This window comes from Pocillopora damicornis, chromosome 10 (genome assembly GCF_964200805.1).
Source record: "Pocillopora damicornis chromosome 10, jaPocDami1.2, whole genome shotgun sequence".
Taxonomy (NCBI): Eukaryota; Metazoa; Cnidaria; class Anthozoa; order Scleractinia; family Pocilloporidae; genus Pocillopora; species Pocillopora damicornis.
The window spans coordinates 3,898,919-4,176,549 of NC_142679.1; the positions used below are offsets into that span (position 1 = coordinate 3,898,919).

General features: G+C 38.5%; 30 protein-coding genes, 4 long non-coding RNA genes and 1 pseudogene across 53 annotated transcripts in view; 15 read left to right on the plus strand and 20 right to left on the minus strand.

Moving 5' to 3' along the window:
* Positions 1–10,246: 10,246 nt before the first annotated feature.
* Positions 10,247–12,023, minus strand: LOC149038521 (uncharacterized). Of its 2 annotated transcripts, none has more exons than XM_089185166.1 (2): positions 11,917–12,023; positions 10,247–11,237 (listed from the first exon to the last, which is right to left on the minus strand). In XM_089185166.1, exon 2 carries the CDS (start codon positions 11,103–11,105, stop codon positions 10,716–10,718), a length of 390 nt encoding a protein of 129 aa, XP_089041292.1. In that variant the 5' UTR covers positions 11,106–11,237; positions 11,917–12,023; the 3' UTR covers positions 10,247–10,715. The 2 variants fall into 2 exon arrangements, with proteins under 2 accessions (XP_089041292.1, XP_089041291.1); XM_089185165.1 differs by lacking the exon at positions 11,917–12,023 and adding an exon at positions 11,346–11,567.
* A 2,663-nt stretch (positions 12,024–14,686) lies between these two features.
* Positions 14,687–16,116, minus strand: LOC113681758 (uncharacterized). Its single transcript, XM_027198879.2, has one exon. The coding sequence runs from the start codon at positions 15,892–15,894 to the stop codon at positions 14,791–14,793; it is 1,104 nt and encodes a 367-aa protein (XP_027054680.2). The 5' UTR covers positions 15,895–16,116; the 3' UTR covers positions 14,687–14,790.
* A 1,136-nt stretch (positions 16,117–17,252) lies between these two features.
* LOC149038522 (uncharacterized) lies at positions 17,253–20,492 on the minus strand (annotated as a pseudogene). The gene is made up of 4 exons (XR_016180242.1): positions 20,450–20,492; positions 19,444–19,560; positions 18,266–18,739; positions 17,253–17,944 (listed from the first exon to the last, which is right to left on the minus strand). The product of XR_016180242.1 is annotated as an uncharacterized LOC149038522 (transcript).
* Positions 20,493–21,384: 892 nt separating this feature from the next.
* Positions 21,385–44,447, plus strand: LOC113681747 (uncharacterized). 2 transcript variants are annotated; one of them, XM_089185820.1, is made up of 30 exons: positions 21,385–22,717; positions 24,017–24,314; positions 24,974–25,124; positions 26,105–27,468; positions 28,105–28,443; positions 28,537–28,652; positions 29,315–29,420; positions 29,780–30,015; positions 30,244–30,457; positions 30,994–31,136; positions 31,697–31,849; positions 32,623–32,679; positions 33,135–34,195; positions 34,748–34,932; positions 35,018–35,087; positions 35,454–35,826; positions 36,076–36,378; positions 36,736–36,899; positions 37,280–37,741; positions 38,251–38,418; positions 38,510–38,666; positions 38,800–38,919; positions 39,307–39,426; positions 40,219–40,334; positions 40,652–40,784; positions 40,994–41,079; positions 41,527–41,638; positions 41,776–41,894; positions 42,757–42,872; positions 43,606–44,447. In XM_089185820.1, the coding sequence occupies exons 1-30, from the start codon at positions 21,407–21,409 to the stop codon at positions 43,764–43,766; spliced, it is 8,514 nt and encodes a 2,837-aa protein (XP_089041946.1). In that variant the 5' UTR covers positions 21,385–21,406; the 3' UTR covers positions 43,767–44,447. The 2 variants fall into 2 exon arrangements, with proteins under 2 accessions (XP_089041946.1, XP_027054666.2); XM_027198865.2 differs by having other exon boundaries at positions 31,697–31,837.
* Positions 44,448–44,990: 543 nt separating this feature from the next.
* LOC113681754 (uncharacterized) lies at positions 44,991–70,089 on the plus strand. Of its 3 annotated transcripts, none has more exons than XM_027198875.2 (7): positions 44,991–45,277; positions 66,165–66,197; positions 66,967–67,050; positions 67,703–67,803; positions 67,887–68,139; positions 68,834–68,994; positions 69,437–69,946. In XM_027198875.2, exons 3-7 carry the CDS (start codon positions 66,975–66,977, stop codon positions 69,539–69,541), a joined length of 696 nt encoding a protein of 231 aa, XP_027054676.2. In that variant the 5' UTR covers positions 44,991–45,277; positions 66,165–66,197; positions 66,967–66,974; the 3' UTR covers positions 69,542–69,946. The 3 variants fall into 3 exon arrangements, with proteins under 3 accessions (XP_027054676.2, XP_089041296.1, XP_027054677.2); XM_089185170.1 differs by having other exon boundaries at positions 45,053–45,277; positions 66,606–67,050; XM_027198876.2 differs by lacking the exon at positions 44,991–45,277 and adding an exon at positions 64,989–65,203 and having other exon boundaries at positions 69,437–70,089.
* LOC113681752 (voltage-dependent L-type calcium channel subunit beta-3) lies at positions 46,158–60,760 on the minus strand. 6 transcript variants are annotated; one of them, XM_089185168.1, is made up of 8 exons: positions 58,313–58,401; positions 57,405–57,514; positions 51,072–51,173; positions 50,362–50,420; positions 49,777–49,889; positions 49,363–49,604; positions 48,581–48,757; positions 46,158–47,951 (listed from the first exon to the last, which is right to left on the minus strand). In XM_089185168.1, the coding sequence occupies exons 3-8, from the start codon at positions 51,165–51,167 to the stop codon at positions 47,292–47,294; spliced, it is 1,347 nt and encodes a 448-aa protein (XP_089041294.1). In that variant the 5' UTR covers positions 51,168–51,173; positions 57,405–57,514; positions 58,313–58,401; the 3' UTR covers positions 46,158–47,291. The 6 variants fall into 6 exon arrangements, with proteins under 6 accessions (XP_089041294.1, XP_089041295.1, XP_027054671.2 ...); XM_089185169.1 differs by lacking the exons at positions 57,405–57,514; positions 58,313–58,401 and adding exons at positions 52,243–52,339; positions 52,732–52,951; XM_027198870.2 differs by lacking the exons at positions 57,405–57,514; positions 58,313–58,401 and adding an exon at positions 60,532–60,760.
* Positions 69,705–74,279, minus strand: LOC113681753 (uncharacterized). Its single transcript, XM_089185172.1, has 7 exons — positions 74,171–74,279; positions 73,104–73,127; positions 72,482–72,565; positions 71,828–71,928; positions 71,177–71,423; positions 70,676–70,836; positions 69,705–70,036 (listed from the first exon to the last, which is right to left on the minus strand). The coding sequence occupies exons 1-7, from the start codon at positions 74,244–74,246 to the stop codon at positions 69,923–69,925; spliced, it is 807 nt and encodes a 268-aa protein (XP_089041298.1). The 5' UTR covers positions 74,247–74,279; the 3' UTR covers positions 69,705–69,922.
* A 4,416-nt stretch (positions 74,280–78,695) lies between these two features.
* LOC113681739 (putative 2'-deoxynucleoside 5'-phosphate N-hydrolase 1) lies at positions 78,696–81,582 on the minus strand. Its single transcript, XM_027198855.2, has 4 exons — positions 81,321–81,582; positions 80,242–80,295; positions 79,787–79,897; positions 78,696–79,212 (listed from the first exon to the last, which is right to left on the minus strand). Exons 1-4 carry the CDS (start codon positions 81,478–81,480, stop codon positions 79,106–79,108), a joined length of 432 nt encoding a protein of 143 aa, XP_027054656.2. The 5' UTR covers positions 81,481–81,582; the 3' UTR covers positions 78,696–79,105.
* A 109-nt stretch (positions 81,583–81,691) lies between these two features.
* On the plus strand, positions 81,692–89,265 carry LOC113681757 (prostaglandin reductase-3). The gene is made up of 12 exons (XM_027198878.2): positions 81,692–81,913; positions 82,625–82,712; positions 83,334–83,432; positions 84,111–84,209; positions 84,843–84,882; positions 85,156–85,184; positions 85,703–85,777; positions 86,362–86,433; positions 86,834–86,895; positions 87,370–87,469; positions 88,255–88,440; positions 88,835–89,265. The coding sequence occupies exons 1-12, from the start codon at positions 81,777–81,779 to the stop codon at positions 88,904–88,906; spliced, it is 1,059 nt and encodes a 352-aa protein (XP_027054679.2). The 5' UTR covers positions 81,692–81,776; the 3' UTR covers positions 88,907–89,265.
* Positions 89,266–90,252: 987 nt separating this feature from the next.
* LOC149038523 (uncharacterized) lies at positions 90,253–93,145 on the plus strand. The gene is made up of 3 exons (XR_016180503.1): positions 90,253–90,394; positions 90,847–90,931; positions 92,398–93,145. It is a non-coding gene; the product is annotated as an uncharacterized LOC149038523 (long non-coding RNA).
* Positions 93,146–93,649: 504 nt separating this feature from the next.
* LOC149038524 (uncharacterized) lies at positions 93,650–99,769 on the minus strand. The gene is made up of 3 exons (XR_016180504.1): positions 99,647–99,769; positions 98,700–98,778; positions 93,650–93,761 (listed from the first exon to the last, which is right to left on the minus strand). It is a non-coding gene; the product is annotated as an uncharacterized LOC149038524 (long non-coding RNA).
* A 9,242-nt stretch (positions 99,770–109,011) lies between these two features.
* Positions 109,012–110,721, plus strand: LOC149038525 (uncharacterized). The gene is made up of 2 exons (XR_016180072.1): positions 109,012–109,356; positions 110,585–110,721. It is a non-coding gene; the product is annotated as an uncharacterized LOC149038525 (long non-coding RNA).
* A 523-nt stretch (positions 110,722–111,244) lies between these two features.
* LOC149038526 (uncharacterized) lies at positions 111,245–113,222 on the minus strand. The gene is made up of 4 exons (XM_089183621.1): positions 113,000–113,222; positions 112,520–112,616; positions 111,921–112,003; positions 111,245–111,391 (listed from the first exon to the last, which is right to left on the minus strand). Exons 2-4 carry the CDS (start codon positions 112,614–112,616, stop codon positions 111,245–111,247), a joined length of 327 nt encoding a protein of 108 aa, XP_089039747.1. The 5' UTR covers positions 113,000–113,222.
* A 527-nt stretch (positions 113,223–113,749) lies between these two features.
* On the plus strand, positions 113,750–117,008 carry LOC113677638 (cyclic GMP-AMP synthase-like receptor 1). The gene is made up of 4 exons (XM_089183620.1): positions 113,750–114,291; positions 114,787–114,925; positions 115,505–115,659; positions 115,903–117,008. The coding sequence occupies exons 1-4, from the start codon at positions 114,075–114,077 to the stop codon at positions 116,424–116,426; spliced, it is 1,035 nt and encodes a 344-aa protein (XP_089039746.1). The 5' UTR covers positions 113,750–114,074; the 3' UTR covers positions 116,427–117,008.
* A 745-nt stretch (positions 117,009–117,753) lies between these two features.
* LOC113677630 (uncharacterized) lies at positions 117,754–135,037 on the plus strand. Its single transcript, XM_027194467.2, has 13 exons — positions 117,754–118,303; positions 120,015–120,184; positions 120,682–120,898; positions 121,051–121,614; positions 122,278–122,452; positions 123,233–123,316; positions 123,812–124,142; positions 124,762–125,035; positions 125,532–125,856; positions 126,534–126,617; positions 127,724–127,927; positions 128,387–128,620; positions 129,100–135,037. Exons 1-13 carry the CDS (start codon positions 118,141–118,143, stop codon positions 129,878–129,880), a joined length of 3,606 nt encoding a protein of 1,201 aa, XP_027050268.2. The 5' UTR covers positions 117,754–118,140; the 3' UTR covers positions 129,881–135,037.
* LOC113677631 (uncharacterized) lies at positions 131,811–132,814 on the plus strand. Its single transcript, XM_027194470.2, has one exon. It carries the CDS (start codon positions 131,811–131,813, stop codon positions 132,666–132,668), a length of 858 nt encoding a protein of 285 aa, XP_027050271.2. The 3' UTR covers positions 132,669–132,814.
* Positions 133,174–135,037, plus strand: LOC113677622 (uncharacterized). Its single transcript, XM_027194460.2, has one exon. It carries the CDS (start codon positions 133,174–133,176, stop codon positions 134,251–134,253), a length of 1,080 nt encoding a protein of 359 aa, XP_027050261.2. The 3' UTR covers positions 134,254–135,037.
* A 133-nt stretch (positions 135,038–135,170) lies between these two features.
* Positions 135,171–138,022, plus strand: LOC113677632 (uncharacterized). The gene has a single exon (XM_027194471.2). It carries the CDS (start codon positions 136,018–136,020, stop codon positions 136,921–136,923), a length of 906 nt encoding a protein of 301 aa, XP_027050272.2. The 5' UTR covers positions 135,171–136,017; the 3' UTR covers positions 136,924–138,022.
* Positions 137,570–144,955, minus strand: LOC113677634 (lysosomal aspartic protease). The gene is made up of 8 exons (XM_027194472.2): positions 144,764–144,955; positions 142,782–143,053; positions 142,137–142,255; positions 141,595–141,794; positions 140,975–141,097; positions 140,294–140,438; positions 139,539–139,637; positions 137,570–138,635 (listed from the first exon to the last, which is right to left on the minus strand). The coding sequence occupies exons 1-8, from the start codon at positions 144,823–144,825 to the stop codon at positions 138,480–138,482; spliced, it is 1,176 nt and encodes a 391-aa protein (XP_027050273.2). The 5' UTR covers positions 144,826–144,955; the 3' UTR covers positions 137,570–138,479.
* A 187-nt stretch (positions 144,956–145,142) lies between these two features.
* LOC113677637 (BLOC-2 complex member HPS5) lies at positions 145,143–164,664 on the plus strand. Of its 2 annotated transcripts, none has more exons than XM_089184949.1 (31): positions 145,143–145,545; positions 146,536–146,646; positions 147,292–147,353; positions 147,883–147,937; positions 148,853–148,975; positions 149,415–149,563; positions 150,295–150,327; positions 150,494–150,584; positions 151,267–151,349; positions 152,003–152,080; positions 153,045–153,136; positions 153,468–153,607; positions 153,800–153,913; positions 154,208–154,863; positions 155,110–155,159; positions 155,321–155,347; positions 155,562–155,641; positions 156,367–156,638; positions 157,302–158,272; positions 158,393–158,516; positions 159,014–159,199; positions 159,613–159,732; positions 159,857–159,976; positions 160,685–160,797; positions 161,110–161,398; positions 161,902–161,977; positions 162,103–162,150; positions 162,305–162,362; positions 162,741–162,774; positions 163,005–163,084; positions 163,314–164,664. In XM_089184949.1, exons 1-31 carry the CDS (start codon positions 145,426–145,428, stop codon positions 163,391–163,393), a joined length of 4,635 nt encoding a protein of 1,544 aa, XP_089041075.1. In that variant the 5' UTR covers positions 145,143–145,425; the 3' UTR covers positions 163,394–164,664. The 2 variants fall into 2 exon arrangements, with proteins under 2 accessions (XP_089041075.1, XP_027050276.2); XM_027194475.2 differs by having other exon boundaries at positions 145,379–145,545; positions 148,853–148,984.
* A 3,804-nt stretch (positions 164,665–168,468) lies between these two features.
* Positions 168,469–172,861, minus strand: LOC113677636 (uncharacterized). The gene is made up of 3 exons (XR_016180463.1): positions 172,725–172,861; positions 171,699–171,771; positions 168,469–168,605 (listed from the first exon to the last, which is right to left on the minus strand). It is a non-coding gene; the product is annotated as an uncharacterized LOC113677636 (long non-coding RNA).
* Positions 172,862–173,344: 483 nt separating this feature from the next.
* On the minus strand, positions 173,345–183,469 carry LOC113677627 (uncharacterized). Of its 4 annotated transcripts, none has more exons than XM_089184956.1 (11): positions 183,186–183,469; positions 182,637–182,750; positions 181,384–181,701; positions 180,404–180,745; positions 179,608–179,946; positions 179,170–179,478; positions 178,291–178,617; positions 177,410–177,727; positions 176,672–177,040; positions 175,041–175,358; positions 173,345–174,582 (listed from the first exon to the last, which is right to left on the minus strand). In XM_089184956.1, exons 2-11 carry the CDS (start codon positions 182,704–182,706, stop codon positions 174,578–174,580), a joined length of 2,715 nt encoding a protein of 904 aa, XP_089041082.1. In that variant the 5' UTR covers positions 182,707–182,750; positions 183,186–183,469; the 3' UTR covers positions 173,345–174,577. The 4 variants fall into 4 exon arrangements, with proteins under 4 accessions (XP_089041082.1, XP_089041083.1, XP_089041079.1 ...); XM_089184957.1 differs by having other exon boundaries at positions 183,181–183,254; XM_089184953.1 differs by lacking the exon at positions 173,345–174,582 and having other exon boundaries at positions 174,823–175,358.
* Positions 183,470–186,838: 3,369 nt separating this feature from the next.
* LOC113677629 (uncharacterized) lies at positions 186,839–197,107 on the plus strand. 2 transcript variants are annotated; one of them, XM_089184951.1, is made up of 13 exons: positions 186,839–187,138; positions 189,181–189,571; positions 189,863–190,372; positions 190,473–190,679; positions 190,939–191,051; positions 191,314–191,456; positions 192,062–192,402; positions 192,848–193,089; positions 193,815–193,967; positions 194,414–194,590; positions 195,175–195,301; positions 195,523–195,837; positions 195,912–197,107. In XM_089184951.1, the coding sequence occupies exons 1-13, from the start codon at positions 187,082–187,084 to the stop codon at positions 195,977–195,979; spliced, it is 2,844 nt and encodes a 947-aa protein (XP_089041077.1). In that variant the 5' UTR covers positions 186,839–187,081; the 3' UTR covers positions 195,980–197,107. The 2 variants fall into 2 exon arrangements, with proteins under 2 accessions (XP_089041077.1, XP_089041078.1); XM_089184952.1 differs by having other exon boundaries at positions 186,840–187,138; positions 189,181–189,565.
* LOC113677628 (uncharacterized) lies at positions 196,896–201,270 on the minus strand. Its single transcript, XM_089184958.1, has 3 exons — positions 201,136–201,270; positions 198,720–199,603; positions 196,896–197,694 (listed from the first exon to the last, which is right to left on the minus strand). Exons 2-3 carry the CDS (start codon positions 199,533–199,535, stop codon positions 197,440–197,442), a joined length of 1,071 nt encoding a protein of 356 aa, XP_089041084.1. The 5' UTR covers positions 199,536–199,603; positions 201,136–201,270; the 3' UTR covers positions 196,896–197,439.
* A 1,083-nt stretch (positions 201,271–202,353) lies between these two features.
* On the minus strand, positions 202,354–205,393 carry LOC113677621 (uncharacterized). The gene is made up of 3 exons (XM_027194459.2): positions 205,263–205,393; positions 203,799–204,672; positions 202,354–203,286 (listed from the first exon to the last, which is right to left on the minus strand). The coding sequence occupies exons 2-3, from the start codon at positions 204,627–204,629 to the stop codon at positions 203,020–203,022; spliced, it is 1,098 nt and encodes a 365-aa protein (XP_027050260.2). The 5' UTR covers positions 204,630–204,672; positions 205,263–205,393; the 3' UTR covers positions 202,354–203,019.
* A 2,694-nt stretch (positions 205,394–208,087) lies between these two features.
* On the minus strand, positions 208,088–212,489 carry LOC113675803 (uncharacterized). Its single transcript, XM_089184962.1, has 6 exons — positions 212,013–212,489; positions 210,871–211,021; positions 210,545–210,628; positions 210,196–210,279; positions 209,129–209,243; positions 208,088–208,814 (listed from the first exon to the last, which is right to left on the minus strand). Exons 1-5 carry the CDS (start codon positions 212,345–212,347, stop codon positions 209,172–209,174), a joined length of 726 nt encoding a protein of 241 aa, XP_089041088.1. The 5' UTR covers positions 212,348–212,489; the 3' UTR covers positions 208,088–208,814; positions 209,129–209,171.
* Positions 212,490–219,806: 7,317 nt separating this feature from the next.
* LOC149038527 (uncharacterized) lies at positions 219,807–221,543 on the plus strand. The gene is made up of 2 exons (XM_089184963.1): positions 219,807–219,985; positions 220,858–221,543. Exons 1-2 carry the CDS (start codon positions 219,852–219,854, stop codon positions 221,144–221,146), a joined length of 423 nt encoding a protein of 140 aa, XP_089041089.1. The 5' UTR covers positions 219,807–219,851; the 3' UTR covers positions 221,147–221,543.
* On the minus strand, positions 221,336–225,052 carry LOC149038528 (lipoxygenase homology domain-containing protein 1-like). Its single transcript, XM_089184964.1, has 5 exons — positions 224,957–225,052; positions 223,823–224,077; positions 223,140–223,299; positions 222,924–223,026; positions 221,336–222,191 (listed from the first exon to the last, which is right to left on the minus strand). Exons 3-5 carry the CDS (start codon positions 223,214–223,216, stop codon positions 222,093–222,095), a joined length of 279 nt encoding a protein of 92 aa, XP_089041090.1. The 5' UTR covers positions 223,217–223,299; positions 223,823–224,077; positions 224,957–225,052; the 3' UTR covers positions 221,336–222,092.
* Positions 225,053–227,818: 2,766 nt separating this feature from the next.
* LOC113677626 (uncharacterized) lies at positions 227,819–237,943 on the minus strand. Its single transcript, XM_089184959.1, has 11 exons — positions 237,651–237,943; positions 235,491–235,647; positions 234,044–234,136; positions 233,730–233,813; positions 232,982–233,066; positions 231,921–232,015; positions 231,168–231,239; positions 230,134–230,202; positions 229,534–229,629; positions 228,888–228,974; positions 227,819–228,785 (listed from the first exon to the last, which is right to left on the minus strand). The coding sequence occupies exons 1-11, from the start codon at positions 237,812–237,814 to the stop codon at positions 228,729–228,731; spliced, it is 1,059 nt and encodes a 352-aa protein (XP_089041085.1). The 5' UTR covers positions 237,815–237,943; the 3' UTR covers positions 227,819–228,728.
* A 2-nt stretch (positions 237,944–237,945) lies between these two features.
* On the plus strand, positions 237,946–244,369 carry LOC113669264 (ubiquitin thioesterase OTU1). The gene is made up of 8 exons (XM_089184960.1): positions 237,946–237,983; positions 238,412–238,538; positions 239,967–240,147; positions 240,882–240,923; positions 241,419–241,573; positions 241,944–242,030; positions 242,809–242,981; positions 243,853–244,369. The coding sequence occupies exons 1-8, from the start codon at positions 237,972–237,974 to the stop codon at positions 243,979–243,981; spliced, it is 906 nt and encodes a 301-aa protein (XP_089041086.1). The 5' UTR covers positions 237,946–237,971; the 3' UTR covers positions 243,982–244,369.
* LOC113669265 (uncharacterized) lies at positions 244,332–249,477 on the minus strand. Its single transcript, XM_027185264.2, has 5 exons — positions 248,372–249,477; positions 246,832–247,086; positions 246,164–246,323; positions 245,949–246,051; positions 244,332–245,209 (listed from the first exon to the last, which is right to left on the minus strand). The coding sequence occupies exons 1-5, from the start codon at positions 248,451–248,453 to the stop codon at positions 245,111–245,113; spliced, it is 699 nt and encodes a 232-aa protein (XP_027041065.2). The 5' UTR covers positions 248,454–249,477; the 3' UTR covers positions 244,332–245,110.
* A 386-nt stretch (positions 249,478–249,863) lies between these two features.
* On the minus strand, positions 249,864–255,545 carry LOC113669210 (hatching enzyme 1.2). The gene is made up of 8 exons (XM_027185212.2): positions 255,341–255,545; positions 253,232–253,396; positions 252,519–252,636; positions 252,019–252,200; positions 251,683–251,913; positions 251,083–251,242; positions 250,797–250,899; positions 249,864–250,040 (listed from the first exon to the last, which is right to left on the minus strand). The coding sequence occupies exons 1-8, from the start codon at positions 255,408–255,410 to the stop codon at positions 249,939–249,941; spliced, it is 1,131 nt and encodes a 376-aa protein (XP_027041013.2). The 5' UTR covers positions 255,411–255,545; the 3' UTR covers positions 249,864–249,938.
* A 3,029-nt stretch (positions 255,546–258,574) lies between these two features.
* On the minus strand, positions 258,575–260,233 carry LOC113669207 (uncharacterized). 2 transcript variants are annotated; one of them, XM_089183647.1, is made up of 2 exons: positions 259,802–260,233; positions 258,575–258,930 (listed from the first exon to the last, which is right to left on the minus strand). In XM_089183647.1, the coding sequence occupies exons 1-2, from the start codon at positions 260,050–260,052 to the stop codon at positions 258,738–258,740; spliced, it is 444 nt and encodes a 147-aa protein (XP_089039773.1). In that variant the 5' UTR covers positions 260,053–260,233; the 3' UTR covers positions 258,575–258,737. The 2 variants fall into 2 exon arrangements, with proteins under 2 accessions (XP_089039773.1, XP_089039772.1); XM_089183646.1 differs by having other exon boundaries at positions 258,575–258,933; positions 259,802–260,142.
* Positions 260,234–266,669: 6,436 nt separating this feature from the next.
* Positions 266,670–268,496, plus strand: LOC113669240 (uncharacterized). Its single transcript, XM_027185239.2, has 2 exons — positions 266,670–267,031; positions 268,182–268,496. Exons 1-2 carry the CDS (start codon positions 266,805–266,807, stop codon positions 268,255–268,257), a joined length of 303 nt encoding a protein of 100 aa, XP_027041040.2. The 5' UTR covers positions 266,670–266,804; the 3' UTR covers positions 268,258–268,496.
* A 207-nt stretch (positions 268,497–268,703) lies between these two features.
* LOC113669241 (leucine-rich repeat- and IQ domain-containing protein 1) overlaps positions 268,704–277,631 on the minus strand; it is a 20,433-nt gene continuing 11,505 nt past the window's right edge. Inside the window, exons 18-34 of one of the 4 annotated variants that reach the window (XM_089184966.1) lie at positions 277,483–277,576; positions 277,325–277,394; positions 277,113–277,207; positions 276,813–276,867; positions 276,397–276,614; positions 275,906–275,993; positions 275,113–275,232; positions 274,469–274,656; positions 273,691–273,727; positions 273,065–273,273; positions 272,635–272,723; positions 271,949–272,062; positions 271,059–271,137; positions 270,311–270,418; positions 269,684–269,756; positions 269,472–269,550; positions 268,704–269,118 (exon numbers count right to left, since the gene is read on the minus strand). In XM_089184966.1, coding sequence (XP_089041092.1) covers positions 269,024–269,118; positions 269,472–269,550; positions 269,684–269,756; positions 270,311–270,418; positions 271,059–271,137; positions 271,949–272,062; positions 272,635–272,723; positions 273,065–273,273; positions 273,691–273,727; positions 274,469–274,656; positions 275,113–275,232; positions 275,906–275,993; positions 276,397–276,614; positions 276,813–276,867; positions 277,113–277,207; positions 277,325–277,394; positions 277,483–277,576 — 1,811 coding nt within the window. In that variant the 3' untranslated portion in view covers positions 268,704–269,023. Of the gene's footprint in view, positions 269,173–269,471; positions 269,573–269,683; positions 269,757–270,310; positions 270,419–271,058; positions 271,138–271,948; positions 272,063–272,634; positions 272,724–273,064; positions 273,274–273,690; positions 273,728–274,468; positions 274,657–275,112; positions 275,233–275,905; positions 275,994–276,396; positions 276,615–276,812; positions 276,868–277,112; positions 277,208–277,324; positions 277,395–277,482; positions 277,577–277,631 lie in introns of all 4 variants that reach the window. The other 3 variants (XM_089184965.1, XM_089184969.1, XM_089184967.1) reach the window with 3 other exon arrangements.

The following is a 277,631-nucleotide window of genomic DNA, read 5'->3' on the forward strand; positions in this document are numbered from 1 at the left end:
GTTCTGATAGCGTTTATTTATCGTGCTGTCGAATTTTCGTGATTTCGCCCTTTTGCTTCCCCCATAGATTATCAAAACCAATGGCGTGAGTTGCAATTAATCAAATCGGCAAACGCAAGCTAAAACTCGAGGCTTTTAGCGAAGTAATTAATGTCTGACTAGTGGCAACGGTTACATCTTGGTTGGCACGCAATATGTTATACCCTTTTGTTAAACAAATCTTACGTTTCCTCTTTTGTGTTTCAGCTCTAATTGCCTGTGGCCTGAAATGCTTTTAGTGACTGACATTTCTTTCGCTTTGCCAAGCAATCAAAAACCACAACGAAAGCGGGAGAACCTATTTCTTGAAGCAAAGTTGTTGTAGTAAAGTTTTCTTGTTGTCGTTGACGGTCAATCTCAAGAGAGTTTTGCTTTTTTGTAATTCATCATTTTTTTGTTAGAGCTAGCTTCTCTTTCAGTTTTATTACATTTGTGTCAATCAACAAGACTCACTTGTCCTCTGTCATATTTTTTTCATGTCAAGGCTTTTTAGCGCAAAATTGAAATCGCATGATGTATAACTCTGGAAACTTGAGTGCGCCTTTTATTTTCAAACTGATAACGCCATCATAATGTGAAAATCTTTGATTGCCTTAAAACGGCGGGAAAGTTAATTTGCTTTGTTATGCTATCTCGATGTGTCTTTTCTTAATTTGTATATAGTTCAGATTGATTTACTGGTGTCTCATTTGTCATTTTAGACAATTTGAATTTTTCTCTTTAATCGTTTCTGAAAAGAGATTTGTTTTTGAAGTCATGCTGGTGACTCCGTGCGCACTTTCGGAGCCAAAAAGGCGTAGGCGCGCATATGTAAAGTGCTTCAGTTTTTACTAGACGGTAATTTTAGGCGTCTTTTTTGCGCAATTTTGCGTAATGTTGAACTTTTTCCGCGTCTCGCTATCGGTAATCCTTCACGTAACGATAAAACAGAGGACATGACGTATTGAACAATGAAGAAACTAAGCCAAGTACAAAAAAATTAATCTCAACGTTTTACAAAGTCACGTTTGTTGACTTGCGGAAGGGCACCCTACCAACATAACTATTTTTCAACCACTCCGAACAACACGCAAATGATATCAAAAAAAAAAAAAATCATGACAGTTTGATAATGGTGAAGTGTGCATTTCCTTCTTGTTTTGTGGTCGGTACACCAGTAATTTACTTAATAGCCTGAGGAAAGTGACTCGCGCCTTTTCAGCATAGTTGCGGGCAAATTGAAATTTCACAGCAAGAAAGAATTTAAAAAAAACTGACAGGATTTGAAAATAAATTTCATAGTACATGAATTCAGAACTGTGCCAATATTGCACAAGCAATCGAAAATAACAAAACGAAAAAGCAATTAAAAAATTCTATTCACGTATCTCTTTTTCTTGGGAATTCTTAAGCATCAAAGATAGCAGCACGGAAGCATTCAATACTGCTTCAATTTAATTAATCGTCACGTACCATGTTTCCGATAAAACCACCATGATTGATCTAAAATTAACTCACTGCCACTTACTGAATAGCTAAACACTACTGAGAATTACTCTTTTTAGATCAGTTCAAATTCAATAGATGCGACTTGATGACAGGAAGTTTAGCTTTGGAAGTCTGAAGTCTGAGAGTGACCTTTTGAGTGCGCCCCTTACACCTGGCGATTTACATCATGCAACAATTAATTACTTCAAAACAAATCATTTTCAAATTCATTATTTGCAATATGTTTAAATTTTCGGGCACCTTACTATTCGATTGCTTTCGCTTCTTAGTACACTCTTTTGTGTTCTTCTATCGTAGCCTAAACTAAACTCTTGTGGCTAAGCTGTCGATAATTTGGCGAGTCGACTACAAATGGTTCGTTGACACTTCTACTTACTTTATCAATACACTCTCCATGAAGAAAAATGAACCGTGACCAAGACATCAAATTCTTTAAACCGACAAATTTAGAAGAAAATGCACGGAAGCCAGAAGGGAGAACTAAAAATCAAATTTTGAGAGTTGGAGGATTAAGAGACGAATGAAAAGCCTTTGGAATAAGATAACTCAGTTTTGTACTAAGAGATACACCGGCGGTTGGCAAAAACGGGTATCTAATAACAATTGTTCTATAAGTTAAGCATACGTTTCATTGTACCTTTAAACTAAACAGGTTTATCAAACGTTTCCAAAGAGACCCGTTCCTCGCACCACTCGTAACCAAGATGACGATATACAACTTTAAGGACATAAATTTGAATTTTACGGTTCATGCCAAAACATTAAACAGCGCTAGCTCTGCAAAATCTCGTAATTATGACCACTTCAAGCAGGTAAATCACAAGAGATTCTTGATAAAGTTGGACTGAAGAAAAAAAAAAACAATCGTTCGCTTTAATTTAATTTTCGTATTCAGTTATACCATATCTTTGTAACAGATCCGAATGTTCTCTCCGATCTGGCGTGAATGAGAGTAAAGATTTCAAAGACGGAAAATTGTTTGTCGATGGACTGATACACGATACGCACGCATGAAAATGAAAATCGTTAGTCTAAACACAGGTGTCGTTAATTGGCGTTGGAGAGATAAGCGCCAAACGACTAGCGAAGAAACAATTGTTAGGAGTTTGATTCTGTGCCAGATATTGTTCGCGTGGGATGTGTTGGAAAGAGCCCGCTGGTAGTAGGTGGTCTGACGTAAAGCGAAACGATCACAATAGCCCAGTTTATTAACTATACAGAAGTCTTGACATTCAAGGAGACTCTGAGACGGGAAGGACATTGAAGGGAAGTCTAAAGGAGGTGTTAGGTTGATTGTGGAAAGAAAATAAAAGGCAAATAAACTTCCTGTCTGTTCCGAAAATAGCTTGACAGTTTCGTGATATACGTCACCGACACCATGGCGGCTTTTTCGGTAGCCCGGAGTAAGGCAAATTTGACTGCATCAACTAAATTACTTTTCGCGCATGAAGGATGGACGTGTAAGAGAAGAAAAGATGATCAAAGAAGCTTGACGCTTAAAGGCGGCGTTAAAGCGCGTTTAAGCGCGCAAGCATCACATGTCCAAACCGCAATTGAAACGTAAAACAATTTATGCACTGAAGCTGGATTCTCGAATTTTGTCAACCTGGTTTGTTTAGACTTCCTCTATCTCTGAGACCTTTTTGTCTCATGTGGCGATATTCCAAATGATTGCAACCTAATAACCTGCTTTCACAGGAACTGCCTTGCAGGCTATTTACATCGTTTCTTTTAGATTTCCAAATCTGAGAGCCAGATCGAATGATTTTAGACTGAAAAATTACTTACAAGATAGAGTCATATCAGCTGATTTAATATGGGAACTGTATCTTGATGAAAATAAAAGATTACCTTATCGTAGAATAATAAACTGTGCCGCGTCATGTAGGAGTAAATATTTTCTGGGGTGAGGTTCAAAATTATTGCCAACAGAGAGAAATTGCTTTGTGGTTCTCTGATTACGACGTCTGCGGTGTCCGACCTTCCTCTGGCGAGTCTTTGCGGCTCGCAGTGTTACAAATGTACCTTAGCAGGAACAAAACAGGCAGATACATGTCTTTAACATAGAGATCCTCATTTTAGTATTTGCTTTCAGATGAAATGATGGGAAAGAAGGGGGATCAGAAAGGGTGAAAACAGAGAACTAGTGAGATACAGAGCGGTCGTCTCTTGTAGGTGTGGCCCAAAGGGACTGATTATAATCTATCGCAGGGGGGGGGGGAAAGAAGAACCGGGATTTTGGTTATGTCCCTATAGAATTAACTGGTCCTCCCCATTAAGTTCTGTGATATTTTTACTATCCCCCCACTCATTGGCTGTCAATTTTCTATAGCTCCCCCTTTATACTCTATGTCCGGCGACTGATCCCCCACCTGTTCCCCCTGAAAACCATGGGATCCCCCAAAAACCTTCACCCCTTCCCTGCAGGCGACAAATAATGGTTCCTAAGGGAAATAGGAAAGAGAGACAACTGGGCAGTGGTGAAATAGAAAGCGTCTCCTATCACAGGAGTGGCCCGGCTTCAAATGCCAAGCCCGTTTGAGTGTCGCATGTGCCGATTGAGTTTGTTGTCAGTTCTTACGCTTGCTTCGAGGTTTTTTTTCCTATGGATTTTCCGGTATAATACCTTTGACGGAAGAAAATCGTTCAAATTTTCCTATTCGCCCAAACCTTTTGAGGGTGCGTCTCCAAATGGCTCTTAAATTTGTTTCGTAATATGTCGATCACGTTTGCAGGAGATTCCGTTCTTTTGTAATGGAAGAGGGAAGCTCCTTAAAGTTTTCTGTACTTATAAACTCGATCTGTTGACTTGAATAGTGGAACTTTTGGTGAATACAGGACCGGCATCGGCAAAGAAATATTATGAGAAAAAACTTTTAGAAAGTCTTGACACAAAGTATTTATACACACAGAAATGTTCATGATTTTAATCCAGATTGACAAGACATTGTCACCTCTGATACGACGGCTTGTACCACGATATCGGTGCGCCAACAGAAACCAGATTCTTGTGCGGATTCGGAGATGATTGCAAAACCCTTTTTACGGTGCCCACGAACTGCTCTAACGCCCAGCAGGGTCAGACATCGATTTTTAATTTTCACAGCAAGCTCTTCATACGTGAGAATACTCTGTTACGGAAAAGAAGCGGGAAAAATGATCATCAACCAGACACTGATAAACATTGAATTTAGCCTGATGATTGGTCAGTTTGAATGATGTAGTGTCAAATGTGAAACTTATGATAATTTGTGGAGGTAGCGCTGCTACCAGTGGTCTTAGGCATCCTACCTGAGATTGGAGCTCTTCAGGAATTGTTACTCAATCGAATTTATTTCGCTCTCTCCAGAGAAAAGCCCCCTCTGCGCTTTGTTATTAGCAAAAATGGTTTGACTTTTAAGAATTTATGACTCATTTACGCTTTCCTCGATCTATTTGTTTCTGAGTAGTGTCTCAAGTCAGACCAAATGTGTTACGCGACCGGCCATTAGTATTGCCTCCTTAGGGAGGCAAGAGGCAGAGGATTTTGGAGGGTATCATTTGATTATCGGGGGAACAGAGGGGGAAATCAGTCGTTTCCAATATAGTTTAAAGGGGGGACTGCAGACACAACCAAAATCTTCCAACCCCACCCCCTCCCCCTCAGGTGATAAGTAACATCGGAACTGACGTAAAAAAGCTCTATGTCGATTTTTTTCTCTTGTAAGGGGACTTATTCATAAACTTCACGGACGAAAAGAAATCCAAAATAGAGAGGAACACTGGAATAGCTTCGCGTTAAGTTAATCATTAACGGGGTCTGAGTTCCTTTTAGATGTATGAACTGACGGAAAATGGCTACTATGTTGCAAGCATAACACGGACGGGGCACTTTTAATTGAGTGTCGGGTGTACATCCGTGATTGCTCTGGTTTTACTTTACTACCCTCTTTTATCGGTTCAGAAAACCCTCTCCACCCTCTCGACCAATCAAATACAAAACTAAAACTAATCACGACTTGGTAACTCGTGTTTTCCCTCGCTGCAGACATTTTTACTTGGAGTTAATGTTACTTCACTCCTAGCGATAATTTCCTCTGTTTTTACTGTCCGTTGTAATGAAGTTGGTTTTGGTTGAATGAAAGTCAGTCGAAGAGCGCTCTAAGACTATCAAATTACACTGGCATCAACAAACGTTCGGATCTTTTTATCTTGTTAATTTTCCAAAAACATTGGTCAGGATTGTACTGGTAACTGAATGGACTCTCCTTATACAACAGTCTAACACGCAGAGCTCTCAAAGCGCACAATTCGAATGGTTCCAGTGACATTCAGCTTTAAGGAAAACAATTAGTTCAATTTTTTGGAAATCAATATTTTGCATAAACCTGCCTCGATATTTTGAAGTAATGGTGTATTTTTAGTTGAAGGCAACGTTGATTATTGACAAATACTTTAGGCTTTTCCGAGCTTGTTAAAAAGAGAAAAGAATTGAAAAACACAAGTTAACACATTTTAATTGTCTCCAATAGTAACTTGGACTTAGGTAATCCCTTCCTACAGACAAATAGCAAAGACATAACAGTGTTTTATTAAGGTGGGCAAAGATGTGGAAAAAACTTAGGTTTGTATAGACTTGCCTTGGTTCTCAAGACTGTTTTACAAATTCTTTATGAAAAAGAACCCCTACCGACTGCGTTTAGAACAAAATTTTCAAAAGAAAAAATCTTTTCATACGAACAATGATGGAAAGAAATTAAATTTTTATGCAGTTCCACAGGGTTTTTTTTATCCCGTTAGGACAAAGGTCTGTTGAGGCAAAACAAGACTTGACAAAACACTCCATTATAATCGCATCTCACTTCGGAGAATTAGCTCAGTCTTTTGTACGATGTAGACACTTATATACATATCAAGTCCTTAAGGTGTGGTTGCTTAGTAAAATACAAAGGAAGTGGGTTTGTAGCGCGTTGAAATCAGCGTCTATTGTTTTGTGCTCTTTCTTAAGTTTTAAGCCATTTTTCCGAGGAAAAAAAGACCTAATCAGAGCTAACTACATCTAGATATCTTTTTCTTCGACGTACCCAGTTGCTTTCAAGATTTTTTATCTATAAAATTGAATTTAGAGCACTTTCTAGATAATTTCCTCGGCATTATTGGCTGTAGTTGATGGGTTTGTGACGCTATTTCTATCAATTGACAACTTAAATGCTCCACTTTCATTATTTCTACAACAACGATTTTTTTTCATAATGGAATTGTTTTGGTATTATCGGCTGAGGCATTAAAAGGGAAACTTTCATTGTTAAAATGTCAATTTTGAATTATTGCCTGTGGTAAACGCGTTTTTGACATGCAATAAAAACTAAAGCATTCTTTTAAAACCAACAAGACCAACGGAAATCCGAGGAAATTCGAACCCCTTGCCAAACAAATGAGAAATAAAATTTTGCATTCGGAGCTTTTCGCGGGTAAGTATAGATGATAGTCTACTGTGTTGGTACTCCTAGAAATGAGTTTGCGATGTTCAGTTTAATTCGTTTTGCTTAACAAGTCAGAGGCCGACAAATTCTCAAAAAACTCACGGTTTAAAAAGCCTCCGACCGAGTATTTCGTTTACAAAGGCCTTTCAAGTCAGCATTCAATCCATAGACACAGCTGACAATTGTTCTTAAAATTAGTTGAATTGCCTCTTTGAAATTTACACTGTCTTGTAAATACGAAAGCATGAAAAAAATCTTGCAAAAGTCAATTAACTTCTTCACGATACTAAATGTTGAAAATTTGCAATTGTATCTCTTAGCATATTATATCATATGATTTTTTAATTCGTTAACGGTTTTCCGAAAATGGAACCACAGAAAGAGACCAAAAACAATCCAATGATTTTCACGGTTTTTTCTATTAAAGAGTTAAGTGCGTCTATTAAGAATTCCACGTGGCCCATTTACTCATCAAATAAAGGAAAAATTTAAACACTACAGGTACAATTGTTTTAGCAAGAATAGATTATACTTCATTGTTATAGGAATCATTGAAAAAAATTCCTCTGCTAGTTGGACAACCCGTAGCCACATCAAAACCACTGGTCTCTTTTATTCGATATCAAACCTGAGAAATTCTAGATTGTTGGTCAATTGTTCTCTGCAAAAGTCGTTCGTTTGTATTTGGATTACCTAGCACAATTGTTCAAAGTTGCGGTTAACGCTATCCACTGGATAAATCTCTATCCAGTGGATAGTGCAGTGCGTTTTGTTAACACACTTAACCGCTGGATAGCGATTTATCCGTTGGGTAGCGTTATGCGTCCTTTGAACAACTGAGCCCAGAAGATCAACTGCAAGCTTATTGCTGTTATTATTGACGAGGCGCTCTACAAAAAAAACCACTTTTTTGTTCCCCGAGAGTGCACTGAAAAGGGATCTCTTGTGAATACAGTTACTTTGTAAGGGTTCTTCTCATCGCTCTACATTCATTTGGTCTGGAAAGAAGTAGCCAAGAGAGTTGGGATAATATTACATTTTTTTTAAGAGTTGGTTTCTGGGAGTGAACGTTAAGGCTTAGTCAAATCAATTCTCCAGGGTAAGAAGGAAGATAGTAATGACGATGGGGATAATAACGATAATAGTGAAGACGAGGGAAAGCTTGAGAAATATTAGCACTTAGCTAGAGAGGTTGGGAAGAGGTGGGGGCCTGACTCAAGGTAGTTCCAGTGGTATTGGAGGCTGATAAGCGGAGCGGGGCGGTCCACGGTGAGCAGAGGTGAGGGCACTGGCCACGCACTACTGTGGCCCGATTCTGTGACCCAAATCCCGGACCTGGTGTCACATGTGGGTTGAGTTTATTGTTGGTTCTCGTCCTTGCTCCGAGGATTTTCCTCCTGATCCTCCGGTCTTCCTCTTTCCACAGAAACTAACATTTCAAATTCCAATTCGACCTGGAAATAGTGGATAGAAAGAGCTACCTCGTGGACTGTCCACTGCTAAATTTATATTCACATTTTCCATTTTATTTCTATGATTCAACTTCTTCCTATTTCAGCATGGCAAAGGGATTTAAATTGAGTGTAGTAACCACCAATATCATGACGACCAATCATAAGAAAGGGAAATAATAACCAATAAGAACTTAAGGTAGAAGGACGTAACTGGCAAAAAGCGCGGGAAAAGCGGATAACCAGGTCGCAACTGGCCTCACTTCTGATTTGTTGAGAACGTGGGGTGATTATTTCTTTCATGTGACAACAGCAAAACTCTCTTACACTGTTCCATCTTGAAGTGAAGGCTTCTCTCTCATAATACGTAAGGTCTGCAAATTGAAAAATATAATTAGCATACTTGGCCAAGTGATAGAGCGCCCTACCTCTAATTGCGCACGAGGACAAATGTTTGATGGATTTTGAATTGAGATATTCAATTTGTTCACGATGTAGCAATACTTAGTGAAGATACGTTTTAAAATATACTGATATGCTGGCGGTGCATTTTTAGTTCTTCTATCGACTTCCGCTTCCTTTTATGGTCAAACCCTCTGCTCTTAGCTACACTTTCTTGTACAATCTAAATCAAAAATAAATTCTCAGAAACAAAATTTCTGGAAAGATATTGTTCTTTGGTTTTCAGTTCTCTGTTTCTGACTTAGTAGTGCCGGTATGTTCATTTATGGTCATTACATTCACTTCCGGTTCGTTTTGTGGTCGAACTACCCACTCTTAGCTACACTTCCGTGCTCAGTCAACATTTGAGTTCTGAGAAAACAAACTTTCTGGAAAAATATTGAACTTTGGCTTCCAGTTCTCTGTTTCTGACTGAATTAGCATCCATGTGAACAGATGAAATCCCACATTTCAGTTACAAATTTTGGAGAAAAATGACTTCATTTTGATTTTCTGTCTTAGTCAGTCAGTTGCTTCTGTTAGCTTCGAATCACTAAGTGACGCTGACGTTCGTATTCCATTTCATAACATAAGTCACCACCTGTCCTTAAGATTTGGTACATACAGACTTGATCAAAACCATAACAACAATATAGTAACCACATAACATGTTGAGCAATGCGTAAGCAAACATAGTTTACGAGCACAATCAGTCTCTATGTGATTTGTGATACCCTAGGAAGGTGATACGAATTTGGACATCTTATCGACGGAGTCTAGTTGTTCTCGCCAATGACTGGGTATCAAAACATAGTGAAAGTTATTTTTCCACACGGAAAAAAGAGAAAACTGAGCATAAATCGGAATGGTTGATCTTCAACGAAATCAGCGTTCGCTCCCTTACTCTATGTTCTGTTTTTTCTATCTCGATCTTGTGATTTTCCTTTCAATAACACTCCGTGCATACTCAAGTATTTTCCTTAGCAACGTGCCAAACAGACCGTAAACAGGTAAACAACCCTTTCGCACTCGTGGTTACATGACAAAACAATGAATAAATTTTCTGCCTAATTTATTTTTGAAACGATATTTCGATGGAAAGAAAGCTTTAGTATTGGCGCATCTGATAACAAATCGGTAGGAACAGAAATGTTTTTGGCAGCGACGTGAACTCACTACTTAAGTGTAACCAAAACAAAAAAATAAATTCGGTTGGGTAGCTGTTAGTCGTCAGTTGCCGTCTACAAATCGGATTAAATCTTTCTAGTGGAAAATGCTAGACTTTTCAGGAGTTATTTCGCATTTAAGTCAATCTACTACAAGATTACGAGCGTCAGTTATAATTAGCAAACACTTGAGAAAATCTCAGAACAGCTCACAATTTATTGACTCATTATTTTCTATTTTAACATTCATGTTTGCCGATTTTATCGCGGTTTTTAGAAATAAATATTTGAATAAATAATATATATTTTTGTTCTGTACTATCACTATATACATTTTTCCATAATATTCACTCAAGAGTAGTCTCTTAATTTCACGTAGTGTTTATTCTCTTCTCCAATACGTGGTTATGAAGGTTCGTGGTTATTCCCTAATTTTCTGTTTGTCTTTCAAAGAGTAAAATTTAAATTCTTCTGCAATGATTAATTATTAGGAAATGCCTTCCTTAGAAAAGTTAGATTTCTTGTAACAGGCAAAACTTGCCAAGCCGTCGAGGAAGTTCGCAATTCCCTTCCTGCCAAGTTAAAATTTGTGTACACAGTTCTGCTCAATCGTTCTCGATCTTTAGCAGTCAACCGTAGCCATTTGAAATTGTCAGGCATGGATTTTCCTATCCATTGACTGAAGTTGAGACAACATCAGTCTTTTTCGACATTCGCTTACTCCGCGGCACTTTCCTTGGACGTCGAACTGGACGAGGTGACGATTCTTCGACAGCGTTACTTGGTTTGCTCACGCCAACAGTCATCAACATCAGATCCGAATCGAGGAGGTCTAGCTGTGTGTGAAATTTTCTTCGTTTTATGGCGAACACATCGCATTGATCCGGTTCGGCCTTCATCCTTTTAAAGTGATTACTGTGACAGCTCACATTGAGGATATCACCGCTTTCACTCTCATCTTCTGACGAAGAAGAAGAATCGACGCTTGCAAGGAATAAATAATCAACATCCTCTTCGCTGCGCTCTTTCATCGCTGACTCGTCGTCCATGGGAAACATTTCGAATCGACGGCGTTAAATTGATCAATCTCTCCTCTGTCTGAGCTTTTGGGCTCGAAGGTTATTCAACAGATTCTTACGAACGACGTATTGTCATAACATGATCTGCTTTATTTCTGCGTGTCGTGAGTACTATAATGGAACAACAGCATTAGGGTTTTACGCATACGGGAAACACATGTAAATATGTTGGCACGTTGCCATAGCAATTGATTAATTCAATTTTAACTATAAGGTTACCTCAAGATATTTGGAAATTTTGTGCGAAGAAACAGCTCCGTCTAGCCTTTAAGCTTTAATGCAGCCTTCTTTGAAAATGTTCTACGCTAGGACTGAATATATTTTTGATAGCGTGATCAAGTCATTTTCGTGCGAAACAACGACTTTCTCGTTGTTTCGCAAAACGTGTTTGTCATAATTTGAATGACTGGATTCTAAAAATATGGATGTTCTGATATCGATGAGATATTTGCCACAGCTGAATTGTATTTGTATCAAACTGATAAACGTATGTAAAACATGTCATGCACGGCATTTTAAGCGGAATCAAAAGATAGACGCTTAAAATTCGTGAAAAACTAAAAACTTCGACGCGCATGAGACAGCTAGGCACGCACACAGTGCGAATTTTCGAGAAATACCTTTCCTACTCAGCGAGAACTTTTAGAAGGTTATTCAAAAAATACTTAGAGCATAGAATTGTATGACAAAACTTCATCGTAGTGTAACAGAAAGCTTGAAAGCGACAACTTTGTTCTTTATTTTTAATTTTTTTAAGCCTAATCATGCTGTAAAAAATAAAAAAAGTTACCCTCTCCGACATATGCATTTCTTTGATGGCAGAGTTATACATCGTTTTGAGAAGTTTGCAGCTTGCATTGCTCTTAAACCTCCTATTTTTGGCAAGGCTAAGTTTTTTGCGTGGTATATCATCAGAGTTTTCAGTCGAAAATAGAGTGATCCGGTCGTCATAAGTCAGATTGAGAAAGCCTTATCAGTCATATTTTGGTTTACTTTTGTGTCATAGCTGTCAGGAAGTGAACGAAATAATGCATTGAAAGCAAAAGAAAATTCATTTATCCACTGATTTATATCACTCTATTGAGACCCATAAAAAATAGACCCCTCAAACAAGCAATGTGTCATAAATCATCCAGGAAGTGACGGAGGCGGTAACTAATTTTCGTTACCCAACTTTGGTCGTTTTTATGCCTTCACTTCTATTTATATCCAAGAAATATTAAAAATACGATTTTTTTTTGCTTCTCCGAAGTGATTCCAGTCAACGATGGAAATTTATTTTGAATTGATTTAGAGTGAATGAACTTAATTTAAAAAAGAAAGGACTAGATTTCTGTCGGGCAGTTTTTTTTAGTTTAAATAAAAAATTGTTGATTTATTTTTTTTTCGTTTATTAAAAGTTCTAGAAAGAATTTTCATGCCATCATCGAAAGCTTTAGAACCAGAGTATAAACAGTCATGTATACTGTGTTCGTTCCGTTTAGGGTATTCCTGAAGAAGAGAAATCTGTTGATTCTGACTGTTGCTGAAAGACAGATCTTTCAGCAACTTGCAGCTGAACGGAAGTCATCATAAAAGTCAATTGCGTTAATCTTAAGTCTTCCCACATTAAATATCATAGTAACGCCGTTGAGAATTTAAATCAAATCTGTTATTCTGTCAATTGTTGACCCGCTTTCTATTTTCGGTCTGTTTCCGGCTTGTTTCAAGCGTGTTAATATTTGCCCGAAACGTTTGGGCCGAAATTAGTGTCAAGGTTATAATTGTGAAATTATTTTGGCAATGAACTTGACCTCTGAGTTCAAAATTTCTTCCTGTTGTTTTCTTTTTGTGTGCAATGAGTTTCTTTCAAAAAAACTGCTATTTCGGGTTTAGCAAAACTATCGCTGAATTTGATCACCTGTGCTTAAAAACTATAGCTCCAGCGACAGATGATAGTAACCTACAATGGTTAGAAACACAAGCAAGCGAGAATAAAAGTAGCAAGCTTAATATTTGGTAATTTTGTGGACACAATAGAAACAGAGTGGAGGCGCGGTGGCCTCATGGTTAGTGCGCTCGACTCCCGATCGAGTGGTTCGGGTTCGAGCCCTGGCCGGGGTCATTGTATTACGTTCTTAGACAAGACACTCTAACATTGCTTCTCTTCACCCAGATGTACAATTGGGTACCATCAAGTATACTGGGGTAACCCTGCGATGGATTAGCCTCCCATCCATGGGGGAGTGGCAATACTCCTAGCCGCTTCCTGCTAAGGAAACCGGAGTGAAGCGCCGGCCCCACGGGCCACTTGGGCCTGTATAAAGGCTTTACTTTTTTTTTTTACTTTAGTAACAGAAAAGCAGTGGTATACTCCTCCTTCTCTGCGTGGTTTGTTCAGCTATTTCCTTCTAACCTCCCTACAAATAGTGACTTGGAATTAGATCGAACTTCTTGTTAGGGTTTTTGCCACTCCACTTGTTCAACTCCTGACCCTATGCGTAAGAAGTTTTGGATAGTTTCTACTCTTTCACTCTCACAGGTGATTAACATGTTACTTCTCCCTATAATATCCATACATTATCCACCGAACAGGTTTTGAGATCACTCAAACTTATCAGGTATAGAACTTATTACATTGATTTAACACCAAATTCTCGTTACGGATTCTGAAAGAAATGTGTAGCGGCTTATAGGGAGAATTACCAATCAGATCTTGGGAGTTAATGTTGAAATGTGCTCCCATTCTTCTCGATCTTTAACTAAAGAACATAAATACAATGCTAAAAGTTACTCTGAATCGGTAATATCTCGGTCCAAGAGAAAAAAAAGAAGAAAAAAGCAAATCATTCAGGCTACAGGAGGTCTCAGAAATGATCATAGCCATCGCTATCGATCGAGCTGTCTGCGCCAAAATTGGTGGACTTTCCGACCGCGCGCGCGAAGTGGAAACTACCAAAAGCAAAATGCCGCAAGGGGAACTTAAAGCCTTCCCCTGTCCCACGTTCGCGCCAGATTTCGACATTGTCTCGTGGGAGGAAAGTATATCATAATACAGCTGTCTTGACTTTACTGAACAAAACAATCAGAACTCTGTAAGTGTCTCTTAATCTGGGTGGCTATCTCACTAAAACAGTCGTAAAATCCCGCCCGTGGGTAAATTTATACGATTGAAGTGCCCGGATGCTAAGAGAAGAGGCACATACATATAGATATGTAAGATACAATTTATCTTCTTTCCGTAGAATTTCCAGAGTCCTTTGACAGACAAAAAATGTAAAGCACATATCCATTGAAGCTGTTCTACGTTTAAATGTACAAAAGCTTGACAAGAAGTCAGATTGTTTGGTTTGTATCCAAGTTAGCTTCGAAGCTTAAGTTTCCATTTAGGTGGAATGCTTGTTCAAGGAGAGTGTCACCTAGAGACGCGTACGACAGAATTAACACAGCCCACTTTTTCTGTCGCGTAGTTTTAAAAAAGTTAAGAACGGTAGAGGCATTTTGAATGCAGTCTAAACCAATTAAACAAAATTCTCTTAGCCTCGCCAAAACTCAACGAGAAAAGTAACAGATACAAACCGTTTCGTTGTAGCTATTTTATTTTAATGAAATACAAACTATTGGTATATGCGACAGTTCGTTATCTTTTGAAATTTATGTTTGTCGATTTTTATTTAAGCTTGGACTACGAATTTATTTTTACAAGCTTTTTCAGTAGTTCTTCATTCCTACGTTTCTCCATGTCTTTTTGCTTACTAAGTAGTTCATCTTGCCTCTGTAGTTCTTTTATGTATTGTGCTGCGGTTCTGAGTACGAGTATTTTCGAAGCTTTCTGTCTGTTCTCTAGCTCGGGTATAAATCTCCTCAATTTTTCATATTTGGAATTCATTTCGCTTCGACGTTTTCGTTCGAGTCCATTCCTAAAACCAATCCCTAAGAAACAGTCTACATTGCCTTTATTGCTTCTCACTTTTTTCTTTCCGTCTTTAGTCTGATTCAAATCAGGCGTCTTTTGGAAGTCATCTTTAACTATCTCAGTACCTCCAAAGTTCTCGGCATCGTTAAAATCAAGGAATACCTCTCGCGTGTTTAAATAAAACCCATTTTCCTCCTCCCCATAAACATTTATGTCTTCAACGTCAATCTCCTTCTCGTCAGAAATTTCCTTCTCATTACAGTTGCGCTTTGTTTCCTTAGCTTCATCCTGATCTTGTTCAACGGAAGGAAACTGGAACACTGTACTGGTAATCGATCGCTCAAGACGCTCTAAAGTCGTTGCTGGAGTGAAATTCTCCGGTAAGTACACGGAGAGATCTTCGGAAGACTTTCGGCCGAACGGGCTTAACACCATCATGGCTAACGGACTTCTGGGCGCCGAACAAAAACCTGGACTCTTCAAAAGCGGCGAAAATGGAAATGTGGGAGTGCTTAAGGGTTCTAAAGATGTACACGTAGTCGTTATTGGTGATTTATGCAATCCTGGACTCCATGGGAAATGAGCGCTAAGTTTATTTTCGTCTTGATAAAAAGGCAGCAGTCTTGAGCCGGAGCAGTCTCGGGTTTCGTGCGTCAATTGACAGGGATTCGAAGAATAATCGTCAAAAACATTGTTGTTTTCGGGAACCACTTGTAAATTCTCTTCCTCTTGTCTCTTAGATAACGATCGTAAGACCTTCTCTTGCAATTGTGTCAGTGTATTTGGGCTGCAGCCCATATACATATCATTGGAGGGCCAGAAAAACTGCATCCCGCTCATTTGATTGGGAAATATCGCACACTCGTTGGCCATCAGTGTAAAAACGCTTGAAAACCCAATTTCCTGTGAAAAAAAAATTTCGTAGCCAAAAGTTCAAGATGAATTTTTCTGGTTCTGAACTCACTTATCCGCTACAACGCCCAACCTCTTTACATTAGTCTAGATTTCGATCTATATTTATGAAGATTGGATGAGGAATATGTTTACGTTGTGACTCGCATGAAACAATCGTGTTACCTGCTCTCTCCCACAAGCCCTTACGTCACGGCCCTTTTTAATCAGTTGTTTACCAATAAATTCAATTCAAATTTTTTTTTACACTACGCAGAAATTAATTAAAATTTTCAGTAGGGAAACAAATTTTCAAATCAATTTCGCTCCATTCAGATTTTCTTTGATGGTTCTGCGTCGATACTTCTGTAAGTACAATTTTCTCGGCGACATTTTGATTCTAGGAGAATTTCTTATTATTCTGGTCTATGACTTAATTGTGTGCCAGGGAGCACCTGTTTAAACCAGAATATTCTCAAATTCTGTTACCATAGACACCCTCTAACATTGGGAAGCATCTCCTCCGTTGAACGAAGTTCGATCGAAGAATTCTCTAGCCATGTGAATTTTCAAATGATGTATTCATCATCTTCTAAATTTTATCAAAACAACCTCCTTTTTTTGCTAAATGGCTTCAGAAAGTATTAAATTGTCCTTCGAAGCGAAGAGTCTCGAAGATTTAATAATTGATTACTTTCACAGAACGCAAAACCGAAAATAATCATTATGATGCATGGAATAACCAGGAATAATTCATAAGTCTTAAAGAGCGCAGTGCACAGGAACAATAATTTCATACGATGCTAGCTTAATAACTACAGATTAGGCGCCTTGTATTTCGAGAAAACAATTGTTTTTAATTGCAAACTGAATGAAGGTTCAACATTTCAACGACGTGTTTTAAGGAGAGCTGCCGCCAAATTATCTTGGAAAATAGGACATCAAATATCCTGCTTTATTATTCATAGCGCTCTTTAAAGTTATGTTTTTTTTGTCTGATAATTACGCCCTAATCTAAGAGCACCTCTTAAGTAAAATACGCTCAAAACAAACTCCACAAGTAAAGGAAGTAAAATGATATTTAAAGACCCCTTGTTTGTCCTAGGATCTTCCATCGGAGTGGAAGGTTTACAATCAGCGTTGTGGAGGAGGAGGCCGAGAAGCAAAATGATAATGGTGATGTGTTTCAAGGCACACTCACGGCGTAGTACTGCCTGTGATCGCATGTGGCACCGTTATTAAACCCAACTGCAGCTAAGAGATCAATGAACAGAAAGAGAAAAGGGAAAGCGACTTTTGTACACTCTTTAGTTATAAGCACAAGAAAACTGAGACCATAATTTGAATGCTCGTAATTTAATAGATTTTCAATCGATACAATAGCTTCCTACTTTGAAAAGGATTATGGCAGCAGTTAAAGTAGTTCATTGTTATTCCAGTGCTAAAGGCCCATTTGACTGAGGTTTTACTATTATAATTATTCTCACTTCTCTATTCTTCATTCAAATGCGTTTATAGTTTCAAAGAACCACTGATTCATAATCTGACCTCCATCTCCGTGAAAATTCGGCAGAATTACAAGACTTAATGTTTCAGTTCTCTTTCAGTAGAAATGGTCATTTGAAGACATGGTTCGTGAGGGCCAGCTGGGACGAAAGAGTTGTTCATGCTTATTGCTACTTCATGCAGAGTTCTAAGATCTCCAAGTCAGAATATAAGCCAATCCAATCTACGAATTCTTCATGAACTTATTTCCCTCGTTTTATTTCGCCACTGATATCAATATAGCACATGTTTCCTTCATCTTGATCTACATTGCTATGGCACCCGGCCTTATCTATTATGGGGCGGTTTTCAGCATTTACATTCTGGCATGGACTCTTGAATGGTTTGTTATGGTAATATACCACTGTGCGTACGTGTAATGGCCTGACGTAACGGCTACCGAGTCTCCTTCTTTTTAAGATAAGGACAATAATCACCACAATAAGACTTGTGGAGGAGATGGAAATGACGCTCCATTCAAACACATCTGCAAAGGAAAAAAATGTCAAGTTTCCTCACTGTACTCTCGAGCTATTATCGTGAAAAATAAATAGATAAATAAACAAACAAAAAACTCGCGTGCTTCTCAACCAATCATATACAAACTAAAACTGATCACACCTTGGTCGCGTTTTCTACAGTGGATTCTAAGCATTTGACTGCTCTTCCATTTCAAGACTTTTAATGGATGATCTGAACATTATCGGGCCATTATTAGGTCATGATTGGGAAATTATGGGCTCACAATGTACCCCGTGTGAAGGTTTTAAATGAAGTTTCTATTTTCGCATGATCTAATGCGACCCACCTTTTATATCCTTGTTGTCTTCATTCCCAGCATGCACACTTAGTTCCCAACCTCCCCCGCATGCTACCTCATCACATTGGCATTTGCGAGACCCTTAAACGTCACGCCAACAAGCCTTCGACCTCACGCATTCTTCAGCAGAGCAATGCGTGACAAGATCTGAATCGAGTGTCTCAAAATCCACCTGGAGTGTTTTATTGTCCGATGCCCCTGTCGAAGCTTCGGGTTGAGATGACCAAGGCAAAGTTTTTGTGTGGTGAGATGGACGTTTCTTTTTTCTCTTCGATTGATTGTCGAAGTTAACTCTCTTCCGTTTGTATCCATTTTCCTTGACTTTCTTAGGTGGTATAAACTTTGTTCTTTTATGAAAGCTTCCGGGAGGAGTGGGTGGGGCTGTGGTGAGAGTAGTGGGATGGGTGAGTGGCAACGTGCTGTCGACAGCGATTTTTGTGGTTCTGTTACTTTGCTTCGTTTCTTTCACATACGAGATGAAGAACAAGGAAATTATGATGATCAGTCAGTTCATAGGAAAAGGCTTACAACTGTTGTTTCAGAAGGGACGAACAAATTGGAAAACGAACAATTTGGATTAAAAGGAGAAGTAGCTGAGAGCGGAGCCATTCACTAGGAGTTCATTTAAAAAAAAAACAGTAAGGTTTCCAATGAACGAGCTCTTAGAGAGAGTGATTGGAAGGAAAATATATTCGAACTAACAGCTAGGAAACGAATCACATTGCCGCTAAGACAACGGATAATGGAATAATTTGCAGAAGTGTGAAAAATGTAACTTCTCTCAAAATATCAATACACCATCCAGACCGTAGGTGACGAGAAAAAAGGAACTTGCAAGTAAGAGACCGCAAATGTCACACAACACCTAATTTTCTCAAGGAATTTTATAGTTGTTCAGAAGGAAAATTCCACTTCCTCACTTAGATCTTTTAAGTTTTCGATTATTATCTTTTTAACTCCCATGAGTGACCAAGAAATAATTTCTCCTCACAATCTCAAAACAATATCACGTAGGCAAGTGATGAGAATTAAGAAAAATGTCAGTTAGGGGATCAATAGTTGATCCAATACCAGATTCTCCAAACTAATATCATAAGAATTGTATGGCTAACCTTAAGGAGAATTACTAAAGAGATTTGTGAGTTAAATGGATTAGAGTTGCTTACCACAATGAAGTTCATCCGAGTGGTCATTGCAGTTTACTTTCCCATCACATTGCAAGGTTTTGTTAATGCATTTAATGACGTCACATTTGAATTCATCCTTGGAACACAAACCGGAACCTGGAAAAATAATTGTTGTAAGCTTGCAAGAAATAAATGCGTGGATAAATTGTTGATTCATCGATCTAGGACATTCTTCCACTGCTGCTATTTTCCAGACCAATTACAGATAAATCGTGTAGACAATAAATACCGGTATGCACTTTCATCTACCATGAAATCGTTAAATAATTAAGAATTTTAAAAATGTATGTATATGATCGACTCTAGCTATGAATTTAAGTGAACACGCCCAGTCTTCTTCAGCAGAATCTAAAAGATAATTATACGGTTGAAAGTCACTATTTTTCTTCGCAGAATTTATCTCACGAGTTCGAAGTTGAGAGCTATGTACACCTGTAAGTTGTTGAGATTTTACATTTTTATCAGGCACGGAACAAGACAATACCGCGCCTAAGATCTGCGCGAAATTACTTAAATCATCTTGTCATGGAAACCATTTGAAACTTAACCAACGCCCGAGTTGTACCAGCATCTTGAGACTAAAATTTACTTGCAAATGCGACACTAGGAGACGAATGTGAATGTTTTTATATATCTTATGTCTTACCTCAACTTGCACTTACCGTTGTAACATAGGGATAGAAAAATCAATCAGCCCGCCAGACCAACTTGAAAATATAATTCTCAGCTGAATGTTTAAGAGGTGGTGGCTTTATCGTTGATGCGCGACTTCCAATTTACATTCAAATTTTTTTATGGCAAATGCATGATTATAGTGGAGAGCAGAGGTTTGAGGACCAGATGAAAATTAATATTTTGGGAATACATAAAATATTGTTTTCAGGACCTGAAAGTAAGAAAAAAATGGGCGTAGACATGGAAAATATGTCAGCACGTTCTTCAAGTTACAGGTCTTAAACTAAATACAATCGCGTTAAAAACAAACCTATATCTCGTTTAATTACTTGTTTTCCTTCATATCCAGTCATTTCTTTCATTACTGTATTTATTTTATCACTTTGTTCATTCACTAATCATCTTTAAAGAGGAATCAAAACACGAGATTCTCTCCAAGACTGTGCTGTCAAACATATGCCGCTTTCTCGAAACTGAGAGTTGTTTGAAGTAAGTGACAGGATAATTGCTTTGAGCTGAAACATCAGACTTTATATTCCTGTCCCGGCGACGGACTAGGCGCACGAGGAACATTTATGTGTTCATTCTAGTGAACCGATAGGGTGGTGTCGCAAGAAGGCGTAAAAATCTATTTAACAAACTGAGTTCTCATGTTGCCGTGGGTCTGTTCAGTAACAGATCACAGATGACGTCACAATGCAGTACGATTGAGTGACCGATGATCACAAGGAATAGAAAGGATTACTTGACAACTCATCACCCGTTGAGGAAGTACATACATAAACTTTTATCCTTTTTAAAACAAAGAATAATTGTCATCCATCTCAAAAAAAATAAGTTAAAGTGGCTCTGCAATGATGAACTGGAACAGCACAACCATTCAAATACAATGAATCAATATAGACGAAGCAGCTCTCTTTGATTTCAGTCAGTTTCTTCCAACACGGAAACTGACAGTGGAATGATATATGATATGATCTGTGAACTTCCGCAGTACGAAAAACTGAGCAACGACCAACGAACACGACAAACATGCTACAACTACATACAAAATGATTCCGGATTACAAATTTGGAATTCAATCCTCGAAGGCAAAAGGATTTTTTTTAATGCAAATGAGTTTACCATCAGCTGAGAAAACCGCGTCACGTAACGCGCTGTTCATCACATGAATGATCACGCGTGCGTTACACGCGCAACGGTTTGCGCATTTTTTGCAGTCGCGTGGAACTTGGAACTAGTTTCGTATTCTCATACGCCGAAAAGTATGGCGGATGGTCAGAGCGAAAATCATGCGTGGACAAATTTGTCTCCTCGCATCATTTTCGTCCGTTTAAGTAAGGATAAATCCAAAGATACCGTTGAAGATGAAATATTCAAGTACATTAAGAAAGTGTTGGATGAATCAACTGACGGTGACAGCGAGTTGGAAAAAGCCAAAAATTGTGTCACTCTGCCAGACTTTGGCACGAGTAAGATTGTCCAAGTTGCAGTGGGTCCGGCGTTCATAGGATTTCTCTTTCATGATGGTCGTGTTTGCAGGGTTAAATGTGTTTCAAAAAGTGTCGAAGGCACACAGACATCGATTAATTCACAAGGCAATTCAGAGGAACCAATATTTCAAGTGAAAAGCGACGAAGTGTACGCGAAACAACTTCAAAATCAGTTAAATGAAGAGATCAGGATCAACAGGACTTCACCAAGCAGGTCGCTAGTGCACGGAGGAGCGACATCTTCACCTCAATTTTCATTTCGAGCTTCCGATAGATATGGCTTAGGAAATGCTTTTCTTAGTAATCGGACAAGGCAAAGAGTAGCGAGACCATGGACGGCAAGAACAAGTTCTAGTAATTATGTCACAACTCAGGTTAAACAAGAAACTCAGACAAAAAGTGAAGAACCACAACAATCAAGCAATACGAGATCGTCGCCTGTAGGAGACGGTGAATCAAGCAGTCACGAAACAAACGCAGATGAATCAAAGCAATCTTCCAATTCTGATAAAAACATAAATCCTGATGAAAGTTGTACTGATGGGGGCAATTCAGTAACTTCAGTTACATGTAATACTAAATTAGAAGACAAAGAAACAGCTGGAACTTCCAATCCAAATGTGCAGGACAAATGTAATCAAGAGGTAGAAAATTCTTCAGGAAATCTGTCTGCAAATCATTCCTCGTTAGAGACTTCATCTAGAAGTTCTAGTTCTCGTCGGTTGGTTTCTTCACCCACTCTCCTCCACAGGACAGTCTATACAGCAAATCTTCCTGGAGTGGTGAGACCCTGGCCTCCATATGGTATACCAGTAGTTGGTTCTGTGCAACAATTTCCACCGTACATCAGCCGTGGAAATCAGATGTCTGGTAGGTCTTCTGTACCACTCCAAGCTCATGTTGTGCGTGCTCATCTTGAGGAGCAATTGGCAGGTGCGTATATGTTTTCCAGAGGGCCCACAAGTACTAATTTTCAACGAACAGAGGAGAGAGCTGCTGGTGACAATAGTAAAACCATTAACAGCAATGACCCAGATTTTTGTTATCCTGAAATTGGCAACCTGGAGTGGCTGGAAGTGGAAAACGTGAGTGAAGCGGCATGCGCCTGTACTTCATTAAGGGGTTTTTTGGTGTTTTACAATTGTCCCTGTTATGACAAAATGCTTGAAAAATTGTTGGTTTGATCTTTCTAAATTCTGAGTTTATCTGTGCTGGGTATTTTTCAGGCATTAGAGATGGGAAAATTCTCTGGCCACAGCACAGAATTTTTAAGCTCAAGTTTTCAATAGCTGTTGCTGTTGTTTATTAAGATGTTGAAAACCCAGATTGCTTTCATATTACATGTATTTAACCCTGGAACTAGAAGAGTGACTGGTTTCTAATATCTCCTTACAGTATCACCCAAATAATAAGAGCATGATAATAAAGGAAAGGATCATCATTATTTAAGAAGCTCTCGATTGTCAAACAATTCTACTAATGCCAGTACCATTGGAATTGAAAGTGGGAAAATGAGGAGATTATGACTAGTAATGATAGTACTCTCCTCCTGCTTTATGACTCAGTGAAAATCCTGTTTTACTTTGTAGATATGATTATCCCCCAAATTGTGAAGTGAGTCTGACTTTTTTCAGTGGCTTCCTAAAGAAGGAAAAAAGATTAAGAAATTAAAAGCATCATAAATGAAGCTGTTAAATTTAAAGTCGTTATAAAACTGTTCAATGAGTGTTCTCGTTGCATTGTTTTCTCTCAAGAAAGATTAGGATGGTGATTGATCTAACTGCTTTATTTTCTTTTTATTGTGGACTTCTAGTTTTTTACATCATCAGTTGTAAATCTTGGCGGAAATATATCGAATCTGTTTTAGGAGGGTTCTAAAGAAGGTTACATGTATCTGATACTTCACTGACAAACTTTGACTTGTGCCTCGTAACAAATTATTTTTGTGCTTCTTGATTAAGCATACTGAACACTGTCACATAATGGGGCACAAACAATATCCAACAGCAGAGAATTACACATTTTGGTTTAATGAGATAGATGATGAGATATAATTAGTGCTTCCTCTTATTATTGTATAAGCTTAGAGCAAAGTGTGTTTGTAAGAGCTGGAAGAAAAACTTATTAAGTAGAAAAACCATCTTAGCAAACAAAATGAACTCAGGAGTAGCATACTATGGACAGGGACTCAATATTGAAATGGTTGGATGGGATGTCAAAAACTTTGTGTTTTATGATTATAATCCATCTAGTAATACTTAATTTTAGTTGATTCTATTACCTATAACAGCTTTTCTTTGCATTTTCATCTTGCTCAAAAAGTTGATTGAATTGGTTTGTGCTTTCAAACAATTCTAGCAAGTATTTTTTTTTTCTTTCATCAGGGGAAAGAAGTTGCTTTCTCACACATAGCAGCAATGCATTCAGAATTTGTTCTGGTTGAGAAAGGAACAGGAATCCTTTATCACTGGCCCTATGAAAGTGATGTGGCTTGTGATGTTGCCATGGAGATTTCATCTTCACTTGAACCCAGTTATTTTCCTTTGGCGAAACCACACCCATTAGGAGAGGCTCTAGGGCTGGACAGTGAAAAAGTTTGTCTTCTGGCAGCATCAAATGTGCGTTGTTCACTAGTGACTTCAAGTGGAAAGATTTGTACATTTTACGACAAGCTTCTTAGAGGTGTGTGTTCAGTAAATGTGATTCACAATGTACAGTAATGGAGGACAAAATGTGTAGAATTGGCTTGAATTTGTGGATGGCAATGAAGTCATTCTCAGTTAAAGACAAATTTAAATCTGTTCCCATTTTTTGCATTTTGACCCATTGTGAATTCTCACTCAAGAAGTACTCTTAGTAATGAAAAACTGTGAAACTATGAGGTACATGTGTGTACAAGCATAATTTTGGCTCTGATAATTCAAAGACCTAGAATTTTAGAATATACCAACATGTACGACTACTGAAGGATTGATCCATAGTGAATTCTCACTCAAGAAATACCATTTCCCTTTTTGCCTCTTGTGATTTCATCAACAAAACTGCAATGCAAATTCCCATAGTGTGTCATTATACAGCTTTTATTTAGAGCATCAGATGGAGAAATCCTTTGTCTGGATGTTGGCAAAAACAGTCTTTCTCAGGAACCTCTCATAGAAAAGTTCTAGCAGAGTTGACATATCCCAAGGCCTGAATAACATGTATTGTAGGATGCCCCTTCCCTGTCTGTAGCCTCACTTTTTCTTGATAAAGAAAACATGAACTAAATGTCTCTAGATTTAAATTAACAGTAAATGCACAATATACCTCTAATCCAAACTTTTGATTTTTGTCCCTCTTAGAATCGAATTGTGGAGATCCTCCTGCCCTAGTGCAGGAGCTTTCTCATTCTGCAAGGACATTTGCTGAACTTCTGGGAGAAAAAATTGTCTCTATCAGCTGTAGTGAATTCTTTTCAGGCTTGATGACACAGTCTGGTAAAATATTCTGGTGGTGAGTTTGATGCCATACTGCTTTAGGCATGTCATTTGATATAAACAATGTAACTTGTGGGAACAGTATTGAGTACAGATTGCACATGTTCAGTTGTATGGTGAGCCTTGTATTCATTAACCTATTTCAAGCACTTAGTTTGTAAAATGGGGTGAAACAGCAATTGATGCCATAGTACACTTGGAGGAGTGAAAAAATGAGAGAAGCATGGGTCTGGTTGACCCAACCAGATATATATATATATATATATATATATATGCATTATGCATGCTCACTAGTTTTTCTAGTTTGAGCACTCTGGCATGGCTTAGATGATCCCACATATGTGAGATCACTTGAGGTGGCTATATAGTCTTTCCTCCATCCTAGCATTAGCACTGCACTGATGAGGCCCAGAAGGCCGAAACAGTACTGTCTGCAGTTAGTTATATACATATATATATATATATATATATATATATATATATATATATATATATATATATATATATATATATATATATATATATATATATACATACATTCATATATATATATATATATAACTAACTGCAGACAGTACTGTTTCGGCCTTCTGGGCCTCATCAGTGCAGTGCTGATGCTAGGATGGAGGTAAGGCTATATAGCCGCCATATATATATATGTATATGTATATGTATATGTAATTTTATATATATATGTATATGTATATGTAATTTTTTTTTTGTTTTATTGAACAAACTTGTCCAAACAAGATGACTGGGTGTCAGTAAAATTCTGTGTCATTTTTTACACTTCATCTTGACCTCTGTTTTACTTATCGCTTGTTCTAAGGGTTATTCTCAGACAATATTTTACCTTAGTATCGATCAAACTAGTGTATATTTACTTTTACTTTATGACTGTTAATAACGTTGAAGCAAACTTGTGAAGAAGCCTTGTTCAGTGTTCAATTGTTTATTCAAGTCACTCTTGTTTACTTTACTTGCTTTCTCTCTTAGGGGATTGTTACCAGCAGAAGAACGCCAAAACTTCAGGCAGAAGTTAAGCAAGGCAACAACTCAATCAAGCAATATTAGTGTCAATGAGAAAGTTCAGCTTCGTCAGCATTTTCCTGGGTTCCCTGGTGCTTTAGTTTACAAATGCTGTGAGGTCAGGGGACCCATAGTGGGGCGTCTGCTTGGTCATGAGTCGCCAGAAGGAACAAGCACCGTTGTGACAAAGATTAAGGTTGAACCACTCTTCAAGAAAAGTGTGTCTAGCGACAAAGCGGACAGTGGGGCGGTGCAAACAGACACAGATATACCAGCCGCGAATTCTTCTCGAGCGAAGGCTGTTGAAGAAGAGTTAATTTCCGGCCAAAAGGATTTTGCTAGATCCTCCAGTCCTCACACGAGTGTAAGAAGGAAGGCGCAGTTCTCACACGTGTCAAGTAATGCCTTTGAAATCTGGGAGGTCAAAGATGTTATTTTTCTTGAAAGCGAAAACAAACTGTTGGGAACTGTTGCGGCAATCGATGGCCCTCATGTTATTGTGAAGGTTGCAAACGTGATGTCACCATCAGAATCGTCACTACGCGTCTTCAAAGTATCCGAACTGGAGCCTGTACCAAGTGAGAGTGCCGAGGGAAGCGCATTAACTCAACCATTACCAAAAAGTTCGTTATATAGAGGTTGTATTCAACATACGCCAAAGTGTGTTGTCAGCAGCTCGCCCCGATCGGGAGGCAAAGATGTTCTCTCTGGTTTTAAACCAGTGGCCATGACAGCCACATCGACAGGGATCTCTCTCGTTGTGCAGCGTCTCTCAGATAAGAAAACGTTCTTTATGGGACCAGCCATGGAACAAGTTGTGGACAGTAGTAAGGTGTACACGTGTAGTGGAGATGTTAATGTACCCTCGAGTATTGATGATGGTTCTTGCACAGTGGAAGCTGAGGCCATCCAAAGCCAGGAAGGAGCCCTTGCGCCAGTATCTTTGGTGCCTTCGGACACTTCTTCAAAGCCGACCATTGGGCTGAAGAGAAGGAGAAGTAGTGACGAAAACGATGATGATGATGAAAGCGACACTTCACATTCGCTTCAGATGAAGCCAAACATCGAATCATCCACATTAAACAGACTTCTTCCTTGTAACTTCCATAGTACCAACCAGAAATTTCCTTTGCTTCACTCTTCAAGTGATTATGACATTGTTCTGCTGACTGATGTCAACGGCTGTCTATATCCAAGGCCGTTTGGGACCAAGTTGTCAAATCCGAATGTTGGTGAAATTCCTCCTGTTCAGAGTTTTGGTCTTGGGACGCGATTAGGTCACAGTTCAGAAGGCAATTCTTCGCCTGAAAGAGTGTTGATAGCGTTTATAGGTTGGTTTCATTTAGTTTTTCGGGGACGATTTCTTTTAAAACACTGTCTCTTGTGACAACTTTAATTGTAAATGAAAATATCAAACTTTAAATTATGTTTGGTAGTGTCATATCCACGAATTGAATCATTGTTTCCGGTTGAAGCGGAAGCTCCGTAGTTTTTGGGTAACTTTTCCTTTTCAAGAAACAAGGTTTCTGATTGCTTTTACAGCATAAAATTTGCAAAACATGTGTTGAAGACAGTTTACCAAAAAAAAATCGCAAATTTTATTAATTTACTTTCGAATTCCTTGACGCAGTCTTTTGGTCTTTTGATAAATCGTTTGTTGACGAAGGTTGTGTGGACGAGTGGGATACTAACGTTTTTCGTTTTCCACGTTTTTGTGGATTTCTTCGCGCGCCATTTAAAAAAAAAGGTTGTTCGGTCACGATGTTTGAGGATATTTCGTGTTTTTGTGGATTTCATCTTGCTCCATCAAAAAACAAACAGAACCAAACCAAACACTAGGGCAATATCTACAGTAGAAAACGTGAATGAGAAAACTTCGTCAAGAACCCATACTTCCTTATATTAGGACACACCTACTGTATGTCCTAAAATTTGTTCTTAAACGCCATTTTCCATTTTTCTCACAGCATTCCAAGAGCAACACCTTATACCAGCTGTGCAATCTGGCGTGGTGGATCGAATCCAAGAAGCACTGGACTTCCTCAAACAGCTGAACAGCAGTAAAGACATCGGAAAAGGAAATAAAAGCGTTGTAAAGGGGTCCAAAAAGGTTGTCATCACTGACGCTCACGGTGAAGTTCACGGAGAGCCAGTGGGACAAACTGTTGTAGTCAGCAAGAGAGTTTTACAGCTGCTTCATCAGCATTCCACTTCCAATCAAAATGTGTTGCACATTTGTTGTAGCAATCCAACATTTGTTGAAGACCGAGATGGAATCCAGAGTGTTATAAAGAACAACAGTAAGGGTACGTGCATAGCTAAACTTGACCTTTTAAAAGAAATAACGAACTTGTGTTTGTTACGTTTTATTAAAGTTGTAACTTTTGTTTGTTTTTCAGAGGTAACTGTGCCTATTAATGTAGGTTCCAAGAGCAGTAGTGAACTGTCAGTAGATGTGAGAGGATTGCACATGTTGCTGAATGATTCTCTATTTGCCAAAGAATTTGTGCCCATGGTAAGGCCATTTCTCTTTTCCAACAACTTTCAACTGAACGGCAAAAGTAATCCAACATTGCATTGGTTCTGCTTAACTTCGTTCTCTGATTTGTCTATGAAAGTCCTGCCACCCTCTCAACCAATCAGATTAAAAAATGAAACCAATCGCGACCTGTCACTGCGTTTTCCCGCGCTTTTGGGCAAGTTGCCTATTTTTCTTTTCTTCAAGTTCTCATTGGCTCCTAATGATATTTTTCTTTGCTCTGACTGAGCATTGCGGTTATTTTGAATTTGTCTTCACGGCACTCGATCGAACTGCGACCTGTTCATTTTCATAATTTTCGATAATTTCAAGTTTTTTTCCTAAAATCATTTTGTACATTCAAGTATTTTGTTGAATGATAAATGGGGAGTACGCATGGAAATTGTATATTTTGACTACAAGTAAATCTGGGGCCGTCAATTTCTGGTTAGTTTTGATCATGAATTAACCACACCTTTCAAAATGGTTATTTATTCCCTGTCAACAGTGGATAGCAGATTGAATGTTTCCTGTTCGTACTATAACAATCACCGTCGGTGGAAACGCGTGAGCGAATCCTTGAGCTTGCGCGCATTAACGCTGTAGTCAATCATCCTGCCATACTGCATGTTAGAGAAACTTTGGTTTTTGTATTTCAGTTGAAAGAACGAGATGCCTGTGGGAATACTCCTTTCATGACAGCTATCCAGTGCCACAACTTTAAGGCTGCTATGTACATTCTGGATTTTGTGGAGAAAGACAAAGGTAGGTAGAAGTGACTCTGACAAGGGTGATGTTGTGTTCTTGGGCGAGAGATACTTTTCATATTGCCTATCTCTACCCGAAGTATAAATGGCTGATGTATATCATAGAGGTAAAGGTTTCGACACGAGCCGGTAAATGCCGCCTATAAGGCCTCTTATCGTCGTCTGTTTAGTCTGTGAGCAGGTTCGTGTTTAGATTTCGCCTTACAGCCCCTTTTCCGGGCACAGCCGCCTGTTACATCATCTGCAGCCGCCTATGGAAAAAGTCATTGAAATCTCTGAGAGGGCTTTTTTAAAATAGAGGTTTTACAGTATTAAAGATGATGTTATTGTACTTGTGACATTTTTCGCATTCCGTAGACAACTGCTCCTTGAAGGAAATGATATTCCCAGCAGCATTCAACGGCATGACGCCTCTTCATGCTCTCGCCGTCGCCTGCACTGAGAATCTTCCCCCCAGTGGACTGGGAAACAGCTTGACTGTGACTAACCTGCCTTCCAGTTACACGCCAAGGATTCTGTTGAAGTTGTTTCAAAGCAGATATCCGTCAGCTTACAGAGCCACCATACCACCTATAGACATGGAGGGAAGGAAGGTAAAATTAATTGCCGCTCCTGATGAGAATTTTAATACATTTTCAAGAAGAAAGGTGACGAGAAGGTACTAGTATCATCCGCTGGTCGGGAGAAAAATAAAAATAAAGTTTCCTCCCTCCTCTCCCCGCCCCCCGAAAAAGGAGAAGAAAAGACAGACCCCCGATGAGTTCCCGAAGAGTTTCTGATCAGTTCTTGTCAGGACTTTAAGTCTTGTGTATTCTTTGTAGTTGTATCGCACGAAGACCCCAAAGCAGAAGGTAATTGAAAAACTGCAAGCCAAAAAAGCGAAGAAGACGCATAAGAAGAAGCCCTCTGAGGTGAAGAGAGGTAACTTACTAACACCACCCACGTCTGGTGGGAATGGACATCCGTGGTCAAGGCGATATGTCGATGGAGGAGCGCGGATTCCCGTGGTCAGCAGTCGACGGGAGTCTTTAACAGGTGAGGGATTATTTATGCGGTGATCGGCCAGATGCTCACCGAAAAAGACATTGAATAGGTGCTTCTGGGATATTACTCGTGGGTTTTTTATTCACGACGGATTGGAAAAAGAGAACGAAGCAGCAACATCAAGAACTGCTGTGTGTGAAGAGAGATATTTTCAGATAACCTGCATAACCGACGTCTTAGGTCAGCGGAGTGATGTGGCTAGAGTCGCGTGCAGGTCAATACGAAGTATGTTTCTGTCGATGACAACTCCTACAGCCTCAATTCGTCCTCCAAGGGAACCCTTAATTATCGTGCTAATTACATTTCACATTATTCCGGGGAGATTAGTTGGGTTGAGTTGAAATTAACTTAGGAGGTGATGCTTTTTTTAAGGTTTCATTCTCTTTCATACCTGTCGTTTCCCCTCGACCACTGAACAATATTTCTGCAGCAATTATTTGAACACAAATTCCTAGCCCTCGCTGATGCCTAGAACTATGTTTCGGTTGCGCCTTTTTTTAACACCTGGTTAATTTTTGTTTTATTAGGAGTGGTGACATTTTCTGATCCTAAAGAACTGAGACAAGCTCTGGTGGAGATGGATCATCACATGGTGTCCAGTGAGATGACCGCACCCGAAGGTGGACTTGCCAGCTTGGTGCAACATGTTCTGCATGTCAAACTCACTGAGGTTTGTTGTTGACAATATGTAAGAAAATCACTCCGTCCAGCTTAGCTCTACCTTACATTCAAAATCTCTTCTTGACCAGGTGGCCTCGAGGTCGAGTTCTGCACTGTCAGTTAAGGAATCAACGAGGATCTTTAAATCAAAAAGTACAGACCGCGAACTCATTTAGAAAGAGGTCTTCATTAGATGTCTTCAGCGCATCTGACTGGTGCAGGAAACAATTTTCAGTGACGTGTAATGACTTGAATGACTGACGCGCATCGAAAGCAACACGAGTCAATTTGAAATCATCGCTTAGTCTTCAGCACCGGTCATAACCGACAGTTTAAAGATAACAAAAAATTTGTGTGTCCGAAGCAGAAACAGAGTTTTCGGCAACAAAAGCAGATTTGAATTCCAATGGAACTCGCAGCAGAGTACAATTTGCTGAATCAACGAATCACAGCACGTTTTGTATCTGAGATGGGAAATAAAAAGGGTTATTTCCTGCATATCGTAACCTAAACTATCACAAAGATATTTCACTAAAGCAACTAATATTTGAGTTTCGGATTAATTTCCAGGTAGAGAACGAGGAGTCAGAGAAGAACGAGATGGAGGTGGGCGTCAGAGGGGGAGTGTACAATGTGTCCAATGTTGACGGAGTACCCAAGATAAGTCCAAAGTCACAGGCAACTACCAGTGGTGACATGCTCAGCAAGACGGTAATAACGATGGTATTGATAAGAATGATGAAAATAACAATAATAATAATCATCATCATCCTGATGATAGTTGTAATAATCTTAGTTCTGATGATGATTGGTTGAGTATAATGACAATAATCATGGCAAGAATGTTATAATAATATTTATGATGATGATGATTATAAATATCAATTACCTCTTTATCGAAGCCTCAAGTCTTCATGTAACCTGTTGCCTGTGTTTATTACTCTTCAAGTTATTCAGCTTTGCGAAGACTAGTTAAAATGTGAATTTCAACGGCTGGTTGTTACATCAACTTTCAGCTGTTTAGTAAAACCGTGCTCTAGATCATCTTTTTGTGTAAATGTTGATTTTAGAGCGTGAACAGTGTCAAGATGACTTAAGGCTAACACTGCTTTGCTTAAACATCCCAGTCAAGAAAAAGAATCACTTGGCCCATTCATGGTCTAAAATCGAAGCCCATGTTAGACTGAATTTCAACAACCCGCCCATAATAACTCCTAATTGTTGTGCCTCATCTTGTTCTGTATGTAGTGAATGAAATGTTTAACTACATATAACTGGAATTAAACAATTAACACATTGAAACATTTTTTACACCATTGTGTGCACCGTCTTTGCGTAACATGTTCAACGAATGTGATCCGAGATGGTTTCAAGCATACCAACTTCAGATTAAAACCTACTTTATGTAAGAGTAATTTAAAACCCCTTTGCTATACTTAGGAGATGGCGTTACCGAGGTTGTTACTGGTCCTGAATTCTTCCATTTTTGTCTTTAGGAAGAAGAAGATAAATTAATATGCCAGCTTGTTTGCCGTCTTTTGCCATATCCAGAGGTTAGTAGTGGTAGCATTTTGTCAATTTTCAAGATTTTTGCGGGTAGGGACTGGTTTGTTCCATCAGCATGAGGAGGATTGGGAAGAGATATATTTTTAGCAAGGGGGTGATTGGCAAACGATATCGAAATAAACCATGGCTGTACGGTGAATCTTCTTCATCTTGTGACGTTTACTTCTACTTCTTGTGAGATACATATCCTTGCCGGCAAGACAAGGTGTATTTTCATGGAACTCTTCCTTTTTCTAAGATCGGAATTTTTAATTCTCCGTACTTATCACATAACGTTCCACAACGCGTAAGTTCTGAGAACTGACGGTTCTCTGTAGGTTACTATTTGTATTGCGCTTACTTACCTGCTCCCCTTGGCTGCTTTTAGTCGAGAAGTGCGTTTTCACTGATTTGTATTCTTGGCTCATCATACTACATTATAACGTCACTTACAATGTTTCAGATTGCCACAGCCACAAACAGAGAGGGCGAGACAGCCCTGGCTTTCCTGGTGAACAATTCCCGCTGGGTCAAACTGAGTGCAAATCAAAAGCAGCGTCTCTCTAAATACGGCAGCATCTTGCTTGGGCAAGACGCAGCGTTCCCTGTGAAGCGAGAACAGAGACCCCAGCAAGAAGTCTCTCGCTCTCCACAGGAAGACGAAATAATGACGGAAATCAATATCACAGGCGTTTCAGATACCACTATGCTGGAAACTAACCTTCTGGCACAGCTCGATGATATCTCGAGCAGCTTCCGAAGCATCGTGGACACACTGCAGGCTTTGGAGAGGCGATGTCAGCTGCCTGAACAACCGCGGCAGCAACAGCAGACTTCTCAGACAGGTGACGAGAAGGATATGGAGAAGCTTCCTGGTAACGAGTCGACATCAGGTGGAAACGAAACACCAATGGATGTAGCAAGCGAAAATACAGCAGGGAGTATTGACTTGATAGGATTTCCTCCCAATACAGCAGTTGTTCCTGATGATCTCCCTGGTGACAGTCTACCAGTTTTGATACAACTCATACAAAGCTGGCCCTCCGTGGTGTCAACGATACTGGGTTACTGCCCTTTTGGCGCTTCATCAGGGAACTCAGATGTGCACATGACGAAGGAGGCTTGTGGTTCCGACGACTCACCTCCAAAAGGTCCATCTCGATGTAACCCGGTAGATTCTTGCATCCTGGATTTGTTTGTCTTTGAGTTGCTCTCTCACTCTGATGAAGCCGTTTTGATGACTCTTGTGGAGATGATTGTCGATGAGATGAATAAGCATTCCCAAAACATGACGCTAGATGCTGTTTATCGAATTGCCCAATTGCAAGGCGATCTAAGCCCTGCGGATGTCGCCATTATGGTGGGGATGAAGTTCTTGAGGTCTGTTATTCGTCAATTGGCTGTTCATCTCAGTCGCTCTGGCTTGTCTTACGTCGACCTCCGGACTCGCCTTGGGTCCAGTCCTTCAACGCCCAGTACCAGAAGCAGTCAGGGGGACAATTTAGAATTTAAGAGGAAAGTCAGGTAAGGAATGAAGAGCAATCTTCAACAGAATGTCGTCGAAAGTATTCTGGAATTGCTTTGGTTTTTCGATTCTTCACCTCAGTACAGTTCTTTCAATGCATTTAAAAATACGACTTGGATGATTCTTCTTTTATCACTAACTAAACAAGGACACTCCTTTTGCAACTTGTTACGTGCCTATCTACTACGAGAGGTTCTGTGTGTGTAAGTGATTGTAAGTGTTTGGACGTCGTCCTCTGTATAGTTAACCTTTAACTCCCAAGATCTCATTAGTCCTTCCCTTTGCTGTCCCTTACAGTTCTTATTATGTCAGCTTGGAGAAATTGGTATTGGATCAACTAATAATCCACTAATTGATATCGTTCTTTATTCTCGTAGCTTGCCTGCTAGGGAGTGTATTGATATTGTAAGGAAAAATTCTGTTTTGGTCACTTATGGAAGTTAAAGGGTTAAGTGACCAAAACGTTAGTTATTTTTGCAGTCCTGTTGCACTGTATTCTCACCATCGACTTGTCTTGTTATCGATAACGTCATATTCTGTTATGATTGTAGAATGATCCTTCGCTCGTTTTCATGGCTAGCTGTTCACGAGCTGACTCAGGCTGCTGAGGCCTCCGTCCTTCCAGTTCGCGAGGGTGTGGCTAAACCCCAAGCTCGTTCTACTGGTTCGTCTGTGAGTAACAATGTTCCTAACCCCAATGGAGGATTTCCAGGAGGGAGGTTCCGATTTAGACCAGGTAAAGCATTACTGAGAGAATGCGATAAGTCTGTAATGTAAAATCTAAAGAAGTTTTTAAGAAAGCTTTGATTTATAAATTGTAGGAATCCGAGTGGGTGGTCCTTATGATTCAAGCACCAGACCACAGGATCCACCACTTAGGACAGCTCAGAGGTATGTTTAATTCAATTCTGTAAATCCAACTCTGTCCGGAATTTTCTAGATATCTTTTCAGTAAAACGTATGAATAATGTATTCAAAATAAACTCTCTCGAAACTTCCAAGAAGGGGGTGGGTTGGGGGGTGTCACTATTTGTCTGTTCTTCTAGACCCAGTCGTTTATTGAAGAGTAGGATGAGGACGTTTTAAGTGGGGGGAGGGGGGGGAGGGGGGAGGGGGCTAATTAGAAACAGGGCTCACTAAGCCAAGTGCATTTTGAATGGGGCTCTTTTTCATTAGATGCTCCTGCAGTCTATACCCGCGTTGGTTTCCCTCAGAATTTTTCTGCGCGTGTGTGACTTAATATGTGTTCTACATTAGGATTTCGCAAACCAATGTGACAGAAAATTCCTCAGTGTGCCGCGGTATCAGACTAGCAAACATCTCTGAAGGACCTTCCGGGATCGCTAACAAGAAGCGCGCTCCAAGCCCCTTCAGGGCCCCTTCCTATGAGGTTTCCAGGCTGCATGGCAAAAAGAGTTCCCTAGTCGACAGTGACAGTGACTCTGCTGACGAAACTGATCACGTTGGAGCTTTAAGTGGCGACGGTGATAGCGACATGGAACTAGACGAGCGAGATCAGCGGTCTGTTTCCTTGACGACAGGAATAACCCATGACCACCCCTATGCTTGGGCCTTGGATGGTCGCGTTGCCAGTTTGAATGAGGGAAACAACTTGCCCGGACATATTCACGTGAGTCTCAAATGATGAAAGCTAAAAATGGTCCTTGTACCGTAAATGGCCTTAAAACCGTCAAAATGATCGAGAATCTACTGTTTCTGAAGATATTTTTGGAGTACAATTATGTCTGTTGTGGTCGTTTTTGTTTGTTAATTTTTTCCTCTGGTTGTTGTTCTCTTTGTTGGTTTTTCCCAAGTTTCCTCCTTTCCGAGGGAACTTTCGCAAGTAACATGCTCGAGGTATCCCACTGTTACTTTTCAGATTCCACAATGGGCGACCCCCGTCGTTTCACCTCCGAGCGTCCACACTGGAAATTGTTACTTGACTCGCATGTTCTCGCGGCTGGTAAAGGAGACTTTGGACCTCATGACAACTCTCACTAAAGACACCCACCCCACTCAGGAGGGTAGTGCCATGCTGCCCTCTCTCACTACGACCCAGGAGGAACGTCAGTCCGTTCAGGACCATGTTATGTCCGTTCTCGAGAAGTCATGGCTGTGGCTGGCTGGAGTGCTTGACGTGGTCGAGGGTCAGTTGCGGATGGGAAAAAATTTTGATACCAAGGTTGGTCTTTACGTTACAACTAACAATCTTACGTTACATTCTCTTGACCATTTATACCCTAACATCGATGTCCACTTTCTCTATACACTTCTCTACTCATTTCCTTTGGTACTGACAAGGAGGATTTGTTTAAAGATCAAAGCTTCCTAAGTTGGCGATCATTTTCTTTATTCTCGTGATCTTGATGAATGGTTCAACAATATTAATGTAAGAAGAAATTAGTGGGTGATCCTCGGATCAGCGCCTTGGAAGCTTATTTCAAATTTAGGGCAATAATATTAATGAGTCCTATTCCTGTCTTGGCGTATCACATTTGCTTTCTTCTGTAAGATATTTGCATATTGTTTTTTTCTCCAGCGATATCTAGCGTCACTACAGCGGCCTGAAGACACTGAGCTGGCCATGTTGGGAAGATCTTTGTCGACCATACCAGGGGCCTCTCCTGAGGAATATTTGATGTTCCTGTTGAGGGCTCATAATAATGAACACAAGGACTCACTCCCTGTTGTGGATATGCTTTGGTAAGTTTTATCGCTTTAAGTTTTACTGCTTTGTTAAATTTTACTGCTTTGGTAAGTTTTATTGCTTTGGCAAGATTTATTGCTTTGGTGAGTGTTATTGTAAGTTTTATATGGTAAGTTTTACTGGGGGGTTGGGATTAAAGAAAAATTCTTCTTGGCCTAGTTGTTCTAAGGGCGCATCAAGCTACGCAGTGGATAAATAGCTAACCAGCAGATAGGTGTTAAGAAAACGTACTGCGCTATCCATCTGCTAGAGATTCATCCGTGGAAAGTGTTATCCGCCCTTCCAACGGTCGGGGCTTGTTGTGTTATTTAGTAAACCTTTCTTGAGGGTCCCGTGGATGTCTACTTGATAAATATCATCTTACTTAATTTCTTAGTTATGAGCACGCTGTGTATGTTCTGGACGCATTCATTTACTCCATGACGCACTGGCCTCGACTGGCTTCAACCCTCAACCGAAGAATTTCCACAACAAGCACCGATGGAGACGACTCTTGCCCCAGTTTCTCTCAGCCTTCACAGCCCGAAGATGGATCTTCAAGCCCGGAAACTAAGCCCTCACCTACCACAGAATCAAAGCGGTGGCGGCGTCACAGCCATGAACGAGAAGCTATTATAAAGTTCTTTGGTATGGACGTTATACAGGGTGACAGAGAGAAGTTTCTGACCAGTCTTCAAGATACAATTCAACAGAAATTTCCCAAGGTACCCAAAGCATCTTGGGAAGTTTTCACTCATAATGTGACCATGGCCCGTCAGAAGTCTGAAGACCCAAATCTAGCGCAAAAGGAAAGTGACGAGGAAAGCGGACTACCGACAACGTTTAGTGCGATGGGATCGTAAGTACTGTTTGCATTAATTGTCCACGTTCCACGCGAGATAGAAACACTGGCTTCGAGTCAATCGCGTAAAATAGGTTTTTAAAAAGTTAACTGTCTTTTGGTGTTGAACTTGTTTAGTTTGGTTTTCTTTAGTGACTGAGGCTCTTACCAGAACAGGAGCGTTACTTTCCGTTCGTGTGGGACTTCGTTAACGAGTTTAACGCTTCAATGTTTTTCTTTCGGTTAGTTTAGTTTTAGGTACATGTAAGTCTCGACTTTCTTTACCAGACCTAGTTTTCCATGTTCTCGTCGAAACATATAGAACTCTTTGCCATTACGATTATATTTTAATTGATAAGAAAAGATCCTGGACTACATTGATTTTTCTACACTTAGCATAGTGATTTGCCCAGAAATCTCGTGCCTTTTTCGCAACCAACCAAATATAAAACTAAAACCACTTCCCTGAACTTCTAAGGGAAAAACAAGCCTTAAGTGATTCTGATTTGTTGTTTATATTTCGGCAGGCACACCTACCCCTCTCCCCTAGTGACAAATTGGTCACCTGATCATGTGATAGGCAGATGGAAGATCTCTGTGGATTTGTTTTCCCGCCTGTTTCTGGCAGATGGGCCTGGGGCTGAACGAGAAAGTTTCTTGGCGGCACGCGCTGGTGTGGCGGGAAGATTAGCAAGGTCCGTATGCGCTTATGGCTTTTCCTCTAAAACATGAACTCATCTTTTCGATCATTGAATAAACTAACTCCACTATGCTTTTGTTGCCCAGGTTCCGCCGAGCTGCTTCTTATCTCCGTGAATCTATCACAAGCGAATCGCAGCAGCTTGGATCGTATGGAGGACTAGGTGCGAGAGTCAGCACCACTCTGACTCTGGCAGTCAAAAGACAGAAGATACAGGAGAATACCCTTAGAATACTCGGCGAGGTAATTATTATCGCTATTTGCCCCTTGTTGTTTTCCCGTAATTAATCGTTAAAGATTATTTAGGGCAGCAAGTTTGTGATTCAAGGCACTCTTAGATGCAGTACTAAAATCTCCTTGTTTTTTCCTTCTGTAGATGTCCACATTTCACTATAGCAACCTTCGAGTCAAGTTCGAGGGAGAGGAGGGCTCTGGGCCGGGTGTGAACCGGGGATTCTTTGCTGCCATGGCGAATGCCCTAAAAACGGACGAAAAGGTAACTATGTCGGAAAAAACGTTGTTCTTATTCTTCGTTTGTCTTACAATGTAGTCTCTTCCGATGTGGATTTCGACGTTTCGACAGTCAATCGCATGAAATTGGCGGATCTTTCGTGATTAAGAGATCGCTTACGCGTTGAAATCTTGTTTTTCCAGAATGCCATTTTTGCTAAAACTCGTTCCATGATTTTGGAGTCATTTGTCTTTCTTCCCGCCAAATGTACGATCGTGCGCGCCCATTGGTTCCATGTATTTGTCGTACTCGTCGCTGTAGTTAAGTCTAAAGTCGCTATAGTTAAGCTGAGAACAGATTACGTTAAAACGATGGATTGCGAACGTTGAGGCACACAAGTCTCCTTTGCTTAACACATTTCTCATTTTCTAGCTTCCAGTTGAAACCACGACTTTACTTCATGAGCCAGGGAAACTGCCGGAGCAAAGTGGGTTCTATGCTCCTAAACCGTTTGCGTATTCTGACAACTCCCCAGAGGAAAACAATATCAAGGTAATTATCTGGAATGTTAAAATGAGATTTCTTTGAATTCTGATACATGTTTGGCTGCACGTTTTCAGCCCAATTCAAGACGTACATGTACGTGCTTCATGCAGCACTCGTTTTGGACGACAATCCTGTTCTAGGTTAATTTTATCACGGTAGTTCAGTATTCCTTGATTGAGCCATGTGTCTGCAAAAAATGCACTTCGCATAGCTGAAGTTTTGTTAAGTAGATGGCACAGCCGCTAGGCGCGCGCAAAGAAACACGAGACGTGATTAACCTCTTTTCAAGTCTCCTATCTCTTCGTTTTCTGGGAACAAGGTTGAAGAAGTGAGTTGAGGTACAAAGCTACGTCCTCGTTTGTTTTTGGTCAAGCCTGCCGAATCGAGCAATATTAATCGAGTTTCAACATTACTTGGAATTGCGTTGGTCTTGCTTTGTGCTTGGACTACTGAGAAAACTCGTACCATTTTACAGTTTAGCCTCTGTGATTTAATGCAGAACTAAAATCAATCGTAACTTGGTGACTGGCGTTTGCTCGTGCTTAAGGCTGTCTTTTTATCTCTTTATTTTCACGCTTTGAGTCCTCATTGGCCATTGTGATATTTTTACAAACTCCAACCTATACGAAAACCCATAAAATTTAAGGACTTTGTCAAATTTTAAACCTTTTTGCTAGGTTTGCTACGCAACTCTTTTATTCTTCATGTACTCCTGAGGAGCGTGGGAGACTAAGAGTAACCCGCTTCGACACAGAACGTCGGTAACTTGTGAATTTATCTCGCTTTTATTTGTTTCAGAATCGTCGCCTGAAGATGTTCACTGCCATTGGCCGATTCATTGGTTTGAGTCTTTGGTTCAGTAACACCGTACCACTGAACTTTAGCCGCCACGTGGTTAAATTTCTACTAGAAAGGTACCGTTGTTGGAAAGAACTTAAATAATGTAACTTTATCATTGAGGGGCGCTTCAAGCTTACCAAAAATTACAAAATTGACAGCCTGGTGAGTCTGTTAAACCTGATGAAAGTCTGCGTTGATATGTCGAAATGTGAAATCATCAGTTTTTATGCCTGCTTTGATGTTAGGACTACTTTAATATTGGGACTGCGTTCGTAAAAAAGGTTAGAAGTTCCCAACCGCTGACAGAGACTTCCAACACCAGTTGCAGCAACAATCGAACAGATTAAAATATTTTTTTCATATTGTTGTTGTTTTTTGCTTTGTTATTTAGAGATGTAACTTGGGAGGACCTGGCGTTTTTCAATGCTGACCTGTTTGAGGGACTCAGTCGTATGATTCTAGATACAACTCACCCACTGATGACCTCAGAACGCTTTCAGGCCACATACTGCTGCCATTTTGAGGTATGAGCTTAAATAGTACATTGGTGTTACGGTAGCTAGAAGTTTCGCCCCTTTGTAAGTTTGCCCCCATCCCGACGAACTCGCCCCCGTCATCGCATGGTGATGTTACCGACCGTTGTTCTAGAAGCATAGAGTGTATATCTATTTCTACAGACAGCTATGTCGTCGATAGATAAGAAAACAGCTCTGTTATTATTTTGCGCTTACAGACTTCAGTGGGCGGCACAACAGAAGAACTCGTACCTGGAGGTTCGCAGATTCCCGTGACGCCTGACAATATCTTCAAATACGTCAGGTAATGTGGTAAACTTACTGTCAGAACGGGACATACATGTTTCTCTGAATTGGTTGACGCATCGATGTCACTCTAATGTGGTGACATGCTTTAATAGAAAGTTTAGACGATGCTACTGTGACAATAGTAATTTTGATTCAAGTGTGGGCAGGGGGATGGGGGGGGGGGGGGTCCTAGTTAGAAAGAAGTTCGAAAGTCCTTTCACAACCAGTTCTACCAACAAGTATATATGTTACTCTCAGTGTTGTTGTTAGAATTTGATTTACGTGAGAGGATCAGGTTGTTTTTGGGCGTGCAATGATTTGAAAATATCAAAGGACCTTGAATCAAGATTTCCCAATGCAGGATTCTTGTGAAAGCGAAAAGCTCCTAATGTTCTATTTTTATGATTACGAATATTATCATTTTTATTATTGTTGATAATTTGACCGTCGTTTCTTTGTTTAGACTTTATGCTAGCAAGGTGATGATCGGCTGCGTAGAAAACGAATTACGAGCCATGAGGAGCGGACTGAATGACGTCATTCCTTCTGAACTCCTAACATCTCTTACACCAGAGGTAAACCACCAGTTATGTGACCAGCAGTCATTTAATACTGTCTTGTTTGCTGCGTGAGGTGAAACTTAGATTCTACCCTCTAATTTTTCCCGCCCAGATTCACACTCGTAGTTCTTTTTTTCTCCTTTCCTTTGTAGGATTTTCAGCTCTTACTGTCAGGAGGAACGACAGATGTCGACATCAACCGTCTTCGCTCTGTGATGACGTTCAGTAACAGCAATGGCTGTTCCACCGATATCCTCGACAGATTTAAACGGTAGGTAACATTAGACCAACAGCTGATTCCTTATTCTACTTAGTGGCCGTCCTACATAACCGCTAGCTTAGTCTTGAGAATTTTTTATTTCAAGACAAGATCTCTTAGTTTTTTTCATTTTTTTTCCAATTCTCACCACTTGTTTTCTTGACCATGTACAAATTGCAAAGAGTGGTGACGTGATCATCTTGAGTTGTAGGAGGAAACTTTTTTACCCGTAAGCGCTCCTACAAGATGCGAAAGCATCCCTTGGATGATTTCCCCTATGATGAGTTCCCCTTTTGATGAGTTCCCTTTGATAAGCCCCTTTTCATACCCTCTATGATGACCCCCTCAGTATATACCCATCTGATAAACCTTATACTAATATCTCTCCCTTAATAAGCCTTCTATGATAAGCCCGTCTTTGCTAAGCCCCTCTGATAAGCCCCCATCTGATATCCCTCACGATACGTTCCCTTTGATAAACCCCTCCCTCAGAAGAGTCCTCCATTTGACAGGATTGGCCCCACCCCTCTGAAGCGCCTTCATTTGACAAGATAAGTCATCCCCTCTAATACGCTCCCTTCTTCTGAAAAGCCCCCCCCCCTCCACTCTGAGTAGTCCCCTCTCTAATAAGCCCCATGTCCACCTGGAGCTTTCATAGAATCCACGATATTTATGAAAAGTGGTCTAATTATGGACTAGCTCCTTTGTTCTCCACATTGCTGAAGAGACTGTGGAAGACCTCTCGGATCTTATCTCATCTGATCGAATGTAGGGTCTTGACCAGAAACCAATTCCCCCAGCCTGCAGTGAACAAATTTCACCCATAAGGTAACGAGAATTTAAATATTGATGACGATCTTTGCACCCTATTAAGGTGGTTCTGGTCCATTGTCCAAAAAATGACTCCTCTTCAACGACAGCAACTGCTTTACTTCTGCACAGGGAGCGCGGTTCTCCCAGCTCTGTCCGACAGAAGAGACCCGGAACAAGGTATGGTGTTCTCTCTTTCAGTGATGGGAATTTTTCTTGTCTTATCTAAGTTTAGGTCGCTATATTTAGACAGAAAAATGCGTTCTATCCATTGAAGAAGACGGGGAGAAGAAGATCTTCTCGAAAAAGTGTTTTCCAGATGAATTCAGGTTGAAATTGACCGATGTAAATTTAATTTGTAATTCAAAATGAGGCAGCCTTGGACCGGCTTCCCAATTCTTTTTTCCAATCCGATCACAGGAAAATGATCCCAGACAGTCGTGTCATTCCTTTTTAATCAAGCTATCCAGTGTTATTTAGCAGTATCTTAAACCAGGAGCGCATTATGATGGGCCAGTCCTTCTTAACCCTTTACACCCTAACATCAGTATGCATATTCTCCATACTTTCACTATCCATTTTTTAAGGTTCTGAAAAGGAGAATTTGTTAAACAATCAAGAGCTTCTTCAGTTGTTGATCATTTCCCTTATTCCCATGACCTTAATGCTTCATTCAGGAGTGATATTGTAAGGAGAATTTAGATGCCAGTCATCCTTAGGGGTTAAAGGGTTAACCCGATTGTTCTCACTTATGATATTTCCCAAGTTGAGGCTACGATTAAAAAGAACGTTGTTAAGGATTTTTATTTCAAGACTGTTTAGATGTGGCCATAAAAAGTGGAGGCTCACTTGTTTAATACTATAGCGTGATATGGAAATGGTGTCCCTGAAGAGACAATTTTCGTATTTTCAGACCTTAACATCACTGTGGATGTCATCAGTGGAAACACCAAGGCGTTACCCATGGCAACTACTTGTGGTCAGCGGATGAGCATACCGTTGTACCCTTCGAAGAAAATCTTGAAGAGAAAACTCCTCCAAGCCATCCAGTGTCAGGGTTATGGCTTGGGTTAAATAATTGTCAAGATGGCTCAACTCTTAATGCTTCTTTTCATTGATTACTGATTACCGTTTATTTTATCACCGGTATACTGGAACTTTGTCTTGTAAAGTACGATTCGTCACTTTGTGACGAGCCTTGCTCGTGCACACCAAACACTACAGGGAAAGCACCCTCTTCATTAGACTGCTGCGTGACTTTTACGTACCTTTCAATTTAATCTCCGATTATCAAATGACTAAAGTTTTGGAACCGTTTTTAGTTGCGCTTCTGTTTCTGTCAGGAATTAGAGATTAGCTGAGTATTTAGTTAAAGTATCGTACGTATTGTTTCCGAGATTGATGATAGCTTTAAGGTGACATGTTTCGATTCGTTTTTTAGCGTTGTTTGACTTCACAACAACGTAAAAATAAATGGTCGATGAAATGGACACATTTTTATTTAAGATAAAATGGCAGCTTTTTTCAATTAGTGGCCGCAAGAACAGCGTTAGGTCGCCTCGCGTATTTTAGGTTGATACAACGTGTTTTTCTTGAAAAAAGGCCTCCAGTATAAGTTTTTAGGACGCTGCTGGTGAAACGCTCTTATTTCCTGTATGAAGAAAATTAGATGGTTAAATAACTGATTGTTACAAATGTGAAAACATAGTGAGTAGGTTTAGTAATAAATAAATAAAGCACGAATGCTTACTTGCAGTTGAGTGTATTTCCATGAGTATAAAACCTCAAAGGGCGCTCGTTTAATTTTCAATGTTGGTCTTCCATCTTCTTCAGAAATACGTTTACGATAACCCAAAGTGGAATTATTTGAGAAAATTGGCTTGAACGATGTGGCAATGTGGTTTGCTGAGAACAGAACCTCCCGAAAAGGCTGAGGTCCAATAGCCAAACCAATATTCCCCCTCCCAAAATTGATCCAATTTGGTGTTGAAGAAGTAACGAGCAAAAAATTGTTAACATGGGAATTTGAGGCTTAAAGTTAGTGATGAACAGAGTAAAGGATAGGTGCTACTGATATTGTTATCCATTCGTTAGCGCACTCTGATTGACGCAAATGTCCCAGTGAGTCCTAATGAAGAAATAAAATTGCGTTTTGAGTGCCCTACTTCAACCCAATATTCCCTCATGGTCGCCGCTGTCATGCCAAGCCACAACTAAATTCTAGCTACCAGTCTCCACACGATCGAGTGATCATTTTAAAGTCCTGTCAATTCCGCAGCCCAGCGGTATATTATTTGTGTTATGGGATGCGTTGTGTAATTGTGGCGGGAGAAATAAATATGGCTTCCGAGTTAGCTGATTTTTCGCGCATTACGGTCTTCCAAATCAAGTACTTCTCATCCATAAATAAAGGAATCCACACAGAGAGTTCAATTTAACTTGAAAGGCAGCCCGAGAGTTTTACAGAGGTTGATAGAGATGATGGAAATGTTCTCAATATGGCTGCGACAACAAGGGTTGGAATGGACAGTAATTAGCTACCAGCAGAATGAGAGATTTTCAGTGATATCGATGTCCAGGTGAAGGTAGGTGTGACTGTTCGGTTTATTATATGCATCAATTAGCAAACAACCACTGGTAATTAGGTTTTAGATTTGTTAACTAGGATTTCGATTGTAATTAGTCTGTGCATGTGACTGGGCTTTGTAACCCCTGAAGTGATCCCTCGATGAACACTGATCGTCAAATACCATCGTGAACCACCAGACAAATTATTCCACAGTATTTACCACGCCTGATCAATGTTCAACTGATCAAGTTTTTCTCTTTATGCCTAGATTATCAATTTCAAAGCTGTATCGTGCCCATGTACAAAACTCTGAAAACTTTGGTTTATCTTAACCCTTTGACTCCTAATAGTGACTAGCATCTAATTTCTCCTGACAATATCACCCCCGAATCACTTATTAAGGTCATGAGAATAAAGGAAATGATCACCAATTGGACAAACTCTTTGTGTCAACACCTTAGAAAATGTATAGAGATCATTATGGAGAATATGCATACTGATGTTAGGGAGTAGAGGGTTGATTTATTTTCACACTCCTATGCATGTGGAAGCATAGAGTAAGTTGAAAAATTTTGGATTATGATGCTCCTTACCCTGACCAAGAAAGCCTTTTCAATCTCTGGTTTGTTCCTTGTGTCTTGGATGACTGATCTGATTGTGGGGTTTTAAGGGGTTGCCCTTTTCCCATGTCATGTAAACCTTCCATTTGTAAGATCTGGTATCCTGAGATAATTTTTTGATAATTATTGAACTAATAATTTCCTGGTACATATATCGTCAAGTAGTTGTTTTATATTTTTTTTTCTATTTCTCATCTGGGGTGTCTGCTTGATATAAAGGTGGGCAACTGTTGTTTATATCCGACAGCAGTTAAATGTTTAAATAAAATGCAAGAATTTATTTTTGAAATACAAAATTTTATTTTATAAAGCTATTTAACAAAATTAATGGGACAACATTATTTGTTGTATGATCCATCCTACTCAATTGTTCAAAGCAAATGATTGAAAAAAATGTTGCAGTGTGAGACTGGCCATTGATTTTTATTCAGTAAACTAAAATTCTGATTTTTTTAAGTCAGACAGAATAGGGTTTTCATCTGTAGCAGTGCACTGGTCCTTACTCTTCAGTTCAAATTGTAAGTTCTATACATTCAAAAATCTCCTGAATATTTTTGGCTATTTAACACTACAGATTACTCTTTCACGGTTGTTGAAATAATAGGGCAACCAGTGTACTTCATGGTCTACTCTGAAAAATAAGCCAGCCATTCTGAATTCTTTGAGGTCTTGCAGCTCCCAGAGCCCATGCCTGTAGAGAGACCTTCAACCTGTAGTGCTGCCTACTCTTCTAATATTTTTTACAACCCTATTTTGTGATAAGAGAGTTTGGCTCAGCATAGTTTTATAGGGATTAATTCATTCTAGGTTAGTTACACATAAATAAGACCAGCTAGAGCTAACAAAATTTACTGTGTGTAGCAAGTCAAAAATGACTTGTCCGTGGTTTTCATCCTAGTTATTGGGATTTAAGTTTGAGATAACTAGTCTAAAATGTGATCAAAACAGTGAACTTCTTTCTTTTCTTGGGATAATCAAGTCATACATTGTATACATTTGTGAAGTTCTCCCAGAGTAGCTAAGACAACTCTTTAGCAAGCATATTTTGGCAGCTAAACAAGTTCTCTGCTTTGATGGAAATGCCATCAACATTGATTTTATAAACTGTCCTGCTATAACTTTGTCAAGTGTGATTTCATGCCGTCAATTAAGTGCTATAAAGCATGCAAGTGTCATCTCATTTTGCATCACGTGAGAAACACGAGACTGCTGTGCATGATAAGAAAAGATCATGCTGAAGCAAATACAAAACTTGCAACTTTGATCAAGAAAGTCTTGAAAGTATTGTCCTTGAATTGGTTTCAGGTATGGTAAATTCTCTACAAATAGCTCAGTAGGCTATCAAATTTTAATTCAGTGGTTAAATTGAGAGTGTTCGCTGTTGATCTGACACTGTTCTACAATAATATATTACTGATAGTAGCCATCTCCTCCGTAATAGTTGCTTGAGTCACCATACCACTCTTGCTGTTGTTGTTGTTGTTGTTGTTGTTGTTGATAAGGACTATCCATTTCATGTCTGTATTGCTGTTGGTACCCCATACTGACATCCCTGTTGTAATAGGAGTCAGGGTACTGGTTCTCATACCCGTGAGAGTACCCCTGATTAGGGTCCTGCCCATATTGTTCATACCCGTAATGGCCGTCATGACTATACTGCTGTTGGTACCCCTGGTGATAGGGTTCAGTAGTGTAACCTTGTTGGTGCCCGTACATTTCCGACCCATAATGTTGCTCCTGCTCGTAATGCTCCCCCTGGCCATAGTACTGTTGCTGAAGTTGTTGATGTTGATCGTAGGGTGGTTCTTGGCCGTAACTTGATTGATACTCGGGCTCAGAGGTTTTATGAGACTGCGAACTCTGGAAAGCTTCATGGAGTTTCTTACCAAAATCTGGCGCATTGCCACTCACCGCTATTTTCCTTTGGTTTGTTTGAGAGCCACTGGTGCCTTGTCTCTCCCTCTGTCCACCTTGTTGCTGTGCGCCTTTCAATGGAGAGCCTTGTTTTCCACCAGCGACACTCTGTAGAGGTAACTGTCCTTGCTGGCTTTTGGCTAAACCCTGTGCGCCCTGAAACATAGATTGTAAGTTAACGACGCAAGATTAAATTCAGTCGCGACGTGGTTTCTTGCGTTTCCCTGCGCTTTGGGAAATTTGCTGGATTTTAGTTTGAGTTCTCATTGGTTCTTAAGAAAGTTTTCCTTTCTTCTGATTGGTCGTCGTGATAACTTTGGTTTTGGTGTTACGACACTCAGTCGAAAAGCGCCCTTATCATGGAATTTAGGTCTAAAACCAGGACTCGAAATCAGCGCCCGCGTATCCACAAAATGCGAGTGTTGACTGTTTGCGAGTGAATAAGATATCCTCTAACAAACGTTTCCGAGTAAGGATCATTCTTGTTTGCTTAACATTTCGAGAAAGCTGTTTGAGCGCAGGAAAGAAAGTGTTAACGACATTTGATCCTAGAATAGCACCTTTGTGTTTTAATGGCAAGCGGTATCACGCCGAGTCAATGATTCATCCATCGGCGCTTTGGCATAATGTTGTTCCACGTGCTTAGACTTGGAAACGGCCTACCTTCTTTATTGAGCCCCCCAACCCAATTTCCAGCTCGTTGAGCTCCACGCACTGGAAATTAATAGGCCCCCAGGGACCCTTAAGAGCGGTTGTGATATGTGTCATGCGATTTAGATAGGTACCTTTAAAGCAGGAACTCGACCGGGTCCCTGGAGTAGAGGCATCTTCTCTGATAAAGACGCTGCTCCGTCCTCACAATCATTCGGGTGCAGGTCCCTCCAATACTGGTCTAAAAACTCCCCTAGGTGCTCGCAAGCGTCCTCAAAGATGGCCTCATCAAGAACCAAGTCAAACATTTCCTGCATGAAATATGAAAAGAATTAATGTAAATACACACTGGTAACGTCTAGAGCTACATTAATATTTTAAGAAATTGTAGGTGACTTGAAACCCCTTCGCACAGTTTTGTTAAGTTTACGAAAGATGTATCTTAAGAAAGCATATCATTCCTTGATAGTGAAAATTAGAGTGGTAGATTGAAGGTTTGAGTCATAGGCACCTATCATTAATCCTTTACACCCCAATGTCAGTATGGATATTCTCCATGCTGTTCTTCATACATTTTCTAAGTTGCAAACAAGGAGACTTTGTTTAACAACCAAGATCTTCTTTAGTTGGTGATCATTTGCTTTATTCCTGTGACCTTAGCATTTGATTCAGGGGTGATATTGTAAGGAGAAATTGGATGCTAGTCACTCTTAGGGTCAAAGCGTTAGGAACGTTTAAGCAAGTTATATCCTTTCTACAGCTAGCATACTCAAATATGAAGAAGCCTTTCAGCCACCTACATATTCCCTCAACCTGTTGTGGAGAATTACTTTGCACACCGTCATCGTAGTACAGTGAGAGAAAGAAAAAAAGAAAGAGCTGAGAACTGTTTTGAGGCAACTAAAATCTTTCTCACCTCGTTACACTGTGCCAACTTCTGAGCAGCAACGACTTGAGCACCGAGGTTTTTTCGTTTAGATCCGCGTAGCTTGACAAGTTTTTCCAGAATCTGTGGTTCCATTTTGATGTATACAGCGATTGGCGCCAGCGAGCAGTCCATTAGCTGGGACGGATGATTGATGGCATCGCAGTCGATCACAACCATGTTAAGACCCTTTGTTAATTCATATATACGCTCTACTTCTTTCTGCACTTCGGCTGTTGAAATTTTGAAAAGGAGATTGCTTTGAGCGATTATTTTAACAAATGTATGGTAGCAAGATGGGTTTAAGAACATAACCGCATTTCACGAGGGTATCAACTTCATTTTACTTTATTGAAGTATGGTACTTTTTAACTTTCCCTTCACGAGTTGTTCTGGTAAATTTACCTGTCATTCGTGGACCTCCTGTCTTTGTGATGTTAAATCTTTCTTTCTCTGAGGGATTATTCTTTGATCGCTTTGACAAACCAATGTCTGCATGAGTTCTATACACTGATATTCTGTAAAAACAAGTGATATGTTAGTAATTTTATTGGTTTTCAAATTTGTTCCGCAACAGCTCAGAAAAGTTTCATAGTATGAGAGGCTAATAGAATCAAAGCTTGTTGTTGTGTTTGTTTTTATTTGATTGTTGTTTCATTTTAAATGAACAAAACAGAACCAAACCTGGTGGTGATTCTATTTGTAAGACTGATGTTTTAAAATCTAAAATGCTACCACTGAGCATTTCCAGTGTCATTTTCCCGAAAGGCGTCTTAAGTTAAATGAAATGTTGACCGCAATTTGACAGTGAAATTCCTCGGAAAATATCCAAGAAAGTAGTTCAACGCCACAGTTGCCACTTAAGAAGGTGGCAGCCATTTAAAATTTCATCTCCTAAGATCTGATTGTTAACTCTCTCCTAACTCTAACCGTTACACATTTCCTGGTAACTTAGTTACGATAATTTGGTTTGGCAAATTATTGACTTACTTTCCACTAAATCTCTTCTTCAAAAAGTTATAGAGAGCTCTATGCATAAGATCAGTAACCTGCAAAAGTGACAGAAGTAAACATGTTAACTTGGTTTTTTTTATTTCCAAGAAAAATATTACGTAATAGTAAAGAACATCGCCTAAATCGGTGTTTAAGTATGTGTAAGCTCCCTGAATACAATTGAGTCATGGGCTTTTAGGCCAACTACCGGATTATTTTCAGGTAAAATCCAGTTTTCTAATTTTCTGACTTATGCCCTAGGTATTGTCTCAAAGTCCACCTTAAAGGTTGATAACCTTAAGTTGATTAACCTTAAGTTTAACTCGTGAGAAATAACATGTTTTTGCCGCCTACATAAAATGCGCACTAAAGCTACGACTGCTTTTGCATTTTCTTGACAAAGTGATGCTGGGTCTTGCGACCCAGAAAGATCACAAAAGTGCTTTCCAAAACACTGTACCACAAAAGTGCCACCTTCAAAGGTCATGGCAAGCTGATGGAAACCTCATTACAAGTGCTCTAAATTTGACAGGAAAAAGAAAGGCCATTTGAGGCGGCAGCAGAACCATAGTATCAGACAGAGCACCGTGATGCGTGTGTCCTTTTAAATCGCAGCCTAGTGTGTTAGGTCTTTTTGTGCTTTCGTCAATTTTCGTCGCGAAAGTTCGGACACCCCGTTTTAATTCGAAGGCAGTATACACACTTACCTCGTATCCTCGGAGCGAAGGCCCGATGACGATGATAGGCCGAGTAGCAGGAACGACTTCGTAAGGTGGGAAAGAGATCTCGCTCGATGAACTCATCGACCCCTAAACGACAAACGCCAAAAGGTTTAGGAATATTCCTAAAGTGACTTTCGTTTACGGGAGAGTGTTTGAAACAAGTTATGCATCAAACACATACCACTGTTTCTTAAGGAGCTTCAACAACGACATATATTAACATGTCTGCAACTTAATCTTCTACTGTTAATTTTCTTTTCTTTCCTTAAATCCTCTTTGGCCTGCCACTAATCTTTCAGTATGCTTTCATTTCGTGATACTTGCCTCATAAAAAGAATCCAAACCCTTATTGCCGAGTCTTATTGAAGACTTTTTTCTGAATGCCATCTTACATCACTCCTTCTGATCAGCTATTTGAAGTTTTATGCCACCCAGGGAAATTCATTTTCTTGTTTTTTCATTTTCATCAGATATTATGGTTAACCGTCGTTAATAAATCAAACCGCAAAAATAATCAATTAAAAATTTCCGTCAAAGGCTACCCCTCTCGTGGTGTATCTTCCGCTGGAAAACGATCTAGAAGCGACAAAAAATCAAGTGAAAAACTATGGAAGAATCGAATTTTTTACGTTTAATTTTTGTTTTTTTTTTCTTATTTAAATTACTGTCCATTAAAAGTTGACAAGGGAAGGATATCTTCATCACGCTCACAACATGTCTAAGTTGATGGATGTAAGTGGAGATAAAGTTTCCTAATTGAAGAAAAATCTAGCTAAACTTATGATTATTCGCGCAGTTATTTGTTTGAAAAAAAATTCATTTTTTTTATTTGAAAACGTACATTTGAAAAAGTGTTTTCCTTTCCTTATTTTGAAACTCATTCCAAACTGGTTCTCTCTCAAATCGGGTGTTTGGTACACGTCGGGAAAAAAGAAACCTTCAAACTTTAGAAATGTCTTAATTTGATTTCTTGAAAGGTCAAGATATATGTTTCATTATTCCTTCGAGCGACACAAGTGCCAATGTCAAGAAACTTGGTGCGTTCTTAACAATCAAAACATTCGATTTCCGTGCTTGCATTTTCAATGTTTAAGTTTTTTATGTTTGCGTCATTAGCAAAAGTCAGACTTTAACAACAACTAAACAGCGAAATTACCCTGAAAGATATTAAAACCAAGGTTGATTCACGTGCCGTCGACGGTGGACCAGTGAGCTTGTAAAAGAAGGAGAAGCTTTTGCGACCACGGCACTCACTTCAAAAAATTACCCGAGTTATGAATAAATTAGAAAGTATAATACAAGAGAAGGTCGAATCTCTAAAGAACAAAGATAGAAGCAAATCATAATAATAATAACACATCTGGTAAGGTTACAATTAGGACACAAATGTCATAAAAGTTTCATAACCGACAAATTGCCTCATGTCGGCGCACACTGTTTCATGAAGAAATCTTCATGTCGAACAATCAGTGTCAACAACTAAACGTATGATGTATACGAGGTCAAGCTGGGTACGAAGTTCTCTTCATGTGGAATTCGTTCAGTTTCTTTTTTTTAATGGAAATGTGTTATCACTTTTCATGTGTTGTAATTCAAAATACAAGTGAGCTGATCAAATAAAATAAGGCCAGGCTCGTTTACATACCCTCGCTTTCTTGACGCTGGACCGCGCTTTCGTTAAAGATGGTTCAGAGAAGCTTTCTCCTAGATGCTGAAGAGTTACGCTGCTGTCGCTTCCGTCGTTTTCAAGCAAAGTGAACACGCGGTTGGTCGAGAAACTAAACGCTCCCTTTTTCAACGGGAGACAGGAAGCGCGCGTCATGACGAACAGGACAAGCTTCGTGCCCAATGCCTAATTCATGCATGTTTTTGATTTTGTCGAGAAAACATCAACACTGAAAGAACCGTTTAGTTCGAGTAAGTACACTACGCATTTAATTGAATTAATGCCGTCAAGGAGTCAGAGGCAATTTGAAGCGACCTGTGGCCAATGGAAATTTCTGGCAGCGACTAATAATTTCTCCGAGAAAGGTGTGAAGGCATAATTACTAAAATGTAAAAAGTTCTATTCGCTTCATTGGATCAGGAGAAACTAATTCCAAACGAAGACGATGAAATGAAATTTGCCGCCCACTTAGAATGAAAAACATGAAATATCACAAATCTGAAGCTCCTAGCCGTATTTTGTCTTTGGCAAGACGATATTTTGGATTTTTAACTCTGGTTCAGTTTGTTGTATGAGGACCGTAGTCCTTCGTATCGCGCGCTTATTTTTATATTTTGATTTTGTAAATTATTTAACACTTTGGCTTAAAATTCCCTTGACCCTATTGGAAAATTTTGTTTAAATATGATTATCTGTGATTCAAAGCATATTCCAAAACAGCAAATTTCATCAACCTTTTGGCTGGGATTGAAGTGAAAATACGCAGTTGTTATTAGTTTTTATATCGGGCGTTTCATCATAGGAAGAAGGGGCCTTTCCTTAAGTTTTCGTAAACGACTTATAGTAATTGGTCCTCTTTTTGCGAACAGAAATCCTTGACACCACTCTAAAGCTTAAGATTCTTCAATTTTGCCTTCAATTTTACGTCGTATCTTGCGTCAATTTTCTTTTCCTTTGGGACTGATGTTCTTGAATTAGACGACAGGGACTCTACCTCTTAAGCTTCCAGACGGAAAAATGATAACAATAGACGTAAAAAACTTCTCTAACTTATTCACCGTCGCAAAATTTGACAGGTCCGTCTGAGATACGACTTCGATAAGATAAAGCTAAAATTTAAATGAATCACCTTATTTTTTTTCATTTTTGTTTAGAACTGCATCGAAAAAGCTAGAAAAAAGCTTCCTTTGAAATATTAATATACTTGTTTCCTTTGAATTGCCATTGGCTGAGAACAAATTATAATATTAGATGTAGTTTCCTCTTTCTTGAACTTGAACTTGAGTGACACAGATCGTTTAAAAGAAAATTGAAGATAATCAAAAAAAACATTACATTTGGTAAGAATTGTACCATATGTCGTCACATTTTGTCGTAGAAATAACTATAGCTATTCATTGTTCAGCTAGCCTTGTAAATATTTACATAACATTCCTACTTTTTCTCGCTCTCGAGGTAGTGATGCATTGTTAATGCATCGCGCACGCGTGGTTTTCCCTCACATAAAAATCAAAGACGGTGCCATTGGAAGAAAGTACACCTCTTTTTGTTTCCATGGCTTTCACAGCGAAATTCTAACAATATTTGTAAATGACGTGTTCTTCAAGCTACTGTTTCTAAATACGATAAACATAATTCCCCCAAGTAGTGGGGTCAGTGTAAAAATTTAATGAATCAAACATATTGGAGAGGTTTATAACTTCGACTTTAAATTAGTAGTTGAAGCAGAAAATTTTTCTTAGTGACTTCTAACGTACACGAAGGTTTTTTAGAAGATTAGAGGTTTGAAAACTTGCACTCAGTTTATGTGTTAGATTCAACTAATATACCCGTGTTGATAGAATATATTGCTAAAATTCGTTAATTAACTGTCTTATTTTGAGAGACATTTTGTTGTCAAGAAAGTTTATGTGATAAACAACAACCCGACACATTTATGGAAATTAATTTTTCTGTCTCACAAAAGCATTTTTGTGGAAAAAAATCTCATGAATAGAATTACGCAAAAAATGTGGATGTAAAATTTGACAATAAAAAGTTAAGATTTTCAAAACCAACTGACAAAAGATAACACGCTCTACAGTGAATTGATCGATCAAAAAATCGTAATCTATAACGGTTACAGCATACTTGCTTCGAATTACAACATAAATAGTTGGAATGCTATGTTGTGGTTCTAATTTTCAAGAAACAAGATCTGAATTGATAATGAAGCAGTTTTGCAAGTAGAATCACGAAGCTCGTTATTAGTAAAATCTCCCTGGAAACAAAGTTCAGCGAGGATATCTATTTTACTCAATTAATTTTATTGATAGCTACCTGTTATCGGTTATAAATGTCGAGGCTTTTAGTTCGCAGCTTGTCGTTTATTTTAGGGAGTTGTGTTGTTCTGTTAGAAGTCTGCAGGGGCAAAATCGCTCACAATTCGTTTGAATAGGACTGTTATTTTTCTTCTAACATACTCTTTGTTTTGCTTTCAACTATTTCCCGATTTAAAAATAGAGTTTTAGAATTTCTCAAAACACAATTTTGTCACTGTCATTATCTAAAGTGTTTCCCGGACACGTGTCATGCTGAAACTACGCTTATCGTAAACTTGCGCGCGAAACATTTTTAGAGTCGTTTATTATCGCTTTTAGTTGAATAATTAAGTGAAAGTATTTCAAATAACTACTATTAATCACTTCTTTGAGGAAAAAAGGAGAACAACGTTCAGAAATACCTTTGAAAAATTTCTCGGCCGAAACGCTGCCTGTGTGGTGAAGGTGGCGTTTCCAATGAATTTATGAATTCCAGCGACAACATCTAAGTCCATTTTAAACGTCGTTTGTAAAGGAGTAAGACGAAAGCTTAGTATCGATAACAGCATGGGCCGAGGTCACTCAAACCTTACTCATTAGCCAACATAAATAAAACTGAAATAGTCACCTTTCATTCGCTATTTTCCGTTGTGCGTCTGAGAAATACTTCGGATCTCTTTGTGTTTCATCGGACAGATACGTTTGTTTTGTTTTTTTTCATGGCATAATTCATGATTACACGTTGTCATAGGCAAAAACAAGGAAAGGAAACTTGCTATTCAGCATATAGACTAATTTTATCCTCTCATTGTCGGAGGTATTTGATTCCAATGACTAAAACAGGACTGAATCAACGAGTAATTTTCTTAGCTTCCTAAAAGCGAAATACAAATTGCATTTTCTACTCAAAATCTTGGGTTGGTATGCTTAATAATATATAGATTTTGCCAAGCCGAAAAGCGGAGCTACAGTTGGTTTATTTTGGTTTATTTGGTCATTTTGAGAGCTATAAAAATTGCTTCAAATATTTTCTTTCAAGCTTTTCGCCATTGAATTCTAAACATTTAATTTAAAAACATTTTGACAGTAGATTGAAGTAATACTAAGCCATTAAAAGCGATGCACCTATTCCAAAAGATAAGAACCATTTGTGTAATAAGTGTTACAATGCTAACTATCAATCATTTTTCACTCCATTAAAACGCATTATTTTACTCTCATTTTATGTGTGATAGCTCATTAAAATTACCCCTCAATAACTAAGTTCTCCATTTTTTTATGCCAATCAGTGGCTTTTCATGACTTTTGCCTCAACACACGTGATACCCCAGATAATAACGTGGCATTTTGTTGTCATTTTAAAGCATCTTGACAGTCCCCTGACAATGAATATATCAACTGAACTCCTAAACCAGCCGTCATACCTATACAAAATTATGGTAACACCTGTTTCATATTCATGCACTGTGAACAGTTCATTCTTCCAGTTTTTCGTCGATATGATACTACCGGGACCAAATGAGCATCGATTTTAATGTAACATTTCTGTCTGGTTTTGTTAGTATAAAAAAAAGTTTCTTCTTAGTCAATTTGAGTGATCATTGTTTTGCCTATTTTCTACAAGTTGTGGATAGCAGGAGAGTAAAAGAAAAGTCAAAATGTGTTAAAGGAATGGGAAGAAGTAGAAAGAAATAGGACAAATGAATAACTCTTAGTATGTGTAAGGTTAGTTCACTCGAACACCACTTCAAACCAAATGTGGTTGTGCAAGAATGAAAAGACAAAAAAAATGAAATAAGAACAAGGTTAAGTAGTTTAGTTCTTTTGTTAATGAGCCATAATTATAAAGTTTCGCAATTTTCCATTCACATTTCCTTCTATTGAATTATGAATAAGCTGTCAGGCAAGATTTCGTGGGAGATGATGACTTCTTGCGTGAGCAGAACAATTGTGATTATTTCTAGGAATAATCTTGCAATTACATGCTTGCATATATGAATCTGCATAACACACAGAACTGTACATGCGATTGTTTAATAAGTAATGCAAAACTTTTTAGCTGTACAATCCGTACATCATGATGAAAATTTAGGTAGGGAACTTCTATATGCATAGCTGTAATCTCAATATCTCTTTGAAATTGTTGTAATAACTGCATGGAAGAGACAGTCATAGAAATTCAGCTAGATGCGAAATATTTGTTTTGCGCTTAGGTAACTTTTTGAATTCTGGAAAACGATGATGTACCAGAGGTTTCATACAAAGCCGGTTATCAGCGGACTACCTCCGCCTATAAGACCTCTCACTGCCGTCTGTTGAGCCAGCGAACACGCTCTCGTGTTTGGATTTCACCTTAAGGCATAGTCGCCTGTTACTCCATCGCCAGCCACATGTAGAAAAAGTTGTTCACCCCCTTTTGCAAGACTTCTCCTAGAATTTATCAAAGAGTTTCCTGTCGAAAACTTGCCGAAAGCAACGAAAGGTTAAAAAGTAAATTAGTACGAGCACAAACATGCCACCAAAAGTTAACACGTTTTGACTCCCCTATAGCGTTCAAATCACATATTTAAGACAAAATAAAATATATACATCATTTGTTTCCTAGATTAATATTCTAAGATTCTAAATGATAAGATTTATCAGAGTTAAAAAAGCAACTTCTTTGTTTGTTACCAAATTACGCTTTAACAAAAACCTGAAATCAGTACAATGTTTATCTCCTAGCTGGAAGTAATTTTCCATAGAAGCATTCATAGAACTGAAATAACGGCTTTGATATATTTTCATTTGCGGTTTATCAACTTGAATTAAACGTACTATGCGTCTGCAATTGTCTAATTGAAATACAATATTCTGCCTTGGGCTCACTGAATTAAATTCAGCAAGGATGTGGTTACATCAGACTAATGCATCTAACTAAAAATAGCTAAAGAAAGGAAATTTGAACACCTCCCACGAAATTTGTACAGATAAGCGTCATTTTGAGAGGAATATAAGGCCCATATTCAAGCCTATTCTTAAAAAATGAATCCTTTTAGGCAAATGAATGGTAAAATTCGGTTCCTAGAAGCATGTTGCGTATGAACCGTAAGCGTGTGAGAGTGTTAATTCCGACGCGCCATTACAAAGTCAGAGATCCCTTTTTAAACCATTGGGTGCCAATGGCTTTGTTTTAGGGACGTGCGACAACAAAATTTCAATAAGTTATGGTTAAAGAAACAGCAAATGTCGGTTTTCAAAGAACTACCTTTCAATCTAACCTGGATTCGATGTTTGGTAAATGCTCGAAATTCCTCGTCACTCATAGCTAACTGTTAAGAGCGAGTTGCTTTCGGTCGATTCCTCGAGTGTGTGGGGTTTTTTTTTATGGAAATACATTTAAAAAACTCAGCAGCAGGTTTTAACATCCCTAATTTGATCCTCTGTTTGTGTGACGTAGGCAATATGGATTGCTTAGCTATCACATAAAAGGACTATGCCTAGAAACCTCTCGAATAAATTAAACCAAAATGACAAGTGTAACAAACCAATCCCCGACAAAAAACTAGTTTTGTGTCACAAAACATGCCTCTTTTTTGATTACATGTTTTGAACCAAGATCTAATCGAGAAAATATTCCTCTCGATGCGATGCTGAAATGTGTTTGGTATGGCGACCCCCTGGCGAAGACGCTAAAAATTAACGAATACATTCTGTCGGGCCGTCTCCTGTGTAAACATTCCAGAGGAATCTTAAAACATGTTGAAAATGTAAGCTTTATTGACTAAACTTTCAGTGTGCGCTTTTAACACCGAGTGTCAGCGAAGCCGTCGGAGAGGAAGCGTATCTCGTCAATTTATTGACTTAAAACACCTGCTAGACTGAATTTAATCCAAGGCTCGCTGCGCTACTCTGTCGACCCAACTCATTTACCTGTGCTTTAGATTTTAAATGCAAAATACTGCCAAATTGTTTTTCCCTTCAGTTCATAATTAGGAATGTTCACAGCTGGGAGGTGGCGGCGTCTAATAAAGAAATTTATTCTGGTTGGTCGAGTAGAAACTGGCTCCCTTTCATGGGTTTGTGTGAAACTCAAAACATCGAGTTTAATTTTATTCCACCCGTGTAGGAAAACACAACCGGAGCACGCATCGATTTTCTTTCATCAGCTGAAAAACGAATGTCGTAATTCGAAGAGATATTCGATACTCATTTAATCTGAGATTCAGATTTAGGATTATTTGCTGACCTTAGACATATTCTGGTAGTCAGTTTTCGATCTCTAAAGTATTATTTTTGTGAGCCACCTTTGAGTCAAACGTTAAATTTTTCTGAAGCTCTTTATTAAAGCTTTATCTTTCTAAAAGGTAGCTTTTTAACTGCGCAATTTACAAACTAGATTAAGCGACCGCAAAAAGCTTATCTTATGAAAAACGCTGTAAACTGTAATATCCCAAAATTTTACCCTCCATTTTGAATTTAATCGCGTCCGCCAATAGCGAAGTTCGGCGCGACCTTTGGTTCAAATACATTTTCAAAATTCTAAGATATCGTAAATATAATATAACGCGAAAGTAAATTATGTATTTCTTTGATCAGGAGAAGAATTGCACGCTTCTACATACAAAAACATTTTTTTTTTTTTTGGAACTCGCTATTTTCCTTTGATAAATTAAGAATTAGGCGACCACATTTTAGTCGAAAACAATCGCCACCATATCTGTCAAGCACGTTTATATTCATGACGAGTGTTGGGATTTTGAAATATTCAACGCCACTCCGTTTTTATCATTTCCCTCGCTTTTTTTATTCCTGGTTTACCTGATGAATTTGGTGTAGCATTTTGTGGCTATGCTAGATGTCAATTGACTATTTGTGCCTCATTTCGTGCACTGAATTTCACAAAATTTGATAAACCAGAATGTAGCTATTTCCTGTTTCCTCTTTAGACGCACGTTTTTCTGGAGGATATATGAGCGCTCCTAAAAAAATTTAACCAGACAACTAATCACTAATAAATCCCTTTCGGGCAGAATCTTCTGTCCTCGAATATTTCAGTATATTCATCTTATTAGTTCATTTAAGAACAAGTTGAAAATCATAAAATAATGCATTAATTTTTCTTAGTTCCCCAACACGCGCCAGACTATTCCGGTTTTTTGCCCGGTCGCATTCCCTATAATCTTCCCAGAATGAAAGATCAGCCATTGAGTTTTGGTCCGTTGCCAAATCGTTTCTGTGGACATCGAATGTATTCTTTTTCTGTGCAGCATTTTGTCACAGTGGGTGACATGTGAATGAACTGAATTTAGCAGCTTTTTTATTCGAAGTCAATATGTCGAGATCATTTTCAAACCCGACAACACTGTAATCCGTCCTTAAGTGTTATGGGCGAAAGAAACACCACGAGACATTTCTGCCTGGTTATCAATTTTTTGAAGACTTTCCTATTTAGAAACTAAACTATAAATAACTGAGCGAGATCTTGTCATGAACTTACCCTTGTTATCAAACTGCGTTTTTGGGTCGTTTGATCGAATCCATCGAATGCATTAGCAGCTACTGAAATCATATTTATCCCAAGATGAAGCTAAAATACTCCTAGAGTTAACTACGTTTCATTCCAAAATTGTATCCCGTTTATAAACGCGACAGTACGGCCATAATCTTCCGCTAGAAATTCATTGATCAACAACGAACAACTGTAGACATCTGCTATGACAAAAATTAAATATTCATGACGCAATTTCGAGTGGGAGATTTTTTGTCATTTATTATGACTCCTGCATGGTTGATGATTCAATTTTTAATTGTCAAATCGACGTATCTTTCGGTCCGTTCATTCATGTCTTCTCAGTTGTTTGCCTGGTAGAGAGAGCAATGATGTTTCCACTTAGCACTTGGATGAGTTTCGTGTTGGTTTCGGCATCAAACAAACAAACTGTTTCATTTTGTATCGCCCTTGTTGACTATTTATGGTGTAAATTTACTTGCCATAAAATCTTCATTGAGTATTTTATGTGCCAAATTGCTTTTGTTTCTGCATTTGCTGAGTTCCTCGTCAATATCGAATCACTGATATTGAAGTTAAACTAAAACCTACCAATTTCTCAAATATTCAATTTTTTTTTTCAGTTCAAGTTCTACGTATTTAGCGGTACCTTGATGTGTGAAGTTCATTGTTCAATGATTTTATTTGAGTTATGTAACTAACTTATGAATATAAATTCCTCCTAATTCCCTAAGAAGAGCGTACATGAATGTCAACTAAGATCAAGAACCGGAGACATATTCACGCCAGTTTTAAATGGATTGCAAGCTGGCTTTGTCCATATTGTCAAATTGTGAATTATTTAAAGCTTAAAACAAAACAACGATTCATTACTAAGAACGTGAGTTGAGTTTTTTTGTCTCGCTAAAATTCCTTATTAACTGAGTAACTCACGAAATATTTAGTATGGTTGCAGATTTCTTATTCATAATCGGATTTTCGTAGATTTTGTCTTTCGTGCATGCTAAAACGATCGCGGCGGTTGTTTACATCGAAGAGACGAGAAGCAATTAACAGGTTTGGGAAAGTATTTAGCTGTTACGCCGGTAAACTAAAATGTTTTCAATACACCATATCCAATTAGTGTTTTTGATTTGTAAATCAAGCTTTTGTAAACAACTCAGAACATTCCATTTATCATGTACCGGAAAGACATTCACCAAGAGCTACGTTAAGCATGTTGAATATAACAATGTATGTACAGTGCGGAACGTTTAAAAATTATGATATCATCGAGGAAATATCTAGAGTAAGAATCAAGGCCCTCAAAATTTTCTGGGACGCGATAAATTTAATAACTCTTAATTAATTCTGAAGAGGGATTATTTTTGAATGAGCATCAAAAATAGCGGGGTACCTTTTAGCTTAAGCAAATTACTTTAAAATATACGAGAGGAATGTGCCGCGCGCGCGTGTGTGTTCGTGTCTGTTGTCATTGCGGCTGATCAGGATATTCTCTAATTTGAAAGCCAGATATCCATCGTGTTCAATTATCTAGAAATATCACGATATTGAGAACAATTTACCAACACAGTGTGACTCATACGACAGGGAAATCACCATTTGTAGCTTATGCATGTTTCATTAACCTTTTTAGCCCAACTGGGATAAATAAGGAAACAAATGAAGTGGCAGGCCAGGGAAATCTTACATTTCTAATTAAGAGTTACCCTCACTGGCCTTGATCAAACGGTCAAATTGTCAAAGGTGAAAAAATTGAAGTCAGCCCGTAAACCGTCCTATGTCTCTCTACAAGGACTGAACCATTTAAATTCCAATGAGTGACAAAGGCAGAATTTCTCGTTATAATATCAAGCAGACAAATGATGAGGATGAAGAAGATTCCAATGACGGGATTATAAGGTAACCTTTTAACCCTCAGGGGTGACTAGCATCAAATTTCTCTTTTCAATAGCAACCCTGAATAAAAAATTCAGGCAACGAGAACGAAGGAAATGGTCACCAATAAGAGAAACTCTGGATTATGAAACAAATTCTCCTCATCAGCGCTTCAGGGAACGTATAGGGAACAGTAAGGAGAATATGCATACTGATGTGAGGGTGGAAAGGGTTCATCCAATACCAAATCCTCTGAACTAACATCATAGTAAGCAGACAGGAAGGAGAATTACTGATGAGATCTTAGCAGTGATTAACAAGTAACTTCTCCCTATTGTAATCATACATTATCCAGTTAACAGGTAGTGGGATTACTCAAACATATCAGGTACGAGATATTATTGTGATTGAACACTAAATTCTCAGAACCAATTCACAAGAAAATGTGTAACAGCTAGAGGTGAGAATTAACAATCAGATCTTGGGAGGTAAAGGGTTAAGTGACCGTTTCGAAAGACCGCAATAAACTTTCAAGTGCTTGACAAACTTTCAACAGAAGTGTAGGAAGGAGATGAAAGTATCCTCACTGAAGACAAAACAAGGTTGAAATCACATACATTTATATTCTATCGATGAGCGACTGAAGTGAGAGCAGCTTTTAAGCCTACGCTCGTGTGACGCGTATGACGTCATTTTCACTTTTTATGAAACAGTAGATTCCATTTTATTGTGCGATGTTTCAGTTACAAATTAGAGATGACGTCAGAACGTGGTATAAAAGCAAATGCAAGCACGTAAGCGTAGGCGAACTTGTCACTGGTGTTCTTATCGTCTTTTGAAGTCTCGTCTAATGTATAAGTAATTATACTAGTAATAGCCCTCACGGCCTTTTTTCTTATCTTGATTGTTGAATTTGACGGACTTATCGTAATATATGCAAACTTTATTTACTTGAGATTTAAACTTCCTTAAAATCTTCCTGAAAGGAAACGACACACTGTACAATGATGATACTAAACTGGTTAGCAGCACTGTTCGAACTGAAATGATAAAAAACGTATTTTATTCTACTATGCATTTCCTCTGACGAAGCAGACTTCGCAGAGGAGTTTTTACGGTTAAGGAAAATAAGCTTGCTTATATAAACATAGCTAATAAGATGTCTATTTTCGACATTAATGCATAGTGTGAAGCAAGCGGAAAGTATCCGTAAACGTTACCATACGCGGAAAAAATTTCTATCAATACTGAATGTGGCGCGCAATCAAGAACAAATCGAGATTTTTTCCGATAAGAGTCTCATCACAGGAAGTGTTTTGAAAGTTCGCATATTTGTTTCAGCCTTTTTCTCGGGGGGGTCTTGTCAACAGGTAATGAATATATCATGACGTTTTATTTTGTAATTTCAATTTAAATGCTTCATTACCAAATTTTCATGCTGTGATTCACAGCATTCTGCCCTCTAGAATCCTATTCTTGGATTTAAACAAAGTATTTTATATTTTGCTTTGTTTTAATCAATCTATCGTCGCCAGATTTGATCGATATATTTTGATATCTTCTCTAACAGGGTCACTGGAAAAGTCCATTGCGCGCTGTTTGTTATGGCTGGACCCCCTTTGATTAATAACCATACCATAAAGCTATTTATTACTTATTTCCTGTTTAAAGATTCTAGAACACAATATCTTAAGCTTGACTCTGTTTTTGACAAGATAATTTGGTTTTATCAACAGAGTTAGTAATGTAAATTGGCCACTGTTAAGAGTTTCTAGAGCTTTCGTTTCGAGCGTTAGCCCTTCGTCAGATTTTAGGACAAACTGTTCACCCTGCAGGAATTTTATGAGAACTTGAATTTTGACTGTTTTGCACCAACCTTATCGGACCTCGTCATTAATGGGGAATATTTCTCTGCAGTTAGACATCGTAAAATTAAATTTGATGATCAAAATATTCTTGAATTGAGTCATCGAAACGTCCGGAAAGCTTTGCGAAACAAAGCTTCCCAGAACGGGAAACCACATGAAATTGTTGGCTCTCTGCCTCTTTAAAAAAACCTTTATTTCTCATAATAAATAATCGATTTAAGCCAGAGGTCAAAACATAACAAGAACTGTATGCGACCATACCCACATGGGAAAAACTGTAGACGGTTTCAAGAATTGTCATACAACTGTTGCGATTCGACGTTTTTATTCTTTTAAGGATTAAAATTCAATTTTATCAGTTTTCTTTTATTATTACTTAAATATTAAGTAAGACGAGAACACAATTTTCAATCAGCAATCAAACTGAAATATGATCTAAGTTCACCTTTCTGAAAATCCAATTTAGCTCTTATAGATCTAGATTTAATACTTTTTTAGCTCATTCTGTGGTGATAAGGTGAAAAAAATTGTCGATCTGAAGAGTGAATTCTTCAGCATTAATATAGCATTGGTTTTTTTTTGCTCTTTTTCGGTGAGCGTGCAGAAATCCTACAGATCTGCTCCAAGGTCGCTGTTTGAATTTCCTGCCCCGTAGAGTATTGAAGTGTTTTTGTCATTCTTCATTCATTGCCTTCAATTGAGCATGACGATGGGACGCCTATTTACTCCGCTCACATAGACCAGTATTTAAAAGAGTTGTGAATTGTTCTCATAACATAGAAGCATTTAGTGCCTCGTTAAGTCAAACTGGTCGTTGGATTGTCTTCAGTGAAAAATGAGGAACTGCATTGCTTTTTTCGTCTGTGTGATGGTCGTGTCCGCTCGAACTTATTGGCATAGGTCGAGGAACGCAGGCAAGAGAATTACCCATGTATTCTACCGTTTTATCTGAACTAGTTTCATGTATTCTGTTATTAGTCGAAAGAAGGATATGATGATATGTAGTCTTAAAAAAATTTCCCGTTTAGGAGGTCTCGGTACGTCGAAAGATTTTATGGAAGTTAACCTGAAACACTAATCAAATTGTTGGGCTAAGTTACTGGAATTGTTCTTAAGATGGCGTGCTACTAAAAACTAAATGGGGCGATCCCTTAATTATACTGAACTTTTATTCACTGCACTCCTTCGCGCCGAAAATGAAGGAAATTGATAACACTTCAGAAAAAACTTAAGACATTAGATGATATTCTCTAAAATTTCGCTTTTCCTTTGATTAATGAACTTTATTGCATTGATCGCGACCCTCTCTTATTGCTAGAAGCACATTTCATGTTTTTGTAAGACTAGACAGCTTTTGCTTGTTTGTTTTTATTTAACGCTTAAAGGACGATGATAGAGTGCATGCCAACATAACATGAACCTTGCAAAATGAAACTTAGTGAGAAAGTACATATCATTTTGTCAATCTAGATCAATTAGCAAGCCAACCGAAACTTTGTTACTATTTTGCAGAAAATTAAAACGTTTAGCAGTTTCAAGTCCTAATTTCCCACAAGTATTTCCTTTCAATTCAATGTGGACAGGAAAACGCTTGTGGAAATGATCTTCAAAACGTTTATCAGTTTGAAATCCCACTTTCCCGAGAGCATTTCCTTTCAATTAAATGTGAACAGGAAACTCCAGAGAATGTACTCTGGCCATCACCAGGGTACCTGTCTCGTTGTTGATTACAGTGCGCCTATAATGTAGTGATAACTAGACCAGTTAATAGTACTTCAATACGCATTCTCCTGCTGTTCCAAAGAAAATGACTGATGTTCTTAGGAGTTTAGTTTTATTATTTTATATATTTTTTATCCTTTTTATTCTCTTTAGATCCAGTGACTCCAGAGTGGGACAAGCTTTCAGGTATGGTATGTAATTTTGCGATAGAAGTAAGGGGGCAAAATATTATTTCGGTTAATTGCATAAAAACGAAAGAAATAATGATGATGGGAGATTTAAACAAAAATTTCTGATGATATTTCTTCTCCTCCCGGACGTGATGCCATACCATTGTATTGTTACCACCCTCAGAATTTCGTCAGATTTCCTTGACAGCTCACCGGTACCCATGTATACTCCTGGCAGGAGAGGGGCCGGGTGTAGTGTCTTGCCATAGAATGACCCCACTAGGGCTTAACAATGGACATTTTGATACGTAGTTCAGCTTATTAACCACTTGGCAATTCCGCCTCCAATCTCCAAGAGAAAGCCAATTGACAACTTGACAGTATTCTACTGGGGATAAATCAGTTTTTCACTATTGTTACTCAGGCGATTATATAACCACTTTGTCGTACAATGTTCTACTGTGGAAACATCACAAATCGCGTAGCGGCTACTTCGTCAGTTAGCACTACTTCTGTGCCACAATTGCACTTTGACTTATCGACCAATCAAAGAGCACACGTCTCTATAATTACGTGGTTGGGTAAACTAAATGTGCATAACCTAAGATTAGGATAATTTACGATAACATCAAGAAAACAGGTGAACAATGCGTAACAACATAGCTTATGCCTAAACAATAGATTCGAATTAATTTCTAAAATATGCAAAAAAAATTCTAAGCTAAAATACTGCTCAGCAAGTTAATTGTACGGTTCTAACCACGAACTGACATACTGCTTTTAAGTTACTTGGATGAAATGGGATGAGATTCCGCTGACAGTGAGCGATGCTGTAGCAAAAGGCTGGAGTTTGCGTGACAAATGCCACGGTAAGTTGAAGAATTAAAGGTGATATAAAATCCAAACATTATCGACTTAAAGCGAAGTCGTTTTATTAGTCAATCATTGTTATCATTCATCTTGGACCAAACGAGTGATAGACCTCTCTGTTCTATTCTACTGTATTCAATTACAAACTATGATGCCATTTTATGGCTATTTCCTCAGCTTTGCCCCTCCTCACAGATGTGTACCTCATAGACTACGTCTCTCTTCCTGTGAGAGACGAGTTCAAACTAAAGTTTTGTTATATGATGTTCACTCCCTCGCCCCCACCCATCCCCTTATTTTGACCGTCGCTCACCCCCTTGGTACAAATTTATCTCTCTCCCAACCTTCCGCTGCCATTAAAATCAAAGATGGCGGCCATAGTTTTCGCTAATAAATACTGAGCACTCGCTCACCAGAATAACGCCAGCTCTGCGGGCTATTTTGATATAATTAGTAGTTACCCAAGTTTTGTCTCTGTTTTTTTTCCTCTTTTGTGTGGAAGAAAAATAAGTTTGTCGGTGATCTCTTGTGCTTCCCTCGCATCCGTTATTTGGTCACGTCATTTAACACTCTACCGAGACGAGTTTACTCTATGGTTGAAATAAAGACTTACTGCCAACTTACACCTTTCTCTATTTCTCTCTTTTTAAGCCAGAGCATATTTCCAAGGTCGTCGATACATTCGCAATGGGGACTTGACGTTGATGCTGCTATTTGATGCAAACGACAAAATTGCTGGAATTCAAACTGGAGTAAGTGTTCTGGGATCCTAAAGCTGCTTTTAGGTGTCTTTTATAAAAGAAATGAGCCTCTACTTGTTTCTCGTTTCCTTAAGATTCCAACTTCAACTGTCTGTAAGCGAATGGGGTCGCCATGGAAGCGAGAAAACGACTCCTACGTCATCACCGCTTATTTCAAAGATCCAAGTCTAATTTGTTCGCATAGGTATGGCTCTAAAGCCAAATACTTTGGTGACAGACTTTTGATCCAAAAAAGTTCAAAGGCAAACGGATTTGTCCAGGTCCCCTTGCTGGAGCGTGGTCTATTAGGTGGAATGTGGACTAAGGGAGAGTGCTTCTGGTCGATGGGTAAGTGAATAATGTGTTTTTTTTTTTTTACTTCATGTAGTATGCAATTTGACGTGTTAGGAAACGATATCAGATGGAGGCTTTGCGATGTTTGAAATTTGTATTCCATGATTACAGGGGAGGACATAGGGAACTGGCTGTAAGACCTAATGAAAAAATGGGGGGGGGGGAGAGAGGGGTAGGAAGAGAGATATGGCATGGCGTGAAATTGCGCCTAATACAGGCGCCAATGCGACTCAATTTTTCACTTTGGCGACCAAATCCTGAAAATTAGTCGCCAAATAGGCGACTAGAATGTTTCATCATAACCTTACCAAGAGATATAGTGGATTTAAAAGATTTGAAGAGATAAATCCGCGGCAAACTTCCTCGTTAAGTTTGTTTCCAAAACTCAGCACATGCATCTCGATCGATAACTATACGCCATCTTGGATTTAGGTGAGCTTGAACGTTGCACACCATCCATCCTAGTGTCAAATTTGTAGCACGTTAAAGATCTTTCCCCTAACTTAATTTTGGAGGGTCTATCTAGAACGTGCGTAAAAAAAGGTTTTGTTTGTCTTTGAAAATGACGACCAACTTTTTTTGAATTGGCTACCACTACCACTCTGAAAAAAAAATTAATTTCACGCCCTGTATGGTTGCCTCCAATTTTTGCTTAATTTATCTTCTTTCTTCGTTGTTGTGTTTCAAGGAAAAATGTACTGGTATGACCTGCTAAACGTGTTTGACTGCAATTCATTGTTTCCTGTATTTGTGATGTACACGAACGGAGTACTGAACGGGTTTGGTTGGATTTTACCCTTTAAACTTGACAATCCAAGATTTGTGCATCCAACAAATGTATCTTTCCCGGTAGGTACATGCTGCTGTTGTTGTTGAAAATTGCCGTGATTTTAAGCGGAAACTTTTGGGAATGTGTTAGTTTGGTATAAATGCGTTATTTTACAAAAAATAAAAGAGAAAACTTTTTTGCAAGCGGTAAAACCAAATTAAAACATATCATCCATTCTTGCTTGTAGGGGAATGTTAGAATTTTAATTCCAACATTCCATTAAAATGGTCTCAGATTTTCTGAAAGGGCAACTGGTAATGATTAATCATTCAACTCTTGTGTTGAGTTCTCATGTTCTCCCTACGTTTTCTATCATTGTTCGTATTCAGAGGAGGTTTGTGACTTTTGCTGCAAATTTAGTCTCCGAGTTTTTTTTCTTCCAAAACGGTGGCAGCTTGGAGCACTAACATGGTACACTGTTCGTGCGATTCGTGACACCCTTTTTTCTTTATCTCTCTGTAGTATTTGTTCAAGAGAGATACCATTCCAGCCTGTTTTTGGACCGCTGATCATCTGTCGATGATGCATGTTTACCTGGATTCCAATCCCTTCTTTAACATTTGCTAGAAGAATCTTTCATTACTATTATACAGTAGCGTGCACAGTAGATTGTTCAAAAAGATCTTTGCACTATTTTCCCAGTAAAGTTATTTCTATCACTCTCCCTCTGCCTTCTCTCAACCTTTTGCGCAACTTTAAAAATTATTGTGGAGCACATTTCAAAACGAGATTTTAATAATTATGTTTTATTTATCTGTTTATTCATTATACTTCACCCTGAAACTTCAAAATTCCCTTTAAAATTTTCCCCTTGTTAGAGAGAAAAGTCAACTTTGCAATGACCGTCTTTCCAAGTCACTTTCCCTCCCTTCCAGAGGCAGGGAAAGCCCTAAGGGTACGGAAAGAGGAGAGCTCCTAGTAAAGAGGTTGTGTCTGCAACGGCGTTATCTAAATAAAGCAGAGGTTGAGGTATGGTCTCTTGTCCAGATAGACGTGTTGCGTGGTCAATGATTTAAGGTTGGCTATGCATTTTGGCTTTGTTGCTGATAGGAAGAATCCCAGCTGGAAAGAGAAAAAAAGTCGAGAGTAATAATTAAATTGATCCCATCGACCACTATTTTCCATTGACTGATTTCGTGTCAGTGGATCCTAGAAGTAACGTAAAAGAACTGTTGCTAAGAGTTTTCTTGTCGCTAATAGCGAATAAGATTTAAGATGTTGTAGCTTTGTGCCCTCGAGTGTTTACTACTATGCACATCTTCATAAATTTGACCAAAAGTTTCAAATGCAAAGGATTTCAGAAAGCCAGAAAAATTCTTTTCGAAAGATTCCCGCTAGTCTCGATAACAAACAAAGATTCACTCGCTTAACACAAAACTTCGTTTCCATTCATTGATCGAAACACGCAATAATGCGAAGCGTGCAGATTCTAACATAGCATAGAGCATTTGAGAAATGCATGTTACAAGGCACGCCACAGGCATTTGAGGAAAGGTATGCCACAAGCGTGTGAGAGCACCCAGGTCACAACACTCTAGTAAAACGCATGCTATATGCATAGGAGTGTTCACGTCACAAGCATTTGAGAAAAACACATCCCAGAAGCACACAAGCAAGCACGCACACACGGTCACCAAATATGCGCACATGTCCAAGTACAAAAGATAAAGAGGCATATTGTGTTCTTGTGACTCTGCTTACCCCGAGTCTTTTAGGAGGGGGGTGTTCGTACCGTGGACTGTCAGCATTACCAATGGCGACCCAACCAAAACCGGTCAGACGATCCCTGTTGTACAACAGAAACATCGGGTAAAAGTCTCGGCAGTCCATATCCGGTGAAATGTTGTACCAGTAATGACGACCTGAAAAAACCCCAAAACTGGACGGTTTAATCAGATGTCAATTTGCAAAGCAGTTACTGGTTGAAATTAGTCAAAAGGTAATTTAATGTAAAACATAATTTTTCTCACATCATCGAAAACTAAAGATAAACCACTAAATTTCCAAGCCCGTAAAAAAATTGAACATATCGTGGAAAATTGATGCTATAGGCAACCCTCCCGAGTCTTGGATCTGTACGTTTATAGGCTGATGAACTTCTTCCTGACTAACCAAAACTTCTCTATGATTTTCAATGAGGCAGTAGCATGGAAACAAGTTACTTATAAAGAAAGTAATAAAATAGGTATGACTTCGACTTGCCCATGGAAGGGAAACAGCCCCCGCGCACCCACTTAGTTCCAGCCAAATCCTCTTGCTTGAAAGGAATCGACATGGTGTTAGAAATCTTGTTTCCAGTCTGTAGCAAAAGTTGGTCTCCTAAGTAAGGTGTTACGGGCCTGAGTCCACTACAGATGGTTTCAGGATCGGTGAAGTAAGCTGTTATGACGTAGTTATCCCCTTCACGAATCCAGGGAGACCGTAAGTCTCCAACAGCTGACTTGGGAATCTAAAATTGAACGATGGCTTGAGGCTTAGAGAGGCAGTTACCGGATATCGCCGGGCGATGGATGGAGGTTTTGGGTGGATTACATGGTTCTCAGGGGGAACGAAGTGGGAGATCAGTTGTCGTCAACGGTCGTCAACAGTCGTCAACGGTCGTCAATAGTCACCAACGGTCGTCGACAGTCGTCAACAGATCGACAGTCCCCGTGAACAGCGGAGACTGTCGAAGATTGACAGTCAGTTACCTGCCAGTGAGGAGGACGGGGTGGAGCATAAGAATATTACAGAGCATTTTGGGAGCCGAACTCCCTTTCCCCCCCCCCCCCCCGGCGATAAATAAGACTCGTCACTAAGGACATTTTTTTAACCCAAAGTAAAAGAGGGTAAAACCTAAGTTGTGTTCATTACCCCATTTTGAATTCCAGCTATCTTTCCCTTGGAATCAAAGAGAAGCATCACTGCGGTGTCTCCTTTAAGAACGTAACGATTGCCAGCAAAATAATTGGCTGCTGCAATAAAATGTAGAAAGAGGTAGCATGAGTGACTAGCGTAACTAAAAATGAAGGAGCAAATGCGCATGGCTTGCCGCACTCTTTCAAAAAGAAACAATGAAGCCAAAGCAGTCATTGTAGAGGCAGCGGAAGGGTGGAATAGCAGGTCTCTGTATATATTCGTTATTAAACGACTCAGTCTTCGATGAAAAGTAGAAGCAAATACACGTTAACCAGGCAATCTTGCATGGCTAAACGCAGTTGATCGAATTCGCCTTCTGTTCAAGGTTATTTGCATGTGCACGGTGAGGATGTACAAGATTAGGCACATCACCACAAAGATGGGACATCACGATATTGTGGGTAATCAACGCCTCGTAATAAGAGACCTCGTTATCTTGTTTGTTCAGGTCATGTGATAATACTCTAGAAAACTGTTTCATTCAAATTTCGTCTCATACACGTGCGTATGTACGCATAATTTGCAAACGACAAAGCTGTGAATTCCCTGAGACCTAGAATGGGAAAAAATATAGGCTAAAGAGGTATATTCCGGCAAATCTTATCTTACCGTCACATGACGCTGTCAATTTCCATCCAGTTTTGATCGCTGCGTCTTTATCCTGCGGCAATTTGTCGAACTTTCCCCACGTCACTGTAAGAGAAAGGAATTCTTTTAGGGGAGGACGTAGAGGGGATCAGTTGTCGCCAACAGAGTGTAAAGGGGGAACCTTAGCAAATTGACTATCAGTTAGCTGCCAATGATGTCGGGGGGGGGGGGGTCATACGAATATTACAAAGCCTTAGGGGGGATCAGGTAAGACACAACCAAAATCCTTTAAACCCCCCACTCCTAGGCCATTAATAATGGCCAGTCCCTTACGTTACAGTCGACATTGTGGCACCCAAACTCCGCGCGGTATGTTGGTATGAGACGTCATGACCGGGAGCTAGAACCTATATACACAATGAGTTGGTAAGATTATGAAAAAAAGGTAAACTGTTTCACAATAATGTCTCTCACATTGATATTTGTTCATTCAAATTTGTAGTTTACCACAAGAAAAGCTAACTTTAAATGCTGGTCCTGGCTGATCCATTCCTAAATACTGGTCCATTGCTAAAATGCACAACTTCAAATTATTTAAAACACTTCGCAGAATAAACAAATGGATGATTGACTTCTAAATTACCTGAAAGCTGAGACCATTCTGGTGCTGAGAAGAGAAAATAGTTTCAAAATTACTTATAAGAAAGAAATTGACTCGTCAGGGGGCGCTTATCGGAAACAGGGCGCTTAATCGAGGGGGGCACTTATTATTCTCCTGTACTGACTCCGCTATAGTTGATGCTTGAAAAGTTATAAAATTGAGTGGCAATAGAGGTTTTCTTTGTATCCCTACAAATTAGGAAAGTGAAGGCGGAGGTGGGGGACGGTTTTTTTTCGAGGGGGCCACTTGTTGCCTCTATGGCCTGGGGTTGGGCGCTTATTCAGGGGAGGCGCGAGGAGCCTTTTAGATTTATTAGAGCTTAGGCGCTTATCCGTGGAAGGACGATGTTCTTTAATTTGTACTACAACATAACCAAATGATATCTGAATGTTTCAAGTTTGCGATTTGATTCATTTGAATTTCTGCCTCTCTCTTGGTCAGTCACACACACACGAGGGCCTCGTTTATAACGTGAAGCAGTTTGTTTTAAATTATTTCGATTGTGACGACCAAAATCTTACAATGCGATAGGACAGAAAAGTGCCGAGTTATATTTAAGGTGCACCATCTATGCAGCTCTACTTAATTGGCATTTAATTTTCAATAAAACACAGCAATATTCAAAACGGCTTTGATTCGAGTGCCAGTATAAGTTGTTAAATAAATTGTACATCGTGATCGATCCAATATTTTTTAAGGGTGTACACGATCCAAATAAATTGTAACTGAAAGGGGCCCAAGTTGGCTGGTATATCTGCCACTTGATGTTTAACTTTCCGGATGAAATGAAAATCGGTTAGCATCTTTTCCATCTATATCGTACACTTAACTCTGAGTAGGAATACACCTGTTCGTGTTTCGCTTGACCATTGATATGTTTGACGGTTTTACGAGTAGTCGATAAGGCAATGTTATTGTCATCCACAGCCATGAGTTTTGATGTTCAATTTTAAGAGCAGACCTGGCAAGCTCGCCATCGGTTTTTGATGCTTGAAAAACAGTTATAACAAAAAGGAGGAAATTGAAGGAAACAATTTTTATATACTCACCTGGTTTCGATTCCCACGGCCATCTCCATGCTTGGGCACACGTCCCCAACACGAAGACAAAAATGAAGGATTTCATTCTGATTTCAACTGAGTGCAGGGTGTGTGTATTTGCTTCGTTAAGACCCGTTTTATCAAGTTGTGAGGATTTGTGTTCAGTTAAAAGCTCGTCAAAATCGGACAGATGTGTAAACAAATGTGTTCCATGCGCTTAGCTAAGGGGGACCTGGGTATGCATGTGACCACTCCTTTCATGAAGAAAAAAAGATAACTCATTGTTAGAAAATTAACTGGCATGTTCGCCAGAACCAGGAAGACGCTGTAATCTCTCAAACCGGGAAAACGACGCTAATGAAATTAAAAGAATGAATGGAGAAACATAATCATTGTAATCATGTGGGCGCTTTTTGCTTTCATTCCAAAGTTTGTTTAGCTGCGTAATTCTACTTTTCAAAACAGGAAATAATAAAAATCATTTTTAGAGCAGGCGATTCCCAGAAGCTTATCTTGTTACGCTAACTTAAAACGATCATTTTCTCGAATGTCCGATCCCCATTCGCGAGCTCTTAATACAATTTGCCTCTCTCTCCAGTTATTATTGAATTTATTCTAGGTTATGTCACGATCATGTGCAAATATATTGTAAAGGAGTCTTTGTGTTCTTGTGAAGTTACCGCAAAAAGTTCAAAAGTGTTTTTGCATGGCAGCATAAGTGGGTAGTAAGAGTACAATAGTGTCTTATTTATCGTTAGTGGAAACTTTCTATTATCGGTTGTAAACGTAAGAACAAAACAGGTGAAATATGAGTAAAAAAAAATGAATAAAACTTCTTCTCTTTTATGAACATTTGGATAGTCAAAAAAGCTTTGGATATTTTTTCGTTTACACTGTTTTGAATCGGAAACATGGCTCAGCTGTTAAAGAAATAACAAAAACCATTTTTTATAAATGAAAGTTTTGTAAGAGATATTGTTCTGTTGTTGTCAATTATGATAAATTTTAATTGTTCGACAATGAGACAAAATCAATTACATGCCTTTTATTAAAGCCTTGCTTTTTCTGGAAGCATAATTCTGTTTTCAGGTTTTGTTTATTTTCAACTGAATGCTTTAATGTCTAAGACATTATGGCTGATCGAGAATCTATCGTTCGGTCTAAACTGAATATTCTGTGTCTCGTGAAGCGGGATTTGTCCAAACAAAAACTTCACCTAATTTTTTTTCCAGTTCGACTAGATTTTGTAAGGAGAAAAAAGTATTTCGCTCACCCACAAATGAAAACCGTAAAAATATACAATTGAGACAAAATCAGAGCGTAACAGAGCAAAACTGTTTCTTTTCACTCACTTCGCAAACTTGCTATCATCGATGACGGATGGTACACGCAGCTGAACCTTTCTCACACACACGACAAAAAATTCCAGCGTTTTTAGCCCTCCATCACCCATCAGGGACCAGGAAAGAGGTTATTCCACTGAACAATCAATACAATATCAAGCAGACAAGTGATGAGATTAAATGACTATATCTATTAGTGGATTGTTAGTTGATCCAATACTAAATTTTCAGAACTAACATCAAAAGAATTGTACGGCAGATATTATGGAGAAAGGAGATTTTCCTATGAGATCTTGATAGTGAAAGGGTTAACCAAAACGACGCCAGAATATGTAACAATTACATTTTGTTTTCACAAATAAAATAGACAAGCGACAAGGCACGAGACAGAACAGAAGACGTTTTGTCGCAGCTAGATGGTAATTTCCTTAGCTTTTCCATGAGTTCAACTCGTACAACGCCTTTTCTTTCCCGGCCCTCAAGAAGATGCCTTGCCGAGTGAAAAATCCCCTTCTACTGCATTGTGATGCCCCCCTCCGCCACAGGAACCACATGTAAGTTTGGTTCGACCATAAGCTGCCCGTCTCAATTTTATGGTGACAAGCGGGCTTTGTTAACACGTGATTTTTATGTTCAGCTTCCTTGTGCACGTGTATCCATCTCAGTCAGAACTCGAGAAAAATATAAACCTGTCGCACTTTGATTTATAAATTATTTGTTTTGTAATGCTTTCTCACACTCTGTACTTTTTAGATAATTGATAAAATGACTGAGTGGTGGAAAATTGTCGTAATCGTAAGAATCAATTTGAATCAGTTCTAGCCTTCGATCGCACGTGAAAGTTGAAAGTTTTCAGATAAATTAAATTGAATGATATTCATATTCCAGAGTGGTATATGTTACTTTGCGCCAGCCAATTTGTAATCTTCCAGACACCTGAGTTTCGTTTTGAAATTACAGCTGCTTAATAATGTTCTCTTTCACATAGTTTTTCTTCCGATGACGTCTAAGATTAACGAAATGGCCCCCTTTTTTATGAAATACAGCTCTATATATAAGTGTTAAATCCTTTGAATAAATAATATTTCGCCATATGATAAACACATAGCAAACCGTTCATCTCTGTAAAAACCTCGCCCCGGCCGGTGGACATAAAAACTTTCGATCTTTAACGCGTTTTGAACGGAGAGTAACTGCATTCGCAACATCTCCGCGCCTTTAGGGGTCCACCATGTCTCTGAATGTCTTCGCATTTTTTAAGCTGTTTGTGGCCGTAATTATGTGCGTTGGAGGCGCTATTTTGAGTATCTGTTACTTCTGTTACCTTCAGGATCAGGATGACATCCAAGCGAGTCCAAAATTCAGCAAGAAAACAAGTGAGCAAGCGGACTCTGATTATGAAGAAGACATTACCAAAGAGATCGTTATCAATATTGGGGAAGAACCTCTAGCAGAGAAAAGACCTTTTGAAAACGGAGGCTACACTGTTGACGACAAACCTACAGATGGAGAGGGACAGTAAAGGGCTTGTGTAAAAGCTGACACACTCTGGTTCTTTGATCCGTATTCTAACTTATGTGCCGCGGATTTTACCATTTTACTAAATGATTATCAAATATCTTTTAGAGGACTGGAAAACTGTTTTAAATCCTTTCGTTCTGACATAATTTAGTAGTAGCACTATTTAAAAGATTTTTACTTATTTAATTAATTAACAAAAAAAAAGGATGATGGATGAAGACAGATTTCGTCATGAAGTTAGTTCAGAATGTAACCAAAAAAATTTTTTTTAAAATAATTTATACTACATTACCGATAATTAAAAACTTCTGGTTGAAGACTGGTTTTCAACTTAAATAACCAAAATTAGAAAATACTTTTAAATCTTGATGTGATCAATGTTCTAACAAAAATTTGTAAATCTAAATGAAGACTATTTTCACTACTGCCTAAGTAGTGCACATAACTGCGAGGATCACTTTCATTCACGTCTTTATCCGCAGTTCAAATATATGACTTTCATATATTCTTAACCAACTATTTTCTTTATTACATAGTTAACTGTAGGCGTTTAAGCCGGCGTAGAATGGCATAAAATTTTCGCCAGACATCATTATTTGCTGCCTATTTTGCAAGATGCCTTGTCGGGTGGAGCATCTTCTTCTACTGCATTGTGATGCCCCCCTCCTCCACGGGAACCAGGGTCACATTTAAGTTCGGTTCGACCATATGCTGCCCGTCTCGATTTAACCGTGACAAGCGGGCTCTGTTAACACATGATTTTTATGTTCAGCTTCTTTGCGCACGTGTATCCATCTCAGTCAGAACTCAGAAAAATATAAACCTGTCGCACTTTGTTTTTATAAGTTATTTGTTTTGTAATGTCTTTCTCGCACTCTGTATTTTTTAGATAATTGATAAAATGACTGAGTGGTGGAAAATTGTCGAAACCGTAAGAATCAATTTGAATTTTAGCCTTCGATCGCACGTGGAAGTTGAAAGTTTTCACATAAATTCAATTGGAGAGATTCATATCCCAGAGTGGTACATGTTACTTTGCGCCAGTCAATTTGTAATCTTCCAGACATCTGAGTTTCGTTTTGAGATTACGGCTGCTTATTAAAGTTCTCTTTCACATAGTTTTTCTTCCGATTACGGATTTACGAAATGGCCATGTCCCTTTTTTTATGAAATACAGCTATATATAGCTATATTTAAGTGTTTAATCCTTTGAATAAAACGGATTAATATATGGCGAAATATTAACAACATAAGCGACACAATCACAGCCTGATAAATATCATAAACTGATTATAGAGTAGAGTTTTCATTTCGCGTAGATTTAGGAAAAAGTGTAAGATGTTATGAGTTAGGGAATTACGTTAGGGAAACCGCGAACACAAAATGCTAACAGACAAAATTCGGCGTGTTTTTTGCCAGCGAAAAGGTTGGTCTTTTTTTTCCAAGCGAAAGCGCGCGTAGTCGACCGCGTCGTCTCCTTTGCAGCTGTTTTTTGGGAATGTCACGCCGGGGGAGCGTTGCGTGACATCCCGACCGCGAAGGGAAGCGGGCGCCAAGCGGAGTTACGCGCGAGGTATGGAACCCCTGGGACGATACCTGCTGTTCACGTTCTCCTCGCACAAAACTTCAGACGGAAAAAAAAAAACAAATTAAAATCATAGTCTAAATCATTTCCTCTTCTAAGAAAACATAATGTTTATTGTCAACATACATATTTCTAAAAGTGAAGTGGAATTAAGAAAAAACCTATACATTGCCGTAACTCGTGTTTCAACCAACGCAACACTGATCTGCACGTGAAGCATGACAAGAAACATTCAGATATATTTAGTTCTCCGCGTGACAAGGGCAGTTTTTACTCTAAGACCTCTTTCCACAATGTCTACCTTAAATTTTCAGTGTTTTATTTTAGATGTTTTTATTTAGAGAGAACTTGTACTTTTAGATTGAAGACAGACTACAAAATTCGCACAATTTTTATGCCCAATAAATTTCTTAAATTGTACTGAGGCACAAAAAGTAAATAAAAGACAAAAATAGACAATAAAACTACACTGTCCAAGCAACTCTGTGCTGAATATTAAATAGAAGAAAAAAACTCTTTAAGGATTTCAGGAACATCTTCCTCTTTATAATTCTTCACTTGCACGTTTTCTCCAATTGCTCCCCCAATCATGGCAGAAAGATCTACAAGCAAGAAAAAAAATACTAATTACATATTATGGTAAAAATACTACTATTTGATTGGTCAGCTGGATGTTTCTGTAACTTCAGATTATGAGTTTTCTGGGCAATACTATTTAAATTGAATAGTAAAATATCATTATTTTATTGGTCAGTTGCATGTTGCGCAAGCTTCAGAATTTGGATTTTTGGACAAAAGTTCCTTAGACAGCATAACTAGCCCAACAGTTTAAAAACAGATGCTACAAAGTCTGTCAAGCATGGGGGAGTACAGAGCAGTTGTTGCCTGGATATACAGCAAGAGAGGGGTCAGGGGAAAAGGGGAAAAGGGGAAAAGGGGAAAAGGGGAAAAGGGGAAATAGGGGTCAGCAGCTGGGGTGTGGTAGGAGTAGCCTAAGAGTAGGGTAAGAGAGATATGCAGGGTTGGAGGGAATGAGGCTGCTGAAGCATTTATCAGCACCAATTTTGAGGTGTGACAGCAATATTGCTGGGATCAACAACCTAAATCAATCAAGCACTATCTATGACATTTATAGTGTGGCTCAGAATAACACATTTGGTTGACATGTAAACCTACGTTTTCCACTGTCAGGTCTAAACAGACAAAGAATCTTCTTTTTCTTCTCAAATGCTCTCCCTATTTCATATCCAACTCCCAAGGAAGGCTGAGTGACTTCTGCAACTATTGCTGAAGAAAAAGAAACAAGTTTTATTTTCATAAAGACAAGTTGACCATCAATTTGACTTTGTAGAAGAGTATCAACATAATATATGTGTGTTTGTGAACCAGAGGGACAATAGATGGATTCAAAAAACTTTTTCAATTCCAGGGTTGACCAAGAAGTCATTTCCCACATGATATCAATACTCTATCAAATGAATATGACTTTCAAGCAGATTGGAAAATAACACCTAGGAAATATCATTTGATTTGACACCAAACCCTTCGAACTGGCATTCATAAGAAATACATGATAGATAGAATGGAGAATCATTACTTAGAACTAGTAAGTCAAACTGTATGCAATTTACCATCAGACTTTTCCAACCAGGCCATGTCACGGTCATGAATAAACTTGTCACTACCTAAAGATATCCAATAAAAAATGCACTTCATTTAGTATAAAGCTTAAAGTAAAATGAATGACAACTTAATTAGTGCACTGACTGGGTACTGACTGAGTATGAGAAACCTTTCCTTTTCTAATCATTCAGCTGAGTGCAGGTAAAAGAGGCAATCTGTGGCTACATGGAAACACTTTCTCACACTGCCGAGTTATAAACTTCAACAGAAAAGCCTAAAATGTATTCACTGAGGAAGGGTTAAGGCCAAAAGCTATGGCAGTTTATTTTTAACAGCTGTTTTTCATGTGTGGCCAAAGGAACTTCTTTGTTGTGATACATTTATTAAAATCAGGTGAGACAGGAAAATTAAAAATAAAAATATGCTGGGGAAAATTTAACTTCTGCCAAACATCAGTCAAGTCACAAATTCTTCTGTAAAAATGATGAACAAGTTGCCAAGTTTGCAATCATTTTGTTTTAGCTAAATGATCAAACAATTCGTTCCTTACAGTATTTGCAATTCAACCAGTCAGATATGGAGTTTAATGTCACATTTATTTCCCATGAAGATCTTTTCTAAAAAGATCCTCTTTTTCTTGTAACATGTCCCACGAAAGAAACGTTGCACACTCTCAACTGAACATGCATAGATTTGGGATCTGAGAAGTTGGCTCTGTTCCATGAGGAATCAAGTTCTTCTTCTGATCTCTAACCGTCAGCTATGCTGCATAATCTCTACGATAATCGCTGTTAATGCTTGTGCGCTTTAGAACACGGAAAAGAACCCGCAATGATATGCTACGGTCCCAACGTGTGGCTTGGCAGCTTAACTGTACACAGTTAGTAGTAGCGGCCAACCATGTGTCGCACCCAACTAGTATCTGCGAGTCATGCGCACGGGTTCGAATTCCCTCGAAGCTTGAATTTTTTTTAAGTCGTCTTTTCTGCAACTTCTAAAATTGCTGCTCACCGGCAAGGATCACGGCTTCACTCGATTTAGAATTGTCATATTAAGACTAAATTATTGACTGTTTCTCGAGACAAACCTTGTTCTTTGTCTAGCAAGTTGGGATCAGCAATATGTTCTGTCAAAACATCACCGTATTGTTTCAGTTGATCTATGATACGCTTGTATAGAGCTGCATCGTCTCTCCCTCCACGAATACTTCCACAGAAATAAATTAATCGTTTACCATGCCCGCTCATTTTCGTCTAGTATTCGAGCCCCTCAACTGTTTCAAGAACTACAAAATCTGCCAGGCGTTCTCTAATTGCTTGGACGGAAGTGGACGCTAGGACAGGTCCCCAGAGAGAAGTCACTGCAGACCCCTTTAACCTGTGAATAGCAGGAAAACTAATAACCCTTATTTTCTAATCGTAACGTACAATCTTCACAGAATTTTTTTTCTTTTCTGTTCTTTTTCCAATCTCCTATATCTAGAGGAGGATATTCCTCACCTCATCTCCAGTCCCTTTTCAAATCTTCACCTCCCTGATCCATCATGGCGGCCAGGCGTCTTCCCGAGACTTTTCGGAAACTTATAATTTCTAAACTTTCCACAAATTACAGAGAGGCTGCCGAACTGGTAACGGTACCTATGTTGAAGCCAGGGCCGGATGAGTTACTCGTCAAAAACAGGTAGAATATTTAAACGAGGTGTTCACACCGTGAAGAGGTATCTCTTTCATCCCTAGAGAGTCCCCTTCGGGAATATTTCCAATTATTTTTTCTCCGCGGTTCATTCAAAATAATTTCTAGCAGCCGATCTTTTTCTGTGGGTTTTGAATTTCTCTCGGCTTGCAGGTTTGCAATGAGAGTTTTTGACTCGTACGGGCGTGTGAAGTAGTTGATCAACCCGTAACTCAAGCATCTTTTGCACTCACGCCTCGGGCATCATGCACAGGGTGTAATTGAAAATATCAAACAATATCATACATGTTCTATGAAAAGCAAGGGTTGAACCCGATTGTTGTAACTATCAAGTACAGCAGATCACAGGTCCACTGAGATGTCCTTGGCATGGGATAGGTTCTGTTCCTTTGGTTCCCCTCTACCTACCCAAAAAAGAATTGCATACCACAATTTATATCTCATACAAGTTTTTTGATCACAATTGCATCTTTTTCGGAAAACAAGGCTGCTGACCCTCCCCTGCTCTTTTGCACTCACGTACCTCACTATCCCTGCTAATTTGTTGCCCTCCACTCCCACCAAATCCCTTTTAAATTTAAGGCAAACTGCTATTTACACTTTTATTCTAGATGTACATAAGGATAATACCCTACTGCACCGTGCTCACATGTCTTATTACTGTGTGTGATTTCTATTTTGTGGTTTATGATTTTACAGGTATGTTGGGATCAATGCCACAGAAATAAACCATTCTGCTGGTCGATATAACCCAGGGGTACCCCCACCATTTGATGGTGGACTAGAGGTAAGTGTACTCTAATTTAGTTTTAAGACAGACTCAGACCTCTAACTAATGACAGAAATAGCTAATAAATTTATTTGCCAGATATAGAAGGAACTATGAATTCTTTGTATCACCAGCAGCTATTAGCCAAATAGTAATTCAAAGTCTCGCCAATACCTCTTCAGCCAGGCCATGCATTTATTTACTAATCAGTTTGTTACTCTTATAAAGCTGATCATGTTGTCTGTGTGTAAGATAAGCAGAACTTGTCGGAAATTGCCAGCAAGAGGGAGGGGAAGGTAGTGGAGATTCTCTGTTTAGCAGTGAAACTAAAATGACCTCCCCCCCCCCAATAATTAACAACTCCAAATAGTGGTGGTTAGGAGAATTTTTCATGACTTTTTGACAAGTTCATTAAGTTAAAACTTGGAGTGAAAAATGTGAATGATCTCCCTGTTGGAGTAACAGGTAAAAATAATTTAGAAAACTTTTGCTTCCTATTATAAGCTAGACATATTATTAAACCATCTCTCTCTGATCATAGTGGCAAAGCCCCTTATATCATGATTTTCCTTGTTCCCTACCTCTTCCTTCACTATTGCCGATTTCTGGGTAGTCACTGATGTAATTTTCTTTCCCAAGGGTATTGGAGAAGTTGTGTTAACTGGTGAGAAATGTAAAAACTTTCGCCAAGGTCAGGCAGTTGGATATTTTCAGTTTGGAACCTTCTCAGAATATATGGTAAAATTTTTGTTTGATTTTTTTTTAGATATCAGTCGTAATGTATAAGTTCCTTTAAAACTGCTTGTTACTTATACAAGTAATGCACTCTCTGAATGCTTATATTATTTTTATGAATAGTTAAAAAACAGCTTTTGAGAACATGATGGAAAAATTTTGCAGAGCCTTTTATCCAATTTTGTGACATGACTAACCTCTCAAGAGTGAATTGAAACTAATTACTTTGACTCTATATTTTTTATAAAAGAAAAAAAGTCGGAGAACCCTGAAAGAATTATTGATATCTGATTTAAATTTCTCACTTGTAGTTGCTACCTTTTTGCACAATATGGCTATTTACTTTTAGTTTTGTGAGTAATCTTTCATAGAATGAATACTGACATCCACCAAATCTCTTTGCAAATGATTTCCTAGTTGGCCTTAAATGTCTAGACAGGAGTTGCATGTTCTTGAAAGAAACTGGTTTGGTGCAAAAACAAGCTGGTAAAATATCAAGTAGAACATCAATGGAAGAGCAATACATGTGAATCTGCAACCAAAATAATAAGTTGCAACACTCAAAAAGCTGACTCATTTGAACATGGTTCTTCAGTTGCTATCACTTTGCTACTAATCCAACAAGATGATATGATGAATGATTCTCACATGGTGATCTTGTTGATATTGGTATTCTTGCAGACCATTTCCTCAAAACAAGCATTTCCCCTGCCAAGAGTGGATCCTGTATATGTCTCATTACTCATCAGTGGCCTGACTGCTGGTATTGCTCTTGACAAGGTGCTCAGACAGTTATTCAATGTATATCATTTACCATAAACATATTTTGCCTTACTTTGCTTGCACCATAATAATATTTTAAAGTGATAACAGACCAACATTATTTCTTCCCTCAATTTTCCCTATTGGGGAAGACTTGGTGGCCTGCAGTGAGTTGGACTGCACATAAAGAGGCACAGGTATGAGACTTGGCCACATCATTGCGTTGTGTTTTTGGGTAAGATGCTTCACTCTCATGGTACCTGAGCCCTCCACCCAGGAGTATACATGGGTACAACCAAGCTGCCAGGAAACCCTGACAAAAGGATGAGGGTGACTAGCTTCCTATGAAAAGGGGGGATAAACTGTGGCTGGAGGGGGGTAGCCAGGATTTTTCAAAGCAGGGGTCACACTGCGTTAAATAGAGAGTACTCACCACATTATTAAGTCAACCTCCACACTGTGTTTTACTTAATATGACACAAAAAGTTTACAAAGGGGGGTCATGGGCACTTCAGAACCCCCCCCCCTTGCACTAGACTTGACTTGACACTATTTGTACTTTTGTGAAGGGACCAGAAGTAATCTGGAAATTACAAGATCAATTCTTGTATGATACTGAACAATTTTAAAAGTCTTGTTTTATTACAATAGGTTGGTGAAATTAAAAGCAATGAAATAGTTCTGGTGACAGGTAAATCTATTTTATTATCAAGTTTGTTTTGAACACAAGAGTTTCATAAATTTAACTACCTGTCAGTCCTAATCTTAAAAAAAGAAAATACCGGTATCACAATAAGAAATAATAAGAACTCTTGACATCTGAGCTCTTACTTGTTAATATTTCTTATCTCCTTAAACCAATTACAGAGTATAGTTAAAACAAAACTGACACAATCTTGGATATCTATTGACAATCAATTTAAAAAGTACTCTGTCTAATGTTAGTTCCACTGTTTTCTTACAGCGGCTGCAGGAGGAACTGGTCAGTTTGCGGTATGTTGTATTAAACAATTACCAGTGAGGAACTAAGGCTAAGAAGTTGAGAGTTTTTGGGCCTTGCACCCACTACAAATTTTTTGTTATGGAGTTTAGTTTATTATGTTACAACAATGATAAATTCAAGTTGACTGGTCAATATCAAGTGTGCCAGTAGTTATGAAGTTGCATTTTTTCTGCTCTCCATTCGCGCCTTAAAAACATCTCTATATGAGTTCCCCATTTTGGGATGTAAGTACTTCTTGTAATTAAACTGCAACCTTCAATTAAAAAGGGTTTATTACGATGTCTCTCCAATCATAACAAAACTGAGAAAAGAAAAGATCGATAAGATAAGGGTCGGGTAAAATAAGACAGGCCACATATATAATTCTTTCCTCTTGAATGAAAACTTGAAATCCAGGAACTTACAGAGTTACAAACATTCAGAGTTGGGTAGCAGTTGGAACGAGCTCTGCATGTGGGACATTTCATTTTTTGTTACACAAATACTTTTGATATGTTAATTTTCAAAGGTCCAACTTGCGAAGTTGGCGGGATGTCACGTGATTGGCACATGCTCGACAGAGGCCAAAGGAGATTTTTTAAAGGTTGGTTGGCTTAACCCTTTACACCCAACTTTAACATTGATATGCATGTTCTCCACACTGTTCTTCATACATTTCCTATAATATTGACAAGGAGAATTTGACTTACAATCAAGAGCTTCTTCAGTTTGTGATCATTTCCTTTATTCTCATGACCATTATGTGTGATTCAGGGGTGATAAGTGACGCAAGGTCACTGCCATTATGCACCTGATTTTTTAATGTTTGGATAGGGTAAAACTTTCTAAGTTTTTCTGGCAGCATGTTGCATGACTGAATACCTTAAGGGCTGAATCTGGGCAAAGTGAACTCACTTCTTCGTAGGGTGTTAAAAGAACAGTTAACTGTGGAGAAAGCAAGCGTCTTTAACCACGGCAAAATGAGTGCTCGTTTCACGTCAGCAATATCTCGCGCGCAAAAGATTGAGATCAACATTCTTCCTTCAAAAACAGCTAATGAAAGATGGCATTATATAATTTGTTCTAGTTTGCAAAGATAAAACCGAAACTCTATAATAAGGTTAGCTGTTGCTCATGATTCATTGTGATTACTGCGATGTTTTATTTAACCTTATTTTTTAATTGCAGTCTCTTGGATGCGATCGACCAGTAAACTACAAGACAGAGAAATTAGATGAAGTCTTAAAGAAGGAATTCCCGGTAAGAGCAGAGAAGTAAACAATTTGGGGGGGGGGGGGGGGGCAGGGGAGACTGAGTTGTCAGGCCGAGTACCACCGCTTGTTTTCTGAATGGTCTGAAACAAAAAATTTTCCCAACTTCCTCCATTCCTGTTTTGTTATTGTTGTTGTTGTTGTAGAATGTCCTGGGGGACTTTTCGCTCTTCATCAACCTACAGACACAAGACTCAGGACATGAGAAATTCATTTCCATGATCCGTAAGAGTGGCGGTGTCTATCATTTTCTCTCGGTAGATTCCTACTTAAAATTTATAAGTGGCAATTGAAGGAAGTGAATATCACAGAGACATGTTCAGAGTTTCTGTGAGTTTTGTTTTGTCCCTAAGTGACAATGCAGAATTTATTTTGGGTTTTTTTTCCAGAATGGTGTTGATGTAGTGTACGAATCCATCGGGGGAGAAATTTTTGACATTTGTGTCAACAGGTAAGAACTGACTTTGACTGAAATAAAACTTAAATTATGTTTAAACAATTTGAAGGTTTGATTAAAAGAGGGCTCTGTCAAGCAGAAATGGTACCAAAAAATGATCCAAAATTTCAGCCAGGGGGAATTTATCGAGAAGTGAGATTATTCCTTAAATTTTGGTTCCAGACCCTCGCCAAAATGCACAAACAGGACCGAGTAGTTCGACATGTGACGATCACTATTTTAGATTAGCCATTATAACAGTTAGCTTGTTGCATGTTTAGCACAGGCCCGCTGAGTTTTCCGAGAATACCACCTTGGTTTAGTGTTAACCGGGTTTCAAAGTCCCATGTTTTAACAACATGAGGAACGTTGCCATCGTTAATGCGTCGACAAGAGGTTTTTAAACAATATTACTGGTCAACACTGATTAACGTATCATTTTGTAATTTAAGGACATGATCTTAGTTAAGTTTCCTTCTCCTTTTCTAGGCTGGCTAAGAAGGGTCGCTTGGTAACAATTGGTTTCATTACTGGTTACCAGTCCAAGTTAGGATTCACCCCGGTCAAAAACGCAACTCTTGTTCCAAAGGTATTGTGCAATAATGCGATGTAGCACTCCTTTCAGAGACAGACATATGGAAAATTATAGCGGAGGATGGAATTAGAAGATCTCAGGCAGCCGGAATTTTGTTCTTTTTCCAAATCACTGTATTGGGTGTTAAAAGGTTCTGAAACGATCAATTCAAAAAACGCTGATACGAAATTTTCTTGATATTCTTGAGACAATCATAAGCATGACTGGCTTTCACTTATACCTGAATACGCCATCATTGAGGCTTGTTGCGTAAGTCTAACTAAACGTCCAGTTCAAAGAGCAAGTACCCCTAATTCAATTTTCAAAACTAGACCACAGGCAGCCCAAGCTCGATCTACCAATAAATCTGTATTAAATTATTCCGGCGCAACGGTAGAAATATGGGATTTATATAAGGATTGTTTGTAGAAACCAAAAATGTTAGGGATTCGATTTCGACAATAGTCGTGTGTGTCTGTTTGTCTCCGTGTGGTTTTTGAGTCGATTCCTGGCGATTTAAGCGTGCGCTTTTCCTATATGAATATATTTCATATAAAAACACACACAAGACAAACGAACTTAGGACTGGAGCGAGGTAAGCTTGCTATTTTTGATGTTGAATTCCCTGATATTTTTTTTCCTTTTTTAACACACCTCTCACGGAAGCCCTTAAAATTCTACCCTTGTGTGTTAATAACACAATGCAGATAAAACTCGCATATCGAGCTTGGGTAACCTGTGATCCGACATGTGCTGATTCTTCGCCTCTGTATATTTTATTTTGCTTCTCGTATCTTCAGCTGTTATCCAAATCGGCGAGTGTCCGTGGTTTCTTGTTATTTCACTATGCTGAGGAGTTTAAATCAACTCTGGCTAAACTTGTGGACTTGTACGACAGCGGGAAGTTAAAGTGTCACATTGACGTTGGACATTCATCGCCAACAGGAGTCTTCAAAGGTCTGGATTCAATACCGGATGCGGTCGAGGTAGGGATTAAAATGAATATCCTGGGAATCAGAGAATTGATTTTTATAGTTAGGGACCGGTAAATAAGTTATCGCATAGCTTCAAAGCTTGGGAGGTGGGTGGGGGTCCGCAGGGTTTTGATTGTTTAACAATAAAATTTACCCGATCCTCCAAAAGGGCTCTGTAATATTCTTATGCCCTTGGGGCAGTTAATTGGCTGTCTATTTGTATTTTTCCCCGGTTATACTCTGTTGGCGACGACTGATCCCCTGTCCATTCCCTTTTGTGTAGTCTTTTAGTAGTATGAATGAATTTCACAGGAATAATTCAGGGAAGTGGGTAAGCGCTACATGTAAGACTATTGCTTCTATCTCGCTTTGGTAACGCATTATTCCAATTTTCGTTTCTCGCCAGTATTTGCACAGTGGGAAAAGTTCAGGCAAAGTTGTGGTGGAGATACCAGATAACCCAAAAAGCCTTCTGTGAAGAAAATAAAATAGTTTAAGCAGGACAATTCTTGAGACCGCGGTAAACGGCTAAAATGAACTATGATTTTACCTACTTTTCGTATGATCCTTACATCAACAGTGTACTAGAAGAAATAAGCCAAAATCTTTTTTTCACCATTGAGGCAATTATTATCACGTTGGTGTAAAAATAGCTGAATGCAGACGGCAAAAAAGAAGTCATACTTAAACTCTCTGGGTTTAGGTTGTGTCATGTAGATGGCCACTTTACTTTGTAGTGCCGAGGAGCTTAGTTGTTCAAAATGAAAAACGTTAAAAGAGAGACATTGCAGTTCATAAGGTACTAGAATATCACAATTAAAATGATCATTTGTTTTATTTGGGTCTTTCTTTTTATTGAACAATGGCACACCAAGGGGCTTGCAAATAACTGCCTACACATAATTTTGAACTTATGCGTTTTTCAATCCATAGTCTTAGCTCGAAAAATGATCCTCTGTAGATATGCAAATCTGTTGATGTCGCGAAATGATGTATTGATATGAGTATTGATATGGAAAAAACAGTTACAATCTGTAACTAAAACTCTGAACTAGTTCTGAGTAAAAAACAAACTTATCTCGCTTTACTCGTTGCCCCTGTGTATGAGATGAGTTTTTAGCAAACAAAAACCGAAAAAAATGAAAAGTGAAGAAATTGGAAAAAAAACTGTTTGATGGACAGTCTTAGTTCAATTAAAAATTATCGCGGGAAACTTCCTTAAATATTTGAAATAATCTGGAAGCTGCGTCTCTGTCTTTGCTCTTGAGTACGGAAACCCTCATCTTAAATGCTTTAGCAATTTGGAGCTGGTACTGCTGAGAGGGTACAATGGTATTTCTGCTCCCAATCGCGCGACCTTCGCGCGACTATTCCCAAAATACCCTCTTACTCTCTCAACCAATAAGACTTTGAATATTATCGATTTCCGCTGTTTTCGCTTTCTTGTGGACTTCAGTTCTAAGTACGCTGTTTTTGTGGTCAACCCTCCACAAATCCTAACCACCCACGTGGCAACATCTATTGCTGGAAAACTTGACATGGCTGCCTACTTTTCCTTAAAAATCTTTTCTCTTTCATTTATTCCCTGTTCTGAGTGCCACTGGCTTTTACTCCTCCTTTCCTCGCCTGCATATAAATCAACTTTGAAAACAAGTAAAATAAAAATCATGCAACTGATTTTGAAAAAAAGCAACCACAAACACCTTGATTTCACGACAACCTCGTTTCCAAGGTCTTCATTTTGAGGCTGAATTTCTATGTGAAAATCTTTCAATGAACTAATTTGCATTTCACGCTACCTCGTGGTAAGAAATGTCTTACTTCGCAGGAAAGAAAGTACAACAGAAACCTTCCGATGAATCAAGTCTTCCGCTCAAACATGGCTAGAAGCATCGAGGAGACACAGCTACTTTAACTTGGAAACATGACCTGGACCAACAGTCTTTCCATTTCAATACAAAACACGGTAAGATAGTAGTGAATTTACCTTGTTCAGCACAACGTGCTTAATGAATAAGGGATAGTGTGGATTGTCAGTTGTATTTTTACGAACTTGTGCTCGCGACAAGCAATTTAATTCTCATATCTTCGTTTAACATCAATATCAGATATCTGAATACATATTGAAGGAAGAACTTTAATTGAAAAAGTCCAACCAATTCGAGTAGTGGCTTGATAAAAACGTCATCGCTCGGCGGCAAATTCAAACGAAACTTTGTAAATGAGGTTTCAAAACTGATTCTCGAGGAATTGACGTTAAAGATATCATGATAACGAGGTTTGGAGGAGGAAAACACGTTAATATCTCTTATAGGCGCTCTCCTCATTTAGCATTCAATAACATGATTAAATTCTTTAACAGTTCAAGACAATCTCATAAACCTCAGGAAATAATGGCGTTGTTTCTTTCCCTCGTAGATAAGGTGATATGGGTAAGGCATCATAAATCAAGCCTGGAAGTGAACAGAAACGAAGGAGAAAAAAAGCAAAGAGTTACGTCAAGGTAAGCTTTGGAATCCAGTTACATGAAATAGGTTTATTATCTGTACATGCGACTGCCATTTATAAAACAAAGGTGTAGTGCAAAGCCGCAATCTATTGTTTTTAAAGTATGGGGTTGAAAATCTTACCATGCCTTTTTAAGACACGCGCAAAACCTTGCTAAAAAAAAAAGATGTCGTAAGGAACACGTTTGCTTGTGTCAACAAGAAAAATGAATATAGACGATATGCAAATAAAACCTTGGACGACTTATGAGCACAGGGTTATGTTGCCAACAAAGAATGATCGGAATGTACACAAACTTATATCAATGCTTTGTAAAAAGTATTTGTATCGCTATAAAGCGTTTCTTTAACTGAAAACTATGGAATAGCTCTTCTTTTCTTTTCCTGACCAATGAAGAATATTTGAGTGAAAATGTTTTTCAAAATGAGCGAAAGTTTTGAAGAATATTTGAGAAAGATCAGGGTGCGAGGCATGCAAACCATTCGTCCTTAATTGTTCCAAAATTTCGAGTATTTGTAAGTCGCTTTGTTCAGATGTCGTATTTTCAGGCAATTTGGCTCCGCAAAAAAAACCCTTTTTCAAAATTAAATGAGCCTGCCCTGCTTAAAAGAACTTTGTAATTCTAGACATCAATCAAATGTATTGCCATCGACGAGAAAAAGTAAAAAAATGAGGTAACCCACAGACGGTGCGAATTTATTGTGTGATGCCGAGAATTGTTCTCACCTCGACTACAATTAAAATCAAGGGATATAACCCCATACTTCAATATGCATACATTTCTTTGATATAAGAGGCAATGGCGAAAACAATAGATCATCTGTAGGACGAATGCTTTGTTTTGGAGTAGTATAGGTTCATATGGAATTCTTTCTCGACTGCATTACATAAAGATAAAAACTGAATTTTCTGTGCAAGTGTAGATACATTGCCGTAATATTTGTTCAATTCTAAGAAGTTCTAGAAAACGTAATTTTGTTGCCGGATTTCTGTTGATGCGCCACTGAGCTCAAAAGATCAGATCTTAATCGACCTGAAAAAATTCCTTCGGAGGATATTTATGTATTGATCGAAATCATAGTGGAAGATTTAATAAATTACGATCACTGGTTACAAAAGGAGGAACCAACACGAAGTTGAGTTAAAAATTTGGACGAAAATTTTTTTACGAGTACTTCCACTTGTGGTAATTATCAAGCTTAGACAATAAAGTTCAGTATTTACAACGCTTTACCTCTGTGAATAATTATGTTCACTGCCACAAAAAGAGGAATCAACACGCAGTTGAATTAAAATTTTGGGAAATTTCTTCCTACGAGTACATTCACTTGTAGTGTTTATTAAGCCTTGACAATAAGCTCAATATTTACAACGCCTTACCACTTTCATCACTTTTATTCACTAAATTCAATTCAAGTTTAATTTCGTCGAATTTAAGAATGTTTTTTCATTATATTGCAGTCCTTTGATATTCTTGTGACACGCCTTGTTGAAGGGGACCACAAGCTTGGAGAGCAAAGACGGGTTCGAACTGAAAAATATGTGAAAGAGGAACGAAGAAAATGTAACTCAGTTGTTGGAGAAACAAAGTTGAAATCAATGTTAGAGGTAACAACTGTAACTTAAACTTACCAACTACGTTGCCCGCAAGACGAATTTAGCCACGAATTAATTGCTTTGAATACAATTTTTTTTGAAAACACAAAACAGAGCTATCAAAGTTAAGTAAGTTCTGATTGTCTGTTGATGAGTAAAATTTCTGTTTGTATTTGGCTAATGGAAATAATTTGGCAAGGCAAAAACAATCGAGAGTTCTCTTTCAAATGATCAAAATCTAAGAAAGTTAAATTGCAAGTGAGGACGCTTCTGGTGACTCCAAAAAAGTCACAAGTGAAAACCTCAAGGAATTTTAAATGTTTATTTGAAACAAATAATTAGAAATAATTTGGCAAAACAAAAAATTCTTACAGGCAAATGTTCCAACATAGAATTGTTTGAAATGCAATTAAGACTTTGTAGTTATTGTAATTGTACTTAAGTTACTTTTGCCTTTTGGTTTTGTAAATCTTTTAGTTTCTCTTTAACCCATTTCATACTTTCAACTTTGTCCAGTTCTATTTTCTCGAGTTATACTTAATATTGTTATGATATCGTGTAAACATTTTTATTTATTACTTAAGAATTGTATTCAATAAGTAAAAATAAAAACAAAAAAATTTTTATCCATTATATTGTCTTTCCCTTTTCTTTTTATTGTCATTTATTACGTATACAAATAATAATAAAAAAATAATTGCGCTTTTAAAAGGGCCTGGTAACAAGTCAAAATATAGGCTCTCTTTTACTATTTTTTGCGTATGGAGGGTTGTCGAGAGAAAAAAAACTGCGAATTTGAACAGCATCTTGTGTTAAAACAAAAAATATACTTGACTTCTGATAGGAGAAAATCTTAAGCATGGAGCAAGATTTTTCCCGCCAAAAGACTTAGTATATTTTTGGATCAACACTAGACACAATTCAAAGGCGCAGACTTTTTTTTGCCACAAACAATTTTCCCGCCGAAAGACTTTTGCAAACACTTTTAGTCTTTCATTCAGTCATTCTAAGAAGCGATTTTCCCGCCAAAAGACTTGGTTTTTTTCTTTTTTAATTGCGGTTGGCCCTTTCAAAAGCGCAAACTTGTAATGCAGAATTTACTCGCAAACACCAGTCGCCAAGGCACGATTAATTTATTTTAAGCTTTATTTCAGTCAGACTTCTTGAGTCCTCTAGCATCTTCTATTCTTGGATCTTCTTGCTTCATACGATCTTGCGATTTCTCAAATCTAAAGATATAAGAAAATTTATTTAGAAACAGTACTTTCGACTATATTCAGAACTAAGCTAATCACTGCGCCATCTACTAGAGAGCGTTTCTCCAGCTGTCTAAGCCATGACCATTATGCTACACCAATTCTCATGTTGCGACGACTCTGACTTAAAGCTAGGGAATCTTGAACACATTTGAAGGAGTAAATTAAAGATACATAAAAGGGAATAATTTCAAAAGTATTTTCCAAAGATCCTGATGTGCAAAACATATTTGCGCGTCGTCAAGTTCGGTTAATCTCATACCCAGACCTTTCACGACCAAGCGGTTCGATCTGGTTACGAGATTAAAGCTCGGATAGACTCGAAGAATGCAAAGATCCTTTGCAGTCGTTAGATAATCATCGAGCAATAGATTAAGCTTTGGATCGATGTAAGTATATATCTGAGCGCCTAAATCCCGCGCACCTACCCCTGCCGCAATCCGACATAGATCCTAACTTGTTATCAGTTGACTGATAGAATCTTTTAAGCGGTAAAACTATTACGACGATACCAGACGTTACAGTTTACTGTATATATGCATTTGAAGTGAGTCAGTAAACTGTTTCATTCTCACGATCTGAATATAATTCTTCACACTCTTTGCCACACATTTCTAATGATCTTAGCTCTTAAAATTTTACGTAAAATCAAACAATATGCGATCGTTGATATTTTTCTTCCTTTCATTACCTTTTCCCTTGCAAGTTATTGATGTTGTAAGGAGATATTCCTTAATGATCGCTCTCAAGACAGAAAGAGTTCAGTGTAACGTTCAAGGCAAACGACAAAAGCTACCTCTGATTCTGTTTATTTTTTCAATAATTCTGAGACTGAAGCTAGACTAAAATAGCAAAAACTCTCTTCTGCACAGCAGCTGCAAATATTTTCGTTTAACCTTAAAAGGATTGAACGCACACGGCAATTTATATTCAAAAAAATTTCACGACAACCATTTTCCATTCTTCTTTCATTTAAAAATATTTTGTCACTCTTTTCTTAATTCTTAGAATTTTCCTTCAGCCGAGAAGTGCACTGGTCGGTGAATTAGCTGACAGGTAATTCAAGATGATTGTATCTAAAAAGCTAGAATTTCCCTTGCCAACCCCGGTAAAAATACACTTCATGGCACGAACATCACCTGTCTATGCATTACTCCTGTCTTTCGAAAATTAAGGTAGAATAATTTCAAATACTCGCACTGACATTTAGCTAAATCGAAGGGTGCCAGTTCCTTATTTTTAGCGCTACTCTAGTGAATTCTTAGACGAAATTAGAAATTCTGATGAGTAATAAAACTTTCCTAGTTACACAATGTGTCCTCATCAATATATTGTTAAAAACTACATGAACGTTTCTGTTAGATCACCCATTGCAATATTAAGGGGGCCTCGTAAAACTTTACCGCTTTATCTTCTTCAAATTTGTTGTCCAAGTCTACAGATAACTGTGAATAAGGACCTTATGGTTACTAAGATACACGCGTCAAAAACCTTGCCACGACAACGTAAAGAGGTCAAACTGCCCCTGATTTCGTTCCACTTCTAAGAGCAATAACTTCAAATTCTCGTTTTAGTTGTGGAAAAAATCCTACAAATCATGACACACATCAAACTCTTTCCCCAGCGCGACGAACATCTCGGTTCCAGGTGTACGCGACCAATAGCCCCACGTAATGCACATGCTCTCCGTTGCGAATTTTCAAAATGGCGGACAGGCCAAAGAGGGAAATAAAAAAACCAAAGTGATTTTGCAATGAATACTCAACATACACCCCCGTTAGAAGGTGAATCCAAGGAAGAAAGATACAAAACTGTATGATATTGAGATCGACATGATATTAAATCGATACCGAGGGCTCGTTTCCAACTTGCTAAGTGCATTTAATTGCCTTCCGCCACGATTACTAGCTTTCTTGACAGCTTTCTGAAGACAGAATATTTTCTTTCTAATGACTTCTGATATGCGGCTATTGATTGTTACACCTCATAGATCTAATTACTCAAACACTTTGTTTACGATTGTTGAAAGGGCCAACTCATGGTTCTCCGTATTCGTCTTTAAATTGCTTTAAAATAGTATAGATTAGTAAGCTGAAACGAAAAATTAATCGGGGAAGTTTACGAAAACTCCAGCAAACAAGCTTAAAAAAGGCATTTATTTAGACTTCATACTTCGACGAACTTCACAACTCTTACTTGTTTATCTCGTAAGTAAACGATGGCAGATTAATTCCCGAAGCGCTCTCAGAGTTTCTCGTTCCCTCTCCTACTGTTTTCACACTTACAAAACAGGAAAAAATCAAAAGGAGGAAGATACAGCTGTTTTGAAACGCCATTTGACGAGGGTAAATCTGCTTTTTGTTCGACACTTCACATAACAAAACAAAGAAAATTTGTTCCTCTTTTTGATTCTGGCGGTACATTTTTAATTTGCGCCTGCGTAAAAGAGATATCGCCCGAGACCCCTCGCTCGGTCGTGTTTTGATCAATTTCACGCAACCGCTCGGAGAAAAGGTAAAAATGACGAGGGAAAAACTTGACCTTCAAGTTAGAAAATTAGCGAAATAGAAAGCCACAATATTATAGTTTAGTATTTCAGAAGTACATTGAGTGCTTTTTCCATAGAGAATCCTCACGATGGTAAAACATTCGAAAATTACACTCGATTTGAGTGGGGCGTTGAAGTGGGCGTGGTCACTATATTCATGTTAAGACTATTTGTACCCTATGAGTTTGATATGAATATATTTTTAAAGGATTCAGCGAAGCCTTTAAGTTCCTTTATTTATATACTTGTTGCGATGACAAAAAAACTCTTCGTTTGTTTGTTGTTGTTATTCCCGAGTAAACAATTAGTGCAAAAGCATGCCAGTGAGAGGTCTATACCTAGCATTTTCATGTCAACGGGCTAAAGAAGTGGGCAATAAGGCATGTTGGACCGCTCCTCGGGTTGCTATGAAAACTAGTTTTTGGTGCAATTTTCATATGACATCAATAAATGTTTTTTAGATTTAAAAAAAAATGTCCTTTAATAGCATTGCCCACCGTTATACATTAAAATATCATCAAAGGAGAAAGCTTTAAATTACAAATGACCACCTGTATGTCCACAAATGTTATTCAAGGTACAATTGAGCTAATTTATGATGGCTGGTTTTATTTCAGACATAACCTTTTCTAAAGAGTTCTTGTTAAAAACATTTTAAGTTGATTCCTCAGTTTTGCACCGCGCATCCTGTATTGCGCACAAAAATCACGTAATCAGGAGAATGAGCACGAATGCATTCGGAGAACACGGTATCGTTTTTCAATCGATGGACCAGGTAAAGAGATACGATAGTCTTTCGCTCTTGAACGAGCACAGCGACCTATATTTTTATTTGCATAATTTAAGTGTACAATTTATTCCCTTTAAATTGGAAAAATTAAAAAAACTTTTCGAAGGGAGAAAAACATAATCCTAAAAGCGTGCACGAAGCTCGTTACTCGAGGATGCAAATTATGACCTTGACAGGAACGACTCGAGGAATGTTTTGAGTCGATGTAGTTTAAATTTTCGCGATTTTCCCACAAATTATATATCAAATTGTTCTATACGCTCGAGACTTTCTACCTATCAAGTTTTTTCAAGTCTTGCTTTAAAAAGCCTTGCTTCCTGCAGCAGCAAAATGCACTGTGAAGCGATGAAATAATGCACTTGATTAGTGCCAGTACAGGTATAAATGGGGTAAGTTTGGCTCTTCATATCTCCTAAACAAGCAGATAGACTTATCTTTTTTGTTGAATTTTTGGAAACAGACATAAGGAACATTTAAGGAAAGTTTAACAAAAATTGTTCGATAACTTTTTTTTATCTGAGGAATAACCATAATCATCTTTTGCTTTTCCCAACGATCATTCTTTGGATTAGGAAAAAGTTTGTAAGTATAATATGAAAGAAGGTAGATTTTAAGCTCGGTAAAGAAATAAAGATCTTTTTTCGTCTTGCCACGAGCGTGGGACAAAGAAAAAATGCTGAGTCCCCATGAGGAATCGCACCTCAGACCTTCGGTTTCCGCGCTCCGATGCTCTACCACTGATCCACAAAGACTCGACGGTGAGCGAGGTCTATTACCATCTATTTCTCTATTTCTTTACCGAGCACAAAACTCACCATCTCTCTTATTCTATTTCCAAACATGAGGCTATCGACACTGCTGATCCAAGCTGTATGCAGGACGCGTATCATAAGAACTTCGTAATAGACCTCGCTAACTGTAGAGTCTCTGAAGTAGACATTTTTTTCGCGTACTTTTCCTGTTTGTTTTCCCGGAGTTTTAGCAAGTTGTTTTTGAGCTTTCGTTGGCGCAAATTTTTTTATCCTTTGGTTGAGAATTTTAAGAAGTTTCGGTGTTTTTATTTCAGCCAAATTTTGTGGTTCATTCAACAAGTTTAATACATATTTTCTACGGAGTTTAGACTTTACCCTCTTTTTTCGTAAATGGATTTTTCCAGGACCCTTTTCCTCCTTTTTTCATGTTTCATGATGAGAAATGACTCATCATCATTCGGAAAATATAGACTATATACGAGTAGTCCATCCTTTTCGGCGAAGTCCATCGCGTAAGTACAAAAATCAGTGAGTCGCGTGGGAGTTCACACCTTATGGGTATCGTGATACCCTGAACGGATGCTACCTTTTAAACGAAAGTGCAATTTTCTCTATTACTCGCGCACTTTTTAAGATTTTAACTTAATTTTTCGTAGATATAAGTTTAGGTATTAACGTAATTTTAATCGAAAAAACTGTTTTTCGGCCAGAGTTGACCCGCGTCCAGGTTTGGAGGTTAATTGCGAGAAAGATGAAGAAATATAAGTGTTAACCGTCTCTCGAAAAACCTGTACGAGAAAAAATATGATCATTAAACTGACCTGTACTGATTGTATCTGTTCCCATGGTCTTCATTTTGTTTCTGATCCATTGTCACCCTTCTTTATTTGCATGATTGCCCTAAAAGTGATATGAAAACAATTTCAGTGACGATAAACAACCACTAAAAATTATAAAATATCGAGTATGTTTAGCGTTTCACCACACAGCACTAGGCTATTGCATGAGGTGGCGGGATGGCTCTGAGAAAAAGTCGAAAGTTTAAAATTATGACAATTATTTTGTGGGAGGGGGAGGGGGGAGGGGCATAGTTCAAATTTACCTCCCGCAGCAATAATCGTTCCTTGAATATTTTTATTTTACTTCTAAGACATATGAGAGAAAGGGAAGAAGTTTATATTTTGTCGACAAGGGTAGCCACAGTACTGGCCAGTTTAGGTGACATTTTAACAGTGGGGTTAAGTGGTGCGAAAAATTGTTGTTGTTGTTTTTTTTTTCGGTTTTCAAGAAGAACGCTTTCTCAAAATTATTTAAAAAAAATAAATAAAATTTTGATCCCGCCCATAGTGTGTAAATTCTCCATACTGTTCTCTATACACGTTCTCTGGTTCTCACAAGGAGAACATTTCTAATTGTCAACATGCTCAAGAGCGTCTTCAGTTGGCGACATTAGAATATAGCGACCATTTCCTTCATTCACGTGACCTTAATGTTTGACTCAGTGATGATATTGTAAGTAGATCTTAGATGCTGAACGCTCTTAAGGGTTAAAGGGCTAAACTAGATTATGAAGACAAAGTCTCACAGGATTACGCTGCTGCGTACAAGTAATTCAATTATGAAACCTCTAAAGTTTCCAAGTGTCACTGTTTCGGTATCGTTCTAGCTTATTGTAACGGGTGGAGAGAAGAGCTGAAGCTCTCTCAACTTGACACAAATTGTATGTAACTTATAATGAACAGAAGAAGAAAGAAGCTGAGTGACTTACTTGAGTTCAAAGAAGACTAAACCTCTATCTTCTCGTGGTTTGAATATGCAAACTTCCGATGGCTGACTGTAAATTGCATGCGCGCGAGGACCGTACTTTGCACACCGAAGATCAGCATTTAAGACAGCAAATGTTTTTACTTCTACCGTCAGATGTTCTAACTGTCAAGGACATGTAACTTTTCCAACCAAAGACTGCAATTTAAAGCTTTAAACCAGGCAGGAGAGCGTAGTTCTTACTTCCACGTGCAAAGATCCTGACGTAGGTAAGATGAATACTTAATAAAGCACCATTTGCAATTCAATTAGAACTTTCTGCGTGCCTCACAATCGATATTGAAACTGACGATGAGAGGAGTGGGCCAGAATGTTTGTCTGTTTCTCTGATGTCTAAAATCCTTATGCGAAAGAAATTTGGCAAATGGCATTCAAAAATGAAAACGATTTCAAAAATCGTCGATTCGTTTGTAAATATGGACAGTCTGAGTCACGGTTTTTGTCCTTTTTCTCCCATAATTATAAAATAGCTTATGGGAGCATCTAAACGTTCGAAGACGACATTTGCCGAAAAAGGTGATTGCTACAGATATGTAGCTTACAAGGTCATGGTTAAAAAAAAAATTTCCAGTAAATTTTTTGATATCAAACCACTCCAGAGGTGCAGGTAGCATTATCTTTCTGGTCACTGCCCGCATTTCGAAAACTTCTGTGTCCTACCCTGGAAGTGATAACATGAATGGACTGATTAAGGTCACCCATCTTGAATTTGTAATAAATCTTTGCTTGTACTGTTTAATATTTTGACTGAAGATCTAAAATGAAACACTCTGTCATTTATTTTGAGAATTCAGTGTCTTTCTCTAGTTGTTACTCCTCAGATTCCAAAGAGATCATCCAAAAGGACCGGCAAACTTGTCAAACTCGAACCCAATGTCATTCGGGCTCTTGGTTAGCTGTTTACGACCGTACCGCTGACAGGGAGCCGAAATCTCGAGCCCTGGATCATTTTGGCTCCTTGTCAGCGGTTTTTTTTGTATTTAAGGTGAACGGCCAGGCTCCCGTGAGGGCGGTGCAATGCCTGCCGATCTATAAACCTTGTCCAATCCGGTATGGTTGCCAAGTAATGACCTCAAGGAGAATGGAATTTTTATCCTAGAAATTGTGGGATTTCGGTTTTGACTGCGCATGACTAGTTTCCGGTTGACCCCGGCGCATGCTCAAAATAGAGCACACGGTCCTCTACGCCAGCGGAAGAAAAGAAGAACGTAAATTACCTTGGTGTTGGAAAATACCGAAATATTGTAAATTGTACTATTTACTTGTTCCAAAATAACTTCGGGACGCAAAAATAAATACTGTTACTTAATGTGTTATATTTTGAAACATTTTAAGACTTTTACTTGACCCTGAATTTACTGAAAATACATGCATGTGAATCAAATATCCACATCCCAGCCAAAGATCAAGAGAAACAGTGAAGCAATAATATAATTTGAAACTTGAAAAGATCGGAAGCCTTGAGTTTACTTTAGCTTCTTTCTTTTACATGATTCAGTTTGCTAAATCAAGCTAGGGGGTTGGTTTTTATTTGAAAAAAAACCCAAACAAACAAATATGAATGGTTCACATTTTGCAATTTTTAGTGTGTGATGTTTCAAGGTTTAAATGAAATATTTGCTTCACTAAAAAGAGAGACGAGTAAAATGTTTTATTTTTTTTCAGTCTGTAACAAGTCTTGGCTCCAGATCTTATTTTATAAAAATTACTTATACTGCACTAAAATGATACCCACCTTATGTTGGAGTGTTCAGTACCAAGGATGATAGTCATGATTTTTTGACAAGGTTCAGTTCCCAGCATTGAGCATTCATCACATAACTATAAATATCACACACAAAAGAGGTACTTGACTTCCATCTTCTTGTACAACAGTACGGCTCACAGTGGCCATGGCCAGAAGTACGTGGGTCTGCTGACATTGATTTCATGCTGATTTTTTCAATGAGTTCCTGTCAACTGATTTCTACTAGAGACCGAGGTTAGGATCAAGTAATCGACCGTTCTTTTGAGTAAAATTTGGCTCCGTTATTTATTTCCGCTTTAGCAATTCGGGTATAAAGATAACGACGTAATATGTGACTATGGCAGCCTGCCAAATAATAGTGAAACCAACTAGCAAAAATGAGAAACAAAAATTCTGCTTGGTGAACTTTGCGAAATCTCCTTTACGTTCGTGAACGCAAAAGTAATTTGAAATGTTCGTTGACGCTGTAGCTTATGGGATGTAATTACCGTCAAAAATAAATGTTTAATTATGATATCCACAATTTCAGTTACGACATTAAGATATGCAATTGTGCTATTCCAATGTGACGTCTAAATATGCTTTTTGGTCCTTGTGTTAGGACATTATGCTATCACATTTGACTATTTTGCTTTTGCAACGTGCTGATTTGTCACTCTACCTTGGCGTTCGACTATTATACTTTGCTATTTTGCCATTGCATTCTAGCATTCTTCAATTTCGACATCGGGAAAAGCAGTTTTGCTGTTGTGATTTGTCACTTTCATAGCATGCGTTTTATTATGGTGTTTTGTCAAGGTAACATTCGATAACATGCAGTTCGACAAAGTTATAAGCCTAAGCCTAAGCGCTCGTCAGACATTTTCTGTCTGACGAGTGCTTAGGGGCGAAACTCAGAGTCACAGAGAATCGATGCGTCCTCTTTAATTCTTTAAATTATGTATACTTAGCTCTGCTACCACAGCATTTAGCACTTTATGCCAAGGTAGACTCTACCCCCACATTTATAATTATGTTAATATATATCCTCTATGTCGCCCTGTCTTGGTTGGAAACATGGCGGCTCTTCGTGAAAGAGCGGTGAATTTGTAACTATCAGAAGATGCGACCCGTCTTATTAGGGAACACACATCCCAGGGTCCCGAAAATGGTCCTCCAAGGTTCGGTATGCAGTGAATGGACGGGAAACCGACGGACGACTACTGGAAAATTTTCGAATTTTATTTCAGCCGTACACGGCTCGCGCAAGGGTAACCAGTTTCTCAAGCAGCAGCAGACATATTAAGCACATAAAGACGTCACATTGGAATAGCACAATTGCATACCTCAATGTCATAACCGAAATTGTGGATATTATAATTAAACATTTATTTTTGACGTAATTACATCCCATAGTAGCTGTACTGTCTATAAGGTGTAATCAATGTATGTAGTCCATGAATAATGTGAATGCGTGATACTTATCTTACCGGAAATGCACATGGAAAGTGTCGCAGCATGTTTCTAGATGAAATATCTTGTTTGCTGGGAAAATGTAACTGACCCAAGCTCTTTTATTTTCTTGAGTCTTAGGCATGTCTATGATCTGAACTGCACGCTAAAACCTTTTGCGGGAATGATATTTGAGTCTTGATTGTTTTGTTTTTTAAATCTGGACATCGGTGACAAAGTTTAGTTTCATTCAATGATTTCTTCAGTCTTTCTCTATAGTCCATTTGAGGGGGAAAAAAAAAATTGACCCGATTACTTTGCTTGGGTTTCAAATTCCTCAGGTAAAAAGATCACACTAGCCTTTGTCACAGGTTACTAGCTAGTTTAAAAAAAAAGACTGAACTATCATTCCTGGAAGAAGTTGACATTTGAACAGATAAACATCTGTGGACATTTCGCATTTTAGGATTCTTAGGGATTAGCATTTACGGGCCTGAAAGAGAGCAGTGGAAGCAATACGGTTGTGTGAATGAAGAGGGACTAGTGAATGCCACAGAAATGAAAAATCTATTTGCTTGTCTTATTAAGGAGACCGTGTCTTTAAATGAGAGGTATGGATTAATTTCTAAGGTCAGGATGTTGGAAATGACAGAGTCCTTTACTCACCTTGCTGTTTCAGTTAAGGTGCTGAAGAAACAACTTTCAAATACTTTTAAGTATCTGCTGCTGTTTTAAGTGAATAAAGCAGAGAGCTATGGCAGTGGTGTAGAGATACATGTTATGTAATTTTAACTCACACTAAATAATAGCGGATAAATGCATGCAAGGTATTCCCTTGGTGAGAGGGAGTTCTATCTTGAGAGAAAAGGAACTTAAAGTTTGTACTGCATTGGACTTGTTTGGCTATTATTGACCCTCACTAACCGTTGTGTTTTCAGCTTGAATTTTGTTGAAACGCCACACCAGTCACAAACACAGACAGAAGTCCTTTTCAGGACTAACCTTAAGCAAGCAATTACACTGTGTAATCAAATTACACTCCTGGTTTTGAGCAGTTATAGTTTTAACCCATTTTTTAAGGATTTAAAGTATTTGACATTTAGGGTTGAAGTTATGTAGTGAATTCAAGATAAACAATATTTTAAGACAACAGTACCTTCTGTTCTGATGCTTGGTTCCTGAATTTATAGAGATATTGTTGTTGAGGAACATGGTCCAGCAGTAACCCTGAAGATACACAATAGATTTTCTAATGAAGTTATCTCTGTGGACTTGACTTTAGCTCTCAAGATTGACTGGCCAGATTTTGCTAGGCTTCCAGGTATCAGATCTCTCAATTTATGTCATGCTAGTGTTGGCTACTCCGAGGGTGGTAGGTTCTGTTAGATAGAAAGGATTGCTACTTAGAAAAGAGCTCCTACAATTTTCCGATTATATTCCCCCCAGTCTTCCCCTGCCCATCTTGTGATATTAATTCACCTCGACTGTTCCTGTCATTCAGTTAGTGAAGGGAAGTAGTAAGCAACCGAACAGTAGCCAGTATCAGAACGAAAAAAGAGGAGGATTCTATGCTTTCAATAAGATCTGAAGTAGGTGGCTACCTAGGTAAAAACCCTGCCAGAGAATAATATGAGAAACAATTTCCCTCTCATTAACCCATTAGTTCCATTTAGAATAAAGTGACCTCAAACAGGCTTTTTTATCATTTCTTCTTTGGTGTTTTTCCTGCCGAGGAAGCCACTGTGCTATGACATTTGATGTGAATCGAAATATTGTAATGTATATGTAGTCCCTGTGAAATACCAGGGCGTGAAATTGCGCCTAATACAGGCGCCAATGCGACTAAATTTTTTCACTTTGGCGACCAAATCCTGAAAATTAGTCACCAATTTGGCGACTAGAATGTTTAATCATAACCTTTCCAAGAGATACAGTGAATTAAAAAGATTCGCAAAGATAAATCCGCGGCATAAACTTCGTCGTTAAGTTTGTTTCCAAAACGCAGCACATGCATCCGTATCGATAACTAGACGCCATCTTGGATTTAGTTGAGCTTAAACGTTGTATATCAACCATCCTTGTGTCCACTTTGTAGCTCGTTAAAGATCTTTTCCCTAACTTAATTTTTGAGGGTCAATCTAGAGCGCTAACAGCGCAAAAAAAGGTTTTGTTTGTCTTTGAAAATGGCGACCAACTTTTTTGGAATTGGCTACCACTTTGAAGAATATAGGAGCCAAGTGGCTATTAGAAAAAAAAATTAATTTCACGCCCTGAATACTGAGAATGTTTTTTATTTTTGAAATAAGGAACTATTATATTCCACATAATAAAAAACTTATGCGATTTTAGGTGGACCAGTTGGTAACAGATGTCATCTGGTTGCAAAGAGACCAGATAGAGGTTTTGGAGGCTTTGTTGGAGGCTTTCCTTCTCAGCATATGAAAGCATGTTGCATAACTGTGGAAGTCTTAGAGATGGTGAACAATATTGCATAAAACTAGTCTTACGACTGCTGAAGAAGTTGAAGCCTTAGCTGAAGCCTTTAAACTCATATCACCTCAAAACAATCTGTTATTGGTTGCAAGAGGAAAAAGAACCGGCCCCTCATCAGTGGAGCGATGATCAGAGGGGCTACGTGTATCATCAGTGGTGCTATGATCAGTGTAAGGAGAGACTTAAGGATGCACTTTCCTTACTTGAGAGTTATTTGAAATATCAGTGTTGTCCTCATTATTTTATCAGAAATGTTAACTTGTTTAGAAAATTTAGCCACCAAATATGTGCTGAGTAAGCCCTCATAGTAAGTAATTTAAAAATGAACCCAGAGACATACAGTTATTTAGCAAAAGATGTTGTCCCAGTGGAGGGCGAGGGATGGGGTGTCACAGCGGAGATGGACCCCCCTTCGCAGATTTGGATCCCCGGTCCATATCCGCCAGCGGATTTGGGGCCCCCCGGTCCAAATCCGCTAACGGATATGTACCCCCCTTCGCAAATTTGGACCCCCGGTCCATATCCGCCAGCGGATTTGGGGCCCCCCGGTCCAAATCCGCTAGCGGATATGTACCCCCCCTTCGCAAATTTGGACCCCCGGTCCATATCCGCCAGAGGATTTGGGGCCCCCCGGTCCAAATCCGCTAGCGGATATGTACCCCCCTTCGCAAATTTGGACCCCCGGTTCATATCCGCCAGCGGATTTGGGGCCCCCCGGTCCGAATCCGCCAGCGGATATGTACCCCCCTTCGCAAATTTGGACCCCCGGTCCATATCCGCCAGCGGATTTGGGGTCCCCCGGTCCAAATCCGCTAGCGGATATATACCCCCCTTGGCAGATTTGGATCCCCGCTATCGGATATGGACCCCCACCCCCCGAGTCCAAATCTGCTAGCGGATATGGACTCCCCTTCGCAGATTTGCGCCCCCTACCAGACTTTCCTTTTAGGCATCCTTTGTATCATATTTGGTAACTAATTCTATTTGCAAGCTTTTTGTCAATGTTCTTTTCAATCTCAACACAACATTCCTCAATAAAGGTAAAAAAAAAAAACCAGCCATCTCGTCCCAATTCTACCGCATTTATTATAACGAGTCATACAGTATATGCAAGAGTTAGATGTGAGCAAACTTCTGCATTTGAACTATTGAAATTGTTACAATAAGTCTGCGTCTTCTGATGCGATTCAACATTGATACGAAACGTCATAAAAATAGTGGAGACTATTGAGTCTTGTCACAGAAATAACTTGGTCTGATTTTCTAAAATAATAACATTAAACAGTTTCTGAACAAGAACGAAGAAACTACTCCTATTACAAGTCGTTCTTAAAGCCTATGATAAGTAAAATTGTTTTCATTCTGCACTATTGGAACTCTCTGCTTATTTTTTCTTCGCCGAGGCGCTAAACCTGCTGCGCGTTGGTCCTTTTTCAGGCAAACAGTGTTGACGGTGGCCGGTGGACGACCGAACGGTAATGTTACAGAGAAATACAAGCACTTGCACTTTGTACTTTTGAGGGGTTACGACTTAGAACTGCGTGTTGGTGAATCGGTGAAGCCTATGGCGCAGCATGTACGCAGATTCCCTTTCGGGTTGCAAGAGAAGGTGGATGCAAAGCTTGATGAACTTTTGAAACTCGACATTTTTGAGAAAGTGACGGAAGGGCCGTCGGGATGGATTTCGCCGTTGGTGGTTGTTTCCAAAGGTGACGGTGACGTAAGGGCCTGTGCATGTGTTGACATGCGCCGAGCGAATGAATCAATCGTCAGGGGGCAGCATCCAATTTCAACCGTAGAGGTGCTGTTTTACGCGACATGAACGGAAGTACCGTGTTTAGCATGATAGATCTCAAGTGGGGTTTTCAATAGTTTCTACTCATTGAGGAAAGTCGCCTCATCACTACGTTTGTCACGCACAGAGGGCTGTATCGGTACAAGCGGTTGATATTTGGAGCGACATCGGCACCAGAGAAATGTCAGCAAATTATCAGAGACGTATTAAGGGGTTGTGCTGGGGTTGCCAACATAGCGGACGATCTTAAAGTCTTTCCAACAATTCACGCCTTTGAGTGACCACATGTCAAGTTATGTTAGCACTCTGAAAATCTCCAATTGCTGACGGCCTATAGAAATACAGAAACGTCCAGTGAAGTCTCAACAGACTCTCATCAAAAACATATTTTTCGGGTAACTACCCAACAGTTGAGATTCTTTCGCCATTCCTCGTCGTATTCCTTACCTTTTTTAAATTCCATCACTAGATTCTTCTCCTTTTTAACTCATGAATTGCGCGCATGCGCAAGAGCGAGTTATAGATACGATGTGGGGAATAGCATTCGCACGCTCGCTCGCTCGCTCGATTGGTCGATTCCTGTAAACTTTTTTTAGATTTTAGGCTTTTGAGTGCATTTTATAGTTTTTGGCGAGCAACAAACAGACGAAATGGCGACCTTTGTTGCTAAGAATAGTGGTAGGGTGAAAAGAAGCCAATGATAATCTTAAAAGAGTTTTTTTATTCGTTTTAGTTTCAACAAGCGGCGCCAGCGACCGGCAGGCATGCAAGGATTCACACTGAAATAACAGAACAACCTTCGTTTTTCATAAAATTGTAATTTACAATCCTTGAACTTGAAAACAATCCGAAGATTCATTGAAAATATCACTTACTGCGAAGCGCACGGAGTTTACAGATGTTCAAAAGCTTTTTCTGTTAGAGCGTGAGATTGAGGACAAAATTGATCATTACGTTTCGTCGCGTGTTTTTCCTGTGTGAAGCAACAAAAGATGCCGGCGACTGACGAAATAACAAGTTAACACGAAAATCAAATAACACCTAAACAAACAATTTTAGCTACCGATTTCAGTGAATTTTTAAAGAACAATTTTCTTTTAAGTTTCAACACAATTTGAAGATTCAACATACATACAACGTACTAAAATGCGAAAGTTACACACCACAAAACTGATAAATAGGCCTGAAATGAAATTCTATCTTGTTATTGATTATACGTTGCCTAGCACGTGACTTAAATCTACCCAGGCGGAGATTCAAAATGACGGTGGCAGGCTTGGCTTAGTTATATCACTCAAAACTCGTTCCCGTTTGTCTCATTTGATGAAGAGGCAATCGTTAATGTTTTCATTAAGAAAGTATTGCCTTGATTTTCAAATATTTACAACGAAAGACAGTAAATTTCACTTTTCACCCACATTTACTTCCAACCTTTTCTTTTGAACCAGAAACAAAAATGATAGACGTTTAAAACACATGACATCATCCACCTTGTCAAATGTAATAGCATGATCATTTCAATTATAATGCCTTCTTATCCCAACGTTACTTTGTTTCTTTGCTACATTAGCGAACACTGAACTACTGCTCGTACTCCAGATATGACAATCAACCACCAAATCCCCTAAACCAGATAACATTAAACATAATCTAAAAAATCATGTGTCAATTCACGAGTTTGCTCACAGAGCACTTTGATTTTTTTCTGGTAGTCCTTGCATAAACCTTGTACCCTGTTTCATCCACATTAATTCTTCGTAGTTGTACATTCACTGCGAACAAAGCTTTCCGGTTAATTTTTATCGTCTTATCACGTTGATATAGGCCGCTGTCCACTAGAATTTTCCACAACATTATATCGGTATGGAAACGCGGGCACAAACTCAGCCACAGCGAATCGAGTACCGAAGGCGATCGCCAACAAAAAGCGCGCGCTTGGCGCGTGCTTGGCAAAGTAATCATGCTACGACGATCTCGGGAAAATACAATCGAAGAAAAACGCAGGATGCGAAATCAAAGGAGGAAACGTAAACGATTGTCAAGGACAGCTAGGGAAAGGGAGAACAGAGAAATGAGAACACAAAAGGAAAGAGATGCATATTCTCGCGCTAAGGGATTGGCGCGAATGTATTATGGCAAATGGAAAGCATTAGTCGAACAGAATAAAAAGACCCTGGACAAAACCAAGGTAGGTACTCGGTTAGCGTCAAAATAGAATAAAATAGGTATCAGAAAATGAGCAGTTTGTTACAAAAAACCATATCACCGAACTGAAGCTGAACGTAATCAAACTAGCATTGTCGTGCATTGTACAAAACGTCCTGGGGTTGACTTCAACATAAACTCATAGGGGGAGGGGAGAGTGTAGCCCTCAAAATTCGTCTCCTTTTCATGATGAAATGAAAAAAAAACTACAATCATTTTCGTAAAATAAGGCAAGGAATTCCTTTGAAATTGCCACATTCTGAAATGATTTAGCGGGAATTCATTCATTTCTGTTTGCCAAGCAGACAGGCAAAACTTTCGTCTGAAAAGGACAGTCATTGAGCTTTGAGCATTTTCCCTTCCATCTTGCTATGTAATGTTGATCTTGCCCTACCAAGGTTACCACAGATCAAAAAATGGCCAGGGATAGAAATTTCAAGGTCAGGGAAAAGTCAGGGAGATTAAAGTTTTTACACCACTGAGTTTCATACCATGCTGGAAGAAATATTTCAGATGATCTCAGCAATGCTTTAATGAAGAAGAGGAGAATGGACATTTTGTATCCATTTCATCAGGGAAATTTTATTTTTATCATGGATAGGTCAGTACCTTAATAGTCAGGGAATTTTGGAAAGTTCTGTTTGTATTATATGAAAGGGATAAAGTTTATCAATAAATCTATTAACATAGGAATTACAATTTCCTCGATTGTGATTAGTTTTAAAAACTCCTATTTTCCACTAATTCACTTGCCAAGTTGTTGTTGGACAGTTCAATAAGCCAAATACATTCAAAGTTGTAGTTTAAGTCAACCAATCACATTCAAAGTTGTGGTTTAAATCAATCAATCACAACCTTGGTTTCAATCACCATAGAAACAGTGTATAGATTCCGTTTCTTCAAAACGGTGAATTGGTTTCCCTTGAGCAATGACAATATTTAAGTGTTCTTTTTAATTTGGAAATTGTCATTTTTATGATTAATTGGTAAAAGGACTTTGTGTCATTCGTTTCAGCCTGTAATCACACTCGTGATAAACAAATTGTACTCCCACTATGCAGTCGTCTGATTTTGTTATCACTCATATGATTACAGACCAAAGACTACTCAGTCCTATTACCACTTATTACACAATCTAGCATGTGAATCTTATTAAGCTGACCAGCTTCACTTTTCCTCTGTTTATAAAATAAAATATTACTTTATTCCAGATTAGAGACATGAATACAAAATCAGGACCACCCAGTAGCAATTTGCCACTGTTAATTTAATTGATCCATCTGAGCTTCAACCAATCAGTGAAAAGGAATTAATACTTGGACAGGGTTCATATGGCCAGTGCATTTTAAAATCTTTCACAAGATTAAACGTTCTTGTGGTAGAAAAACAATGTCTGATGCAAAGCACTAAAGAGATGGTAAAGGAGGCACAAATCATGCAGACTCTCACACACAAAAACATTCCTGCAATAATAGGAATCCAGCTTGAAAGAGAGCCTATATCTCTAGTGATGGAGTTCAAAGGGGAAGAAAATACATCCACAACAGTCAGTAAACTATTGTATTGCAAAGAATCCAAAGGTATATTAGGGAAAGTTAACAGTTCACTGACAAGCAATGATTCAGTGGGCTAGTAAAACAACAAGGGGAGGTTGTGCTCTTTCCCGGTATTTACTTTTGTGAAGATATTCAAGAAGTGTATTGCTGGATGAGGATGACAACAAGAGCCACCTGGCTTTTTTTTTCCAATTGAGGACCTTCCTATACAAAATAGTTATGACCAGTTTCCCTACTTAACAACATACTGTCCTATAACATAACCTTTCTTGCTAGTGATGAAGGCCTCACCTTGTAGTTTAGGTTGCAAGAAACTTACAAAGTCACAATATGTTTCTCAGCAATGTTTCTTAGCTTTTTGGCTATGCCAAGTCCAGTGATGTACATGTAGAGCCTGAAGATTGCCCTTAAGTTGTTAGATGAATTGATTAGATGACAATTTTCTTCACTGACTTTATAGCTCTGATAAAGGAAAATATATGAAAAGGTTTTGTCTAAGACAGGCTTCTCCTAATTGTTCTCATAGCAATAACATCCAGAACAATCAAAACAAAAAGACTTGAATAAGTAAATAACTAAATGAATAAGTAACTAACTTACTTAAATATATACACATTTTTTAAAAAATAAAGTCAACCAGAGTTGAAATTCAGTTAAAAGATATTTGTTTCTTGGTAACAGTGGCAGCTATTGTGTTAAATTACAGATGCAAAAATTTAGCAAGTGTTTAACTCTAGCAATGTTTTCGTCAGAGGAAATACTTGCTAATAATTATCCACATGTGAAAACATGAAAATCATATTAGGCATGTAATTTAGCCTCAATACTTTTCTTTGCACCATTTGGCAGCCTTTTTTAGATCCCTAGCCTATAGAATTTCCATCACCTCCCATTGCTTGGGGGCAACTTATGGCTATGGATAATTCTGGATCAGCCAAAATGACACATTTTTGCTAGTTTGCTGATTCCTGTCAACAGAGACAAACATCACCTTGAGATGATCAATTTTGGTTGGAAACAAAAAGAAAACTGCATGTAGGCTGCTGGTGGAAACCCTCTGTATTAGTCTGCCCTCTTCCACAGTTAGCAGCGGGATTAGGGAAAGTCACACCACAGTAAATTAAAAACAAAAAAAATTTATCACAAAAACAGTTCCAGCAGTACAGAAAGGTCACAATGTTGGATGGATGGCCAGGTATACAATTGGAAAATAAATTGCAAAATGTGTGCCAGCATGTTTGTGTTAATCCCATATTATGAAGTATGAGTTGTTTTCAGTAACTCAGTGTCAAATTTTATGGTATAGTTTTCTGTAATAATAACTAATTATCATCATTATTGGCTTTCCATTGTTAAACATTAGCTACAAAGTCTCAATGCCAATTTCTTGACCAGTTGGAAGTAAAACCAAGTATAACTTGTTTGCATATCTAAAAGTAAATAAACAAAGTTAAAACTGGGTGGGTTGCCTTGAGAACCCATCTGTTCTGGTGTGTTGTTTTCTGAGTTCTTAGAAATAAGTGCACGCTATCTTAACTCTGGTGTAATTTTGAATATCAGAACCCTGAAGAATAGCCCTTACTAACAGACCTGGTGCATGACACAGTAGTTTGGGTGTGTTTCTATGTGACCAAATGATAGGCTTTGACCTGTTTTGAGACTTATCCTTGTCAATGGTACCATCCATCTAGTGTGTAAACATAGTACTTTTAAATGAATTCAGTAGACTTATTCATTTGATCATTATCATCTGCCATACAACTGTGTTCCCTATTACATTAGTGTTCACTGTGAGATCTAGAATGACATAAATGTAGGCAAAAATGGTATAATAAATTATTTGAGCCTAAGCCTTCTTGTAGTTGAAATATTGGGAAAGAAAGGAAGAATAAGAAAATAATCAAGAATAGAAGAATTAGGCATGTGCAAGATAACATTTTGTTTCCATTGTTACTTTAGCAAATCATATTCATCTCTCATCTCGTACCTATCCTGTGTATCCGTGTATGTAAGCTATGTTCGCGCTAAAAATCTAAAGGTGGGAGGATAACCATAACTCCACTGACTCACCTCTACAAGTTAACATTTCTCATAGTTCCTCGCATACTAAATAAGTCGTGCTGATTAGACATGCTCGAAATGTAAATAGTATTTTTGACAGACTAATTGAAGACAAATACGCATGCGTTAAAGGTGTCTGGCTCGATATTTCGATACGCCCACGAAATCAATTGACCGTGAAGATCTGGGAGAAAGCCGTTTACCAAACGGCTACTGGAAAGCGCTTTTAGTTATTCACCATACGGGATAGCTGCATACCTACAAATATGTCGTAGAAAGAACATGCCATCCTACCACTAACAAACAACTCGTGGTCGAAAGCCAGTTAAGACAACAGGACAACAGACAAAAGAATGGAGTCTTTTATTAAGATTAAAGAATCTTATCATATACTCAACAAAATATCGCGTTTCTGATTGGTCAATGATGAATGCATAAATAGGTTATAGAGTGCAATAGAGGTTATAGAGTGCAATACGGAGAAGTTGCCATGGAAACACCGGGGAAGCGCCAAATTTGAACACCAAATTATAAAAAAATCGAGAATATAATAAATAAAAAATCGTATGAACCTGCTCGTGCATTTCGTGATTTATGGTCACTCGTGATGTTTTGAAAGTTCTCAAATTGCACTCGCCTACGGCTCGTGCAATTTTGAGAACTTTCAAAACATCACTCGTGCCCATAAATCACGAAATGCACTCGCGTTCATACGATTTCCTATACATATTACGACATTGATAACATTAACCAGGACTCCATTCATGAGCGATGACACATTGATCTCGATAGTTTGAAAGGTTATGGAGTCGCATTACAACACAAACCAGGACCCCAATAACAAGCGATGATAAGTTGATCTCCTACAGTGTGACATGCTTTAACACATTCCCAACAGACCCGCGGAAATAACGGGAGATGATACTTGCAGTAAAAGCCATATCCGTCCTCTCATGCGGCGGGGCACGCAATCAAAACGAAACAAGGCTACATTTTAAGAAAACGAAAGATCATATAATGTTCTAAAGCGTTCTTTGTACAGCAACGTGACATGTATTCTTGCTCTGTGTAGGAACGTTTTAGTATGAATAGGCCGCCCGACGTTCTGCGGGCCTTCGACAGATGTCCACCGATCGTCAGAAACATTATTGATTACGTTGAGCCGTGTTTTGGATCCTTTTTTATCATCCCATGTGGGAGTTCTTTTGAAGGAACTCAAGTAGATGCGTCAGCAGACATTGATTTGATGCTGATTTTACCAATCAGATGTTTTCAACTGTCTCCTATTCCATTCTCGGCAGGTTAGGATCAATATATATATACATAAATATTATATACATACATATATATACATATATACATACATATATATATATATATACATATATATATATATATATATATATACATATATATACATACATATATATACATACACACATAACTGAGTTCAACACTCTTCTCTATAATCAATTTATATTTACATATGTTGTTTGCTCTAGCAAATCAACACATGTACTGATGTACAGGTACTAGTTTGTGGATAAATATTGATTGAAACATACGTGTTATTTGTGGAAGTCTAGTTCTTGTATTGTATCGTATGTTTGTTTGGCTATCATCAATGAGTATTTAACACTTCCGAGGGCAATATAAATATTACAACTCAGCTGTTAATTTTTCAGTGCAATTTTAATGGCGTATGTACACCTTGTGGTGCAATATCACGCAATAACCTTATCTGCATAACCCTCCGAATGGAATTACCTGTTTCTTACAAACATTTTGTATTATAGAGTTTACCATGATCAAGCTTTATGACAAAGATTGGCGGAGGCTCAGAGATTGTGCTAATGAACATGGATTATTGAATGCTACATCAGTGAAAATGCAATTTGTTCGTTGTGTTGAAATGGCTGTCTTTGTACTTCAGAGGTACGGATTAATTCCCAAAAGCCCTTTGGGAACAATAAAGTTCTAATGTGACTCAGGCATATCACCTTGCTGTTTGCTGAGGCAGCGAAGAAATAAATTTCAAACACTGTTAATTCTCTGATGCTGTTTCAAGTAAATGGTGGTGATGGTGGCATAGTGTAGAGAAATTTTCTATTGAAGTTTTATCATGCAGTATAGAATAGCAAGGGGATGCATTTAGGGGACCCCCTTAATGAAAGGGAGCTCTCGATAAAGTGAGAAGAAGAACTTAAACTTTGAACTGCAATGGGCTTGTTTGCCAATTTGACCCTCCCTGCCCCTCTAATGTGTTTTCAACTTTAATTTTGTTGAAATGTCACACCAATCATAAACACAGAAGAAGTCCTTTTCAGGACTAACCTTACGCAGACCATGACACCTTGTGCAATCAACTGATTCTCCTGGGTTTTGAGTAATTATTGTCTAATTAACCAGTTTTTAAGAATTCAAAACATTTGACATTTTGGGGAGAGGCTATGTAGTGAATTCAAGACAACATTTTGAGACAATATTAACTCCGGTGTTTATATTCAATTCCAGAAATTATGGTGATGTTGTTGTTGTCGAGGTACATGGTCCAGCAGTAACCCTAAAAATAACTACTCCAAATGGAAGACATATTTCTGTGAACTTGACTTTGGCTATCCGAGTTCAGTGGCCTGTTGTTGCTGAGGAATGGACCACGAGGCCTCGAGGTATCAGATTTCTCAATCTATGCCATGCTTGTGTTGGCTACTTCAAGGGTAACAGGTCCTTCCAAGTGGAAAGGATTACTACTTAGTAGAGAGCTCCTTTAATTTTCAAGTCATGGGCTTCCCCCAGTTTTCCTCCCCCCTTCCCCTTTTATTGACTCACTTGTAGCCGGTTCATTGTAGAGCAGACAAAAACTTTATGGCATGAATCACAATACAATTACTGTTGTTTTGAATCTGTTTCAGTTTGGCCAGATCAGAACCATTTACAACTAATAGTTTTTCAAGATGGATGTCATTTAGTTGCAAAGAGACCTACCGGTCCTGAACAATTTAAAGATTTCTGCTGGAAGTTCAGCTTTTCAGCTGCTGAGATGAGACTGTTTAACTTGGGAGGTGTTGCAGATGGAAATCAAAATTGTTTAAGGCAGGTTTTACGGAAACTGAAAACATTTGGGCCTTACCTGAAGCCCTTGTCTTCATACCATTTCAAAACAATCTGCTTTTACCTACGTGAGATTACACATTCCTCCTTGTGGAGATATGATTATTGTGAGGAAAGGCTTAAGAACCTACTTTCAATGCTTGAGAATTGTTTGACATTTCCGCCTTGTCCGCATTTTTTTATCAAAACTTCAAACTTGTTTGAAGAATTTAGCCCCTTCATACGTTGTGACTTAATTAACAAAGTAAGAGATCTCAGAATGTATCTAGAGACACCTGTAGTAGGAAATGTTATCCAAGCACCTGGAGGAGTATTCATCCGTTGAAGATTTATGATCAAGTCCTTTATTTAATGTAGAGGATATCAATGTTGAACAAGCGATGTATGTGTATTTTAATTTAATAATGTCTGGAATTTAAGCATGCAAATTGAGGGGACATTTATAATTTTCAGTACAGAAACAGAGGGGAATAGATACAACTTGTCCCGGAAATAAAACATACTACATTTTCCATCTTTTATTAGATTGCGATATAATGAAACATTCTTGGCCTGTATCAACCCTGAACATTACTTTTGTATGTACTATTTTTTATTGATAGATATATTTTTTACTTGTACACTTTTATACTGCAATGTGTATATTGGCTGTTATTCATCTACTTTTTATTTTGTGACTAAATTCCCTTTGCCATTGGCATCTGTTCGAATTCAGGGAATACATTTCCACTTTTTCTACCAATGGGTTTTTTACGTTTTTCATATCCAACAGTGCTACATCATTATCTTTTGATTTTTTACTGCTGTTGCAGCAAGGGCAATAGAAAACAAAATAAATCTAATCATGGATAACATTTGTCTGACATGTAGTGGTATAGAATTAAAATGAAATGAAAGGAAACAAAAAGATTCCATGTAATTGTGGAAATTGGGTGTTTAATTCAGTTAATTGTAAAATTAACAAATAATTTTGTCATTGCCATGCATCTGATCGGGAATTTGACCACAGAAGACATCAAAATGCAGTAAGAAAATTAGATATTGCATAAGAACCAATCAAACTGCCAATACAATTCAGCCTATAAGCACCCACCCCCCTTGCCATAATATCAAACAGGTGTCTCCTCCCCCCCTTCGTCCGTCACTTTCATAAATAGTAAGAGTACAAGGAAATCCTTTTTCTATTGCCACCTCCTTTTATAACTTTTTGAGCTTCAACTATAGTCATTCAGTACAGGAGAATGTTAGGTTTGCCTGATTCTTTCCTTACACAGTGAACGAAAAAGCATAGCAGCCCCACAATGAAAGAAAAAGCAAAGCAGCCCCATTTGGATGGGAGGCAGGTGAAGAGGGGAAAGGTTAAGAGAATTCGAGAAAATTTATGCAAACACCTATGGATTGGCTTTAATTAACTTTTCAGTTACATTACTCATTTTTTTAATCCCTCTTCTCGGAAACGTAAAATTATTCATATCATACGGAACATCAAATATAGCAGCCAAATAAGTTGGTTTACCAGAACTTTCTGAGGAAAACTCCGTGTTTTGGGGGCAGCTAAACTGACTCACTCTTGATCAGATAAAAACATATGGGCTAATTGGAATTGGTATCAACTTACAGAAGACCATGTTGTGACAAGGGGAGACAGAAGCAAACCGGGGTGTTCTATCGAGGAAATATGGAATATAAACAATTGTCCTAAAATTGTAGCTGTTCCTTGTGAGAATGTATTGTTCGTTATACAGAAAACAACAAATTTATCATCCAAATGCTTTGCTCTGTGGATAAATGCGAGAAGAAACCCGGAAATATAACCCAGTCTTCCGCGAGAATCTTAGAAGAGTCATCACGTGATCAAAAGGATGAAACAAGTCGGAATGGTGTGAACTTATGGCAGACTCTTCGGTAGCGGGTGTGGACTTAAGTGAATCGATTCCTCCCTAGCTTACCCTTTTTCATCTTTAAATGCTTTTGAATTCGTGAAAAAGAACTCGTTTGAGGCTTCTGATCTGGAAATTTGCGACAAACGACTCGAGAAAATGGCTCGAATGAAGGCGCGACCTCTTCAACATACAACGAAAAGGAAATTGCAAGAACGCGGCGCTCGCGAAGGATCGCGATCGACTTCAGGCAAGCGAATAAGGTTACAGAGCCCAGCAGGACAAACATCTTCTTCGTTAGAGAAAGCAAAGAAGAATAAAGGTAAGAACTTCGTGTTATTTGAGCCAGGTTTTAGGTCGAAAGTGTGTGTCAGTTTCATGGAACTGTGGAACGGAAGCTTTGCGATTGCAAATGCAAGTTTGAGTTTAGACTTCACAAGCGGATAAGAAGTGAAATTTAACATTTCAGATTTTATTTTTCTAAATTTTCTTGATTTTCCTTGTTTATGGCATGTAGAAGGCTGCTGAACGGGTGATTTCTGGGATGAATATTGTCGTTCAACTGTCCACCAGAGTCGAGAGTCCAAATGGAAAGTAATTTGCATATTATTCCAAATACGAACAATGTTTTTGAAATGGGTCAACTCTTTTTTCATAGATCAGGAATTTTGTATGGGTCATAGACTCCTTTTATATGTGAAGGTGAATGAAAGGAAGGGAGAATTAGGATATCTTTTCGGGACCAAACATAACGGGACTATAAAACTACAGCTGTGAAGAGGTATTCCAATGTGTTATTCTGTGGGTGGAAATTTTTCCGAGCTTGAATTCTTTCAAACAATGGTGAGTTTTGATATAATTGCTCCTGTATTTATTGCGATGATCTGGAAAAGACGGGGGAAATGAAACTGGTTTAAACTATTTTAAGGCATAGAAAATTTTGAAGCAAAACATGCCCACAGATTGCGGTGTAGGTACACCTGAGGTCTTGATGCATTCATGTTTGTTTTCAAAGGAACAATGAAACAAGGGAACAATTGAACGAGAACAAGATTATACACTCAGATAACTATTTAGATGAATGATCAAATGATAGAAATTTAACGCATCAATGAATTGTCCATAGTTAGCCTTTTGAAGTGATTGCAATACAAATTCTCCTAACTTAAACATTTTTTTCAACTCTGTTGAGTAGACTGGTTATTAAAATCAGAAAATAGCATTGAGAATTATATTTTCAGAAATAGAGTACAACTCTTTTGAGTGATATTGAAGAAATGTAAAATGGTTTCCGTGTTTACATAGCCTGATGTAAACACGTGGGAGGTTGGGAGAACACGAGATAAGTGTAGGAAACCACGACATGAAGCAGAGTGGTTTCCAGCTTATTGAGTGTTCTCCCAACCTCCCAAGTGTTTACATCAGGCTATGTAAACATGGAAACCATTTTACATTTCTTTTATAAAATAACTAATGAAAGAACCTCTTCTTGCAACGAAGGAAAGTGATGTGCTTGTTGTTTTTGTTCATTTGGCTTTTCGGCTGTTTCTTGAATACTGGGAAAATTAAACTCCAAAGAAAAATTAGGAAAATCTTCTTCTTCCATTACTGTACTCAAAACAAACTTAAAGAAACTGAGTTACTGCTAAATAAATAGCAGGGAGAACTCTGCGAGAAGATTCAGTATGAAAATCGTGTTTACATACATGTAAAATGGTTTTGTGGCCAATCAGAGCGCGCGTACTTTGAATTATTTTATAATATGCAGTGTGTAATTGAAACATTGTGATCCACATCCAAAATGAATGTATCATTAGAGAAACAATTGCACTTTATGTAAAGAATATGTAGTTTTTGTGAATCCAAACAGTGATACATGTATATTGTTTCACTTCATGATTTGGTAGTAATTTATTTCACACTATAGCTACATTGTAACAAATAGAGCTTTGATAAATGGAAGTTTAAAAAGGGTCGGATACACACAAGAAAAGTTCTTCCTCTTTGTAAAGTAGTTTGTTGGAATTTTACAGGTAGGCCTCGTAAGGTGCAAGAGGAGGATTCCCATCTCCCTCCTGAATTACGCAGAGCTGGAATATTAGCCCATATGCAGATACCTGAAGGAAGACGTTTTGGCCCATTCATTGGTAAAATTGTGGACAAGAGGAAATCTCCAGAGAAATTGTACTTTTTTGTGTCACAGGTATGATCAGAGGTAATAAATAACTGATGCAGTTTTGTCAAGTCACCCAAACTTTTCAGGAGGATGGCTTCTTACAAGAATTTTAAGATTGTAATCCCTGAAATCTGTCGACCATTGTGCACAAATGCATCCTATTCTCAACATGCTGTTAAAATAATTTGGTGTAAATAACTAGTCATTATTCAAGTATCACTTTATTACATTAAAAGTGTGAACTCTTAAACTCCTTGAAGTGATAAACATGTGACTTCTCCCAATTAAATCTTTGCATTATCAGCCAACAGGTAATGAGAATACTCAAATTTATTAGGTTAGAAGTTATTATCTTGATTTAACACCAAATTCTTGTAACTAATTTACAAAGGAAATATGTCGCAGCTAGATGGGAGATTTAACAATTAGATATTGGGAGTTAGAGGGTAAATAACTCTAGGTTTGAGACTTGTGTAGATCATTACATGTATGTGATACCATATGATGTTCTGTTACATTTTTAGATCAAAGATAAAAACAAAAGAAACTTGATGCACTTTTTCTATGCACACAAGAATGAGAAGGACAAATGCCGTTGGCTTAGTCGTCTCCAGAGTGCTACATCAACAGCAAAACAAAACATTGTAGCATATAACTCTCCAGGAGGAGTCTGCTTTGAAGCTGTTAAGGATATAGCTGTGGGAGAAGAGTTAATGGTTCTATTTGATAAATCATTTAAAGGTAATAAAAAAAAAATTAATACTCTGAACTCAAGAGGTATGGTACAAAGAAAAAGAATTGAATACTCCTGAAGATGTAATATAGAATGTGTTTGATTTGGGGAAGTAGCTTTACACTTGTTTTACTGTCTCGATGTGTTTTATCGCTGACAGGTTCAGTGTATCCAGCCTATGTAGAGAGTGCACCATTGTCCTTCATCACAGATGATACTGGTGAAAAGATTGCAGTGGTTCCTCTTGACAAGTCTGAAGTTTATATCAATCCTAGTACTGAAGGCAAAGAACCTAACAAAGATGGGAATAATGCAGGCCATGATAAAGAAATGGCTGACTCTCTCAAAGAAGGAAATCCAGAGGTTGTGGATGATGATGATGAAGACAACAGTGACGACGATGATGATGATGAAGATGGCAGTGATGATGTGGTAGTGATAGAAGAGTATGAGGTGTCTGATGAAGATGATGAGGAGGGTGATGAAGATGAAGATGAAGATGAAGGGGAAGAGGAAGAGGAAGATATTGATGATGGCAATGATGTAGATGATGATAATGATTTTATTCCTAAGGGTGAAAAGAAGTTGACAAAGGAAACTGGGGCCAGCACTAATAATGGCGAAATTTCAATGGAAAAGAAACGTGGAAGGAAGCCATCAGCTCAGCATAAACGAAAGCCACATATAAAAGAAATAAAAATTCTTGATGCTGAGAGTGGTCAGGGTATGTCATCATTTTGTTTAGTACATAACTCTTAACAAGAGTGTCGTCACATTTTTGAGTAACAGTTTGACATCAACCCTTTTATTCCTAGAAGTGACCAGCTTCTAATTTCTCCTTACCATATCTCCGCTGAATCACTTATTAAGATCACAAGAATAAGAGAAATGATCACTGACTAAAACAACTCTTGATTGCTAAACAACTTCTACTTGACAGCACCTAAGGAAATGTATAGAGAACAGTAGGGAGAATATGTATTCTGAGACTTTTTTGTTTTGATGAGTACTATTCTTGTGCTACATGAACATTCTTTTTGTGTTGATTCAATCTACTTGTACAGTTGTACTCTAATTTATATTCATGGTAAATCATGAGAGTCGTTGTCTTTGAAAAGCTGCCTGTTGGGAAAGTAAAAAAAATAAGTGATACATACATGTATTTCAACGAGGTATTTCTATTTTGAATTTTACAAGATTACCTTAGAGCTGTCAGTTGGATAATTGTACATTGTACATGTGCATCTCTTTGGTTAACACGCTTTAGCACTCTTGAGATAGAAACTGTGTATGTGATTTTGTCACCATAGACATTGTTTATCTGCCTTTTTATGCACAATTTGACATCCTTTCTTGTATGTGTTTTCATTAATTCTACCTTGAATAGATACAATCAAATACCGCTGTACCCACTGTTCGGAGGATTTTGGGGACAAAGTGAAAGCCACAGAACACAGCTCAGCTATGGAATGCCTTTCACAGCAATTCCAGTGCAAAACATGCACCATGGAGTTCAGAAATGCCTTTCTACTTCAGAAACACAAATGTAATGGGAAGCCAAAGTATGAAAATTGTTTTAATTTGAAAGATAAAAAACTTTGCAATTTAAGTCAACATGACCAAAGTGTATAATTATATCAATAGTAAGAGCAATTTTTAAATGGATGTCAAAAATGATCAGGAGTGCTTTTTTTTTTTTGCTTTACTCCACTTTGTGATTGGTCGAAAAAAGCTTGTGCCTTTCTCTTAACCAATCAGATGTAAAACTAAATCAATTACGGCTTGGTCGCCCGCGTTTTCCCGCGCTTTGTTTTCCCGCGTTTTGTCGGTTTTACTTTGAGTGGATTGAATGGATTTTTCTTTCTTCTGATTGGCCATTGTGATTACTTTGGTTTTGGTTTTACGGCACTCAATCATAAAGTTCTCAAGATGTACCTTCACTTCATGATTATCACCACTTCTACTCAGAAAAAAATTACGTTATCGTGTTCTGAGTATTGGAATCAATTGACACTCAGAATAACACTATTTATTTCCCAAAGGGATAAAAAATTGGGGCAGCTATGTCTGCTACTCTTTCTAGTCTTTTATTCTATGTATTTATTTCGCCTCTTAGCCTGGACTGATCAGTTCTGATTTGTTAATAAACGAATCACGGGTGAAGTTTCAGACACACTGTACCATATTACGGGTTCGTAAGCACTCTGAATTATGTTATACAGTGAAGAAGTAGGAAATAAAGAAGAACAAAAAAAAGCAAAACAAAAAGGCATAGAACGATCGACAAAGTTCACTTTTTTTTTTCTAGGAGTAATGATGGATAATAATTTTTTTTTGCTCAGGTGCAACGTCTGCAATGAAGAGTTTGAGAATTGGAGACAACTGAAGGAGCATGCGGATAATCCGCCAGAGGTTCATGTGCCAAAGTAAGTCAAAACTTAACATTTACTTTCTCTTTGGTTTTAGTAGGTTATCTTGCACAAAGGTTTTAAGAACAGACAAGTGTATCAACTGGAGGGTTTTATCTTGATCAAACATCAAATTCTCCTGTTTAATTTAAGAGGAAATCTATGACGCTAAATGGGGAGAATTACTTATCGGATCTTGATTATCGAATCTTGATTATCGAAGTGTTTGATATGTTTCAGTCCAGTTTCCAAGCCTATGCTTCCAGGGCTCTGTAATGTGATAAAGCTACGCGGGATGTTGGGGTCACAAGTCGGAGGCGAACAATTTACAGGCTTTCCTCGAATTCTTCCAACATCCCTCGTGGCTTTATCAGGTTATACAGCCCGGATAATGTGCTCTGTTACTTGTAAGGATATACCACGCAGGCGAATAGTGCTTTTCGCGCAGATCTTCATTCTCAAAGGAAACCATGCACGCCTGCTTTAAATCGAATTTTAAATCGTTGATTTCAGATGTGCGAGTTGTGATATGCAGTTTCAAACTGTTAAAGAGAAACAGTACCATGTCCGTTCCAAGCACGGGCCGGATGAGTCATCCGAGGAATGTCCCATTTGTCATAAAACCTACAACAAAATGTACCTGAAGGAACATCTCGCGACCCACGACGAAAACAGTGGGTTGAATTGCATCGAGTGCGGCAAAAAGTTCTCCTCCAAAAGCAACTTGAACAAACATCGCAAAAAGCATCTACCCGGTTATGTCCCAGCCAAGGATAAACAACGGGAAAAAAAATATGGCTGTTCGGAATGTGGCAAAAAGTTCGACTCCATGCACGGCTTAGAGGTTTGTAGAATTTATGGTATATCGGATCGATGTCGTTATCTGAGCATCTGAGCATCTGCGCACCTACCCCTCCCCTAACCCAAAATTGACCCAAACTTGTTATCAGTTGACTGTTGTTGGGTCGGGGATGGGTAGGTGCGGCTCAGTTGCCGAGGTACTGATATTGATCCGATATATCTATATATTTTGGTGTTTTCCTTCCAATTGAGATACAAAATAAATTTAGTCCAGCAAACGTGCAGTGACTTCAAAATGTGCATTTACACCTCTCTCCTTGTTTTTGGTGCTGCACCGTAGCTTCGATCTAGGCCAAAAGTTTTGAAACACTGCTGCAAATACATGTGTAGATACCGCATTCTTTTCGCATGTAGTACATTATATTTTCCCCTCCCCCCTTGCAATATTTGAACTTTGTTCGTTTCCCTCGCGGTCAAGATTTTTAGGAGGAGTTGGGAGAAACGAGGTAAATCACTGTTAGAGAGGCAAAGTTATTCGTACGATGAATATAATGAAACTGGGATTAGCTACGTCACCTCTGTGTGAGCATATTACAGTACCTTTTCATAGTCTCTGTATGAAACAGAACGCCATAAGAGATTGAAGCTTTGTTTTACTACAGAGCCACAAGCGAAGCCACACTGGAGAGAGGCCATTCAAGTGTGACAAGTGCTCGTGGAAATTCACTCAGAAAACGCATTTGAACCGTCACATCAGGAGTGTGCACGAGAAGGTGCCAAGAGAGCGCCATTCTGAAGCCAACAGACCTGTGTCTTGTGAAGTGTGCAGTAAAGTGTACGTCAACAGTCGTGTGTTGGCTGTTCATGTGCAGTCCGTGCACGAAGGCTTACGACCTTACAAGTGTGAGTACTGCGACGCAACTTACACTCAACGAGGTAAATCGTAATTCTTAACCCTTAATCCCTTAAAAGTGACCAGCATCTAATTTCTCCTTACAATATCGCCGCTGAATCACACATGAATGTCAGGAGAATAAAGGAAATGATCACCAACTAAAGAAACTCTTGATTGTTAGACAAATTCTCCTTGTCAGCACCTTGTAAATGTACAGAGAACAGTATGGAGAATATGAATACTGATTTTAGGGTGTAAAGGGTTAAGGGACTAGTCATCATTTATCTCCAGGGTAGTAGGTCAGGAGGGTTTTTTTTTCGGGGGGGGGGGGGAAGGGGGGCATATGAGGGAGGGATCAGTCGACGCCAAGAGAGATTAAAGAGGGAGGGGAGTATAGGAAATTAACTGGTAACGAGGGGGATTTCGAGAGACTTTGGTTTTGTTCATTTGACTTTGAAAATGCTCCATGAAAAGATCTCTACTAACGCTTCACCTGTTCTGTGTTTGCGAACTAACACTAGTTGACTATCTGGTTAGGTCATCTGTGGAGACACAAGCATGCAAGTCACTACGAGAAAGACGAAGTTCAAAAGAAATACACCACTGACAAGTTTGTCTGTCAGTTTGATGGGTGCATGCTGTCATTTGACACTCAGCCAGAGCTGATGGAACACGTCAAAACACACACCACGGACAAAAAGTGCATGTGCAGTGAGTGTGGGGCTACATTTGTCTCGTTCCCAAACCTCGCCAAACATACTAGGAGGAGGCATGGGGAGCAGGGAGTCGCAAACAAGGGCCATCGATGCGGAAAATGCATAAAGACATTCGCCACAAGTTATCAACTGGTCGTGCATTTTAGGTGGGGTTAAGTGGAAACTTACCATACACGGGTGTAATTTGTTAAAAGTTTTAATGAAGTGTTATCGTCTGGCCTTCGAGGTAATCACCATTGAGGAGGATTGCTACGCACTGCAATTTTTTCTTCACTCTTATTGGCTGTTGTGATCACCATGGTGATGGTTTTTACGACACTCGATTGAAAAGTGCTCTTGAAGGTTGAGAGAGCAATCATTATTTATCAAGTGAGGGTGGAGGCGAGTCGGAGGATTTTTGCGGGAATCACATGGCTTTTAGGGCGAACGAAGTGGGGATCAGTCCTCGCTGACAGGGTATGAAGGACGGGGCTGTAGAAAATTGACTGCCAATGGAGGGGATCCTAAGAGTTTTACAGAGCCTGAGTGGGGGGAGGTGACGCTACTATATCCTCTGTCCTCCCTGACCAGTTTCTAAGCGTAATCTGCCGACTTTCATCGCCTGAGGGATACGTAGCGATCCAAATCGAAAGAGACTACATGATGGCCCTTCATCGCTTTCCGCCAAAAATTATTTTCGAAAAGTCAACGTTCATTTTTGTGAGCTGCTTTGATCCCTTTTCAAGTACTCTTGCGGGCTTCATTGACCTCGTGTAATGATAAATATTTTGATTGATTCCTTTGAATGGTTAAAAGATTTTTTTCCAACTGATCGTCTTTACAGGGGCCATACCGGAGAGAAACCCTATAAATGTGATCTTTGCGGAAAAGACTTTGTTCAGAAGTCTGGCTTGCGGAAACACATCAGGTGGGTTAAAGGGTGAACTGGGAACAAAATAGGCCATTTCCGAATTATCTTTGGCCTCGTTTTCAAAGTGAGTCCTGGTGCTCATTCTTTCATATTATTAAAAGTTTTCATTCACACTCAAATTAAACTCAGTTTTATACGAATAGTTGAGCACCAGGCCTCGTTTCGAAAAGGAAGCCAAAGGTTACTCGGAAATGGCTTATTGGATCAACAATCAATTAGTGAAAGAGCAGCCAGTCGATTAGTTGAAAGTCAATTACTACAACAACAAAAGAAACGTTATTTCCCGTAAGTAACGTGAGTAGAAAGTTTAGTTTCCGTCTTGCGTAACAATACCACATTGTTTAGCAAGTCTGGTGTCTTTTTCTCTGGCTTTGTTTCGGTTCCTTTAGCCTGTGGGTTCCAGTAATGATCAAACTATGCTTTTAAAAGTTGCCTGTTAACTATAAGTAATTTTTTATTATTTCACTGTAATACCTGTTTTTGCGAGGAATAAGAGACTCTTTGTATATTTGGATAGTTAGTCGTTTGTCAGTCTTCCTGTAAAAGAGTCACGTCAACACGTGGCTCAGTAGTGCAGTTACTGAAGCAGTCAATCTGTCCAGTTGCACCTTTTGCTGCCGATGAGGAACAATGGTCTCCCCAGAAGCTGTGATAACTGTAGACAGTAAGTTAGTCAGCGGCCGGTCAGTCCACGTGTCAGCTACATCAATGTTAGTATTACTATTTGAGTTAAATTTGTATTGTGCAATAGTATTTCAGTCAGTCGAATGATCAATCAATAAGGTTATTCATCTGTCAATATATCAATCATAAGGGAGTACGTTTCTAAAGAAACTGTGGTTCTGCGTCGGTGGGAGAGTATAACAGGGTAATTAAGTATTATCCATTGAGTTGATAACGTAAATTGGCCATCGTAAAGGGTTTCAAAGTTGACGTTTCGAGCTCTAGCCCTCCGTTTGTCGCTTTGACAAAGGGGTAAAGCTCGAAACGTCAACTTTGAAACTCTTTACGGTGGTCAGTTTTTATTATCAACTCATTTGATAATGCCAAATTACCCTGTCAGTATATCAATCAGCCGATTTGTGTACTCTTGTCGTCCTCAGATGTAAACGTTGTCCAATGGTCGAAGGTCGTTCGATCAACCCCAGGGGCGCCAAGAAATATGCCTGTGATCGTTGCAACAAGATGTTTCCGGGACCGTCTGACTTGAAATCGCACATGCGCACTCACACTGGAGAGAAACCTTATCAGTGCACTGTTTGTGAAAAGGGTTTCAGCCAGCCAGGGAATCTAACGAAACACATAAGGTAAGTTTCCGAGATGCCTAAAAGTTGAGATGGTTCGGTAGTAAGTGCTCTTGACGGCTTTATCAAGTTTCTCTCGGGTTTAATTCAGAAACCCACTTTGCAGTTAAAAGACAGCCAGCAGAGCAGGCGGAATTTCGACGAGCGAGTGCTCAGTATTTTCGTAGCGAAAATGACCGCCATCTTTGATTTTAACAACAGTGGAAGACTGAGAAATGAAAGAAATTTGTACCAAGGGTGTGAGCAACAATAAATAATAAGGAGAGGGAGAGGGTGCGGGTTGGGGAGTGAATAGTTTCGCGTTTCCTCGCCCCCTCCCCTAACCGTCGACTCCAACTCCAAAATCAAACATAGGCGTTTTAGTGAACGATCGCGCGCTTCTTAACATTAACTCGCCTTAATAAGACGCCTGCACTGCAGGCTAGTTAAAAGAGGGCCATAATGTATTGTCTTGATCATTAGGTTTGTTCACAACAAAGAACAGCGTCCCAAGGAGAAAAGTCGCGAAAAGAAGTATTTCTGCAGCCTGTGCGGTAAAGCGTTCCTGTGTCCCAGTAGTCTTGCTATGCACTGTCGCACACACACTGGAGACAAACCTTTTTCCTGTGAACAGTGCGGACAAGGATTCGCCCAAGCGGGAAACCTTAAAAAGCATCTCAAACGTTGGCATGAAGATGGCGCTGAAGGAAGAACAAGGTTTGTCAATTTCTCCGTTTATTGTGGTGATTTAGATGAACGATGCCTGAAAGTCATGGCCCATTAAGCTTGCCTATATTTCTACTACAATTATTTTTATAATTATGTTTTCAAGTGTAGCTTTAAGACCAGGGATTATTGCAGGCTTGTGTATCGTCAATTATCCATCACATTCGTCGTAGTTGCTTAAAGTCATTATAGTTTTCCAGTCGTTTCCTTCTGTCTTCTTTACCGGTTTGAGTCACAACTACTTTGAAGCTTTTCTGAACAACTGTTTCCCACTATAACACTGCGAGCTAACCATTTCAGATGTTGTTCTCTTGCAACAAATTTAGAAAGTGGCTCTAACGGTATTCTTTAACGTTGGGTGATTGGAAAAGAATTTAAACTTTGGGCGACATGTTGTCTCTAACTTTGTAAACGGTTTTGCACAGACGAATTGACAGTAAGGTATTAAAACGTCTAATGTGTTTTGTTAGACGCAGAAAGAAGAAGGGAAAGAACGCACCAGCTGAATCAGGAGAGAGAGCCGATGCTAACCAGGAAGGTCAGCAACGAGAAGGCGAACCCGGTCAAACGGTCACCGATGAGACACCCAATGACGGTGAACATGACGAGGTTGCAGACAGCACGCAGGCGGGAGACAGGCCAGTCGAGTTGAGCAATGCAAGCTCTCAGACAACTTTAGCCTCGTGCACACCTCTGAACACCCCGAGTCCTTTATACAGCACAACGCCATTGAACAGTTTGAACACCGCAGTCAGTGGCTCTCCCACTCCTATGATGCAAGTGGTGTTAGGCTTTCTCCGCAGCCAGCCGCAACAAACCGTCAGCGCACCTAGCCTTCATGCAAATGCGAATGCCTCTACGATCGCACACACTGGAAGAGTTCTCGGGACATCTTACGAGGCTAGTGAACGGGACATCGCCTTGCCCCGAGGTATTAACACATCTTCACCGAGTCTCCTACATTCCCAAGCAACGACCTCTCAAGGCAGTCATCTGAGCGCCATACCCGTTCAACAGCATCAACAAGTTGTCATCTCTCGAATGTTGGCTCCTACTTCCTCAGAGAGTACAGACGTCCCATTCATGCCCCCAGTGGTGGCAAGCCCTCCCTCTCACCTCAACCCCCCACCCCGGGCATCGATCCTTCTTCCACACGTTCACTCCCTCCTTAATCCCCCAGGGATGAATAACACAGGGGGAGAGGTAACTGTTTGGCCCTTCGCACCAAGCAACATGTTTTCGCCACAGTAGGCTGAAACTTAGTATAATAGGCTGCTAATTTTTTCACCTCGCGTTCATGTTACGTTCATATCACGCAAGTAGTTACTTGAGTAACGGAAGCCCGTCAAAATGTTGGTTTTAGATAACTTAACCGAAGTTGTAAGCAAATCTTTTCCCATCTTGGTGAAAGAGTAATGGTCAAAACATGATTTTATTTACTTGTTCTAGTTCCTATAATTTATTAGATGTGCATGGCAGCTGTCCGTGAACTGAACCATAGGGATATCGTCCATACTGGTTTCTCCTCTTCAGATTTTCCTTCCTCACTTTTATTTAGGAATAAGATTTAACTTTAGGATCTCGGTTTTATGTCTCAAACAAAGATTAGCTTGTGTGAGACGAGCTTGTTTAAGCCTTCGTCTCGCACAAACCGTAGCTAACTTAAGCCACGGCTTGTTCAAGGTGAACGTGGTCATCAACTTGTTTAAGCTGCTGCGTATTTGCCTCGTCTGTGTGCTGTTACTTATTATATGGTGGGCGTCTAGACTATAATTTATGATCTCGATCTCGGATCGACCCCATCGGGCGTGAGAGTAATCTGTGTTTTTAAAGGGTCCATTCCACCTTTTAATGAAAATTTACCTAACAAATTGCTAAAGGAAATCTTGAGAGAGGGTCAACTGCATTGATGAGCTTTGTAGGGAACTGTTGATATTCCCTTAGGCTTTGTAGTTGGGTGGCCCCTAACCGTTTCACTCCCAAGATCTCATTAGTAATTCTCCTTACTGTCCGCCATACAATTTGTATGATGTTAGTTTGGAGAATTAGGTGTTGGATCAACGAACAATTCACAAAATTGATATTTTCTTTATTCTCATTACTTGTCTGCTTGATATTGTAGAGATATTGGAAGGAGAAATTCTGTCTTGAATTTTGTCATGAATTACAGGGTTAATGCAGACAGTTTTTCATAGTTCGAGAAATAAACGTTTTTAAGTTTTCAAAATTATTAGTTAGGTCCTTGTAAGTTGATATTCCTTTGAAAACATAGGTTGCGCCCCCTGATTGCAAACATGAAGTATGAGGAATGTATAGGAAAGGGTAACAAGGAATTCTTTTGTTTAGGTTTATGTTTACTGTGAGGTAGACTATCTTTTAGTCAAAGAAACTATTCTTAAAATGTATATTAGATATAACATCGTGAAAAGACTGTTGTGCTGCGTGGGAGAGGAATAGAAAAGGATCAAAATCAGTATCTGGGCAACTGCCCACCTACCCCTCCCCTAACCCAACATTAACCTTAACTTGTTATCAATAGATTGTTGTTTGGTTAGGGGAGGGGTAGGTGGGCAGTTGCCCAGATACTGATATTGATCCAAATTAACTGCGGATGGATTTGAATAAATGACTTTGCGAATGTGAGAAGTTCTTTTGGCAACATTTGACATTGTTGAGATTCAAAGTTGTTACAATATCAAGAAGAATGTGTTCATGGGGTTTCATAGCGAGCCTTTTCAAATCTACAAGAAAATTTACTGCTGGGGTAACTCACAGCTTGACTATTGTCTAAACTCCTAAGTGTTTAATTTAAATTCATGTCACGACGGAACTCAAATGGACAAACTGAAAATCCCCCCACCCCTCCCTAATAGTAACCTGTGACCACCTCTCTCGCCGGGACCGTTATTACGCAATCTTCCCTTTTTTTAATCACGGGATGTGTTCACAGTTATGATACTCTTGGATAGTCACGCGATTCCCGGAAAGCCAGTCGATATACGTCCAATTTTTACTTCCTTCCAACTACCTGAGAGGACAGCAAATCTTTGTTTTATGTGTTATTCGAAGCGTTTCTTGTTGAGGTAACATCAATAACACAAATAACAACAAAATCCGTGCGTGGAAAGAACTGCACTCAAATATCTGAACAGCGTGACGCAACCTGAAAAGGAATAAAAAAATGGCGGCGATTAGTCTGGATCCATTTCGGATTCTTTTAAACAACATCAGCAACGAACTGGAGGAAAAAGATCTTCAGAGCTTGAAAAATGTTTGTGCACAGTGGATTCCGGGTGGTCAGCGTGAGAGAATCAAAGACGGTTGGGACTTTTTAAACCATCTCCGAAGGCTGAACATAATCGGGGACGAACCCGAGAAAGTGGCAAACTTGCTGATGATTATCAAGGTGTTGAAACGACGGGATTTAAGTCATCTGGTTAAAAAGCACATTGCGAAGTACTACGAGCAATCGGAGGAAATATTCGATTCAGTAAGGGCATCCGAGTCCCTTCACAGCTCTCTAACCTTGAGAAATAACCAACTAGCCTTGAACATAGAATCTACTGCATTTAGGTCCTCTTCGCCATGCTGGGTTCTCAATTGCTTTTGCTGTGAGATCACTTGTTACAGCAGCTGTCTTATATTTGTGACGGTCCTTTTCGCCTTCTTCGCCGTTGCAGCCGTACTGGCGTGGTACGCCAACATTCCTGAAGTCACCTCTTCTATAAAATCCAACGATGATTGGAACCGCGCCGGACCGTACATTATTGGGTTCTTGCTATTCATTGCAGTCTGCAGCGCTCTGGGGGCAATTTGCCGCTTTTTTTTAACGAGACGATATATTCATCTTAATAATGATCGTGAAGACAACCAAATATGTGATGGGAGATCCATCCAGCATGGCGCTGACAACAACTTTGCAGTACCGAATTCGAAGGCTAACACACCAGAGTGTGCACGAGCAGGATCACTCAGTTCCTATCTTGTTACCCCTTCCGGTTCGCTTTCTTCTCTTGATACAGCCGCAAGTATCGCTTAGTCGTGTGCAAAGACTCAGTATGCAGCCTGTAATTTCATTTTTTCATTAAATGGCAGTAAATTTATTCCTATTTTACCAATCTTTGTTGGAATTATTTTCTGCTAGATCTCAATCCCTATTCGTACAATCAATTAAACTTTTAATCTCAGACTTTGGGAGCACTTTCTTAAGATAAACATTTCTGAATTTACCTCTTAGAATTGAAGCACCACATTGACTGTCTTATTTTCTCTCCCTTCCCTCTCCCTCCTCTTCTCCTTCTCCCTCACCCCTCCCCCACGAAACAGTGATTTCCCCAGAAAGCAGCCAAGAAGCGCTGCTAGACATACCGCACAGGGGTACTGAGCGGAACTTCAGATTTACAATAACATGTGATAATTAAGAAGCATCAACAGATCAAGGCAAAATTGACATGTTGAGCAGATGATTACCTTTCAAAATAGTCATTTGAGCCCTTAAAAGGAAGTTTACATCGGGGAGTAGAAAACATCTCTGGAATGTGCAAATGATATCTTTACTGGGGGAGCCAGAGTCCTTTCGTTTTCAAGATCAATTGATTGAAAAGATGGCAGCTGAATCTGCTCTCGATCCTTTTCAGATACTTTTAAATAACCTTAACCACGAGCTAAACGAAAGAAATCTGGAGAGTCTGATACATGTTTGTGGAAGACATATTCCAGGCAGCCAGCGAGAACGAATTTCTAGTGGATGGGATGTGTTTAACATTCTGCGCCATCAAAACGTCATCGGCAGCGAGCGGGAAAAGATTCATAACTTGCTCGAGATCATCAAGGAATTAAAGCCTAAAAGGAGAGATTTGGTCTCTTTAGTCAAGCAGCATATTCGAGATTGTTATGAAAATCCAGAAACGATACTGGAAGACCTCCAGTCCAGCTGGGAATCTAGGGGAACACGACTTCCTGCCACAAGCTCACGATCCTCGTCTCCGATTCACGACGACGATTGTTGTCTTATCCGTTGTTGCGGGTGCTTTTGTAAATGTGATTATGGCAATTCATGCTGTAATGCATGTTGCAATGCATGTTGTAATGCATGTTGCATGTGGTTCGGTGCCATTTTGGGTGGTCTTTTCTTTCTCTTGGCCATTGTGGCTGTTTTGGCATGGTATTCCAGCATCCCAAGACTTACGAAATTGTTGAAGTCAGACGACGAGATACAGCATGCAGGTCCTCTTGCGGTTGGCATTTTAGCGTTCCTCGCGGCAAGCAGCATTGTATGTGCGGTTTGCGTGAAGTTCCGTTTACGAAGAAACGCCGGACAGTACGATATAATTCCAGACCTACCAACAACATTCGATATTCAAACAAGCTCTGCCACATCAGAATCCAGACGCACAAGTAGGTCCGGCGACTCATACCGATCGGCAGCGCCGAGGCGGATTTACCGGGGAAGGTCCTGTAGTTCTGGGCAGTACACAGCTTCCGGTTCACTCGCTTCAAGAGTCTCTTCCCGTACTCCACGGCTCGTTGAGGAAACAGATGCTGTTCCGGATGGCTTTCAACCGGACTCGTTTTGGACTCCGCGCATGGATGTAGAAGAAGATGACGAAATTGAAGAGGTGTGACTTAATGCTTGCGAGTCTTTGCTTACTTATGCTGCGCGAAGAGACAAGAGATTCAAAGATACATTTTATTATTTGAACGCTAGCTTGACAGTTATCATTTGCTAGAATATTACAAGTGTAATGATCCATGGAAGGGATTATAGTTGATTAAGTGTAATTTTATATGGGGTGAATAGAGCGGAAATTCTTAGGATCCAGTATTAATAATTTTCTGAGAAAACGCCATATTCAAACAAAAATAGATTAAATGTAACAGTCAAAAATCTTTCCTCGTCCTTAAAGATAGATTTCATTTGAATAACCTAACCTTTGTGAGATCTCATGTGTTTGCTATTCAGCTTTATGTACAAACTATTTCTTTTCTGTGATTTGATAAATTAAGTGTTAACCCTTTAACTCCTATGAGCGACCAAGACTGAATTTCTCTTTACAATATCAATACAATATGAAGCAGACAAGTGATGATGAGAATAACGAAAAATATAAATTAGGGGATTATAAATTGATCCAGTACCAAATTCTCCAAACGAACATCACAAGAACTGTATGGCAGACAGTAAGGAGAATTACTAATGAGATCTTGGGAGTTAAAGGGTTAAAATTAACAATATCGATCGACAATGTGAAAGGAATGAATGTTTTTGCTTTGAAATTTTGGGAGTTTTAGCTCTGTTTCCGTAAACTAAATGCAATCATTGTTTTATTCCTGAGTCAGCAAAAGCTTAACTGTTGAATATCACATGGTAGTCCAAAAGTGTCTTTTAATAAAAATTAAAACTACAAACTTTTGTTTGTTAGATATGTTGATGCAAAGTTACCAATTCTCCTAAACTTGAAGTCTCATACTTTATTGAAGAAACAAGCAGAAAAATTTGGAGAAAAATAAAACAAATCTAACCCATTCTGTTGCACTCTATACTTTCCAAGAATTTCGATTGCTTTGATATATTCTGAGAGAAATTTACGAGGCAAAGACCGCAAATCATGGAGTAAAAAAAAAAAAAAACAGTATCACAGTAAATCTCTAAGGTTAATATGTATTACTTTTACGAACATATTCACTATTTTTTTTTCATGTCTAAGAAACAATCTAGAATAACTAAATAAGAAAGAAACAAAGTATCAAATGGCGATTAAAACTGAAGAGCTCAGAAGTGACTTCCGCTCATCCCAGTAGTTAGGGGATTCCCCAGGTATCGAATTTTGTCCCAACAGTCCCCGGTAGGGTACTGAAAGGAACTTCGTAAGCATATCAAATTTTGGCTTGTCAGATAAAAGAAAAGAAAACTTGGAAAAAAGGAAGGTAAATGAAGTCTTCTCTGAAGAAAATAATTATTCTCTGTGATGGAAATTTTTATAATAACGTGGTAACTCTGACAAGGAGTTTCTCTCACGGGGTAGTGCTAGGCAGAGACTAGTGTTATGTTTGATGAAATCACGAGTTTGTCACGCACGAAACGTCAAAGGCAACTGTTGTCTCCGTTGCTGCCGTTGCGAGGGGAATTTATTGATTTATCTGTAAGTCATCAGCTAAGTGAAGGCATCTTTCGAAATGTTACACGATTTTGCTTGCACAATTGTTTGTAACGTAAACACAATATGAAGATAGCGAATACTGTGCAAGACTTAAAATAGGTTACCCAGTGCCGACCACAGGGTGATCACGCGATCGCCGATCGGAAAACAAGCAGCCACCATGTTTCTCAGTCCATTTCAGATGTTTCTGAACGAACTAAATCATGAATTGAACGAGAAAAATCTACAATGTTAATACACATTTGTGGAGATCGCATTCCAGGTGCTCAAAAGGAGCAAATCAGCAGTGGATGGGATTTATTCAGCATTCTACGCCAACAAAACCTAATCGGCTGCGAACCGGAAAAGATCCGTCACTTGCTCGAGATTATCCAAGCATTGAGGCCGAAAAGGAAAGATTTAGTCCACAAAATCAAGCAGTATATTCAAACACATTATGAGAGTGCAGAGGCAATTTTGAAAGATTTCGAATCAAGTTCCGATAGCTATCGACCACTGCAATTTCCGCCATATGGAACTCTGAGCAGACCGACCACTCCAGTGGAACAAGAAGACTGCTGTCGCTTGCATTGTTGCGGCTGCAATTGCAATTACAATCCATCCTGTGATCCATGTCTCTGCTGTGGGATTCTAGTGGTATTATTCTCCATTCTGACCCTTTTCTGTATACTGGCTTGGTACGTTAAAGTTCCTGAGGTTACGAAATATTTGAACGAAAACGAGGATTTAAGAAACAGCGGTCCCTATGTTATTGCTTGTTTTGGACTGTTAGCTGTTTGTAGCTTTGGAAGTATACTGTACATCAAGCGAATTTGCAGTTCAAGGAATGGAAATACCTACTCAGTGCTCCCATATAACTGCTACCAGGAGACAACGAGTACTCGAGCCACTTATGCTTCATCGGAGTGTGAATCCGCAACTTCGGCACGACGGATAGATTTTACTAGACGATGTTCCTGCAGTTCCGGCCATTTGACACAGTATACAGTGTCCAGTTCTCTAGCTTCCAGAACCTCAGCCCGCCTTCCAAAGATTGCAAACCAAGCTGATACGGTTACGGATGGTCCGCAGCCAGACCATGTGTTTTTCAGTCAAGATGAAGCTCTTGAAGAAGGCGAGTCGGAAGAGATGTAAAGATGTATTTGCGCTGCCATAATATCTTACTTGATTGCAGAATGTTCACAGCACTGTTTTCTCAGGGATCATGTAACGCTCGAAACGAGTCATGACAGAGTTGTGCGAAACAAGTGAAAAAGTGGGCATCGACGGATGCGAAGGTTCTAAGGCTTTGTTACTTTCTTTTCATCTCAGCCCTCGCTGTGCCTGACAGTTTATTAGAGCGCCTTACGTAGTTTCCTGTGACAGACCTGTTGTGAACATACTAAACTCACTCTTGTGTCTGCTTTATTTTTATACGTTAAGGAAATTTTCGTGTGAATTTAAGTACGTGGTGTGATATTTGTAACCACAGACAGTGTTGCTTCAGGACTGAAAGCCTACTGCACCAAACGGCCTAAGGAAGAAAAGGAAGAAAAAGATCGGCATAATGCCATCCACGATTCCACTTTTCCATACCCAATACACCTCGCGCTCCCTTACCAACGCGCTGGGGACGAGGCGGCAATTACCATCATCCCGCGGGCAAGGCTTACTAATTTAAAAGCCACTGATCATTTTAAAATAAATTTGACCCTCGTGTTTCTCTGGCTGCGGCTTGTTCAAGTTAAATTTGACTTTCCCCTTGACTTGAGTGTCTGTTGTTAACAGGAGAATTCTTAGATTTGTAAAAATGTTCATAATATTGTCTATGTATTGGTTACATTATACGCCTGCACTATGATTTTTTCGCTAGATTTAGGATCGGACGTTTAATCCTCGTAAACCCAATGCTATGGTGTAAAGAGTGATCCTCTCTGACCGGTTGCGTAAACGGATTCCACAAAATTTCTTAAGGGAAAGATGCTACACATTTCCTCGTAAATTAGTTGGGAGAATTGATGTTAGATCACGACGATAACTTTTTAACTGATAAGTTTGAGTATTCTCATTAACTGTTTCCCAGATAACGCTTGTGCATTATGGGGAGTAACATGTTAGTAGCATGTTGCTCACTTCTGGGAATGAAAGGGTTAAGAAAGTGTTATGATGCGTCGACGGGGAATCGGAACACTTAGATTTGATGATGATATTGTAAAAAAAAAAATAATGGAGTTAATAAACGTTTTGAGGGGAATACGTTGGTTTGGTCTACTTGCGATGGAGTGTCAACTGGAAGGGATTACACTTTGTTTCAAAGTAAAGAAAGGTGTCTAGGGAGCCTTGATGCGACCTTTTAAATATTTCTTCGTCAAATTTAGGGGTGACGCTCACTCAAGATCACTTAACGCTTGAGGTTTCTACAAGAGTTACGAGTCGACTTTTTTTTTTCCTAAATTCATTCATTTATCACTACTCGTCTACAAATCATTTATCAAAAATTCACAGGACTACATTGTAAACAACATGATAAAAGCATTGTAAGCACTCTGTTTAAGATTAAAAAAGTTTCTAAAAATAGGCTTTCAAAGCAACCATTCAGTTAACAAAAAAGTTTCACCCTGATTTAAATTTTTTTGAGAAGGTTTCTTCACGTGTTAAAACAAAACGATGTGTGCATAGGCGTCAGTGGCTGAGGTGTCCTCACAAATGGCTCACTTAGTCTTGGCAAAACCAACACGATTGTTTCCCAGGTCAAACTCAGTATAATATGGGCCAATGAATACATCTCCCAAGATCCACAGGGGGCCAGCAGGGACGTCAATACCAAGGAAGCCACTGATACACTCAGTTTGGCCCATGACCGTCACCTTTGCAAAAAAAATTTAAAAAAAATTATCCAACAGTTAAGAAATTGTTACTGGGAGCATTTGAGGTGAGGGTAGTAAAACCAACACCAATCACCTTAACCCTTTCACTCCCATGATCTAATCAGTAATTCTCCTTGCTGTCTGCCCTACAATTCTTATTATGTTAGTTTGGAGAATTCAATGTTAGGTCAAATAATAATCTCCTAATTAAATTTTTCTTTGCTTATTACTGGTGTGCTTGATCTCGTAAAAAGAAATTCTGTTGTAGTCACTCATGGTAATGAATTAAGGGTTCACCCCCAATCCTCATGAAGAGCAGATTATATCTGCACATTTCTTCATAAATTACAGAACAAAACTAAAGATTGGATGCTATGATGAGTTTGTATATTCTCATAGCTTTTTCCCTGGCTAGCCCTTTGACCCCTCAGAGTGACTGGTATCTAATTTCTCCTTACAATATCATTGCTGAGTCACGCACTATGATCACAAGAATAAATAAAACAATCACCAACTGAAGAAGCTTTTGATTGTCAAACAAATTCTCCTTGTTAGCATCTTAGGGGACATATAGAGAACAGTATGGAGAATATCCATACTGATACTAGGGTGTTCAGGTCTATTATAAATGTATTAGCCCTCAAGGCTAAGTGCTGCAGTCTGAATAGCTGCGCAACTTGCTACAGAACCTACTCTGTACTAAATAAAGAGTTAAGTAAGCTGCCTTAAACTGTGTATGTATTTACAAAAGATATAAAAACACGAGCATGTCTTTTCATTTACATTTTCAATGACTAGAAGATTTATACTAAACCAATTAAATAATTCATTTTTGATTTCTATTCATGATAGAATCTTGAGCTCCTAACTTAACTGTTCGATACAAATGCACTCAATGCATACCTTGAGAACATAGTCTTTTCCAGTCAGTGTGAATTTCTTGCCACCAAGGACAAAGTCAATTGGAGGGAGAGAGTCAATCTTGCCGCAATCAATTATGTACTAAAATACAAAAAAAGGAACATTTTGAACAATTTGACAATGTGTTTGTAATCGGAGATAGGAGATGCCTTGTAACCCATCTGGAAATTTGTACCATACTTTAAAGTGATTTCAAACTAGTTTGACTTTAAGCTTCCTTAAATAGAAATCAACCTTGTTTGAAACCATTTGGAACAAGATTCATTTCACAGAAAAACCACACAAACATGTGCAGAAGAGATGTGTAAGCCTACTGGTGATCAGGCAAGAGTTGTTGTGGTTATCCTTATGAAAGAATCTTCACTCTTCCCAGGCCTCTACCCAGGGGTTCAGATTTAAATGAGCACAGCTTACCACTGACAACACTTTACTGGACAATGCTAGATGTGAACTTATTAGTGTTTGCTGTCATACAGTGTACTGTTAATAATAAGGTTTTTCTTTTCTTCAATAAGAACAGTAAAATGCTCCCCCATCTTGTATCAATTTTTTCACAGAAACTTTCACCAATTTGGACAAAAGGTTTGAAAATTAAGGAACTGTACTGGATTTCTTGGGCATTGTCACCCAGATAATCACCAGTTTCTGCTTAATGCGTGTATTTGATAATTATGACAAACTTAAACCAATTGCTTGCATATGAAAATATTTGATGGATTATAACTACTGATATCTACCTCGCCACCAACTATTGGACTGGCACCAATCATTTTATTTAACTTCTCGACTTCAGCAGTAGGTCCGCCAATAAGTGAGGTACCAGTGTCAGCAATGGCCTGACAGCCACCCTGGCAAAAGCTTGATTCTCCATTCACAAGCACGCTGAAACAAATTATTTGATCTCTTTAAGCCCTCAGCTAATAAATGAGCCTTACTAATAAATTAGTAAGGCTCCACAGCTTTTGAAAAGGATGTCAATAAGCCATTTTACAATTGTGTGCTCCATGGCCAGGCGTTGATTTGGAGTGAGACTGAAGGTGACATTATTGCGATAGAGATTACCGGTACTATCTAGTTAGCATGATGACAAATGAATTTACATTATTTTGAAAAGCAGCTATATTTTATTATAACAAGGCCAACCCTATCTTTATTCCTGTTAAAAGGCTTGGCAACCAAGCACACAACTGTAAAATGGACTATTCCAACTGCAGTTGCTTGAATCACAGTTCACCTTCAAGAATCATTGCTTTTCTTGATTTCCGCCCACATTTGAAATGAAATTTATACATGTACCTTTACCAGCAAGGATCATGGCTTTACCCAAAGAATGAAGAGTAAGAATACAAAAAAACATACCGAATAGAAAAACAAAATAAAACATGTAAAGTTTGTGTACACAAAAGCCAAGAGCCTACCTGTCCATCTTGAATTGCCAGTATCCCTTCTTAGAGACAGGAATATAGGTAAAGTCGCCTGTATAATACTTGGGGTCAGAACCACCAAAGATCAGTTCCCCTCCAGGTGTAGCAGATGGATTCCTTAAAATCAGAAAAAGAAAATAGTCAACATCATTCAACAAGAAGAACAGAGGTGATGGACTACATATACTATACACGTTTTGAAAAATACATGTATTTTGCTGGTCAAATTTTAACCAGAATTTCTCTCATATACTTGTACAGCTGTTCATGTAGCTAAGACTAGATTCCAATATCTAGTTCCATTGTTCACTTGGCAGAACATCACAGCAGAATTGCAAGATAACAGGTTTAAAGTCTGTAGAAGGCCATGGGTTTTCTTTCCCCAAAAACAGTTTTAGTACAAGTTATTACTCAAATCTGCCTATTTTATGCTTTCTTGCATCATTTTCACAGGAGAACATGTTACAGTAGTTCCTTCATGTGCATGTACTATAACCAGATTCATTGGCAACTATCAGTGATTATAAATTATTCATCTACAGATATGGGCTTTCCTGCCTGAGCATCGTCATCTATGAAATGCATCAACTCTTTATCTATTCACTTGTACACACCTGTTCAGATAAAATGAGAAAACTGGTTTCTGCACAAGGCCTTGCTGAACCATAACATAGAAAACTGGAACTACACCATCCACAGATATTGTGTCATAGGCCATACCAAGGAGTCCATCAAATTTTGCTGCAACAAAGGCTAATCCTGGTTCACTCGTGGCTTCAGCAAATGTTTGGTGTTTCACACTTAAGCCAGCAATCTGCAGGAACAAAATTAAAAGGAAAAAAAAGAGAATTTGAAATGCAAGTTCAGCTAATACATTTTCAGAAGGGTAGTGCATCACAGTTTTGAATTTCCAACATATTCACCTTATCTTCTCCATGAAAATCTTACCTTCTTCTATTATTCAAAGTTCTTCCCTGACACTTAACAACTAGAACACCATTTGAACCAAACAATTGGTTACATGGTTTAGAATTGGTATCCAACCAGTGCATTGTATAGTAATACAATGGATAGAAAAAAGTTAATTCTGAACAGATTAGAGCTTAAGACTCAAGATAATATTACACTTCACCAGTTAAATTAGAACATTAATTACCTCCACGGTATCAGTGCTGAGAAATCCTTTCATACTTCCACTGCCATATCGAATCGAAAAGCTGGTGCCATTTTTCTCATAAGTGCTAGATTTGGTGCTGTCATACTTGTTGTGCAACACTGAAGAAGGGAATGATGATAAAAAAAATACATAAAAAAGAAACAAAGCAGGACAGATGTAATTATAAACCTGTCAACCAAGATATGTTCCTTGGGGTATTAGATGAAGAAGTGTTTGGGAAATAGTCAAAGACCTAAGAGATGAGGATGGATAGGAAATGTTGACTACAAAGGAAAGAATGGAAAGCAGGAGAAAACTTAAGATTGCCAGCATCTGTTGATAGATAAGTAATCTGCAATCTTTGCTATAGAAAGCTGGAGATGAAAGTATAGGTGTAGGAGAAGAGATCAGCCTGTGAAAAGCCAGAGGTTTGTCTTACCTCCTTTTTTCCCCATGAGGTGAACTACAAGATTTTGATTTCAATACACTCATTGTCTAAATTGGGTTTAGTTCCTATCAGAAGTAATTGCAACGGTGTTTTCAAACACAATGTGCATGAGTAGTTCTAGTTCAGCCTTGCATTTCTACCAGCATTAATCAATAGGTACAATGTAGATGTATAGATTAGATTTGACCATGACTTACAACATGCAACATCACTCAGAGGGCACTTTTTAGAGGGTACCCACAAATTGGAAGAACCAGTGTCAAAGACCACTTTGAAAGGCTGTGGAGGAGTTCCAATTGAGATTTCTCCATAGTATTGAGCATCAAGATAGTTGGAAAGAGGCTCTGGACCACCATACTCCCCTGAGTACTTGTGCTTCAAGTCTTCTGCTTTCCTCCGTAGATCTTCAGCTGAAATGCCAATATCTTTTAAAGAATTCCTGACAGACCTGAACTTGTGCAATGGCACTCTACAAGAAAAAAAAAAAACATTAAATTTCAATAAGCATGGACAGTCACAGAAACATTGCAGAATAGGCCATTTTACAGTTATGTGCTTAGTTGCTAAGCCTTTGATTTGGAGTGAGGCTGAAGGTGACCTTGTTGTGTTAGAGACCAGAATCTAGTTAGCCTGATAACAAATTAATTTGCATTTCAAAAGCAGCAAGGTTTGTATCATAACAAGGTCACCCTTAGCCTCACTCCTGTTCAAAGGCTTGGCAACCAAGCACACAACTGTAAAATGGAGAATTCAGAAATGTTTAACTCTTTCACTTACAGAGATACATGTAACAGAGAGAAACTTTTCCCTCTAAAATCAGTATCCAGATTCTCCATACTCTCCCCCATATATCACTATTGATAATAATGAGGAGAATTCATTAAACAATCAAAGCTTCTTAGCTTGGTGATCATTTCCTTTATTCTCATGATCTTAACCAATGATTCAGCACTACTACTGCAAGGAGAAATTAGATGATGATCACCCTTAAGATTTAAAGGCTTAGGATATCAAAGGTGTAAATAAGAAGAGAGGAGAAAAAAATGTTTCCTGTATTGTAGAGTACGTTTAATCTAACAGAGTTAAAACTTTACAAAATGTATGACAAACAGTGCAAAGAATTCACATTTAGCCCTTGCATGTGACAGTTTTGCTCAGACCTATTTAAAGAACAATGTTCTACAGATGCCCCAATGGCCAGAGTTTTCCCTAGGTATTCTTTTCTGGATTACTGGACAAAACAGTAAAATACATGTGTTGTTCTGAAATAAATTATAACCTTTGCTGGAGGATACTTTCTGTGGCTGGGTACTGAAAATTCTCTATTGACTACTGATAACTTATTCCTGTGAGTGATGTATCTATGTGTTCAATGGTTTTATGAGCAACTGTACACATATCAACTAGTTAAACATTTGCGTGTTTTTTTTAATCAAATTACCTCTCAAAAAAATTGGAATAAACATTTTTTCTTGCTTAAAACTGAGACAAGAGAGTACCAAAACTTGCCCAGGAGATTTGTGTGCTTCCTATAGAACCTTTCAGTTTTGTTATTGCACTTAGGAAGTTTCAATTATCCCTAATTTACATTTCATTTCTTAATTTTGAAGCTTAAAATAACTTGGAGCTTAAAAAGGTTTTCAGGTGGTAAGGACTAAGAAATTTCCCAAATCACAGCATGAAATCATAAATTTACTGAAGAAGTACTTTTCCACTTACTGCAGCGGTTGTTAAAATTCTGATAGATTGGTTTAGCTCAAATCAATCGAGGGTGGTTCTCTTTCACACCATACTGAGCAGAAAATTACACCATGCTATCTAGCAGTGCCTCACAGCAGTGCTGTACAAGTTTATCGGTGGCTAAAAGGTTATGTCATAGATATTTTATTTAAACGCTTTATGTATTTTTAGCTGAGTGTGATAGACAATATTGGTATACTAAGAATGCCAAGGACTTGAAGGTTCGATCGTTAAGTTTCGACTTTCAGTTTCAAAACGTAATTTCCTCAGTGAAAAACGCATTATTAGCTGATAAGGATATTCGTCAATCGCGAAATCGAGATTTCGTTCTAGAACATATAAAAACAAACTTCCTCGTGCGTTGAAGAAAGCTACAATAGTTTGTGTATTCGATCTACAAAATTTACGCCGTATTTTACACATTTCATGATGATCTTACCTCAGGGCAGCCTGCGAGAGGCTCACCAAGAGCAGAGCTACGAGTAGCACTAGAAATTTCATGGTCTTCGCCTACTCCACACGTACGGAAAGAAAGGGTGAGGGAAGAAATATGCCAATGACGTGTTTATATACTCTAGACCACGTGACTGGCATGAGCTTTGTCACGAGACTTCGCCTGTAACGAGTAAAATTGGAAATAACTATGTATTGTCCGTATTTAACTAGGCCACCTGGTTATTCAGTAATTTCGGCGGACTATTTTGTTTCAATTTCTTTAGCGAAAAACGTAGCAGTATTTACTTTGAAAAGTACAACCACAAAAGGAAAATATTTCCCCAGTTATCCTAAGTCCTTGCCAGAAAATGTCTGCTTTCCAGAGCTTTTTCATTCCTGCTGCTTTCGGCTACCTGATCGATCTCAAGCCCAAGGTAATTTTGTCAGCGGTATGGTCGCCAACTGATCCTAGGAACGTCAACAGTGATTAATGATTTATTTGGCGACCTACCACTGATAAGGAGCCAAAATGACCCTGGGCTCGAGATTAACCAAAGCTTTAGCTGACGCCATTTACCGTCAACTTCCGAATACTCTTCCGAATGACTTCCGAAAGTATACGGACGTTTCAGTCCCAGTTCTTCGGATTACTCGATTCAAACAAAAATGGCTGCTGCAGAGGTGATTCGATGGAGTACAGTTGTTGGAGAATATGGAGTTTTGCTAACCGAAATGGGATCCATGGAAGATCTGCAAACCCCAATAAAGCCGTATCCTCGTATAAAGGTATGTGGAGTAATGTTATATAATAGAATTTATTTATTTGCCTAAGATTTTACATGAAACAACAGAAATGAAATAGCAGATCATATATATCATTCTCTCAAGTTCTGCCTTGAGAATTTATTTCCTTACTATGCTTGTCTCTAACAAACTGTCTAAGTACAAGGCTAACTTAGAGATTAAAACCCAAGTGCTTTACAACTGTTTGGTTTAGGTGTAAAAATTTGAAATTCTCCTCCAAGAATCGTTTTGTGAGTGGTGGGTGGGCTCCTGTCTGGATGCCAATTACGAACAGAAAGTCTATTTTCGTTTATTGGACCGTTTTTTTTTTTAAATCAGGAGAGGGTACCAGCTTGTTCCCACCCAACCCCCCCCCCTCCCTTCCCCCTCCTCTGATGCAGTGTCCAAAAAATCTTATTTTGTAGCTATGGTGAAATAGCTGTAGTCATTGACTTTTGTTTTCATAAGTGTTGTTATTTTTGTAGTAGAGGTTTTTGAGTAGGCAGCTCGCCAGTTAGCTTGAATGCTGATGCACAGACATAACAGAGAGATAGAAATGAAGTTAAACTGTTCCAAACAGTCCTGTAAGGCTTAATCCCTCTAAACCCCAGGAGTGATTAGCATTGAGATTCTCCCTACAGTATCACCCCTGAATCAACCATTAAGATCTCAAGAATAACAGAAATGATCACCTACTAAAGAAGCTTTGATTGTTCGACAAATTTTCCTTGGTGGTACCTTAGGAAATATTTCTAAGAACAGCATGGATAATATACATGCTGATTTTAAGGTTATTTAAAAAACTAGGTTCTGTTTTTTTTTTTCTTTTGCTAACAACTATGACAAAAATATCAATTACTCTAGTCCCAAACACCCTTAGAGGAAAACAGATCTTAAAGACCAACTTTTTGTTTTCACCTGCATGGTGTGTTATTTAATGGCAAGATATCACTTTTCATTAGGCTGATTGTATTATTTGCAAATCTCTTCTAGTACACATGCATGGCGGCTTCCAAGAAATACATAGCAATGGGTTCTTCTACGGGGGCCATATATATATTTGACAGGAAGTCTCTGAAGCACATCAGGTTTATAAGTAACAAAGTAAGTGTTCAGCTGGAGTACCTCTTATCCATAGATTCCTTCTAAGAAAATTTTGGATATCACAAAGGCCAGTTGAAACATTTCCATATCAACTTGGTGATCCTAATTCATGAGTGAGTCATCTTCCCAGTTTAATGACTTAATATTCCAAGCAGCTCAGTAGCCTTTACCCTGGGATTACAATAGTATCTTGTTTACAGCTAATAAAACAGTTATATTTTTGTCATTACTGAGTAGTATTATATATATCTTAGTTTGTGTGTGTCCTATGATTGGTCAATAAGCAGGCCATATTTCACTTTTCAGCCTGCTGAATTCAAAGGTTTGATTGCAATTTTCCCCTTTTATTTGAACTCAAAGATAAAACAAATATCTTACTGACCTTTTTTTTTCTTTCTTGGTCCATACTGTAAGTTGCGGAGCCTCATGTTTTGCTTAGAATTATGGCATAAATGCAAGTGTATAAACATATTCCATAACTTACAGTGCAGACCTTGAACTCAGTGATAGATTTTCACAAGAAAATATGATTTAACTATCTAAAAACATTTGTTCTGTGGATCTTAGATCAGCTACTTTGTAGTCAAAACATTTATTTCAATACTTTATATTTTATTTTATATTATTTGATTTGCAAATTTATAGGATGGCCCTATTCTTGCTGTCTGCTTCACTCAAAGCCGCAGTCTTTTGGGAGTTGCAACAAGGTATCAACAAATGTTCCAAATGGTGCTTCTTGTCTATTTTTGTCTGAGAAAATTGTTAACAGCAAAAAAATTATTATTTGATGGCCCACTTGGATTTCAGTACTAAGTTAAATAGGAACAATTTTCTCAAAATTATATGCGGCACAATTTGCTCACTTTTGATTTGACAATAATCAGGTGATTTTTTTAAAATTTCCCCTACCTTTACCCTTCAACTCCTAAGAGTGACTGGCTTCTAATTTCTCCTCACAGTATCTTCCTTGAATCAAATGTACAGATAATGAGTATAAGGGAAATGATTTAAACAATTCAAACAAATTCTTCTTATCAGTACCATGGAGAATGTAAGGAGAGCAGTGTGGAAAATTTGAATACTAATGGTGGTGTATAAAGGATAATACTATTTAGTTCATTAGCAATCTCATTATGAGTTGCCAAGACTATGGTGTAAAATTTTTAGCTATTTACAATTTAATTTTTAATTGTCATTGCCAATTGTGCTGACTTGATTTAATTTGATTTGATTCAGTTCTGGTATTGTCCTTGTCCTGCAAGTTAGTTCCAAACATAGAGAAAAACCAAAGGTACAGTTCATGAAAATGAATTTTCCTTTTTAATATAATTATATTTCAATAGTTTCTTACTCAAGAACTATCCTCTTTGGATCATCTTCTTTGGATCATCCTCTTTGGATCAATGTCAGTATCTTAGCCACTGCACACCTCCCCCTCCCCAACATCGACCCTAACTTGTCTTCAGTTGACTGCTTTTGGACTAGGGGAGGGGTGGGTGTTCAGTTGCTCACATACTGACATTGATCTGCCTGCCTAGAAAAATGGAGTGCAGTTATAGTAAACAACATAACAGTAGTGGTGAAGGGAGATATGGGGAGAGGTTTGGGTCATGGTGCATTTGTCAGGTGACTTGATGTGGACTTCCCTCTCTTTTTTCAACCAGACCCAGGCCTAAATCCTTTTTTACTCCATGGCTTTTATTGTGCAGTTTCCTATTGTACTCCCTTTCATCTGAATTTTTTGGAACAGACTGACTTAAGAACATAAATCAGAGACGTTCATATTAAGAGCTTGAGTCCTGGACCTTCTAAATGGAATTCAGAGGTGTAGCAGTCAGGGCATGATAAATTCAGGGTTCTAAACCATGTGCCTTTTGAAGTTGCCACCTGGTGACCTAGAGTAGTGAAATAATCTACAGAAAAGAGAAGATGGCAAATTATTTATAAAGAAACTTAAAGGGTATCTATAATATTAAAAATGCAAATGTTCATCTACCTTAAATTATGACCACAATTGCTGCGTGAAAGTAATTTAGGTCATCAAATTAGGTCGTCAAATTTACTTGCCATTGCAACCAAAATGGTCGTAGTTTGGAGCACTGATATCCAGCTTGAAGTTATCAATTTTTCATTCATGTTCTAAACCTATGTAATTATGATCTTGGACCATAAAAGTGATTGTTCCTTTTTTATTTTTATTTAATAGTTTATCAGACGATCAGAAGAGCATAAGAATACAACTGTGACTGCACTATGCTGGGATAAAGATGAATGTCGTCTTTTTGCTGGTGATGTTAATGGTGTTGTGAGTGTCATTCATATACCAGTGGTAAGTAAGGTAAACATTTTTAACTAGTTTGTGTCAGTGCTCCTCCTTCCAAGAAATTTTTCTTCACAATTTCGTAAGATTGTAAGTTGGAATATTTAGTTATTGACATATTTTCTCTCATTGTACCAGTCCTGAAGGTTATGCCATGAGTCATTAACCCTTGAGAGTGATCTGCATCTAATTTCTCTTTACAGTATCACAACTAAATCAGGCCTTGAGGTCATGAGAATAAAAGAAATAATCATAAACTGAAGAAGCTCCTGATTGTTAAACAAATTCTGCTTGTCAGCACCTCAGAAAGTGTATAGAGAATAGTGTAAGAAAAATCCATGCAGACGATAGGATGCAAATAGTTGATGATTTTTAGATTTACATACAAGCAATTAAGTGGCAGATTTATAATTATTGAAAATACCATGATTTTGTACTTTTTTTCTAGATGCCACATTCAGTAAACAAAGGCTTTCCTCTGCTACATACGTCTGGTATTGTAGCCAAGGCCCAAACTGTTATTGTTCAGCTGGACTGTATTAATGATAAACTTCTTGTGTCCACCATGACCAAAACTGCCATTGTTGATCTGAAAAGGTTTGCTCACCAAAGAATTGGCTTACATTAATTTTTTTTGTTGCACACCTCTTTGTACATGTACATAGGAGGGTAATAAAATGAGATTGTTGGATGTAGGAAAGGAGTTCTGTCTTTGGATTCTCAAAGAACCAGTTTTGGTAAACTAACTTAGTGTCAAGATGTTACCACCCTTGATTGTTTAACTGCCTCTATTAGGGGGGTTTCAAAAGTATTTCTGATGGTTTTCCAATGCTTAGTGTAGAAGCAAATTGGCTGAGTTTCCTGCTCTCCAGATCTCTTTCCAGCAGTGTTCTGTTTGGGTCCCTAGCTTTTACTATTTGCTTCTTCTATATCTGTTTCTGAATAAGTCCTGACCTCCTACCTTTGCCCTTATGTAAGATGCAAAAAATACATGGAACTTAAACTCCATTTGCTGTCCACAATGTAATCATATTTGTTTCTTAATATGTCCTGACCTCTGACCTTTGCCCCTTGCATAGAATACAAAACTGCATGGAACTTAGGTTCTATTTGTTGTTCACAATGTTATAATATTTGTTTCCTAAATAGTCCTGACCTCCTACTTAATCCTTGCATAAGATACAAAAATGCAAGGAACTGTAGTTGTTAGGTTGAACAGTTTCAAAGAGACTGAAACAATCAGACATGGCCCAACCTGTAAGCTTCCCCCTTCATCCAGAATAACAACTAAGAGCTAAGTTAAACTTAATTTTCTTTATTCTCTTTAGTTTGGATTGTGTGCCAGTTGGGGTCAAACTAAGGTATGTTTTTAGAGTGGTTCTTTTTTTGGTACTTATTGTTTATCTTTTATCAGTGAGAATTGGTATTGAAAGGTGAAATTATTTTATTGAAACAGAAGCAAAGAAACAGTTCAAAGCTTAATTGTTTTTGCAACAATGAAAGGCTCTGCATTAAATAAAATTGCAGGGATGGTTTATATGGAAGTTGTTTGTTTAAAGAAGAGAACTCTGACAGTCCTTCTGTGTACTCAGCACGTCCTGGGTCAAGATTGTGGGAGGTAAGATTTTTGATTTGGAATTTTTCCCAAGTGTGCCAAAGAATCTGATTGTCCTAAGATGCTCAAAGATTTAGCAAAAGAACCCTGAAGGGTTTAATTAACACAACCAAAATCTTCTCTGTGCTTGGCTTTTCATAATCAAAGGTTTTTGGTGAAGTGCAACAATTGGCATGGACTGTTATTTTCTCTTTGACTGTTTTTATGTCAATTTTGACAATGTTTTGTGGTCATCTGTTTAGGGTAAGAAATAGTTTGGGAGGCATGATGCAGGTGCAAGATGTATAATTGCTGGGATTACATTGAGAAAGGGATGATTTTGACTCCTCTCAGTCCAACTTGTTTGTGTGACTGAGAGACAAAAAGCACTTTTTCACACCAATGAAAGTAGATGATGAAGGAAAAGATTTCAACACCTGGGCATGAAAGTTTGAGAATTTATGACAATATCAGACAACCCTCCCCTTGGAAAAGATCATGCAACAAAGTACAACTCATCTCAGTTTACAATTGAAGAAATGTTTAATGCGACCCACTATTTTTAGGATAATCTGATTTGCACATTATTTGCCACACATGCCATACTACCTTAAGTCTGCAAAAAATCTATCTAATTTACAAGCACCTTTACGAGTACAGGTGGATGATATGTTGAAATGAACTGTTAATTTCTCATTTTTTACAGGCCAGCATGGATGGTCAAGTCATGGCCACCCAACAGTATAAGAAACTTCTGGGTTCACCTCCAGCGCCAATACTTGGTTATAGGTTTGTAATTCAAATTTGTGACTCCTATTTTTTCAAATTGCAAGTTCCTAATTGACTGTTCTAGCATTTTTCTCATTGGATATTCTCATAGATTTCATGTGAATATTTTGCCATCAGAACCCTTAGTTAGACAGGTTGATGGTACTTGTCCGTTAGTTTGTTTGATTTTGTTCTGAGGTCCATTCCTTGAAACATCCTTTGGAGATCTGACTCAAAAGGAGGCTTTTTTTTTAACTTTTCCTTCTGTTGTCTACTTTCCATTGAAGGGCAAGATAGGGATAGTTTAAAATTCATACAGTAACAATCATGTCAGCAATCAAAACAGAAAAGACTTTTTTGTGGGCAAGATGTACCCCTCCACTACTACAGAATATAGCTTTGGAACTGTGTACCTCTGGAGTTTGCTAGTGGGCATGGGTAGATAAAAAATGCCCTCAGTTGATTCAGTCACAAAAATTAAAATTTCTTAAATATTTTCTTTGATCTAAAAATTTATTTAAACAGACGTCTTTTTACTGCAGACATTCTTATTGTACAGTGCAAGGCTATAAACATTTTTCGATGAGGTTTTCATTGTTTTTACAGAAGCATCATGGTAAAAATTAATATAATATTGGTAGCTATTATCTGTAAAATATTATTTCACCTTGCAGTCATGGTGATGATGAGCCAATGGATGAAGAAGAGTTTCCTCCACAGTCTGTAAATTTTGCTAAGCTGCTGCTTGTAAGGTGTGTGTTTAAGTTATAACTTCTAAAATTAATTGTTTCAGGTTGAGGTGATTTCAATCTGGCTTGAATTGTTTTGTGCTTTTCTCAAGGTACACTACCACAATAATCAAACAAAATTAAAATGCATTGTCAAACTAGTTTGGAATCATTCAAACTTCAATTCAAACCTGTTGTTATTTTAAACTACAACTCAAGTCACGTTGTAAAATAGGCTTTGGTTTGTAACTGTGGTAAATATAACACTTTCAAAAGAGAAAGATAATTGTTCAAGATGTGATCACTGCAGATGTGGATCATGACATTTCTACTACATACTGTCAGTCTTCTTCAGGTGATGAGGTTGATAATGAGTATGTGTCACTTATAAACTGATATGTTAGTGCTTCTTCATATCTGGTTCCCTCTGTGGTCTGCTGCTGCTGTGTTTCTTTATTGTTGTCATCCAGACTTCTGGGATTTCAATTCCACTGTCCCTGTTAATGTTGTTAGGGTGTAGTCTTGTGTGTACTGTCACTCAAGGTGCACAATCTATTTAAGCTTTTGTTCTGTCCGCTCAATTTTTGTCTCATTTTATTTTTTGTTTTTAGTTTTGTTTTGTGTTCAATTCATTTGTTAGTATTAATCACACTTTTTTATGCTTTAATTTGTATTGGATTGTTTGTCAGCCATACTGATGTGAAGGTTTCAGGCTGATAAAAAAATAATAATAAAACCATGAAGATTTGGATAAAAAATTTTCTCTTTTCCAATTTTCTAAAACAGTGTTCTCTATCGTGTATTCCATTTGTGTCTTTTTTAAATAAATTCATATATATCAAACTCAGAATGCCTTCGTAGTCAACTGGTCAGGATTAAGTATATCATCTCTTTGATTACCTGAAGTGAACTATTAATAGTGAATGACTGCCCTCTGTCTCAGCCAATCAAGGTGTAGTAACTCTTCCCCTTGCCATCTATCTTTTAGAAGTCGGTTCCTTGTCACATGGCATGGATCATCACTGTATATCATGGATCCAATCCTTGGGCAGTTGGTGGCTTGGTACAATATTAACACAGGTAAAGACTTGAGAGAAAGAACTTAGATGTTAGCATTTGTATGATCTTTTATACCTCATGAAGACATTTTTTACATACTGTAATTTAACTCTTTCACTCTCAGGATCTCATCAGTGGTTCTCCATAATGTCTACCCCACAATTCGTAATTATGAAGTCAGTTTAAAGAATTTGGTATTAAGTTGGATCAAATGATAATCCTCTAAATAACATTTTTTTTTGAGCTCATCACTTGTCTGCATGATATTGTATCAATATTCTAGGAAGAAATTCTGTCTTGGTCACTTATGGGAGGTCAAGGGTTAAAGTTGCCATTCTAATTATGTTTGCAGTGGTCCAGGATCTTGTGTGCATTGGACGGGAATTCTACGTGTATGATGCAGAAGATTGTGTCAAATGGTTTGCCCTTCTTTCTGTGAAAGAGTGCATATCTAGACTGCATGAAATGGGAGAAATCAGACAGTGTTTAAAGGTTAGAAATTATGACTTTCCAGATTGTGAAGGATTTAACTTGGGTGGTCTCTAGGCTCTCAAGGGAGACAGCAATGATTTTTGTAACTTAGTAATAACCAAGTTGTACAACAAACATACGGTATGTGAACTGCTCTAAACCTTAGGAACACGGAAAATGGAAGAAGTCTTCAACATCCATTTAAAATTACAGGTTGTGCTTGACTGCAAGCATTTCATCATTCCCGGATCAGCAAGAGATGTGGTTCCAGTTTCTTTGATTACAAATCTCAAAGAGCGCTTAAGTGAAGAAGACATGGAAAACAAGGTTTGATTTAACAGATGTTACAATAGAGCTGAAACGGACGATACCCCACAACATGTCAGGCAATTTCATTATTTAGCCATGGTCATAATTTACATGTAACTTCTATATCACAGTAACAGCTGCTGTCGTCTTTTTTGCAAGTTGCATGGTATTTCACCCATATTTCTCCTCCTCCCCTCCCCTCCCCTCCCCTCCCCTCCCCCCAAACATTCGGCTAAGTGTATGTCCATTTCGAAAATTTTACGGAATAATTTAAATATTAGGAGGCCCTAAAAATATATTTGTCTCTTTTAGGATCAAATTGCTGAGCTGGAAGAACTCGAGCGTGATATGGAGCCTGCAACAGACGAGAATGTCAATTTACCAGATTTCCATGGTAACACCAGCCTGACTGACAGTCCTGACACACTGAGTGTGTGCAGTGATGCATTAACTGATGATCTGGAGCCCAATGGGAGGATGGCGGAAATAGGACAAGAAGATGACAACTCGCCAAACAATAAGTGCGACGATGATGGGTCAGAAGTTAAAGGTGCTCTGCACAGGAAGCTTATGAAACAGTGGAGCGAGAATATCTCATTGGAGGGTATGCTGATATCAGCTGCCGCCGCAGCCAAAAAGTTTACCTCAGAGCGTCAGAAAGGAAATCTCAAACTGAGAAGATTTCACTCCGCTGATAGCGCAGGTGGTGAAAGACGGGAAGATTCTCCCGGGGCAAACAGCAGCAGTGAGTCACAAAGTGATGCCGTTGAGTTCAAGAGTGAGACTGCCTCGGACCCTGGCGCTGGTCAACCGAATGAACTGCCGGATATTCAAGAAGTCGTCCGTGAAGAGGAGAGTCCTCGACTTCAAAAGAAAAGTCTCGAGCAGAGTCCATGTCACTCTGATGACAGTGAATCAAGACAGTCAGGAAATGAAGAAGCAGTAGTGGAAGAAGAGGTCTTTGAAAAGTAAGAAACATCAATTATTTTTGCTCATCATCCTCATCAAATGTGCTTCGAATTCCTTAAGAGGCTGACTTTTACTAGTTACAAAATCCAATGTTTTATGGCTTAAATTTTTGCCGGAGGATGTACAACTAGATGAAGTATCTTTCGGGGGCTTGGTCAGTGTTCGTGCAGTTAGGTGATGGAGTGGGTTCGTTACCATCTGTTGTTCCGTCATGTCAAGTTTCTGTAACATTTTATTTTTTTTAGACGGGAAAGGCGAGAAAAGAAGAAGAAAAAGAAAAGAGTTGTCACAGTTGGTAGGTTTTGAATCACATTTCAGTACGTGTTCCCCCCGATTGTTCTGCCAAATGCACTGTTTGCTCTTTTTCTTTGGAACGTTTTAGTTTGTTAAATACGCGGAAGCCTGACTGTACATCTACACTGTACATGTGTTTATAAATTCTTGTTTTCTCTTTAGATATCGATTCACCTCAACTGAAACAAGGTAGGTTAACTTTACATGTAATCTGTTGTAAACACATGATTTAAGTAACAGCCTAATATTCACCTTGCGCAACACGAGTACAATGCTGTCGCGCTAATGGTTTTGAAGAAGAAAGAAATGAACTAAAATTATATATATTTTCTCTATACAAACTCTATTATGTTAGATTTATTATTCTCGAACTCTGATATTGTTTAATAATTGTTAAATTCAGAGGTCTCGCTGGGCAGTCCCATCCCCCACGTGCGGAGCGCATCTTTTCGTGGTACTTATTCTCCAACTGAGGATGCGGAGGTAAGACATTTTGGTGACACAGTTGTTGGTTTAAATGTTCGGCGGTTTGTCTCTATGGTTGTTCCTCTGTCTCTGTCTTTGTCTCTGTCTGTCTGTCTGTCTGTCTGACAGACTGTCTGGGTCTTTCCGGCTGGCTTGCTAGCGGTGTCTTTGTCTGTAGTGATGTTGGCCAGCCTGTCGGTAAAGTTGTTTACACTGCATACCACCCGGTCTGTGTGGCCCACCATGTGTTTTTCTATCCGTGTGTCTGTCCGTTTGTCCGTCCATCTGTCTCCCCATCTGTCCGTCTATCTCCCTCACGGTCTGTTTGTCTGTCCGTCTATTCCTCTGTCTATCTGTCTGTACGCCTGCTCTCCTGCCTGTCGTTCTATTCATATACCCCTCTGTCTGTCAATGTTGTCTGCCTCGCCATCTTTTGAGCTATCTGTTTATCTACTTGTTTGTAGACGTATTAATGATTAACTATGTACGCAGCTTTGTTGTCGCCTGATAATTTGGTTTATTAACTATACATTGGCCAACATAAAGAGTTTCTCCCCTCCAGCGACGCACACCACAGTTTCTTCAGAAACTTACCCCCTTTGTTCTTATGTTGTTAACTGCTTACCTCGACTTTTGATCTCTTATTGTGTTTGCCTTGTCTGTTTGTCTGTCTGTTTACGTGTTTGTCTCTCCCTGTGTGTTTGTGACATGGGAATCAACTGGTAGTGTCCTTTACAACGCAGGTAAGGAGCAGACTTTTATCAGAGCCTGAAAAGCTAATCACTAGCCCCTCACAATCAGAACTTCCTCCCGCCATCCCAGCCATGTTGTCAAAAGCTAAAGGCTTGCTGAAAAAGAAACTGAAAGTTCCATCAGAGGATTCCTTTAGTTTACCCTCTCCTACCCCACCCATGGAGGAAGAAACCATCTGCAAAAGAGAGGAAGAAGTAGACTCGGAGGAGATGGAATGCCCACCGGAAGTCGAGGAGCTTATTCGGAGATCAACGAAGACTCGGTGAGGCCCATTTTGGGGTTTTATTCCTGTGGTTACTTTTTAGTATCTTAAGAGCCTAATTGGCTCACCAGACAGGAGCTTAATGTTTGTTAGTTGGTGTGATGTTCAGTAGATGGTGATGGTCTAATTGATGGCCTAATTGGCTCACCAGACAGGAACTTAATGTTTGTTAGTTGGTGTGATGTTCAGTAGATGTTGATGGTAAACCTATGTGTTTACATATCAAAATGGCTGTAGATAGTCCAGTTGGTAATCTACAAATCATAGCCGAGGAGTTGAAGTGGGGGAAACTGGGAACGAATCCGTTAGGCAGCTGGTAGAGAGTTCGAATTATTTGATTTTTACTGAAGAAAAAAGAAGCAAGCAACAATCCGTAGAATCTTTAGGGCATACATGTTTTTTAGCTGAAATACTCCGTTTGTTGCATGGTGGAGCAGAAGTATAAGCCACTATATGTAAAGCGTGTGGATATTCTTAACCGCGACTGCCCTCTTGAGAAATGCTTTTCTACGCCCTGTTCTTCTAACAAAAACACAAAAATTGTCCACTGTGACGTCAAGTGTCTATAAGCCCTCATTGTTTAACGGGGAACAACCAATGAAAATGCGTGTAGAGGGTAATTTACTTTATGTAACAGTTACGATTGTGTCATTTTCCTTTCAGGAATGAAGTCAAGAATCCAGTGGTGCTATTCAGTATCAGTAGTCTTCGTAAAGTTCTGGAAGAATGGGTCCCTAAACTACATGCGGCCATGAAGAGCTGTCATGAGTTCAACAAGAACATTGATGAGAACAACACTAAGGTCGATTTAAAGTTGTTTCTCGATGAACCTGCGTTTGGCGATGTCGCTCACCTAACAAGAATGTGTTTTGACTGTGGTGTATTTGGAGTAGAAGGTATGGTATGCTTGGAAGACCTGTCCCATGAAGTTTTGTGTAGCGAGGAAAAGACCATGCCTAATGGCCCGTTGGCGGTTCAAGATGGTGCAGAGATTATTGATGAGAAAAACTTAAAGAATGGAGGCATTCGTCCTTTGCTACACAACTCTTTGGTAACCGTATCGGAACGTATGACTAATGGTTTTAATGGTGTTTATGACGCTGGCCAATCAACTCAAGCTGGTAAAACCACCGTGAGTGACTTGAAATCTATTTCCTCAAATAGCACAGATGTTCAAGAAGTAAGCGTCAAGGTTGAAATTTCAAACATCGATACTAAAGAAGCATTTCAGACCTTGCCTATGGACAAACACAGTTCTGGCGAGGACAAGTTAATCTTGTCAACGAATAAAAGATGCAACGAGGCATTACCTAACAGCACGATGAACGGAGACTTCTCTAATGGAGAAGGAACTCATGGCCCTTCTTTCGCACAAAAAGAGCAAGGTATTTTCAGTTCAGCTAAGGACCGTATGCTCGTTTGCTTGCAGTGTAAGGAGGGAACTGCATTCTCTCGGATTCCCCATGAAAATGCCGAAAGCCAACGCTCTGAACAGCGAGAAAATGACACTATTAGGTCAAAATTCTTATCTTACTATTTCTTTCTGCTGGATGTGAAGCAGTTACGACGGACGCTGTTTATGAGCAAGGGCGATAGACGAACAACATGGAGAGCTTTTATAGATGGCATGTCTGGTGAGTGAGTTATCATGTTTATACTTAATATGTGGAACTCTGTTATATAATTTATAAATTATTATTTTGCTAAATTGAAGGTTTTTAAACTGAAAAATGATTCATTTTGTTGCGGTCAAGGTCTGGTAACGACTGATGACGTGATTGTTAAGTATTTGAAGGACGGCGATCCACGGCGAGCACTTCATGAACTGCATGATGGGATGGAAGCTCACTCCAGCATTCTACTGTATCATTTAACTCGGTAAGTTGTACTCGTACCCAAACTCTAGACAGTTGCCTAATGAAACGATCTTCCTTTTATATTTGAAACAGAATAGAGAATTAATAGCGGAGCTTGCAGAGCGTAGCCCCATTATTATACAAAATATTAGTAACCCATCAAGCCGAAAAAATTTGGAATTACGACCCTACGACCGACCGTACAAGATGCTACTTTTAACATGCGTGGTCAACTGTACCGCGGGCACACCAACGCCATACTTTGTCCAGTTGTCTAGTGGTCAGTGCACTGCGCTCCGAGTCGGACGGCCCGGGTTCTAGTCCTGGCCGGGGCAAGGCGTTGTGCCCTTAAGACGTGCGGGAAAAAAAATGCGAGCTCCGCTTTTAGGCTTGATCACTTCTTTTATTCTCATAACCTCGCTGTTTGATTTGGGGGTGATACCATGGGGAGAAGTTAGATGCTGGTCATCTTTCGGGATTAAAGGGTTACAAGCTTCCTTTACGGATTATCTTTCACAGCTTGTATCAATACGATCGCCGTGAAACAATGATCACGTGCGCGAGAATGTTTCCGGATGTGCAACCGTGGGAGGTGATGGAGATATGTCGGCAAAACAGTGGTCTGAGTTTAGAAGCCAGATCAGATGATTTTGTGTTTTATGTGGAACAACTGATGAGATGGCGGGCTGAGGTTGGAATTACCAAGTACGGATAAGTAATTTTAAAAGGATAGAGAGGAGGATGACTCTAAATTGTGTTTGAACTTAGTAAAGAGCAGTGTGGTCTGAAACCATACCAGTGATAGAGCGCTTTTTGATCGAGTGTCGTAAAACCAAACCAAAGTAATCACAACGGCCAATCAGAAGAAAGGAATAGCTATAAGAACCAATGAGAACTCAGGAAGAAATCAGGGGAAATTTTCAAATCCGCCCTGTGCATAGCGTCCTTCTCCTCGTCAAACAGAGACACCTGTCGTGACTTCTAACGTGACACCTAGCGTGACATACTATATTTGCGATGTGTTCTATAAAAACTTTGAAGTTGAAATTTGAATTCTTAATGGTGACGGTGACCGTCTTTTTGTGAAATATTTCCACAATGATATTTTTTTTCTCCAGAGAACAAACTGTCAGTAAGATTTGTGAGGATGTAGGAGTCGCCGTGTGGTGGTTCCGCTGCTCACTTGTTGTAGATTCTTCAAGAGACGGAATACATTGTCAACACTGTGGGAACCCAAGGTCGATATTTATCTTTCATTTGTACTAATTTTTTTTTAATTTTTGGTTTAATTGATTGCGGGCTTGAATTTTTTATTTTCAATAGTAATTTGTAACCTTTGTATCTTTTTTTTTTTTTTCTCAGACCGGGATCGCACATGATTCCGTGGCAGAAAGCCGATCATCTACAACAACTGATTGACTTTCTCCTTCAGGAAGATCCAAAGGAATGTAACGATTTCATGGATTTGTGTTGGAAACATGGGTAAGAGAAAAGTCTTATATCTCGGCATGCTTGACTTTCCCTACATGTTCACCGGAATTCGGTAAATTAACGAGCAAAATTGAAACTTCGTCTGAAGGAAAATTATCCTTTTGAAGAGAAAGTATTGGTATAAATTGTAGTTTATGAAAAATTTAGATCTATGCAAACACAGCGTGTTGACATTGCTGATTCGCAAGACGTTTGTCCCTTATTCGAGCAATTTTTAATCGAATGTCGAAAGTGATCTAGGATTGCTTTTATTTTACTTCATCATGCTCTGGGATTGGTCTAGAAATCTCACCTTGCCTTTTCAACCAATCAGATGCAAAACTGAAATCAGTTGCGACTTGGTCAGTCGCGTTTTCCCGCGCTTCAGGAAGATTGCTTTTACTACATGTTCCCATTGGCTGATAATGATGTAATTTTTGTTATGATTGGCTGCTCACCAAGAGCTCGTTGGAGAGTTAGGCTAACTCACCAACGAGCTCTTGGTGGCTAGTTGGAAGAACGTTGGACTGCGAAATCAGGTTCGAGGTCGTATTTCTCGTAAGGTACTCAGTGTTCTTTTTTTTTCCACGTTTAAAACCAAAACAAATTACATCTTTGTTCATTATAAGGTAATGTTCTTCACATGAGCACTAAATTCGGTCATAATGCCTGTAACGTTAAATTAATTGTTAACGTTATCTCTCTCCTTTTTTAACTCAGATATTGGGTTGGTCTGACCCGCTTGTGTGTGCGGAAAAATCTTAGACAAGACGCCTTGAAACTGGTCTTCTCCCTAGGTGACTTGAACCTTATCAAGGACACTCAGCCATGGGGTATGTACAGTATTTTCCCTCGCGTCTTTAGCAGTGTAGACTAGAAATTCAGCAGGAACAACCTTTTTCTTGTCGCTATGGCGACCAAAGCGATTGCGTCGTGTTGCGCTACATATACACATTTATGCGATTTTTAACCAGTCATTTGTTTATCCTGTGTTACAATTATGTCCTATAATTCGGCTGTGAAACTAGATTTTCAGAGGAGGGAAAACCTTAAAATTACCATTGTTGGTTACTGTGACCATGAAATCTGGTTCGTTTACACTTGTCCGGGACATGTTGCGGCTTATGTGTAATTTTTGTATGCAGGAAGTCTCCCGAAATCACTACATGAATGGAAGTACCTCTTAGAATTGCTTTTATCACGTGATGGAAATAGCGACAAGTCTCATGCTTGTCCGCACTCGTGCATGCCGCTGTCGCTTACTGATTGGACGCCTAACTTGACGTGGAGTAACGTCATTAACCTGATGCTTGAACGGCTTGGTGCTGGACACACTGTTAACTTACTGCAGGCTCTACCACGTGACACACCACTCCTTACTACAGATTTCTACTACTCGTGTTTATTGGGAGCCGTGATTGAAAGAAGGCAAAGGTTGGTATAACGCTCGTCTTTCTCTGTTGAGGCTCAGTGACGGGGCGTGGGGGATGGGGGTGGGCACTACTTTAAAGTCAGGGGAGGGATTCTTCGCTTCTAAGTCCTGACACTTTTTGAGACCAAATCCGTCAATTTGGCGATCGTTTTCGACCTAATAGAGCTGACAGAATAGATGGTATTTGATCTGAAAATATTGTTTTTGTACAACCCAGATAGACTCTACACCAATAACATTGTCACCCTGTCTAAAGCCTTGGATCAAGAAAGAAACCCCGTTCAAAACCCTAAGCAGTAAAATTGTATGTCCTGTGGAAGATTGAATGCCCAGAAAACCATACTTAAGCGGCGCATACTCGTGCGGGCCAAATAAAAAAGTGCATCTCTCCCACCCTGCGCCTGCGCGCTCGAGGGGGGAGGGGGAGGGAGTAAAAAGGTTCTCTCTATGATGATTTACACAAGCCTTTTACTAATACAGCGCTGAAACTCTTACTTCTTTTCAGGACGTTGATTCACGAACTGCTAAAAAAGCTGGACTCTTATCTGTGGTCACAAAGAAGTGGCTCCTTGGCGCCTAAGGTGAGCGAAAAAGGGAGCAGTTTTAAGGCACTGAGATTTTTAGAGATGTTTTCTTGTCGTGTTCAGAGAACGTACCTGATGATGCTGTTTGTGATGTTCTTATTGTCTTTGTTTTCTCCTTTAAGTTAAACAGTTTCCGTAAAGAAGAAGAAACGTATGGTCCAAAAAGTAAGGTACTGTAAGCAATTCTTTGGTGCGATTTTCTTCTCGGGTAAAGTGCAAGAATCTTTTCAAAATCTAGTGTTAATTGCTCTAAGGCATACGCTATAAAATAGTTCCTGGACTGATTCATGAAAATTGTTTATCTGTGGTTTTTTAATTGAACAGGAAGACGTAAATCCACAACTAGAATCCATGGAACAATTCAGGACACTTGAGGATGGAGGTTGGTGAAGAGGACTCCAGACTCTTGCTAAGCTTGTCTGTCTGGTCTTCGTGCATTATTCGTGGACGTTTTGTATGTTTGTACCCGTAGTTTTCTGACATAAGTTGTCGCCTTGGTTTGTGGACGTTGTGTAATGCGTTACTCGCGAACGAGGCTTATTTGCGTGGATTTAGAGCGTGATTCATGAAAGTGCTCCGCGTATGTAGTTCGTGTGCGACGAGCTTTTATTGGATTATTTCCGTCTATACATAAAGTCTTCTTTTATCCACGCATTGAGTGGTACATCTCGCGACGTATATCCAGTCTGTTTTTCGTTTTTACAGTTTCTTTTACTTTTTAATGGCGATAGATCTAACTCCCATTTTTTTCTTACAACAGCTTCAAACTGGGGACAAAATATTCGCCTTTCAGAGTAAGTACTTGTGATTTTTTTGTGTGTTATCATTATTAAAAACTATTCAGAGAAACAGCTTACTGCTTCTCTTTACGTATCATTCTCGAAAACTAGCAAGGAAAATGCAAGTGGTCGTGAAGTTCATCCACTGGCTTCAAGTTTCTAGGAAAGCGTTATATGTTTTCATTTTTTCTTTCCTTTCTCTAGTTAAGTTAAGTTAACGTCTTTAATTTTTTTTCTGTTTTTAGCGGTGAATGCTTGGTGTGTTCGCTGAAACTTTGTGAGCAGATTTCGACCAGTAATCAAGGACTGCTTTTATTTGAATGTGGTGAGTTAGAAGTGAAATATCTTGATCAAACTCCAAATTCTCGTGACTTATTTACAAGGCAATGTGTAGTAGCTAGAGGGGAGAATTTAAAAAATCGGATCTTGGGATTTCAATGCCCAACGAGCTTCGTTTAACACGACTGACGACACTCAACGCGGGCGAGAAAAACTTCTTGTGATCCTTTTCATTGAACGGTATAACCTTATACAAGTCCTGTTGTGATTTTCAGGTCATATTTTCCATAAACACTGTGTTCCAGAGGCGGCCTGCATACTTTGCTTTCAACAAAACCTTACCACTATTGGGTAAAAGGACTGTGAACTAGGCAAGGAATCTGCTACGTGGCCAGGCCAATTTATTATCTTTGTACAATTCAGTTGTCGCTTTCAAAATCATCGTTTCAGTTCGATTTGAAATCTTACGGTTGATTTTAGACCTTAAATTGTTAAACACATAAGAAAGAAGGAAAAGAAAGTGGTTCACCCGACAGGATAATTATTATCAAAATTTAAACAATAACTTTTTGCTGTTTGAAGACGGAGAATTTCTTTAGAAGATAGGCGCTGTAGTTTTATAGTTCTATAGCAGCGATAGAACATTTATTAAATTCCGGGGGAATAAAACTCTTATAATGAACGCTTAAATTACTCGTAAGAAATGTTCACAAATTAATAAATGAAAGTTTTATTTATTTTATACAAATCACAGACATATATACGTATAGGCCAGATGGAAAATTATATTCTATTTTTGGAAAAAAAAAACCCACCTCCAATTTGACAATATGATTTGTTAATTGCTACAGCGGTCTATTGGAATGAAAACTATTGAGTTGAGAAACTGTTTTTTAACCTTCCACAAACTCACACGAAGGAAATAGACAGAATTTCTTCTTAAAATATAAATAAAAAATCAACAGACAAATGATGAGAATAAAGAAAAATATCAATTACGAGGTTATTTGTTGATCCAATAGCAAACTCGCCAAAATAATATTCTAAGAATTGTATGGCAGACAGTAAGGAGAATTACTTATGAGATCTTGGGAGTTAAAGGGTATGGCAGTTTAGTTTATACCAATGCGATGCAACCTGCGCGAGAAATTATTTCATGTAATTGCCAACATGTGCAGAAGAAGTCAGTTTTTTTCAAGAAATAGTTATTCAGCATTGCGTCAGTCTTAACGGTAAGTAAAACTTGATACTAGTCTGTGCCACACTGGTTACAAACAAACCTTTACAAGCCATGTTCAGTTTCTCAAGTTTTTCACGCAACATGTGTTGCATCCAAATTGATAGCAGGTCTAGTTGATACAATTTCACATTGTAACTGTTCTTTCTGTTATCTTTAGAAACTAGCCGTTGAAAATAGATATTCAATCAGAAAACAAACTATATTTATTGGCATACGATTCTCTGTCCATGTGTTACATAGCCGTTAAAAAGTAATCCTAGTGTCATAATCGATTGCAAAATCTCCATGTACTTTAAAATAAAGAAATAAATGTTGACAGAAGTGGTTCTTAATGAAAAGACAGTTGATACAGAGATTATCTATTAAAAACAACGTTTTTATCTCCATTTTAAAGAGACTTCCTTGACTTAAAAACTCCTTTCTTACCTGACTTTAATGGAAACCCGCTGAACCTTTTTAGAGTGTGAACTTTGATAGTTTGTTAACTGCGATGGGTGGACACTTACCAAAACTTCAGTATTATTCGACCAATTAAATTACTTTAAACCATTCTAACTGATTGGTTTATTCGAGTGTGCCTCATGAGGGTGTAGGCTCACGCCACTTCTGTTTATGTGCTCCGTCAGTTGTAAAGCACGCAGGAAGAGTGTTTCCCCTACACTTGTTTCGTACTCTAAGCACTTCTTGCGCGCTTTACAACAGAACAGAACACAGTCGAGCTTCTCTATTTGTTAAGTAATAAGTCGCAATATGTTGGACGTGGCTCTCTGAGTACTAACCTGTGGAACAGACGCCATTTCGAGTTTTTAGTTTTTTAGGTGAGTGGATAAAAGCGCCCGGGGTGTAACCTTTGCAAGTGTTTTCCTTTTAGCATCTTTCCATTTGACTAGGTCTCGCCCTTTCCTCTGCTCGCTTGAAAAACAAAAAAAAGTGGCGCTGAGCTTGCACACAATACTCCGCGCCAAATCTGTGATGTAGCAGCCGGTTATTGGCTGCCGTCGTTAATCCATATTCATCAGAAGTTGTAGATTTTCAGCAAACCACGCTGTCAATTGTCGAGTGAAGACGTGCGTTTGTTGTGCGAAACATAACGTTGCGTTCTGAAAGGAAAAAGACGCTGGACCTGTAAAGAAGAAGAATGGAAGCAGTTTCATGTCGCTACTACAGTAGGTGAGCATTATGTTTGGAAAATATCGCGTTAAGCTCTCTCAGAGATCAAAACGAGTCGTGTCATCTCAGCTCAACGACGTCAGTAACACGAATCGGTTGCTCGGTCTAAGAGGCTCTTCAACTCTAGATTAGACTAAATTAGGAAGCTGACTTCGAAAAAAGTGAAAACTATGGTTGTAAAATATTTTAGTGAAACCCTCAGATAAAAATATTTTACTTGGTAAATCTATTGGGGACTTCATTTCGTATTTGAATGCAGCCACGTGAAGGTCTCTTTTAGTCAGTGGCCTTTGCTTCATTTAAATAAAATTTTATAAATATTTGATGCTTTCTCTTTCTTAATAGCAAAACCAATATACAGAATTTTAATTCTTAGTTTTCGGCCTCGTGCAAAGTAAGCATGTCCTGATCATTTTCGTATTTTTTGCTATCAGGAAGAGTAATGTCAGAAGGATGGAAGAACAAAGAATTTGGTCGAGAGAAGACACTGGAATCGCTGAATTTTTAGTGGATACTGAAAAGCTAAGAAGTTTTAAATTGTTTAGTAATACGATCAAAAATGGTGGCCCTTTAGTCTAACTATTATATGGAGACTTCGTTCTTTCAACAATTTATTTTGGAATGGGTAAACTGATTACATGGTAAGTGAATAGTTCTCAATTAGCCACCATTTTTGGAATAGTTCGTTGTGTTACACATTGTTATGCAAACTCTGAGTGATTATTTGATTTATTTGAATTACTAGCTATAATTCGATGTTTTTATCTCGGATAATTTCGTTGAATCGAATTAGTGATAGAAACAACTAGAAATTAACCTTATCCTGGCTACAGAATACTGAACTAGAATTATTAATTTCGAAGCTCTGATCGCTCATTTTTTTGGTTTGTTTAACAGTTAGTATCACATTTATATCCTTGTTGATGTCACATAAAGATGATATCTAAGGTGGCACTCTAACAAAATAATTCGGCAATTTCACTCGATCCAGATAATTCAAGTGGTACGTACTTAGGCCAGTCTCGGACGATCTTACTTCACAATTGACAACTAAATGATACCGAACGAAAAAGTTGGCCAAAATATATTGAAAATTGAAAAATCAATTTTGGCATGAATTCAATTAAACTACAAATCTAACTACTTTTATTAAAAAGAAGTTTTTTTTTTTATACACCAAGCAATAATTTACAGTGCCATCTTAGATTATATTCTTTACTTTGTGCCATCAACTGAGTTCAGTTTTGGTTTGGAAGTAATATATATTTTAAAACGCTAATGCCTGGTCACGAGCTCCTTCGAGAAACTGATCAAGTTAAAATTTACCTTTATACACCAGTCAAAATCGACTCCTTTTTACGAAGAAGAAAAATAGACTTTCATATTTCAAGTTCGTTTATTCAATAGAAACTTAGATGGTAAATTGTTTCGCAACTTGTCAAGGAACAGATTTTTTTTCTTCGATACAAACTTTCAAAATCGAGTTGCATTCGAAAAAGGATACTTGTTACCATTTAGACCAGGCATTTAGTTATAAAATATATCGTGCTAAGTTTATTATTGTAAGTGGAAGGAAGATCTTTTGCGCAGTCACTTGGTGTAACACAGGAATACACAAAAGAAAAACGGTCAACAAAACTATAGATTTTTATCTTCAATTTAGGTCGTAATATCAATTAAACGCGTTTAAGGACTAATTATCTTTAAAAAAAATTCGCTGCAGGAATTTATCGTGAATAACTTGGTCTATTTTTGGCTAAAACAGAACTCTTAGACTCTGCACCAAAAAAAATTTATACTGTACTATTTTTCAAATTACTCTCGAATTTAGTTTAAGAGCCTTGGAGCATAATTATGAAATGTCTGAGTCTTTAAGGCTAAACATAAATTCAAAGAGATCGCTATGTGTTACTATTTTGTTAAATTTCTTGGCAAATTCAGTTTGAGAAACGGGAAGTCTAATTGTAAAATGTCTTAGCTCTTGTGGCTAACACTAAGTTCAAGGAGTTTGCTCCAACAATGCAAAACGTTTTTTTATTGAAATTCAATCAAAAAAGGAATTTTTGACCAATGAAATTTCTCCAAATCTTCGATGTATGTTTTCGACACTTTCCAATCTTTGTCCTGTGTTACATACATCCAAAACTGGCAGCTTTAAAGATCTTTTACTCCTCACAAAAACACGTCATAATAAGCTATACAGGCTTACCGAAAAAAAATGGATTCAAAAGCAAACTGTGAATCAAGAAATTCATCACAATTTCGGAGATTGCAATCGAACACTCCATAGCTTGCTATGATGCTCTTTTTGTTAGAAACTTGAACACGTCTCGTGCAAAGAATTTGAAGTCTTATAAAAATAGGCTAGAAACAGAATCTTTGCGATTTCTATTCCATATTTTGCACGAGATGCTGTTTCATTATTTTTGGCGGTTATTTTTAAAGGATGCCTTATTTAAATTTTGCCGATAAAGTTGCCAGGGGACTCTCTGTGCAAGTTGGTTCAAATTTTCCCGCCAAAAGTCTTAGTATATACACGAAAAAAACTTTTTTCTTATTAATTCAATTGAAAATTACTAAAGAAACCTATAATTAAAGAAATATCTAAAAAAAATAAAATTTGTTGAATATGAAACTTTTGTGGCTTATTGAATGTATATTGAAGGACAATAAAAGTTGAGACAGAAACTGAACACTACTTTATTAACGATAATAGCACAAGAAAAGACAAGTGAGCAAACATAGTTTATTGGCAATGTAGATTATATTTTTTAAAAAATCGGCGCATGCGTATTTTGAGCACCGTATTTTTGGCGGGAAAATTCACCACATTTAAACAAATTTTACTTACAGAATAGATAAAGAAAAAACTGGCGCATGCGTCCTTAAACTCCGTGTTTTCGCAAGTTTTTTGGCGGGAAAAAATTTTCATTTCAAACAGCGCTTAACGCTGATTAAATTGACAAAAATCATGAAATAATGCCTTTCTAGTCCCTGACTTTGGCGTTTGAAACATAGCTCTTACTTGAAATATTTTTGAAAGGAAAGCGCCAAATCTGTTTTGTACCCCTTAATAAATCATGTATTATACTTGGATCATAGTCTTTCTTGTTTGATTCGTGCTTGAATTAAGCATGAGAGGTATTCATCTGACAGTCTGCAAAAAAAAATGAAGAGAAATCACGAATTGACTGATACAATTTATTTTAAACTTTGCTTTCTCAAGCGATAATAGTCCATGTAGTGTTGGCCGTGTCGCAGAAAAACGTATTTAATTTGGTAATGTTAGACATGTAGAATTCGAGTAGAATAGAAGTCAGTATTTAAATCTTTATTCATTGAATGACCACACAAATAAATGTAAGCATAACCTGGATTTAACGATAAATTTACTGCGAACACAGATGGACGTCATATGTGATGAATTCAAAGAATTCTATTGTAACTGTTGTTGTCGAAATCGCTTCAAGTTAGATTTTCTAATTTAGGCTTTAAACCTACTTGATTTCAGGGATGAAACCATTTCAATTTGGGTAAAATTTTCGCACAGCCCCATACTATTGTAAAACAATTTTGTTTTCCTAATGGCAATTTATTGTCTTTGTCAATGTTTTCTCTATCCAAGAAATGAATGCATAATGTAGGATGGGGCTGTGCGGAAATTTTACCTCAATTTGAGCCGAGAATTTCAGTCAAGTAACAACAAACAGGTTATCTAAATACGCGCTAGCAATTCTTCTGAGATCACAAAGGAATCCACATGTAATAACTGCATGAATTCACTTCCTGCTTGATTGAATTTTTATCTCTTTAATAGTATGCCGCAGAATGTATATTTAAACAAAATGCTGTGCTCTTGTTTAAAGTTTCGACTAGAAAACGAAAAAAGTATCAAGATTGATCGAAATATCGTTGCAAGCTCCCGTTTACATGCATGAAATCCTGAGAGAACCTAAATACGTGAGAGTCGGTGAATATGCTAATAACAATAGGAAATAAAAGTGACTGAGCGGCGTTTTTTCATGAGTGGAAAGCTTAAAATTACTATTTTAAAAAAAGTTTCGTTGAAGTAATTTTCTGATGAAAGTAAAAGTTATGAAATCAAGCTTTCTGTTTCTTTAATGAAGGGAAGGGGATTTAAAAGCAAAGTCATCTGATATCGGGTCACCGAGAGTTGAATCACGGTGTTAAAAAATTATTTTTCAGTTTCTGTGCTTTGTTGAATAAATTTAACCAGCAAAACAAAGAGGTTTCAAAATTTGTGTTCAGCGGTTTAAGTAGCAGTAAGGTCTCCCGATATTTTCTCACGATGCTTTTTCAGGATGAGGTATCTTTAAGCCGACCAAATGTACCTACATTCAACCAACACAGGAACAGATTGAAAATTAACTGACATGTTAACCGAACTCCTAAACCAATTTGTACACTAGAAAGCGATCTTTAATTTTTATGAGCAAATGGTACTGTTCTTTTCTTTTCTTTTCTTTTCTCAATCATGAGAACTGAGCAAGCTTCAGAATTAAAAATCATTGAGATTTATGAATGAATTCCACGAACAAATTAAAAAGTACCAGTTTTTAGAGCATGCTATTCCCATTTGCCTTCAACCTATAGAGCTCAGATATTTGATAATTAGGCTCTAGAATCATGTCAAAAAGTTGATAAACTACAGAAGCATTTTGAAATACAAACATCAAGTTTCGGAGCATGTTATTTCAATTCGGGTTTCGTGACGAGCACAGACATACTAAGGCTTCAAGATCTTATCAAAGCATGTTTTAAAGCTACATATAAGTCGATGATAGACTTTGAATAAAATAAGACAAATAATTCAATTTTTGAGCATACCCTTTCAATTAGTTTCAGCCTCAAGAGCTAAGAATTTTAAAAATTTGGCTTTATGATTTTTATTGCAGTATCGTGTACTTGATGAAACACTTAGAGGCAATTTGAGAGACAAAAAGCAACTTTTTATTATGTTATTCAATTTGGTTGCAGCCCAGCTCATAGGCTCAAACATCTTAATGATTAGGCTCGAATATTTGTAATTAATCAAGTTAAAATGAAAATATATATCAGTTGATGGCGAAACTTTGAGGCAACTTGAGGAACAAAGATCAATTCATGGAACAAACTTTCCAATTTTTTTTAATCTCTAAGAGCTCATACCGTTTTAAAAATTAGTACCTAACATTTTTATTGTGAACACGTCAAAAAAAGATCTATGTCTGTTGATGATTTTCTCAAGAGGCAGTTAGAGGAACAAAAAAAAAAAATTTTGGAGCATACTGTTGTAATTTGGTTTTAGCGTCTAGAGCTTAAAAATATTAGTACTAAGGTGCTGGGATCTTCATTGAATCACGTCAAGGTAAGGTTTTAGATGATTTGACGACAAACGCAGGAAGAACTATGACATAAAATTATCAACTTTTGAAGTAAACACTTTTAATTTGGTTCAAAATTCAATTGCATCATTTAAGCTCCAACGATTTAATTGTTTAAATTGAAAAGGTTTCCTTTCTATAAGAACCTATGATACTATTAAACTTATCAGAGACCTCAAAAAGAATTTTGGAAAAACAAATTCAAGAAATGATGGGTGTGAGAGCATACTTAATTTTTTTTCCCTCCAGGAATAAGACATTTAACAACTGAAGGAGGTAACAGTGTACGAAATCATCAGAATATGAAGAAATCTCAGATAACATTCTACAACTTAGTGTGCGAAAATAAAATCCTTAACATCTTGAATTGTGTTTATACTAAAAGCCGAAACCATTAGGTCTCCGGTTGACATATATTTGTCGTGATCAAATGAACACTCACTTTATTTTGCGTCCTATGACCACCATTCTGGCATATAAGGGAACACCTTGAAAATTTTTCGGACTAGTATCTGCTGTAATTGCTCGGCGAATGGATAAGTTCGGTGACTCCCCTTCCTTTTTTATCGGTTTATTTTTGAATAAAGAATTCCTTGCTAAAGTAAAGCATCCAGAAGAATTAAAAAACTTCTCCTCGTGGCAGTCATAACGCGCACAGTGATGAGTGGATATTTCTTCGACACGAGCGAAACAAATAAAATGTGTTCATGCACAAGAGAATTAATTCATCAACCAAACATGCTGAAACAACCGAAAGCCACCTCAATCAGAAAGAGATCCATGAAATTGGTAGATCCAGGTTAAATCGTTCAACGCAGACAAATAGGCCGAGAAAGCTAATTTGTTATAAAAGTCAGTTATCTAACCTTGTCAGATGTGATCCTGTATTTCTCTCCTTCCTTGACTTTCTTGATTTCGAGGTGTTCCATTTCTTTTCTTCTTTATATTTTTTTATATCCATGGAGACAAAAAAAGAGATGACTATATTACAAATGAAATATATGAGAGTTCTTTTGACTCTTAATAATAAAGGTGAAAAGTCTGCATCGAAAAACTCATTTCGAGCTACCACATTTTCTGCTGACAAATTTAACATCCGTAAGTCTTATTGAACAAAGGCATTCGGAAATTGTATCATAAAAACTTACCGAGCATCATCAAAAAAAAAAATGTTTAACTAAGAATAACCTAGCTAACTTTGACTGTTGGCTTTCTGAAAATGCAAAGCAAGTAGTGCCCTTCACGACCTCTGTATAAAAGATGGCGGAGAGAATCCTCTGGTAACCAGAAACTGGAGTCTGCGTTGGAACGTTTTTTAGATTACCCTCTCCATCATGATGAGGCTGGAGGGTAAGGGAAAGAAAAAGGGCGTTTGACCCCTTAACTGCCAGAAGTGACTAAAATGTAACTTCTCCCTGTAATATCGATACATTGTCTAGCAAACAGGTGATGAGAATACCCAAACTTATCAAGTCGAAGTTGGTGTCTTGATCCAACACCAAATTCTTGTAACTGATTAACAAGGAAATGTGTAACAGTAAGAGAGGGGAATTAACAATCAGATCTTGGGAGTTAAAGGGTTTAACACACTTTAGTTCAACACAACATAATCATAATAGCCAGTGGAAAAATACGTACAAGAATGAAAAGAAAAATCGAAATAGGTAAATTAGCGTTAAATGCACTAAAAATAAAGTTCGAATTTCTCGCGCTGCCACAAGGTCACGTTTAAGAAAAACTGTAATGGCGGCTGCCGTTGAAGATTTGTCCTACACTATGTTATGTGCATTACGCTCTTTATTCCGTTACTTTAAATTGATCTTACAAGGGCCACAACGAGAAAGATGAACAGTACGTTACTATCCAAATGTATCCTTCCATAAGCTATTTACCTAAATAATAGCGGTGACTGAGAGAAAAGCATGAATCCTCAACAAAGTATCCCAACCACTCAATCCAGCATAAGAACACACGTTGACCTGGAAAGAAAAGACAGTATCCAAGATAAAGGGTTCGAAATGACGCGTTTCTTGACTCCACATAAGCCAAAAGAGACGCTCAAATTTCTTGTAGTTCGTAAGCTCTTTCCACGTGTAAGACTGCGCGCAAATATGAATAGTAATTTCTAAGAGTATTTGTAATTCAAATGAGTTTTCCGACTTCAAAAGGCGGGTTCAAGATAATCGATTATTAATTACAAAGTGAAGTAGTATATGCCTCGCTTTAGACAGGTTTTTGACCTATGTATCGACGTTAAATAGAGAGCTGTAAATAGTGTTGTAATGTTAGAAATATCAACTCGAACTTAAATGAGCCTGAACTTACAACGTTTGGCTCAAACAGCATATTTAATTTTTAGCCATTTCAGAAGCATATAACCAAGGTTACTGGGATTAAAAATATCGGGAATACGCAGAAACTGCTTGGCACCGGCACTTCATTTCCGAGGGAATACCGACCAACATACTCACAAAGTTTTTTTTTTTTTATAGGAAAACCACACAGTTATACATAATAATAAAAAAACGCATTTATTCTAACCGATTAAGCGAATTTCTAGAAGTGAAGCCGATAAAATGATACATACTCGTACAAAAGTGGAAACTAGCCTAACAGACAAAGCCTGAGATAATTGATTGTATGGGAGACATAATAACAAACATTATACGTGTCGTGTGTCGCGACTTGATCAAATTCATCTGAAGCCAAAGTCCAACTCTTCGGATATTAATTTTTTGAACCGCTCTGTGAAATTGTTGCGTTTTTTAACTCGGAAAATTGCTGAAGACCATTTCCAAGTTCTTTTTATGAACCAAAATTCCCCCTTCCCTCCCCCCCCTACTCAACCATTCCATCAATCTGTCTTTCTGTAACTTTTTTGGTTCGCTAACATGACTAGTACGTAATTAATTGGCTTTTTCAGTTCAACTGAGACCCGAGAATTGTTAAAACATTTCACAATCTGCAGAGAAAAACGCATCTTTGACCGAATTCTAAGATAAGTAGACTTTACTAATAAATGAAAAAAAGACTGAAATTTAAGCTGCAGGCATAAAGTTTTATCACACATATGAGGCGATGGGATATGCACTTATATACTGCTCGAAGGTGATGAGCCGTCTTACATTTTGGAATATTTAGGCCTTCTTTATAAACCTTGTGGGTCCCAAATTTGAAAATTCGACCTCCGAAAAACGCAATATCGATTAACTATACTCTGGAATGATGAAAACCTCCTCTTTTTTTTCAAAAGCAGGAAAAGAAAAACCAAACGCTGCGTTTCGGGAATTAGCTTCTTAAATGCCGATTTCTGCACTCAAAAAAGGTGATGTTACAGGCGAAAATAGAAAAAACAAATGCTTTTGAAGAGGAAGTAAAATTGGAAAAAAAAAGGAAAAAAAGGAAAGAAAAAGAATGAAAAGAATTACTTATCGCAGCGAGGAATCAATCCCCTGACTCTCTCTTGCTGGAAGAAGTATTACCCATTGCACTAAGTGTGAGGTATCCAAAATGTGAATTCATTTCTTAGATGGCTAAGAGTTTGAAAATCACTACATTTTATTGAAAGTTTTTAGGCGAGTTTTGCTATGATTTTCCCCTCTATCCAAAGTTGTTAAAGAGACGAACAACGGTAAAATAAGTTTTTTGAACAAGAGCTTTATTGCCATGTATTATGACGTAATTTCCATTTTTCTTTGTAAAGATGAGCCACACAAACTGTTAGAAAGCTCACTGGCACACGCTCTCATCCTGCAAAGGAAAGGAAGATAAAGATGGTCATGTTAAAAAAGCAATGACACTTTCAATTTTCGTAAAAAGGTAAAACACCAACTCCAATGGAAGAGTAAACGATTTTCATCAAGTTTTCCACCGGTGGTGGTATGGTTTTTCGTTGTTGCTTCTTTTGATGGTGACGATATCCAAGAAGTAAAGAAAATTGACAGTTCAATTCACCCGTCCCGAAGCTAGTATTATTAACTCATCATGTAGTATACTGTTATCAACTGGATGGGCCAATCGAGTTGTGCCATTTTTGTTTTTCCGCCCCATCCAGAAAAACTTTTGCCATCTTCGTCCGCAGCTGTTATTGACGCTTAAAGAAAATGTAGACTGGGGACAAGGTCGAGGTTTCTAATGAAAACAATAAAAACCCAAGACAAAAATAAAAAAACAACAACAACAACAACATAAAACATAAAACAAAATACCTTTTCTCTCAGATAAACGATACACTTGATTGGCAAAGGGTCCTCCTTTTCCATCGCCCTTACAGACCCGCGATTCACCATATTTACTGTATGTTTTATGGGCCGTGGCACTGGTAAGGCACTCCCCCCCATTTTGAATCGCAAACACCTTGTACCCAATCAGCTTTGTATATAATGCGCACTTCTGGATTATATTTCCTTTCATGTAGTAGTATATAGAGTAACCAAACGGGTAGTATTCAAGTGAAGTAGCATTCTCGATAGCTCGTTCTCTTTTGTCCTCATAGCATCCAACAGACTCATACTCAACATGTAACTCTATTGTAGAAAGCAAATGCAAATTGGCATGTAAATGTTAGTCACTTTCTACAATTGTTTATATCAGTTGATTTTCGTAAATCCGAAACCCACAATATCTCAACAGCCAATCACATCAAAGGGCAACATAATATCATAATAATGTGTCACGCAAATGATGATGGCAACGCTATTGATCAAATACCGATTGGTTTTAGTATCGCATCCGACCAGATAACTTTGAGTCTTCCAGACTAATCATAGAAGTTGAGCAAATTCACTGCAATCCCAGACATCGTTTAACAATTTCTTAATCGTTGCTGATTTTAGGGAGAAGTGTGGTTTCCAAACAACACAGCTCTCTATGGATCTAGAGTGGGCGTTGTCCGTGTACTATGTGATTTATAATCTCTAACTGAACTCATAGAAGCGCGGATAGTTTAGTTAATTACAAAAAGGAAATATCAATTAATTTACACATAAGTGACTAGACAAGGCCAATTTGACCACATCCAGACCAATCATAGAAGTCGAGCAAATTCACTGCAATCCCAGACATCGTTTAACAATTTCTTAATCGTTGCTGATTTTAGGAAGAAGTGTGGTTTCCAAACAACACAGCTCTCTATGGATCTAGAGTGGGCGTTGTCCGTGCACCACGTGATTTATAATCTTTAACTGAACTCATAGAACCTCGGATAGTTTAATTAATTACAAAAAGGAATATCAATTAATTAACATATAAGTGACTAGACAAGGCCAATTTGACCACATCACAAATTCAATTTGTTATCAAAATCAAAGATTCCTCAGTTCCTATTTCCTTTTGTTGTTTTAAATCTATCATGTCCTCTCCGCCTTTTAATAAAATCTAACGCAAGTCTCTACTAAAGTGTTCAACAGATCCAAGCTTCTTATCTCACTCTACCTGTTAAACCGGCCTTTGCCAGCATAACCGGCTTTCTCATCCACTTGTTCAACCGGCTTTTTGATAATACTTGTAACTTACGTAAATTTTCAACACACTTGTTTTGACCTATAGGTTTTTCTATAAATTCTATCTCTAAGGTAGATATGAAATCTTTTTTCTTTCCCTTTATCTGAGCCCTAAAAGGATCTGCATTCTGGATCAAGTTCATTTGAATACCCAGATAAGGAGTTTACCCTACCTTGCTTCTTTATCCCAATGGAAGGTGACAAATTTTCCCTTCACATAACAGATCCCAGGCAAAAAAAAATAAATCAAAACCTCCTGATCAAATTGTTAATTTTGGCCCTTCGAAGTAATCGTCTCTCTTCTCGTAGGAGAAAAAGGCAGGAAACGTTCATCATACCTTCATAGGGTGGGATAAACGGACTAGGACCAACAAGGTACGCCTTATTGTTCGCCGGTACGGTTGAGCACTCTTCTAAGCCATAACCAAACTTGACAATGTTGGTGTGCGTATCAGGACCACTGGCGCACTGCCCGTCAGCGGTAACAACATATGCTTTATATCCTCTCCTCCAGGTCGCTAATGCACACTTCACGTTAAATCGGTTCTCTTGTTGACTGAGATTAAGACCTGCAACTGATTCACCAAAATCCGCATCTGAAGTAATGGTAATGTTTAATACAGGATCTTGCATTAAACTGGGAATCCTCTGTGCTTGCATGTCATCGAAGCATCCAACATGTAAGCGTTGAACACTCTCAAAGATATCTGCGAATACAAAAACGTCAAATTACTGGAAGGAAATAATTTGAGAAAAAGGAGTGAGCCCGCTATACCCTCAACTGTTTCAGGAACTCGTGCTAATATTCAAATTTTCAACCGAAGGTAAATGACGCAACTCAACTTTGTCTATGGAGCAGCTCCTTCTTACGCTAAAATTAAGGATACTGTTAAAGGACATTCGGAAAAAAAGAAAAAAAAGAACGCGGTTGTCACAATTCATCAAGCGATATGTTGTACAAACGAGAGTGAAATATTTTTTACCCTACTTGAAGCTTAAGCCAAATTTGGCCAATAATTCGGTGGCCGTAGAAGAGACCACTAGGTTTAGATGTTAATACATTCATGTCAACTTACCGTCCACCCTTCCCACAAGATTGTAAACCTGATTGGCCCAAGGTCCTCCTTCTCCGTCATTTTTACAATCCATTGATTCACCGTATTTGCTATATGTTTGGTGCGCGTTAGGGCCACTAACACACATGCCACCATTTTGGATTCCAAATGTTTTGTATCCTCGTATAATGGCTGCCACTGCACACTTTTGAATAGCATCCTCTCTCTCCGTATAGCTATCACTTAGAAGAACGTCTTTTCCTTCTAAAGAAGAAATAGCTCTCGCTTCTTGGTCTTTGTAGCAGCCTTTAGATTCGTAGGTAACACCGGCCAGAAAATCTGTGAAAAGATCATTGGATGTTGAGGGAACTACCTCTGTTTGAAAAAATAGGCCGTTGGCCGTTAAACCATGGTAATAATGATAGAGATATATCATAACAATCAAGAACGCCTGTGGACAGCAAATCATTGTGTGGACGGCAAATCATTTTCAAAACCGGCTTTTACTTTTTTGAAATCTCGTATATAGTAATTTGCTTCGGTCTTAATTCCAAATGCTTTGTATTATAATTATTAATTGTATTTTATCATCGTGAATTTGTTAGTTTTTTAGCGTAGATTAACTTAGTTAGTTTACTCGGGTGAAGAGCCATTCTATGGATATACCGTAGTAAAGTCTTATTATTATTATTATTATTATTATTATTGTTATTATTATTATTATTATTAAGATTGAAAGTGCGGGTAAATGTAATGTTTCATAACCTCCGCATTGCAAATCAGTCAACTAAAGAACAAGGTCAAGACATTTGGTAATTAAAAGCCACCATTTACAGCTAGTATCGGGACCGGTGATAATTTTTCCACTGCCATTTGACACATCGTCTCGGATTAACACTTACCAGTGGTGTGGTTAGTTAAGCTAAGGTATACTTCACTGGCCCACGGTCCTCCTTTCCTATCCCCCCTGCAATCATGGGATACTCCGTATTTCTTATACGTTTTCACCTTGGTGCTACCAACACACATGCCACCATCTTGAACACCCACCACGGCATATCCAAGTTTTCTTCCTAACAAGAGGCACTTAAGAACTGCTTCATCTCTTGAAGCGTAATTGCCATCGAGAAGTATGGGGTCTTTTCCTTCAAGACTTTCCATAGCACGGATAGGAAGGTCCTTGTAACATCCTTCGTTTAAAGTATTAAAGGTCAACATAAACCGAAGCTCTGCAACGGAAGCCATTGTTATAACAATGTTATTTCCTTCAAACTGGATGTGAAATTTATTTTTAAATAGTTAACTAAACACTTTGTTCAAAAAGAAACCTTGCATTCTACTCTCTTAGGTAATATCATCATGACTTGACTCTTAGTGGCAGCAGCTTAACACCCTCTTTCGCACAGATAAGACACTTTATAGTTTCTGCTGACTTTTAGTTGTCATCATGGGAGGATCAGGATTTTTAAGTACAGAAAGAAGGGGTAGGGAGACGAAGCAAAGCCATGTGAAGTGAATTGGAACTTTTGAGGGGGAAGCGATCAGAGATTATTGACCATTTAAGGCGTGACCCAAGCTTAAGTTAATACTAATAAAAAAAAACTGCTTTAAAGCTGCAGGGGAGAAATCACCATCATGATAGTTTTTAAAAATTAAAAATATTTCATTTCTAACCGAGTAGGAATATATTCGCCCACCCACCCACCCTAAGTGAGCCAACGAGAGACCCCTCCCTTCCTAGCTCTTCATAATAGGAGACATCCATGAGAAAAGATTCATACCGCTAATTTTCCCTATCACATAAGCGTTACTGGTTCCTGGTCCACCTTTTCCGTCACTTTTACAGTCTTGTGAGATCCCAATTTCATCAAAAACTTTGTAAGAATGTGAAATGAGACATTTTCCTCCATCTTGGATTGCAAACACTTTACTGTGTCTCTTGATGGCGGCTAATGCACATTTGCCAATTGCGTCCTTTCTCAATTTGTAATCACCATCAAGAACATCTGGGTCCATTTTTTCAATATCAAGCATATTTTTGTCGTTTTTGTAGCAACCGAGTTGTGTGTATGGTATTGCGGAGAAGAAATCTGTGTCAAAAAGGAAAAAAAACAGAATGTACTGTGTCTGGTGTATAATAAAGAAAAAGTATGACAGTCGTATTACCCAAATTCAAAAGGCTCTTAACGTACACCATTAAAATCGTAAAATCATCGTACTTCTCAGTTCTCCAACAACGTAAACGTGAAGATTGCTATAGCTTCCTTTTCCGTGGCTTTTGCATCCCGTAGCCCAGAACGTTTTGAATACTGGCACTGTGTGAGCTTTAGGGCCAGTCAAGCACTTGCCGCCGTTGAACAGAGCAAAAACTTTATATCCACGTCGCTTGGCTACCGTAGCACACTTTTCAATCGCATTTTTTCGTAGTTTGTAGAAATCCTTTAGAAGTGGATCTTGGCCCTCATAGCTCACAAGAAGAGGATATCTCCTAGCCATGAAAGGGTACTGGAGGAAACATCCAATTGACGTGTATTTTAGCGGCTCAGACGGAAGTATTACTGAAAATAGAGCATTTACAGATTTTTATTTTCCTGCAAAAGACCGTCACTCAAATGAGGGTTAGAACCAGCAAAGCTAACTTTGCAAAATTTGTTACAGCAGTTCATTTACCTCTAACGATAGCGGATAATCATTTAACTGTTTCATTTTCACTCTGTCGAAACAGGAGGTTTCCCCATAAATAGGAAATGTAATTGACAATTAATTACAGCTTCAAATCGGTGTTTTCCAGATACTGCTTTGAGTGTTCTACACTTGATTGCCGAGTTTATTTGTGCTATTTTGGTGCATGTACTCGGTGGTTTTCGGCCGGACAGGTGATCGAGAATCTCTACCCCTGGGTGTGAAACGCTCGCAATTCAGCGACATTTTGCTCCGTACTGTTAAATAACAGCTTCATCCCGTCCTATGAAACACAGTTTACTTGTTTAATCTGAATACATGTATCTCCGTTACCTTCAACATTGTTAGCACCTCTATCGTCATACCGGCTAAAATTGAGAAAGTATACGCTACTCCAAAGAGCCATTCCTGTGCATTCCAGGTTACTGTGTCCTGACTGTAGAAACTTTCTGTACATCTCAGTAGTAGGACCACTTGCACACTGTCTGCTTGGCATGACAACAAACATTCTATGTCCTCGCTTGTCAGCCGCCAGTCCACACTTACTAATAGCGTCCCTTCTTGTTGTGTAATAACCATCCAACAAAGAATCCTCTCCTTCGAGGCTGGGCACAGTGTGAGCATCGGTGAAATCAAAACATCCAAGTTTTGTGTAAGAAACAGTGCCAAGGACTTCTAAAGACAGCAAATGAACAGAATTGTTATATTTGCGAGTTTGTTTTGGCAACTAAGAGCTTACGTCAGTGAAGTTGCCATTTGCCGCTTATTTGCACTCGATTTCTTGCAATAACTCTGCTCACGTAGACTGATGTTTGTATTTAAGTAAAAAAATTATTTTGGAACGTATCCGACCTAGTAAGGAGGGGACCCCAGAAAACATTAACGAGCTGATGGGTTCTGTATTCAGAATTGTGGAGAAGAGATTTGAGATATGAACCCTAACTTCAAAAACTATCACCAAAAAAACACCAAACATCACGTTTGGGTTTGCTAAATCAGTGGCAGATCCAGAAGGATCACACTTGTTTAAAACCAAAATTGTCACACCGACAGGACCGGATATTACTACTCAATATGAAGTCTTCAAAATTTACTTCTCTTAATTTGTTTCTCAGCTTATTCAGGCTCTAGCGCGAGAAGGAAAAAAAACCCTATGTGCCTTCTAAATCCCGCCCCCAATCAAAAATTCCTGGATCCATCCTAACTGTATTTTATCTTCTCAGCGACCTCTTATAATAACAGATTTTAAATATCGTGCGAAATGATATGCAGATGGTGTAAACAGCCTTTTCCTCTCAAATAACGATCCATACCTTTCAGTGTTGAATTAAGATAGTAGACCTGATTAGCCATATTTCCTCCTTTTCCGTCACTTTTACAGTTTTCTGATTTATCTGCATCTTTACAGGATAAATACGCGTATTTATCGCTAACACACATGCCGCCATCTTGAACTGCGAACACTGTAAATCCTCTTACCAAGGCAGCCATGGCACACTTTTGTATAGCATCAGTTCTCAGCCTATAGCTGTCGTTAAGGAGACTGTCCATTCCCTCCAAAGATTGTATCTGTATATCTGGGTTGTCTCTGTAACAACCCAAAGATTCGTACCTGATACGGGACGGGAATTCTGCGGGGAAGGATTTAGAGGCTTATTATTAACTGCTCGTTTTTTTTCTTTTTTTAATTCCCATGAAATACCAAGACAGAATTTCTCCTTACCATATCATAACAATATTAGGCAAAAAAGTGATGAGAATTAAAACAAAAACTTATCATCAGAGGAATGGTGGTTGATCAATATCAAAATTCTCCGAAGTAACATCTTAAGACTAGTATGGCAGACAGTAAGGGGAATTACTAAAGAGATCTCGAGTGTAAAAGGATTAAAACAACCTGACCAGTTAAACCACTAAATATTTAGCCGCTTAAAATACAAAGTATAAGGCAGGTAAGTCCATCATTTATGCAGAAATTCTGTTGTCTGTAGTGAGTCATTCCCATAGAGATAGGAAATTTCAAACCCGTGGGCTCAGGGAAAACGTCAGTCTTCCTCAGTCCGACCACTTTTTTTGGTCTTGTCACGCCAGATAAGTGATTAGATTGAACAGTGGCTACAAAACTGAGGCCTATTAATGTTCACACATGCGCAGATATTTGACCACTGAATCGATTTGGTATCGCTTACTCAGGTGAAATGCTAGTATTCTTCCCAGCCTTTGTTTGACAAGAGTGAACAACGACTTTGAAGGACGCACATGCTTGCACCATCATAACAATGTTTACCAATCTTTTACTACAAAATGATTATCATTCAGACCGAGAATCACTCAGCACACTCATTCTTCGGCGAAACTCGATTGTACTACATTTACGGTTTCACTCTCTCTAGTGCGGCTAATTTAACTTGCCGACATTCGTGATCTGACCACCATAAGCGTGTTCGTTGAGCTTCGGCAAACTTTCCTTGGCCAAGCTATCGATACAAAAAATGCACTCGGTACAAAGACCAATTTTTATGATGAAATATGGCAAATGCTTTTCACAAAATTCAAAAGTTCATACCTGCATATACGTCACAGAGAATCAAGCCTGTGCAAAGGAGCAAAACTGTCTTGATCATCTGTAGGCCCATCCTCGACTGAGAGGCGATAAACTTAAGCCTCAGTACTGATCAACCTGTCAGGATATAAATGATCTTATAAGAATACAGACAACTAGAAGACAATAACAGAGACAAACAACGGTTCCCTACTCAGTCACGCAAAGGACTTACACAAACAGAACAATATGTTTCTGGCTTTTTAAATATAGATATTTCAAAATCTTTTGGCAAACTATTGTGAACTATCTGATGGGACGGGCAAAAAAATTTATGCATCATCTTGCACACCTTTAATGAACATAGAACTCGTCTGATGTATACCCCTGAGCGAGTCGAGCCCCTTCTTTTCATCAGGTGTGGTTGAGATTCAATATTAGCAATATATGTAAGATTGAAACCACTGCCTCGATCGATGGAATTGATGAAAAAGAATTATAAAATAAAACCAGACATAGCTAAAACCGCTTCATGCATGTAAGACTAAACTGTTAGTGAAATAATTACCTTACCAATTTTGTTTACTTGAAGTCGAGATTACTAGTTGGATGACCAACGATCCCACAGCTTGACGAAAAACTAAAGTGGCACTCCCTGGTTCTTCAGTGGTTTATATAATCAATGCATCACACCTCCGCGCACGTGGAGAGCAGAAATTGACGAAAAGATGTCCAAGTATCATAATCCTGCCAAATTGTGTTTGGACTCATCTGTAGCAAGGTTAACCTCCAACGCAGAATTTGAAACTTCACTTGATAATTTTTTCTCACGTCCGCGTTTCATAATCTCAGCCTTGCTGAAAAATGCAAATGTGTTTTCCAAAAATTCATTTCCTTATTAAGACATTTTCGCCACTTAACCCTATGTTTCAACCTTATTATCAAATAACCCTAAGACGTGAGCCGGTAAGTGTTTAAGGAGCCGATTTCCGACATGTTCCCCTATTTGTTAGTCATAATCAAATATGATCAGCCTTAAACAACCCAAAAGGTCGCTGGAGTCCGGAGTTTAGAATAGGAAGTGACGTCAGCCAGAGTACACGGAAACCGTACAAGTTTAGGGTCACGTATTCACAGGATGTTATACCATCCTTCTCCTGCCAAAAGCAAAAATCGGCCTCTTTTTTCGCCCCCGTTTACAGTAGCGTTTTTTTTTACTGTTTGAGTTTTGGTTTGTCAAGGCGTCTCTCTTGTTTGAGGTCCTACATCGCTGTAGGTTAAATCCTCATTATTGATTTTGATAGGACCTTTTTTGGTATTTTTGGTATTTGTGTCTAATTGTGTCGGATTTTCGTAACTTGAACATCGTTCTTTGAGATGTCCGAGCATGGAAATTAAAGCTTATATTAGATTCAACCAACAATAAACATCTTGTTTTGACTAGAATTCTAATATAACTTTTTACTGAGTTTACGGACTAGGTTTTCTTTGGTGTTATTCTATTCCATCGATCACCAAAAGCAAACGGGTTTTTATGCATTGTATCATGCAAGAGGATATATAGTTTCCACGTACACAAACCCCAAACGTGTCTACAGTTTAAGCACCGACAAAAATATCAGCTAAAGAATCATTGTTTCCTTGACATGCTTTAAATTCTCTTGGCCAATCAAACACCGCTGTCGCTTTCTGACGTTTTTCATTGTCAACAGAATTATTGGGAAGGGATAATTATTAATTATTTCTCGGATCAAGACAAGAAAGAGATACAGTTTACGACTGGCCGTGCAACGTACGCCTCACGATCTCGATCTGTCCATTCTTTATGACTTTCACATGGCTTTCAGTTCATCGATTCACGGCCAACGGATAGATATCACCTTCTCTCAGCACATCGATATCCCTAGTGATGAAACTGATATCTTAGCCTTGGGTTCTTGCCAAGTCATGTCTTGATTCACCGTGATCGAGTAAAACAAACCATTTATGGTTAGAGGTTCTATGTGGGAAGCGTGGAGTGCTGAATTTCATCAAAAAATTGGAAAATCTTTAATATATCATGCAGCGTCAGTGATCTATCACCTCTCTTCTCTAGAAGAAACCGGTCACTATATCTATTGTGCCGCCCGTTAAAGCTCTCACAGAAGACCAGGTGCGCTATCTTAATGTACTTGGGCCGAGAGGATTGTCCTCCTTCAATTTTCGGTCTCTTTGCGAACGGTGCTACGAAGCTGTTAAGAAAGTGTCCGGCTGCCGGACGTTTAGTCACTTAAATTGGGGTTAGTAGTTTCTTGCAGCGATTCTTTCGACTGAGAAAAGAGTCGCTCTTTCTTCACACTCGCAGCATAACTATCCCTTAAAGAAATCTGTAAAAGCCTTGAGACTCTGCGGCAAACGATCCATCTTTTTTCGTCGACCGTGACACTGTTTACAAATGCAAGCAGAAACCGCGTGGACGTTGAAATCTAGTTTCGTAAGCGCGATGCTAATTGAAATTCGTTCTCCTCTTACTCTATGCCAAAAATTGCTCACAGTCTTTTCCTATATCCTTAAAGCAAAATATATATTTGAAATCGGACACTAAATCGCAAATTTACCTGAAAAATGGAAAAAATTAATTCACTTCGGTGTTGTTTTTTATCTCGATAACCTTCACGCTAACACGTGCCACCTTGCAAAAAAAATTTTATCAAATGAACATTATTTTGCATAAATTAGCGTGACGTCATGGAACACGATCAGTGTCAGGCTTGCGTAGACGTTACCTTGCTTCCGTTTCACCGGGGCGGGGGTGGGGGGGAGGGTACGGCTACACGTAGGCTAGTGGGGTGGGTTACAGTTTTTTTGTCAAAGAAAGGTTGGCTATGTTTAATCATGCACTCACTGAGAAGTGGACTATTGGAAACGTTCCTATTATATTAACGCTCCACACCCTAACATCAGTATGCATATTCTCCACACTGTTCTCTATACATTTCCTATGGTTCTGACGAGGGGAACTTGTTTAACAATCAAGACCTCCTCTAGTTGGTGATTATTTCCTTTATTCACAAAACGTTTGATTCCGGGGAGATATTCTAAGAGGAGATCGGACGTCAGTCACTCTCAGGGGTCAAAAAATTAAAGATCTGATTTACTCAGTCGACTCTCCCCTTCCCATTGTACTTTATGAGCATTCTTTGTGTAAATTGTATCTATACATGGCGCTGATAACTTGAATCAATCACAGACCGAAATCAACTTCGCACAGCCAGTGAGATGAGCTATACAGTGGCCAATTTGCGTTGTCAGCTCAGTTGATAATACTAAATTACCCTGTTATAGTCTTCCACCGACGCAGCACCACAGTTTCTTTAGAAACTTACCCCCTTAGTCCTATCTGAGTTTGTCACGCAACGGTCTTCCAGTGTCGTTGCGTGACATTCCAAACAAGGGATGCGAATGAACATTTCAGTATTCCCGGAAGTTTAAAGCCTGATCTTGACATTTCATCATCTTTTTTTATTATCGCTGGTTTGCCAAGGTCGACGAGCACCAAAGAGGAATAAATAAACCAAAACAGGAAATGGATTGTTAAGAAAAGCGGGGATTAGTACGACATTCGTGTCCCTCAGATGAACAAAAGGATGCCCTTGATAAACGAAAAATTAAAGACTCTGAAACAGAAAAAGAGAGAAAAGTGGCAATTGGGGGCAATGGTATGTCCGTCGCATAATTTGCGCGATGAAAGTGAAATTGTGATGTTTGCACTTTCGCCAACTCAAATAAATGCCCTATCATCGTTACAGTGATTGCAAGGAAAATACGTAAATGTATTTCGGCAGCCACGCTGTTTCCCTTCCAACTCATAGTCGATTTGTAATTTCGGTCATAGTTTGTTAGTGGATACTCTCAGGGGAGGGGATGGGAGAGGATGTTAGAGAATTGGTTTGGCAGGCGAGTAAAATTTTTTGTATCAATTCTTTTTAAAAATTTGTTTGTTTCCTTTGTTTGAAAGTTTGTTACGCAAGAAGCTACAGTTGACTTCCTATAGACTCACTTGTTGAGTAACAAAATTGTCGTGCCCCATGTGCTAAAGGCCTTTTTTTCCATGATCACAAGAAAGAATGATCTTCTCTTTTGGTAGCTGTGCAGTGTAATCTTGACATCAGCCGCTCCAAATCTTCTAATTCGAAAATAAACAAATACGTCATACAGGGAAAAGCCCCCGCCACGCCTCGTTGAAACAAATTACGGAAGGTCATTTGAAATCTTCAGTACATTGTTAAGTCAGGGCTGTGCCGAAACCTTTCAGTTTCATTGTTCTATACTAATTTTCTAAGCTATTCGGAGACAGAAAACGAAGACCAAAAGTGCCACAGGCGTTCATACTGGAAGAAAGAGGCAATCTATCATTTATTCACCTCGCTAACAGATGTAGGAGATCAGGAACGCAAGACAAATCGTCTATGGTGCAATAGCGTTTCAAAATGGCTCACGAGTTCATGTTATTCGCCTTCACTTTGATGGGATTCCACTCATCTTTCGTAAGTAATTGCTCAATATATGCCAAAATATTAAAAAACCACCGTGGTTTGACGCTAGATAATGCTCTAGAACCATCGTAATACCTGTCTGCTCCAGATACGTACCTTTGATATTTGATTGAAACAACGGTAGCGTGTAGTATCGCAACATCTTCACTGCTTGATATATGATCCGGGCTGAATTGGTTATTCAACAGCTCAGTTCACTTCATTTCGACCTGAGAACCTAATTGAATTTGGTAAACGAGTTTATTATTTACGCTAAAATATCATCATAGCACAACACGCCTGGTGGGAATAGTCGATAAACATTTTGTTCCCACGTTTCCGACTAGGTATTTAAAGTGAAAAAAAAACTCTGGTTCCTGTCTCGACCGAACTGAGAGGCAAAAGCGTCACACGAACGTCAACTAACGATATAGTCACGACCTGCTTATTTCCATCAATAGCCGTTTGAGCGCCTGTAAGAGACATCTCTTGATCGGTGTTGATCACGTTGCGATGCGACCTCGTTACAATGTACAGCGCAATTGAAATTGTTGTGACCACTTTCAAACAATTACTCGAAAAATTCAAGAGCCCTTGTTTTCGATTTTGGCACTGGCAATCAGGTGTAATCAAAATACTTTTAATTCACTTATCAAGAAAAAATCGTTTAAATGGGAAACCACTAAATGAATACCACCTTTTCGTGATCACGGTCACAAAACCGTGACAACTTCCTATTTTTAAAAGTTCTAATTTAGTTTTGAATTTTTTAAATAAGGTTAACATTAGATTTCAGTTTTTTTTTTCCATTTGCGTTATTAATTAAAAAGATGGCTAACGTAAGTGCACAACACCTTAAAGATGAGTATTCTCTTCAATCGAAAGTCATGAAGCAAATTGAAGCAAAATGAAAGTCATGAAGCGAATTGAAAGCAAAACGGAAAAGAAACCTCTGACGCAGAACAAGGGCACTACTGTTTCCTGACGACACGAACAATAGTGATGACATTTAATTCTGAAAATATCAGTTCTGATAGATGATGAAACCACCAATATGTATTAAATATATTGCTTCAGAATTAAATTATTCATTACATCACTCAGAATATGTAGAGCAAAACTTTACAGGAGCTCAATGTGTTGTATTGCTTCGTCATGCGCGATTGCTTTGCTTCACTTATCAGACTCAGTAATACGTTAGTCGTTTATTTATTGCCATACCCGATCAAGACTATTATAAGAACATCAGAATGTGCGAGATTCATCGAACATTGTGAAGGCTTTTTGTCAACATATGCCTCCAAGATTCTATTTCCCGAGCAACAGATAATCATAAATACATTCTCATAGATAATTTTAGCCGTAAAGTATTCCTTGAGTCAATTAAGTTTATTTAATCATAAATCATCATGTCATCGCACACTTGTGGTTTCCATGGTAAATAAGCTTCGATAGAGGATAACATAGCTGCGTGCAAAACAACACGTATCATTTGCAAATCACAAACCGCTGCGCTAAGGCTTTTCTTAAGACACAGGACACATGACCTTTTTGCTACTAATTTTTTAAATTTTATCATGGCAATTTCAACCTAAACTGAAACCGCAAGGCCTAAAATGTGGGTAGCAAACAAACACATTTCCTTAGAAACACTAGGATTCCATTTAAGGGAAGGGGGAGGGTGGGTAACAGAGCCACGGAAAAGTGTAGCAGAGGTTTAGGCTCCGTCACAAACACTTACAGCTCCATCGCTCGTTTCAACGCCCCGTCGCCTGATGCAACAAAGCACAAACAAAACCATCAATTACCCAAGCTAGTGTGGGGGGGGGGGGGGGGGGGGAAGAGCGTTCGGTTGGAAAAGCACGGAAGAAAGCTGGTTGCAATTTTTAAGGGTGCGCACTGCATCGCCACGTGAGAAAGTGTGTGCGAAAAACCCTTGCCCAGAAACAGAGGGATGAACTCGCCTTCTAAAAACTCCTTCTTGAGAAAAAGAGATACGGACTATAAGTAATTAATTTGCGTGCCTATTCTTCCTTTGTTATGTCTACTGATAGTCACTGAGTGGAACAGAAGTACCGTTCTATCCGGTCTCTCCAAAGTTGATCAACTTGGCTTGTAAAAAGTGCCCGGCAGGATTCTCCACAGTGTGCAACCAAAATGAACAATCTCGTTGCGTAAAATGCGCTGAAGGAACATACTCTGAGCACGCCTCTCGCCGCGGAACATGCAAACGTTGCGCCAGATGTGGTTTGAATGAATTCGAGGTCCTTCCTTGCACTCTGACGTCGAATGTTGTTTGCAAAGAATGCAGCACATGTCCTCCTGGATTTGGGGTACTGAGGCCTTGCGAAAAGACAAAAGACACAGTCTGCAAGAGATGCCCTTTTGATAAAGATGGAATAGGGATCTATGAGGACACAGATTGCGGCAGAGGTGGAGGTGAGGGTAATCTTAGGTGTTTTTTGCGGAGAAGATTACGTATGTGCTTGGTATGATGGTTTGTGTCTACTTACGAGAGTTGACCGTTAGTTGGTGTTAATTCCGAAAAATGTTTTAGCTCTGAAGGTTATGCTTTAAGAATAGTGTGATGAGAAGGGGAAAACTTCAAGTTGTTGAATGAGAGAAGTGTAAGGGTTAAAACCAAGTGATTTTGTTGTATTACACAAGGCGATCATCATAAAATATCTTCTGAGTTATTGATTTTCCCCGGATTAAAAATTTTCTTTTTTCATATAGATTACCTTGTCCACAATAGAAGCAGACATCACGAAGAGACGAAAGACCGTGTGACTGTTTTTAGAGCTGAGAACCCTTGGGTTGATGGCAGAAGGAATCCCAAGTTTCAACACAAATTGCCGGTTGCTGACAAAGAAGCAGACGAAAAACTCATCGTACCCGGGGTTCATTCTGTAAGCCCTTCCCCTCCAAGCTTATTCTCGTCGAGGACGCCAACTGATGCAATTGCACGGGGAACATTTCTCATAATTTCTCCCGTTGATAGTTTGCCTGCGTCGTCTCCACAGACAGAGAAACCAGTTTACGACAAGCGACACCCAACAGATCATGAAGTGCAAGGAGATGATGGGAACATTCCTCAAAGTTTATCGCAGAAGACTGGTCACAACAGTACAGACACAGCGAATCCGCGTAGGATATCTTCCGTTTCGTCATCTGAGTCTCTCAACGCTAATGATTTTGGAATGGACGAAGAGCTGGAGCATAGCACAAAGTCTCCTCAGGAAAAAGGTTAGATTTAAATTCTCTGTTTCTTATGCTGTCCCTAAATCAACTGTTAGGTTCTAATTGAGTATTGTGATGGAGGTTTTGATATGTATTATCATTTCAGGAGGCGGATTTAAATTGGGTACAGAAGGGGTGGTGGGCGACAACATGGACAAGGAAGTGATGCTTCCCGAGCCGAACTCTGCAAATGACCAAGAGATTTTCCCACACACTCAACACTGGCAGTGGATTGTGATTGCAGTAGTTGTTGTTGTTGTGCTAGTGGTTGCATCGGCACTCAATCGACTGAAACGCTCCAAGAAAACTAATGGTAAGATTTCTGCTTTTTAAGGAAACTGTGACTGATAAAATTCCTCTGAAGACGTATTATTTCACTGTCTCAAGAGCAATTCATGTGTCTTGGATAAAGGACTTGATTCATGCATTCAAAGCAGATTTCCATCACTGCCCTCAGTATGACAGATGTTTCCACTTCTTCGCAGGCCGAGTAATCGTTTTTGACACTAAAAGTGTCGGTCAAGTGATTTCTGTCGTTGTGCAAGTTAATATGGTAATTATTTTATCGACAGGGCGCCTCTTTGTCTGCCCCCGGTTAGACTGCAGACGTCCGCGTTGTATGACGCCATCCGACTGCTGTGATAGCACATCAATATCAAGTGCTGCAGGTTCATGGGCTGAAGAGGTGTGTCTTGATTCCGTCCGCATAGATTGACTTTAACATTTGGTCTTATTGTAGTCAGTAAAGTATGCTACCTGAAGTGCGGGAATCGCGACTGAATAAGTCCTGACTGGTTTTAATTTTGCGTCTGATTGGTTGAAGGGGTAGTACGAGTTTTCTAGACCAGCCACAGTGCAGAGTAAAACAAAACCAATGCAATTTCTTTCGACACTAGAATTAAATAATTTGCTCTATTTTCACATTCACTTGCTTATGTTACTGGCAGGGTGCAAATGTCATAGGAGTGCCTGTTGACGTACATGAGTCTGATTCAAACCAACCTACGCTACACACCTTCCTGCCCTCTGAAAACACTATTGTAGCCGCTGATGTCCATCATACCACAGTATTTGATGTGTTCAACATAAGGTACGTCATCAAGCTAGTTTATTTGATAATTTGAGTCATGGAGATCAGAAAAAGGTTTGTCAATGATCATTTGGTAAACGGGGCGCGTTGAAAAGTGGGTACAATAGTAGTACAGAGCGGGAAAAAAGGAAGTGTGATACAGACGGGTCTCATAGGCGACCTGACTCAACTCAAACCTCTACAATATCGCGTATTCTCCTCTTTCCGGTCTTATTTACCAACTGAACGCGTGGAATAGGCTAAAACCTTTGTCGTCAACTTGAAATATACTTTTTGGAGCCGTTCGCATGCTCCTTCTATTTGCCCCAGAAAAATGAAAAAAAAAACATCTTGCAATTTCGTCAGTTATTTAGAATAATTACTTGACCTCATGTTACTTATAACCTTTCATCGCGTAAACGTTTCAACCGACTGTAAGCTTTACTAAACTGTCCAAGGAGAATGCAAAATAAAAAAGTAATTGGGAGATACATTATAGTAGTTGAATGAAAAAAGTTGAGGAGTGACAAAACCTTGTGTCTCTTGTTTGAGAGAGTGCTGGAGAACGTGAGGAGGGTTTATAGCTCTAAATCTAATAACTATCAAATGCCACTTCATGATAACAGGTCGCTAAGTTATCTTACTCAAGCAGAAGCCATGCTCGACAGCACTGGTGGGAAGTTGTCTGCGCCAGATTCCGATGTGACGATTGCAGTTGATAGTGGTACGGTCCCAGAAGGAACTCACCATAAGTTTTTCTTCCGAGTGGTCTATGACGAAACCTCTCTATTGCGGGACATCCCGGAAACACCTGATAGGACGCTAATTTCCCCTGTGATTGAGTGTGGACCACACGACATCAACCTGCTCAAGCCGGTTGAAATCACTGTTCCACATTGTCTGTTCTTTGACGAGATTAAGAAAGACTCGATAGCTGTTTACAGATGTGAGAAATATTCTGACAAAGGTAAGTTCATGATCAGTTACCCCTGTATATTTCCCGTAACAAATAAATATAACTAGAAATGGTGTTTTAAATTAACGCTTGATATTAGCATATGTATTAAGAAGGTCTAAGACCATACCAATCTGAAGCTTTTCGCGCAAAAACAGTCGATGGAGCGTGGCTAAGCTCACGGTCCGAAAGAAGAGAACAAGATAACAAACCAATGAGCGTCCACAAAAGTATAGATGACTTGAAAAAATTTTAAAGAAGGAAAGAGGTGTTCTGTGATCATTTTAACTATTATGTGGTGGGGAGTGGCGATATTTTTAGTCACAGCTACCGCTCTGACATTGGGATAAGTTTTCAGTTGTGTCCATTTAGACTGAATGCAGTGCTATGGATAGATCAGCTTTAAGTAAACAAAAATATGCACTGCACAATTATAATTATAGTTATGTTTTTAAAGGAACAATCCAATGGGAAAAGGTTCCATCAGCATCGGAGAAAAATGGCCAATCTAAGGCATGGTTCACGGTAAAAAAAGATTCCATCCACATTAAAACAAAAACCTTCTCTTTTTGGAGCATTTTTGCATGTGGTGGATCAAAAAAGAAGAGAGCGACTGTTTTCTTCAGCAGACCAAGCCCATCAAGCGATTTGATTTATCTCAGGTTCTACATCTACGGTGATAGCGAGGATTCAAAGAAGGTAGGTGATCAGAAGGCTTATAACCCCTTCGATTTTGGATACAAAAGTTCTCAGAATTGAAGGAAGGGTGATACACAGATGCCTATCATTGCGCGTGTCTCTGTCTAAATTCGAACCTAAACCCATCCCGAATTCGCGACAGGATAATATAACAATTGAGCTATATGAACAATTTGCAAGGCCATATACTAAATGCGTAGGTATAGCAAGAGTTTTGCATACTTCTAGGTTCAGCAATGTTCTAGACGCGGATTGTGAAGTTTGATCATTCGGGAGAAAGTAGTTCTGAAAAAGATTTTTTTCCCGAAGTATATAGTCTCCGACGTTTCGGCAATATTAGCCGGAAGTCATATTCATAGTCAACAAGAGAATATCGACAGTTGATATTCTCTTGGAGTCGACTGTAAAAATTTCATATATGGAGATTTTTTTTTTAATTTACGCAGGTGAGTGATAAAAATGAAGGACTGTTAAACAAATCTTTCCCTCTTCCCAGATCGCTCTTAAGTTCGATCGCTCTTAAGACTCCAACGCAGTTTCCTTGAGATCTCGTTAAACGAGGACGTCATCAGATTTCATTTCAATTAAGTGCTGAATGTTGTTCTACATTCAGGCCTCATTCAGATGCATCTCTATTGAAATAATCTTAAATATCATATCGGAGACGACAAATGTTAACGATTTTCCCGTGAAATAATTGTGCGCAATCTTTTTGTATACTACAGCGAGTTGAAACACGAGACAAAGAACGTTTTCCAGACTCGTGGAAGGCAGCTAAGGAGAAACCTTGCACGATACATAATGGCGGTAACAATATCGCTGTGAAACTCACAGAGATTCAAGACGGATGGGAGCTCGACAAGACTGGAGCTATTCAGGTAACTATGATTTAATTATAAATTAGAAAAAATAATAACCACATATACGTCTCTCTTGCATGATCCCGTATGATGTTGTGTATTGAGTCGGTTTGTTGAGTAAATACTGTTTGAAACGCTTGTCGCTTCAAAGGCGAACACTGTCATGCAAATTCGTAATTGGTATTGTTACAATTTTATGGTCATTAATTATTTATTGTTTATACGCAATGTAGGGAGAAAAGGTCGAATGGAGAGGGGGGGAGGGTGGGGGTCTCCTTTGGTGCCTGTCTAATAATTATGATTAAAAGAACACCGGTATGCTCCTAGATTCCGAAAAGACGCTGATATAGGACCCCCTTGTCAAAAAGTCTTGCTTTCGCCACTGCTTTGTACGAAAGAGAGAGGCCGTCAAAGGCTTTTGATTATAACTAACACGTGTATTTCTTTAATGTTTCTTCTTACAGACATACCCTTTCGAGATCGCGTATCGCAATGGATTTCGTTCCAGTGACTCATGCGATTTTGCTGTGAAACCCACAGGAAAAAATGTTAAACCATTTTCATGTGTTCTTTGGTTCCAGCAGGAGGAAACCAACAAAGAACTCACGATCTATCTAAACCCAGGCTATGACCTACGCGAGGTAACGTATCCATGTTGTCGCATAATACTCCTTCCCCAATCGAACTCTAGTAGTGTAAATTTTGACCCCAGAGGTATGGCATTCGTACTTCGGTCGCACTCGCACTCGCACTCGCACTCGTATCCAGTCGTTTAACACTCGCACTCCGGTCGCCAAGCTTTCGTACCCAATCATCTTGCATTCATACTCCAGTCGCATAGCATTCGCACCCAGTCGTAAAATATTCGCGCTGCAGAGGCACGCCATTCGAGACTTGTTCTAACCACTTTCTCGATATCTGAGCTGACCAAACTTTCGTGATGTAAACGTGAGATAATCGAAACAAGAGGCAATCACGTGAGGGATCAATATCAGTATCTGGGTAACTGCTCACCTGCTCCTCCCCTAACCCAAAATTAACCCTAACGTGTTATCAATTGACTGTTGTTGGGTTAGGGGAGGGGTAGGTGGGCAGTTGCCCAGATACTGATATTACGTGAGCATAAAAACCTGGTTGAAAGATAAAGGAGAATCAGTTAGAAGGTAGGTGGTCATTATTATTTCTTTTTTTTGTCTTCATATTTATGAACTTTCTCTGCATACAGACTATTCCCTCGTCTTCCAACGAAATCCAGCCCTCAAACGAATCAAGCGTGTTAGAAGAAACTTTTGCTTCAGAGAGGCGAGAGGAATGCGAAAGCGGCCAAAATATTGAAAACGGAACAAATACAGGTTGGCAATGTAGCCATTGTTTTTGTTATTGTTAGTTGACAAAGTTAGGATAATCCTCAAGAAATCATAGTTCGTATATGGAACATGTTGTATAACGCTGCTTTAAGAAACAGTTCAGAGAGATGTAGCATCATTCCTTCGATACTCATGGATTGATAAATGTTCTAAATATAAGTTTAAATACAAGTTCTTCTGAAAAATGAGTTTGTTTTTTCTTACAGTAACTGCAGATGTTACAGGACATGCTTTGAGGCAAAGTTATGCCTCGTTAGGCAGTAATGACGAGCCTGTCACAGAAAGACACTTACTTTGCGTACATCAAAGGATTGCGAGATGGGAAACAGTTCTTCGGTATCTGGGCTTGGAGAATGTCAGAATAGAAGTTCTAGATGCGGAAAATAGGACAATTTCGGAAAAATGTTATCAAGGGCTCCTAATATGGATGAGAGGGGAAAAGAATGCTTCGACGAGAGAGCTTTGTGACGCCTTGCAACGCGCAGATTGTCGGGAAGCGTTGGATCAGTTGTCGAGAGAGGGTGAGTTAAATTTTGCAAGTGACGACCACTTCATCCCTCAAATTTCAAATCAATTTGATCTTTTGTCATTTAAGGGTTAGTAAAAGAGGAACAGGCTAAAATCACAGATGAAAAAAATTCAAATAACTGGACAATTGTGTGATACGGAGCATCCTGTGAGACTCTGACCATGGATCCTAACAGTCAGTTGGAAGAAACATGACAGTGAGTTCCTCGTTTGCTTTTCGACTCAAGATTCTTCTTCTTCGAAGTCGGTGATACCAAAAAGGAAGAATAACTCCTATCTCGGCAATCGGATGAACTCAACGGATTTAAATTTCAGTAAAGAATGCCACATAAAGCTAGAAAACCTTAGAAAACAAGGAACTTTGCAAGCAGCCAACGTTTTCATGCTTTAGTTGAACACATTCGTTGAAACTTAACTCGTTCCATCGACCTATGCATGTCTCAACTCATGCTCAGGTGTGAACAAAATCTATAGACGGGGTAAGTTTCTATAGAAACTGTGGTGCCGCATCGGTGGGAGAGTATAACTAAGTTGATGACGTAAATTGGCCGCCGAAACGGTTTCAAACCTGCGTTTCGAGCGTTAGCCCTTCGTCGGAGCGAATGGCTCTACAACGTTTTAATCTCCAATCGCACGTCTCCCTCCACTTTCGTTAAATATCTCTTATTTATGATCTTTTTTAAAGATTTTCTGATTAAAAGAATTCAAAGACTTATCAGCTTTAAAATTTCATCTTAATTCTTAGTGATGCATACACGAACTTTCTACTATCATATACAAGGAACTTTCTGGAACATTTTCTTAGGTTATGTTTTTATGATGTAATACCAGAAAAATTGTTGTGTTGTAGTCTTCCGAAAGTTCCAGAATACGTTTTAAATGTATATAAGGACTCAGTCGTCGAAGTAATTGTTGCTGTTGTCGGGAGAGAATGATTGTCTGGAAAGGTAAACCAAGAGAGAACTATTGTGGACGATCGTACATTTCAGGGATATTTGAAGACAACCGTGAGATTTTGTCAGTGGTGAGCTAAATTAATTATAGTCCGCAATAGGCCTAAGTGAGTTTATTTAGGATAATTACTGTATTGCCTTCAAAAGTTTCTCCTCGGTAAGAAAATCACATGTTGATTAATAGAGTAGGTGAGTTTGCAGGAGTATAGTGTTCTTTCTTTTGACTAAATTATACTGTAATACTGGTTACATTAATCAGTCTAACTTTGTAAATTTAATGGATTGGAAATAAAAAGTTTCAGTTTTTGAACTTCAGTTTCTACCACGTCCGAAACAAAAAAGAGAAAAAAACAATGTTGACATAATATTCCCGAAATACTAAAAATTTTGACTTGTCATATCACATAAAAATACTCCTGTTTTTGTAAAACTCGCGTTATCAGTTTTCTTAATTACTGCTTACCTAATCTTACTCTAAAAAAATTAACTTTGTCTTATGTATCTTTCTCTTATTTAGACACTACTACATGCATAACTGGCGTCAAAAATCCTAAAGTATTTTTAATTTCGAAATTAAACTTCTTCAGGCTTTTTTTTTAGTTACGGATGGCAAGCTATGCCCTGTTCTTTGTGTTATACAACTTAAGGTGGAGTTGACGACGGGTTTTCCAAGGTACGGTCAGCGGAACTTATTCGCTGGTGCAACGATCGCTCAGGAAATTGGATATTTGATCCCTGTCCGCTCGTGCCCTCTTCTTTCTGTGAACAGCAGATATCAATTCCTTGCCACTTGCTCTCCTGAAGACAGCCTTGCAAGGCAGTGGTAAACTCGTCACTCAAATTGATACGAATCGTCTTGTTCCCGTCATGCAGTTGTGGCTGATTCTGATTGGTTACCTGAACAAATGACAATTTAATGAGTTGTTTTTTTTTACGTTGAATTGTCAGTTTTTAAGAATGCTCATCATCGATTCAAGAGGAAAGTTTGCATTCAGAAATAATAATTTAAGTAATTTTGACTTAAATAAGAAATTTTGACTTAAATAAGAAATTTTGACTTAAATAAGGAATTTTGACACATCAAAAGCATCTGAAATTCTGAACAACGAGAATTGATTTTCCTTACTGGTGATAGGAAAACACTATAAAACGAATCACCCTCCAGAGCTCCATTTCCTAGAAACGTCGAAATCAATCGGAGTTTCTCAAACTTCTCCACACTTAGGAGCGGGAAAAGAAGTTCGAACCTCAACCTTTATGCTTCAATGCAACTGATTATTTTTCTTACACCATGGTTACATCATAATCTGTGATCCACTATTCCTTCATTCAGTATTTAAAAGGAATACATCGCAGTGATTTTTAACAAAATTCAGCTCACAGGGTTTAATTTTCAGCTTTGCAGGATGTCGGACTTTGATGGGTCAATAAACAAGATCGACATCTATGCAAACCTTAGGAGTGTTTTTTATTTAATATACCGTGGCCAGGATAACTTCCTTGCTTACTTTAAACCTTTAAACCTTAAAAGAAGTCGGACCTTAAGCAGTAACACAGTAACGCCGAGGAAGACGTCAATTAAAAAATGGCTGATGTGTTTAACGTCTTATTCGGCACCACACGTCACTTTTAGCATAACTTTTGTGAGCACGGTTGAGTTCCAAATGGAAACTTACATAATTTGTCGTCGGGTGTTCTTTTTTTTTTTTGATCACGTAAATTTCGGTAACTTCACATTATTGTGTGACAGAGGAAGGCTAAGAAATCTACAAAGTTTTAAAACGCACGTGCTGGGCTATTGTCATGCCCACTACATTTTTTGTTTTGCAACGTCCTCCTTCTCGTTGCCGTTTGCTAAAGGTCTTTAAAGTGTAAAGGAAACACCTTCAACTGCTGCGAGCCACCTTTGTATAAAATCTCACCTGGCCTCCACTTTCAACTGCTGAAAAAGGAGACTCTCTGTTGCCATGGAGTCCGGCACTATCTGATGTCCCGGATGAACGGCTTGGTAGAACGGAGACGTGAACTTGCAGATTATCAGCTCTCCCGTTGGGTCCGCACCTTGACGAATCATCTTTCTTCTTCAAATAGGTTTTAATTTCACCATAAACGATCACGAAGACACCCAGAAGGAGCAGAGCGCTTACAAACAAAACGCCCCCAATAACCTTTGAGCGAATCGCTGCCAGAAAAAGATTCTTTCGATAATTGTCGGGGATGTCCGTAATATCGCAGTAGCGGGTGAGTGTATCATAATCTGGACCAACGTGAGCGCAAACATAGTAAAACGTCTGGAGAAAACTAAGTGACAGCCACATTGAGGGATACAAAAGGGAGAAAATTGCTGACAAGGCGACCTTTACCAGGTTCCAGTCTCGCCAGCGAACCCTGCAACGAATACAGTGTTCGGCGTGAGAATCCCAGTCGGTACGCCCATCATAAAAATTACAAGCACATTTGAGCTCGTAAAGTTTCTTCACAGCTTTCCATGGAACGCTATCGTTATCTCGACGGAAGTATGCGAAAAATGCGACCAGAAAGGTGCTTAGTGACGGGAACAGAAACATGATGGTACCATAACCAGTCGGCCATGTGCAAGGGCAGGTGTAACCTTCTTGCCCGTAAAAATTTTGCTCCAAAAACAACTTAAAGGATACAATCAGCAACACCAGAAATGCTCCATGCCATCCCAGAATTCCTGCTAAGGAGAGGAGGGCCAGTTTCACCGTTTGAGCCATATTTTGAAGGTTAACTTCTTGCAAAAGTTTATGTTCTCTTGCTATCGGCCAAAGATAATAACGTAAACCTATAAAAATTCAAGCAGCAAAAGAAGGGATCAGGATTCAGGATAGGCCAGTTAGAGAATTCAAGGAAGGAGTCCTGGTATGTCGAGGATATTTTGTTACTCTTTGATAAAATAATTTTATCTCTAATTTTGCCTTTTAAATCTTGATTTTTCAGACGATTGTAGATCATGTGTACTATATGTAAACCCAAGATTCCTGTGGTCGTTTCACTTCTTTTTGTTTGTCTGTTACAAGACTTTTTTTGTAGTTTCTAATCAGCTCTTCCTCATGATTGAAAACGATACCTTCCCGAGGTTTTATTCATGGTCGCTTAGCGACTATGACGTTTACTTTGGAGCCTATCTGAAATTAACTTTAGGATATTTTTTTACTATTTCTGATTTTTTTAATGATTTTTTATTCAGTCGTATCGTAAATCATACTTTTTAACGTCGATGTGTCGGAAAAATGCGGAAGACAAGGACAACTCAGAAATGTAGTCAGTTCAAGAAACAAATTTCATAAACGACCAAAAAATTCTCAACTCATTTCTTTTTTGAAAGCCTACTCCCAAAAAAAGGAGATTGTTGACCGATCTGTCTGTATTTAAATACTGTTAGTGGATAGCATTCCCTTTAGTTACTTGTGTGACTTTGAAAGTAATTATTCAACTTGTCGTGACGTCAGGTAATCGTAACTATCACAGGATCAAATTAGATACGATAGTCATTATCAGCAGCTTTCGTTTTCTACGAAATCATATTTTGAAATGATTTTACGAAATTTGTCATGAAACAAAATAGCCCGGGTTTTTACTCAGGTAATTTACGCCTTGAATAGCGAAAGTAGATTTTTAAGTCATCAGAAATGTGCCTCAGAGCAAGGTTTTGATTTCATACACGAACACCGAAGTTCCACGTTTACATTTATCAATAGTAAAATAAACATTTACAGCTAGTCTTCTTTCTTTGGATGATGCTTATCAAAACTCAAAACGTTTGTTTAGAAAAATGTGCAAGATCGTAATTCACTTTGGGCGTAATTGTTTATACATTAATTTGTTTATAAAGATACTTTAGAAGCTCCGTGATGAAACATAAGACAAATTTATTTTGAACAAATAAGATTCAATTTTAGAAAATCGTAAGCTACATTAAGCAAAGTAATAAGTATTTTGGTGAAATTTTAGTTCCCTAGGTAGTTTTAGCAACCCAAGTGAAAACACGCCGTGAAAATTTACCCAGCTCCAGACAACTTAAGCGATCGGGTTGGAACGAGAGGTTTCATAATCACCGCCCTATTATCAGCCTGGATATCGCTCGCAGAATGCAGTTGTATTGAAAAATTCTGATGACCCATGACATTTGGATCAATAAAATGGCTCAAAATGAAATCTTTTATAACCTTCGCTCGCGATTCTCAATGTATGAAATACAAATGTCAACTATCCACGTAGACATACACTTCCTGTTTTCCTTGGCGTGACCGCGTGGCAGAGCAACATCTATGGTTCAACTTATAAGAGAACTAAAGCATAAATTGAAAGTTTTACCGGTTCTGATGTCTTTCAGTATCTTTAAGCTTGGTTTCCAAAGAAGCAATGTCTCTCCGAAGACAGCAAAGTCCGGGAATTTTGAACATCAGCGCTGACAAGTAAGTTGGATCTTCAACTCAGGAATTCGCTCACAAAGGAGACTCAGATTTTAGCCCCACATTTTAGTCCCACATTTTTGTCTCTAATATTTATGGCCCTTGGGACCCACTTCACTTGATATATCACAGAAAGGGCTTCGCGTCAATAGTAGCTTGAATGGCGTCGGTTGAAATGTGTGGGAGAGATCACAATTTAAAGTCGAGCTGCGATGACTTATTTGGGACGTTTGAGGACACATGCTATCGTGGCTATAACTATATTTAAATTTGAGGTATGTGCGTTTTTTTTATGGAAAAAGAAAAAATATCACGGTAAACCTCGGTATGTTTGCTTCACATTTATCAAACCAGAAGTCGAGTGCACGTCGGTTTAATCTGGGTGCACGGTCGTTGTTTTTATGACTTGTTTTCCTAGGCCGTCATGGCGTCATAGCCTCTGCCAGCTATCGTTTTTTCAGTTTTCCTAAAGGTTCTCTTGTTTTTCGTTTCAGCTCATGGATGATTATATCTCCTTCTTGAGAGCAGTCTATCGACTTTATGATGAAGGACTGTCCAGTAAGACGGTATCTCAAAAGCTTATTCAAAAATGAGCTTTCGGTTCAATTTTGAAATGATATCGACCAGGACTATGAGGAAAATCCGTCCTGAATGGGTCTGCTCGGCGTGCAATTACAAAGGAATACTTTATTGAGTCTTGGAAAATTCTAATCAACCAATAATTATTTCGACCTCAAAGGATCTTTTTGTGAACATCTCATTGTAAACAAGATTGCCCTTAGCTTGTATGGAAAAAGCTAAAGGGCGCCCTTCAGATCAAGCAAAAAAACAACCGGCGTGTTCTCTGAAATTCTTGCAGAACTACTTCTAATACGCGACATTTCCTTTGTTAACATTCATGTGGAAATTGCAGATGAATTTGAAGTAAATATGTTACATCAACGGTCGCTAACTTCTGCGAGGTGTCTTTTTTATCATTACTAACATCGACAGATTATTTTAAGAAGGAAAGCAGAGCTTCTTAGTTATATCTAAAGCAAAATTCACGGTCTAAGAACTCGATTCAGTTAAAGAAGAGACTCAGAAAATCGACATTAAGGTTACTATAACAACGGTACAGCCTCTAAGAAACGCCCTTGTTTCGGCTTTATTTTCCTGTGACTCAAAACGAGTTCATACATAGACCCCATTTTTTTAGATAATTAAAATGCTCCCGATTTTTCAAGAATTATCTTTTCGCAAAGCAAAAAAAAAACCTGTACGTACAGTTTAGAGCCATTCTTGATTATCAAAATACTAAAGTAGCGCTGGAACGGTTAAAACTGATATATATTGTAACTGAAACCCATCCCAAAAAATTTCTGCATCCCGGGGGAGGACACTCCCCTAAGATACTTTATACAGAAAGTGTCGTGGCCAATGGGGTCTGTGATACTCTTGATCTTGAAGGAAAACTCGGGCGGCATGCATTAACCCCAAAAATTAAAGTATGGGACCGTTTTAAGAAACAGTTGTCTTCGATTATTAACTTAATGGGTTCCTCTTTCCTTTTCTAACCTTAGTGCGCATGTGTGGAATCGGCGGTTGTAACATGCCATTTTTATCATATAAAACCCAGCCTCCCTCCCTCAGGTCAGGGAAACAGGGATGTCATAGAATGTTAAGCTTTTGCGAGTGATCCCCTTCAATCAGTCGATAGTTTTGGTTACTTAGCTATCGAGTAAACTTGCGTTATTTTCCTTCTACGTCTAAACGAGCGTTCAGAACGTCGATGAAAAACGTCCTTTTAACCTCGAGTAGTTTTATCTACTACTTCACACAGTGATTCGTACTCATGCTTCCTCTGAGGGTCCGAAAGTAGTTTGGTTCGAGATGGCGAGCGAAATGGAAAACATCCTAACAGGTTCCTCTGTTCTTCCTGTTGTGAACAGCGGATATCAACACCTTGCCATCCGTCATTTCGAAAACTCCCTCGGAGGGCAGAGACAAGTTTATCGGTCACATGGATTTGAATTCCCTTTGCTTTATCACTTGGATCTTGTTTGATAGTGGACTGAAATATAAAATGAATTGCAAAATATGTTATAAATTATATTACGAAGTCACCAACACGCCCTTTCTAAGTCGTCCAGTCCTTATGTGAGTCTAATATCTCCTTATGAATCTGGCAGAAATCTATTCTGCTGGTTTCTAGATGTTTGCGTTGGTAATCGCTTGAAATAACTCATAGATTCCTTTCAAATGAGGAGACTCTAAACAGGTGTGGAGAGGTTTGTTCCTTAGTTGTTTTTCTGATGCCGCCACTCATTTTCTTTGAGCCAACTGGTGCATACTATTACAAGATATGTTGGCACTCGGACTTTGAGGCGGGGTGGGTGAGGGGGGGGGGGGGCTCGGTCGTCGGATACGATTTTCTCACGATGAAATTCACTTGATTCCCCCCCCGTAAGGCACTGTAGCATTCTAATGATCCACCTCATGGGCAGTCAATTTTCTATAGCCTCGCCTTTATGTTATGTTGGCGATAATTGATCCCCTCTTAATAAATAAGGACTGGTTCCTTACCTGACATTTGAATCCAGGAGCTCCTGGGCCACTTGGGATGATCGGTGCACTGCGGGAAGTTGCTGCTCCTGATACATCTGTTGCCCCATGTGAATGGTCTGGCAAGACAGTGACACAAACTGCAAGTTTACCAGTACTCTCGTCGTCGTCTGAGGACTTTTCAATCTTTTTCAAATAGTTTTCTATCTCGCCATGGAGGATTACAAACAACCCAGCAAAAAACAGCATGCAGGCAAACAAAATTCCTCCGATGACTTTCGAGCGAATCCCTGCCAAGGCGTACTCTTTAGAATAATCTTCCCCAATTGTTACATTGCAGAAACTAGTAACAATTATTGGTGAGGGACCGACTTGAGCACAGACATAGTAATGAGCTTGAAGAAGACTGAGGGTGATCCATACAAGAGGATACAGCGACGAAAGCACTGCCGAAACTGCAATTTTCACAAGTGTCCAATCACGCTCGACTTGATGGCAGAAATTGCAGACCTCCACATGGAAATCAAAATCGGTGGACTCTTCTAAGAAATCACAGGAACGTACCATTTCGTAGAATTTTTTCAAAGCAGACCAAGGAACGCTACCGTCGTCTTGACGGAAATAAGCAAAACATGCAATCATGTAGGCAGCCAAGGATGGGAGAAGAAACATGATATTGCTGTAGATGGCACCCAGGGTACATGGGCACGCTGCGATTTCCTGTTCGAGGGGCCTTTCGTGTTCCCAATGGAAAATCTTGAACAGTGAAATGATGAGAAGAAATAACAATACCCCATGCCATCCCAGGATTCCTAGCGAGGTGGAGATCACCCGTTTTACAGATCGAGTCATGATCGACTGTCAGTTGAATTAGTCTTATTTCAGTCTAACCAACCTACAGTCAGTAAAGAATATGATAATAAGACAAAAAAAATGAACTTGTCAATTGAATTCCCACTCCAGCACAGGGTGGGAAATATAATTTCTCCAGTGAGCGGGGAATAATTTATTCTGAAAATCCTCCGGCCATGGTCTATTGATAAACGGGGCGATAGTAGCAGCTGAGCGAAAAATAACGGTTTTTCTCGGATCCCGAAACGCCGCGAAGTCTCTTATTTGCTAACTAAACGCCAGGAACACGCAACGATAAAGCTGCAGTTTCGTGACTAAAGCTACGACAGAGTTCGTGGTTTCCACGTAACGTGGTAACCTAGCTAGAGATATCGGTGGTAACACCTTGAAATAGTTCATTAGATAGTTCAATTAAATTATATTTTAACAGAAACAATAAAAAATTGTAGTTTGGACGAAAAAGGCGATGACTTGTTTATAAAATCTATAATACACGAGGGGTAGATACATCTTTTATAACCAAGTCATTAGCGTAGAATCACGATCAACAGCGTGACCTGATAGAGTCATCCGTAGGTTCTGAGGTCTATCAGAAAAGGACTCTGATGGATACGAATACAGTTGAATTCTTACCTTTTGAGGCAAATAATTTTCTTGATTTCGAGAGAGAGGGGAATCCTGTCAGCAGTTACCTTGCAACTAGTGAAAAACGGCTCTGTAAAAAGAACTAATGCCACACGCAACTCACATGATGATCACCCAACGATTTGTGGTCGGTCATGCCATGTTTACGGAATTTTCCGATTAGGTCTTTATTGTTGCGCGTGATAGAGTCGGCAAAAGTTTTGACAATAATATTTTCATACCTCGAAAATTTTTTTTAATTATTTGGGGCTCGAGAAGCTCACTCAAATATGAATCAATCCAGGAGTCTTCCCAATTGATCTTACCTATCGCGCACATTATAAAGATAGAACTAATCGCTTTGGGCACCGGAAACAACAAATTAGACAAAAAACGTGACAAAAGTATTGTATCAGTTCTTCTTTCTTTCAACCTTAAGATATTGAAACCTAAGGAGGAAAACGACTCAATACATTGCCAATGAACCGCAAAACTATGATTTCGAATTTTTAATTTGAGACTTATCATCAAGCAGAGTCAACTATATCCAAGAGAAAAACTATACCTCTCAGCTCTTCTTCCGTCTAACAGCGAAATCTGAAAATCACGTTACTTCCGCTGTGCTAAATGAAAAGGTTTCACCATGTTGCTCTAGCGCTAAAATGTCACCATCAACACTGTTCAGACGACGATTTTTTTAAGCGTTGGTTAGGAATAAGAATTTTGTACACTACGAAAATTTCTTATCAGTAAAATTCATATTTTGAAAGAAATTGGCTGTGCTCTTACACTAAGCGCGGCAACCCAGACAACTTACTCTAGTCTTTGGGTAAGGTGATACGATCTGAAGCAGTGTTGGGTCGCACGAGAACCCAAAACACAGGTCTCCCATTGCGATTTAACTTATTTTTGGTTCCAGGTGATGAATGGAGGAACCATGCTGAGCTTGTTTAAGGTTTAAGACACTATTTGTAAGGATTACAAAGCTGGAAAAACGAAGCCAAAATTTTCCCAGTTTTTCATTTGAAATCCGTGTCAATTTTCTTCATCCTTGTTCGTATTCGTTCTTTTCGGCGGAGTTAACTCTCTTTGCTGATAGTTCGTTTTGGCTCCCGCAAATTTCCTTTTTCTTCTCAAGGCGCCTCTCCACGTGGCAAAAAATTATATCTAAATATATTGTGACGACCTACCCAAGGAGCATTTGCAAATTTGAGAGCTTCCTCAGCTAAAGAAAAGATTGCTCATGTTGCAACACCTAATGTAAAGAGAACGAACTGAACCACTCTTGATAGTTTATACAAAGCTTGATGGTAATCATGTTTAACGGTCGAAAACTCCAACCTCGCAAATTTACTTTTGAAAGAAGGGAATCAAGCTAACGGAAAGGGAAATATGACAAAGTGAAACTAAAAGGATTCTTTCGGTTCGGATGGTCGCGAACCATCCCTCTGGATAAACAAAGTGGCAAAGGGGCATCACTGAAGTTTTACCTGTGATTTTCCAGAACTACACAATTTTTGGCTTACATTGTAAACGAAGTAAGAAAATTTTCAGTGATTTTAACTCGCTTTAGCGTACGTTGAAAATCCTTTTTTTAGCATTTAGGATATTTGAATGCGCCTGTTTTTGTAGGTCGTAGAAGTGGAGTCTCGTGCTTCGATTATCGCACAAGTCACAAATGTGGTCGCGCAAGATCTGACCAGGAATCACGGTCAGCTTTACAATATCTTTACATGGAATGAGTGCTTTTTTAAGACAGTTGAACTCTATGAATAGCGGTAAACAATGAAAGAAAGTATAATGGAAAAAATAAAATGTTAATAAAAATTGGCACTCGGATGATTATATCACATGCCCATATTTTCCCTCTTAAGAAGGAATAAAGTCGGCAGGTCATCACACTTGTCACGCGTACCATGACCGAGTAAGTCAGTTATGTTCTGCTGGGCTCACACAAGGAGAATTCTAACATCATCATTTTTATATTTTTCGGTGCTACTGAGAATTATAAGGAACAAATATTAATTTAACAAAAATAATAAACTACAAGAATCTTAGTTGCAAATACAACCACCAAGTTTAACAATTTATAATTTGTATTTCTAACTTTATCCAATTTTTTGGTCTATACACATAGTTTAATGTCTAGAAGTGTACTATCCGATTTTTGTAAAAATTAAGAACATAATTCAGAGATTTCGAATACTAGATTATATTAACATAGAGACGAAATGTCTCAATACAAGCAGGCTCTTCCATCCAGCTTAGTCCGGCGCAGGAGGAAAAAAAAAAATTAGTGAAGAGTGAGTGACAGCGTAAAAACTTTTTAAGTTTTAATGAGCGTGCGTAGGTAGCCAATTGGAAACTAACCAGCGAGGCGTGCAGCTTTGGCCGTTGTCAATCTTAATGCAAGTACGAATGAAATCAACATTTAGTCGATGCTGTCGAGGCTTCCTAGAAATCATTCCATTTTTGCGAAGAATCTTTTGGTTTCCCCTCCACCCAGAAGAGAATTTTAGGAATGAAATAACAAATGAAAAGATAAATCCCACCTTTCTCGCGCAAATATGTTTCAGCTAGGATCGAAGTCCGGTATCTGAGCCATTAGCGAGGATTTAGGGAACAAATCGGAATTATAATAATGCTTTAAACAGAGAAAATAAACGCCCTTTTTTTCCGCTCGCGCATTGACTAACGTGAAAACAGGTTTTTGCCTTCACAAATAAACGGACGGACGGGGAACAACCCGATAAACTTCTTCTGGGAAATGCGAGAAGGTCGGGATTTATTACAGCTGCTGACTATCTTTGAGACAATGACTAACAACAACAAAGTCGGCTCCAACGTAGATTTATTCTGCAAGCACCATTCAGCTGACTGTTTCCTTTCCACTTTTGACCAAAGAAAGCTCTACAAAACAGCTCTATTTAAGCCCAAGGTACAAAGGATTAGTTAATGCTATGAATTACCTAAAGGATCACGTAACCTACTACAACGATTGGCTCGACTGGAATTTCCCCTTTTACAAGATTAATCGCTTCCAATAAGCTCAGATGACGGTTACAGTTTAACACTGATTACAGTTATGATCTAATAACAACTGTTTACGGCTGACTGTTTTGGAACTGGTAGCATTTATGCATTGCTGAACTTAGCATAATCTCGCAGTTTCTACGTTGAATTTTATATATATTTTTAGCGCTAGCATAAAAACTTGATCACTAAAAAATCCTATCATTACACTAAAGCTGGGAAAGTGTGGTGCTATTTCTACCCTTGAGGCAATGTGAGAGCATTAAAATCATTTAAAATTGGCAAATGTTCCTAAATCAATCTATGATTCGGGGTCACCCAACTAGTAGCCTAACTTAGTTCTTTAAGGAGACAAAATCGTCAGTTTACCAGACGCATCGAAAATCTCTTGTTACACAAGTGTGAACAGTAAGCACGGCATGCCTAACGGACAAAACTCTTACAGTGCTTCTTCATGTCCAGTGTTTTATCTCCATCAACTGCCCATCTATCGGGAGCATTCAAAGTTGACTGGAAATTACTAAACAGCTGCGATGGAAAAAAAGAAAGCAAAGGTTGAGTGGATTAAGGTGTATTAATAAAAAAAAAAAAAAAAAAGAGGGATAGATGACTTGACTTCAAAGAAGAAAAACATTTCGCCTCACCAAATCCAGCCACTTTTCATCATCGAGACACTTTTTAACAATTTCTTCGGTTCTTCTTTATTTTTCAATAAATCTTAGAACATCAAAACTTTAATTTTGTGTCCTTTTAAAGTACATATATGTTTCAAACTACAATATCAATAAAATCTCTACAGTACTTACTGTTGGTAATAAGATAAACAAAGTAATAACATTTACCATTTCCTTCATGCAATGCATCCACAATACTTCTTAGTGCTTCTTAGCCAATGAGACTTTCAATCTGCAGTTCAAACAATTGGTCCTCGTCGAGCACCAAATGCGAAGCCATGGTCTGTAATAGTTAAGGAGCACATCAACATTACTTATCAAACAAGATCAATAGGCAATTTTTTGGCACCAAACATTTGCATTACAATGTATTTCTCTTAATTTTAACATAGTGTTAAGGTTGGTTAGTGCATTTGTTAATGTCGATCAGAAACATCTTTACAAGCAGATGGTAGAAACCATGAAAACTATTTTTATTTGTTTATTCAAGCTGTCATCTGTGGCAAAGCCAGTGATTCATTGCCATTGAGATATGGTTTTCTTACCAGCTGAGCCTGCAAAACAGGCAAGAAAGGAGGATCTTGCTTTTGAATGGAGGATGGGATGTGCAGAGACCAACTTTTGTTCAATTCCATTTCTTAAAGAAATGTCCATGTACATCCTTAAAAGTGGCATTAATGAATGCTGTGTCTACAGACATTGTATCAATATTTCAACATGTGACAATCTTGAGTCTGGTCAGCTTTATTTTGAGTGGATGAACTGTAGCTCTTCAATACATGTCATACATCTTTACTAGTGGCTCAAAATTTAATTCATTAGACAATGAGAAAAATTTTTCCCTAAAACATGTCCTATCTATATAAATATGAAAAAAAGAACCTTGTTTGATTTAACACACAAAAGCAGGTGCTGTACTGCTTACCAAGTCTTGACTTTCAGAGTCTTTATCCACAACTAAAAAGTCAAGATCTGATTTATCTCCAGGCCCCAATTGTTTGAAGGTCGGTTAATGCTATCCCCTGGATAAATCTCTATCCAGTGGATAATGCTATACCTTTTACTATCACTTATCCGCTCAATAGTGATTTATCCAATGGATAGTGTTATCCACCCTTTACACAACTGGGCCCTGGTCTTTCATCTCTTTCATTTAATTTGGCGCTTCTTTAATTGTTGCCTCTACCTCCTCATTACTGCAAATGCTACATGTACACTAACCAAGTACCACTAACCAAGTCTTGACTTTGGGAGTCTTCCACAACAAACCCGTCAAGGTCTGATTCATCCCCAGAGCTTCTGCTATCTGAATCGCTGAACTAGTGATAAAGACAGGGTTTGGGGGAAAACTTTATTTAAAATTCCAATAAAAGTTGTCCTCACTTCCTCAAAACATACATTCACATGTACATCTTTCTCAGTGGCTCAAGATTTAATTAATCAAACAATCAGACATTTTCTTTTGTCCATCAACCACATCCCATAGCCCATATCCAGAGCTGTGATAATCTTCATCAAGCATCTAAGAATTTCATACACATGATCAAGATTAGCACTGAAGTGTAATTAACAAATACTACTTACCAAGTCTTGACTTTGGGAGTGTTCCACAACACACCCATCAAGGTCTGATTCATTCCCTGAGCTTCTGTAATCTGAATGGCTCAGCTATTGATAAAGACAAGATTTGGGGGAAATGACTTTAAATTTCAACAAGTTTTTCTCACTTCCTCAAAACATACATTTATTATGTATATCTTTCTCAGTGGCTCAAGATTTAATCAATCAAACAATCATCTGTGATGTATTACTGGACTGAGACACTGTAAAACATGGAATCTCTTTAATCAATCTATGAAGTGATAATTACAGATAAGTCAGAAAAGTTGAAACATCTTTAATGATATTACCTCAGATTCTTTGGTTGAACTGTCTGCAGCATCAACATTCTTGCTCAATATCCCCTTCTGATGATTCCTTCTGTTATGGACCAGCTGTCCAAGAGCTAATTTTCTTTTAACCTTTTGTTCCCTTTCTGTCTTAGGCTGTTTTAATGGGGTACTAAAGAAAGAAAAAAATCCATTAGATGGTGCTGCACATTGCAGCTTGCTCACAGATACTGTAGATTCTGTGGAACAAAATTCAATAATTGTATATAAGGCCCGAAAATGTTAGCACGATGCAGAGTACAAAAAATTAACAATTCATTCAACAAAACAAGAAAAACAAGTCATGGTTTAATAATAACCTTAAAATGCATCTAATCTCGGGGTTGCATACCATTACTTGGTGCTTATAGCCAACAGTTCAAGTGAGCTGAAGTGAGATAGATACAATGTATTTGCCTAAAATACCATCGACACCCCGTCCCTTCCTTCCATAACAATTGGCCTTTTCCTCCTATGTTGTGCAAGTATTGAGCCCCGGGTCATCACCTGTCTCAAATGCCACGAAAATTCTTCTTTCAACAACGATTTTCCTGTTCGGCCAAGATGAAGTGTCTTCGACTTCCAGATTTTTTAACGAAACTTTACAGGCATTAGAAAATTCGGTTAGTGAAGCTTGGCGCATGTACTATTTGGGGTTTTATGCGCCGGCGGCCAATCGAGGGCGTTGTAAAATTCAAATTTTACGCCTTTTGGAAAAGCTAACCATCAAAATAGCGGTAAGTACTTCCGTCAGGAAAACATGTTTTTTTAGATTTGTGCTCTTATATTTATTGTTTTCAATCGCGGTAAAAACGTTGCAGCACAACAACCAACATCAGTATTCAGCTGCGCTTATTATAGTGGATCTGTCAACTTGAAGGTTCTTATCATTATAGCGTGGAATAATGCATTTGCAGTTAACTACAAATGAAGAATCTATCACATCTGAAACACGTTCTTATCGTTCCAGAACTTCCCGCGTAAACGTTCGAAACATCGCATTTTACACTGAATAACATAGTTATAGCTAACACGACGGTCTCGTCTCCCAATCATTTTCAGACTAGCCATGGATTTTTTTAGTTCAAAAAGCATACATTTTATATATCATGTTATGTACTCACATATTATCTTCATCGTCAACCGAAGAGGTACTGGCTTTCCTCTTTTTCTTCACTTCCGCGTTTTCTTCGCCATCTTTACACAAAGTCGTGTCACTTAGATCGTCATCCTCTGAGTCAGAATAATTTTTATCATATTCTTCGTCTTGTGATCCAAACATTTTCTTGCGCGACACTGCTTTCTTCTTCGCGGAAGAGCACGGTGTAACATCTTCCATAGCCTCATCATCGGTGATTTCCTCGCTATTTAGAATCGAATCGTTCATTTTGTTTTTGAGATCAATTGGATCCATAATTGAAGGGGTTTCTGCTGAGTACCGTAGCGCTTTCGAAGCCATGTTCACAGATCTTTGCGCTAGACTGAAAACTCCTTAGCCGCTCTGACCGTTAAAGATTTGCTGTTCCCGCCAAATTAGTCTTAGCGAGTCAAAGTGCGCCTGCCTACCAGAATAGAAGCGAGGCTTGATCCGATCCAGGATCTTGCAGACTTCAAAATGGCGTCTATGGTAGGAAATGTGTAGGCCTCCATCGGTCAGGGTCGACCATGGGTATAGCATCCTAATTGTGTGTTTGGCTGGAGCATCTGCGACTATGACTGTGAAGGCCAATGCGTGAATGGCAGTCCCTGCCGCAAGTGCTGCACGTGTATGCTGTTTGTTGGACATTGCTGATACGAAGTTTTCTGCGGGTCCGCCTCCTTGTGGCAGCTTGTGTCAGCTTCTCTTCTCCTGTTTTGAGGTGCCTTGTAACGGCTCCTCTCCATTGTGACCGATCAGCTGCGAGATTTTCCCAGGTCTCTGTGTCAATTCCTACAGCCTTCATGTCACGCTTCAAAGCATCTCGGTATCGCAGCTGTGGGCGTCCTCTGCGTCTACTTCCAGTGGCTAGTTCACCATACAGTAAGTCTTTGGGGATGCGGCCGTCTGGCATGCGATGAACGTGGCCCAGCCAGCGGAGTCTACGTTGCCTGAGTAAGGTTGACATGCTTGGCAGGCCCGCACGAGACAAGACCTCTGTGTTTGGGACTTTGTCTTGCCACGAAATTCCCAGGATGCGGCGGAGGCTTCTCATGTGGAAGGTGTTCAGGCGTTTTTCTTGTCTGGCGTACATCGTCCATGTCTCGCTGCCGTATAGCAGTGTACTGATGACACAAGCGCTGTATACTGCCATCTTGGTCTTCTCTGTGAGCATGGGGTTGGACCACACACGTGTAGTGAGGCGTGCAAGTGTGGCAGCCGCCTTTCCAATTCTCTGGTCGAGCTCGAAGTCTAAGGAGAGATTGTCAGTGACAGTGGAGCCTAGATACGTAAAATGATGGACCACTTCGAGCTCGTAATCGTCGATGGTAACGGATGGTGGTGTTTCTGTTCCTTGTTCCAGGACTTTAGTCTTTTTCAGGCTGATGGTAAGCCCAAAGTCTTTGCAGGCCTGAGAGAAATGGTCCATGAGTGACTGAAGTGCTTGCTGAGTATGGCAGGCTACTGCTGCATCGTCAGCAAATAGCATGTCTCTTATCAGGGCTTCACGCACTTTGGTCTTTGCTCGGAGACGGGTAGGAAATACAAGCGACTAAATACAGGAATGGCTCCGACCTGTAATTGGATGATAAAAATAGTAAAAGTTAATAAGTTATATCTTAACTCTTTGCTCGTGAGTATTGTTAACCGCGTGTCTCAAAGCGGAACAATGAAATATCAATGCGAGTGAAAACACCGATCTGTAAAAAAAGGAATGATTACTTACGTAGCGAAGGGAAGGCAGCCTTTCTTATTCAGCGAGGTCGTTCAGCGATATTCCAGCGATGAAAAAGTCATCGGCTAACAAGCTCCGCTGACAAAACTCATTTGGTCAGTTCAGGCGGACGACCAGAGACTGGAGCCATTCCTGTATTTCACCGCTGACAGGAATAGCTCCGACTCAAACGTTTATTAATTTTTTTTCAATAACTTTTTAGTAATTTTTAAAAAAAAAATTTTAAAAATTTAAAACTAAAATGGTGAGCAGTGCTGTACGAACAGTAGTTGTAAAACTTCTTTATTCTCTGACGCGTTTCGTCTAACTCTCGTAACTTCTTCGGGGAGTTTTACAAGGTAACACTAAACGCGTATAGTTATAAACCATTGTTAGCAGCTATGACCAGTGACCATAAGGGCTTACCTGGACCTACGAGCAGGAATAGGCAAAGTTGTGAAAATTTGAAAATTTCTTTTGAAAATTTATTAGGCAAGATGCGAAATATTTTTTGGGAGCCGCGGTTTTAGCTGAAAATTTTCAAATTTGAAAAATTGAAGAGGTTTTTTACAGATGATGCCTGGAAAGCAGTTGGAAAATTAGGTTAGGATGGCTCGTACAGAAAATGTAGTTTACGGTCCACTCATTCTTTCTTAAATTTAAGTGGTATAAATACCTTGTCTAAAACAGTAGTGTGATACGATAACTAATGAGATATACTCGTTCCAATACTATGTCATGTGATGAACAGCCTTCATTAATTTTGGAACATATTTTATAAAATCATTTTACTCTTTCTTGTTATAGCCAAAAACTGTTCAAAGATACTTCTCCAGTAGAGCATACTGTAAATTAAAAACATCGGTGGCAGCGTCACGCAACCTTGCGTGATCTTTCAAACATGGTATGCAGTTGCTGCATTATTTTAAAACTTAGAAACTACATGGCCCTGTAAAAATAAAAGAGGGCTTCATTTGCAAGCACTGTAGACTTCAACATAAGAAGAACCTAATAAATAGCTCTTTCACTTTTTATCTGTATATAAATTATCTAGCCAGAGCTAAAAAATTAATATACGCATGAGTTGGAGCCATTCCTGTCAGAGGTGAAATACAGGAATGGCTCCAGTCTCTGGTCGTCCGCCTAGACAGACTAAATTAGTTTTGTCAGCGGAAATTGGCAGCGGATGACTTTTTCATCGCCGGAATATCTCTGAACGACCTAGCTGAAGAAGATAGACTCTGCCTTATCTTCGTTATGTAAGTGGCCATTTCTTGTTTGACACGTCGGTGTTTTCGCATGGATATTTCATTGTTCCGCTTCGGTACACGCGGTTAACAATACTCACGTGCAAGGAGTTAAGATGTAACTTATGAACTTTTACTATTTTTATCATCCAATCACAGGTCGGAGCCATTCCTGTATTTAGTCGCTTGTGTAGGAAATGCGCTTTTAATTTTCTCTATTTCATAACAATTTATTATCATTTTTCCTTTTTGCATGAGATCTGAGAGGATTTTGAATCAGAGGCACATGAAAAAAATAGACACTTTTGTTTCACATGTTTTGCCGCTTAAGCAAAAATTACTACAACTAAGTGCTGTGGGAGCTAGTGCGAAGCTTTTTCTTGTTCGAGCTTATATTTTCTCCTCAGTGTCCCTTTTACCAACTTCTATATCTCACCTTGCATTGATTTTTTTAAAACTAGGAATAACCAATGTTAATGCGAATACACTTTCTGTTCTTACGCCTCCAAGGCAATTTTCAATAGGAAATAATTTGACCAAGCTGAATTTAAAAATTATTGAAAATGATATGAGGAACGATAAAAGGTGATGCACTAGTATACGTAACATTCTTATGGTACATTAGTGTATAAAAGTAGTATTAAATGAAATAGTGGCAAAGTATCTGTAGGATTCAATATGTGGCCATTGATCAATTCTGTTGTGATGAAACACAACAAATAAGAAGAAGACTGAAGAAGAAGTCCACAAATAATTTTTTTTTTACTTTCACATATATTTTGGTACATACTGATTCAACTCTAAGAGCTTCATGTTCCATAAGTTGAAATACATTTATAAATGGATGCTTTGCCCTAAAGGTTTTAAGATGCCAATATAAGGGAGGAAGACGCAACAATCTTGAAGGACTCTCAGCCAACTCCACTGTTGCTGATTTGCAGGAGAAGATATGGTTACTAACAGATGTTCCACCACATGCACAGAGAAGTAATTACAGTTAATTTCATTATTTTACCATAATTTAATTTATGTTACTTGTGATGGCATCTCCACAAAAACTTGATTTACACCTGTTGGTCATGGGAGATGTCAGAAATGCCTGGTTAAAAAATTGTGTCTTGTCATCTGTAAAAAAAAAAAAGCAAAGTAAAGTAGAGGCAGTAGGCAGTGGGAATTTGTGGTCTGGTCAACCAAGTGTTTACACTGAAATAAACTTACTTTAAACAGGCCTTTGAACAGGAAGGAGGATGAGGGTAACCACCCAATGAGAGAGACATGAAAGCAAGAAAACAATCACCGTAATAATTTGATTGCGTGCCAAGTGCACTTATTTACTTTTGGTACCTCAAGGGAGAATGCTTATTAGGAACAGGGTGCTTATTTCTTCTTTGAGATACAGCAAAGAAGACTGGAAAACAGACTTTTTGTCCCTGGATCCTTTCTGGGCTAAACAACCAGCCAAGCAATTGTCATAAAATTTTAAGACACCATCATTTGTGTGAACGAGGTGTGCACCCACGTGAACATACTAAGACATAGACTACTAATGTAGTAATGAAGCTTTAAATGAGAAAATTTACATGTACTGTAACAATGCTGGCTCTGAAACAAAATAGGGCTACTTATTTATTTAGGGGCACTTATTGGAATGAGACTGCTTACTCAATAGGGGCACTTATAAAGAATAGGGGTGCTTATTGCAAAAACCAAATTCAAAGGTGCTCATTAGAGAGAGAGAGAGAGAGAGAGAGAGAGAGAGAGAGAGAGAGAGAGAGAGAGAGAGAGAGAGAGAGAGAGAGAGAGAGAGATTGATGGGCACTTTGGTAACCTAAAATAGGGCACTTTGGTACCTTCAGGGCACTTTCGTAACGTGGTGTAGGGCACTTTAGTAACTTTCGGGCCTTTTGGTAACGTGGTGTAGGGCACTTCGGTAACTTTAGGGCAATTTAGTAACGTGAAATATGGCACTTCTGTAACGTGATTATTATCAGACGAAATCTAAATTTTTCGACGTTACACAGGTTGTTTTGGTTTTCAAAATAGTGGATTGCCGTATGAAATTTTACAGCTGGACAAAGACATTCCATTTTCAACTAATTTAATTAAAAATTGCTGCAGAATATAGGAAAGATATCTGTTTACAAGCAAGCCGTTTGTTATTTTAATGTACCAGCCACGGAAGCAAAAGAACCTCGTTTCAAGAGCTAACAAGCATCTGGTTAGCACGTTAACATCAATAGGTGACATCAGGGATACCTCTCTATTAATGTTAGCAGTGGGATGCAACCACAAAACAGTTCTTACTCAATTCTTGTTTTGTGATATGTCACAGAAAAATGCGACTTTTTAATCCGAGTCTCATTCAAACGAAGGAGCGCCGGAAGCTCAATGGTCGCCAGCGTTTTATCTATGGCAAAGACAATTTCCAGACCGATCCCAAGCCGGTTATGGAACCAGTTTAAATTCTTATTTAATTGTACGCATTTTTGTCCTATAATTAGACGGGTTCCGAAAAAAATATCACAGTTGTACCATCGCACCCCTCTTCACGGACGCCCCCTCGTTATAAGGGACAGGTTTTGTTGTCCCGGGGAAATGTCCTCATATTGTCTTTACATTTAACCCGCGTACTATGGACTCCTTTAACACGGACAGAAGATACCTTTATTCTTCTTCGGTGAACTGATTCTCATAAGCTTACTTCGTCAACATGGGCTCACCTCTGCTGTGCACTGTAATATCCTTTATTTTTGTTTTAATGTAGGTAACATTACGTCCGTGTTTACAACACTGACGAAAAATCATTCTTTAAAATATCTTCTGTTCTTTGAATGGCTCTTGAACAAATCCTTCCGTTCCTTGACTAAGCAACCTTCACAAGAAAATGAAAAGAGACTTTTTGAACATTTAAACTGCAAATGTTAACCTTAACTAGCTAAAAGGCTCTTGAACAATTCGTCCAATTCCTGGACTACTTAGCCATAACAAAAATGAAAAGCGACACTGACAAAATTTAACTTGAAAACGTCAACCTTAACCTTAAGCACCTAAAAAACTATTCATTAAAATATACTATGCCAATTGAAGGGTTTTTTCAACAATTCTTTTTGTTTCTGGACTACCTATTAACCTAAACATGATTCCAGTTTCTGTTCCAGTTTCTACCCCTCCGGCCTCATTCTATATTTTTCGCGCTTGCTTTCCTTTTTGCTCCTTCCTGCTATAATGACTTATTTAAGGGGTGAAACTGCCCAGATTGGGCTGTTTTAGGAATTTTATTCTGATACTTACCCACGAGTTTCTAGGCTCCACCTCTTTCATAGAGTTCACACGGAATTCTTCCCCGGGAATGGAGCACTGACCAAAAGCCGGCCAGTAGGCCGGTTGTAGTATTGTTGACAATACCATGCAAATACGTTATAAATATATATAGGCAGCTGAATGACATTTCGACAGAAGATAAATACCAGACAACATTAATCAGCATACTTTTGAGGAAACTGCCGTCTTGTACCAATCCGTTGGCTTTTCACAGAGTATTGAACTCAATTTGTGCTGCTTTTCAGTCCGATCGGAAAATAGCGGTTGCGAATCAAGCGTAACCTCTTATTACGCATTTTAGTACAACTGATAGACTGACCGTCATGTCAACCGCCCCCACCCACCCCACTTGGGCATACCCCTATGAAGACTGTCATCAAATAAAAGAACAATGATTCACATGAGTTAAACGGGTTTTTTTTATAGAAACACAAATAACATGAATTGTTTTATTCGTTGGAAAGCCACCAGCAGAGTTATCAACAGTTTATGTGGCATACGTTGATCGTTACAAAAGTGCCCTAATTCTCGTTGCAAATATCCATCACTCCTTCTCGCCAACGGAAAAAACATTTGGTAACTCAAGTGCTGTGGAATAAAAGCTTTTTTCTCAATAAATAACTCAGACACATAACGTTTATTCAAGGGCTTTAGGTAATCATGAATTTGTTATCATTCAAAATTAGTACAATAGGGCACTTATGTCACCCGGCAAAGTCTCTTCCCTTCAAACTTCCAAAATTTCCCCGAAAAAAATTTTTCTTTAAGTTTTTTTGTGTGCCACAATTAGGAAAAACAATGTTGTTTTCATATAAACTGTTTTAAACCTCAATCGCTACAAGTTAGGTGAGAATTTGACTTTAGAGCAGCAAAGTTAAGTTTTAAAATGTTGAAAGGTTTCGAAGGGAGCTCTTGTCTATGACAAAACATACAATCTTACTAAATTTTTTTGGGCTGTGAATTGCTCCCAAAATATTTAGTTGTGGAAAGTGAGCGAATGCCCAAAATATGCTAATCGAGTCGGATATCTATCTTATCATTGAAAATTTGAGTTGAAATGCAATTAAAAAGTACTTTCCACGGAGTAGGGAAATTTTGTAACCTTTGAAATATTTAAAAATTTGTAAAAAATTGTTTTTGATACGGTTGACCGCAAGATTCTGACAGAGTGTTGTAGATTCTGCATAAAAGCGTTTGAAATACTCAGGACGATGTGATCATGTTATTTACGCAAGATATCCGAAAGAGACTTGAAGTTACCAAAAATGCCCTATTTTCAATCTGCAGAGAGAGAGAGAGAGAGAGAGAGGTGATTTGGAATAAGGGTGCTACAGTAACTAAAATTGTTATGGTAAAATGGTAAAGGAGTATTTTACATTTGAAAAACAGCAATGTTTATATTATTACAAGGTCTCTCCTACTGTCTCACTAAAATTGTTATGGTAAAATGGTAAAGCTTATGAGATGTTAGTAACTGAGCTTCATAACCAAACTTGCTTTCTAGGGGAAGGCATTGGCTACAGCAAATGTGTTTATCTGATCTATGATGGCATTCATTATGATCCTCTCGCTGTACAAAGTTCTGACCGTACAAAAGAACCTCTTCAGACTGTTTTTCCTGTTGGAGACGACATGCGACTGGCTGAAGCTCTTGAAATTGCTGAAGGGGCTAAACAGGTTAGAATAATAGATAGTAATAGGTAGTATAATAATCAGAATATAGAATAGCTTTATTTGTATTCAGAGGTTTGTATTAAGAAGAGTTCAGATCTCTCTGAAGTATTAATTATTGTCCGGCAAAATGGCTGCCTTTTTCGTTACTCCGTAGCATCCTCGATAAGATCGAATTGTAAATGTCTCTTGCTCGTAGATCAAAGTTACTTTTGCGTGTATCTCTCTGTTTTGAAGAGATTGAATATATGTTTAAAGTTTTCACGATGTCAAAGAGCCTGTAAGCCTTAGGCACACTTGGTGCACTTGCGCGCATTCGAGAGTGGATCCACCTTCTTCAGCTTTTGGCACCGTTTACACATTCCCTCTCTTTCAATCATTTTTAATGTTTCTACTGCATGGAAACGTATGCTCATTAGCCGCTCGGCGTCAAACACGCGTTTTTGCACCTACTTTACGTTTTCCCGCGCCTGGAACAAGTTTCACGAGTGCCCACACCTTGAATCGGTTTCTCTTACTCGTGCGCTTAGGTTTCACGTTTTCCCGCTTCAAGAATCGCCCTTTCCCATGCTTGAATTTGCTTTTACCTTTTCCATTGTTTCACTCCGGGTGAACTCTTTTCCGCGTTTGGCACCACCTCCACTTTCTCCCGCGCTTGGGTCAGGTTTCCCGCCCTTTGCATTAACGGGACCTTTTCCAACATAAGGCTTTGGTTTCTCCTCTGTCTGGCCAGTTTTGGTCACGTGAGATCTCACTGACCTATGACTTTCTCTTGTGATCTGTATTACCCGCTGTCGTGTTTAAACTAGTCACATCCGATCATGAAATCAATATCATAGCCCTTGCTTTGTGTGATTATCTGAACTTCTTCATTCCAGAAACGCCAATTCACGAACCTATCTCAATTTTCTATCCGCTGCCTCGTCTGTGAAACACTGCTCGCTGGGCAACAAGCGGCTCAACATCACGCAGTTACCACAGGTCATACGAACTTTGGAGAAGTCTGAACAAGCCTTGAGGTTGGGTGGTTTGGACTTTTTCCAGTTCCTCCTGGATTCCGAATACGGACAGAGAAAGGCTGGGCGTGACGCATTCCTGAGCGCGCTAAAATGTGGTTACCCAACAAAAGTGGTGTTTAAGTGCATTTACGAGAAATGCTACGTCTGACCACAGAGTGAACGAAGTCTAAACGCAAAATGAACGCAGTCCGCAGCTGAAACTCCAATTTTGCGAATACTTGCGCAAAGAACTGGAAATGTGATTTAAAGAGCCCTTATCATTTCCAAGTGTCAAGTTTGCCGAGGAAACTAACTGAAAAACGATACGTTAGGATATAAAAACTTGAAAAAAATATCATTTTTGTTGAATGTGAATTTAAATGTATTATTTATTCAAGTCTTGAAATCGTCAATATTTGACTAATCAGATTTACTCTCAATTTGAAATAGTTCCAAGTGTCGTAACTATTCAATCTAAAGCAATTGAATGGTTCTTTTATTTCACTCCTTTTTGAAGATTTAGATAGCAGTACTTTCGTAATTGCCAGTCAAGTAAATCATCTGAAGAACTATTTTCGATGGATGAACAACACTAATGGCCGACCGATTGAAATCTGTCAACCATCAAAGACGTATTTGAAAAGGGGAGCTGGCTTAAAGTTGTTCGGTGATTTTGACTGTAGGGTTAGGATCCACGTACGTGCACTATGATTGGTCAATTTAGCGGGCCGTATTTCACCGCAAGGCCCACTTAATTCAAAAGATTGTTTCTATTGAAAACTTCCCTTTTTAATTGAAACCAAAGATTTGATAACTATCTTACTAACCTCGTCTTCACGGCCCATACAGTAAGTCACAGAACCTTGTTTTAAGGCCCGCACGCTACGCACTCACGCCTTGAAATCCTGACTAGCAGAAAAAGCTCGCTCCTTAGAAAACGAGGTCAATAAGAGGTAAATGAAAGAAATTAAAACAGAACAAACAAGAGAAGCTTTAGTTCGATCCGTCATATTCATTTAGAATCACCGCGACATCATTTCAAAACGAAAACTGTAGGAGATTATAATCTTCAATCTCTTGAAACTCAAATAGGTAAAACCGCTGTGAGTGTTGTTTTATATTGGTGGTAAGCTGACTTCATTTTCGTATCCCGCCAATTCACAATAGCAAATGAACGTCTGGATCGTACCAAGTTTTAAATCGTGTACCACCACCTATGATAAGGAGAAAAAATGTCAACCAGTAGAATTTTATTCAGGTTGGTTACTTCGACGCCCAAGGAAAAGAGTTTTGTTACAAAGGAGAAAGTACTCTAAAGACCTTGCTTTTCTCGTGGAACGAACTGACCTCCCCACTCCACCCCTACCTCCTCCCTAGGCGTAAATGATAACCGACCGGCCCCCAACTGACAACTGACCGGTAACCTCAAGAGGGGATATATCGGTTGGAAGGAGTGTTGACCTTTATCAGGCGATAGATCTCTGGCAAGACATTCCTTATTATAGGAAAGACCTGAATACGTTCTCTTTCGCCAATAAAGTGAAATGATATTTTCTGTTAGAACAACACTGTGTAAGTAACTTAAATAGAAATTCTAGTATCTGTCTTAATGAAGTGGTAATAAGTACGTTAACTATTAAGTATGGCTTCTTTCTCTCTTGCCGCTCTTTTAAATAAAAAAAAAATTAATTCAGATATGGGAAGAAGTTAGCTCGAAAACCTCATGGTCCCTTTAGGTTTCAGTAGTGACTGAACTAAAAAAAATTGCCAATTAATTATTTCACTGTAATGCCTCCTTTTGCGAGCAATATATATTTTTTTCGTTTGCTGCTTATTTGAATCATGATATGGAGGGACTAGACTTAAGAGGATCGTATTGAGAGCAGGGAATTGTATTGATAATTCCTTAATGATAAAAACACCTCATAAATAAATTCACACTGTACCTTGTCCAAGTTCCAATCTGGTAGCACACCTGTGTTGTCATGCTCAATCGTGATTCTCTCAACCAAACCAACAAATTTCGTCTTTAGAAGGAATGAATCCACTCTGGATATCAAAAACAAAAAGAAACATTTTTAAAAAAATACAATTTGACCCTAAGTTAAATGCCCATCATTTGATAGTTCACTGCAAATTTTTAAAATCTATTTGGAACGCACCGTCCTCTTGTAAATTCCTTCATGTCATGGTTGGTAAGATGAATTTTTGTCGTGCTCTCTTCCACGCCATAAACCATTCCATAGATATTGATGTACACTTAAGACGTGGTTGCTGCCAACCTTAAGTCAGCGGTATAAACAGTAACGTTGAAAAGGTTCTCTTTCAAGAACAAACAAAATGAAGGAAAATTTCAGTCAAACGAGCGCGCTAGTGGCGCAATGCAACAAATGAAATGTAAATGCGTACAAACACAATTAGACGCCATTGTAACCCTGATATTTGTCGAAGTAAAATGTCTCCAAGCTTTAATACAACCTTATGCCTCTAATTCTGGCGAGGTTTTGCTGATTACACTACAACGACCATCCCGACTCCACCCCACCCCACCACCCCCCCCCCTGCACTTCATTATTGCAAATCTTATCGAACCTGCCTTAACTTTACAGTCCATAAAAGTCGCTTTACCCTTTGACCCCTAAGAGTGACCAACATCTAATTTCTCCTCACAATCCCACCCCTGAATCACATATGAAGGTCATAAGAATAAAAGAAATTATCACCAACTTAAGAAGCTCTTGATCGTTAAACAAATTCTCCTTGTCGACACCTTAGGGAAATCTAAGGAGAACAGTACGGAGAATATACATACTGATGTTGGGGTATAAAGGGTTAAAAGTCACACCTTCAGCTGTTGGGCATCCTTTCTCATTGATAGCTTCTAAAACTGACTCAGCTCTTTCAAGTATTGCCTTCGCTGACAAACTTGAATATTTAGGACTTTTCGGAGGTGCACGATCCCTTTTGTCGACGGAATTGTCATCTCCACTCGTCTTCTGGCGGGCAGAACTTTGTTTTGAACTCCGGTGGTCCGTGTGCGGATCATTGAAGTCTTCGTTTAGATCTAACCAAGATGCATCTCTTTCCAATTCGCTGTTTCCTTGGGAGTGTAAAAATATAAACAGAAAAACTATTAACAAGGAAATGTGCGCTCAAAGGCAAACATGAGAAAAAATAAAATGAATTAAAATTAACTTCTATTTAAATTATCTTCTGTTCGAGAAACTGGTATGATGTTTCCCATGACAGTGAGTTGTCAGTCGTGATGTCATATCATGCGATCCGGCAAACAAAAGGCGTCACTATTCCTTCGGTGTCGACTCTGCCATCAAACAAATCCTGACAAAGGTTGACAGTCACTGTATGTAAACGATAGGACAGTACCTTTTTCAGAACCGTTTAAAAGAAAAGAGCTCATTGTTCCAACAATATATATATCAATTCGTAAGTTTCTGTATTGATGGGAATTTTTATTTAAGTTCAGAGTAAGTTTATCGAGGGGAAATAAAGGCCTTGTTCCTAAAAGCAGACGAAACAGTTTACACCAATAACGTTCTCTCGTGCGTAACTGCGATTAACCATCCGGAAAAATTAGCATTGAATGTCGGCATGAATCATCATTAATTTGGCGCCTGTAGAAGTTTTAGCAAACCAATAAATATACCATAGCTTTATTGAAAATAGAGAACGAAGTAAGTTAACACACTTGTAAGGCAGTTTAAAAAAAAATACTTCTGGGTTGCGAACGAAGCCCTGAAAGTTTGACCATTGACAGAAGCATTACTGAAAATTATGAATAAAACGTTTATAACGAATTCCTGCTGTTCTCATTCTAACACTCGAGGGGTAGATACATCTTTTATGACCAAGTCATTAGCGTAGAATCACGATCAACAGCGTGACCTGACAGAGTCATCCACAGGTTCTGGGGTCTATCATAAAGGGACTCTGATGGATACGAATACAGTTGAATTCTTACCTTTTGAGACAAATAATTTTCTTGATTTCGAGAGAGAGGGGAATCCTGTCAGCAGTTACACTGCAACTAGTGAAAAACGGCTCTGTAAAAAGAACTAATGCCACACGCGACTCACATGATGATCACCCAACGTTTTCTGGTCGGTCATGCAATGTTTACGGAATTTTCCGATTAGGTCTTTATTGTTGCGCGTGATAGAGTCGGCAAAAGTTTTGACAATAATATTTTCATACCTCGAAAATTTTTTTAAATTATTTGGGGCTCGAGAAGCTCACTCAAATATGAATCAATCCAGGAGTCTCCCCAATTGATCTTACCTATCGCGCACATTATAAAGACAGAACTAATCGTTTTGGGCACCGGAAACAACAAATTAGACAAAAAACGCGAAAAAAGTATTGTATCAGTTTTTCTTTCTTTCGACCTTAAGATAATGAAACCTAAGGAGGAAAACGACTTAATACATTGCCAGTCGTGTAATGAACCGCAAAACTATGATTTCGAATTTATATTTTGAGACCTATCATCAAGCAGAGTAAACTATATCCAAGAGAAAAACTATACCTTTCAGCTCTTCTTCTGTATAACAGCGAAATCTGAAAATCACGTTACTTCCGCTGTTCTAAATGAAAAGGTTTCCCCATGTTGCTCTAGCGCTGAAATGTCACCATCAACACTGTTTAGACGACGATTTTTTCAAACGTTCGTCAGGAATAAGAATCGTTCATCTACGCTTTTCAAATGATTTTGTACACTACGGAAATTTCTTATCAGTAAAATTCATATTTTGAAAGAAATTGGTTGTGCTCTAACACTAAGCGCGGCAACCCAGACAACTTACTCTAGTCTTTGGGTAAGGTGATACGATCTGAAGCAGTGTTGGGTCGCACGAGAACCCAAAACACAGGTCTCCCATTGCGATTACACTTATTTTTGGTTCCAGGTGATGAATGGAGGAACCATGCTGAGCTTGTTTAAGGTTTAAGACGCTATTTATAAGGATTACAAAGCTGGAAAAACGAAGCCAAAATTTTCCCAGTTTTTCATTTGAAATCCGTGTCAATTTTCTTCATCCTTGTCCGTATTCGTTCTTTTCGGCGGAGTTAACTCTCCTTGCTGATGGTTCGTTTTGGCTCCCGCAAATTTTCTTTTTCTTCTCAAGGCGCCTCTCCACGTGGCAAAAAATTATATCTAAATAAATTGTGACGACCTACCCAAGGAGCATTTGCAAATTTGAGAGCTTCCTCAGCTAAAGAAAAGATTGCTCATGTTGCAACACCTAATGTAAAGAGAACGAACTGAACCACTCTTGATAGTTTATACAAAGCTTGATGGTAATCATGTTTAACGGTCGAAAACTCCAACCTCGCAAATTTACTTTTGAAAGAAGGGAATCCAGCTCACGGAAAGGGAAATATGACAAAGTGAAACTAAAAGGATTCTTTCGGTTCGGATGGTCGCGAACCATCCCTCTGGATAAACAAAGTGGCAAAGGGGCATCACTGAAGTTTTACCTGTGATTTTCCAGAACTACACAATTTTTGGCTTACATTGTAAACGAAGTAAGAAAATTTTCAGTGATTTTAATTATCAAGCAGTTCAAGGTAAAGTAACCCGCTTTAGCGTACGTTGAAAATCCTATTTTTAGCATTTAGGATATTTGAATGCGCCTGTTTTTGTAGGTCGTAGAAGTGGAGTCTCGTGCTTCGATTATCGCACAAGTCACAAATGTGGTCGCGCAAGATCTGACCAGGAATCACGGTCAGCTTTACAATATCTTTACATGGAATGAGTGCTTTTTTAAGACAGTTGAACTCTATGAATAGCGGTAAACAATGAAAGAAAGTATAATGGAAAAAATAAAATGTTAATAAAAATTGGCACTCGGATGATTATATCACATGCCCATATTTTCCCTCTTAAGAAGGAGTGAAGTCGGCAGGTCATCACACTTGTCACGCGTACAATGACCGAGTAAGTCAGTTATGTTCTGCTGGGCTCACACAAGAATTCTAACATCATCATTTTTACTTTTTTCGGTGCTGCTGAGAATTATCAAGAACAAATATTAATTTAAAAAGAAAATAAACTACAAGAATCTTAGTTGCAAATACAACCACCAAGTTTAACAAGTTATAATTTGTATTTCTAACTTTATCCAATTTTTTGGTCTATACACATAGTTTAATGTCTAAAAGTGTATATCCGATTTTTGTAAAACCTAAGAACATAATTCAGAGATTTCTAGATTATCTTAACTTAGAGACGAAATGTCTCAATACAAGCAGGCTCTTACATCCAGCTTAGTCCGGCACAGGAGGAAAAAAAATATTAGTGAAGAGTGAGTGACAGCGTAAAAACTTTTTAAGTTTTAATGAGCGTGCGTAGGTAGCCGAGTGGAAATTAACCAGCGAGGCGTGCAGCTTTGGCCGGTGTCAATCTTAATGCAAGTACGCGGCGAATGAAATTTGCTGTCGAGGCTTCCTAGACATCATTCCATTTTTGCGAAGAATCTTTTGGTTTCCCCTCCACCCCAGAAGAGAATTTTAGGAATGAAATAACAAATGAAAAAGATAAACCCCACCTTACTCGCGCAAACATGTTTCCGCTAGGATCGGAGTCCGGTATCTGAGCCATTAGCGGGGATTTAGGAAACAAATCGGAATTATAATAATGCTTTGAACAGGGAAAATAAACGCCTGTTTTTCTCGCGCATTGACTAATGTGAAAACAGGTTTTTGCCTTCACAGATAAACGGGCGAACGGGGAACAACCCGATAAACTTCTTCTGGGAAATGCGAGAAGGTCGGGATTTATTACGGCTGCTGACTGTCTTTGAGACAATGACTAACAACAACATAGTTGGCTTCAACGTAGATTTATTCTGCAAGCACCATTCAGCTGACTGTTTCCTTTTCACTTTTGACCAAAGAAAGCTCTACAAAACAGCTCTATTTAAGCCCAAGGTACAAAGGATTAGGCAATGCTATGAATTATCTAAAGGATCAAGTAACCTACTACAACGATTGGCAAGGCAGAAATTTCCCCTTTACAAGATTAATCGCTTTCAATAAGCTCAGGTGGATAACAACTACACAAAAGGCCATGACAGGTGACGGTTAAAGTTTAACACTAATTACAGTTATGATCTAATAACAACTGTTTTCGGCTGACTGTATTGGTAGCATTTACGCATTGCTGAACTTAATAAAAATCGCAGATTCTACGCTGAATTTTATATAAATTTTTAGCGCTAGCATAAAAAACTGATAACAAAAAAATTATATCGTTACACTGAAGCTAGGAAAGTGTGGTGCTACTTCTACCCTTGAGGCAATTCGAGAGCATTAAAATAATTTAAAATTGGCAAATGTTCCTAAATTAATCCATAATACGGGGTCACCCAACTACTAGCCTAACTTAGTTCTTTAGGAGACAAAATCGTCAGTTTACCAGATGCATCGAGAACCTCTTGTTATACAAGTATGAACAGTAAGCACGACATGCCTAATTGATAACTGATAATTGATAACTGATAATTGATAACTGATAATTGATAACTGATAATTGATAACTGATAATTGATAACTGATAATTGATAACTGATAATTGATAACTGATAATTGATAACTGATAATTGATAACTGATAATTGATAACTGATAACTGATAATTGATAACTGATAATTGATAACTGATAATTGATAACTGATAATTGATAACTGATAATTGATAACTGATAATTGATAACTGATAATTGATAATGTTCTATCTCAATCAATTGCCCATTTATTCGCAGCATTCAAAGTTGACTGGAAATGGTTAAACAGCTGCAATAAAAAAAGAAAACAGAGGTTGAGTGGATTAAGGTATATTTATAAAAAAAGAGAGGGATAGATGATTTGACTTCAAAGAAAAACATTTTGCCTCACCCTATCCAGCCACCTTTCATCATCAAGACATTTTTTGATGATTCCTTCAGGTGTTTCAGTTCCTGCCATTTGTTGCACCTTTTCTAACTGAGATTAAAAAATATTTTAAATTCTTTCAAAGTTTGTGAAGTTAGCTAAGGCTTACAGTCTATGGTAAGTCTTCCTCAACCTGGCACTTTCATCACAGTACACTGCGCAATTCTAGTGACTGGTAAACATAATCAATTAGTAAACTTTAGTAAATATCTTAATATTCTCCATAATCTAGAGTTATATATAGTACTTGTTAAAATTGAAATAAATAAATAAATAGGTAAAAATAGTAATTATAATAATGATCACAATAAAAATAATGATAAAACTATCAAGGAAAAAAATAAACAAATGAACAAAAAGACCTTTGGTTGAAGGTTTCTCTTTTTTACTTGATTTCCATTTTTTTATAGTTTTTTCCCAAAGCATTCTTACACTCTTTATGTCAACAACTTGCCACTTGAAGATTATTTCAGGGGTTGAGAAGTGTGCAAATTGCTGTATATATTCAACTGATCTTTTACAGTGTAGCTAAAAAAAATAGAATACTGACTATGGCCTTCATGAACATACAGCTATACATATCTCTATCATCAGCTCATAAGTTTGGTACCTGTTTAGAGCAGTTATCATTCAGCAGCTGCCTGTAATGGTGAAGGTCATGGTAGACAGACCCTTTTGATGCACAAGACTGACAAACTTTAAATTTCTACAATGAAGGTATAAATATTCACTAGGTGTGGTTGAGTCTCAGAAAACATTTGAGTAGCTAACATACTGTACTCACCAAAAACCTGAAGACCTTTAATTTTTAATTAACCTTTAATTTTGAAAAGTCAAATGCTTTCTTTGTACTTTCATACTTCTTTCCAACTCTCACAAATTTCAATACATTCCCAATACTTAATTGACTACTGAGATGATCTCACAGTCACCACCTAATCAATTATTCATATCAAACTTTGCATGTGTACTAACATGAGAGGCTGAGCTGACCCATGCACATACTATGATCTTACTGACCCCATTAAGTCAATTTCCCATGCGATCACTTTGGCTTGCTTACTAGGATGACATTTTAAAAGTGAAAAGAAAAAAATATATTCCCTGACTGGCCTTCCTTTGCTCATCTGGAGAGGCCAGTTTCTTGAATAAAATAAAATATTTGTTTATCACACAACCACAACAAATTAGAATGCTGTGTTTAACCCACCTTTTTAAACTCTCCACCAAGCTTTTCACAGACTACGCGTTCCTTCAAAAAGCGACGTGCCAAACATGCCTATCATGGAGATATCACAGAAGTTTTGTTAGGTTGTATCATTGATTTTTGAGCGAAAGGCATAAAATTGAAAAAAAATTAAACAAGTTCAAATTATTGAGATTTGGGGCTCTGCACGATATGCAGATTTCAAGAAATCAATTTTTAACCGAAATATTACTTTCTTTGGTCTTACTCAATTGACAGTGGTCTTACTTAATTGACAGTGGAGAATCCAAAAAGTATTACCTTTTGTTTTCCTAAATATCTCCATATCTTTAACTGAGACACTATGCATGTTCTGATTGGTCAAAAACCTATTATTCTTAATACTGATAATCCAATGGCTAGATGATTATCATAGAAACAGACTGCACTTTCTATTCATAATAACTGGGATAAAAATGCACTCAGAGTATTGGTGGAACATTTGCAAATAATGTCAACAATGCCTTTCAGCTTGTCAGGGTTCTTGCTAAGGTTTTTTATTGGATGTAAAAAATAAGAAATAGCCAGTAACTTTGTTACTTTAGCCCATGCTGGGGCAGTGGGGGCCACATGGGCCCCCACTGGGGTCCAGGGGTAGAGCCACCTGTGGATGCCATGTTGGCAGGCCTTTTCATTTGGCCACAAGAAGAATGGAAAGGAAACATGGCAGAGGTCATTTTGCAAGGTGACTACGAGTGATGAATTTGGTTGGCCAGCAACATGTTATAGATATCTTCACAACATTGGTTGAAAGGAGACATGAGATATTTTTCCAAAAAATTGAAAAAAAACTGTTGGATAATAAAAATATTTCAGTCCCAGGTTTCAGTGAAATAGCCAGTAAAATTTACTTGAACAGTGGGCAAAAATAACTGGTAACCAGTTATTAGGAGGTCTCCTAGGTGGCTTTTGGCTGATTCTAAGGCCAGGAAAATGCAAAAAAACTGAAATTCAGAGGCATACGATTTGGAAAAAAATTATTCACAAACAAATCTTACCTCACATTGCTGATGCTCCGTTGTTGGTTTGAGGTATTTGAATTTCACCACTTCACACTTCTTCAGCTTTTCCTGCCAAAAAACTTGTTGTTACTGTTTGATGTGAATGGTGAATACATTGACTATGACAATAAAGATTTTAATATAATAGTGTGTTATGGACAAAGTGACTATTCATGACAACAACAAACTGTAATTTTGATTGACTTTTTTAAACTGTGACCTTACAATGACTCTCCTTTACTTTGTTTGAGACAGTATACATGTATGCTTCATTCCACTGTTAACTCAAAAGCAAAAACTATACACCTGAAAAGATCTCCTATATGTATATGTATGTGTACAAGTTAATTTGGGTACAAATTGGTTTGACCGACTTGTATTTCAAAGACAAGCTTTAGCACCATCAACTTTGCAAGGTGAGGAATCTCCCATCCACAGAAACCCCTATGATAACAGCTAGGAACTATAATCGCAATAGGCTACATACACGAAGCACTCATTCTGTTATATGACCGTGTGTACTGTAGTGACCCAGTACATGTTTTGAGTGGGTAATAATGTATGTGCATGTGCAGTGAACATATCCTTCAGATGTACTCTAAAAATGATGAGGTTTACTGTAGCTGAGTGAAGACTAACACTGAAAGAGTGTTAACTATTTTTTAAGATGAAAATTAGAAATTGAGAACAAGGTGTTTCAGTGACAATTGATGCCACACTACAACAGAATCAGAAGGTTATCAATATTACTTTGTAATCTCTCCATCTGCTGCTTGCCACCAGACTTTCCTTTTTCGTATTTACCAATCTTTCCCAATATGTTTGGGCCTTCTTGAAATGATCATCTACAGAAGAATATAACAACAGAAGTGTTCAAAATTAAATTTTAAACAGTAAAGATTTTCATATATAGAGAGCTCTAAGTAATAGTCAGAGTTAGGTGAGAGAAGTGTTTGTGAAACATTTGTAATACAAGTACTACTAATAACTGCTTAAATGAACTTCACACTTTTAAAAGGTTTTAGGTGTTTTCAGAGCCGCATTCATTCAAGGGGGCATGAAAATGTGTTTCACAACAACTTCTAACAGTAAATCATTTTTGTAAGCAGTATTGAAGATAGAAAAAGTTACAAAGTGCCCAAATCTTTTTAACTCTACATTTCCAAACGTGGTGTACTGACTTTCACTATGCTTTTCATGTTTCCTTTCCTTCAAAATTCTTGTCAACAAACTGATAATTCTTCTTCCATCTGTTGCATTCATTCAAGATAATAAGGCCATTATACACACCAGCGTGGATTTCTCCTTTATATAAAATGTGCTACCAATTCACTGCACATAGTACAATGAATGTAGGTACATACAGGTATGGCTTACTACATTTGCATGTATCTAACACTTTTCTGTTTGTGAGGTTCATTTTTCAGGCTTCCCTCTACATAAACATTGCCCAATATACAGTGTGTCTTGGCACATTGCAGTTGAGTACATTTTTTCACTAAGTTGATCAGAAGTTTATACCAGTTTATGTTTATTTTTTCTATTTATTTTTCTTTCCAATTAGCTTTTTAAATTCAGTTTCAAAAATTTTTTCTCATCGTCATTATCAACTTTTTATGTGTGGGAATATTCTACAAGCTAGTTATTGAAAACATATATCTGTAATAATGTACCTGTAGAGTATGTTTTCAATAAATCTTAGAACATCAAAACTTTAATGATGTGTCCTTTCAAAGTATGTATACATGCATGTTTAATAATAATTATATATATATACACATAATATATAAACAAAATAATAAAATATTTACCATTTCCTTCCCACAATGCACCCATAATGATTCGCAAGAGAATTTCAACCAGCAGTCGAAACAATTGTTCCTCTCCTGGGTTGGGCTGAAATAATGAGAAGGCATGGTCTGTAATAGTTAACTAAAAGAGCATATTAATGCTACTTATCAAACAAGATCAATAGGCAATTTTTGGCGGCTTGTAATATTTTGCAAAACAAAACCAGACAAGATATAACTTACAAAACTAAAGGAATGAAGCAGGTATATTTTGTAATAATTAAGGTAAAGATAACTTTCTCTAGGATTTTGTAGTAATCATTAATTAACAACAAGGATTTTTATTCATTTTGCCAGCTGAGCCTGCAAAAGAGGCAAGAAAGGAGGATTTTGCTTTTGAATGGAGGATGGGATGTGCAGTGGCCAATGTTTGTTCAATTTCACTTCTTAAAGGAATGTCCATTTACTTCCTTAAAAGTGGCATTAATAAATGTTGTATCAACCAATATTGTATCAAAATTTCAACATGTGTCAATCTTGAGTCTGGTCAGCTTTGTTTCAAGTGGATGAACTATAACTTTTCAACTGATTTATGGACCACTTTAACAAAGTTACACTAAATTTTCTAATCTCATTACATTTAAATTCAGCCCCCATCACATTGTAATTCATTATACTAAAATTAGTGAATCTGAAAACTTGAATTACAAATATTTAGGAGAAGTTCCTCATTTGATTAACACACAACAGCAGACACTGTACTGCTTACCAACTCTTGACTTTTGGTGACTTCATCCACACCAAAATTCTCAGGACCTGATTCATCACTAGATCTTTCAAGTGAACTGCTTGCCTGTGGATAAGCACAGGGTATTGTGGAAAAAAGCTTCAAAATTCAATTACATGCAGTTGTCTACCCTTCCTCCAAACATACATGTTATACATATTTTCCAGTGGCTCAATATTTAATTCATTAGACAACAAGAAAAAAAATTTCCCTTAAACATATCCTATCTAGTATATAACTATTTAAAAAGAACTTCATTTGATTTAACTCACAATAGCAGGCCCTGTACTGCTTACCGAATCTTGACTTTCAGAATCCTCGTCCACACTAGAAAGGTCAAGATCTGATTCATCCTCAGATCTTTCATCACTTCCATGGTAACTGCTACACTACAAGTAAAAACAGGGTATTTCAGTTTTCAAAACTTCCTCCAAACATACATGTTATACATCTTTTCAAGTGGCTGGACTAGACATTTACCGGTAGTTAATCAGACTATTAGAAAAAATTTTCCAGAAACACATCCCACAAATATAAACCTGTGGTAATCTGTATCAAGCATGGAAGAAATTTTATACAAATTGTACAAGATCAGTGCTCCAAGCTAAGAATGATTTTTGGTAGTCATTAGGTAGGTGGAAAAAAATTTTCACAACTGAAATCCTCTGGTCAGTAGAAGTTATCAAATTGGTGACCTGTATTTGGCAACTTTAGCTTTTACATTCTCATTCTGTTTCTAACAATCTGCATAAAACATTTATACTTCTTAGTTGCCTCTCCCTCCTTATTACTGCAAGTGCTACATGTAAGCCTTGAGCTGTGATATACCATTAAATTTTTCTGGCTTTTCCCGTTGCTAAAAGGAAACTTTGAAAAACCTTGATATTGGAGAATTTAAGGAAGGAAAGAAAATTCCAGTTTCACCTTAAATTCCCAAAAAGTTGACAATGAACACCAGCCTACTTATTCATCAGGATTAGAGTTATAAATTCCAGAAATGATCCCCGAGAAAAGAAAAACAAATTTTCTGTTTCTCATAGCCAGGATGTAGCCCATTTAACTTAATTAGTTAATCAAGCAGAATCTCTGGTTTTTTTTTAGATAAAAGAATTTTGTATTTTGTATTTGATCAGATCAGAAAATAAAGTTCCTTTAAAAACATATATTAAACTTCAGACTATTAGTCCAACTTCAACTTATTATCCAGTCAATGGTGCTTGTACAAGGTAATAGCAGTCAAGAGTTAGATCCACTGCAATTCTTTGAAGCACATACAATGAGAAGTTATACAATTGTTTTCCTATGTAAGTAAGCAAAGTACTAAGGTAGAATGACCTGGTAGGAGAATGAGCCAAGGAGGAACAGTGAAAGATGATATAATTATTATCAATGACATAATATGCTAAATCACATATGCATTTTTAATACTTTTTTCTTGGGATCTTTTAAAGGACAGACATACAGATGACCCTTTCATGAGCAACAGTTGGCTTCTTTATCAAAAAACAAATAGATTCCATGTTGCTGTGGGTCTGTGAAGTGATGAGAATGTTAGTGTCACACGTAAGCTGCACCTCAAGTGGGCTTTTTTGCTTTAATTAAGCAGACTTTGTCATCATCTCTGATCAAATTCACAGAACAGACACACTGCAGCAAGGAATCTAATTGTTATAATAACCAATCTACATGTATATATAATAACTACATGTATCTACATGTATGTTGAACAATTTTAATAAATACCTCAGATTCTTCAGATGAACCCTCTGAAGCATTACAAGGCTTGCTTGATGGCCCTTTTTGTTTATGGTCTCTTTCATTCTTCAACTCATCAAAAGCTAATTTCCTTCTCACGTTCCTTCCGCTTTCTGTTCTAAACTTCTTAGCTTGCTCCGAAGTACTAAACAAATAAAAAATCAACATAATCCTGAATATTGTATCTTGTAACTAGCATATGTACTTGTATATGTAATGCTAGTACCAAATTTGTTTAGAACAAAATTCAATAATTGTATTGATTTATATGTATAAGGCCCCAAAAAGTTTTGTTCATGAAAGATTAAACTGACTTGTGTAGCACATTCTGCAGTCATTTCTGTGTTTTCTGCAAGTGATGCAGAAAACACAGAAATCACTAGCTTATTGGAGATGCTAAGTTTGGGAATGCTTTATAAATAAATATAAACAAACATCTAAAAAAGTGGGCATAACAAGCCATGGCTCAATTATAACCTCTGAGTATTACTAGTTTTAAAGTGTACCATAGACCAAAACATAGGCATACTTTGCTTGCAAGAGTTTTTTTTTTTTTTGGGTGAGTGAAGTAATTGAAACATTGTAAGTGATGTCCACATTTTCACAAAAGGAAAGAGTATTAACTTGGAAAAGAACTAAAATGTTGAAGTAACTCATACACAGGTATTTTGTGGTAGATTGAGTGTGTTGTGCGAATAACTGTAACTAAAAATAAGCTGTATTGGTGCCATGGAAGCCTGTTAGTACAAAATGCAGAATGCAGATTGGATACAAAATGTAGACTGCAGAGAGGGTTCAAAATGCAGACTGAGAATTTAAAGTGTTTTTTCTAGTACTAACCCTTTCACTCCTGGAGGCCTCACGGCCTAACAGCCTCTTATTCCTGAAGCAGTCACAGTCAAAAGACCAAAATACAAGTTTAAAACTTCAAAATGTACGATGAAATGAACAAGTGAATGACACTTTTAGTTTCTGTTGCGTATTTACATGATCTGCACATTGAAAAAACTGGAAATTAAGAATTGTAAAATCGATTTGTATGTTCAGGTGTCTTCGCTATGATAATCGGCAAAGTACCGCACTTTGCATAACGCAACACTACACTGTTAGCACTTGTTTCTAGTTTCAACTGGATAGCTTTTCGGTGTTATTCGACCAGCAGATTTGCACTGTACACATTCTTTCTTTCGGCCTTGTTCTCGAATCGCTTGGTGGTTTCTTGTGGTTTCTAGGGCAGGTACTTGATTTCAGCTCGCTTCGATAGGAGTAGTCGTCTATCAGGCGCTTACCCAACTCTAAAGGGTCTTGTGGTCGTTTTCGCAGGTTTCGTATCCTTCGGTATTCACATTCCAGAATATATCTATTGCAAGCGGCAACGTTAAAAAGGAACCAAAAGATGTACCTGTACCTCTTTCGCGACTGTCTTACGATGGTATAATAGGATCGAAATTGGTCAGCTCTATCTACACCACCCATGTTTGCCGTGTAAAATCCGAGACTCACGGTTTTTGGATATCGATGTTTCTTCTTCTTTTCCTACGTTGTGCGGCCCGCGAAGGCTCTTCTGGGGAAACGTTTGACGACAAAAGAGCCACATCTTGCTTGTCGTGTCATTTTGTAAATAAAAGTCGGGAAATTAATTTGTAAATAACGCGCCTCGCCATTTTTCCACTCAGATTATTATCAATTTAAAGCTGATAAAGCAAATAGCCACCACGTAGGAGGAAACTGACCATCGCAGTCGCCATATAGTTCAATATACTAAAACATAAATTATTCGCATCCGTCTATCGCATCCTCGGGAAGCATGATCTATGCACAGTAACAACGATTTGATTGGTCAATGCCTTAGTAACGATAGGCAAATATTTAATGAACATGTATTCTTTAATGGGGGAGGGGAGAGAAGGGGAACCAATGGCTGGTTTCCCGCGCTCTCAGCCGGTTGGGGCTTAGACAATCATCATAAACAATCATGGGACTTTGTATAATTAAGTCAGTGGGGAAAAATTAAAGCCCAGAAGTCAAAATTTCCAAATTTCGCAGTCTCTTCGAACTAGATGAAGTATCTTCATCAAAAGTTAACTCCATAACAACTCTTTGTTTCTTAAGCGGGCTATAATTTAGATTTTCCACAATTTTACTTACCTTTCATCTTGCTCGTCATCTGAAATCATCATTCTTTTCCTCAGCGCTGCCTTTTTCTTCGCAGATGTGCACGCTATCACCTCTTCCACTGACTCATCATCAATGATTTCCTCCTTGCTCGGAGTCAGATTGTTCTGTTTGCTTTTTGGATCATCTGGCTCCATAATTTTGGTGGTGTGGGGTGTTTCTATTGAGTATTAAGTCACTTGGGGTTGAATGAAATTGTTCTCACCTCCGTTCATTATTTTCGCTCATATTAGCATATTCCTCACAAGCATAGAAGCGAGGCTTGGATGCATTCAGGAATTTGCAGACTTCAAGATGGCGTCTATGGTGAGAATTCCGCTCACTTTTTCTAAATTTCTTAACTCATTTTTCTTTTCCTTTTGCTTGAGTTCTGAGAGGATTGTGGATGAAAAGTAAAAATGAACAAGTTTATCTTCTGAGCTGAATTAAAAGGATATTGAAAACGATACGAGCAACAAAAAAAATGGCGATGAACTGGTTCACAAGTAGCACAATTTTGGTAAATTAGTGTATTAAAGTCATAATAAATGGAGTAGTGGCAAAATAAATAGAATTTATGATTTAAAATGTGGCCATTGAAGATCTAAAGTTGCTGTTGTGTTGTTGGTTATGAAATCCACATTTAATTTTATTTTCGTACTGTCATTTATGTTTTGGTACATACTGATTCAACTCTAAGAGCTTTATATTCCATAAGTTGAATTACATTTGCAAATGGATGCTTTACCCTAAAGGTTTTAAGATGCCAATATAAGGGTGGAAGACGTAACAATCTTGAAGGGCTCTCTGCCAACTCTACCATTGCTGATTTGCAGGAGAAGATATGGTTGCTAACAGATGTTCCACCACATGCACAGAGAAGTAATTACTGCCAATTTTATTATTTTACCATCATTTATTTTATGTTACTTGTGATGACATTTGCATGCACTTGATTTGCACCTGTTGGTCATGGGAGATGTCAGAGATGCCTGGTTCCAAAGAATAAGATTAAAAAATTGTGTCTGGTCATCTGCATAAAGCAAAAGCAAAGCAAACTAGAGGCAGAGGAAGTGGGAAGTTGTGATCTGGTCAACCAAGTGTTTGCACTGAAATAGACTTGCTTTGAACAGGCCTTTGAACAGGAAAGAGGCTGAGGGTAACCACTCAATGATAGAGACATGAAAACAAGAAATCCATTACTGTAATAATTTGATTGTGCACTGGGGACACTTATTTACTTTTGGTACCTCAAGGGAGGATGCTTATTAGGGACAGGGTACTTACTTCTTTTTTGAGATACAGCAAAATAGATTATTTAAGAACACTGGAAAAGAGACTTTTTGTCCCTGGATCTTTTCTGGGCAAAACAACCAGCCAAGCAATTGTTACAAAATTTTAAGATGCTATCATTTGTATGAAGGAACTGTGCATTCACATGGACATACTAAGATGTAGCCTACTGTTTTAGTAATGAAGCTTTAACCCTTTAGCTCCCAAGATCTCATCAGAAATTATCCTTAATGTCTGCCTTACAATTCTTACGATTTTAGTTCAGATAATTTCATATTGGATCACCTAATAATACCCTTGTTCATATTTTTCTTTTTTCTCATCACTTGTCCTCTTGATTTTGTTTTGATATTGTAAGGGGAAATTCTGTCTTGGTCACTCATGGGAGTTTAAGGGTTAAGTGAGAAATTAAAGAAAGATGGACCAAAGTTAATCTGAATTTACATGTACAGTAACAATGCTGGCTCTGAAACAAAATAGGGCTTCTTATTGATATATGGGGTGCTTATTGGAATGAGACTGCTTACTAAATAGGAGCACTTAACAGAATAGGGGTGCTTATTGACAAAAACCAAATTCGGAGGTGCTTATTAGAGAGAGAGAGAGGTTATTTGGAATGAGGGTGCTACAGTAAATCAAATTGTTGTGGTAGGTGTTTTACAGTATTTGAAAACAGCAATGTTTATATCAATTACATGGTCACTCCTACTGTCTCACTCTTGTTGGAGGACCTGACAACAAAGCAAACAGTTGTAAAGTGGACTGTGGAAAAATAAGATTTTTAAGTACAGCTCTATTTTTGTAGTGCATAGACTTGGGTTCAAAGACATGATTCTCCTTTAAACATTCCATGATAATCTTGCAACTCAGGACAGATTTTATCAGTGGATGAACATAAAGACAACTTGCAGCAAGATTGGTGGAATGATACCATATGATTGCACCTTTCTTTTGCAACAGCCTCAATTTGGTGTGATATGCTTATTTCACTGACATGTAATATGTGAAAATTTAAAGTTCTTTTAGGATTTCCACCAAAGCAGTTGATCTGTGAAGATAAAAGTGACTCTTTGTCCTCATTGGACATCCGCTCAGGAGACACTCTCATCATTGAGGAGGATAAAAAAGCACCAAGAGTACCTTTAGACAGTTACAAGAAATCTTTAGGAAGTGCTGCACTAGGGAAACTGACAAGGAAGTAAGTGACACATGGCGTACACTAACTGCCAACTATTTAATGAATACTGTTCAATTCTATGCTATAAATGCAGGGTTTAAACAGCTCTGTAATTACAGCACATGAAGTTTTGAATGTATAGGGCCCTTTAGGAAATAGGGATGGGGAACAGGATAATGAGACATGCAGTAAAAGAAGGCTTTCAACATCAGGGAGAAAATTTAAAAAGTTCATTTTTAGCAGACATAAGATTTCAATGACAATTACATATTTATAATAATAGTAAGCATGGTCAATCTATACAACTGACACTGAAATCTCCATACTGACTAGACCACAAGTATGCCATTCTTACAAGTATAATGCAGGGAAAAAAATTCCATGTTCTTTACCTAAGTCTTGCTCATATAGTTCAGACAGGAACTTGCATCAGAGTAAAAGACTATTTTGTTATAGAATCAAACAGACAGTATATATATTTGCTTACTGTTGAGTCTATGAGCTCAGAAGGGCTGCATACAGTTGACCTCTTTGTGCAAAACTGATTTCTATCATATTCCAGTCAAATAAAAAATAACAGTGAATTGTAAATGATTGATCATTATGGTCTTAACATACATGTAGCTCTCTACTAGAATGACTTAAAGAAAGGCCCTAGTGTAGACTTATAACAAAACACCTTTCTGCCCTTAGAATCAGAAAGTGTTTGTACTGTACTACCATTGAACAAGTGCTGTTTTTGGTTTTCCATTCAGAGTTGTTCCAGCTGATAATTCCTGCCTGTTCACAAGTGTTAGGTGAGTCAGTTGCTCTGATAGCTTTTGATTTGATTGCAACATTCAATTTGATCAGTAATTTTTTGCAATGAGCAAACCATGGGCAAGAGAAATCTAAGGATAACTGAAACCCATGAACATTTTCATCTGTACACTGGCTTCATGTATTGTGCCAGTTTAGATAACCACTGCCAGAAATACCAGAAAGTTAAGCAAGAGGTTATTCATGAACATGTATGAAATATGTCTTGACTGGCTTGCAAAAATATTGTGCTGCCAGCATCAATTGTGTTAAAAGTATCTTTTACAATGAAAGAGAAAATAAAAGATTGCTATAAAGATGTTAAATTCAGCTATCACACTGCTCAAGCATTTGATTAAGAGGACTTCTAAATTTTAATCTTTGGTTTAGATGTGCATTTTGTAGCATACTTGTATTCACTTTAAAATAAGAGATCATTTTTGTTTCCTGGACAGTAGGTTTTCTGACCCCTCTCTATGTTGCATTTTTTATAGTTATGTTATGGTGGGTGACTCCTCCTGTTCTGCTGAATTAAGAAAGCTCATTGCACAGTGTGTTTCAAATGATCCTTTGACATTCAATACTGCTTTCCTTGGCCAAGATAACTCAGATTACTGCAACTGGATATTGAATAAAGACAATTGGGGAGGTATAGTAGTCTTAAGCTGGTAACACAGGTGCTAGGTGTGCCTAGGTGTGCAATTATTGTTTTTCTACTGATCACTGTGATTGCAGCAGAAAATCGGTGATATCTGACATGTCAGATATTGCCAATTTTCTTGGTGGTCAAATTTTCTGCAACCAGTGATTTAAATCGCCAGGTGTGTCACCGGCTTTAAGTTTGCCTTACTGTAAATGCTATAGAAGGATGTTTTGTTCTTTAAATCTACAATTGTAATGAAAGAGATTTAAAGCTTCTAGATAATTTTTTTCTGGCTTCCTTTTATTCATTTCCATTGATCTACTCAAATAGCATGCAACACACTCAAGGTTTTTATTTTTTTTTAATCCTTCTTTAGGAGCAATTGAGCTTTCAATTCTGAGTAAGCACTACCAAACAGAGATTGCTGTTGTTGATATTGAGACTGGGAGAGTTGACAGATATGGTAAAAATTACTTTTATATCAGCACAATTAGGGTAGTCTTACCGTGTGGTGAAAGGAGTTCAGAAGGGTTTCTGAAGTGAATAAAGATGCACTCCCCCCTGAAAATTGTTTGAGTTGTTATCATTTTTTGGGGACAGCATGAATGAAATATTTTACTTTAAACCTTTAACTCCTAGGGGTGACTAACACCTAATTTCTCCTAACAACATCACCCCAGAATCAAACATTAAGGTCAGGAGAATGGAGGAGATGATCATCAACTGAAGAAGCTCCTGATTGTTGAACAAATTCTCCTTGTCAGAACCCTAGGAAATGTATAGGGAGTAGTATGGAGAATATTCATACTGATGTTAGGGAGTAAGGGGTTAAGTGATCCCCATGTTTCTTAATCCTCTGAAACCCACATTAATTGCTAACATGTTTGAAAGTTGGGCTAGAATCGTTTGCTTGTTTGTCAATAAACAGTTTTCCAGAGGCTTAAAAAGAGGAATCCATAGAGTTGATTAGAACAACTAGATTATCCCAGGCTGTCAGGCGGTTGCCCTTTAGGCAAAGCCTTAAGCAAGCAAGATTACAATCCACACCCAGAACACAAACTGGAATTCACTCAGTTATTCATGCAAATCAGAGTGTTGTTATCAACAATCGTACATGGAACTTTCTTGAACTCAGTGAGATTTTTCAGCAAACATTGCAGTCCAAATTGTAATTTTTACTTGCCAGAATAAAGCTTGTGAGATGTTAGTAACTGAGCTTCATAACCAAACTTGCTTTCTAGGGGAAGGCATTGGCTACAGCAAATGTGTTTATCTGATCTATGATGGCATTCATTATGATCCTCTCGCTGTACAAAGTTCTGACCGTACAAAAGAACCTCTTCAGACTGTTTTTCCTGTTGGAGACGACATGCGACTAGCTGAAGCTCTTGAAATTGCTGCAGGGGCTAAACAGGTTAGAATGATAGATAGTAATAGGAATGATAATAGTCAGAATATAGAATAGCTTTATTTTTATTCAGAGGTTTGTATTAAGAAGAGTTCAGATCTCTCTGAATTATTAGTTATTGTCCGCCAAAATGGCTGCCTTTTTCGTTACTCCGTAGCATCCTCGATAAGATCGAATTGTAAATGTCTCTTGCTCGTAGATCAAAATTACTTTTGCGTGTATCTCTCTGTTTTGAAGAGATTGAATATATGTTTAAAGTTTTCTCGATGTCAAAGAGCCTGTAAGCCTTAGGCACACTTGGTGCACTTGCGCGCATTCGAGAGCGGATCCACCTTCTTCAGCTTTTATCACCGTTTACACATTCCCTCTCTTTCAATCATTTTTAATGTTTCTACTGCATGGAAACGGATGCTCATTAGCCGCTCGGCATCAAACACTCGTTTTTGCACCTACTTTACGTTTTCCCGCGCCTGGAACAAGTTTCACGAGTCCCCACGCTTTGAATTGGTTTCTCTTACTCGTGCGCTTAGGTTTCACGTTTTCCTGCGTCAAGAATCGTCCTTTCCCATGCTTGAATTTGTTTTTACCTTTCCGTTGTTTCACTCCGGGTGAACCCTTTTCCGCGTTTGGCACCACCTCCACTCATTCCCGCGCTTGGGTCAGGTTTCCCGCCCTTTGCATTTACGGGACCTTTTCCAACATAAGGCTTTGGTTTCTCCTCTGTCTGGCCAGTTTTGGTGACGTGAGATCTCACTGACCTAGGACTCTCTCTTGTGATCTGCATTACCCGCTGTCGTGTTTAAACTAGTCACATCCGATCATGAAATCAATATCATAGCCCTTGCTTTGTGTGAACATCTGAACTTCTTCTTTCCAGAAACGCCAATTCACGAACCTATCTCAATTTTCTATCCGCTGCCTCGTCTGTGAAACACTGCTTGCTGGGCAACAAGCGGCTCAACATCACGCAGTTACCACAGGTCATACGAACTTTGGAGAAGTGTGAACAAGCCTTGAGGTTTGGTGGTTTGGAATTTTTCCAGTTCCTCCTGGATTCCGAATACGGACAGATAAAAGCCGGACGTGGCGCATCCCTGATCGCGCTAAAATGTGGTTACCTAACAGAAGTGGTGTTAAAGTGCATTCACGAGGAATGCTACGTCCGACCACAGAGTGAACGAAGTCTAAACGCAAAATGAACGCAGTCCGCAGCTGAAACTCCAATTTTGCGAATACTTGCGCAAAGAACTGGAAATGTGATTTAAAGAACCCTTATCATTTCCAAGTGTCAAGTTTGCCGAGGAAACTAACTGAAAAACGATACGTTAGGATATAAAAAACTTGAAAAAAATATCATTTTTGTTGAATGTGAATTTAAATGAATTATTTATTCAAGTCTTGAAATCGTCAATATTTGACTAATCAGATTTACTCTCAATTTGAAATAGTTCCAAGTGTCGTAACTATTCAATCTAAAGCAATTGAATGGTTCTTTTATTTCACTCCTTTTTGAAGATTTAGATAGCAGTACTTTCGTAATTGCCAGTCAAGTAAATCATCTGAAAAACTATTTTCGATGGATGAACAACACTAATGGCCGACCGATTGAAATCTGTCAACCATCAAAGACGTATTCGAGAAGAGGAGCTGGCTTAAAGTTGTTCAGTGATTTTGACTGTAGGGTTAGAATCCCCGTAATTAAGCACCGTTTTTTACCCTCAGGAAGTACGTGCGCCATGATTGGTCAATTTAGCGGGCCGTATTTCACTGCAAGGCGCACTTAATTCAAAAGATTGTTTCTATTGAAAATTTCCGTTTTTAATTGAAGATTTGATAACTGTCTTACTAACCTCGTCTTCACGGCCCATACAGTAAGTCACAGAACCTTTTTTTTAAGGCCCGCACGCTACGCACTCGCGCCTTGAAATCCTCACTAGCAGAAAAAGCTCGTTCCTTAGAAAACGAGGTCAATAAGAGGTAAATGAAAGAAATTAAAACAGAACAAACAAGAGAAGCTTTCGATCCGTCATATTCATTTAGAATCACCGCGACATCATTTCAAAACGAAAACTGTAGGAGATTATAATCTTCAATCTCTTGAAACTCAAACAGGTAAAACCGCTGTGAGTGTTGTTTTATATTGGTGGTAAGCTGACTTCATTTTCGTATCCTGCCAATTCACAATAGCAAATGAACGTCTGGATCGTACCAAGTTTTAAATTGTGTACCACCACCTAAATATAAGGAGAAAAAATGTCAACCAGTAGAATCTTATTCAGGTTGGTTACTTCGATGCCCAAGGTAAAGAGTTTTGTTACAAAGGAGAAAGTACTATAAAGACCTTGCTTTTCTCGTGGAGCGAACTGACCTCCCCACCCCACCCCAAAACCCTAACCCTACCTCCTCCCTAGGCATAAATGATAACCGACCGGCCCCCGACTGGCAACTAACCGGTAACCTCAAGAGGGGATATATCGGTTGGAAGGAGTGTTGACCTTTATCGGGCGATAGATTTCTGGCAAGACATTCCTTATTATAGGAAAGACCTGAATACGTTCTCTTTCGCTAATAAAGTTAAACGATATTTTCTGTCAGAACAACACTGTGTAAGTACCTTAAATAGAAATTCTAGTATCTGTCTCCATGAAGTGGTAATAAGTACATTAACTATTGAGTATGGCTTCTTTCTCTCTTGCCGCTCTTTTAAATAAAAAAAAATTTAATTCAGATACGGGAAGAAGTTAGCTCGAAAACCTCACGGTCCCTTTAAGTTCCAGTAGTGACTGAACTAAAAAAATTGCCAATTAATTATTTCACCGTAATGCCTTTTTTTGCGAGCAATATATATTTTTTTCGTTTGCTGCTTGTTTGATTCATGATATGGAGGGACTATAGGGATCGTATTGAGAGCAGGGAATTGTATTGATAATTCCTTAATGATAAAAACACCTCATAAATAAATTCACACAGTACCTTGTCCAAGTTCCAATCTGGTAGCACACCTGTATTGTCATGCTCAATCGTGATTCTCTCAACCAAACCAACAAATTTCGTCTTTAGAAGGAATGAATCCACTCTGGAAACCAAAAACAAAAAGAAACATTTAAAAAAAATACAATTTGACCCTAAGTTAAATGCCCATCATTTGATAGTTCACTGCAAATTTTTAAAATCTATTTGGAACGCACCGTCCTCTTGTAAATTCCTTCATGTTATGGTTAGTAAGATGAATTTTTGACGTGCTCTCTTCCACGCCATAAACCATTCCATAGATATTGATGTACACTTGAGACGTGGTTGCTGCCAACCTTAAGTCAGCGGTATAAATAGTAACGTTGAAAAGGTTCTCTGTCAAGAACAAACAAAATGAAGGAAAATTTCAGTCAAACAAGCGCGTGAGTGGAGCAATGCAACAACTGAAATGTAAATGCGTACAAAATAGACGCCATTGTAACCCTGATATTTGTCGAAGTAAAATGTCTCCAAGCTTTAATACAACCTTATGCCTCCAATTCTGGCGAGGTTTTGCTGATTACACTGCGACGACCATCCCGACCCCACCCCCCTCCCCCCCGCACTTCATTATTGCAAATCTTATCGAACCCGCCTTAACTTTACAGTCCATAAAAGTCGCTTTGCCCCTTCACCCCTAAGAGTGACCAACATCTAATTTCTCCTCAAAATCCCACCCCTGAATCACATATGAAGGTCATAAGAATAAAAGAAATGATCACCAACTTAAGAAGCTCTTGATCGTTAAACAAATTCTCCTTGTCGACACCTTAAGGAAATGTAAGGAGAACAGTACGGAGAATATACATACTGATGTTGGGGTATAAAGGGTTAAAAGTCACACCTTCAGCTGTTGGGCATCCTTTCTCATTGATAGCTTCTAAAACTGACTCAGCTCTTTCAAGTACTGCCTTCGCTGACAAACTTGAATATTTAGGACTTTTCGGAGGTGCACGATCCCTTTTGTTGACGGAATTGTCATTTCCACTCGTCTTCTGGCGGGCAGAACTTTGTTTTGAACTCCGGTGGTCCGTGTGCGGAACATTGAAGTTTTCGTTTAGATCTAACCAAGATGTATCTCTTTCCAATTCGCTGTTTCCTTGGGAGTGTAAAAATAAAAACAGAAAAACTATTAACATGGAAATGTGCACTCAGAGGCAAACATGAGAAAAAATTAAATTAAAATTAACTTCTATTTAAATTATCTTCTGTTCGAGAAACTGGTATGATGTTTCCCATGACAGTGATAGACAGTTGTCAGTCGTGATGTCATATCATGCGATCCGGCAAATAAAAGGTGTCACTATTCCTTCGGTGTCGACTCTGCCATCAAACAAATCCTAACAAAGGTTGACAGTAACTGTATGTAAACGATAGGACAGTACCTTTTTCAGAACCGTTTAAAAGAAAAGAGCTCATTGTTCCAACAATATGTATATCGATTCGTAAATTTCTGTATCGATGGGAATTTTTATTTAAGGTCAGAGTAAGTTTATCAAGGGGAAATAAAGGCCTAGTTCCTAAAAGCAGACGAAACAGTTTACACCAATATCGGTTGTGTCCTCGTGTACCGGTACACAAAGGAAGGAAACATTAACAAATGCGTCATAACTCCATGTATGGTTATGAAAACAAAAGGAATTCCCTCGTGTACCGGTACACCAGGACAGCCCCCCAATATCGTTCTCTCGTGCATAACTGCGATTAACCATCCGGAAAAATTAGCATTGAATGTCGGCATGAATTATTATTAATTTGGCGCCTGCAGATGATTTAGCAAACCAATAAATATACCGTAGCTTTATTGAAAACAGAAAAGGAGAAAGAAGTAGCACACCTATAAGGCAGAAAAAAATACTTCTGGGTTGCGAACAAAGCCCTAGAAGTTTGACCATTGACAGATGCATTACTGAAAATTATGAATAAAACGTTTATAACGAATTCCTGCTGTTCTCATTCTAAAGAAGCAAGAATTTGTTTTGTGTTTTTGAGAGAATGAAAACTGAATACATATTACTGGGCTGCTTTTTATATATCTGTGCATTATCACAGTTGCAGCTTTATAAATTTATCGACGGTTCTTTCTGGTTAAAATCGAATATTAAAAAAGTTTAATTATGCAAAGATGTGTTTTTCAAAATCAAACAAGCTTTTACTAACAGAAAATTGAATTAAAGAGTATTTAACCGAATTAAATACTGATTTATCTTGAATAGCCTGTGGAAGGAAACTCTCTTTAAAAATATGCCGTCTTGAAAAAGTAAGTAAGCAGGTAAGATACATTCGAAGGACGTTACAATAAATCAATCAAGCATTTACAAACCTTGAGTTTACTTTAGTAAATAAATTTGTAGCAAATTCAACATTTCAGACACATCTCATACCTTGGTTTCTTCCTCCATGAACGACTAGACTTGTTGTTATCACAATCAGGGCTATAGCACTTTTTCGCCAAATGTTCCTCATAACCACAAATTTTTATCCCTTCTCGACTGCGTTTAATTCAAGTTTACCCGTCTGTTGGGTGTCAGCTTCGTTGATTAACTTCGATTGCAAACTATGGTACTGAACACTCGGAGCAATCTTAGCTTAGTTTGGTAAATCAACCGAGTTTATCTCGAGTGGAAACTGCTCCTGTGTTCGTATGTTACTCCCGCATCGAAGTGAAGCTCACTGGTTTGTAATTTTGTCACCGTTTTGCATCAATTACTTTGTATACAATTAGAATTACGCGGGAGATTTAATGTGCTGCACGCGTCAATAACTGTCGGTGCAAACTTAACAACAATGTTAATTTCTCTGTCAGGGCTTCTTTCAACCGTGTAAATCCTCTCATGGCACAGGCAACAAATTTTTCGCTTATATTTTCACGTGATAAGCTTGGTCTACGCGCTCAGTTAGGAACGGGCGCGGTAGTAGCGCAGAGCGGAAAACAAGACGAAGGCTTTTATCTCCTACCCAGGCTTCCTCTTTCTTTCTCTCTGCGCACATATTGCGCCCCCACAGCAGCAGGCTGTTATTACTAGCCTTTAGAAGAAATAAATGTTAACATGGCATATAATTGTTATTAGTTAAGGAAAGTAATTATGTATAATACAGAGGATGCAGCTTCAACACAGAAAGGAGTTTTACATTTACTACAATATTAGTTAACTGTCACTAAGGTTATAAGAAAAACACCCTTAAGGCTGAAATAGAGCTCCTCTTCACATGTCACTTGAGGTGAACGTGAAAATTTTCTTGTATCACATGACATAATTAGTCGATTAAGTCCAAGTGTGGTAAGTTAATGAGGATGGTCATGGTCGTGTGATTTGATCGTCCCGGCGAAATACGTCTTAGAAACGAAGTCGGTTGAATTCTAACCGCTAGCTGTTACAGCCATCACCCCACTAAGACTCGAACAATGACTAGCCTTTTGGCAACCTGAGTGGAAGGGACGCTAAGAGTCACGTAAAATGTCAATCAATTTAAAGTTTCAACAACCCCCCTACCCCCGGGCGACCCACGAGTATTTGACTGTCGTCCGTACCTGAGAGGTGGGAAATTTGAACCGTGCCTGGGTGGAATGGGGAATTCGAACCGGAGCTGTCGAGTCTTTACAGCGGAATAAACGTATTTTATCCTTTAACAGGGGGTTGTTTAAAGTTCACTTTTACAGTCAAATGGATCAGAAGTAAGGTTCTACAAGAAACAATGGTTAGGCTGGACCCCATTGTGCTCAGCAACTTGAATGAAACAATCTTCAAAATTTAAATTCCCCGAGGTTTGCCCCAGGGGGAAGGGGGTGTTAAAGCTTCGAATTGATTGATGCATAACTTCGTTGACGACTTCCGCTCAGACTTAGATCACTCGGATGATCAGACTACACGATGATTTGTTACTTCTGAGCTTAAACCATTTCATACAACAATTGAAAATTATCTCGACTTAAATTATCACATTATCAAACTAAGAAGAAGGTTCCAATATCTTGGTGTCAGAACCTCCACCAAACCAGCAGAAACACGGAAAAGAAACATTCACACGCCTCTTTCTGTTTTGAACTTGGATCTGAGAAACAAATAAAACCACAAGGGTTGTTGGATCACAACAGAGCTGAGGAAAATGAAACCATTCTGGCGCAAGGAGACAGAGAATCGCCGAGGTGGGTTTGGAAACAGAGCGGATGGGAACGACCCGCTTTCATTTCAATCCTCCTTCCTTCATCTTCCCCTCTCCCTCCTCTGCCCAGCCGTAACCACAGCCTCCAGTAACGGTACCACGCCTCATCCTACTTAAGCTACCAAATAGCCTGACTCCAGCAATTACCTTAGGGCAGCTTGGCTTTCAATAAAGATTACACTCTGAAAATTACTGAAATTGCAATAAGCCGCTAAGAGAAGTTCTTCCCATGGACCGTAATTTTCTTTCCATTTGCCTTATTCTAGTTGACCACCTCTTCAAAAGAATAAAGGGGGTAAGGCGCCCACAGTTTAATTTAAACTCGATAACCACCACCTTTAAAAAAAGGATCGATCTAAACTACTTCAAAACTACTCGTTCAGTTTTGATGAGTCTTTTCTGCAATTTTCGTTTTCATCGAAAAATGAGAATTAGTAACTTTACTTGTTTCCCCCCACTCCTACCGGACCATCAGTCCATTGAAACTACTCGCCATCTCGGTCTCTTCTGGGGTATCCTCTCAAGCTGCCTCCAAGTTTATATGATTAGACCAAAAAGGTTATAAATCTGTACTCAACTCCATCTTGCGCGTTTAAGGTTACTCATCTATACTAGACTCCAGACTCCCGCATTTCAAATTATCACCTTGTCTAGGTACCATGCTCCTCCGTATCCTCTGTCGGTAAGTCTGACTGTCAGTTTGATCAGTTTTCCAAGGTTTGGCGAAATAACGTTAAATCTGTCCACACTAAAAACAGGAAAAAAATTATGAGGCTACAGTTCAATTCTGTATCTCTCCCCCTCTCTACCAAAGATTTTGACGCTTTTATGTCCTCCGGTGAGTGGTGATAACTAAAGACATTACAGTGCCCCTTTAATAACCTCTCATAATGGTTGTCAGGCTGACCTTAGCATTGAACTTGATTCTCACCTTCTCATCTCAAAGGCGCTCTTTTTACCCGCTAATTCTTCCTCGCCTGAATGCTGCAATTGGCCGACAGTGTTCCGCCCAAACAGCTCTATAAACACTTGGCCATCCGTTCCCGCCAAATATTTGTCTCCTGTGTACACGGTTACTTCATAGTTGACCACTGTGAATTAGAGAACACACATTTTTTGATGCAGTGAGTAAATGATTTGAATATGTTGGTGGCTGTATTTTTAAAGACGTGGTTTTCCTGCGGTGATAATGATATGACCCTGATTAAGGAGGTCAAACGAGAAGAAAAAGCAAGAGTGATTTTTCAGTCGAATGATCGTGAATTGAATCTTGATGATCAGCTTTTCCATTTCAAATAGATTTCGATAGTAACTGTTTATTCGGTCATTATCAGTCGTTCTACTAGGAAGGTCGGTTACGGTGGTAAAAAAGCATCATAACATCAGAATATTTAAGCATAGACGTATTTGAAAAGGAAAAAATAGTGACTGGAAGGTGAATATGATTTAATTTGGCGCACGATGATCTTGTTGTGAATTTCAAAATACACTTGGACTCTGGATGCGTTGCGTGCCTATGTTATTGCAGTACCTTGTCTGAGTGCCTCGGGACAGTTATAGAGCAGGTTAATTTGCAAGATATCCACAGCAGATAAAGAGTTGACGTTACCAAGAGGCATGTTTGGATCTGATAGGGCCTGGATGGTGTCCTTGTTGTTTTTACTAAACTCCTTGTTGGAGTAGTGCATGATGGACTGAAAGTCGTATGGTTGACCCAAAGTTGTGACTCCTCGCTTGCGGATTTCAAACTGCTTGTAGTGATCTGGAGTGTATGAAAGAGAAATCGTCTTGTCAATGCGACTACCAAGCTCTTTTAAGAGTTGATCAAGAAAGAAAAGAAAAAGTAGTATTGCGTAAGACTGCTCACCTCTCTTGATGTTATCCCATAATATCTTGACAAACTTATCTCGATCTGGTCTGGTATGCTCGTGGAAAAATCCCAAGGCGTGCATCAGCTCGTGAGTCACATGACCTCTGTTCTTACAGCCGCTTCCCAGCGACAAAAGCTGTTTCCCGCCTTTTTTGCCGATGTACGACTCACAGACATTACTGGAGTGAATAGCAACAGAATATTTTTTACATCACAGAGTAATATTCTCCAATGAAAACGTTGGCAGGTTTTTACATTTTAATTGCTCAAATTTGCGCGAGTGCATCGAACAGTCGAGAAAGATGGAAAATCAGACTGCATTTTCGCGCAGGAGTTTAGCCCGCAAATCAACAACAACAGCTATAAAATTATTAAGGTACATTACTGATTACATGAACAGGGAACCAATTGCAAGGAAAGGGAAAACTACAAGTAAAAAATATTATACAGAGTGGTGAATAACAAAGCATTGTCTAAAATTTGCCCCTACTCCTTACTTGCTGTCTTCGTAGAATTCGATGTAATCCTTTTCATCTTTTCGTTCAACGAATCTGATGCAAGTGTGCTTAGCGATAACACTCGCTGCCTCTTTGATAGTTTCCTCATCGCTATAATCTAAAAATTTAAAAGACTTTTCAGTTTGCATTGAAATATAGAAAGTTTTTATCTCCTGTTGATCCGAAGAGTTTCCTCAAACTCTGCCTGCTATTGAAAACTATGAGTTGAAGAACAGACACATCGTAGCCAGAGGCTGAGAGAAAGAGTCATTTATGGTAGTGAAAGGAGTCTTGATGCCAGTTACTCGAGGGAAGGAGGCAAACAAAAGGAATGATAATATCAACAATAAAACATTAAAAAGAGTTTAAAAAGGCTATATTTAGTTGAAGCGTTACTTAGAAGAAAATTGACTTCAAATCAGTCGGATGGTAACAGATCAGAAACCAAATCATTCCTTTCGTCTTTCTTATGACACATCCTGAGGTAGAAAATGCCAAAGATGCCATGTCTTTTACTGAAGGTTTTTGAAATTTGTATATCATTCCATGCATTCGACACACAAAGAATGAGTAGATTTTCGGTGACAGGCAAACAGAGGTGAAAGTTTGGGCTTAAGAGAGGGGCATACCACTACCCCCCGCCCCGCCCACTCCACGGGAAAGATCCAAAGGCTAGGGGAAATTCGTTAGCCGAGGAGGAGCTTTGTACTTACCAAGTCCTGAGAACCAGCCCCCTAACTTAACAGTGTAAGGAATGAAGACATTTGTGACCTCCCTATTGTTATCATAAGTGGCTGACCACAATTGTCCACGATAAAGTACGGCTTCCCGTTTATCCTGATAAATATTTCCTTCTGCATGGTTTTTCCGTTCTGAAACTGAAAGAACTGAGACAATTAAGCTCATTATAGGGAGACAAGTCATTATTTTTCGCCTGAGGGAGGGGGAGGGGGAGGGGGAAGGGGAGATCACATGGTTTTCAGGGGAAATAGTGAGGGGAAAGCAGTCGTCGCCAACGGCTGCATTTTGAGTCCTTGTTATCCGTAAACCCTGAATTTGTCGAACTTGACCGAAATCGTTTTGCAAAATGTTAGTGACCCTCATCTTTCATGATCATTCGCACTATCGTGAAATATTCCTTGCCCGTGTCTTGATATCTTTTGTTTTTAACAATAGAATTTCAAGCTTTCACATAGTCTGATTTTCACTTATTAATATTTGCGTAGTCACCAAACAGATGAGAGGTAAAAACACTAGCCTAATGCCAGTCACGAAAGCAACGCTTCACTTTTCCCCATAAAAATTCGCCGATTCCTCATGTCAGTAACGATATAAGTCACATATGTGTAAATCAGTATGTGTACACCCCTGAACGTTGAAAATATATCAAGTCGAAGGAACAGTTTTGGTATCGGTCCGCATTTTTGTCAACAAAATGAACACATATCGGTTAAAAAGATGAAACGTACGGACACGTGCAAAGCTGTCGATTGTCACGGTTTCTCAAATAGTGACATCTCATTTACATCTACATCTACTTTTAATAAGTTGGTAAATTCTGCACAGACATCACATCAACCGACTCAAAGCGAGAAGAATATATTGTGATCCAGAAACGGGCAAGGAATATTCCACAATAGTGCAAATAATCGTGAAAGATGATCGCGGAAAAGCGATTGCGTGACGCTCGGTAAGTGGTAAGGTGACACGTTATCACGCACTAGACGAAAAAAACGGTATAAATTCTCAGTCTGCATTTTGTATCCAGTCTGTAGTCTGCACTTTGTACCTAGTCTGCATTTTTAACCCGATCTGCAGTCTGCAGTCTACATTTTGTACTGACCGGATTAGATAATATTGGAGCTCCAAAAAAAATTTTAGTGAGACTATCTTGGCCGCTATGATTGATGTGTGGACTGTGTGTGGAAGAGCTCCCGAGGAAAAGCACAATGATAGAGCAATGATTACATTATACCAACTGAAGACGAACGCAAATGCGCGGCTTACCAATATGGCTGTCTTTGGTGCTCTTCCGCGTGATCACAGCGTGTGTTGAAATGAACCCGCTACGGATCCTTTAGGTGAGAACATTTTGGCTTCTCGACTCAAGTTGCACTTTTAGAAGTTCGGAATTGTGATTTGAGGTTATTATTTTATTATTATTTTTATTACTTTTAATATTATCTTATTATTTTTATTTGTTACTTTTTATTATTATTATTTATTATTTTTATTATTATTAAACCATACAAAAATTTTATTTCTTTCCACGTGAGTTTCTGAACTTCATCGAAATTAATTTTGACGTTCACTAAGTATAAGTGGGGAGGGGTAGCATGCGAGACTACTTCCGTTCACGGTTTACAATGCAACTTCCGTCTGCGGTCGACAACTTCCGTCAAAATATGCTTCACCACAATACCTCATTCATTGCTTTCAGCATGATTGACCTAAAAACAATACATTGCCTTTGGGACAACGGCTTTGTTTTGAATAGAATGGGGTTATAAGGAAAGCTTTAGACTCTGGCAATTTTTCTGCCTGAGCTGCTTCAATGCTTTTGTTGGGTCAGCTCGAAAACAAAACATTTCAAAAAATTCAAATAGTTTCGTACTTCGTCACGAATCGTCAACCCTATCTCCACTTTTGATTTAAATCACAATCAGTACCATTCCGGCTCAAATTGCCGAAAGTTTAGGAAGCGACGAACACTAAAGAAGTTTGGGAGACTGGGAGACTGATTTGGAAATGTTCATTTTGGACATGAGTTTTCCTTCATATCATCCAATGTCCAATTTGTTTGACAACAAGTGCTCACTTACCTGAATAACATGATACGTTTATCACCCAAGCAAATACAAAGAGCAACGTGAAACCTCTTATTTTGAACATCGTCCTTTTGCAATAAAATTTTCAATCACCTATGGGGTCAAACAGCCGTTAGAAACTACTGGAATGGCTCTAAGCCGTAGTCACTCCTCGGCCCGTGGTTTTTTCTTTGACTGAAATTCAGCGACCGTTACAACTGAAGTTTTTTTTTTGTTCCAAAACAATCAACTGCTAATTATGATTTGCAAAGCGTCCTTTGTTCTAGCGGTTTCCGAAAGCGTCCTTTGATATTAACGGTAATCTGATGCAAATGAGGAGCGATAGATATCAGGGATATTTGTACTCGTGCCTCAAAGTCACGCGTGCTTTGTATTCAATTTTGAAATGAGTGATTGGCAGTTACACCCCACAAGTGATAACGGCAATTTTCACAAGAGCCGCTTTTTTCTAAGTTTGACCACAGGCGGCCCAAGCTCCAGCTGTGAGATGATCATCTTGCGCAATAACAGTCATGGCGGAATTATAAGAGTTTGTATGGGAATATTTACGACCGCTCTAAGGAATAAAAAAGTACGTCAAATTCTCAATAAAAATACTTCACCTTACTTCCACAGTGTATCACTTGTTATCTGACCGCTTACTTTGATGAACAGAGCCCATTTAAGCGAGTTGTTCATTTCGAGGTTTTCAACGTACATAAGAAAAGGGCTTTTTTTTTTGAGAATTTGACGTATTTTTTTATTCCTTAGAGCGGTCGTAAATATTCCCATACAAACTCTTATAATTCCGCCATGACTGTTATTGCGCAAGATGATCATCTCACAGCTGGAGCTTGGGCCGCCTGTGGTTTGACGGGAAAACGCAGTAAAGAAGATTAAATAGGGCGAGAAATTTTTACACGCTGATCCACAAAAGCCAAGATTATTCTCAATATTTTGATATATTCAAAAAAATGATACCCCTAAACAACTTACAAGCTCGTCCTGAAGGTGAGACCGACATCTTCTCCACGAGGCGTAGAACAAAAATTTCGTGATGATGGTTTATGCTTATTCTCTGTCCTACGCTCGTCCCAGAACGAACGATATCTTTCTCTGTTCAAAGGCCGAACCAGAAATTTGTATTTTCATGTTATCACTCTACTTACTTAAAGTTCTGTTGATCTCAGAGGTATGCAAGAAGCGTGTCACATGTGAAGCTAGCAACGACCTTCCGACTCAACAAAAAATGTCTGAAGCGTAGCCAATGCTCTACTGGTGGTGGAGCTTCAGAGGGCGAAATAAAAAATATCTGGGACTGAATTATATCTTTCTCTAGGGGAATATCTCTTTCCACTCTAGAGAAATCAATTTTTGGTAATATTTTTAAAATGTTCCCATCACCTTTTCATAATCTCCACTGAAGGAACGTTTCGTCTATTTTACCCTTTAATGCCCAAGATTTCATAAGTAATTCTCCTTACTGTCTGCCATACAGTTCTTATGATGCTAGTTCTGAGAATTTGGTACTGGATCAACTAGAAAATCCTCAAACTTATATTTTTCTTTATTCTCATCACCTGTCTGTTTGATATTGTATTTATATTGTAAGGAGAAATTCTGTCTTGGTCACTCATGGGAGTTAAAGGGTTAAGAGACGCAATGGCCTCATAGTCAGTGCACTGGATTCCAGGGGGAGAGGTTCGGATTGGAGACTTGAACTGGTTAATGTGTTATGTTTTGGACAAAACACTTTATTCTCACAGTACTTCCCTCTACCCTGGAGTATAATTAAATGGGTACGGTCATGGGTACTGTTAGGAAAGCCTGATGAAATGCTGGAGGGGAGGGGTAACCTTGCGATGAACAAGCATCCCATCCAGGGGGGGAGTTGTAATACTTCTTGTCGCTTCATGCTAAGGAAACCGAGATAAACACCGGCTGGGTGGGCACTAGGCTCGAGTACAGACTTTGCCTTTATCTTGTTGCGATCACGAAGGTGTCCCCCGAATGCAAGATTCACTTATTAATGAAAGAACAGTAATATTTGTCTCCCATAAATTTGCTTCTAAAAAGGGAGAGCCTAGCCGGATCTGCGCTACCTCAGGAGTTTATGGCACGGCACAAAGACTTTGCTCGCATATGTTTGCGGTAACCTTGTCTCAGTAACCTTCAGTTTTGCAATTTGGATCAATAATGAAAAAATGATCATCAGGTGAGGCCATTCTTGTGGGGAAAACGCTCGTAAAACATAAATTGGACTATAGAACCAGTCGGAACTGCTTGCTAAAATTGTTCATGTCTTGTATTGGACTTGTGCTGATTGTATTCCTCCAGTTTTCCTGCCCTGTGCCTTGCTGAAAACTGCTATTATTAATCCTTGAATTTTCGAGAATCAAGTTCGAGGATTATCACAAGAGATTCTTAGCCTAACTTTTTTCTTCCTCAACTTGCTTGAAAACCTATTTAAGACTAGTTCGTCACATAGCTGTCCTTTTCTTTGGGATCAACTTGCGCATGCGTGCATTGCAACATTCGTCCTTTTCAGTATAAGCAACGTGTACGTCCAATTGTAACGCCAGAGTAACTACGAGGCCCACTCACTCGCGCTCATTAGAAAGATTTAGAACGGTGTTTGTGCGAAACGTAACACGTTTTTCCCCATTTTTTGCCCCTTTTTTTGTACGATTCTCACGCCAGAACCGCTACGAGGCACACTCACTCGTGCTCATTATAGAGATTTAGCACCGCGTTTACACGAAGCATAAACGACAAGATTGACCACGTGACCACGATTTTCCCCATTTTTTGCCATTTTTCCTGTGTACTGATTGGGCTTTGCCATTTCTTTTGAAAGTACCAAGCTATTTCGCATTTGTTCTATACGTAAGATTTTCACTCTATCTTTCATGTAAACGTGATGCTAAACCTCTCCTCAAAACCTCTCCACCAGGCTAGTGTTGTGAATGGCAGGTAATTTAGTGTTAAGAACTGAGTTGAAAATGTAAATTAGCCACCGTAAAGGGTAAAAAAGCTGACGTTTCGAGCGTTAGCCCTTCGTCAGAGCCATCATTGTGATAGATAGTGCTGTGAATGCACTCGCTCAAGCGCATAGCTTATCCTCGTGTCGCATGAGGTCTAATATTAGGAATTGTACAATTCTGAGTTCAGTATGTGAACGACGTTTCTGCCGTGATGCAGTTGTGGCACTACAAACTCCGCACTTAAAAAGACGCGTATTGAATAACATGCTACTGAATGTGTTTTATTACCAGATGAGTCAGTTGATTAGATCACAAAATTTAACGTATTACAACTTTTTGCTTACACATTTAGAGTGTGAATCAAAGATCAATGGCAAAGATTCTCGTGGCCTCGATTTCTAACAGACTAATTCAGTGGGTAAGTCCCTTTACTTCTTCCCAAACGGGAGGCGGGGCTTTGGCAATCTTGGAATCCGGAATCTTGGTTTTGGGATTCTCGGGATCCGGATCCTTGGTTTTGGAATTCTTGGAAGCGGGATTCTTGGCTTCGGGATCCGGAATCTTGGTTTCGGGACTCTTATTCTGCGAAAAAATGGTTTTGGATCTTCTTGGACATCATTGCTTCTGAAAGAAGACATGAGAAGGAAGTTATAACTACATTTACTTCAGTTTGGGCAATATATGGAGTAAGCAGCTGATTTATTTCCAAAAATAAACTAAATTAGAAATATTACCTTTTTTCGGAAAAATTCTGATGCGACATTTGGTTGGGAAGAAGGGGCAGGTCATTTTTAAGACCTGGATCCAGAAGGAGGTCATTTCCATATCGCACCATGCTCTTTCCCGTTTTCATCAATTACCAGCACATTTTAAAGAGGATATTTTGGCAAGTGCCAGGGTTCTTATGTTTTGCACTAGCAAATTTGATTACGCCTAAGTACTGATCGAAGTGTAAATGAATGAGAAATCCCCTGAAATACCACAACCCCAACCGCCCATGACCTCAATTCATTTAGAATGACGATATCTGCAACCCGTGGAGTTCATAGATTTCATTATAAATACGGATAATTTATCAAGTGCCCTTTCTTTCCTCGCAGATCTTCATTAACTTTGGCCCCAAAACCATAAGTGGATAAACACCGGTTTCAAGCAAAATAAGTAACTAACGATCATCGTCCAAACTTAGAAATGCCTTCATTCCGATAACACAGATTGCATGGTGGATTAAATTTTCGATCCAAACTCGAATGCAAATGAAACTGATTTTTTGATTAGCTTTTCTCAAACATTTTACAGCTATCTTAGTTGTGTACATTTACTTAAACGAAGAATCGTTTAATTAATTTTTAACCCAAATTATCTTTTTCCCTTTAGCCAGAGCATTCCTTGTTGGTGGGTTGGGGTTGGCGTCTGATACCTTTAAATGAAAGCCAACGCAGTGATACAAATTAAAAATGTCCGCGTTTGTGATGGCAGAAAAGACACTCACCCATTTGCATCCTCTTCACTCTCTTCATCTTCATCATTGTCAACTTCATCTTCGTCGAAATGATTGTAATCGCTCAGATCATCTTCAAATCCTTCATCTGCATTGGCGTCGACTGCATCCTTCACTGCACCATAATCGTCGGATTGCTGGGTTTCATAGGCAGCTTTTTCTAGGGGTTCATACGATACAACAACTTGCAAAGATACAGCTGCGCAGAATGCCACAAGGGCGGAAAGAACGAACTTGTTCATTCCGGTCCTGTTCTTGCTTGGTTACCAAACAACTTAGCAGCTCCTTTGTAGAAGCAGTGCTGCTCTGATGATTTTTTTCGTTGTAAAGGAACATTTATATTGGCGGGAATCAGGAAAAACGTGCAAATAACTTCAAAATATTGTTCCAGTAATTGATTATACCGGCCTATTTAGTCAACACAAACTTTTTTGGGTTCTACTTGCTCCTCAAGAAGACTTTACGTTTTTCCGTATTTACATAAAACTTCTAGCAGATGCGTTATTTTAAGATTTCTGTTGTACTACTCGAGATCCTTTGTATTTCTTTTATTAATCTATCAACTCAGAGGAATGTATTTTCCTGAGAAAAATTACATATTTTGTTCAAGTTACAAGAACGAAAATTTGCATCGCTGTTTCATTGATGTGCCACGTTTTCGTTTTCGTTCTTTTCGATGCAATTTTTTTTTACTTTTTTTGCTTTTAGTGAGCTTTTTCTTTGGTATTTCTTGTGTCGTGGGCAATTGAGCCTATATTACGTAATTGAAGGGAGAGATTCACATCGAAATCAAAATTGGCTATACCGGAAAAAGTATATTTTGTTGCTGTTTTTCTTGATGTTGAGAGACTTTGATTGTTGCGTAAATGTAACGAGGTTACCAATAAAGCTGACGCACAAAAGTAGACAATAACTAATGTAATACTCAGAGCTACGTTTTTAAACAAATGAAGGGGTGCACCATTTACATTGTTGCATTTATACTAAATAAATACTTTGTCTATGTTCTTTTTAATGTTGGAACACTTCGATTGACGTGCATAGTTGAGGATATCACAGCTAATGTCATGGCACGACATTTGACGTTCAATTCCCCGATATTGCAAGGTTTTTTTTTTATTCATTAAGGTATGTAGCCTAGCTGATTCTTTTAGACTACTGTAAGGTTTTTTGAACCTAATCGTGCGCAACATTCATAAGAAACTCCAATCATTCACACCCAACTAATAAAATACTGCACATCAAATATCCAATGGCAAGGTTTATTTAAACACATGAAAAGAGATTATGCGCGCTTAGCGAGATTGCAATCAACACTGCGGCTTTGCTGCTTTCATCTCAGATCTAACTATATGGGGAGCACAAAAAAAAAAAGCCTCTTAAAAGAAATTTACAGAAGGAGCAACGGTTCATGGGCCACATGCCCTGAGCCAGGTTGGTGTGTAAAGACCTAAGCCAAGAGATTATGACCTCATGCCTGAGCTCAATACTCAGCAGGGCGAAGGAGGGAAGTGTACTACAGTATATTTATTGAGTATTGTGCTGCAGATTTATTTCTCACGGAGTTATTTAAGTTTCCTTGTGGAGAAATCAATTATTTATTATGACGCTGATGATATCGGACAAGAAGGCAATGTTACGAAATAAAACTCGCAGTTTTGATTATGTCTTATATCAGTTTGGCATTCAATTTTCCTTTTTATTTACCAATTAAAGAGGAAACTAACGCAAATATTTGTTTGGCCAACGTCATCAACAGGTTGCCAATATCATTTTGAGATCTTTTGCCAAGGTATTTTTAGCCGTGTTTCTCTGTAACAACTAGAGGTGGTCCAGAGTAAGGATAAATTTTGAGTTTTCTTTAATGTTCGTGTTCGAGCAGAAAGCTGCTTTTCCTTTTTTTCTATTAAAGAGAAAACTTATGCTAATATTAGTCTTTTCGTCAGTTTGCCAAAGAAAACTTGTAGAAAACATTATTTTTCTTAGAACTCGTTGAGGTAGTAATTCCGCAGACATTTGCTGACCCTTATCAAGGCTTGGCGTGAAACAGAGTTTACTTTTTTGGTGTTGTAGGGGTGTCTCCCGAATGCAAGACTCACTATTTAATAAAAAAAACAGCAATGTTTGCCTTTTAAGTGAGCTTTTCTTTAGTATTTCCTGTGTCGTAAACAATCGAGCCTGTTATGACGTAATTGAAGAGTGAGATTTACATCGAAACCAAAATTGGCTATACCAGAAAAAACATATTTTGTTGCTGTTGTCCTTGATGTTGTAAGACTCTTTGTGTGCTGATGTAATAAGGTTACATATGAAGCTGATGCTAAAAAATTGACAATAATTAATTTAGAACTCAATGCTACGTTTTTAGACAAATGAGCCGTACATTGCTTCATTTGACACTGTTTCATGTACTTAATAAATACTTTGTCTATGTTTTTGTATTATTTTATTTGTCTATGTTGGACACTTCGATTGATGTGCATAGCTGATGATTTCACATGTAATGTCATGGCACGACATTTGACGCTTATTTGCCGATATTAGGTTTTTATTATTATTATTATTATTATTATTATTATTATCATCATCAATATTATTATTATTCATCAAGGTGTGTACCCATAGTTAGCGGGGGTGTCTAGCTAATTATTTTAGACTACTGTTAGGTTCAGTTTTTCAGATCTGATCGTGCACAACATTCATAAGGTGAGGTGGCTCTTAGAACTCGTTGAGGTAGTAATTCCGCAGGCATTTGCTGACCCTTATTAAGGCTTGGCGAGAAACAGAGTTTGCTTTTTTCTTGTTGCAGGAGTGTCTCCCGAATGCAAGATTCACTATTAATGAAAAAACAGCAATATTTGTCTCCTGCAGTATTGCTTCTGAAAAGGGAGAGCCTAGCCGGATGTGCCACATTTTCATTTTTGTTCTTTTTGTTGCAATTTTTTTTACACTTTTTACTTTTAAGTGAGCTTTTTCTTTAGTATTTCCTGGCTATACCACAAAAAATATATTTTTTTAGCTGTTCTTGATGTTGGAAGACTCTTGGTGTGCTAATGTAATGAGGTTACATATGTAACTGACGCTAAAAAATTGACAATAATTAATTTAGAACTCAGTTCTACGTTTTTAGACAAATGAGCCGTGTATTGCTTCATTTGACACTGTTTCATGTACTTAATAAATACTTTGTCTATGTGTTTATTGATGTTGGACACTTCGAGCCTCTTAAAAGACATTTACAGAAGGAGCAACGGTTCCCAGGCCACATGTCCTGCGCCAGGTTGGTGCGTAAAGACCTTTGCCAAGAGATTATAACCTCTTGCCTTTGCTCAATACTCAGCAGGGCGAAGGAGGGAAGTGTACTACAATATATTTATTTATTTACGAAATAAAAATCGCAGTTTTGATTACGTCTTATATTAGCTTGGCTTCAAGTTTTCCTTTTTATTTACCAATTTAAGGGGAAACTAAAGCAAATATTTGTTTGGCCAACGTCATCATCAGGTTGCCAAAACAAACCCGAGGAAATCATTTTGAGATGTTTGCGAGGGTATTTTTAGCCGTGTTTCTTTGTAACTATTAGAGGTGATCCAGAATAAGGATAAATTTTGAGTTTTCATCAACTTTCGGGCCCAAGCAGGAAGCTATTTTCCCTTTTTTTCTATCAAAGAAAAAACTTACGCCAATACTTTTTGTCAGGTTGCCGAAAAAAAAAACTTATGGAAAACATCCTTCTTCCTAGAGCCTTTTTTTTAGCTTGTTGATGCATGTCTTTATTTTGTATACCACGTGTGCTTAAGATCCTCAAATCATGACACGTAAAAACGCAATATCCTATCTACCTCGTTTTTCGTTTATATTTGCTTCTGTTTGTGACAAACATTCTTGGTTTCAAAAACGATCATTGGATGGTTGAGGTAATAGCTAGTTAAACAGTGGTTGAGTATTTGGACGATAGTAAAGGTGGTATGGTTCTAAAAAAAAACTATGGTGCTGCAACGGTGAGAGAGTATAGCAGGGTAATTTAGTATTAATAACTGAGTAGATAACGTAAATAGGCCACCGTAAAGAGTTTAAAAGCTAACGTTTTGAGCGAATGACGAAGGGGTAACGCTCGAAACGCCAGCTGTAAAACATTTTACGGTGGCCAATTTACGTTATTAACTCAGTTGTTAATTCTAAATTACCGGCTAATAGCGGTGATAGCTTTGTAGAAATCGAGGAAGTCGATAGTTTTAGAGTGGTTGAGGTAATAGTTTAAAACAGTGGAAGTGATATATGTACAGTGGTCGAGGTATTAGACCGTTTCAGCTTGTTTCACAGATTTAAAAGCTCCAAAAGCAACAATATCATGTATTTTCTAAATTCGTCTTTTGTCTCGGGTTTTGTGAGAGACAAACATTCTACGAGCTAAAATATCAACAGTGAAACATGAAAATTTTGCTATATATGAGAAAATTTTGTCCTCTTTCTAACGTGACCATAACAGCAACATGTTTTTTATCTGTATCTCTGCTTTATCCTTTCCATATTGGCTGAATTTTTAAATGCCTTATGCTAAATCTTAAATAAAATCAAGTTTTAAAGATATCAAGAGTAAAACACAATATCTGACATCAGGAAAAGCCGATAAAATTTATTTTGGCTTTTTAATGTTTTTCAAGTATTATCGTCTGCTTAATACCACAAAGTCATGGCGCGCAAACGCAAATTTACTCTTTTCAAGGAACTTAATATGTTTTTAGACAGACATTCAAATCAAAATTTCCACTTATGACCGTTAAAGAAGTAGGCGAATATAATTGCACCCAAATAAAGATTCTTCAGTCATGACTCATTATCATCTATTGTATTAACCCGGGCCCCTTACCTCCCACGAGTGACCAGGAGAGAATTTCGCCTTTTAATTTCAATACAATATCAAGCATAGAAGTGATGCGAATAAAGAAAAATATCAATTAGGGGATTATTGGTTGATCTAATATCAAATTTTCAAATTGACGTCATTAGAATTGTATGTCAGAGGGTAAAGAGAATTACCAATGAGGTCGTGGAAGTGAAAGGATTAAAGATGGGGTATATCCATTGCATGAGTACAGCCTGAAGAGTCTCATATACGAATTTTGTTGAAGAAAATACGAAATCAAACTCATATAGAGACCACGAGGACCAAGAAAACGTCTTTTGGAATAACGCTGAAACTGGCCAAAACACTAATATACATCTACAACTTAACTTTTGTCCAACTACAGAAAACTTTTTAAGTGACCGTGAGAAACTTTTAGCGATACTTTTAATATCAGTAACTTCCCGCTGGAATTTTCCTCGAAAGAAAAACGTGGCCTTGGTTAGGATGTAAAATAATATCGATTTAAGTTAGGAAGTCCTTCAAAAAGAAATTTGTTCTTCTAATGCACGCAGAAGCCATTCAAGCAAGAAGTTTAAGGTGGAATATTCGTAACGCAGGCTGGGTAATCAAACAATTCCCTATCACGACAAAAGCGCACTGAAACGAATGAAAAAAAAAATGCTTTATCGCTCACAAAACCATAAAGTAGAATTGTTGAAGAGCTCCACGTTCACGACACCTTTTACCAACTGATAAAAAAAAGAGAGGTTGCGAGAGAATGATGTGGATGTTGAAGTTGCTACAGCCAAGGCTGCTCGCATTCTGCGGTAGCTATTCTTGATGACGCCCTGTCTTTCAAACTGCACATTGCAGATGTTTGCAATTCTTGCTTCTATCATCACAGGAAAATTTCAGGGACTAGAAAGTATTTAACTCGTGACGCCACTGAAATAGTTATCCACGCTTTTGTCACCTCGATTATTGTGACTCTCTGTAACATGGCCTTCCTTGGTTTCTTTCTCCTAAGTTACAGGCTGTTCAAAATTCTGAAATCTAAAGCTCCTCCAAGACAACCTGGCTCTGACGCCCGAGAGATCGCTTTTTGCCCATCAGAAGGTTCACACGTGCGCAGACGTTTGACCACTCGAGTGTGGTCTAGATCCTCAGAGCACGGGGGCTTTTCCCGAACAACATGGCCGAGTGTAGGCGTGTATCCTTAATGTTGCACGTAGGTTTAATGCCTTATCCTTCCCCTGAAGGTAAGGAAGCAGTCTACATGGAGGGGAGGATGCCGCAGTCAAAATATGTTCCTCATTGTTCTTAATTTGCGCGATATTATCACTGTATAAAAGGCAAACGAATGCCGCGTTTGAAGTGCATCTCTCGAACTCTAACAGCCATGCTAAGAATCTTTGCGGCTTTTCCCTATATTTTCCAACGGTCGCCTGCTCTGCGGAAGTTAAAATATTGGATGAAAGAGCGTCGTTTCTGACATCAATGGAATTGTCCTTTAGAATTTGTAAGGTGATTGCTAATAAATGTTTCCTTCAAAATTATTAGGGTAAATCTGGAACTACATGTATGTGTCCACAGTTCTTACTCAAATCAATTACATTATTAGTATCATTACCTCGGGTAAACAATACGATTTCAGACAACCAGTCTCTATTTCACTGGGAGCTCACGCGAATCAATATCAGCTGATAGAAACGCTGATAAAAATTACAGGAAAATGAACAAGACAATACTATGGTATTGTGACAGTGACATGATCTTTCAGTTTTGTAACTCTTCCAGCTCAATAAAGAAAAGTTGGGAAATACATAACAGTACCGGACTTTAGCAAGTAACGCACGCACTAGTGATTAGTTCTAATTTCGAATCGGAACACTTTAACGGTTTTTCTATTTATTAATCTTTTTCGTGGCGACGACTTATTAGTCAATACCAATATATTTGATCGACCTGAGAAGCTGGCGCATAAACTATAATTGGAGAAACAATATTTTTAAGTGTTAAGCGTTTTTCCAGAGTGACGCTTACATAAAAAGATCCCTTCCCAAGGAAAAACTATCAGTGTAACTTGACCACCTTTCAAAGTTATCTGTCCCTTACTAAAGGACCAACTAAGACAAGGTCACCACTATGAACAAGTTGGTTCTCTTCGCCATGGTAGCATGGTCCACAGTTCTATTTCAGCAAACTGTCGTTTCGGAAACATTTGGGAAAGAGGAAGCGAGAGATTTTGGGGCCGAGAAAGAAGTATCAGCCAATGCAGTTACAGATGAAGGATGGGGTCTTGATTATCTGAACGATGACTATGACTTCGACGAAGACGAAGAAGAAGAAGAGGAGGAAAATTTTCCGGAAAGGTAACAGCTTCTCTATCCTTTCGCAAAGTAAACAATTTAGTCTTATTTCACTATACCTACATTTTTCAGTCATTCATTAAAAATGTCTTCTTCTTCCTCGGGAATCCGTGATGAGTTTGCTTCAGTTAGCAATGCGAACAAATAATCATGCTGTGTTTGTAAAGGCGTAATACAACAACTAATATCCCTTTCATGGCCCACGAAAAATTCAAGACATTGGAGAAAGGGAAGAAAAAAACCCAAAGAAAAAGCACTAACTAGCTTGGTGGAGAAATTTACTTTTGTTGACTAAATGTTTGCAGACTGCGGCCGCGTTTCACTCAGTAAATTAAAATAGAAGAACTGAGTTCAAAATCACGATGACGGTTAGAGCGATATATTGATTGAATTTCTGAGACAAAAATAAATATTTTACAATCGTGTATATTGGTAACAGTTGTCACGTCTATAAAGCTTGCATTACTAATTTATGCATGTAGCAGTAGTTGGGTGTAAGGATTTTTCGCGCTCCATGCTCATGTAAACTGCTTCCCCCATTCCATCCACCCCAGCTAAATAGGCTATTGTATGTTGCGTTTTCAAATTCATCCGGCGTGGGACGAACGGAGCCCTAAAAACGCGGATGTCGTCAAAAACTGTGTAACCGCGTGGGGTCTGTGTCGAGAACGCCGTGTCCGTAGCCGGGAAAGGTAAGTTAAGACAACGGGTTTCAACGGCGCGACTAACCACTGATAAAAAATATTGTGGCGAGCTTTTTCCGCTCCAAAGTAGCAGGAAATTAATATTATTACAAAGTGATTACCACGGCCACCAATAAAAAATTGGCTCTATACATGTACTAGTATGTCAACCCTTCACCCTTATGAGTGACTAGCATCTAATTTCTCCTAACGATATCAACCCTGAATCACACATTTAAGTCCTGAGATTAAAGCAAATGATCACAAATGAAAGAAGGTATTGATTTTTTTAACATATTCTCCTTGTCAGCAGCTTTAGGAAACGTAAGGAGAATAGTTTTGAGACCATGCGTACTGATCTTAGGTTTAAAGGGTTACAGAACTATGACCAACTGCTGATTGATGTTATTCTGTGACTGATATTCATGAATCTTTTGTTCAAACTGAAAAATTATGTCGTTTGCCAACAGCTTTGTGCAGGAAGACCCAAAACCATTCTGGGGTCGCAAAGAAAGAGTGGGATTGCATAAGGTTCGGAGAAATTGAGTCGGAGAATGCCGCGTATAAGGACCTCGATTTCAAGAATCCCACACACAGGAATCCCAAGGATCACAATCATGAGAACAGTAACATATTAATTTCTTAAAGAAATAGAAGTGAAAATATGTTAATCTGCTGATCTGAAGTGTTTCAGTCTCCGCTTTAAAATGATGTGTACTGAAAGTTAATTACTCGCTCGTTGTCTCAGCCGAACGTTTTAATAAAGCACGCTTTACTTCACGTCATCAGAATGACTGGTTACTCTCACTTTTGCTTAAGATATTACTTTTTGAAATCCCGTAATAAGGATATCTCAGTGTTTCTGCTTAGATATGACCTAATTGAAGCGACGTGTCTGCACGCGAGGGCGAGATGATTAAGCTTGGGAGCGACGCGACTGAGGGCGACATGGTAAGGGAAGCAAAATCAACAACATTCGCTTGTGAAATAAATTAAATGAACAACAGAATCAGTGTGGTATTTCATAACTCCCTTAAATTCCGATTACAGTACAAGAGAGATAACAGTTTGACTCTTGGTCTCGTTAAGAAATAAACGATAACTTCCTAAGTTCTTAAGTTTTTTAATTAATTAAAAGTAATTATAATTTAGACATGTCCGATGGTTGTGATGCTCTGACGTCTCAGAGTCTCCCCTCCCCCATAGGCTCGGAAATAGTTTATAGAATCTCAACGAAGGTGCTAAACACTGTCCAAAAAGGCAGTCGTAGTGCAGGTGTAAACCACGGGATCTCACTGTACGATTACTACCATCATCTCTTGTTTTTAGATTCTCTGTTGATTCGCGCTCCAGCACTGTTGCTTTTCTCTGTTTTCAATGGTTGTTCTCTACTGGCCGAGGACCTGGCTAGGAGGTTGGGCACGGAATGAGTTTTGATGGCGGGAAAACGTACGTGACCCTCTAAGTAAGGAATGAACAGTCCTTACAACACCGGCTTCAAGGAAAGCAAATCTAACTCACTCAGCGTTATCCTAAACGATCCTATTCGCATTTTGCGCCACTCTCCTCTTTGGTATTTTTCAATCCAAGCGTAAGATTTTCCAAATTTTTATGTTATCCAAGGACATTTTTCATCACGTAAAATAAACTATTCCAAAAACCGTGACTCAACTACTCGTGTTCCCGAGATCAAGTGATCTAAAGAGACAAATTCCTCTTTATCAAATCTCACCAATCCTTCTGTATTACTGAATGCTAACCTGACGAAAATGAATTCCTCCTCGGGGAGAGCCCTTCGGGCGACGATTGTTCCAGGGATTGCGAAAAGTGTGGACTGGACTGCGAAAAAAAGCGGAAAGATCTAAGCCCAAATTAAAATCAGTCTCAAGTGATGGAGGCCGCAAAATCATAGAGTGCTAAACAAATTGATCCTTCCTCAACACTATATTCGAAAATGATAGACATAACTTACTATCAGTGGGAGGGTACGTCCGGAGAGAACCACGGGATCCATGTGGGGGAGATTGACTGAGGAGCGATTGTTTCTAGTGAAGAAAAATAACAGATACAATTACTTCTGAGAAGTTATGCCAGTTGCACGAGGAAAAAAATTACACGAGTCAGCGGTGACAGAACTATTATTTTTGTCTTCATTTCACAAGTCTAGAACGTTATCGGAGCTGGTTGACTTCTAGGACTGAATTTTGCATCAAACAATGAATAAAACAGCCAACCATTTGTAGATCGCGAAACTCTACACTCCCTATAGATTAAGAGCGGGCAAAGCGGAAATGTCTGACTCGGACTTTCCGTCTTCTGAACCTGTAACGATGAATAATTTCAAGTCCTTATGCATGTCAACCAAAAAAAACCCGTTTTTTTTTTTTTAATTTTTTTTTTTAGTGAAGATGCACTTAAACCTTTCATTAAGGAACAAATTTGTAACTTGAGGGGTTCTTGATTACATTTTGATACGTGCAGAGCTCCTGTGTCCCACACGTACAAAGATGCATATCTCGCCGTTTTTAAAGCGTTATGAAGCTACATAAAGAACACTCCGATTTCGCACTGTATAGGTTTCTAAAACATGGTTCATTACTTTTGTGGCGAGGTTTTCTTAGCTCTGTTATCAGGAGAGTATTCCTTTCTGTCGGCCATGATGTTTTTCTCTTCGTCTTCGTGAACAACGGCCTGCCTGTAAACCCAACTAGAAGCCCCACAAAAATATAAGGAGTGTTAAAAACTAAAGATAAGAATCATTTCAAATGACACAACGGGACAAGGTAAATTCACGAGGTAGAGCAGAGAAGCGAAGTTTCAAGGTGAAGCGTAACAACAATAAATGACAAAAGTAGTTGGAACGCATCCCACTAATACGTGACCGGTCTAAACACCTCCGCTCAATATAATAAACAGAAATCTTGTAATTCATCAGTGATAAGTTACTTGAAAGCGCCCCTTTCCACCCAATCGTTGTCGTACGAAATGAGCGACCATTTCGTTGACCTCAGGCAACATTTAAATCGGAGAAAGGGGGGAGATAAATGAAAGTTGTAGAAAAAATTCAATAGCAGTAGTATGTGCCAGGACTTTCGCCACTCGTTGTAGTCTCTACGGTAGTAAAAAAGGCTAGTGTAAGGCATGGTGTTGCCCCATCATGGAGAAAACTTCCTTAAATCTTACCTTCGTGTTCCTAAATGCGCTGTATCATTAATTGGTAATTTTCCGTAACCCCATGATCATTGCGCAGATTTATGAGAATTTTAAATGCAATTACTTAACAAAAACAAAAACAAAGCAGAACCATCTACAGCAAAGGTTCAAGATTGGTAAATATAAATGCTTACCTGTAAGTCATTTTCTCTCTATTTTGCTTTTCAGTGGTCGGCGATGTAGAATTCAGATGACTAGCCATAGCTTCACGCGCTGAAGAGAACAGAAAATCGAAAAGCACAAAAGTAACAGGTTTAAAATGGCATTAGACGGTTATCGCAACTCTTTATCAACTCTATATCTTTGTTGAACTCTGTGAAAATTTGATACTAGAGATCCTCTAACACCTGGCCCGTGTTAATCATCTTCCTGCGCTACATCACCCGTTACAAATTTTATTATTCTGATTGTTGAATTTTCCTTCGGGCGATGTGTTTGATCAACAGGCGAAACTGCCAGCCGTTCTCTGGCCTTACTTCACCAAGACAGCGATCAAACGTCTGAGCAAGTGCGAACTTTTTAATGCCAAGGTGGCGCGCTTTGAGGCTGTCAGAACTAAGAAGCTTCACTGGAGTTTTGAATGGCCTAACAAACCTCAAAGTCGTGCTGTTTAAAGAGTATATCTTTTTGATAAAGCTCAAACTGACAAAATTGTAAACAAACAGGATAATTGTAATAATAGTTAAAAACTACACTAAGGTTCGAGTCTTCCTTTTCCCAGATTTCTATTTCTTTTGCATATTTTGCGTGACAGCGGTAGTCTCGTGCTTTCCTTGGAAATTTTGGGCGGAAAATTGGCGCGCAGGCGGCTAAAATTGATCCCTCCTAGCATTTCCGACGTTTGACCGCTGTGTTTACCTAACCACAGACCATACACAAATCAAAACGAAAAGAAAAGAAACAGCTACTTCTTGTCTCTTATCAAGCAAACCTATTTCCACACATGAATGTTGCAGCTAAAAGCAAAATCCGAATTTTTCGTCGCCAAAATAATCAGTTTAGCTTTTTAAGTAACAACCCTCACCCGCAAAATATTCTACTCTATTTGGCGGTTGTCTTCTCGTAGGCGGTGGTTTCACCTCTTGTAACTTATTGGTTTCTTCCAGCTTCTTGAATAAAGCCAGACGTTTATTGGGATCTCATGAAAATAGAAAAAAAAAAACTAAATTCATTAATGAATAAATAAATCATTCGAGCTCAAGATCGGACCTGGGTGAGGTCTGAATCCTACCGGGTAATGAGGGATCCACATATTCTTTGCCCCTCAATCGTAACCAATGTTTCACAACTTTTTTACAAAACTAAACTTCCAGTGCACACTATAATTTATCTATTTAGCACTTGGCTCACAAGAAAAGCTTATTTTTGCGTTTGTCGGACGTACGCAGGCAGGCTCGTGGCGAACGCGAGGAGTGAGTCACGTGTACGAAGAGAAGTGTCATCCTTTTCGAACCACTCCACTTGCACGAGTCACGCCCTCGCGCGCCCCCGCGCGCCCCCGCGCGCCCCCGCGCGCCCCCGCGCTTATCTCCCTCTTAACCCCGCTCTTCTGAAAAACGCAAAAATGGCGTCCATACTGCTAGAGGAGAATCTCCTGTAGAAAAACGTAATGTTTAAAGGTATGTCAAGGAAAAGCTACACAAACCGCCTCAGACGTAGTGGCGGGCTAAACCTTTCTCTTCTCTGAATAAATTTGACATTAAAACCTACCAAGCAGCTTTTTCCTTCTGGCGGGATTATATTTCATCTTTTTCGCTCTTCTCATCATCAGTTCAGCTGTCTCGGAACTCCTGAAACCCCTAAATGTAATAGTGGTAATAATGCTAGGTGTTCATAACATGGGCGTTATTAAGGTTTACAAAGGCCACAATAAGGTGGAGCATGCCTGGAACCAACAGAAATTCAAGCATAACCCCTCCGTGCAAGACTTTGATTGGCGCATTTATTTCAAACACAATTGTAAGCTAATCGGAGACGATAAATGGATCTTAGTACGTGTATACATGCGTCAAAAGCAGAAGGAAAATTCATCACCTGAACTGAGAACTTATTTTCAGTTAAGCTTTCAAGGCTTTCTAACATGAATAAAAAACAGAATGAAGAGGGCAACCCTGTCTTAAAACATCAGTTACATCCTTACCACTCGCTGCTCAGTTCTTCTGCACGATGTGACAGATGACTTTGCAAGCCAGAAGTCACTGACATCTGGTCATGATCTATGGTTGCCTTGCCAACAGGCAGTTGATTGACATCGGTAATGGGTGAGTCTGCTGAACGCCAGGCGTGACGAGGTTTTGGTGCCGTGGGTTCTGGTTGGAAGGCAGCCCTGGAATTCTTTTCGAGATATGTCTATAAATGAACAAGTATTGTGGACATGATTACCACGTTTTCTAAAATTATCAAAGGATAAAGGTAAACGTTAAACATGTGATAACATACTTATTTTCCCCTATCTCGTATTTTCCCCAGAATTCCATCTCAGTCAAAAACTAGAAACCGTTTCTTTGGCCTCAAATTTATTCTCCAATTTTAATCAATCTGCATTTTTTATTCAAATAATTTATTCCACGGCGTTTGATTTGAGGAGCTTGACAACAACTCCAGTTGTAGAACACATAACAAAACTATTAAGAAATTGTACAAAAGTTCCGGCTCTTCTAAATTATTAGATAACTCTTTTAAAATGAACTACAGCTTCGTGGATTACAAACTCTACTCGTTAAAGATTGAAGACGATGATTAGCTATGATCGCATCTCACTCATACCTTAATTGGTTTCCCAGGTGATTTTAACACTGGTCCCCTTGAACACAAATCAGAGCACTTCAAGTTAGTAACAATGAATTCGGCTTTTCTACAACATTAAAATTTGTTCGCTTAATGTTTTTTAAATTACACATTGGGTTTTCCTTAACAAGTGTGAAGTGACGTTTAGAGAAGACTTATTGCCAGCTCCTGAGCCAAAATCTCAAAGAAAATGGTTTCGCTTTACAGGTAAGAGGATAAAAAAAAATTAACGAAGTTAAGTTCTATACCCATTCCAACGGTGGTAGATTTCTCGTTTTCGAAGAACTTTGCCATGAACCCTTTAACCCCTAAGAGTGACTAACATCTATTTTCTCCTTATAACATCACGCCTGAATCATGCATTATGGTCATGAGAATTAAGGAAATGATCACCAACTAAAGATGCGATTGATTTTTAAACAAAATCTCCTTGTCAGCATCTTAGGGAATGTACAGAGAACAGTAAGGAGAATATGCATTCTGATGTTAGAGTGTAAAGGGTTCACGGATAGTACGCGTGGTTTTTTACGTGGGGAAACAGCCAGGAAAGCTACCACAAAGACATGGATAATCGAAAGAACCAACAAAAGCAATTTGTATTCGATTCGAAAAACAATCGAAAAAAACAGCCATTGATTAGAAGTTGTTACTTTGCCAATCAACCCCCTACCCATAATTCAACAGTTCTAAACCAACGGTAAGCCAGGTCACAGCTGAGAAACAAACATATGAGCTTTCCTCGTGTAACCAAACAGACCTGGACGGAAGCTGTGGAGTTTCACTCGGTGTCCATCCTTGTTCTAAAACGTTTTCGTCAAAATCGAAAGCCGTAAGATCCACTTCTTCATCATAATCAAACTCCTCCTCTCCTTCATCGTCATAAAATTGAGCGGTCCTCAGAGCTTCATTAAGCCGGCGACGAACCCGCTGACCACGGAAATGCGCCTGAATGAAAAAGAGGAATAATTTGGTCTTTCGGTAAACAAGAGTTATCATGGCGGGGACTCTGAGGAAATTCACGACCACAAATATTTTTTCTTTTGGAAGAAAGCCTTTGGCAGTATGTTTTATAACCAGAACCATCCTTGTTAGTGCGCATTTCAGACGAGTGCCGTAAAACCAAACACCAAGGTTGTCATTGCGACGCCATGAGATAGGAAAATAACAAAAGTAGACGATGAGAATTTAAAGTAAAAAAAACATGCAAACTTCATGATAAGCAGGAAAGGGCGAGTGATTTTTGCATTTGATTTGTCAAAAGAGAAGCGGAAAATTTCTGGGCTAATCACAGCACGAGGCAAAGAAAAATGAATGCGATCTCGGATTACTTTTGATGGTTCGTCCATTTCCAATCTTGAAATTAATACCAGTAAAAGGAATCACTCGTGATGCTGTCTTCACCTGAATTATGGTGGCTGCAGAATTTCCTTTCGGATCCCATGGTTCCTTGGGTTGTTTCTTGAGTTGTGAGCGAACCAGGTAGCCCCGCCAGGCTGACTGAATGGTCACAGCCGCGAGCCACTGTGAATAAAGACAAAACTATCGATCATGTTTGACTGTTAACTGAAGGGGAGGAAGAAGTGTTTCGTCTTACATTTTCCTTTGGATGAGAAATCTTTCTAGAAATATCCGAACTAGTTCTCACATCGAAAATTCCCACTAAGGGCACCTTCGCTATCATTTTAATAGGTTTGGACTTGCTTTCCAATTAAATCTACCCCTGGCATTTTTGTAAACTAAAGGTTCCGACTTCATTATCTAATCAACTCTTCTGAGGTGTTTTTGCAGAAACTGGAAAAGGTTCGAAGTTAGTTATCCAATCAATAGCCTCTAGGTTCTTACAAGCACCTACAATAAACCATGATCGTACCGTAAGCCACCACGAGCAAAAGACGAAAGCTGTGAAGCACTTTTTCAAAGCCAAACCGCTGGCTTTAACCCTTAAACTCATATGAGTGACCATGAAAAAATTTATATTTAAAATATCAAAACAGCATCACGCAGACAAGTGATGAGAATGAAGAAAAATATCAATTAGGGGATTGATAGTTGATCCAATACCAAATTCTCCGAACTGCCATCATAGGAATTGTATGCCAGACAGTAAGGAGAATTATTAATGAGATCTTGAGAGCGAAAGGGTAAACAGACGGTTAAATTATTTGCTGTATCATCAGTAAAACAATGAACTTACTTTTGTGGTGTTGACATCAATCAAATGCCTGATGTGCCATCCCCTCCAAAGCGCCTGGATCTTAGTAGCAGCCACATATTGTTGTGCCCTATTTAAACAGATAAGTTCTCACTGATCTGCTGGTGTAAACAGCGACAAAAATCGAAGGAAAATCAAGATGAAAGTGTGCACAATTTGACGCGCAGCTCAGCGTGATGCGATATCACGTGACGCACAAGTTGAGTGCCACTCCAACAAAAGGAACCGCGCGAAAATAGTCGTCGCATAAAATCCGATACTGCTCAGAATTCACGTTCTGTCAGACTTGTCGTTCATCAAAATTATCGTTTCGTCAAGTTGGGCGCAATGCCCAAAAACCCGCGCAATACGAAATAAAGGCGGAGTCACAATTTCAAGCTAAATTATCCGCTCCATACAAGTATTTAGTACAATGGATTATGAAATTTCGCAGTGACTCTAAATTCAGATATTAACTTTATTGTTCAACTTACAGAAGATCTATTGACTGTTTAGTTTTTCCTTCCTTTTCATTCCTTGCACTCGGCTGGTGCAGCTGTGGATGGTGCAACTGTGCCTTCCCTTCTCGGTTTCTGTCGCCGTCCAAAGTTTTCTCTTCCTTGACCATACAACTTGCGTTTTCTGAACTGAAATTTTCGTGTTCAAGCAGGTGTCTTACCGCCAATTCAAATCTTTCCTGGTTGTGTTGACTCTGACATTCAAAGAAAACAAAAAAACTATCATTATTATAAACGATAACAACAACCACGACAACAACGACAAATGGAGAACTAAACATTATAAGTAAAGAAATAAAATACCACTTCTCGACCTTCTCATTTATCTTTCCTCAAAAACATTTACTCTCACATTGCAGAACAGTAGATAGCTAAAAAAAAATCTGTCTTACCTTTAAGCGTAGTCTTCTTACAACACTTTCTGGGTTTCTTGCGTCCGTAATCTCACTGTTGGATAAAAATGTATACATATTGATACCTGGTGACAACTACATTACTTACAGTTACGGTAAAAAATTCCCTGAATACAAGCAAGCAGTCCAGTCAAAACGTCTGATTTTAACTCTTGTTACTATGGCTAAAACAAAACCAGTCTAAAAAACAAAGGCACACAGGCGAGTAACGCAATAACCCTGAACCATTTGTTACGTCGTGGCTTCACCGTACACTGCACGTTTTGTTTCAAAGCCTACCCGAGTTCTTTTTCTTGCTTGGCCTTTAAATTATCCTGAGAATGGAGTTGGTTCTGACACATTTCAAGGAACACAGCTTGATTCTCAGCTGAAACCTGCGATGAGAGAAAACGCCAATTGTAGGCCAGTGAGACAACGTAAGAAATCATTCTTCCATAAAAAGATCTATCAAAGCTGTGGAAATTCTTCAGTTTGTTTAGAATTATTCTTACTCTGCTTTTCTGGTGCGTAATCTCGTCGTCCAAACTCAATAGGTTTGGCAGGTATTCCAGTATCAAGGCTCTGTGAAGATGATGTGATATCTCAGTCAGTGTCAGCTACAACAATTTATGTTCGCAAACACCAAGAGTATGAATGTAGAACAAAATACCTGCAGTTAGGATCTTCATAAACAGGATTTTCTGCAGCCTTTAATGTTCTAATTCTGTGGCAGTTTTGTAGCCCGTGGAGAAGACTGTCAGTGTCTGTAAGAAATGTTTATAATAAATAGGTGTGTGGTGAATCACTTCAGATAAAGAT

Bases quoted from the DNA above. Each gene is read 5' to 3' on its own strand.
- LOC149038521 (XM_089185166.1), bottom strand. From the start codon at position 11,105: ATGTTTCCCATGGACGACGAGTCAGCGATGAAAGAGCGCAGCGAAGAG.
- LOC113681758 (XM_027198879.2), bottom strand. From the start codon at position 15,894: ATGGCCAACGAGTGTGCGATATTTCCCAATCAAATGAGCGGGATGCAG.
- LOC113681747 (XM_089185820.1), top strand. From the start codon at position 21,407: ATGGCGGATGGTCAGAGCGAAAATCATGCGTGGACAAATTTGTCTCCT. The intron at 38,667-38,799 runs GTAATTATTATC...TTCCTTCTGTAG, and splicing joins CCCTTAGAATACTCGGCGAG to ATGTCCACATTTCACTATAG. The intron at 39,427-40,218 runs GTAATTATCTGG...TATTTGTTTCAG, and splicing joins CAGAGGAAAACAATATCAAG to AATCGTCGCCTGAAGATGTT.
- LOC113681752 (XM_027198869.2), bottom strand. From the start codon at position 52,908: ATGACGCGCGCTTCCTGTCTCCCGTTGAAAAAGGGAGCGTTTAGTTTC. The intron at 49,890-50,361 runs GTAAGTCAATAA...TTGTTTTTACAG, and splicing joins AAGAAGAGATTTAGTGGAAA to AATATCAGTGTATAGAACTC. The intron at 48,758-49,362 runs GTGAGAAAGATT...TATTTCATGCAG, and splicing joins AGTTGGCACAGTGTAACGAG to GAAATGTTTGACTTGGTTCT.
- LOC113681754 (XM_027198876.2), top strand. From the start codon at position 65,125: ATGAGGAACTGCATTGCTTTTTTCGTCTGTGTGATGGTCGTGTCCGCT. The intron at 65,204-66,164 runs GCAAGAGAATTA...TATTCTCTTTAG, and splicing joins GCATAGGTCGAGGAACGCAG to ATCCAGTGACTCCAGAGTGG. The intron at 68,995-69,436 runs GTAGGTACATGC...ATCTCTCTGTAG, and splicing joins CAACAAATGTATCTTTCCCG to TATTTGTTCAAGAGAGATAC.
- LOC113681753 (XM_089185172.1), bottom strand. From the start codon at position 74,246: ATGAAATCCTTCATTTTTGTCTTCGTGTTGGGGACGTGTGCCCAAGCA. The intron at 71,929-72,481 runs GTAAGATAAGAT...ATTTTATTGCAG, and splicing joins ATTGACAGCGTCATGTGACG to CAGCCAATTATTTTGCTGGC. The intron at 71,424-71,827 runs GTAATGAACACA...GTTCAATTTTAG, and splicing joins TAGCTGGAATTCAAAATGGG to ATTCCCAAGTCAGCTGTTGG.
- LOC113681739 (XM_027198855.2), bottom strand. From the start codon at position 81,480: ATGAGCGGGCATGGTAAACGATTAATTTATTTCTGTGGAAGTATTCGT. The intron at 80,296-81,320 runs GTTTGTCTCGAG...GGATATCTTTAG, and splicing joins CTTGCTAGACAAAGAACAAG to GTAGTGACAAGTTTATTCAT. The intron at 79,898-80,241 runs GTAAATTGCATA...CTTTTTCTTCAG, and splicing joins CTGGTTGGAAAAGTCTGATG to CAATAGTTGCAGAAGTCACT.
- LOC113681757 (XM_027198878.2), top strand. From the start codon at position 81,777: ATGGCGGCCAGGCGTCTTCCCGAGACTTTTCGGAAACTTATAATTTCT. The intron at 85,778-86,361 runs GTTGGTTGGCTT...TTTTAATTGCAG, and splicing joins CCAAAGGAGATTTTTTAAAG to TCTCTTGGATGCGATCGACC. The intron at 87,470-88,254 runs GTATTGTGCAAT...TCGTATCTTCAG, and splicing joins ACGCAACTCTTGTTCCAAAG to CTGTTATCCAAATCGGCGAG.
- LOC149038526 (XM_089183621.1), bottom strand. From the start codon at position 112,616: ATGGATGGTACCATTGACAAGGATAAGTCTCAAAACAGGTCAAAGCCT. The intron at 112,004-112,519 runs GTCTGTTAGTAA...TAACTGTGGAAG, and splicing joins ACTACTGTGTCATGCACCAG to AGGGCAGACTAATACAGAGG. The intron at 111,392-111,920 runs GTGATGTTTGTC...TTCCTTTATCAG, and splicing joins CCAAAATTGATCATCTCAAG to AGCTATAAAGTCAGTGAAGA.
- LOC113677638 (XM_089183620.1), top strand. From the start codon at position 114,075: ATGAATAGGCCGCCCGACGTTCTGCGGGCCTTCGACAGATGTCCACCG. The intron at 114,926-115,504 runs GTACGGATTAAT...ATTCAATTCCAG, and splicing joins GCTGTCTTTGTACTTCAGAG to AAATTATGGTGATGTTGTTG. The intron at 115,660-115,902 runs GTATCAGATTTC...AATCTGTTTCAG, and splicing joins ATGGACCACGAGGCCTCGAG to TTTGGCCAGATCAGAACCAT.
- LOC113677630 (XM_027194467.2), top strand. From the start codon at position 118,141: ATGGCTCGAATGAAGGCGCGACCTCTTCAACATACAACGAAAAGGAAA. The intron at 120,899-121,050 runs GTAATAAAAAAA...TATCGCTGACAG, and splicing joins ATTTGATAAATCATTTAAAG to GTTCAGTGTATCCAGCCTAT. The intron at 127,928-128,386 runs GTAAGTTTCCGA...CTTGATCATTAG, and splicing joins AATCTAACGAAACACATAAG to GTTTGTTCACAACAAAGAAC.
- LOC113677631 (XM_027194470.2), top strand. From the start codon at position 131,811: ATGGCGGCGATTAGTCTGGATCCATTTCGGATTCTTTTAAACAACATC.
- LOC113677622 (XM_027194460.2), top strand. From the start codon at position 133,174: ATGATATCTTTACTGGGGGAGCCAGAGTCCTTTCGTTTTCAAGATCAA.
- LOC113677632 (XM_027194471.2), top strand. From the start codon at position 136,018: ATGTTAATACACATTTGTGGAGATCGCATTCCAGGTGCTCAAAAGGAG.
- LOC113677634 (XM_027194472.2), bottom strand. From the start codon at position 144,825: ATGAAATTTCTAGTGCTACTCGTAGCTCTGCTCTTGGTGAGCCTCTCG. The intron at 140,439-140,974 runs GTAGGCTCTTGG...AATTTGTTTCAG, and splicing joins TGGCAATTCAAGATGGACAG to CGTGCTTGTGAATGGAGAAT. The intron at 139,638-140,293 runs GTAGATATCAGT...TTTGTATTTTAG, and splicing joins GTCCAATAGTTGGTGGCGAG to TACATAATTGATTGCGGCAA.
- LOC113677637 (XM_027194475.2), top strand. From the start codon at position 145,426: ATGGCTGCTGCAGAGGTGATTCGATGGAGTACAGTTGTTGGAGAATAT. The intron at 155,160-155,320 runs GTAGGTTTTGAA...TTTTCTCTTTAG, and splicing joins GAAAAGAGTTGTCACAGTTG to ATATCGATTCACCTCAACTG. The intron at 156,639-157,301 runs GTGAGGCCCATT...TTTTCCTTTCAG, and splicing joins CGGAGATCAACGAAGACTCG to GAATGAAGTCAAGAATCCAG.
- LOC113677627 (XM_089184953.1), bottom strand. From the start codon at position 182,706: ATGGGCCTACAGATGATCAAGACAGTTTTGCTCCTTTGCACAGGCTTG. The intron at 180,746-181,383 runs GTATGGATCGTT...TGCTGTCTTTAG, and splicing joins TCTTAATTCAACACTGAAAG to AAGTCCTTGGCACTGTTTCT. The intron at 175,359-176,671 runs GTATGATGAACG...TTTCTACAATAG, and splicing joins GTTTATCCCACCCTATGAAG to AGTTACATGTTGAGTATGAG.
- LOC113677629 (XM_089184951.1), top strand. From the start codon at position 187,082: ATGGCTCACGAGTTCATGTTATTCGCCTTCACTTTGATGGGATTCCAC. The intron at 191,052-191,313 runs GTGTGTCTTGAT...TGTTACTGGCAG, and splicing joins CAGGTTCATGGGCTGAAGAG to GGTGCAAATGTCATAGGAGT. The intron at 193,090-193,814 runs GTAGGTGATCAG...TGTATACTACAG, and splicing joins ATAGCGAGGATTCAAAGAAG to CGAGTTGAAACACGAGACAA.
- LOC113677628 (XM_089184958.1), bottom strand. From the start codon at position 199,535: ATGGCTCAAACGGTGAAACTGGCCCTCCTCTCCTTAGCAGGAATTCTG. The intron at 197,695-198,719 runs GTGAGATTTTAT...TCATTTGTTCAG, and splicing joins CAGTTGAAAGTGGAGGCCAG to GTAACCAATCAGAATCAGCC.
- LOC113677621 (XM_027194459.2), bottom strand. From the start codon at position 204,629: ATGACTCGATCTGTAAAACGGGTGATCTCCACCTCGCTAGGAATCCTG. The intron at 203,287-203,798 runs GTAAGGAACCAG...TTTATATTTCAG, and splicing joins CTCCTGGATTCAAATGTCAG to TCCACTATCAAACAAGATCC.
- LOC113675803 (XM_089184962.1), bottom strand. From the start codon at position 212,347: ATGGCTTCGAAAGCGCTACGGTACTCAGCAGAAACCCCTTCAATTATG. The intron at 211,022-212,012 runs GTGAGTACATAA...TTCTTTCTTTAG, and splicing joins GTTGACGATGAAGATAATAT to TACCCCATTAAAACAGCCTA. The intron at 209,244-210,195 runs GTTAGTGGTACT...TAACTATTACAG, and splicing joins ACTCCCAAAGTCAAGACTTG to ACCATGGCTTCGCATTTGGT.
- LOC149038527 (XM_089184963.1), top strand. From the start codon at position 219,852: ATGATGGCATTCATTATGATCCTCTCGCTGTACAAAGTTCTGACCGTA. The intron at 219,986-220,857 runs GTTAGAATAATA...TCTTCATTCCAG, and splicing joins TTGCTGAAGGGGCTAAACAG to AAACGCCAATTCACGAACCT.
- LOC149038528 (XM_089184964.1), bottom strand. From the start codon at position 223,216: ATGGTTTATGGCGTGGAAGAGAGCACGACAAAAATTCATCTTACCAAC. The intron at 223,027-223,139 runs GTGCGTTCCAAA...TTTGATATCCAG, and splicing joins AAGGAATTTACAAGAGGACG to AGTGGATTCATTCCTTCTAA. The intron at 222,192-222,923 runs GTACAGTGTGAA...TCCTTATCATAG, and splicing joins CAGATTGGAACTTGGACAAG to GTGGTGGTACACGATTTAAA.
- LOC113677626 (XM_089184959.1), bottom strand. From the start codon at position 237,814: ATGGAGCCAGATGATCCAAAAAGCAAACAGAACAATCTGACTCCGAGC. The intron at 233,814-234,043 runs GTAAGCAGTACA...GCTTATCCACAG, and splicing joins ATTCTGAAAGTCAAGATTCG to GCAAGCAGTTCACTTGAAAG. The intron at 231,240-231,920 runs GTAATATTGATA...GTTTTTTGGCAG, and splicing joins GCAGATGGAGAGATTACAAA to GAAAAGCTGAAGAAGTGTGA.
- LOC113669264 (XM_089184960.1), top strand. The intron at 238,539-239,966 runs GTAATTACTGCC...GAAAATTTAAAG, and splicing joins TCCACCACATGCACAGAGAA to TTCTTTTAGGATTTCCACCA. The intron at 242,031-242,808 runs GTAAAAATTACT...CTTGCTTTCTAG, and splicing joins TGGGAGAGTTGACAGATATG to GGGAAGGCATTGGCTACAGC.
- LOC113669265 (XM_027185264.2), bottom strand. From the start codon at position 248,453: ATGAGGAACATTTGGCGAAAAAGTGCTATAGCCCTGATTGTGATAACA. The intron at 246,324-246,831 runs GTGTGACTTTTA...TGTTCTTGACAG, and splicing joins AGGATGCCCAACAGCTGAAG to AGAACCTTTTCAACGTTACT. The intron at 245,210-245,948 runs GTACTGTGTGAA...CCTTATATTTAG, and splicing joins CAGATTGGAACTTGGACAAG to GTGGTGGTACACAATTTAAA.
- LOC113669210 (XM_027185212.2), bottom strand. From the start codon at position 255,410: ATGTTCAAAATAAGAGGTTTCACGTTGCTCTTTGTATTTGCTTGGGTG. The intron at 251,914-252,018 runs GTGAGCAGTCTT...CATACACTCCAG, and splicing joins ATGGGATAACATCAAGAGAG to ATCACTACAAGCAGTTTGAA. The intron at 250,041-250,796 runs GTGATAATTTGA...TTTGTTTCTCAG, and splicing joins GAGCATGGTACCTAGACAAG to ATCCAAGTTCAAAACAGAAA.
- LOC113669207 (XM_089183646.1), bottom strand. From the start codon at position 260,052: ATGAACAAGTTCGTTCTTTCCGCCCTTGTGGCATTCTGCGCAGCTGTA. The intron at 258,934-259,801 runs GTGAGTGTCTTT...GTCTTCTTTCAG, and splicing joins AGTGAAGAGGATGCAAATGG to AAGCAATGATGTCCAAGAAG.
- LOC113669240 (XM_027185239.2), top strand. From the start codon at position 266,805: ATGAACAAGTTGGTTCTCTTCGCCATGGTAGCATGGTCCACAGTTCTA. The intron at 267,032-268,181 runs GTAACAGCTTCT...GTTTGCCAACAG, and splicing joins GAGGAAAATTTTCCGGAAAG to CTTTGTGCAGGAAGACCCAA.